Genomic DNA, 256,807 nt, shown 5'->3' with positions numbered 1-256,807 from the left:
CGCACAAGTCCCTTCATTTGCTGAGAGCAATGTTACGTGGGCGAAGAAATCTTATTAAAACATATTTACCATGCGACGTGTACGTTTTTCATTAGATATTTAAAGAAACTAATGGTTCAATGCATTGATCCCACCGATTTCAATCCGATTGAAACTTCCTAATATTTTATATTGCTGAACATCCTACAAGTCATATGAACCGGTTAAGTCCAAACTTTCAGCATGTATGGATGACTCTGACTAAGAATAGCTTGTACGCAATTGGTGAAATTCAAACCGGTGACTTCCAATTTCTAAGCTAGAAATCTTCTCACGCTCCAACCAAGAATTCTCTTTTCTCCGTTATTTTGTTCTCTGAGCAATTTTAGTCTCCACCATACCTTGAATGTGTGTCCAAAATGGTGCTTGTGCGTGAGAAGTACCGATTTAAAATCTCAAGAAAAGCAAAATAGTGTAGGGGGATGCACCATGTCCGGTTCAACTTGGGAATCCGACCGAACTAGAATGGACCAACTAGTTTAAGGCCGATGCTAAAGAGAATCGGTTTGGTTCCCAGATCCACTTGTGAGATTGAGAGGCAAATTATTCAAGTCGCAATCGACAAATACCCGTAGGATAGCGTTGGCTTCTTTACGGGGCCACCAATGTGGCCTAATACATGCGTCATATAATCTTTGCAATTCTCGTCAATCAACGATTATCATTAGATTTACCACCCGCCTGGGTGGCGTTGCTGAAAATGGCACTCTTCCTCTCGCAAAAGGTTGGGTGTTCAAATTCCAGGCGCCGCAGGGTGACTTAACCGGTGCATGTATGTGGTGGCTAGCACGTGTCGCCCCCAGGGTTTACCTCCCGGCTGTCGGCCGTGCGGGGGTTTCCTGGGTTACCAAAAAAAAAAAACGATTATCATTAGGTGAGGTCTATGTCAATTGCAATCATTAAAATTCAAGACAAGACAGCACTTGACTAATATATGTTTCATAGTAAAACTATGCAACTTTAATGTATATCGTATAAATATTATATTTACAAAAAATAATGAATGGAACAAATTTCGAGTAGAACCGAAAAACGGACCCAAACTGGCTGGAAACCGATCCACTCGAGAATTGATCACTCCTAAGATAGAGACAATCCAAAAAGCACAGAAGAACCTCCAATTATCGATGGAGGATCGAGAATGCTCATGGCATGAGCCTTTGATGATTAATTACTGTTATTTACAATTTCTGCATTTAGATCATGGAGCGGGTAGGGATCCAACTATAGGATTATTGAATTTCATACCTGACTATCTATATAGTATATCAACCATGAGGAGACAGAGTGATTAGAAAAATTTGTAAGAACTTACTTTAGGATAGAGTGAATTTGATGATTATTTTCTCAAGGCAAATCTCATCTCGGATTTGTTGCAAGTTCTAGATATTCAAATGAATCTTGGAGGTTGGTAATTCTCTGATGAAACAGGAAAGCAACTAGTCCCTAAAAGCCGTAATTATCCTCGTTCCAATTTGGTAATGAAGCCTTTTCTTATTGATCTTAAAAAGGAAAGTGACACCAATGGTTTCTGAATATTGGTCCAATGTGTAATGTTGTTCATCAATTTTTAATTTGTTCAATGTGACCGTGAACTTTAACCCATTGTGCACTGTGATTCCAAAACTTTTGGTATATGTCTAATCTAGTTTTTGAATTATATGAAAATGTTCATTGTTGTCATGTTCAATGTTGTTTCTGATAGAAAGACAATAATGAATATTTTCATATGTTTGGGGACTACATTGAATATGTACCAAAAGTCCAATGACTATATTGAACAAATTAAAAATAAAGGACCGCGTTATACACTGGGCCAAAGTTCAAGGACCACACTGTTCTCTGAGCCAAAATGTAGAGACCATTTGTGTTGTTATCCCATTTTAGAATATTTTGTTAATAAATAAGTCTTTTACTCATTTTCATGATTGCGTTCATTATTTTGATCATTACCGGGAAGCTACACATTGTAATTGGGGAGGAATCAAATGTTTTAAACGATGAAGAGTGGCAGACCGTCTGGGTCAAGGGTCAATGTAAGTGTGAAAAAGAACGGCCCGCGCCCAAGTCAAGGTCATGCTTTGGAAAAAATCGACCTGTGTACAGTGTAAGGACCAAGCGACATTGTCATGTGCCCTTTTATTCCATCCTCCATTAAAAAATTAAAGAAGAATCCACCAATCAAACGAGCCTCGAATGCAATATTCTGAAGCATAGTTAGCGGAATTGAAGATACTTGCAAGATTCGATGGGTTGTTCTGTCTCTCCCCAGTTTCCAAGAAATCAGAATGTCGTTACCTTCTTCGAATTTGAACGCCCGTCACGCCAGAATTGACCCAAACATAAAAGATGATGCTTTTTTAATGCGATGCTGTAGAGTTCAGGCTAAATTCGATCCAAGGATTCATGCCATTTGAATGGAATTTGGCCTAAAAATTGACCCAAGAATGGACACTGTCAACCAGCCATTGGATCTATATGTATCTGCACTTTGACGACTCAATTACTATCTGAAATATGTGGTCTGCTTCAATGTGGTAAGTTATGTCCTACGCGATCAAATCTCCAAAGAAAGTATAAACTTTTTCCATGTCATTTAGAATCTTAAGTATCAAACGCGCACATTAAATATAAGTAAAACATAGACGCCTCCACAAAATGGTTTTCGATGCTTTCATCGCTTGATTTTGATTGTTGCATATTTAGGATACGAGTCACTACTACGTCTCCTGCTCAGCATAACTTCGGTGTGACGCTTACCACACCCTATGCATGGAGCGGTAGTCAGTATACGCGAAGACAGAGCAATTGACGTATGATCATGAGAATAGTCAAGCTGAGAAACGTCTGGACATCCGTTCTTACTTGGGAGTGAAAAAAGGGAGAGAAGAGAAAGATTAGACATGGTCAAAAACTTCACGAGGACTGAGGAGCAATCTGCAAAGATCTTTTCATCGCTCTCGGTCTTGGTCGTCTCTAAAGTAGGAGCCTCAGATGAAGTTTCCAACAACTAGGCAACACCCAGGTCGTCGAGCGAATTATTGCAAGACGCCAAAACTGTTAGAGCGAATATGTAGCATTTAAAAACACCCAGGTCATCCCGCATGAAAGTATCAAATAACTACAAACTCCTGCTCCATCTCCATCAGAAATCAAATTTTCCCAACACTTCCTTCCTTGGAGACGCTGATCTTGGACTCCGGCAATCTTCTTTTTTTTTTTTTTTGATAACCGAGGTGTCCGGGTCAGCTTGCGCGCACCTCGACTATTCCTCGGGGGAGACTAGCACAGCAACCCACCGCCATGACCCCCCACTTAAATCACAAGTGCTCAGCTGGGGAATCGAACCTGGGACCAATGCACCTAACCACACAATCCCAAGTACGCCCTAACCAACTGAGCTACCCATGGGTGGGTACTCCAGCAATCTTCTTTTAGGCTTCAGAAACTGAAATGCAAGGTTTTGATATCTACCAAAAAAATTCTGAGTACACCCACCAGTCACTCGATTCTCTCTCTTGGGCTATCACATGAGGACCATGACTAACGTACTTCTATCATCGAGCAAATAATAGCTTTGCTTGTTACTTAGTACATGCTCCAAGACAGCCCTGAAGAACTCCATTTTGGTGGCCTTGTGAATAACTTACTGCCTATAATATACTTGCCATTGCATTTTTATGTTTCTTTTTGCTCCTGGAAAATTACCTAAAAAAGTTTTGAACCTATTGCATTTGCACGAATTTAGTCCTAAACCTTTCAATTGGACCAATTTGATCACACACATTTTCACATTGGTACCAACACAGTCCATCTGGTCGACTTAGACTAGAAATTGCTAACATTGGCGTCGGCCATCCTATATGGCACGGTTGGCAAATGGCCGGCATTGACGTTAATAATATTTCAATTTTTTTTATTAATTTTTTCCCTTTTTTTCTTTTTTTTCCTTTTTTGTTTTTTTCCTTCTCTTTCCTTTGGCTCATGGCCGGCACTCGGCCATGGCCGACGACTAGCCACAAGCGAGGGTCGATGAGGGCATCGTGGCCCTTGTTGGCCACAGGGGAGGGTCACCCTTGCCCCAGGCCGTGGGGGTCCAACCCTCACTAGAGCTGGTGAGGGCAGCCCTCACCATAGGCTGTAAGGGCGATCCTCGCCCAAGCCGCAAGGGTTTAGCCTTTGCCAGATCTGGCGAGGGCTGTGACACCCTCTTCGGCCCTCACCTGTGGCCAATTGCTAGCCATGACCGAGTACCGGTCACAGGCCAAAGGAAAGAGAAGGAAAAAAATGAAAAAGAAAAAAAAGGGACAAATTATTATCAATGTCCATGTCAGCGCCGGTCGTGCCACGTAAGACAGCCGGTTTCCATGTTAGTAATTTCTAGCTTTTTAATATGATGCTGTAGGGTTCGGGCTAATTTCGATCCAAGGATTCATGCCTTTTTAATGGGATTTGGCCTGAAAATTGACCCAAGAATGGACACCGTCAACCCAGCCATTGGATCTATATGTATATGCACTTTGATAACTCAATTACTGTTTGGAATATGTGGTCTGCTTCAATGTGGTAAGTTATGTCCTACACGATCAAATCTCCAAAGAAAGTATAAACTTTTTCCATGTTATTTAGAATCTTAAGTATCAACGGCCACATTAAATATAAGTAAAACATAGATGCCTCCTCAGAATGGTTTTCGATGCTTTCGTTTCTTGGTTTTGGACGTTGCGTATTTAAGATTCGAGTCGTTACTATGTCTCTTACTCAGCATAACCTCAGGCGACACGCTTACCACACCCTATGCATGGAGCAGTACTCGATATACGTAGATACAACAGAGATTAGTCAAATTGAGAAAGATTTCGACATCTGTTCTTATTTGTAAGTGAAAAAAAAGGGGAAAGATAAGGAAAGATTAGACATGGTAAAAAACTTCGCGAGGACTGAGGAGCAATCTGCAAAGATCTTTTCATGGCTCCCGGTCTTGGTCGTCTCAAAAGGGGCAGAGCCTTGGATGAGTTTTCAAAAGGTTGTCGAGTGGATGATTGCAAGACGCCAAAACTGTCAGAGTGAACAGTATGAATCGCTTTATTTTTTTATCTTTTGCATGCAGGTAGTGATTCATCTATCATTAAGCTGTGGACTGGGAACCATCGTACAAAGCGACGACAGCGATCTACGCATGAGTGTTGGTGTCCTCTTTCTCATGGATAACGATGCAAATTATTTTCGAATTTTAATTAAATATGCAACATCGTCTTTAAAATTTTAATTTATTTAGTATCGTTTCTAAATTTATATCGTTTTTATACTTTTAATTTGTACAATTGCGTTCCCTAAATTTTCGATAAATATTCAATTTAATCAATAGACTATATGAAAATATCAAACCTTATCATTTCATTAATTCAAATTTAAGAAAATATTGAATATTTGCACATAGTCTTGGAACTAAATTAAATATGTTCCAAAAATTCATGGATTATATTGAATAAATTAAAAATTCGAGGACGATATTATATATTAAGTTAAAGTTTATAAAGCACATCAAATAAATTAAAAATTAAAAATTATTATTATATATTAAATTAAAATTTAAAAATTATTTATGTTATTTTCCCCTTTCTTAAAAGATGAGGAGGAGCTTTAGCTATGATTCAGGACTCTGTCTCTGTAACGTGCTTGCCAGCTTGAAATAATACAAAGGACGATCTTTACCAAACCTTATCTCTAAAGCAAATCAACTTTTACAAAAGCAACTCTATTATTGTGCAAAACTTTCTCGCCCTTGTCGACCCCGCATCGTTTTCCCATGTTGTGTTTCGCTTAATGATGACCTGTGCCTACCATTTCAAGTCGTCTCATGCTGACGTCACGTGGGGGGCGTATCAACCACGCCATCCGAAGGTTGGCACGGTTTTGCTCTTCACGTTAGGTTGGACTTTTTAGGTCTCTCCATTCAATTCTTACCATTAAGAGACGTGACTCTTCAGTACGAAGAGAAGCGATTGCTGATATGAAATTTTTTCAAAAGATGTGTTATAACATCAAATCATACATTGTTCACCATAATTATTCAAAACAGTAACTTCTTCATAATTCTTTCTTCTTCTCTTTTTATACACACAAATTTAATATTACGTTCAAGAGAAAAATTTTAAAAGAGAAATTAAGTAATTACTAAACTCATTTATCTATGGATTTAATGTATATCTTAAAGATCATCACCATGCATCATAGCATCAAATAATTATAAACTACTACTTTATCTTCATCATCTATTGAATTTTCCCGACACTTCCTTCCTTGGAGACACTGATCTTGCACTTCAGCAATCTTCTTTTAGGCATCAGAAACATCGAGAAGGAAATGCAAGGTTCTCATATCTACCATTCTTAGTACATCCACCAGTCACTCCCATTCTCTCTCTTGGGCGCCTTCATCTTCAGAGCTCAAATATCACCTGAGGACCGTGACGAGGGTTCTTCCATCACCCAGCAGACAATAGCTTTGATTGTTGCCCATTTCGTTCTCCAGGACAGCCTTAAAGTACTCAATCTTAAGGTATTTGTTAGAGTAATTAAATATTAAATCATGCCTTCATCTGACAGCTTAAGTTTTTAGAACGGTTGGCAGTGATCTCACCAAAATCTCACAATATTGTCCTTTGACAAGATGAATTTTCCAATGCTCATAGAGTTTTCCTAAATGATGGAACATCCACTTTGGGCTAGGAACTGCCCAATCCGGATCCCGCTGCTGAACAGATTGATGATATCCTTCCGGTCCGAACTCTGCCCCTGCAATCGGAACATAAATTCTTTCATGCCTTCATGGGAATCGACGGACAGATGGACATCACGTCGATCGTCCCGACTTCCCGGTTGTTATAACCACTATCGCATTATTGAGTGAAAGACAAGTAAATCAGATTATGTCCCGGTGATTTTGTCTACTTGAGGTGGTAAGTATGTGAGTGAGAGCGAGAGAGAGAAGGAGAGCTTACTTTGTTATTAACTTCCCGTGTCTGACGATGGGCAAATCTTGCCTGCGTGACAATGTTCATATACTTGAACTCGAGTAACTTTTTTGTCCCAAATACTCCAGAGTAATTAGGTTTTTTATGCTAGTAAGGAAATTAATTTTCTCACAGATTTTCTTGGGTGAATGTCATGTTTGGATTGAGATATTGATTTAACTTTCAAAAATCGTTTCACAAAATACATTTGTATCTTCAATACCAAACTTGCGCAAACCCTATTTGCACATACTCTCCATCTCGTGGGGATCAAAATCTTATTGAAGGAGAAGATAGTACTTTTAATCCTGTTATGAGTTCCGACTCGATAAAAGGTGGGTCGAAAATGCACATTCTAGTGGAGTTTTGAACTTCTTCTATCGTATAACATTTTGTTGTACTAGTGCAGCCAGAGGTTATATCTGTTTGGAATCATCTTATCATCCATGCCACTTTGTGGATTTAGCCTTACCCATTGCACGTCGAGGACGAGGCTATTTCGATGTACCTCCTAAATTTTGAAAATCAAGATCCAATGTCTGTGTTCTATTTTAGTATAAACCATAACTATTACCTTCCAATGGGGTACATCGATACTTGGCTGGGAGTTCGATAGGATTTTGTACTCGTCACGGCTGAGGATGTAGAAGAAGGTGACCAGTTCCTTAAAATTGAGAGTGCCGTTGTCGTCCTGGTCCAGCTCCGCAAAGAGCCAATAATGGTTATCACTTTGATATCCGGCATGGCTTAGGAGGGCCATGAACTCGTCGATGCTTACGTTTCCGCTCTTGTCCTTGTCCATGGCCTCGAAAAACCTCTGGGCTGTCTGCTTCCGGTCCTCCGTCAAGCCCACGTAGTGAGCCGACGCGGCCTCGGGGACCTTTTCTATATCCATCTCTCTCTCCCCCTCACATACACACAAGAAAGAACGAAAAAAACAAAGTGTGAATGATTTTTAGATTGGTACGAATGTGCGATCAACATCCACGCGTGTGAAGCAAAGAGAGAGGAAGCAAAATAATTTCGCGGACTTCAATTAGGACTGGCAAGTCCCTAGCTACGTCTGCTGACCGAGCAATGTAACACCGGGGAAGAAATCTTACACAGAACCTTTTTACCATGTGACTTGTGAAATTATCATTAAATATTTAAGGAAACTAATGATCCAATGCATGAATTCCATTGGTTTTAATCCAATTGAAACTTTCAAATATTTTTTATTGCCTCCATAGGGTGGTGATCCATTGAACACCCGACAAATCCATGAACTGGTTGAGTCCAACGTTGGGCCATGCAGGTGACCCTAATCAAGAATTGTTTACATGCAAACGATGAGATTTGACCTGGTGACCACCAATTTTTAAAATAGAAATCTCCTCATGCCCTAAACATTTGCACCCACAAATTTCTTAGTACAGCTACAGTTGTGGTCGCTGATTCGTCGGTTCCGACAACTTATTGATGGAAGAATTACGAACTCAGCCAAGCGAACGACCCGGTCATTTAGAATGACGCTGAATTCTGGAACACAAGTGCTCTTTTGCAGGTAACTTGCAACCAGCAAGTTCGTGAAAGTGCAGGGTGACTATTGAGAAGTAGATTCAGCAAAATATTCTTTTGGAAGGCCACAAAAGATCCTCTAAAGGTGAAAAAAATAGGTTTTCATTTATAGAGCGATTACCGGGTTATGATAAAATAAAGGGTTAATACCATGAAAAATCTTAAACTGGTATATCTGTGATAATTTTACCTCAAACTAATTTTCTGACCACCAAAAATCCCAAATTGATACACTTGTGACAAATTTACCCTCAGTTAGTTTTCATTAAATTTTACCGTCAAATTGCCGAGTTGAATGACACATGATAATTGATGGGTGTACTAATTTGGAGTTCTGCCTTTCTGATCGTCACATATGTATCAGTTTGTGAGTTTTCGTGGTATTATCTAATTTAATGGAGGGTAAATTTGTCACAAGTGTATTAGTTTGAGTTTTTTGTGGTCAAAAATTAGTTTTGGGTAAATTTATCATAGGTGTACTAGTTTTGGGTTTTTCCTGATGTTTACCCTAAAATAAATTAGCATAAAAAATGTAGTGAATGGTTATAACTTTATTTTTTGTTTGGTAAAACATTGCATATCATGTTGGGTATAGTTATAGACAAAAAGGAAAATAAAAATTACTTAATAACATTTATAAAATAAAAATCCGGGAGAAGGAATTGTGGGTTGCTAACCATAGGGAGCTACCGCCGTCGCAGTGGTTAGACCAATGGTGGTAGTCGCATTTGTCGTGATGGTTGCCTCCAGGCATAGCTATTAGTATGATTCCAAATCTGTTAAACAAATGTATTAAGACACATTATATTTACATATTTAAGCAGTATCGGATTATACTAACACTCCCTCTAACCCAAAAGCTTAAGCATGGCAGCGGGAGACTACATGTTAATGAGACACATTATAATCACATACTTAAGCAAAAACCATATCGAGATCTTGATCTCGACCTACACAAGCGACAACCGTCACGGGGGCTGCTTGTTAATGGCCACCACAATTTGTTTTGGCTTTCTGTCCACGAGACGAGACTGCCATTATCATGATGGCTGCCTATCAAGGACATTGTGGTATGTGGTTTCTCATCTATTGTCCAGGCGACAACTCGAGCCTTTAAAACTGTATCATGATTCGCCAATTTCCTCCCTGTTGTCCCTCGCTTTGAGAGACATTCTTAACCACAAAAATGTTGTCAAGCGGTCGACGTTCTGGTGCTTCGGCTTCGTCTTCATCTTCTTCGTCCTTCTCTGCTATGCTGCCCGTCTTCGTCTTCGTCATCCTCCTCTTCTATGTTGCCCATCTTCGTTTTTGTCTTCGTCTTCTGTGGCCACAGAGATTTATTGCAACAAAAAAAATCCCCCCCAAAAAAAGAAAACATTCTAAGGGTGTGTTTATTTGAGGAAAAGTTTAACTCTTCCCCTAAACTAATAAAAAAACATGCTCAATACATCAAGAGCTGAAACACTCGAATCGTCGAAATCCCTGAGCAAAATCCAAACTTATGCAGACAGATATGCATATTGATGGGTACGCCCCCATGCTAAATCAACCTCCACTTCTAAACAAGCACAGACACGAAAGCGCAAATAACAAACGAAATCCCTCTTATTTCCTTTCGAGAATTAGACTGAACCCGAAACGACGCGCATGAGAAGGGAACTCTGATGCAGATAGAAGCGATAACTTGGAAAACTCTTCCACGATTTGACTGGAATTTAATTCAATTTCATAATATCTGAATACAAAACTGGACGTCCTTTTATAATGATAGGACTCCTAAAGATATCCGAATTAATGAAGATAACGTCAAAGCAAATCAAATCTAATATTATCTAATAAAATCAAATCTAATCTTATCTAATAAAATCAAACGAAATATTGATAATTCGAAATTGCCTAAAGTAAAAAAAACTGCCTAATCAGAAAAACTGCCGAGATTTCCGGCGATTACGGCGATCACATTCTTCAAGATAATCACAGGCTAACTGTTCTACATCATTCCCTCCCTCTTCGGGAAAACTCGCCCTCGAGTTATGATTAGGATAGAGGGGTGTATCGGGAGCATGATACTCAAATAAGTCTGCCACATTAAATGTAGGGGAAATGTTGAGATCACCAGGAAGGTCAACTACATAGGCATTGTCGTTGATCTTCTTCAGGATGCGGCAAGGACCAATCTTCTTGCGCTTCAGTTTATTATAGGTACCTACAGGAAAACTCTCCTTTCGTAGGAAAACCATTACCTCATCGCCTACCTCAAAAATTTTCAAACGTCGCCGTTTGTCAGCATCCTCCTTATACTTTGAATTAGAAGCAGCCAATTGACTAGCAACAGCAGCTTGGACTTCATTAATTCTGGTCGCCAAATTCTCCGCCGCGACACTATAGCCAGGAATCTTGGGCAAGGGAACCAAATCTAGAGTATGCTGTGGTGTACGCCCATAAACGACCTGAAAGGAAGATGTACCGGTAGAGCGGTTAACCAAGTTGTTGAAGGCGAACTCAGTAGGAGCAATATACCGGTCCCACTGCTTAGGCACATCACTGCAGAGGCAGCGAATGGTATCCGTCATAGTACGATTCACAACTTCCGTCTGACCATCCGTTTGGGGATGAAAAGAACTACTATACTGTAAATCAGTCCCAAACAAACGCCATAAAGTATGCCAAAAATGGCTCAAAAATTTCGTGTCACGATCGGAAGTGATTGTCTTCGGCACACCATGGAGACGAACTACTTCACGAAAGAATAAACTTGCCACATGCGAAGCATCCGAAGTTTCTTATAAGGGATGAAGTGCGCCATCTTCGAAAACCGGTCAACCACCACGAAAACAGAATCTAAACTCCGTTGGGTGCGAGGAAGTCCCAACACGAAGTCCATCGATATGTCTACCCAAGGACCCGAAGGAATAGGCAAGGGGGTATAAAGACCGGTGTTCTGAGAGTGGCCCTTAGCGGTCTGACAAATGTAGCATTTATTGACAAATCGCCCCACGTCTCGCTTCAGTTGAGGCCAATAGTACCGCTCCTCCACCAAGGCTACAGTTTTATCTCGCCCCAAATGTCCGCCGAGAGTACCACCATGAAGCTCTCGAATGAGTTGTTCATGCGAGGAACCACGAGGAATGCATAATCTATTGCCAAAGAACAAGAATTTTTCTTGAATTATCATATCGCCATGACAACCTGTTTCAGAACACTTCTCCCATATCTCACCAAAATCATCGTCCCCAGGATAAAGAGAACATAGGTAATCAAAACCGACAACATCAGTGCGCATGGTCACGAGTGTTGCAGCACGTCGACTCAGCGTATCTGCCACTTTATTTAAATGGCCTGCTTTGTGACGAAGCACAAAATTAAATTGCTCCAGAAAAGAAACCCATCGTGCATGCATTCGATTTAAGTGCTTCTGACTCTTGATATATTTAAGAGCCTGATGATCGGTGTTAAGAACAAATTCCTGCTGATAAAGATAGGACTGTCAATGCTTTATAGCTCGCACGATAGCATAATATTCCTGCTCATATGTCGACCAACGCTGGCGAACTTCATTAAGTTTTTCACTAAAGAAGGCTATAGGCTTACCTTCTTGGGAAAGGGCAGCGCCAATCCCGACGCCGGAAACATCACAGTCCAGCTCGAACACTTTCTCAAAATCAGGGAGCATCAATACGGACGCCGTGGAGAGTTTTTCTTTTATAAGAGCAAAACTGGCCGAAGCTTCTTCTCCCCAATGGAATTTGCCCTTCTTTAAATAGTTAGTGATCGGGGCCATAATAGTACTGAAATCTCGAATGAAACGCCTATAGAATGTTGTAAGATCATGGAAACTTCGAGCCTCGCCAACATTCTTTGGAACTGGCCAATTGCGAATCACGGCCACCTTATCTGCATCAACGTGAAGTCCATCCGTGCCAACAACAAAACCCAAAAACAAGAGGCGTTCTGTCATGAAACTACACTTTTTCAGATTAATGAACAATTTATTTTGCTGCAAGGTTAGTAAGACATCCCTCAAGTGCTCCATGTGTTGACGCCCATCCGGACTATATATGAGTATATCATCAAAGAAAACTACCACAAACTTGCCAAGAAAAGGTTTGAGAACCTGAGTCATCAAACGCATGAAAATACTAAGCGTGTTAGTGAGTCCAAACGGCATGACAAGCCATTCATACAAACCTGCACTTGTCTTGAAGGTCATTTTCCATTCGTCGCCAGGACGGATGCGAACTTGGTGGTATCCGCTTCGAAGGTCGATCTTCGTAAAAATCTGTGATCCAGCAAGTCTGTCTAGCATATCATCAAGTCGTGGAATCGGAAACCTATACTTGACAGTAATCCGGTTAATGGCACGACTGTCTACACACATACGCATGGTGCCGTCTTTCTTTGGCGTGAGAAGCGCAGGAACTACACATGGACTTTTGCTTTCACGCAAGAAGCCCTTTCAAAGGAGATCTCCCACCTGCTCCTGTAGAATCTGATTCTTCTTCGGATTCATCCGATAATGCGGCAAATTAGGAAGACTAGCTCCTGGAAGAAAATCAATCTCATGCTGGATATCCATCAAAGGAGGTAATCCGTCAGGTAAATCCTCAGGCATAACATCACTGAATACCTTTAATAAGGGCTTAAGAATGTCGGGAACACGAACCACAACTTGCTGGTCGCCCTTGTCCACAATCATATACATCCCTTCACGCTTTCGGATGTTCATCATAATCCCTGCATTCTGCTTCTTCACAATCTCAGGGGAATTACTCTTTGGTCTCAAAGTAATTTTAATCCTTTTCCACACAAAAGAATACGTATTCTCCCTAGCTCGGTGTGTAGCATCAACATCGTATTGCCATGGCCGACCTAGTAAAACATGACATGCATCCATCTCCACAACATCACAGATAATAGTATCTTGATATGATTTCCCGATCGAAATAGGTAAACGGCATAATTGGTTTACCTTAAGTTCTGCTCCCTTGCGTATCCACCTGATCGTGTAGGGCGCGGGATGCGGCTCCGTCTTTAGTTGCAAGTGATCCACCAAGGCCTTTGACACTATGTTCTCGCAACTTCCGCTATCAATAATGATATCGCATATTTTGCCGTTGACAGTACAGCGAGCGCGGAAAAGCTGATTCCGCTGGGTATCTTCTGTCCGCGGAGCAAGCAATAGACGATGTACAACACAATTAACTTGCTCGTCCACTTCATCTTCCACTCCCACTTCTTCTTCATTTTCCCAATCTTCCTCATACACATCTTAGTCATGTTCAACGATATTGGCCATTCTACGATGAGGACAATCGCTGGAACGATGGCCAAACTCGTTACACTTGTAGCACTTGATCGGTTGGGGCTTGGCATATGGATTCTGGGTATTCTGATTGGGAGTGCGATTGTTTACTGCGACTGCTTCCTTAGGCATCCCAGTAGTACTCGCTGGAACTCGGCTTGAATCAGGTGTTTGTTGACTAGAAGAACTTGCAACATCAGGCTGTCTTCGTTTCCCGAATGACCCACGACCCGAATAATTGCTACCACGAGTACTAGGGCTAGTCCTCTCCAATTGCACCTCAATTTTTCGCGCCATATCCTGGGCGTCTTCGACAAAGAATAGTCGATGCAAAGAAACCCGATCCTGGATATTAAGTCGCAAACCATTAATGTACCTAGCAGTTTGTTGTGCCTCGGACTGATCCAGGTTATTGCGAGCGGAGAGTCGAAGGAACTCTTCCGTATAAGCTTGGACCGATCTATTTAATTGTCGGCAATTCTGGAATTGCTGAAATAACAATTGCTCATAGTCTGTTGGGAGGAACCTCTTCTTCAACTTCTGTTTCATTTGACCCCATGATCGAATAGGAGCCTTGCCTTGTCGACGTCGTGTCAATTGAGTCTGCTCCCACCAAGCTGAAGCGCCACCCTTCAACTTGTACGCCACAAGTTTCACTTGGCGATCCTCGTCAATATCCATAGCGTCGAAGAATTTTTCGACCTCCCAAAGCCAATCAAGGAAATCTTCAATATCCAAATTCCCATTGAAAGTAGGGAGATCTACCTTTAGTTGATACTGCTCAGGATCTCGTCGATATCCTTCCTGACGTCGATTCCCACGAACATGCTCCTCCTGGAATCCCCTGTATCGGCGACCACCACGAATTTGCATCTCCTGGAAATCATTGTCTTCATCTTCCGTATCCTCGACATAGTCTTAACGCCTATGTCGGGGAATTCCTCTACGCCCCATAGCATCTTCGGGATCACGAACGACAGGAATTCGCTCGGCTGGAAGAACGCCAGGCGCATGGTTTGTGGACAAACGCTGGATGGCATCAAGGATCTTTTGAAACCTCCGATCGGTTTGATCCACGAACTGATTGAACTCAGCCCGCGTAATAGACTCGCTTTCACGGCCCTCAGCAGCGGGGAGATTGACATTCACGTTATTCACCATCGTCACAGGAGAAACTTGCTCTGATACCAAATGACGCAGATAGAAGCGATAACTTGGAAAACTCTTCCACGATTTGACTGGAATTCAATTCAATTTCATAATATCTGAATACAAAGCTAGACGTCCTTTTATAATGATAGGACTCCTAAAGATATCCGAATTAATGAAGATAACATCAAAGCAAATCAAATCAAATCTTATATAATAAAATCAAATCTAATCTTATCTAATAAAATCAAACGAAATATTGATAATTCGAAATTGCCTAAAGTAAAAAAAACTGCATAATCAGAAAAACTGCCGAGATTTCCGGCGATTACGGCGATCACATTCTTCAAGATAATCACAAGCTAACTGTTCTACATCAAACTCACACGACACATCATCAAATTTGACGAGAGGGAGGGAGGGAGGGAGGGAGGAGGGAGAGACGGACCATCGGAGTTGGCCTTGAAGTGAGCCAAATCACAGTGATCGGAGGGGGCCTTGCCGAGAACGACAGTGTGGGGGGACTTGTCCTTGCCGTTGATGACGCGGGACGTGGACGGGGAGGACCGCTAGAGGAGGTGCTTGTCGAGCACGTCGTTGATGTTGATCCTCTGCTTCCGATCCGCGCCGCCGACCACCACCTCCTTGCCCTCGACGAGGGGAGGAGCTACCGCCCCTTCGGGCTCCGGAGGCCATGGCGAGGAGTCATGGGGGGGAAGGGGTACCAAAAACCCTAGTGAGCGCGAGAGGTTTAGGGGTGTGGGGGAGGAAAGAAGGAGAAGGAGAAGCGGACGCAGATTTGATCGAGAGAAACGAAAGAGGGAGAGGCAGGGAGAACAGCGCGCGCGGGGCGATCTAAGGAATCAGCACAGAGAGAGAGAATGGGGGGTGAGGGCGGGCAAATTGGGAGTGAGGGCGAGGAACGCGAAATTTGCGACGGACAAAAACGTTCGTCGCAAATTTTAGCGACGGACTTCAATTTGCGACGGACAAAAACGTTCGTCTCTAATTTTCCGTGGCTCAATTTACTTTTTGTAGTGTAATTTTGCGACGAAATTAACGATGAATTTTGCAACGAAATTAGTGACAAATTATTTTCTGTCGCTAATTAGCGATGGATTTAGCAACGACAGTTTACATAAACAATTTAGAAAATAAAAAAATTTTGCAACGACAGTAATTCGTCGCTAATTAGCGACGACATTTTACATAAACAATTTAGCCACGGATTTTAGTTCATGGCTAATTAGCGACGGATTTTAATCCGTGGCTAAATAGCTATGGATTTAGCCACGAAAATAAAAAATAGTTGGGAAAGTGAAGCAAGAGTTTATTTTCGTCGCTAAATCCGTGGCTAATTAGCTACGGATTTAGCGACAAAAATAAAAAAAGTTGGGAAAGTGAAGCGAGAGTTTATTTCCGTTGCTAAATCTGTGGCTAATTAGCCACGGATTTAGTCACAGATTTTAGTCCGTGGTTAATTAGCCACGGATTTAGCGATGAAATTAAAAATAGTCGGGAAAGTGAAGCGAGAGTTTATTTTCGTCGCTAAATCCGTGGCGATTTAGCCACGGAATAAAATATGTGGCTAAATTCGTGGCTAATTAGCCACAGATTTTAATTCGTTGCTAATTAGTCATGGATTTAGCGACGAAAATAAAAATAGTCGGGAAAGTGAAGCAAGAGTTTATTTTCGTAGCTAAATCCGTGGCTAATTAGCCACGGATTTTAGTCCGTGGCTAATTAGCCATGGATTTAGCCACGGACCAAAATCTGTGGCTAAATTCGTGGCTAAATCTGTGGCTAATTAGCCATGAATTTTAATCCGTTGCTAATTAGTCACGGATTTAGCGACGAAAATAAAAATAGTCGGGAAAATGCCGCAAGAGTTTATTTTCGTCGCTAATTCCGTCGCTAATTAGCTACGGATTCAAATCCGTCACTAATTTGTGACAGAATTAGCGACGGCGACGACCTTTCATATTAACAATTCATCAAATAAAAAATTTTCAACGAATTCAGTTTGTCGCCAATTAACGATGACCTTTTAACAATTCAACAAATAAAAATGTTGCAAATGTCGTCGCTAATTTTGTCAATTAGCGACGATCCAAATCCAATGGAAAATAAAATATTGCAAATATCATCGCACGAATAATATTTGACTTATTGCCATTTAGCGACGAATTTTCCGACGACCTATTACATTAACAATACTAATAATAATCAACAACAATAATAATTATGACAACAACAATAAACACATGTCGCAATAATAATAATAATAATAATAATAATAATAATAATAATAATAATAATTACACATAATTAATAAAAAGTTTCAAAAATCATAATCTTCATCTTCATCTTCGTCTTCATCTTGATCTTCATCTTCTTCATGAGCATCATCTTGATCCTCTGTCTCAAAATCAGATTCTGCAACGCCTTCAAAATTTGATTCGCAAATTTCAGTTGGATCCACATCTATCGTTGCTCCACATGGATCTTGTAAAGTTTAAATGTTATATTCCTCAGTTTCAACTATGTTACAAACTTCATTTTGTTGATATGCTGTATCCTTCAAGTGTTTCTCGATTTTTCTTCGTGTTTTGATTTTACATACAGCCCATCAATCAGCTTTGTCACGTTTCAAACTAGGATATGATGCATAATATACCTGAATTGCTTGTTGTGCCAAGACAAATGGTTCGTATTTCATATACATTTTCTTGTGATTTATTTCAACCAAATTAAACTTCGTATGCACCTTCATTCGTCGCAAATTAGCGACGAATTTATTTTTCGTCGCAAATTCGTCGCTAATTCCTTCGCAAATTAGCCACGGAAAATTTTTCGTCGCAAATTAGCAACAAAAAATTTTTCGTCACTAATTTTCCGTGGCTAAATCCTTATTTTTTTGTAGTGTCTTTTTCCGGGTATGTCGGATTGTGCACATATTATAGGATGAGCATCATGTTTAAATTTTGGAAAAATGGCTTGGGCTTTCGAGAATCGCATTACGAAATGTGTGGTTATCTTCTGGACCAACTTGTACAAACCCAATTCGTACATTTAGTCTTACCCATCGCGCATGGAGGAGGAGTCGATTTAGGTATCCCTCCTAAATTTCGAAAAATCAAGATCAAATATCAATGGATTATTTTAATCTAAACTACGATGTTTACCTTCCTAGGGGGTTCAGCGGTACTTGGCCGGGAGTTCAGTAGGTCTTTGTACTTGTCGCAGCTGATGATGTAGAAGAAGGTGAGCAGTTCCTTAAAATCGAGAGTGCCGTTGTCGTCCTTGTCCAGCTCTTCAAAGAGCCAATTGTGGCTGTCGCTTTGAAACCCGGCATGGCTCAGGAAGTCCATGACCTCGCCGTCGCCACAACTAGGCAATAGCGAGGTTAGCCTCGCCATGGCTGGGTGAGGCTTGACCTCGCAGATCTAGTGATGGCGAGGTCGGCCTGGCCCAGCCAAGGAGAGGCCGACCCCGCCGTTGCGACTAGCGAGGTCTGCGGCGAGGGCGGTGGCAAGGGCCACGACGCCCTCGCAGGCCCTGGCCTATGGCCAGTGACCGGCCATGGCCAAGGAAGGGAAGGAAAAAAAAAAGAAAAAAAGAAAGAAATATTAAAAAATTCAAAATATTATTAATAAAAAGAAATGTTGTGTAGTTACCAAACGCATTTCTGTTCTTTTCTATTCTAAGAATAGAAATTTTGGATAGTTAATAAACGCCTTCAAATGCGTAGAAATTGTTCCCGGGCATGGAATAAAAAAGGATCATTTTTGAGCAAAATCTGTTCCCAAACACAGAATAGTTGCCATACGCAGCCTTGACAACTTGGTGGCTTTGCTAATCCTTTGAAAGAATGTCATCAAAGGTAGCTGCTATTATGGAGACAACCAAGGCATAGTGACGAAAGGCATCTTTGCAGACTGCTCCGTAGTCCTTGTGAAGGTTTTTGTGTTGGATATTTCACCAGTTTTGAAATATTTTATGACTGCCATAAAGTCATCATTTTGTAACGGTTTTGCAAGCTTAGTAACGTTTGATTTAATTCTTCATAAAGCCTCCATTATTTTATAACGGCCATATAGCGGTCACTTTTTAATTACTACCAATTGCTTTAGAACAATTTCTTAATGGCTTTTTCCTCGGTTCTCTTATTTGTATCTATAAATTATTACTTTGAGCATAATTGAAAAGTGAAATATATACATATCAAAATAAGAATATTCTTTGATGATTCTTTTATCTATCTTTCCTTTCTTTGTTGGATTATACACATAGTGTTGTTCCTGTTTCCCTATAATATTCAGTGCGGATTATAGAAGAAGATTGTTGTATCTTGGGAGGATAGCCGCTAGAGCCTTACGCATCGAGTTTTGTACTTCGAGGAGCGGAATTATCCTTAAGGACAGTGACTAGCATGCCTCAGACATTAATATTATTTTCTCATCTTTTTCAATAGAATTCCCACAATTATTCTTATTTTTTTTTTATGTTATCTAACAATATTTCCAACAATCTTAAGGATAATGCCTTACGAATCCCAAAAACACGATCATATATAATTCTTTACGAATATGGTTCCATAATTTCTATCCTAATTTCTTTGTAATCATTGTTATTTTGATGGATTACAGATTAAACAAAAACGATATCAATTCGAGTTTATTAGTCATTATATGTTACTTTTAACGATACAAGCTGCCTTTAGTGGATTCACTTATTACGAATTACGATAAAATCAATTTTTTCAACTTGTTTTCACCTCAATCAAATTCTCACGGTTTACTTTCCCTAAAATTGAATTTCCTAAAAGCTTTTTCTCGCGACAAAAAAATGCTCATCGAGATAAACACACCCTAAGAGTTTGTTTTTATATGATTTTCAATTTTCATATGATGGTATTTGATCGGAGGAAATCGCAAGATGAAATTATCGATGAACTGTGAGAAATGGAGATCGATTTGTTGTCGTGTGATTTTTGCGGGTGAACGAGAGAACAAATGAATCAGTATTGGATTTTACATAGTGATCTAGAGACTTTGTTTTTTTAATCTTTTTGATGAAATCTCTACGATTATGGAAACCTCACTGTGAGGCACGAACTGCCAAATAAAATAAAGGGTTAATACCACGAAAAACCCTAAACTGGTACACTTGTGACAAATTTACCCCAAACTATTTTGTTGACCACAAAAAACCCAAACTGGTATACCTGTGACAATTTTACTCCGAACTATTTTTTTGATCACCAAAAATCCCAAACTGGTACACTTGCGATAATTTTACCCCGACCTAATTTTTTAATATTATTTTTTATTTTTTTGAAATTTTTATTTATTTTCTTTTTCCTTTCCTTTTCTTTTCTTTTTTCCTTCATCTTCTTTATCTTCAACTTATGATCGGCGACCGGCCATAGGCGGGGGGCTGGCGAGGTCAGCCCCGCCGGCGGCTGGCGAGGCCGACCTCGTTGGCAACTAGCGAGGTCGGCCTTGCCCACCCCTGGCGAGGTTCGACCTCACCAGTTGTCGGTGAGGGATCGTCCTCGCTGTCACTGGCGAGGCTCAGCCCCGCCGAGCCAGAGGTGGGGGTCGATCTCGCCGGCAACTGGCGAGGTCGGCCTTGCCCACCCCTGGCGAGGTTCGACCTCGCCAGTTTCCAGCGAGGGGTCGTCCTCGCCAGTGACGGCGAAATCCCAACCGTTCCGTTCGGCAATCGCAAAGCTGCATCGCTCCGAGCGCGAAGCGTTTCTCTCTCGATTTTCCCTTCCCCTATCGGAGGAACGGAGCCATGGCCGGCATCTCTATCAAGTACGGCGACTGCGGCGCCCTCTTGAAGTCTGTGGAGGAAGCTTAAGGGCATGCCGAGCTCATCTCTCACTCCAACTTCTCCGAGTCCACCGAGGCCGTCCTCAATCTCGTCTGTAGTTCCTGCAGGAAGCCCTGTCGATCCAAGACGATACGCTGAATCCCCGCCTTTTGTGGCGTTATGATCCGTTGCGCTGGCCATTGATTTGGTTTTTGAGCGACAGCGAGGATAACCCCTCGCTGGCAATTGGCGAGGTTGAACCTCGCCATGGGTGGGCAAGGCCGGCCTCGCCAGTTGCCGACGAGGTCGGCCTCGCCTAGCAATCGCGAGGTAATCCTTGCCAACGATTGGCGGGTCTGACCTCGTCGGCCCCCGTCTCTGGCCGGTCGCCGGTTAATAGGTTGAAGATAATGAAGATGAAAGGGAAAAAAAAAAGGAAAAGAAAAAGAAAAGAAAAGAAAATCGAAAAAATAAAAAAATAATAATATTAAAAAATTAGGTCAGGGTAAAATTATCGCAAGTGTACCAGTTTGGAGTTTTTAGTGGTCAAACAAATAGTTCGAGGTAAAATTATCACAGGTGTACCAGTTTGGGGTTTTTTGTGATTAAAAAAATAGTTTAGGGTAAATTTATTACAAATGTACCAATTTAAGATTTTGCGTGATATTAACCCTAAAATGAATCGTTAGTGTGATTTTTCTTCTTCCTTCTTTTGTTTTTTTTGTTTTTGGTCGATGTGCGATTCCTTCTTGAGCAAAGCTGATTCATCATCTACTATTCGTATTCTAAGTCTTCGTAGACTTTGGCTGCGTATGATAACTTGCCAAATAGTGTTTGATTCTGTTCTTTTGTTCCCAGAATCAGTTTGGGAACAGAAATGCGTTTGTTTAATTTTTTGATTCTGGGCACAATTTTGTCAAAAATTGTTCCCAGAATCAGTTTTCAAGAATAAAAAAAAAGCAACTTCTTGATTCTGGGAACAATTTTGAGAATCAATTTTTTTTCTTCTTCCTTTTCTTGATTTTTAATGTAGCTTCTAATGTCCGGCCCGAGGACCGCCCTCGCCGGATCTGACGAGAATAAAATATTATTAATAAAAAATATTTTACCAGCCATGGCTGGCGACCAGGCCATGGCAAAAAAAAAGAAAAATATATATTTTTAATAAAAATATTTTAATAAAAAATATTATTAATAAAAAAAATATTTTACCTGCCATGGCCGGTGACCAGGCCATGGCAAAAAAAGAAAAAATATATTTTTTTAATAAAAAATATTATTAATAAAAAAAATATTTTACCGGCCATGGCCAGCGACCAGGCCATGGCAAAAAAAATAAAAATGTATATTTTTAATAAAAATATTTTAATAAAAAATATTATTAATAAAAAATATTTTACAGGCTATGGCCGGCGATCAAGCCATGGCCAAAAAAGCGATCAGGCCATGGCAAAAAAAAAGAAAAAAATATATTTTTAATAAAAAAATATTTTACCAGTCATGGTCGGCGACCAGGTCATGGTAAAAAAAATTAAAAATATATATTTTTAATAAAAAATATTATTAATAAAAAAATATTTTACCAGCCATGGCCGGCAACCAGGCCATGGCAAAAAAAATAAAAATATTTTAATAAAAAAAATATTTTACCGGTCATGGCCGGTGACCAGGCCATGGCAAAAAAAAAGAAAAAATACTTTTAATAAAAATATTATTAATAAAAAAAAATTTTACCTGTCATGGCCGGCGAGCAGGCCATGGCCAAGAAGGAGGAAAAGAAAAATAGAAAATAAAAAAAAGAAAGAAATATTAAAATATTTAAAAATATTATTAATAAAAAGAAATTTTGTGACGTTACCAAATGCATTTCTGTTCTTTTTCTATTCTAAGGATGGAATTTTGGGCCATTAACAAACGCCTTAAAATGCTCAGAATCAATTCCGGACACAGAATTAAAAAGAATCATTTCTGAGCAGAATCTGTTCCCGGGCATAGAATCGTTGTCATGCGCAGCCTTTGACTTTTCTTCACTGCACACGATACCATCACTACCCTCCATGTGACCTGACCCTCGACAGCCGACAGCTCCCGCTCCATCCATCATAATCACGGCCCCCCCTCTGTGCTTTTCCTCTCTGCTCCCTCCTCCCCATTCAATTGCATTATGTCTTTTGCTGCTGCCAAAATAACCCAAATGCCCCTCGTGGCGAGTTCTCTTTGTTTTTTGGGCATTTGGTTTTAATGATAAAACAGGGCTGAGGGCCTCTGTCCGGGGCTCCAAAAATCCAGCGAATTCACCGAGTCGGCCCCAACGACACCCGCGGCCATGCAACCACGGATTTGTGGCTGTAGCTAGCGACCTCTGTCGGCGGCGAATTCCATGGACGTAGGTCGAGGAGTTAACTTGCAGATAGATTGACGCATGAAGGTAAGGGCTCGTGATGGCGATGGGCGGGTGGCAATCCAATGATGGCAAGTGGCGGTTCCCTCGAACATCCTAACCTCTATATTCACCGTGATACTAATTATTCAAATCGTTTTTACGTTGTCAAAATCCAAAACTTGTATAGGGATCAAAAAAATACGCTCCGTCAAAGTTTGGTATAAGATGGACATTGAAAATCCGACGCCACAGCTTGCTTGGACAACTGACGAGCTTTAAAATCTCGCATGGATTTAACATTGCTTGAAAAAATTCTATAAAAAATCTTATACTTTGCTCAGTGTGACATCGATTCTCCAACTTCTTTTTTTTTCTTTATTATTAATACCCCAATTTGTACTAGTTACCAAAAAGCACCTTCCATCACAATTTCGTCTAAGACGACCAATAAAAATCCGATGCGGCAGCATGTATGAACAACGGCAAGTAAATAGAGCTAATGTGGATCAGACGTGACTTTAGTATAGTTGAAACAGATTTTGGACAACTTGTCAAAGTTTTAAGTTTTATTAAAAAAAAAACTGGACTTAGCAATTTTTAGAGTCCTAAAAGTGAGATAATCCACGAAACGAGCTTATTTGAAACTCAATATGCAAACGAACGAGTCTACAATTTTAACTCTTGAGAAAAGTGGCATTGGAATATAATCTTGCTTTGCATTCGCCCTTTTCCCACTGCGTGCTCGAGATTTTTGCATTCGTCCACCTTCTTTTTAGCATTACACTTTTGGTCTGCTCGCACGACAACTTCCTTCCAGATCCTTCCTTGACCTTTGCACATTTCTTCCTTTGCTCTGCTCACACCCATCCAAAACCCTAAAAACCCCATGCCCATGCCCATGCCCATGCCCATGCCCATGGTCATTCCCGGGGGTTGATGAGCTGGCCTCCTCAAGTGCATGAGTGAAGTGAATGCGCCAACACCAGCAAGACCTTCAGATTTTGATCGGGTACAGATGTTGATTAAATGGACCTATTTGATATTTGAGGAAGCACATGGTGGGGGCAGCCAAGGAGGAGAGAGTAAAATCTTGCTAGATCCGGAGGTGTAAAAATGTTCCATTCTAGAACTCATTAGTTCTTAAGTCTTTTTAGACATATATCTGAGTGTCATAAAAAAATTTGAAGATCGAAGTTATTAAATCACGATAACTCGATGAGTCAAAAAAGACTCTTGGGAAGCATCAAATTCCTTGAATTGAGACCAATGGAAGATCAAATTTGTTCTCTAATAGCTTTAGCTTTGATTATACTCCACTAAAATTTTGGTTTAGTAAACGAAAGTCCAAAAGTCTGCATGCAGATTTTTGAGATCAGACTCCTTCCATTTTAATCGAAACTGAGCTTCCTCCACTAGCTTCAAAGCTCAGGGAAGAAGAGACAATGAAGTGAGATCCACTGTCTAACTCCTACATTATCAAAAGAAAAGAAAGGCTTTTCGTATAGGGGCCTCAACTATCAAAGACCTTTGTTCCTACTTCACCACAGAACATTAAGGAACTAAAAAGGAAAATTTTTCGACTGACTCTTCGGTAGGTCATTGAACTTAGAAGCCACAGGATTGGCTGAATATGCAGAGAGTCGTGGGGCTAGTTTTGCTGCAAAATTGGTCAGTAAGGATGCTTCCTTGCAACATTGCTCCAGCCTGTCAAAGTTGACAATTATTACGTTCCTTAGCACGGCAAAATCACTAGACATGTGGTGCAGAAATTTTGTGGATTGTAATCAACCTTTGCCCCCAAACAAATAAGTGTGCGGATACATTCAAAGTCGAAGTCAACAAAAGCAGAGATCAAACTTCCAACCAAGTTCATTTCGCCCCGTCCTAATTGAGGTGAGCTCCAGTCGGTCTAGTTTGATGGGCTCATCAGGCCGAGGCCCGAATTAACTCCGAAACATAAAGCCATGTGGAATTATCGGGCTCGATCTTCATCAAAGCACTCCCCTAGCGATCAATCAAATTAAGAAAAGATTACGTTTATTTCGGGGCAAACCATCCTTCGCATTTAACCCCTCGTTAGTGTTAATGAATTGCTCGTCACTAAGCACTGTAGTTGGACATAAATCCATGCTTTGTGCTGATTATTATACAAAATACTATTAAAATAGAGTACACAAAACCAATGTTAAGCACAGTCTTCTGTTGACGTAGATGGGAAAAAATTATTCATGAGTATCCTATTAAAACTTTGAGCCACTAACAAGTACGGTAAATAAAGTCACGAAGCTAATATGACCTAGTAGATCCCATTTGGAATCCAACTCAATTATCATTTCCAAATTCCCAATTGAACTCGGAAGCCTCTCCAATGACTGGCATTAGTTCAGTGAAGCCACTCCAACGACTGTAATGATTAAAAAAAATATTGACTCCCCCCTATCTTAATTATGAAAGTTCTCTATTTCAGATAATATTTTGGGAGGTGTGGCTCTTCATTCTCTCTATTAATGCTAATTGATTATCTATTACAAAAGAAGAGAAAGAGGCAAAAACATAAGAACTTGCGGACAGCGCGAAACTATTCCATGTTAAACTTTTAGGCTGTGTTCGTTTGCGGAAAAATATTTTTCCGAAAAATATTTTCCGCGTTTTCCGATGTTCGGGGACGGAAAATGTTTTCCGTGGGAAAACATTTTCCTTCCCCACCCCCAAATCCTTCATTGTTTTGAGGAAAATGATTTCCTCTTTTCACAAAGAGGAAATCATTTTCCCCTAAATTGAAGGCAAAATTGTCCATGGGAAGGAAAATATTTTCCGTGGGAGAGGAAGTTGATCGCCGGTCACCACCGTTGGCCGCCGGCCGCCGCTGGTCTCCGGCCGCCGCCAGTCGCCGGCCGCCGGCGGTTGCCGGTGAAAAATATTTTCCGAAATTTTTTCATTTTGGTCGCCGAACACCGGAAAATTATGTTCCGGGAAAATATTTTCCAGGAAAATGACTTCCGGGAAAATATTTTCCGCCAAACGAACGGAGCCTTAGAATTGGAATTTTTTTTTGCCACGCTTCTATTCATTTGAAGTTAAACGATTTGAGTCATTATTTCAGATTTACCTCGACATTCGATAATGTTAGACCAAACCAAGTCCATTTGCAACTAGAAACATTTTTTTAATTTAGTGAGGAATTGTTGCACCTTCTCTTCAACTCCTGTGAATCCAATTAGGAACCATGCTTTACCCGAAAAACAAACTGGACATGCGTTTATCGATGTAGAGTTTTCATCTTCTTCACGTTGCGATTTTGAGTGGGTTATTACCGCAGATGTCACACCCCAAAACCTACCAAGATGAGGGATGACACGGCCGTCCTTCCACCCGAAGGACGCAGCCTCAAACCATAAGGAATCCGACTCCCAAAAAGTCCCAACGACATCGCTCTCGCTCTATTGGCTACTAACCAAGGAACCTGAAAAGATTGGGGAAAGAGAGGGGTGAGCAACCACAGCTCAGTAAGCAGTGCGTATCTCTTCTAAGCAGATCGAGCAATCACTATGCATGTATACATAAAGCCATACCAGAATTTCAGAAACCAAACTCAAGATATCAAATACATATCAATTCAAATACGAGTTATTTTATTTCATCAAAGCTTTATACAAGTCCCAAATATACGTTTAAATCCATCATCACAATTCAAACTATCAATGGTCAAGTCCATTGATCAATCTCTATAAAAACCACATCAATGGTCCATTCCATTGACTAATCTCAAATCACACATCAATGGTCTATTCCATTAATGAATCTCATCAAAAGCACATGCCGATGGTCCATTCCATTGGCTAATCTCATATCACATCACACATCGATGGTCCATTCCATCGACCAATCTATTGCTCAATATCTAACCATGGTCACGACACAAAGCCTTGTGACAAGGCTACCAAGATTCCCCCCTTGGCAAGGTCTCCACCTACAAAGCCGGTGGCTCGGCCCAGAAGGATATCCTAAACTCGGTATGCATACCCCCAAAGCCCCTCATTGGGCTCACAGCGATACTGAGCATCAAACAATCATCATCCAATATCAGAAATCCAATCCAGAATACATTTCACAAACCAAACAAATAACTTTCTCGTAACACGGCTCATCCGCCATTTCTCAAACCATTTCATAAATCATAATGTGGTTCCAAAACCTTTGCATAATCCATTTCATAAATCACAATAGTTTTCCCAAATCATTTCATAATCTATTTCACAATAATCGATATATAAGCCTTTTTCAGAAATGCCTTACCATGCCATTTCAAATAATCAACAGGTAGTAAATGCTCGATCCGAGCTTTTATGCAATAATAATACTATTTTAAGTTCTATATATATTTCAAGGCATGGGTTTTACAAAACCGAAGAAGAGATAGCACCACTCACCTGGAATCCCCAAAAATCACACAACGACGCTCACTCGAACCGACAATCTCGTAACCCTAACAATTAAACGAGAGTCGACGTCAAAACCAAATAAAATACTACGACAACTACAAAACGGCAAAACGATGCTTAAACGCTAACAGGACAACTCAAAGGCGCTCACAAATTGCTCATCCAAAACGATTATCCAAACCGTCCGCAACGCAAAACTTGAACGCGAAACTTGATCGCGCCATAACTTTCTCCATCGAACTCTGATCCTAGCAAACTTATAGTCAAAAGAAAGCCCGTTCAGAGTATTACAAAAGCCCCAACTTGGCCATCCCAAAATCGAGCCAAAAACGGACGAAAATCAGCCTAAAAACCTCTGGTCGCGCACTGTTCATTGCACGCGCTCAACTTCAAAAATTCATATCCGGCAAACCGAAAGTCTAAATCGAGTTCCGTAAGATCTCACAGCCTTGCAGCACCCTAAACTACCAATTCTATATATATTCACAGCTCAACGACTCAAAAATCGGACTTCGCCGCTCGAATAACTCATAACTCCAAAATATAAGCCCTAACCCCGAAAAATATTCCGATTGAACGAACAATGGGCGCGAATACTTACCGAGCGTGGCGATACGAACGAACTCCGGCTTGGCGAGACTCCTGTGGCGAGCACGTGCAAAAACCCTTTCTTTCTCCCGTCTTTCTTCTTTCTTTCCTCTCTTTCTTCTTCTCGGTGAGCTCTTGCTTCTCTCACCCGATGGTCTCATTTTTTCCCTTTTATAATACTTCTTTTTATTCTTTTTGACTTTTCAAACTTTTTCTTCTCTTTTCTTTTCCTTTTTGCCTTTGACTTTTTGACCTGTAAAACCCATACTTTACATTCTCCCCTCCTTAAAATAAATTTCGTCCTCGAAATTTGCACTTACCTCAATCAACAACAGATAAGGATATTTACGTGTTTCCTCCTCCTAAAAATTTCCCAAGAAGGCTCCCTGTGTGTCACATATATTCTAAATAAACTCTTCTGTTTCTTTAAACTTTACCAGCATATTCCAAAGGTCCACCACGCTTTCGCTGCGCCTCCGATCAAAATCAGTTTTGCTTCCTTTTCTATTTCAAGTTTATCATCACCCCCAAAATTATTCGATCACAAAAAGTCATTCATAGTTCGTTCACATAAGCATCAGAGAACAGAAACTAGTCTGACCATTCTTGCAAAACCTTCGAGATTTGTGACATGCAGTACATACAAATCTTCATACTAGATTTCCTTTTCATGAGTGGAAAGTCCTTCTAGCATGATTCGAAGAAATAATTAGTTCTCGAAGACTTCGTATACCCTCTTATTATCAATTGTCAACTGATAGAATTTCCATCTAGACCATACCTCAAATGACCAGCACACAGAAGCTTTACCGTCAAGATTAGTTTCCTCATCTAATAATCTGTAGAATCATCTATCGATTCCGCCAAACTTCTTTCTTTTTACAATCAGCTATATCCTTCAAGTGGTTTTTGTGCCCATGAGACGAGACTTTGGGGGCTTTCAAACCATCTCGCCAATAGGAGACCATCGCGTTCTCATAAACCAGAGTGCTAATTTTGTGTTATTGCCCACATGATTATTGCCATCGGAGCTTTAGCAATACTTTCCATCAAGCCTTCACAAAATTGTAGTTCAAGAAGTTTTTTTTTTTTGTAACCTTTCTGTCTGTAGAAGGCCAACAACTGTGCCTTAGCCATTACAAGATCTAGCCGAATACCTCCACTAGATGAGCATTGAGACAACGTTTTTATTTACTCTACTAGTTTATCCGAATTGGCACTCATGGATTCATCCCCACCTTCACTGGAGTCTAACTCCTCCCGAATTCCAGTGTTTTCAACAATCTAGACATTTATCTTGTCATAAACATCCTTTGGTGTGCAAGAACAAGCCAACTTGATATGACAAAAAAAAATGCGCGGACTTGGTCAATCGATCAACAATCACTCATGTAGCTTTCAAGTCCAATTTGCTCATATCCTCGAGAATAAACTTCCAAGTAGCGAGTAAAGTTGTCACTTCCAGAAGACATACCAGGCATTTGCTACTACGCTTGCCTTGCTTGTATTAATGGACAAACAAATCATAATCTTTCAGAATCTCCAACCATCTCCTCTGCCTCATATTCAATTCTGCTTACGAAAAAATATACCTTAAGCTCTTGTGATCCATAAAGACTTTGCATTTTTATCATACAAGTAATGCCGCCATGCGATTTCAACTGTCTACAAGCATAAGCCCAACTTTACCATTTGCATCACCAAAATTCCGAAATTCCTTTTGCCGTCCACTTCTACTAATCATCACCAAATTTCACATCTATTGCTTAGTCTCCCCATTTTGTATTACTATCCTCAAATCAATCCACCAAAAATTATTGCTTGCAATCTGTCATGCCCAAAATATCATACTACCGCAGTATACTAATATCCAAACTATCTCCAAATTATCAATTCCTACATAGTCTCTACTATCTCCAAAGTATCATCAATTAACAAAATATCGTTACGACAATTTTCTCTAGTACCATAAAGTTGATAATCATTCGCTAACACTTGAGATATAATCCACAGAATATCTATCAAATCAAAACATATCACAACCTGAATTTCCACAAGTTGTCTATTCTCCTTTCAACATTCCATTTACTTCAATTACGTACATAGTCCAAGAATATCACATCATCCACTCAAAGATTCGCGCAAATCAACTCTTATTTATTGCACAAAAACTTTCAAATTCTTTTCCTGTCTTTACTAACACCTCCAGAAGAGATTATTGATAACACTATCTCAAAATTTGCCAATCTAATACCATAAGATACTTAACTCTTAACACTCTCAAGACAAGATCCACTTATTCAAATTTCCAATCTCAATTGTCTCCCCAAATACCCATAAATCTTATCTAAGAACTTTACCACTTAAGATATCATCTCTTATGATTGAATGCTTACAACTTCCCAAATCACTGAGATAGGAACATATCTAGTTTCCATTAAATTCAATGGTCTCAAGTTCTCAACTTAAAGAATCATCACTTAAAATTATCTCTTCTTAATTCAAAGACTGAAACACTCGCCTCGTGTTACCATTTTACCAAAAACCATAACTGAAACTGACAGCCTCCACTAGTTCCACAAAAAAATTTAGAGTAAGATCATAACCTGCTATTCAGAAGTTCATAAGTTGATCGCACCTATTTACCATAAGTAAATCTCTGTCTCATATGTCAACTCAAGCTTATAACTTCTAAGATCAATTCTTATCATACCAAATATCGCCACATATCAAGACTTCCAATATAAATTCTCCTTTTCTAACCAAGAAAAATAACCTATCTCAACCAGTAACTTTTGCTCTTCATCCCTGTTCTTTGTCAGCGATTTCTTTAATTGTCCATGCCTCGTCCACAATATGCTCTAGAGGCAATTTGTCAAGTTGGGAAAGTATATGCTGTCTTGTGATCTCGCCTTCCCGCTCGACTTCCGCATCAATTTGAATGAGCCCTGAACACTTGATAAAATGTTGTCTTCAACCTTCCAATTTCATCTACCAGCATTTCCCTTTTTACCGGCTGCTCAAGATTTTCACTCTCCAGTTCATTAATCAACTTATTGGATAATTTAGAGGCTCCAACATGTTTCTCACATTCTAATTAAAGGGATAAATTCTTTGCTTCCAAATCTCCAACAAACTTTTGCAAAATGAATATTTCAACTCGTGCATTTACATCTTTCTCCACTTCTTCCTCATTTGAGTTTCTTCTTGCAAACAGTGTACATAATTTTCTGAACCCGCCAAGCGTGCCCCACTTGATTGTACATAAGTTGCACGTTCTTGTTTTGTAACTCCTTCACTGTTTATTTGGAACATGTAGGGTCAAGACTTGCCTACTCCACTAGGGAGAGAACACTCTATAGCACCCATTAAAGCCCTTAATTTCTTTCCACAAAGACTTTACATCTCTCTCCAACTCCCTATTTTTTGCCAGCCAACGCATCACGATTGCCTTCAACTTTCAGATTTTCATCAACGGGTCTGCAAATGCCATCTGCAAAAACTTCAGAATCCGTAACCTCGACTATTATATCATCTCCATTACTAAACGCACCCTCATCTACAACAATTTTCACAGTAAGAGATTCCTCCCTCTGACCTTGACCACCACAATCCCTAGCTCTAGCTAGATTTTCTTCCCGACCACCACTAATTCCATCTTCACCTATTGACACTACACTCTCGGATGCACTAGAGACTCAAAACTCCTTGTATTCTTGCTTATTCATGGTCGATGACAACCGGTCCTATTCAAGAGTACACATCTTGAGTTGTGACTCGCCAAATATCTCCCCCTTTATTTTCTTGCCAAAACCGCACATTGAAAACCTTAAGATACATTCCTGGTATCAAAAGTAACAACTCGCTTGTCTTTGTTATCTCTTACAAGGCAAAGCACGTTTCTCTAAATTAGAATTGACGGTCACCTAGATTCCAAAAGAAACATATACCATAGTATTCAATAAAAGACTAACACGCTATAAACTAACACACAAGCTCACAACGTCCCAAAGACTTTATGTCCCAAAAATCATATCCTAAGCTCTGATACCAACAAATGTCACACCCCAAAACCTACCAAGATGAGGGATGACACGGCCGTCCTTCCACCCGAAGGACGCAGCCTCAAACCATAAGGAATCCGACTCCCAAAAAGTCCCAACGACATCGCTCTCGCTCTATTGGCTACTAACCAAGGAACCTGAAAAGATTGGGGAAAGAGAGGGGTGAGCAACCACAGCTCAGTAAGCAGTGCGTATCTCTTCTAAGCAGATCGAGCAATCACTATGCATGTATACATAAAGCCATACCAGAATTTCAGAAACCAAACTCAAGATATCAAATACATATCAATTCAAATACGAGTTATTTTATTTCATCAAAGCTTTATACAAGTCCCAAATATACGTTTAAATCCATCATCACAATTCAAACTATCAATGGTCAAGTCCATTGATCAATCTCTATAAAAACCACATCAATGGTCCATTCCATTGACTAATCTCAAATCACACATCAATGGTCTATTCCATTAATGAATCTCATCAAAAGCACATGCCGATGGTCCATTCCATTGGCTAATCTCATATCACATCACACATCGATGGTCCATTCCATCGACCAATCTATTGCTCAATATCTAACCATGGTCACGACACAAAGCCTTGTGACAAGGCTACCAAGATTCCCCCTTGGCAAGGTCTCCACCTACAAAGCCGGTGGCTCGGCCCAGAAGGATATCCTAAACTCGGTATGCATACCCCCAAAGCCCCTCATTGGGCTCACAGCGATACTGAGCATCAAACAATCATCATCCAATATCAGAAATCCAATCCAGAATACATTTCACAAACCAAACAAATAACTTTCTCGTAACACGGCTCATCCGCCATTTCTCAAACCATTTCATAAATCATAATGTGGTTCCAAAACCTTTGCATAATCCATTTCATAAATCACAATAGTTTTCCCAAATCATTTCATAATCTATTTCACAATAATCGATATATAAGCCTTTTTCAGAAATGCCTTACCATGCCATTTCAAATAATCAACAGGTAGTAAATGCTCGATCCGAGCTTTTATGCAATAATAATACTATTTTAAGTTCTATATATATTTCAAGGCATGGGTTTTACAAAACCGAAGAAGAGATAGCACCACTCACCTGGAATCCCCAAAAATCACACAACGACGCTCACTCGAACCGACAATCTCGTAACCCTAACAATTAAACGAGAGTCGACGTCAAAACCAAATAAAATACTACGACAACTACAAAACGGCAAAACGATGCTTAAACGCTAACAGGACAACTCAAAGGCGCTCACAAATTGCTCATCCAAAACGATTATCCAAACCGTCCGCAACGCAAAACTTGAACGCGAAACTTGATCGCGCCATAACTTTCTCCATCGAACTCTGATCCTAGCAAACTTATAGTCAAAAGAAAGCCCGTTCAGAGTATTACAAAAGCCCCAACTTGGCCATCCCAAAATCGAGCCAAAAACGGACGAAAATCAGCCTAAAAACCTCTGGTCGCGCACTGTTCATTGCACGCGCTTAACTTCAAAAATTCATATCCGGCAAACCGAAAGTCTAAATCGAGTTCCGTAAGATCTCACAGCCTTGCAGCACCCTAAACTACCAATTCTATATATATTCACAGCTCAACGACTCAAAAATCGGACTTCGCCGCTCGAATAACTCATAACTCCAAAATATAAGCCCTAACCCCGAAAAATATTCCGATTGAACGAACAATGGGCGCGAATACTTACCGAGCGTGGCGATACGAACGAACTCCGGCTTGGCGAGACTCCTGTGGCGAGCACGTGCAAAAACCCTTTCTTTCTCCCTTCTTTCTTCTTTCTTTCCTCTCTTTCTTCTTCTCGGTGAGCTCTTGCTTCTCTCACCCGATGGTCTCATTTTTTCCCTTTTATAATACTTCTTTTTATTCTTTTTGACTTTTCAAACTTTTTCTTCTCTTTTCTTTTCCTTTTTGCCTTTGACTTTTTGACCTGTAAAACCCATACTTTACAGCAGAGGTGATGCCATAAGTGTTGAGATATTTCACATGCTTTATAACAACTAGTTTATCCTATACGGTATGATGAAGTTAGTTCTCCTGCGTGAAGCATGGGCATCGAACAACTTCAGATTCAGTAATATGAAGCAGCAATTATAAGGATACCTCCCGTAAATCGCCGTATAGTAAATTGACAAAATATTGCACTTGGAAGTTATATAAATTGACTTGACCTCACCAGGTAAATTAATTAGCAATTCAAAGCCACTCAAACATCTAAACCAAACCAAACTAAAACAAAAAAGATCTGAACAAGGGTATATAAACCATATAAGAAGTCAACATGCCAAGTGCACATGAAAAGAAGATTTGCATAAACCTCTTGGTAATTCATATCTATAACAGAATAGAAGGCACTTCTTATCTGAAAAAAAAGTACTCAATAGAGCAGGTATCTATTATTTTCCCTTTCCATAAACTTGCCAAGTTTGATCAAGCAACTCCATAATGTGCTGAATTCCCAAATCACCCACGGTGAAGTATGCCTATCCATTTTAATTTCTTTAACGTTGATACATTAGGAAGCTTCAAGACTGAGTTGCCAGAGGAGATCCACAAATTTTCCAACAATTCCGATCGATCAGATTACCACGATGATGTAAATGAAAAGCCATTAGTTTCTTGAAGCCACTTAGATCATCCAATCTGCCCAGATGGTTGAGTTCATTCAGCTTCAATGCTCTAAGACTTTCCAGACTCTCAAGGCCTGGAATGTCTGTAACTGTGCAATACTCAATTACAAGTTATGATAGTTTCTTCAAGTTTGATAGGTCTATCAACGTATGTGTTGACTGGCAATGTCTGATTCATAAGGGCGATAAACTTGAGGGAAGCATTGGGAGGCACCTCAGACATTCATTCGAGAGTGCAAGTCTCTTGAGATGAGAAAGCTGCGCAATATCTAGTGATATGGTGGTCATTGTTGAAGAGGACAACTCTAAAGACTCCAATTTGTTTAACCCACCGATCCAGCGGGGGATAGCATCTTCCACAACCTTAGACGGGCCAAGAGGGTGAGGAGACTTTCAACTTCCCAAAGACAAATCTCTCAAGCTTTTCAAGGTTGAGAGATTATAAATGCCATTATCAACTCGGTATGAATATGCAGACATATAAGATTTTTCTAGGAGCCCCGGTACTTGGTGTATCTCAGCACATGTCACTTTCAAAATCTTCCAAGATGAATATCTCCAGATATCAACACTTACCTTTACCAAAAAAAAATATCTTTAGATATCCTTGGAATTTCTATTGGCAAATTCTCACTAAGCTCCGCATCTATTTCTTCTAGCTTTTTCAGCTTCCATACTACACTCTATATCATTCTTTTGGCAGAGAAGCTCATCTTCAGTACTTTCGAATGCTTCATGATCCCGACTGAACCAAGCAGCTCTTCTATGTCCATGTTCGACATATCCAACTCAGCAAGCGATTCCAAATTCCAGATTAAGTCCGGTAGCATCTTTATCAATTTGCAGTTTCTCAAAGACTAGTGCTCAAGGGTTATGAGGGATCCAATCGAGTCAGGAAGCTCCACGATCAAGCGTTCTCTCAAACATTCCATTGAACTAGGCTCCTTTGGGAGGTGGTGGAGATCAATCTATCTAGATTCACATGTACCTGAAATCCAGCATCTAACAGCACCATTTCAACATTGAAAGATCCGCCCGATCTAACTGATACGAGGTCATACAGCAAATCCCTTTTAAGGCAAGAGTCCACGTCAGACTTTCCCTTCCATCTTGGTAGTTTGTAGATGCATTTTCCCTTTAAAGACAGAGATTGTTGATGTTCGTCCCTTAAAACCAGCATGCGAATTGAACAAAGTTAGTCGACATAACTTCCCCCAAAAATCATGCACCCGCTTACCAATTGGGCAGGGCTTTACACCGGTAGCTCTTACAATACTTTTTGTTCATGTGAATTCCTCCAAGAGGTACCAATCATTTCACCGTTCACGCTAATAAATGGTTCGTAGCAACATCATTATTTGGACTGCCCTCTCCCGTCATCTTACTTGCACTTAGACTTCTCCGGAAGAAGTCTTTGAACAGAACAGCAGAAACAACAACCAGACAGACTGTCACCACATAAGTCAATCGTTCGTTGAGCTACTGCTACTCCTCCTCGGAGCTGTCAGACAGGGCCTCGTCGGACGACGTCTGCTGCTTCTGAGGGTCTCGCCACGGCGGTGCAAGATGGACCCGCGGCTAGATGATTTGGGGGTTGTCCGGCTTGGCCTCTCCGCTTGAGTCACGATAGATCGCAGTTTTCTTTTTTCCTGATAAATTAAAAAGTGAGAAGAAATCATCAATATGATTATCCATACCGGCTATTATCATAAAGTGTTATATTCATTATGGAATATCTTGTTTGAGCCATAATCACTCAATCCATCTATAGGTATATGAATTTGTCATCGTAACTAATATGTTAAAGGCTTGAAAATCCTTTCACATGACGTTGCGGACACCTAAAAATACTAACCGGTCAGAGGTTCGCTCACGACAGGATTCCAACCTGTGAATTAATGGAAGATGGCGTGATCCTTTCATCATTTGGGTTATCATGCTTGGGTTTGGATTGCGGCTTTCTAATGTTCAATTTTTTTTCTTCTTTCATAGTGAACGAGCGGTGCATGAGCTTGATTAGAAAATGATTGTTTCATAAATCTGTTCTGTGCTTATAAAATTTGACTTAAGTCGAATGAAGGATTGATGTGTTTATAATTTATATTACGTATAAAGGAAGAGATTTGAAGATTGATCTCTACAAAATTGATTAATTTACTCTCCACAATAATTTCTCTTGAATTTCACTTTTTCTTAACTTCCACCTTTTGTTTCGTGTACTAATTTTTCTGTGCTTTTATAAACACTTGACTATGAATATAAATCCGTGAGAGCCACCAAACATCACCCATACCGCACATTGGGGTTCTTATTTTATTTTGTTTGTGTGAGCTAACTGCGATATATAAAAATAATAATTCATTCGCACGCTTTGGTATTTTTTTTAAACGACATTTTGTGACTTTTGTTGTGTGAGGTTACAAACTTTTTTTTTTACTTCAAACATAGCTGGTGAAAAAAGTCCAATGACTTTTGTTCTCAAAGATTATAGACCTTTTCTTTTATTTAATAATCTTTTACGTGTAAAGTGTAAAGTGAAGTATTCAATTCCGATAATTGTATGACTCATATGTCAACCGAGCAATTACGGGATGACAATGCCATCATCTTATAAAACGGTGATCGGTCCAGTTGTATTCACACTATAAATATTTTGTAAATTTTAGATTAAGCGATTCAATTCAAAATACCGGAGGTACATTTATCTGAAAAAATGTAGGAAATATTGGATCCAATTCAACAAAAATATTCCAAGAGTATTCGAGAATCGATACCCAATAGCAAGTTGCCTTCTCGAACTCTCTCTCTCTCTTAACCCAAGAGAAGTGGGTTCCATAATTCACAATTAACCTCAACTCGTCGGTCACTCGAGTTTGAACAACTCGAGTCATTATATTGATTCAAGCATGAATTTGAAAAATTTAACTCGAGAGAGCTTGCCACCATAATGGAGTAAATTGCATTTTCACATACCTCCACGAATATAAATAAACAGATAAATAATATTAACTTTCATTTAGAATATTTTTTAGAATTTAGTTTGAACCAACTAATTGAACCAAGCCGAGTCAAAGTGCTAATGCGTAGAAATCAAAGAGGAGTTCCAAAGGAGGGGAAGAGAAGATAGGACCCAAAATTTTCCAAAAAAGCATGTCTCATTCTCTCAAGGCTAAAAAACACAACAGAAGACCACGCCGGGCAGTCTTTCTTTCTAAAACGTCCTGATTTTAGGAGAGGAACTTCCTTGAGTGGCCTCACGCAAACGACGAAATCACCCAATGTGACGCCGAATATGCCCGCCAACAGAAGAAGATCCTGAGGGCAGATCAGGAAGGATCGTAAATCCGTCGTCCTCTCCTTCGGTTTCTGTTTGCAGGATGGGGAGCGGCGGAACGGGTGGTGGTTGAGGGGCGATGGTTGTTCTGACAATGCTTGATTGCCGCAAGTGGGGAGGGGGGGGGGGGGGGTGGCGAGAAGTAAATCGCAATTCGCGTTCCTGGCATCACTTGCTACTGCTCTGATTCTCTCTGATCGGGAGTTTTGATAGCGAGAAGGCGCGAAATAGACAGAGGCGCTGGGATTGAGTACGTCGTGTTTTGAGCTTGGACGGTGAAATTTGTGTTGTGAATTTGTGCGGGTTAGGTGTTTTAGGGTTGGGGGAAATCGTTGACTGTGTTGTGGAGCCGTAGTACCTGACTGAGTGGGGGCAAACTATACCTCCGGTGTACAATTGGATGTTTTCAAAGCATGTAACTGACGTGCGTTGAGTTGTATTTGGTTGATTCTGTTAAGCCCTTAGATTACCGAGTTTGGATCGATGCTACGCTTTCCTTATATTTGTTCGATGCAAATCTCATTCTGCTGTTTCTACTCTGGGGATAAAATTTGTTGAGTGCTCACAGTGGTTGAACATCAGCTATCCAGCTTTAGTCCAGTTGAGTAATGGACTATAATCCAAGGTCTCATAAAGTTGTTTACAATCACAGTCTTGCCACGATATTGGTGGAGTATGCATCTGCCGTAAGTGTTCTTTAACAGAAAAATTCACATTTACCTAAAGCTTGTTGTTGTTACGCATCAGGTTTCACCATTTCAATACAATAAAATTGTAATTTCATGCAAAGCTTTTTATTGCAGGTTTACATGTCAGATTTGACCGAACTGTTTAGCTGGACATGTCCTAGATGTGATGGAAAGTCCAAGGTAATTTGACTACGTTTTAATATAACATTGTTGCTAAGGTTGCGTGAATAATGGGTCCTCAGTACTAAATAGCCAATTCTTGAGATGGGATTTTGTGGGCATATGCTGCCTTGTCTTATGAGCTTCTGAACTAGTTATTAATGCCTTTTTTGATCTGAAAGCTGGGGTTCGAAGTCATTGAACTGATAGTTGATGTCCAGCACTGCTTACAGGTATACAATTCGTGTTACAGTGGCCTATCAATTTAGATGCTTGTGATGCCTCTATGCTTGAATTGCATCTAATTGTTTGTCTCTATTTCTAAATCTTACACCTGTAGGCATATGTTGGGGTGGCCAAGGACCTTAATGCTATGGTTATAGCTTTCAGAGGTACTCAAGAACATAGGTATGCATGTTAACTTTAGCAATTCTTCCCCTCACAATTTACATGCAAAGGATTTGATGAAAATTTAAGCTAAGAAGAGCAGCCTCGGTGAATGTGTACACAAGGCACATGGGTCTGCTGTCCATACGAACGGAAAAAGGGTGAATCATTTCCACCAAGACAAGAAAGTTACTTTCTTGTAATTTTAGATGGAGTTGTGAGGAGATCACGTACTTCACTAATTTTGTTCCGTAAAAAATTCTATCACGTCTCTTTATAATTTGAGCTTTTCAGTTAGTGATTACTTCTATTCATTGTCTACAGCGTACGAAATTGGGTTGAAGATCTCTACTAGAAATAGCTTTACATAAACTACCCTGGCATGCCCGGTGCCATGGTAAGTTCTAGAGATGATAAGCCTCTTGCAACCTGTGGATACTTCTGATTTGGATTGAGTTACAGCGTTACTCTATTAATTGTTGCTTAGGTTCGTGATGGATTTTATTATGCTTATCACAATACGACAATTCGACCTGGTATTTTTTATGCTGTCATAGGAGCCAAGGATTTATATAGAGACATTAACGTCATGGTGACTGGGCATTCTATAGGAGGGGCTATGGCATCCTTTTACGGACTTGATCTTGTGGTAAGACAATTGAAAATTTGTTGTGGTTGGGACTTGTGAATTTTATTGATCTCTTCTTTCGTGTTCTTCCAACTGTTCAGTTTTGGTCTGTTTGGAGTTATCCGGAATTCTCTGCCAATTCTACCTTGAAGAGTCTAGTGGATCTTCAACTTTCTAGGGCTCTCATATTTATATATACAATTTGTCATTCATAGCGTCTTGTTTTCTTACGTTTTGGTAAATCAACCCATAGACAAAACACAAGCAGAATGGGGTGCAAATAGCCCTTCACGCGAATTACCAATTGTTGAAGTATCTAGTTGTGTGAATTGAGTCGTATATGTTAAGCTTTGGAGCTTTAAGTTGGTTGAATACTTAAATGTAGTTGATAAAGACATCCAACTATTCATTAAAGAGTTTACTTGCTGGAAACTTTATGGGATTGTTGATATGTTTATGGTTCAGACATATGACTTTTTTAGGCACTTGAAGCTGAAATTTTATGTCATGTAATCTTAAAAGTGCTAATGCATTTTAAGATGGATTATCGATCCTAAATTTATGTTTTGTGCGCTGTTTCTGTCTGTCTTTCTCTAATCAAATGAAGCAGCTCCTCTTCAGTTAGACTGCGGGGCCAGATACGTTGTAGGGTGGAGCCAATTCTAAGATGTTTAAATTATGCCTTTGTCTCAACTTTATTGGACAGAGTGGTCCAGTGTACTTTTCTAGGAACCTGTTGCGGAATTGGTACCAGAAATGGTACCCACCCCAAAGTCATGTCCCATTGATTCTCTTCTCCATGACAAGTGGTGATTTTTTTAGAGTCAAACATTCATGTGGCCTATGATAGGATCATAGATTGCATAAACTGTAGACTGTACCTTTTCTCGAAGTATTAGTAGCAAGTTTAACATCTTGTCCTAACTCAAATGATTTAAAATTTTACTTTTGTTTTCTGGTTTCTTGCTGAAAATTGTTCTTAGCCGATTGTGACATCATGCCCATGCGTCGTGGCCCTTTTTTTGATTTAGTTTCTCCTTCGCTATTTATGATGGTAAGTTTTGGAGTTCAAGAGGCATTTTCACTATGAACCTGGAATTTTTTGTTGAAGTCATTAGCAGGATGTGACTCACGTCACCAACATCCAATTGTTTCTTGTGGCAGCATTTAAATGTGCCTTGTCTGTAAATTCACCCCTCAATCCTACTATTCCATATTATTAACACCTTTTCTTGGGGCTGAGGGTGAGGTTGGTTTTATTGTGGGTGTGGGGTTTGGTGTTGGGAAAATTATGGATGGGATCTTGACAAAGTATCGCTAGACCTTCAACCCTCATGGAGAGAAAGGGCTGTTCTATTGTTCAACATTGAATATGAAATGCGAGATATGGTTATTGATGCGTAGTGTTTTTTTTCGGTCCCAAAAGGGCCATTGATGTATTAACATTCAAATTATTTGGCTGTCTAATTATGTGTGCTGAAGCTGTTTTTTCCAGACCAGCATTCGCTTGGTTTACTTATATAACTGGTGACACTTCATTTCCAGGTCAATCATGAAGCACGGAATGTTCAGGTTTTAACATTTGGACAACCTCGTATTGGCAATTCAGCGTTTGCGTCTTACTACAGTGACCGTGTGCCAAATACAATACGTATTACTAATGGACATGATATTGTGCCCTATTTGCCTCCGTATTATTCTCGGTTCCCACAGAAGACTTACCATCACTTCCCAAGAGAGGTAAGGCTTTGATCTCGACAGAATATCATATAATTTATGGGGAATTATCATGGACTGAATTTGATGTTTGCTTTGCATTTCTTTCAACCTATCTAATTGGTGAAGTCTCATTTATTCCAACAATGTATGTACTCTCTTTTTTTAGCATATAAAATATTATTGTCTTGTTTTTTATCTTCTTATCAAAGCAGGGTAGTTAGTAGTACTCATGACTTTTCAGAAATGTTTGAGTAACTCTCATTCCTGCAAGAGCCTTCATGAGTTTTTTCGTACCAATTCCAAAGTTTAAGACAGCGTAATAATGTCTGCTTTATACTCTCTCTGTCTCTGTCTCTCTCTCTCTCTCTGATGGCTGATAACCTAGTCTTAAGCTCTGTGCAATTATACGCATTTTAATTATTGTATGTCTACTAATGCTTGTAATGATTGGCGACTAGCTCAATGACAGGCACGGATAAACATATTGATGTGAGATAATGTGAAAATGATTTGATTCCACCTGCTTCTCTGGCCACTAATCATAATCTTTTCCATGTCAGTGTTCACATGTAATTTGAATGTTCCCTTTGTTACAGGTATGGCTGTCTAATATAGGATTTGGTAGTCTGGTTTATCAGGCTGAGAAAGTTTGTGATAGCTCTGGAGAAGATCCATCATGCAGCAGGTAATGAAGTTGCTTCAGTCGTAGCTACTTGTTCAAGCAATTAGTTTGTGGATTTGTCATGCTAGACGCAATAAGTCGTGACAGACCAGCTTGTTCTAGAGAATGTTGGTCCTTTGTTACCAGGAATATATGTGGACGATTGATGAGAGTGTGTCTCTGCAGATCGATAACTGGTAACAGCATCATGGACCATTTAGTCTACCATGGTGTGGGATTAATGGCTGGGACGTGGGGATCGTGCAAAATCGTCATGGACGCACAATTGAAGGAATATGGAGCTGAAGATGTCAAAGGAAATCTTATGCTTTCCAGGAATCCTTCTGCTTCTGCATTGAGGCTGCCTTCAGACTCCGATGCCAAGAGCAATTTCAGTTAAAATGCTCCCGGGTCAGTACCTGGTTTCTCAAAGATCATCAAGGACCTCTGTGATGATGGTCATGAAATGCATTCCATCAATCTGTTGTCCATATCCATCACAAGATGCATAAGCGCTCTACTCAAATTCACTCCGAATGTATATAGCATGAAATTGAATGTATCATCCTTGTAAATACAACTCCGTGACTTCTATTGAATGAATGCGTTTACAAGTTTACCTGTCAATCTAATCTTGAGCTTGTGGCTTTTGTTTACCAGACTTGATAAAACCTAATAAGGATGTGTGAATGCTGAGCTGAGCTATTTATAATTGAATCATGCAGCTATTTTCCTTTTTTTGGGGGGGGGGGGGGGTGGGTGTTTGAACTCGTATTGAACTTCACAAATTTGGCAGATGTGTGGACTTTGGAACCTTGAGACTTGCACGGTTAGGCAATTAACCGGTTTTATAAGGTGAAACAAAGAGTGCCTTGGGAGACGACTTCTCGGTCTTTGTGACCTTACCTTCTACTATAGGCACATTGCCACTAAAGACTTCTTGGCACAAGTACTTTAACTGTTTCTTGGCAGGGAGTTATGCAGCTCAACTGTTAAATCAAGCCATCTTGGAAAGGGATGATGACCTTGTCTTGCATCATTTCCACTGGCAACCTTTGCTAAAACTTTATTGTTAGGAGGTAAACAATTTATATCATCTTGGATTTGACATGTAACTTGCCTTCTTTTTTATAATATACAGGAATTAACAATAGTGGAAACTCGAAAAACTAAATTTCCTTCATCATATCAAAGGATATATTGCTAAGTACGACCATTCAAAGCATGTTGTGCAAGAGAACAACTAAGTCCTTGACACCATATGAAGAGTTTGTACGTTACGGTAAAAGTCAGAGTACAACAACAAAGTGGTGGGAAAGATATATTATCGTCTCATCTATATCTTCCTTTACTTGGTGAACTGGTTGTCAATTTTACGCATTAACTGAGTTAGCCACAACTTACCTGCACAGAAAAATCCCGTAAATTTCTCTTACTTGTTACCAAGAGAAAAAGCTTAAGCCGTCATATAGGACTTTTGTCGGGGAGCGTTTCTCCTCATCAACGTTGAAACCTAAATCTCCATTCCTCGGATAACCAAAAGGTGAATGACAGAGTTTCTGTCATCAATTAAAGCCTACACATTTGAATATATCCTTCATTGTTTAAGGTGTAACAAAGTTAATATTTAAAGGGCATGGATACCAGCTTCAAATTTAAAGTACAACCCAATAAGTTCCAAGAATCTCACTAAAAGACCAACGTGTAAATTGACAAATTTATTGCACTTGAATGTAGTAAAACTGTCACGTCCTGGACCCTCGAGCGCGTGGACATCCTTCCTTGGTCATGGAATTGCGACGTCCCAGGACGCGTCGCCGACCCATTCATTTTAACTTTCAATTAAACACAAGCGGAAGCAATTATAATCCACCCAATCACAACAACAAGGATAGTCAGGAAAACACACCTCAATATATACAACATCATCAGCAATACATCGGGTTAACATATTACAAGTCCGCTACGCGGACCTTCCCAATTACAACCACAAAAGGTAGGGGGTTAACCTAGCTCCTCTATCTATGAGGGCAACCTCAAAAGGTGTTCCCCCTCAAAACAGCCGATTCCCATGGAACGCAATGCGTACTCATACCTGAGCAACTGAAAAACGGTTAACAACAACAAATGAGATAAATCTCAGTAAGTTAACGACCTAAGCCTCGATTAGGAAGTCAACTCGCCTCGGGCGCTCCTAAACATGTAGCAACCTATCGATGGCAGATCAATAGCAGAGCAACCCTTGCTTTGCCTTAACTATAAACACAAGCAGACTACCCAACCCAGTATAGACAAATGTGCCATTAAATAATCGCAGGCATTCTTACCTTGCCTTGCACACACACGCGCCCTGCATATAATAAACCAATATGTGCAATCATAATGCAACGAGCACATAATATAATCAGAACACGCTCAATAATTCTCATGTATAAGGTATCCACACAAGTCCTGATTATGAAGTGAAATAGTTTTGGCCCATCCCATACCGTGCCTCACAATTTCATCCTATAATCAGGTGCAATGCAACATACTCTTTCACGTGAGTTCCGATTACTACGACCTCACATAACCACGGCACAACCCGCGTTACTCGCATCAGGTTGGTCCTCTACTAACCATCATAACTCCGCAATCGCTTCAATGAGCATATAATAAGATCACATGATTGCATAAACCAGAGGCATATCATAGTGTATAAGCATACACGACATCAATTTAATAATCCAGTCACATATAATTATCACTTTCAGGCACAATGCATTCATCCATGCACGTTGCACTCATAATAGTCCAGATTATTAAACGACCACTCAGGGCCACAACCGAACCCCTGCCGGTGTCTTCCGGCATAACCGGGTATCGTCCCGCTCGGTCAGGCACGGCAACATCTAGAACCCTCGCCCAGACGGCATTCCATGAGGAGCATCGGTTCGGCCTCAACCACGACACGGTATCGTCTAGAACCCCCACCTAGACGGCATCCGAACTCCCGCCGGGCATCATCTAGAACCCCCGCCTAGACGGACTTTCATGTGACCATGCAGGCACATCAACCACTCAAGTTAATTCTTTATCTTTGAATTTAGCCAATGCAACAGGGTATATGACGTACTATTCTCTTATGCATAATGTCACATATTGCACTCACTTTTCGCACAATGTCACACATTGCATCCCCAGACCCCTGCTGGGTGACAGGTTCCTTTATGTGATCACATGAGCACAACAAACACAACTCATTTATATCTCAGCATTTAGCCAAATGCAAACGTGGTTTGTGCTCACACAACAAATTACTGCAATTTCCACACATAAAAATGCAGTAATAAATTCACACGTGATCACATACATATAATTAAACTATCAAACTTTGCATACTTCCTAATTCAAACATCCACGCCATATTTAGCTCATAAAAATTGACATACAAACCCGATACCTCAGGATTTACTGTTCATATGCCCGCAATTCCATCCTTAAAAAATAGCAATACAATTCATTTAGTTATACAAGCTAATTTATATAGTAATTTCCAACATAGGCATCACAATTCAAGCTTTAAACAATCACAATTTATTATTAAACTCTACACAAAAATATTAATAAAATATTAATATTTAAATTCCGAAAATTAATTAATTTAATAATAAAGTAATCCGATAGCTTATCATCAAATCCTCGATAGCCTATCGCATAATTGGCGATAACTTATCAATAAAATCTCGATAGTTTATCGCATAATTGGCGATAGCTTATCAATAAAACCTCGATAGCCTATCGCGTTTTCTCGATAACTTATCGAGTCCACTTATCACTTATCGCGATAGCTTATCAACTAATCCTTAATTAATTAGTACTAAGCAAGATTAACTTAGTCTAATCAAACCCTAAGCATGTTTAACGTACTAATCAAGGGATTAGAGCGTTAACTCACCCGAAAACGATTTCGACGACACGGGCGCGACAGCTGCGACGAGGGCTACGCGTGGCTCGTTCTGGAAACGACACGAGGTGGCGACGACGGCATGGACAGCAGCACCACAGCTTTTGTGGGCTGTTTTGGCTCGCGGTGAGGGCAAATCGGCGAGGAAATGGCTCTGACGGACGGCACACGGTGGTGGCTCGGCAAGGGCGGCTCACGGCGTGGCTTGGGGGGGGGAGATGGGGGTGAACGGCGGCCAAAACAGCAGCCAAAAGGGGCGGTGATGGTGGCGGAAAATGGTGAGGCCGAGAGGGAGAGAAAAACGTGAGAGAGAGAGAAGAGAAAGAGAGAAAATGAGAGAAATGAGGAAGAGAGAGAAAGTGTCTTGCAAGACACCCCAAAATGGATGGCCAAGATCCATCATTGCCTAACAAGTCAAGATCCAATGGCTAGGAATCAATCTTGCAAAAAGCTTCTAGAAGGGCAATTTGGTAATTAAGAGACGACGATAGGGGTATTTTGGTAATTTCAGCCCTTGACGCTATTCACATCACTATTCACGTGCACTATTCACATGGGCTTGGGCTTGGCCCAACAAACTTGGGTTTGGGCTTGAACGGGTCCAGTTTGAAGAGAAATGGGCTTGAAAAGGTTAACGGGCTTGAAATGGGCTTGAAAGGTTTAGTGGGCTTAAACTTGGGCTAAGCTCATTCTTCTTGGGCCGAAATCCTCCTTCGGCCCTGTTATTGGGCTTAGTTCCTTGTGGGCTTCCCGTCTCGAGCTTTTCTTGCACAAATTCCCAAAACTTCTTAAGTTGGGTCCAAAAGGGCAAAACAGTAATTTTCCTTCCATTGGGCCCTCGTGGCCGACTATATAGTCCATGAAGCCCATTGGGCTCTTAGAAATTCGTGGGTCCCCTTGCGGGTCCCAATTTCCGATCCAAATTTCACTTTTCTAAAGTTTCTCGGTTTACTGATAAATAAGCGATTCTCAGACTTTTTCTAATAATTGTCTCTTACTTCTCTAGAGTCCAATATCCTCAACTGGATTAGAATTTGTGGTTAAAATCGCTCAAATGCGTCTTTCGCATAATTAGAACAATGGGCGGCTTTTAGGGGTTTCGTGCGTTTAACCGTAGTTGATTCCAACTCAATCCACGTTTAAGCATTCTCAATCCATGAATGACCCTCGGTTGTCATGTAATCGTGAGGGGTCAATAGCCCATTTCGAAGCATACGATTATTAGGGATTGGTCTAGTGTCGTTCGAAATCAATATAGTAATTGTGCGGAATCACCCGCAATCCGATTCTATACTATTGTCGAATCGATCTATAACCATTCCTAGATCGGCTTGAAATGGCTTATGGTTGTCCTTCAACGATCCTTATGGTCGAATTGTCAATCCATGATTGAGCGCTTTGGTCGCGCGCAACGAAGTCTTAATTCACCTTTCCCAAAGCTTGGAATACCCTTGAATGATTCAAGAATCAATTCAGAGCCTAATTCTACTCATTGCGCATTGATGAAATAATCACTCATTACATCCTAAATAGGGTCGAAATTTGAGGATGTCACAAAAACTAGCATTCATTTGACTTGTCTTTTACCAGAAACTTAATTCGCCAACCAAAACCGTCAAAAGGGAATATATCTAAACCAAATCGAACTCATGAAATAGATCGAAAGAAACCATAGTCTCATTTCATGAGCAGTTTATAGCCATCCATCTAAAAGGTAGAAAGTGGTTGACTATACATGGGCAAAAGTTTCAAGTCAACTTGCCTAATTGTGATTCTAATTTAGTATAAAGAAAACGATTCCAGGAAAGACAATAATGAATGTTTGCCAGAATGACATAGGGCAATAGGCAATTTGTTTACATTTCAAAGCTTCCTTGACAATAGATCTGGTTGTAAATGTAGGACCTTTCAAGAATCGCGTGCACCTCTTATTGGAAAATGTATTCTGCAGAACATGTCTTCTAAATTTTTGGAGAAATGGCTTGAACCTCTTCAAGTTGAAACAGTCAAGCCTCATACATGTTATCCCCTCTCTGAAAAGTTTTTCGAGCCGATCAACTCACATCAAGGATGGTAAGGCCTTCAATCAACAATTTTTTCAGAGATTCTAGTAGTTTGCGACTAGCAAAATCCACATCACTACAATAATCTAGTGCAACTGACTTCAAATTTTTCAAATGAGTTAAATCAGGGAAACTCTCCCTTTTTCAAGATCAAAGAGCTCCAAAATTCGCAAATTCTCCAAACAGTGAAGGCCTTGATTCTCTGTTATTGCAGAGTTCTCCATTCTTAGTTCTGACAGTCTCTTCAAATTTGAGAGATCCATAGTTGTTCTCATCCACCAGCAAGATTCAACACATAAATAAGATAAACTTGAGGGAAGCCTTGGGAGGCACAGCAAATTAGCACACCGGAGTTCTAGTCTTTTGAGTTGAGAAAGCTTACCAATATCTCTTGATAAGGTGAATACAACAGCAGACAACAAGTTCAAAAACTCCAGTTTTTTATAAGCTCACAATACACCATGGCATAGGATCTTCCATAAGTTGACAATTGTCCACGGGGTAAGCATCTGGTTGAACGGCCAAATACAAATCATTTAAACTTGTCAGGTTTGAGAAATCTGGAAATGTCGTCATGGATGTATCAATATGTAAACTGACGAGACTTTCTGGAAGCCTTGGTACTAGGCATGTTTCTATCATAGTTAATTTCAAGATCCTCAAAGGTGAATATCTGCAAATGTCATTTGGAATTTCCAGTTGAAAGCTTCCACCGTGTGCTGCATCTATTTCTTCAAGCTTTTACAGCAACCATAAGGCGCTAGGTACCTTTCCAATGGAACAATTATTCATCCTCAGTGTTCAAACTTTTCATGTTTCCATTGAGTCAGGTAGCTCTTTAATGCACGTGTGGGAAATTTTGAACTCAAGTGGCAATTGCAGATTGCTAATTGAGTCTGGAAGCCTCTCTATACATCTAAATTCTTTCAAGGACGAGTGTTCAAGGCTTGTAAGAACTCCAATCAACAGGAGAAGTTGTGTAATTATGGTGCAACTGAAAGATAGCCTCAATAGAGATGTCAAGTGACCAATGGAAGAGATCATCTTCAATGATGAATAATGCGAAGCCCTAAGAATTTCGAGATCCTTCAGCACTTGATTAACTCTTTTACTAGCCTATCTTTAATTGTCTTGATCCCTTTCATCAACATTACTTATTTCAGTCAATTTCCTTTTATGGGCATAGGAGATGAGTTGATTCTGCAAAAAATGAATGCCTTGAGCTCTGAAGTATCACGATTGTTGGAACGAAAGCAACAAACCTCAAAACCATGTGAAAACTGATTGTAGAAAATTTTGGCAAGAGCCGACTTTACAACACTGCCCATTCTATGAATTCCAACAATTCGTGCTTCCTGTGTTGTGAGTTCCTATCATACTCATGAGTAAGACTACCTTGAACACCATTTTCAAATCGAAAGATCCATGACTTGGTCTTGACAGGCGCAACTAAGACTACTGTGAACAACTCTTTAAGCACACGCAATTTTTCTCCCTGTCTAGGCAAGAGCTTCAAGTGTTTCCTTGTAAAGGAATATTTGAGTACTGACAAGCAAGTTCTATTGCATGTCAATGAAGAGAACAAAAATGCAGATGAAGTGCAATATTCATTCTTATGGCCCCACAAAAAAGATTAATAGTCAATCGGGTTTTTGTTTAAATAGCCTTTTTACCCCCAAAAACATTACGTACGATGCCCCAAATTGCACAATGAATCTCTTTGCTCTGCTGTAATGATTTCTCTGGAAAAAAGGGCTAAACATTCAACTGAAACTTCACATTGAGTTCAACAAATTTAACAATTTCATCAATAGGCAACGACTTCCCTCACTAATCTTCTAGTGTCTGTCTCTCAACAGATGAATACACAGTTTACCACCCACGATCGTAAAAGGGAATTCAGGTGACATTAATTGTCATCTTCATTTTCCTTTATCCCGTCTTCGTTTGTACAGCTGCCCAATTAGCCACAGCTCCCTGCACGGAAAGATTTCTGTAAGTTTCTAAAACTCTAATTCCTCTAAGCAACATTAGAAAACGGCAAAAAGCCGGTCATTTGAGATGTATTTCTTAGCACTTCTTGTCACGCCCCGAACCCTACGGCATGCAACAACCCAACCGAGGTCGATTCAGGTGCGACGTCCCAGGGCGCGTCGCCGACCCAAAACCCAAAACAGAGAACAATGCACAACGGAAGTAACACAACATCCGAACAATTTAAAACAACATGACCAAGGGAACAGTAGATACAATAAATACAACTGGCATTAATAACAGGGATTTACAATATCCATTGCCAGGCAATATACGCCAACCAAAATGGTTCAATAGCCACTAACATAAAAAAGGGGTATGTGGCTCAGGCGGTCAGGATACTAAACCTAGGAAGGGCACCTATCCAAAAAGTGTCGGCCCTACCCTACTATGGTCGAGGATAAATCCTAGGGCAACCAGACCGAGTCGGATCCCGAGGACTCAGTCGAGTCATCAGACGACTCAGGCTCAGAATCCATCGAATCCGGCTTAGACTCAGCGTCCACTGACTCTCCCCCGGAATCATCCTCCGGCTCTAGCTCCTGCTTCATAGGCTCCGGCTCTGGCTCGATGTCGAACTCCCAGTCCATCGGCTCCTCTCCCTCAGACTCGGCATCCATCTCCACGATGACTGGCTGGTCGTCGAATCCTCCTCAGACGTGGCAGCGGGGCTCACGACCTCTCCATCGGCGGCCTGCGGATCCGGCTGGCCTAATATGTCGAACGGGATGTCGAAGGTCCTAAGAGGTCCATGGGTGCCAAACTCGTCCCGAAAACACCACGCAAGGTAGGGATGAGCCCGGAAATGTGGCCCGCCCTCATCGACCCATACCATATTATAGTACCTAACATACGACTCCCCGTTCCCTACGGGGTGTACCGTCACCGATCGCTCTATGCGATACGGGATCCCAAAACGAAGTGGCGCATCCACCATCTCAAGGTCGAGGGTCTGAAAAGTGGGTTTAAACAACAATGAGAATAAATCTCAGCGAGTAGGCCCCCTAAACCTAAACTGGGCTAACATGCACCTCCCGGACAAGTATCAACTAAACACACAATTGAGTAATCACATGACTTAGGCCCTCGGCCCAAATCCAACATATAATTGACCTTGTAGGTTAGGCACATAATGATAATAATATTACGCCTAGCAATGCACATACACATGTCAATAGGTCACTGTCACGTGCCACACACATGTTTGCACTCGTTTATGCACTCTTCGCACACTCGCCAATGTCATGCTTATGCTTGCACAATTCAATGCACACTTGCACACGTGCCAACTTTCCATTTATTCACCGACCCGCGTTAAACGCATCAGGTCCGACCCGCGTAAAACGCATCAGGTTTATCACTTTTCGATCGATCTCCGGCCCGCATAAAACGCATCAGGCTCATGACATAACCCGCATGTGGGACGCCTCAAGTTGGCCATCTTACGGTAATTCGGGCATCGTCCCGCGTTAAACGCCTCAGGACGGGTTCATTACCTCGCGTAAACGACGTCTCAGGGTTTATGTGATCACACGAGCGTAATCCACCAATTATTATCTGAACCCCACGTAAACGACGCCTCAGGGCGATTTAGGCGATCACATGCTCACGCCAATCGTGCACACTCACATAATGCACATGTTATGCCAATGCTCAATATATGCCACGATATGCTTAAATCACCTCTTAGCATGCCCACGAATCCATGAATTCAAAACAGCCATAACACATTCTTGGCATCCGAATTCATGCGATAAATCAATATAATTGAGCACACTCACGGCCCGCCATGCCCCTCAATTTACGAGCACATCAGACACTCAACATGGCATCATACGATCAATTATTAATCACACTCAATTCAGCCACTACATAGGCAAATCAGGGTGCACTCGGCATTTCACAAATAATCCGCCTATTAACCGAACAAGGCCCAAACAATGCCATAATGGACAGCAACTACACAGCCTACTCTAGGCTACTAATCCACTTCCAAACCATCACATAGGGCCATTAAAATCACCACAAATCAGCCACTACTCAGCCCACAAATTGTACCCATTTTAATCCACATATTGCCCAAATCAAGTCCACAATAATCAGCCCATAACCAGCCCACTCTAGGCCACCAAAGCACATTTGAATCACCACACTAAACCACCAAAATAACCACAAAATCAGCCCTAATCCATGGCCACTTGATCAACCCCTAAAATATCCTAATAACCCCTAAAACTTGTCTAAAGTGCACATAATCATAATTAAGGGTTAGGGTTTCCACTCACTAGTTTTCAAGCTTCAAATGTGGGCTAAACAATGAGAGAAATGGGCCGAATAGCAGCTGGATCAAACCGGTTCAGCGGCGGCGCTCCGGCGTCCTCACGGCGGCGCTCGGTTGTGAACGACGGGCGGTGGGGCTCTGGCTGAGCTGGGCGGCGAAGGGGGAGATGATGGTGATGGTGATGGTGCCGAAATGAGGAGGAAGAGAGAGAGAGAGAGGCGATCGGGTGGTGGTGGTGAGCCAGGATGGTGGCTGGACGGCGGAGTGCGGCTGCACCGACGAGCGGCGGTGGCGGCTGCTCCGGCGGTGGCTGCTCCTCACGCGGCCGAAGAGGAGAAGAAATGGAGAGAGTGAGGCGTGAGAGAGAGGCGTTGGCCGGTTGGTGATGGTGAGAGTGAGAGTGAGAGTGAGAGGAGAGAGAGAGAGAGAGAGAGAGAGAGAGAGAGAGAGAGAGAGAGAGAGAGAGAGAGAGAGAGATTTTATCCGAATGGGTTTGTGGGGGTTGGTGGCCTACCCCACTCAAAATGTCTATCCTACCCACTCCACTCACAAGATGATCCAAGGGCCATAATTCAAAGGCCAATCACATCAAATCAAGATCAATGGCCAAGATGAGTTCTAGACCAAAATATCCAAGGGCACTTTAGGGAATGAGCAAGAGTGATGGGGCACCAATGTCTAAGGATTTTTGGCACTAATAAGGCTAAATAATACTAATTAAACCTCTAAAAATTCGAAATTAACACTTAGGGCCTAGGGGCAAATCGGTAATTTTCCGATTCCGGGCCAAAATTTCATTTTTCGACTATACCGATCCCAAATATAATTGGCCACATAAATACGACGTTGTCCTTGCAAAATAGTCACGTACGTCCATGAAATTCGACACTCAAGTCCGGACTCAATTCCACAATTAATTTCGCTCAAATGGGCTTTTAGCGTCTCTCACTAACGGGCGGCTGTTTGGGGGTTACGCGTATCGACTTAGGATTACTCGAGTCGTGACGGTCTCGACTTCCAAGAGAACGCGAGGATTATCGCTAGTTCCAGGGATCGCGATCATTCGGAATAAGTTCGGGATTGTTTGCCACACGCACTCTCGGTCGTGCGAAATCACCCGCGTTCCGATCGTACGTCGTTAGCTAAACCAAATCCGTCACCCTCCTTGGATCGGCTCACATTGGCCTAAAATATTTCCTCGTCATTTCTCGGAATCGGACTCAATTCGCGGTCGAGTTCTTGGGTCCATGTACCGTTTTCCTAGATAGCCATTCCCTAATGGTCAGTATCCCGAGAAGGATTCGTTTCGGGCGAGACTTACTAAAATGAAATGAGGAATACACATCTATTTCATCGATCACGAAAATGGGTCGAATTCAAGATGTTACAACTCTTCTCCCCTTACAAAAATTTCGTCCTCAAAATCTACAACCCAAACCCGACTACTCAAACAAATGGGGGTGCTGACGTCGCATTGCTTCTTCACTTTCCCAGGTGGCACCTTCTGTTCCATGATGTTCCCAGACAACTTTGACCATCGGGATCGTCTTATTTCGCAGCACTCTATCTTTCCTATCCTCGACTCTTACTGGCCTTTCCACGTACGACACTTTGTCGTCCACGTCTATTTCTTCATATTTCAGCACGTGGGTCGGATCCGATTCGTACTTTCTCAACATCGACACGTGGAATACATTATGCACTTGGGACAAATTAGGCGGCAAGGCGAGTCTATAGGCCAGGTCTCCAATTTTTTCCAAAATCTCGAACGGACCTACATACCTCGAGCTTAGCTTTCCTTTCTTGCCAAATCGGGACAGTCCTTTCATTGGCGACACCTTGAGAAATGCATGATCACCAATCTGAAACTCCAAGGGTTTCCGTCTCTAATCGGCATAACTTTTCTGACGACTCTGAGCTGTTCTTAACCTTTCCCGAATAATTTCAACTGTCACAACTGTCTGTTGCATCAATTCTAGACCCGTTATACTTCGTTCACCCACTTCATCCCAACACACTGGTATCCTGCACGCTCTACCATACAATGCCTCAAACGGTGCCATCTGAATGCTCTGCTGATAGCTGTTGTTGTAGGCAAACTCGATCAAGTGCAACTGTTCCTCCCATTTACCTTGGACATCCAATACACATGCACGCAACATGTCCTCCAAGGTCTGGATCGTCCTTTCTGACTAGCCATCCGTCTGCGGATGATATGCCGTACTAAACTGAAGCTTCGTCCCTAAGGCCACTTGCAGACTTTTCCAAAAATTGATCGTAAATTTGGGATCACGGTCCGAAGTGATCGTCACCGGTACTCCATGCAGTCGGACAATCTGACGTACATACAAATCCGCATATCTTTCTAACTCAAAATTCTTTCGCACTGCTAGGAAGTGCGCTGACTTAGTCAGTCTGTCCACTATCACCCAAATCGAATCATGTCCTCTCTGGCTTCTCGGCAATCCCGTCACGAAATCCATCGTGATATGCTCCCATTTCCATTCTGGGATTTCCAAAGGTCTCAGAAGTCCTCCAGGCTTATAATGCTGCGCCTTTACTTGCTGATAGGTTAGACATTTTGCCACATGCTTGGCCACATCTGTTTTCATACCATTCCACCAATAGTGCTGCCGCAAGTTCTGGTACATCTTTGTACTGCCCGGATGAATGCTATAATTTCTCCGATGAGCCTCCAATAAAATCTCTTCCTTAAGTTCCAAATCGTCGGGCACGCATAAACGTCCACGGAACTTCAAGATCCCGTCCTCGGATACTTGGAAGTCCGATTTTCTCTTAGCGTCGTCCATTTCCACAATCTTTTGAATTTCTTGATCCGTAGACTGCAATGCCGTAATCTTGACTTGAATTTCTGGTTCAATTCTCAACACGGCAAGTAGATTCGACACATGGCTTACCTCAAATTTAAACTCTGAATCTCTCAAACTTTCCAATAAGGTCCATTCTTTTACCATCATGTGCGCCATACTTGATTTCCAACTTAGAGCATCTACTACCCGATTAGCTTTCCCAGGGTGATATAGAATGTCGCAGTCATAGTCCTTAAGAAGTTTCATCCAGCGACGCTGCCTCATATTCAATTCTTTATGCGAAAACAAATACTTGAGGCTCTGATGGTCCGTATAAATCTGAAACTTTTCGCCGCACAAATAGTGCCTCCAAATCTTAAGGGCGAAGATGATCGCAGCTAATTTCAAATCATGCGTCGGGTAATTCGCCTCGTGCGGTCTCAACTGACGTGATGCATACGCAACTACCCTTCCATGTTACATCAATACACATCCAAGTCCTCTCAACGACACATCGCTGTAGACCTCAAATCCACCCGGTCCTGACGGGATGGTCAACACAGGCGCCGATGTTAACCTATGCTTTAGCTCCTGAAAGCTCCTCTCACACTTATCGTTCCACTCAAACTTCGTTTCCTTATTGAGCAATCGAGTCATCGGCGTGGCTATTGATGAGAATCCTTCTACAAAACACCGGTAATATCCTGCCAAGCCTAAGAAACTTCGGATCTCTGTTACTGACGTTAGCCTTGGCCACTTAGTCACTGCCTCAATCTTAGCTAGGTCCACGGAGATTCCATCTCCGGAAATTATATGTCCAAGGAACGCTACTCGGTTGAGCCAGAACTCGCACTTACTGAACTTGGCGTAAAGTGTGTGTTCTCTTAAGGTCCTTAGTACTTCTGCCAGATGTTTCTCATGTTCTTCCGGGCTCTTCGAGTATACCAAAATGCCATCGATAAAAACTATCACAAACCAATCCAAAAACTCCTTAAATACTCGATTCATCAAATCCATGAAGGCAGCTGGGGCATTGGTTAATCTGAAAGGCATCACTGTAAACTCGTAATGCCCATATCTCGTCCTTAAGGCCGTCTTAGGAATATCCTCATTCCGAATTCTCAACTGATGATACCCTATTCGTAGATCGATCTTAGAAAACACTGAGGCTCCTTGCAATTGATCGAACAAGTCGTCAATCCTCGGCAGTGGGTACTTATTCTTGACGGTCATCTGATTCAACTGCCGGTAGTCGATACACAATCTCAACGTTCCATCCTTCTTCCTTACAAACAGCACCGGCACTCCCCATGGAGACGCACTTGGGCGGATAAATCCCTTATCCAACAATTCCTGCATCTGGACCTTTAATTCCTTTAGTTCCGACAGGGACATCCGGTACGGTGTCTTCGAGATTGGCTCAGTTCCTGGGGCCAACTCAATTACAAATTCCACTTCTCTTTCTAGTGGCAAAATCGGCAATTCCTGAGGAAAGACTTCGGAAAAATTGCACACTACTGGTATCCCTTCCAATTTTGATTCCGCAACGGTCGGATCAACCACATTCACCAAATACCCTTCACAACCCTCATCCAATAACTTGGTCACCTCAAGCGAAGAAATCCAAGGGATCGAGGTTCCTCGGTTTCCCTGAAACTCAAATTTAGGATGTCCAATCCAATTAAATTGGATCACCCTGCTACTGCAGTCCATTACAGCCTTTTGCTTAACTAACCAATCCATTCCAATAATCACATCAAAGTTGAACATGACCAAAACTGCCAAATCTATCCTTTCTTCTCTACCCCCAATCACTACTTTACAGCCAGGACACCCTAACGAGACTGACACTTTATCATTCAATGGGGTCGTCACGCAAAGCATAACCTCAAGCATAACCGGTTAAATTGCAACCAATCTAACAAATTGCTCTAATATAAACGAGTGGGTAGCCCCCGGATCAAATAAGGCATACGCAGCATGATCACAGAGAGAGACCGTACCTGTGACTACGCCTAGCGTGTCCTCAGCCTCCCTTCGCGCCATCGCATACACCCTTTCTTGGGCTGGCGGCCTACCCTAAATAACCGGCGGGGGATTCCCAGCTTGATTCCCGATCCGAGGCTGTTGCACTTGCATCGGCGGTCCTGCTGTACGCAGATGAGAGCAATGTCCAATCTGATGGTCCATGCTCCCGCACTTAAAACAAGCCCCAAACCTGTTCTGCTGGTGGTTCGGCTTCCCGATGTTCTTCCTTACGGGAGGGACAAATCATCTATTTCCCGCCATCGGCTTCTTCCCGAAGCGGCGGTTGTCCTTAACCGGGGCAAACCGTGACCCAGAAGCGGCTGCCCTGTCCACTTGATCCCGTTCAATAGCCTGAGCTCTCTCATATAAGTCCTCATAAGTTCTCAAATTCACCGGAATCAACTGAGTGCAAATGTCGGTTTTTAGTCCATCCCGAAATCTTCGTGCCTTGTCCTCAAGATGCTCTACCATCCTTGGCGCAAACTTAAACAGTCTAGCAAACTCTGCCTCATACTGATCCACAGTCATCTGGCCTTGGCGGAGTCTCATAAACTCTGCTAGTTTCCTTTCCCTAGCACTCTCACAGAAGAATTTCCCATAAAAGTTCTCAGAAAACACGGCCCACGCCTGGGCGACACCCTCAGGGAAACACTCTTCCCCTAGTGGCCTTTCACCAATCACTAGCATTATCTTGCAACTGATATACCGCTAAGGTCACCTTCTCGGCCTCGGTGCACCCCAAAACTTCGAAGGCCTTCTCCAGCTCTTCCACCCAACGTGGCGCGGCCTCGGGGTCACCCTTTCCGTCGAACTTTGGCAGCTTTAACTTTAGGAACTGCTCTACCAGTTGGTGCATCAGCCTATTTGCAACCACTGGGGCCTGCCCTTGATTTGTAACAGCCCGAATTTCGATGTAATTTCCGGGATCAATGAAACTGATATTATTTCGCATTTCATTTTAGTAAGTCTCACCCAGAGCTGATCACTCTCGGGATACTAACCAATAGGGTATGGCTAGCTAGAAGATGGTACGTGGACCGGGGACCCTGTCGCGAAAGGGATACCGATCACGAGAGACGTTGAGGAAATATCTTGAGCCAATGTGGGCTGATCTTAGGAAAGAGTAATGGATTGGGTTTGGCCAAGGCCAACGATGTACGATTGGGACGCGAGGTGATTCTCGCAAGACCAAAAGTGCACGTGGTCAACCATCCGAACTTGAACCTAATGATTGTGACCTCGGGAACTAATGATAATTTCTCATTCTCTCAATGATCGAGACCATCACGATACGAATAGCCCTAGGTCGATACGCGTAACCTCTAAACAGCCGCCCGTTAGTGAGAGACTCTGAAATTGAAAGTTTAGCGAGTTTTGTTCACGGAATTGGGCCCGGATTTCGGTATCGATTTTCAAAGGCTTAAGAGACTATTTTTAGGAATCTGACGTCATAGTACGCTGGCCACTCACATGTGGAGTTAGTACGAGTAAAAATTGGAATTTCGGTCCGGGGGTGAAAAATTACGATTTTGCCCCCGGGATGCCAGAGTCGCTTTTCGAGGCCAAATGAGGTTATTTTTCGTGGCCGATGCCATTTTTGGGTGGCCACGCATACCAGGAGTCGTTTTGGCCAAAAATTGGAATTTCGACGAAAATTAGAAAAATAATATTATTTTATTCCCGAAACTTTGACGTGGATTTTCGAGGGCTTGCGCGATGAATTTCGCGATTCCGACGCCATATCATGTTGGCCACGCATATATGGAACGCGTATGTGCGAAAATTGGAATTTCGGTTCGGGATCGGAAAATTACGAAAATGCCCCTAGGCCATTTTTGATTAATTCCGAAAATTGGATTTAATTTTGGGATTAACCATGGTGAGTTAAAGTTAAACCAGGTCTGGTCAACCATGGTTAGGGGACAAAAGACCATTGTACCCCTAAATTATTGGATTTGATCAAATCTAGTCCATTAGATCAAGGGTAAAATTGTCAAATGGGCTTGGATAATGACACTTGGATTCCACCCACACTTTGTTGACCTATTTGACCAGACCCTCTCTCTCTCTTCAGAGTTCATTCGGCCAAATTTTTCCCAGAATTTCCCTTCTTCTCTCCCGTTTCCATTTCTGCAGTTTGCGTTTCTGCACATCCTGGTACTGTTCACGCCGGAACAGTACCAGCCGGTGCTGTCCCCGCCGAGCCAGAACCACCAGCAGCTAGTTCCACCTCTGTGCAGCCACCACAGCCCCGGGTATAGTCCAAAAACAGCTCTCTCTCTCTCCTTTTTCCCTCTTTTCTCATTTTTCTGTTTTACAAACAGTACCGCCGGAGCTTCGCCGGAGCTCCGATCGCCGTTCCGTCGACACCCAGGCCTCCAGCACGTCCATACGTCGCCGTTCAGCCCGTCCCGTACAGCGACCGTACAGTTACTGTTCATCGTCCCCCGTACGGTCACTGTTCATCCATACCGTACGGCCGTCGCCGCCGTGACCGGCGCCTCGCCGGCCACCGTTTCCCAGCCGTCCGTACAGCGTGTCCGTACAGTGGTACTGTTCACGCGTCCGTACACCGCGCCGCCGTCCGCCGGGAATTCCGCCGCCGGTTTCACTGTTCATCAGTGATCGGCCGCCATTCCCCGTCGTCGTGACCCTTGTTTTGGTGAGTAAAATTCCTAAACCCGGATTAGGACTGATGTTGCGTTTTTACGGACGGGTTTAGGTGTTATCGGTGCATTTTGGACTGGCTTAGATAATAGCAGTGTGTAATTGAGACTGGGTTGAGGACCGATTAGTAGAATTTATTATCGGAAAAATTTAGTGGATTAATGAAAATCGTTGGGGAGGATAATAGGGTTTAATGACCAATTTAAGAGTTCATCGGTGAAATTGCCGGGTATGCCCGGGTTGTCTGAATTATATTGGTGCTCGTGGTTCATTGCATTGCATAACATGGACACGCATTACGTATGCCAAGAGTGAGGCATGTGATGAAAATTGTGCGAGAATGCGTGTCTGCCATGAGCATGTGATCACCTAAAATACCCGAAGCGTTATACGGCCGGGTTCGAGATAATAATGAGTGTGTGATCACCTAAGGACCTTCGGGTCGATACCGTCCTCATGCACTTTGAAGCGGACGATGCCCGGTCGTCCGGAAGGCGACCATCCTCATGCACTTTGAAGCAGGCTGCGGTTCGCAAGGAGAACAGTGTTGCGCCTCATGCACTTTGAAGCGAGGCTAGAGACACCGGGCCGGATCGGATCTTGCGCCTCATGCACTTTGAAGCGAGGCTAGACGCACCGGGCCGTGAAAAATTGATGACTCGAGTCGTAATAATAATTAATTGGGCAAGTGTGCCAGTGTGGGCCAGTGGGCCAAAGAAATGTGCATGACATGTCAATGACATTTGCATGCATAAACATGCATTGATTGGCATGCGAGTGTGTGAGACTCGGTGTGTGAGCTTGTGATTGACATACGTGTAATTATGCGTGCCACGCATGTGCCGTGATTATTTTATGTGGATCTGCCTAACCTGCAGGGTCAGAGAATTGTATGATTATGGTTGTGTTATGATTTTAAATGTTTCTTTCCGGTCAGGAGATTGCATGCTAGCCTAGCCTAGGTTTAGGGGTTGAACTCATTGAGATTCGTCTCACGGTTGTGTAAACCGAAACATTTCAGACCCCCAGCAGTAGGATGCTGAGGTCACCACCTCTTTTTGGGAATATCGCATTTTATCCGGCAGTCGTCGAGCATGCACCTCGGTGGGAATGGAGCAGAACGGAGAAGTGACTGTTTAGGTTATTCCCAGCTGTTGGTGTTTCCTTTTTGGTTGTCGTGAACACTGTAAAAAGAGTTTTAAAATAGTATTATAAGTATGTACATATTTTCTGCGTTGAATCTTGTTTATTGGACGGCTATCCTTGGCTCATATTGTAATTGTCTGGGTTTGTTTATTTTATACTTCCGCTTGTGCTTGATCTCTGTATGGGCGTGGGTCGGCGACGCTTCCTGGGACGTCGCAGTCAACTTATCGACCGCATGTGGGATGCTCACGCTTCGTGGGGTACGGGGCGTGACATGATTGGCCCGGTTTCCATTAACAGCAGCAGCAGCTGCGGTCTCGGCAGCCTGGGCAATGGTGGCAGTCCTTTCTTGAGCTTGCCTTTCCACCACATTTCCGATCTCCTGCATTGCCCGAATGACTCCATCAATCCTCGAGTCTCCTATTCCTCGGCCAATAATGCTCGATTGCCCTCGATTTCCCCTTCCTCTGCTCATCCGTATGGGTTTTTGTCACTACTCAACTACCTGCTATAATTCCACTCAGGAATTAGAGACCTAGGCCAAACTACACCAGTTTATAGCCCTAGGCACAGAATTACAGCAATCACATAGCATGTAGTCAATCACAATGGCACGAAGCCTCAACCAAGAGATATGTGTACTTACCTCAGGTCTTGCCGCACCTGCACTTTACGAGTCATTTCAACAATCGCTCAATCACGCAAGAAACCAAACAGTCCGGAGGTACACGTAGCACACAAGTCACCTTATTAGCTACCCAAGGTCATCGCTCCTTAACACTCTAGACTTCGACCGACTTGGGTCGAGCTGACCTTGCTCTGATACCAAATCAAAAGGGGATGTCACGCCCCGAACCCTACGGCACGCGACAACCCAACCGAGGTCGATTCAGGTGCGACGTCCCAGGGCGCGTCGCCGACCCAAAACCCAAAACAGAGAACAATGCACAACGGAAGTAACACAACACCCGAACAATTTAAAACAATATGACCAAGGGAACAGTAGATACAATAAATACAACTGGCATTAATAACAGGGATTTACAATATCCATTGCCAGGCAATATACACCAATCAAAATGGTTCAACAGCCACTAACATCAAAAAGGGGTATGTGGCTCAGGCGGTCATGATACTAAACCTAGGAAGGGCACCTATCCAAAAAGTGTCGGCCCTACCCTACTATGGTCGAGGATAAATCCTAGGGCAACCAGTCCGAGTCGGATCCCGAGGACTCAATCGAGTCATCAAACGACTCAGGCTCAGAATCCATCGAATCCGGCTCAGACTCGGCGTCCACTGACTCTCCCCCGGAATCATCCTCCGGCTCTAGCTCCTGCTCCATGGGCTCCGGCTCTGGCTTGATGTCGGACTCCCAGTCCATCGGCTCCTCTCCCTCGGACTCGGCATCCATCTCCACGATGACTGGCTGGTCGCCGGAATCATCCTCAGGCGTGGCAGCGGGGCTCATGACCTCTCCATCGGCGGCCTGCGGATCCGGCTGGCCTAATATGTCGAACGGGATGTCGAAGGTCCTAAGAGGTCCATGGGTGCCAAACTCGTCCCGAAAACACCACGCAAGGTAGGGATGAGCCCGGAAATGTGGCCCGCCCTCATCGACCCATACCATATTATAGTACCTAACATACGACTCCCCGTTCCCTACGGGGTGTACCGTCACCGATCGCTCTATGTGATACGGGATCCCAAAACGAAGTGGCGCATCCACCATCTCAAGGTCGAGGGTCTGAAAAGTGGGTTTAAACAACAATGAGAATAAATCTCAGCGAGTAGGCCCCCTAAACCTAAACTGGGCTAACATGCACCTCCCGGACAAGTATCAACTAAACACACAATTGAGTAATCACATGACTTAGGCCCTCGGCCCAAATCCAACATATAATTGACCCTGCAGGTTAGGCACATAATGATAATAATACTATGCCTAGCAATGCACATACACATGTCAATTGGCCACTGTCACATGCCACACATATGTTTGCACTCGTTTATGCACTCTTCGCATACTCACCAATGTCATGCTTATGCTTGCACAATTCAATTCACACTTGCACACGTGCCAACTTTCCATTTATTCACCGACCCGCGTTAAACGCATCAGGTCCGACCCGCGTAAAACGCATCAGGTCTATCACTTTTCGATCGATCTCCGGCCCGCGTAAAACGCATCAGGCTCATGACACAACCCGCGTGTGGGACGCCTCAAGTTGGCCATCTTCCGGTAATCCGGGCATCGTCCCGCGTTAAACGCCTCAGGACGGGTTCATTACCCCGCGTAAACGAGGCCTCAGGGTTTATGTGATCACACGAGCGTAATCCACCAATTATTATCTGAACCCCGCGTAAACGACGCCTCCGGGCGATTTAGGCGATCACATGCTCACGCCAATCGTGCACACTCACATAATGCACATGTTATGCCAATGCTCAATATATGCCACGACATACTTAAATCACCTCTTAGCATGCCCACGAATCCATGAATTCAAAACAGCCATAACACATTCTTGGCACCCGAATTCATGCGATAAATCAATATAATTGAGCACACTCACGGCCCGTCATGCCCCTCAATTTACGAGCACATCAGACACTCAACATGGCATCAGACGATCAATTATCAATCACACTCAATTCAGCTACTACATAGGCAAATCAGGATGCACTCGGCATTTCACAAATAATCCGCCTATTAACCGAACAAGGCCCAAACAATGCCATAATGGGCAGCAACTACACAGCCTACTCTAGACTACTAATCCACTTCCAAACCATCACATAGGGCCATTAAAATCACCACAAATCAGCCACTACTCAGCCCACAAATTGTACCCATTTTAATCCACATATTAGCCCAAATCAAGTCCACAATAATCATCCCATAACCAGCCCACTCTAGGCCACCAAAGCACATTTGAATCACCACACTAAACCACCAAAATAACCACAAAATCAGCCCTAATCCATGGCCACTTGATCAACCCCTAAAATACCCTAGTAACCCCTAAAACTTGTCTAAAGTGCACATAATCATAATTAAGGATTAGGGTTTCCACTCACTAGTTTTTAAGCTTCAAATGTGGGCTGAACAAGGAGAGAAACGGGCCGAACAGCAGCTGGATCAAACCGGTTCAGCGGTAGCGCTCCGGCATCCTCACGGCGGCGTTCGGCTGTGAACGATGGGCGGTGGGGCTCCGGCTGAGCTGGGCGGCGAAGGGGGAGATGATGGTGATGGTGATGGTGCCGAAATGAGGAGGAAGAGAGAGAGAGGCGATCGGGTGGTGGTGGTGAGCCGGGACGGTGGCTGAACGGTGGCGTGCGGCTGCACCGGCGAGCGGCGTTGGCGGCGTGCGGCTGCTCCGGCGGTGGCTGCTTCTCATGCGGCCGAGGAGGAGAGGAAATGGAGAGAGTGAGGCGTGAGAGAGAGGAGTTGGCCGGTTGGTGATGGTGAGAGTGAGAGTGAGAGGAGAGAGAGAGAGAGAGAGAGAGAGAGAGAGAGATTTTATCCAAATGGGTTGGTGGGGGTTGGTGGTCTACCCCACTCAAAATATCTATCCTACCCACTCCACTCACAAGATGATCCAAGGGCCACAATTCAAAGGCCAATTACATCAAATCAAGATCAATGGCCAAGATGAGTTCTAGACCAAAATATCCAAGGGCACTTTGGGGAATGAGCAAGAGTGATGGGGCACCAATGTCCAAGGATTTTTGACACTAATAGGGCTGCATAATACTAATTAAATCTCTAAAAATTCGGAATTAACACTTTAGGCCTAGGGGCAAATCGGTAATTTTCCGATTCCGGGCCGAAATTCCAGTTTTCGACTATACCGATCCCAAATATAATTGGCCACATAAATACGACGTTGTCCTTGTAAAATAGTCGCGTACGTCTATGAAATTCGACACTCAAGTCTGGACTCAATTCCACGATCAATTTTGCTCAAATGCGATTTTAGCGTCTCTCACTAACGGGCAGCTGTTTAGGGGTTACGCGTATCGACTTAGGATTACTCGAGTCGTGACGGTCTCGACTTCCAAGAGAATACGAGGATTATCACTAGTTCCGGGGGTCACGATCGTTCGGAATAAGTTTGGGATTGTTTGCCACACGCACTCTCGGTCGTGCGGAATCACCCGCGTTCCGATCGTACGTCGTTGGCTAAACCAAATCCGTCACCCTCCTTGGATCAGCCCACATTGGTCCAAAATATTTCCTCGTCGTTTCTCGGAATCGAACTCAATTCGCGATTGAGTTCTTGGGTCCACGTACCGTTTTCCTAGATAGCCATTCCCTAATGGTCAGTATCCCGAGAAGGATCTGTTCCGGGTGAGACTTACTAAAATGAAATGAGGAATGCACATCTATTTCATCGATCACGAAAGTGGGTCGAATTCAGGATGTTACACTTCTTGTCAATCTTAAAACCTAAAAGAGTCCTCTAGTATAGCTTGAGGTGAATGGAAGGGCTTCTATTGCAGATAATCACCTAGGCATAACCATTTCTAGAAGATGTAGGCAAGATGAAGATCACACAAGAGTCCATTTACATGATTTCTGACCCCAGTGAGACTTGTCATCTGCCCTTTGCACCAATATTACTGAAATATTAGCCTTTGACTATAAGATGATTTATGATACCTCGGAGAAGCTAAGTAGCTCCTCTCTCCTATCACATATGGAAGTTTTGCTGCGCGAACTATTGATGCCGCTACCTAAGTGAAATTCATCCTTCTTCATTTTGTAACTCCTCTCTAACATTTGCAAATCCCACTAAGAAGCACACCCTTCCTGGAAAATAAACTGAACATAAGCATATCAATACAGAGTGTCTGTCTTCTTCACAATTACAACGATGAGTTGATTATGCTGTAAAGCTCCAGAATGAACCATAGTTACATGACCTTCCAGCACACAGCCCATCTAATTGCTCACAGCATAACGAGGTTATCTCCAATGCGAAGCGAGGTTATCAACTTCGAAATATGTGAAACAACAAATCAACACGGATCTCTAATAATTTGTTACATATCAAATAAAAACAACGCAAAATAACAAAATGAATGACATTTGATTAAAGGACGTACCTTTGAAACTTACCTCGAGCTTTGGTATTGATCTCACCATCGGTGCTCTCATCTCTCATTCTCTCGGCCATGTAGTGTGAATGGGAAGGAAAGAAAGGATGGAAATGAAAGGAAGGAAAAAAAAAAGGAGGAGGAGTAGTCTTACCATCGTAAGAAATGGGTTTCAACTATAAGAGATAGTCTTACCATTGTACGAAATGGGTTTCGACTAAAAGGAGTGGTCTTACCGTGTAACAACAAATTTCGACTAAAAAGTGATGAATTGGTCACGGCTACCAACATTCACCATGTCGATTCAATAAAAGAATGATCATGAGTGCGAGAGCACATCATGCCGATTTGAAGAGGTCACGGGCGCGAAAGCTCACCATGCCTAATTTGAAAAAAGGATGGTCATGAGTGCGAAAGCACATCATGCTGACTTGAAAAAGGAAGAGGATAATGAAGATCCGCTCCACTTGGGGAATTTTGATTTAGGAAGGATTGCAAACTGCAATTACTTGGATATTGAAAATTCGAAGCTACTAACCTGTATCCACTTGGAAAGACTATTACAAGGGAATCATTCATGGTTGCATAACCAAGAAATTCCATCAACTTTTGTGACAACATGAAGACTTTGAATGTCATTCAAATGATCGCCAATCAATTGTTGATAAATATCACCAATTTATCAAAATTCCTTTGAAGGAAAGTTTTGAACAAAATGATTTTGAAGAATTTGTTAAAAATTCCAAGTTGAAGTGCCTTAATAAAAAAAGGTCTTCTTACAATGGCTCTCATGAAGGGCTTTTACTCCAATCCATTAATGTGGGATTCCAACTTCGAACACTGGGGATATCTCACAACCTATATCGGAGGCTTTTGGACATATTCGCAATGAATACAATTTGATTAATCAAAAATGTCTTTTAAAGAACCGTAATGTAGGTTTGGTCACGGGCTTACATAAAGGATTGTCACAAAAAGGCCAAGAAAGAAGTGTCAAGTATCTTCATCGGGTTTATAAGTCAAAAACCTCGAAGATAAGATAATATAGGATTGCTTCCAAATCTTCAAGCAGTAGCTTCTTTGTGAAACCTTCATGTCTACTTGAACCATCCCAATCGGAAGAGACTTCGGATAGGGTTGTAATGTCGGTTCAGGTGAGGCTCAAAAGGCTTAAAATTTTGTAGAAGGGGTTTTAAAAAGAAGATGGTGATGATCTTGACATCATTACCAAATCATCCAATCTTAATAATATTTGGCTTTTGAAACTTGTCTCGAGAATCCATTTTTCTTGCAACACGAGAGCTTTGCTCTTTCTAAGCATATTTTGCAATTGGAATTTTGTTTTCATCATAAGCATATTGCTTTTTGCTTTTGCTTTTGATGCATTTTCTTTTTTATGGGCATTAGCATAGCTGTTACCAGGCACACTACTTTTTCATGCCCCATAATATTCATTTTTTTGAGCTCTTAGGACTCTCGAGACACTCTACACTTATTCACCCATTTTAATTTTCTTGGTAAATCATATGCATTGTCCCAATATAGGGAGATAATCACCACTTGGGCTTTGAAATGAACATGTTCAAGGCTCAACTTAGCTAAGCAAAAAATAATTGTGTTTGGGTAGAGAAAGGAATGCTCTTCATTTTAGGATGCTTCGAGCTTCCATAAAGATCACCTGAAGTTACCACAAAAAGGTTGATGCAAGTAAAAGTAATAAAATCTTTCTTAATCTTTTTGCTCCAAAATGATCAACCATAACCTCCTAACTTGCCCCAATGTAGGGTGGTTCGCGACAGGGGTATTTCGAAAATTCTCCCTATTTGGCTCAAAGTGGCTACCAAGGGATAAAATGAGTGTTTAGGATAGAGAAGTGAAATGCCCTTTATCACTACAATTCATGTATAATTATTATTCATGTCTTCATTGTTCGTGTCGTACATGATCGTTGTTAGACATTGCGGGCTCTTCGATGCCCATCAGATGAATGTGATGCTGACTATAATCTGGGCTTGATCGTCCTGTAATTTCTTTTTTCTGTCATACCTCTGATTCTTCTCTAATGCTACATTTCTTCCATTAGTACAAAGATTTCTGCTGGCACACAGTCTTATCTACAAGCAGTAATGTGCAGTCTATTATGCTTTCAAAATTTACGCAGTTTGCTGTGCACACAAAATATGCAACTAGCCGAGGCCATTCTTGATTACTTGGATTTGAAAGGATAATATGGATAGTGACTAGCCTCGCAATGCAACGAATCATACATCGTACCAGTCTTCGTTGCTGCAGGAAGACAACCATTGATGCTCTGTATGAACAGCCCCATCAACCTTCAGCCCCTCAGTTATGGGGCTCAATTTGGAGCTACTGTTCCGCTGAACTACCCCGTAGGCATCGAAGGACATGCAATCAGATGTACATGCCAAAACAGTGAATGTGCGAATTTGGTGCCAAAACACAAGGTCGTGTTCAAGCGAAGACACCTCATAACTAACACACTTTTGACAAGAACATACACAGGTCACAGCGGCATGTGATGCTAAAGCATATGAACCATCACTCAACAATTGGTAGCAAATAGGGAATCCGAGGACTTTAGGATATTATTGAAGATGAAGCATCTTCCCAATAAATGGTCGTTGCAGTTCAGAGTGTGCATGACCTAGAGATCGTTTTGAGGTCTTGGAGACGTATCATGTTGGCAAATTCGCAAGATTTTCCTTTGAGGCAAAGCATTTCACACACATTTCCCATGTACAGACCTTTACTTTCAGCATCTAAACCCCAGAGAAATCTGCATTCAGGAATGCATTGGCACATGAGGAGGCTAACAAAAACTTCTATGTTAATCCAAACACACGTACCTTTGTCACGGGTATAACGTTAGTTGGCCCGTTATATGAACCTTCCGATGACCACCATATTTGGAGTGTTGGGCATCATTTTTTTGCAAGGAATGGTAGGTAACTTTGACAGTACTGTAAATTTGGTTTACAAAGTAACGTGGTGCATTGGAAGTAAGCGCGCCATATTTAAGCACCTAACAATAGCTTAACACTTCCTTTTGTAAACCAATTTCATATACTGATCCTAGTATCCCAAAAATCATTCTTATTTATACAATTTCCCATTTTAGCAGCACTTTAGCTAACTGGGGAAGTTCTTTCAAAGGCATAGACAGGATATGTGCCCGGGAAAGACGGAGACAGCCGATAACTCATTTTCTGTGCTTTGGTAGAACACTCCCCTCGTATATATTGAGAAACCTAATGCATCGTCGGCCGTTATGATCTTCTCAAGCATGCTGGACTAAGAGATGGTCATCTGTGAATAGTAAGATATCATCGAACAATTTCACTATGTTCGGTCAACCCCTCTTAATTTCTTGTGCAAAAAACCATCCAAAATACATGTTCACAGCAATCAGAAGGACTAGAAATACAGCTTACTTTCAAATTTTAGAAGTAAAAGACCTATTGTGTACGCAAGCATTTGCAATTTACTGTCTCAAACACAACCTGGGGCACTCTAAAATTAGGACCCCAACTTGACTTACCATGTGATCAAGTTAATACAATATCGCACGGATATTCGTTTATTACAAACATAATAATTGTTTCAAAGACAGCCGATGCTACATTTTGTAAGTGGATGTTTTTCGAATGGCTGGAATTTTATTGTCATCAGAGAGGAACTCCTTAAACCACGTCGCTGACCATTTGGGTGTTCTCTGCAGTGTTTGGAAGTCCACATAATGCAGCCCAAATCGTATCAAATATCCGTGTAGCCATTCGAAGTTGTCTAGCAGAGACCAGATGAAATATGCCCTCACATCTGCTCCTTTTCTGAAATAATTAAAATAAAAAATTTAGTCGTGAACAAAAAATACTAATCATATAGACTCGGTATGGACGGATTTAATATTATGAAAATTGATTTCTTTATTTTTTTTTTTTTTGGTAAAGGTAAATGTATATATTACTTTTCATTAAACCAATACAACCTAAAGCCAAAACCAGCCTGTGACCCAATTAGGACATGGAGATGTCCAGACGAGGTCAAAGGTGGTTCCGCGAGGACTATACAAGAAGACAGAGGCTAGAGTAAACAGACTATGAATCACGCAAAGAACAAATCTGGGAAATATTGATGTTAATTGAGGAATAGTGCAGGCATTCGACACTGGACGAAACGCTAGATTTACCTCACAACTTCACTTAAGACGGCGAGATAGCCCTCATGGTAAGCTATTCTCTTTGTGTTGTTCAGCGAATCATCGATCGGACCTGTAGGTTGTGCATACCCTGTAAAATAACGATGAATCTTTCCTTTTATTGATGGAATCAACTGTTTATTGTATGCTAAAACTTAGATGATGAAAAAGAGTCCGGTTTGGAGTTGTTTAAGTGACACAATACCATTCTCAGTGATGAACATGGGCGTGCTGTTGTATCTTTCTTTGACGTAGGTAACAATCCTTTCAATGCCCTTCGGAACGACAAAGAAATCCGACATCACAGTCTGCAATGTGATCATGAACTATTAGTCCCGAAACATATAATCCTGACTGGGAAATCGACTCAAAATCACGGCTAAGAAAGCTGCTAAATGGTCTCAAAGTAATATTTTCCAAGCGGGTCTTAACGATGAAATTGTATATCATTAGCTGCTTCATTATATATGCTATAGTAATTGTAGTTGCTCAACTAGTTACGCCAAATTAAGCCGACATTATCTCTCGGAACAATAGGATGAGCTTAACGACATCTTTAATTTTCGCAAACGTTCTATAAATGTATGTCCAGGCACATGTGCTTACGTCGCTTACCCTCTCGCCGATGTATACTCCATTTTTTTCTCCAGTGACATACACGGACGCCTCCCCTAGAGAGACGGCCGAAGTGCATAAAGAGAACATGCAGTCCTTTACGTATTTAGTCGTGTAGTGATTTATTCCAATGAAATCCAACTTCACGTCAAGTTTCTTCTGCTCTTCTGCCGAAAATGTCGGCAATCTTGAACCCACGACTTGACGCATCTCGGGCGGATAATCTCCGTATACTAAAGGGTCTACGAACCTGTAATTGATAGAAATTATGAACAATTATAGGAGCAACAAAGATGGAGAGAACATGTATTTCTTTTTTGGACCATAGAACATGGTTTTGAGTAAGAGAGAATCCGTGTACCATGCAAAATCGAAAGCTAAAGTTCGTTGGACAGCCAAACGATCAGCCGGAGTGTTGTTGTACGGCACGTACCACGCAGCAGAAATTGTAATATTTGAGTATTAAAAAAAAAAAAAAAAAGGTCAACAAGTCAACATTTGCTACAGTGAACTTCAATTATAAAAGAGGACCGAGAGCTTTCGGGGAGGAGAAAACAGAAACGGAAAAGAAAGAAAGAGAGGAAGAGAAAAAGAAGAAGAAGAAAGGGAGGGTTTGGTGCCGCGCGAACCTCGCCTAGCCGATTCGACTTCGTATCGCAACGCCCGGTAAGCATTCACGCCCCTCGTTTGTCCGATCGGAAAAGTTTTCCGATTTAGGGCTTGAAATTCGGAATTTTGGGAAATTCGAGCGGCGAAGTCCGATTTTTGAGTCGTAGAGCTGTGTATTTTTATAGAATTGATAGTTTGTGGTGTTGTGGAGCTGTGGGATCTTACGGATCTTGATTTGGACCTACGGTTTGCCCAATATGAATTTTTGAAGTTGGCCGCACAAGGTGAACAGTGCGCGATCAGTGGGCTTTAGGCCGATTTTCGTCGGTTTTCGGCTCGATTTTGGGACGGTCAAGTTGGGGCTTTTGTAATACTCGGAACGGGCTTTCTTTTGACTATAAGTTTGCTAGGATCGGAGTTCGATGGAAAAGTTATGGCGCGATCAAGTTTCGCGTTCAAGTTTCGCGTTGCGGCCGATTTGGATAATCGCTTTGGATGAGGATTTGTGGGCGTGTTTGAGTCGTTTTGATTAGCGTCTAAGCTTAGTTTAGTCTAGTCGTTAGTGAAATGGTGCTTTACTTGATTTTGATGTCGATTCTCGTTTAATTGTTAGGATTACGAGATCGTCGATTCGAGTGAGCGTGGTTGTTTGATTTTTGGGATTCCAGGTGAGTGGTACTATCTCTTCTTTGGTTTTATAAAAATCATATCTCGAAGGAATTATGATTCGACATAAATATATATGTTGAACTTAAAAGAGCATTTTGTTGCATAAATCGGGATCGAGCATTTACTACTTTTTAGTATTTGTCAATGATTTGAGAATCGTTTTTGGAAATGTATTATGAAAGGATACATTTGTATATTGTGTTATGAACTAGTTTATGAAATGAGTTCGGAAATTATTCAAGAAATGCTCTACGAAATGTATTTCCGGCGGATGAGCCGTGTTACGAGAAAGTTATTTGTTTGGTTTGTGAAATGTATTCTGGATTAGATTTCTGATATTGGATGATGATTGTTTGATGCTCAATATCGCTGTGAGCCCATTGAGGGGGCTTGGGGGTATGCATACCGGGTTTAGGATATCCTTCTGGGCCGAGCCACCGGCTTTGTAGGTGGAGACCTTACCAAGGGGGGAATCTTGGTAGCCTTGTCACAAGGCTTTGTGTCGTGACCATAGTTAGATATTGAGCAATAGATTGGTCGATGGAATGGACCATCGACGTTTGATATGATATGAGATTCATCAATGGAATAGACCATTGATGTGTGATTTGAGATTAGTCAATGGAATGGACCATTGACGTGGTTTGTATAGAGATTGATCAATGGACTTGACCATTGATAGTTTGAATTGTGATTGTGGATTTAAATGTGTATTTGTGACTTGTACAAAGTTTTGATGAAATGAAATAACTGTTATGTGATTCTATATGTATTTTAAACCTTGGGTTTGGCTTCTGAAGTTCTGGTATTGCTTTGTACATATGCATAGTGATTGCTCGATCTACTTAGAAGAGATGTACTATTCACTGAGCTGTGGTTGCTCACCCCCCTCTTTTCCCAACCTTTCAGGTTCTTTGTTTAGCAGCCAATAGAACGAGAGCGATGTCATTGGGATTCTTGGGTGGTTTGAGGCTGCGTCCTTTGGGCGAAAGGACGGCCGTGTCATTCCCCATATTGGTAGGTTTTGGGGTGTGACAGAAATCACAATACCAATCATTCCTCCTTGCTTTTCCTGATTATAATTTTTTGTTTAGGTTCAATAATTACATAATATATGTATGTGTACGTCGCACAAAACAAAATAAGAATGAATGTATAAGAAGAGTGTCAAAAGTAAGATTTGTAATGAAGCTATGAAAGTATGAACTGAGCTTCTTGGCCTAGATGTATGAGAGACTCAAGTGATGACAAACTTCCGTTGTGTTCATTCTCATGAATGTTGAAGTATTTAAGAGAAAAAGTGATGATTTCACTTTCACATCTGAATGAGGCTATTGGTTCATTTCTGTTCTTTCTCGTTCTTTTATGCCTTGAACACAAGATGGTGATGGTAAAATTGGTAATGAAGCCAGTTAATGCACTGAAAAGAATCAATTCCAAGCTCTTTAATTTACCTGGTAATACTTCTGGTAAATTTGAGCGGCCGTGGCATGGGACAACACCAGATTGTGGGACGCAATGTAGGGTTCGATAGCGTAGTCGCCGTAGGAGCAATTGCCAAATGGGTAGGAGCACCGGCCGGGTGGGCAAGTCCCCGAGAGGTAACCATCATAGATGAATATGTTAGGCTCATTGAATGTGGTCCAATACGTCACTCTATCTCCAAAAGCTTCGAAACAAACTTGTGCAAAGTAGCCGAAATCCAGCCTCCAAACAATTACAGAACACATGAAGTAAAATCCCGAGATATGACTGGATCGTAGTATTGATGAAGATTAGAAAGGGCGGCAGTGACAATTTTGCTTACTGTATTTCGGAACTCAGCCACGCACCGTACCGGTCTTCTAGCAGTTGAGGAATGTCGAAATGGTTCAACGTCACAAACGGCTGTATACCTTGTCCAAAAGAACATATTACAAATACTCAGAATGGGTAATTCATCTTCTTCCTAAAGTAATGACTGCATAAGGCAAGGGAAAGAAGAACAATCCAATGAAGATTATTGAATTGATACATTGAAAAAAAATATTTATGGAAAAAAATTGAGTTTTACAATGTGAATGTCAAATAGATTTGTGCAATTTTCTTGTACCTCTGACCAAAAGGGCATCAATGAGATTGTTGTAGAAGTCAATGCCTTCTGAATTGACCTCCCCAAATCTTCCCTCTGGAGTTATACAAAGCCAAAATAAGAACAAAAATAGAATAAAATAGAATAATCATAGAAAAGCCATGAAAATGATAGAACTGAAGATATGAAGATAACAAAATTGCATACTAGGTAGAACTCTAGACCAAGATACGGAGAATCTGTATGCATCCACCCCGAGATCATGCATCAACTTTATATCTTCCTGTTGCACATTAATATATCCAGGAGATTAAAAAAGAACATCAAGCTTTGGTAAGAGGAAATTGATCTTTCCGTGAGTACCCAAATTGAATTTATAATACACAGGCACCACTGATTATCAAAGCTCTTAAAAGTTCCAGAAAGCTAACTTAGAATTTCAATCAGACCAGTTTAGTGTAAAAGCTGGAAGATAAACAATTTTATTATGACATTTTGGGCTTTTGATGAGGCTGTAATGAGAGCATAGAGAAAGTCAAGTACCATAAAGAGATTATAGTGATTATCCGCCACGTCAGCATTGCTTCCATCTTCTATTTTGCCTGAACATCAAAGGCAAGTCCCTTAGATATGGAAACACGAGACTCTCTCTTTGAGAAAATTTCAAATAGGGACGTGAGGTGACGCAACTTTTTCAAAAGAAGAAAATTTCCAGTGAGCTCGGAGTGTGTTTTGACACTAAATTGTCACTTCAGGGCCCCATCTTTTTAGATGAAAATTGGTTTCATCAACCCACTTTGATACCCCAATATTGTTGCATCATACAATCTTTCCTAACATATGAAATGAACTAATTTTATTAGCTGGCCGCTGACGATCTCTGTGTTAAACTATTGGTCAATCAATGATTGCTCAATGACAATTATAAAGTAAAAACTTTAGCAACAACCATAAAAAAATTATCAAAAACAGACTACAAAAAGAATGCAAATTTCATTACACATATAATAGTCTGACCCGCCTAAGAGACTGATTGATCGGTTGCAAGTCATTGTCATCCTATAAATGAAGGAGCTCCAATAAATTACACAACATCTTCTTATTTGTATTTTTGTATAATTTTCTTTATTAAGGTGAATTGGTCTTTAATTGTTTTCAGTCATAGCCTAGTCAAATTTTTTAAAAGAAAACTACATAGCAAAAAATTACGCCTGTTTAGATATTTCGTTTAGCTACTAGCTTGTTAGCTTTTTTATAATCGTATAGTAGGATGAAATTAACTATTGTAGAAGGTGAATTGACTGCTAAATATACACATGGTGTTCGATTAAATTAGTCACTATGCTAGTACTTTAATTTTGTCACAGAGTTTATCAATTGGACATCTCTATTTTTCTTCTTTTGTCTAAACATATGCTATCGAGAATTTTCCCGGGTACAACTTCACAACCAAAAACTTATTTAACAATTTCCAAATACATGTAAGTTTCGTATAATTCGGTGGAATGGTAGGTAAAACCCATATTTCAGAAGTGATTGGAAAGCAATTTTCAATTTTCTTGGTTTTAATAGGACAGAGTAATTCACTTTTTCAATTGATTTTGACCCAAAAAAATAAATAATTCTCGTGTCCTTGTTTGATTTGAGAGGGAGATATTATTTATTTTCTTTTGTTGCTTTCATTAGACCCTTGACCCTATAATCCTACTTAATTTGCATACAAAATGAATATATAATAAATAAATAAGAAACAGAAAAATAGAGTGAGGACCTGGTATGTGTGAGAAGACATCCCAATTGCTGAGGCTTTTGTTACCTTGCAGGTAGGCCCCTTCAATCTGGGCAGAACATATTAAATATTGAATTATTTAGTACAAACTTGTCGAGGTAATTCACATATAATTCAAAGAAAAAACCACCATAAATATATTTAAAAGGAAAAAAATGCATTTTCGATTGCTTTTCAGAGCAATCCAAAAACGTGCCAGACAGTCGTGGACATGACTCATAAGGAGCTGTCTTGTAGATGAACAAGGGCAATTGACTCTGTCCAAAAAGAATCGCCAGAGGATCGGCCGAGTCCCCACCACTGCTTCTTTAGTTTCATCCACCCTTCAACGTTTTATTTTGGGACCATGGCTTCTGCTCAATGGATTGATTCCAAGACATTAATTTATGTTTGCCGTACATGCGATTATCTATTCCCCGGTTTAAACTTTATATTTAAGTCATGTTCTACCCTCGGGTGCTTGGCCACTCTCGTGTCGTTTCTAATTCCCCTTACACAAGGTGTTCAGCGTGTGTTTTTTTTAACATACCCGTAGTCTCCCTTAACCTATCATGCGAGCTCCGCAGCAGAACTCGGCCATGGCCATGATAGCTTTGCTGCCGAGCTCAGCCATGGCCGCACAAGAAGGAGAAATAGAAAAGGGATGAAAACAGAGAGAGGGTTGAAGATGAAGACGACGGAGAAGAAGGAGACAGGGCAAGAAAGAGAGCCTTACCAAAGAAAAAGAAGAGAGAGAAGTCAAACGTGCAATTTTTCAAGCTCTGTCACGTGGAGGGAGAGGTATGGTGGGATCTGCTGATTAAATGAGAAGAAAGGAAAGTAAGAGTGAGAACGGTAATTATTCTGTTTTTTTATTTTTTTGCTCTCGAAAATAGATTTAGAATAGAAATTCATTTGGTAAAATAATTTTATTTTATATTTTTGAGACAAATTTTGATCCAAAAATAAATTTGAAATAGAAATGAGAAGTTAAAATTTTTTACTTTTCTATTTCTGAAACAGAAACAGAAATAACAACTCTCTTTTATTACTCACACTTGTCGCCCACCGTCTCCCACTAGCCGCCACCCACCGCCGCTTGCCGGCAGGCCGTTCGCCGCCGTCGTTCGCTAGCCGCCTGCCCGTCACGGCTGCCTTTCACCGGCCATCTATCGCTGCTGCTTCGGCCCCACGCCGCCGCCGCTTATGGGTCCCCCCCCGCCGCCCGGCCTTGCTGGCCATCTGCCGCCGCTACGCCGCTGCCGCGGCCGGTCCACCACCGTCGCCGCCTTTCACAGGTCATCTGCCGTTGCCGGCCACTCGCCGGCCGTTTATTACCGCTCGTGGCACCCCATTGCCGCTTGCCCGTCGCTCGCCGGCCGTCGCCTGTCGCCACCGCTTCTCGCTGGCCACCCGCCAACCATCCGCCATCGCCTGTCGCCACTGCCTGTCGCCGGCCATCCACTGTTGCCCATCGCCATCGCTGCTCGCTAGCCATCTGCCGTCGCCCATCACCACCGCCACTTGCCGGCGGTCCGTCGCCACCGTCGCCGCTCATTGCCTGCCGCCCGTCCGCCACTGCTGCCTCCTTTCATCAGTCATCCACCGCCGGCCATTCGTCACCCCCCATCGCCGCCGGCCCACTGCTCGGTGGCCTTCCGCCATCGCCCGTTGCCACCGCCTCTTGCCGGCCATCCACCGTCGCCCGTCGCCACCGCCGTCACTCACCGGCCGGCGAGAATAAAAATTTTGCGTCGTTATCAAATGAATTTCTTTTCCGCGAACAAAAATTTTATGTCGTTATTAAACATTACTTTTTGCTTAGAAATTCGTGCGGAAAAGAGAGATATAGTTTTTAATTTCTAGATAGAAATAGAGCTGGAAAAGAGAAATGTTGTCGTTCGTATCCTAGGAGTTTAATATAAAACTATAATTATGTTTTTGAGTGCACAAATGGTCAATAAAACCACTAACTATTGTTCACGGTACAATGTCCCATCAAATCAATTGAAAGAAAAAACAATATCGCACTTCAATAATTAGATCTTCCCAAACCCAAAAAAAAAAGTCCTAGCTGGACGACCTTTCGTCAGTCACGAAGGGGATTGTCATTGAAAATTGGAATGGAACTAGGTTTTCAGCAATATACTCCACGCAAAATTCCGGTAGGACCAACCATTCTTATTGAATAGCAAGGTACTTATTTTCAAGCGAAAGCACCCGATTCGATTCCGACCTTGATACGTGAACGATTGCAATCACAATAGGATAGCGTTCGATCAAATGGGTATGAATCCAATATCAAAATCAATACGATTGATGTATGCATGCAACAACTGTGTCCTAGTGTAAAATAACCAATAGGGTCGAAATGTCGGGCACTTGCTATGATTTCAATATAAGATAAAACTTCATTATTCATGTCAAAGCACCTCACGTGACTTATATATACACTTTCCTTTTTAGCCAAAGTACACGCCATAATTTATAATGGCCTCCTTTGATATGTGATTTATAATGGCCTCCTTAAATTTGCAGTTTCCTAATCCCCCACTAAATAACTTGATGTTTTAATAGACTTTTTAACGAATTCCTTTTTTTCTAAACCCGTTTCGGTTTTTGCCCTAATAAATTTGGCGGGCCAAAAAAAGAAAAGAAAGCGCTCATAAACATCATTTAATCGTTACTATTTTGTAGGTAGAAAAGACTTGTAGTGTTTCGAAAGTGAAGTATACCGCATGATTCACACATTTTCCCATGATCCTATCTACAATTCATGTTATGTTCCGTAAGACCAGACGTATTCCATGTACTTACGCAATTGCAAGCATCCTATCCTATGATCGAAAAATGACATATAAAATCAACCTTCTTAAAATATTATATACCATACTAATAACTGCCTAACTTTCTGACCAAAAAAGAAAAAAATCTGCCTAACTTTATTATTACCAGCCGCCCCATGGTAAAATTTCAAGTACCCTGGTGAAAATGCAACACCTTATAAATAGATTAGGATCAGCCATGTTGAGAACAATTGTGCAAGCTGGTCATCACAGCCAATGAAAGACCTTTTCCGGATTAATTCCAAGAGAAATGGATTAAATTTGGGATGGTTAAAGTTCATTATCTTAGTGTGTCTCAATCCGTGTTATATGTGGCAAAAAAAATTGACACGTTGCTGAGCCTGAGTTTTAAAGTTAAACATCAAGAATACATATGTCAGATTCAATGCACATGAACATGAATTGAGACCCAAAAAGTAGAAACCACCAGAGTCAAATCTTGAATGTACTTTGAATGTGGAACTCTTGGAAAAAGGTAAAATAGTGAGAAAAAAAAATATAACCTTGACTTTCAAACTAATAAAAAGAGCAAGACTTTGTACCACCGTGACAATTAACAGGACCTATCAAACATACTTAAAGAATATAGAAATGTCTGTCGCGCGTCATCAAAATATATATGTTAGCATCGCATCCAGAATCGGAAGTTCCAAAACTTTACCCAAAAGAACCTATTTTGGAAGAAAGTTATGGATGCTTGTTTAAGGGAGAGATAATACTTGGACGTTTGTTTAGAAAAAATAATGTGCTTTCAGTGTTCACGGGACCCCATAAAATTGACATTAGGCTGAAAGTGGTCTGTATTGGACGGTTTTTAATGTTTTGTACCAACCGTTACTAGCTGTCAACACAGTGAGAGTCAAGTGAGGCTGACACATGGACGAGATTAGTCGAGAAAGAACAGAATACTATAGCATGTTATTTTTATCATGGTAATAAAAAGGTTGTCCATCATTTTTAACTTTTGAAAGATCGTTTTGCGCTTTTTTTTTACTTGGCTAGATTTTTAGAGATGCATCTCTGCTAGATTAGACTTGACAGCGCAAAAGAAGGTCAAGTTGGGGCAAGATTCGAGGCATTGCAGGTTGATCAATCGAGGAACAAGTTCGCGACCCACACGTCCAAATTGTTCGAGACTACAAGAGGTTCGAGCTTTTTGGAGGCGGAGCAAACAGAAAGGACCCTTTTGTCCTGTCGTTCCCTCATGGTAGATTTTGGAGAGAGAAAATGGGCAAAGCAAAGCATTTTGTGCCATCAAGACCGATGGAGTTTGGGTCGCTAGGTTTAACTTTCCAAATGTTATTTAGGGAAATACAAATACCTTTAAATTAAAATCTTTTGGAAAAATGCAAGTGGCGTTTAGTAAAAAATCATTTGTAAAGTTATTTTGATCTGTTTGGTAAATTTTTTTTTTTAAAAGGGCTTTAGGAATTATCTTTTTTATTAAAAATAAAAAACCTACCCTACCCTTCGTCGAAGCCGGCGAAGGCCCACGGCAGCCGGCAAGCTAGATTTGGCGTTGGCGGCTGTGGCCCGAGGTCGGGTGACCCTCGACGATCTAGATCTGCCGCCGGCGGTCATTGTTCGAGGCCAAGCGACCCTCGGCGAGGGTCGCGTGACCCAGGCGGTCGTCGTCTGGGTTGCGCGACTTAAGTGGCCGACGCCTGGGGCTGCCTAAGTCAAGCGACCTAGGCGACGGCCACCTGGGCGGTCGTGCGACCTAGGCCGTCGGCGCCTGGGCGGTCGCGCAACCTCAGGTAACCGTCACTTGGGTCGTGCGACCTCACCAGCCTCTCGCCAGCTTGATTCGGTGTCGGCCGCCCTCGCCGGTCGCCTCACGAAGAAGATGAGCAGTACCAAGAGCGGCAAAATCGGAATAAACCAAAATAAGTGAGGGTAGTTTGGGGGCAAAAAATTTGGATTCAGCATTTGTGAAATGCCGAAAGCCTAAAGCTGGCTTTAGGTCACCAGCTTTAAGCTTCCGACATTCCAAATGTTAGCATTTGGCCAATGTTAGGCCGAGAGCTAAACCAAGCGGTTCAGCATTATGGGAAGGGGTTTTCGAGACCGAAAGCCCCTTCTTAAAACTGAATCAAATGGGCCTTTGTTCTTAAATCAATAGATGGTTTTTTCTTTTATCTAGAAATTTGAATAAAACTAATGAAAATAGAAAAGAACCGTAGAAAACAATTTTCTTTTTCTAATAGTCAAATGACTAATTCATTGATGTGTATACCAATTAGAGATCCGATAAGGTTGGCGATTGTGGTAATTTTACATGATTTAGCGATTTTTCGCTTTCGATAATGCACTAGTCAATTGGAAAAACAAAGCATTTACTTGAGTAAAAAATAAAAGGGAAGTTGCCATCTATCAATCTAGAAATGAGAATTGTCAAGCCAAGGGGACACCCACATTAATTAGACAATAGAGAAAAGAAAGGCTATGTTTTCTGTCAGAAGGGAAAAGTTGTCCTTTCCGTTTTGATTCGTGAGGAGATTCGACACGAGGCGCAATGGGTTTGGGCCACCAGAGCACTGCCGACCCAGAAAGGAGAAACAACAGAAATAACACAAGAAAGGCCAATACAGACAAAACAGTTCGACAACACAAGAAAGAACCTGTCATCCCCTCTCGTGAGCAACCAAAGCAAGCAAGCAATGCTTCTAAAGCCTAAGCGAATGCTTCATGTTGAATGACCATCTAGAGAGATAGACAGAGAGGGAGAGAGAGAGAGAACCTGGAAAGAGGATGTGGCGGTGCCAAACAAGAAGGAGGGAGGGAACTGGCCTCTGTGGACGGTGCTTCCTGAGCTCGCGAGCGGCAAGAAGAGACCTTGAATCAATAGCAGACGAAGAGGGAGAAACAGAACAGAACAAGCTCGTGATCTCATCTTTTTTCTCGTTCTTGAGCTGTGCTTTTCTCTGTGGATAAAAATGGAGGGGCTTCGTGGGGCTTTATATAGGCGACTGTCTTGGAAATAAACTGTCAACGTCCCCAAGTTGCGTTCCCGGCAATACAACCGAAACGGCCCATCATCATCCTCCATGACGAAATTCGCGAAAAGGGTCTAAAACATCTCTGGTTCTCAAGGCGAAAAAGAAGAAAAAGTTAAACTTGGGTGGCTTTCGAAGCATGACTTTCTGTTGCTTTTATGGGAAGTGGGCACACCGGGGCCAGTGCTCCTACGATTTTGGGCAGAATGAAGAAGGCGATCATGACATTCGGTGTGTGGCCAAATCTTGGGCGCACGTTCGGTTAACTCCGACATCATCACTGGTCAAAAGATCAGATTAAAACTCTAAATTTGCCGTTGATCCTGAACATAGGAAGTTGGAACACGAGACTATCACTCCCTCATGTTCCTGCCCTGTTTTCTTGACTTTTGAATTTACGTATCCATCAAAACGGGAAATCAGGCCCTGTGGTATTGAGAGAGAGAGAGAGAGAGAGACTAGTGGTTTGAACATGGAGACTTCATGCAACAGAGAATCTATGGCTGCCAAAACTTTTTGGGCGGTGAGCTTTCCTTGTTTTTGCCCCTTTTTCGGCACGTTTTTGAGCTTGTTTTAGGATTTTTCAAAGTTTAAGCTTTTTCCTTGACAGTTTCGAGGGTTAATACCAAGAAAAATCTCAAATCGATACACACGTGGTAAATTTACCCCGAATTAATTTTTATCACAAAAAACCCTAAATCGATACACTTGTAACAAATTTACCCTATATTAAATTGGATTAATACTACGAAAATTCATAAATTGATAAACTTATAAACCACAAACCGGTACACCTGTCAACTGATACATGTCATCAAACTCAGCAAATTGACGGTAAAATTTAATAAAAATTAACGAAGGGTAAATTTATCACATATGTACCAATTTTGAATTTTTTGTGATCAAAAAATTAATTTAAGGTAAATTTATTATTAGATGTATCAGTTTGAGATTTTTCATAATATTATCTCTAATTTCAAACAGGGAGGAAACGCCTTGTTTAAGTTAAATCATAGTTCAGCTACCACCTTAACTACTCTGCACGTGCCCCATATGGCATGCATCTCACCTACTACTTTTTAATTTTCCAATAAAAAAAAATTAATTTAGTTTTGACAACAACCCAGGTTGCAGGCAATTAGTCGTGACGTCGTGCAAAGCATTCCGAGGGACGAATTTAGAGCGATGCTAAGTACTTCGATTTACAATTTCTATCGTGTCTTTTGATGAGCATATAGATATTAGAAGTACCCCGAATATACCAGCAGAAAAATTTCCAAAGCATCCGATCAAATTGGTTGCCATCCGCTCTAGAGAGGACATCGGCGTGCATGCATATATGCTTGTCGACCATTGCCTACTTATCTTTCTCGCATATGTTTCGTCCGAATCCTCATCGATCGTCGCGAGTCTGGTTCTCTCTGTTTTTTTAACCTCAAAAGACTGCCTGAGCTTTTCGCACAAGTATTCTGTTATCAGAAGCGTGCCTGCCCAGCACCAAGCTGGCTCTTGGATGAGCTGACCACGCTCTCCGGTACAAGTCCTGCCACATTCCTTGATCAGTTTATAAGTCACGTTGCTCGAACTAAACAGGTAACACTATCACTAGGAGAGTCTCCATTCTTCATGTACAAGCACCATATCAAGGCGCTCCGTGATTAGATTAGTGCCCGAACAACAGTCGGACCAAGTGAATCACCGTTTTTCCGAATCACAAATCACCTAATAAGTAAATCATCGATATCATCAGATCTTATGCTTCGGTTAGTTACTGAAGATAAGATCCTAATTCTTCCTTCCTACAAAGCAACATCATCAAAGTCACCTGTGATGGCCCTTGTGTTGGCAACTATCATAGGTAGGGGTGAGCATTGTTCAGCTGGGTGGTTCTCACCATGGAACTGAGAACCGCCCACTAAGGGCCAGTTCCGAAAAATTGAAATCGAAAACCGCCCGTTAGCTCTATGGATCCATCCGAGAACCGGACCGCTAGTGTGGTCAGATTTCCGAGTGGATCCATGGAACTGATCCCACCAAGCTTCACGCAAATGGAGATGATCGAGAGCAAGAGAGGAAGGCGATGAACTGCCGGAGGTGCTGCCGTGAATTGATGGGAGTTGAGAGTCGAGGTCGTAAGCCGATGGGCAATGAACTTAAAAGTTGAGACCATGAATGAGAGATACAGAGATGACTCAAATAAAGTGAGAGTGAGACGATACGAGCACTAAGTTGATAGGCATTAAACTTTAGATTATGGATTTTAGGATTTTCCTTTTTCTTAAAATGTTTTCGTTTTTGTTTTTTTTGTTGGAAATTTTTCTTAAAAATTATATATATTACCGGTCCAGTACGAGTGTTCGGGTGGACGATTCCACGCCTAGAACCGGGAACTGGACCGGTACTCTCCGATTCTAGTAAATTGGAACCGGGAACCGGACCGGTTCCTACAGGAACCGCCAGTTTCGGTCCGGTTTCGGGCGATTTCCGGTTTCTTTGTGCACCGGTAATCACAGGCCATGATCACTTAGTTATCCTTCCCTGAAGGGATTTGCCTCAGACCAAATGTAGCCAACCATTGCATCGCGTTGACCGGTGAATTGGGTTTTTATGAACAAATTCACTCTATCTAGCAGAAAGCTAAACTGAATCCTTCCCAGGGTTTATGCCCAACACCCACATCCCTCCTGATCGCCCCATAGCTTCAACAATGGGGTAAATTTAGAGCCAAACTTGGAAATGAAGCTATCAACAGCCTGATGATCTTGTTTCAAGACCACTGTACTTGGATTTTTTGAGTCCTAATCAAGTTCAACACCAAATCACGAGCATTTGCATGACGAAAGAGAAACCCACCACCTCCCCCCACCCCTCAAAAAACAAAAAATAGCTTGGGGCTCCACTGCAATTTCCATATAGTACCTCGATTATGATTAATTACAAGAGCTTGTAGTAACACAGACGACAGAAAGCAAGAATGACTGTCCATCTCGGCAAAGTGTATTTAACATGATTTTCGCTCTACTGGATACGCGGATTTCACAGTTGATGCTCATAACTACTGGTTGAACAGGATTCTGAGTCAAAAAGACACTATTGCATTAGCTTCATATATCATGTATAACACTTTTCCCCGGGAGCTTTTCCTTGTGATGCTCTCGCATACTAGCGGAAACCCCAACCCGAAACCCCCACCCACCCAAGAAAGAAAAACACTTTCTTATTTCCTTCTCGAAACCCAAAAATAAGACAAAGACACTTAAAATGCTAAATAACACGCTGCTACAAGAACAGGACTCGACTCGCAGAGCTAACCCTGACTTCAGGCGTTTCAATGCGCCCTAAGAACTGAGCAAGGCCGACATTGAGGAGATCTAAGACATTTATACCATGTTCTCATTTGGCAGCATCAAGAACCAGGTTCTGCCATTTTCGGTTTGCTGTGGTTTCCAAATCTTCGGGATACAGCTGCATCAGATAATGTATCCCACACCTACAGATTCCCAACCCCATAGGAATTACTAATAAACCATGAATGGAAAATGCAAGGAGGTACAATGTTGACCGAGGAAATGGAGAAGATTTCCACTTACTTCAAGTCTCCCCTTTGAACCTCCAATAGCAAGTACAAAGGGACTATCCTCCGAGAAGGAAACAGAAAAGACAGCACCCTAGAACAATGACAAAGCTCAGTATTCTGATTGTCCACAACTATTAATTGGCATGTGCATAATGCTTCAGAACATCAATATGTGAATAACGTAGGGTCTCTTACAGCTTTTGGATTTCTCGAAGCAATACATGAAGGCTGGTTATTGGACAGATCCCAGAGTTTTACCTGCATTTGGTCAGTGAACATACATATATAAGTACCATCCACCAGGAAAGATCAAGCCAAACCACATTGCATGAGGAACTAAAGGATACCATCTTATTCACTTATTACGAATTACGATAAAATCAATTTTTTCAACTTGTTTTCACCTCAATCAAATTCTCACAGTTTACTTTCGCTGAAATTGAATTTCCTAAAAGTATTTTCCCGCGGCAAAAAAATGCTCAGCGAGATGAACACACCCCTAAGAGTTTGTTTTTATATGGTTTTCAATTTTCGTATGATGGTATTTGATCGAAGGAAATCGCAAGATGAAATTATCGATGAACATTGAGAAATGGAGATCAATTTGTTGTCGTATGATTTTTGCGGGTGAACGAGGGAACAAATGAATCAGTGTTGGATTTTACATAGTGATCTAGAGACTTTTTTTTAATCTTTTTGATGAAATCTCTACGATTATGGAAACCTCACTGTAAGGCACGAACTGCCAAATAAAATGAATCGTTTGTGTGATTCTTCTTCTTCCTTCTTCTGTTTTTTTTGTTTTTGGTCGATGTGCGATTCCTTCTTGAGCAAAGCTGATTCATCATGTACTATTCGTAGTCCAAGTCTTCGTAGACTTTGACTTTTCTTTACTGCAGACGATACCATCACTCCCCTCCATGTGACCTGACCCCCGACAGCCGACTTGCTCCCGCTCCATCCATCATCATAATCACGGCCCCCCCTCTGTCCTTTTCCTCTCTGCTCCCTCCCCCCCATTCAATTGCATTCTGTCTTTTGCTGCTGCCAAAATAACCCAAATGCCCCTCGTGGCGAGGAATTTCCTCCTTTCTCTTTGGTTTTTTGGGCATTTGGTTTTAATGATAAAACAGGGCCGAGGGGCTCTGTCCGGGGCTCCGAAAATCCGGCGAATTCGCTGAGTCGGCCCCACCGACACCAGCGGCCGTGCAGCCATGGATTTGTGGTCGTAGCTAGTGACCTCCGTCGGTGGCGAATTCCATGGACATAGGTCGAGGAGTTAACTCGCAGATAGATTGATGCACGAAGGTAAGGGCTCGTGATGGCGATGGGCAGGTGGCAATTCAATGACGGCAAGTGGCGGTTCCCTCGAACATCCTAACCTCTATATTCACTGTGATACTAATTATTCAAATCGTTTTTACGTCGTCAAAATCCAAAACTTGTACGGGGACCAAAAAAATACGCTCCGTCAAAGTTTGGTATAAGATGGACATTGAAAATCCGATGTCGCGGTTTGCCTGGACAACTGACGAGCTTTAAAATCAAGCATGGATTTGACGTTGCTTGAAAAAATTCTATAAGGAAACTTTTACTGTGCCAGTGTGATATCGATTCTCCAACTTCTTTTTTTTTCTTTATAATTAATACCCCAATTTGTACTAGTTACCAAAAAGCACCTTTCATCACAATTTTGTCTAAGATGACCAATAAAAATCCGATGTGGCAGCATGTATGAACAACGGCAGGTAAATAGAGTTAATGTGGATCTGACGTGACTTTAGTATAGTTGAAACTGATTTTGGACAACTTGTCAAAGTTTTAAGTTTTATTAAAAAAAAACTGGACTTAGCAATTTTTAGAGTCCTAGAAGTGAGATAATCCACGAAACGAGCTTATTTGAAACTCAATATGCAAAAGGAAGAGTCTACAATTTTAACTCTCGAGAAAAGTGGCATTGGAATATAATCTTGCTTTGCTTTCGCCCTTTTTCCACTGCGCACTCGAGACTTTTGCATTCGTCCACCTTCTTTTTAGCATTACACTTTTGGTCTGCTCGCACGACGACTTCCTTCCAGATCCTTCCTTGACCTTTGCACATTTCTTCCTTTGCTCTGCTCACACCCATCCAAAACCCTAAAAAACCCATGCCCATGGCCATGGTCATTCCCGGGGGTTGATGAGCTGGGCTCCTCGAGTGCATGAGTGAAGTGAATGCGCCAACACCAGCAAGACCTTCAGATTTCGATCGAGTACAGACGTTGATTAAATGGACCTATTTGATATTTGATAAGTATAACATGGAGGAAGCACATGGTGGGGGCAGCCAAGGAGGAGAGAGTAAAATCTTGCTAGATCCGGAGGCGTAAAAATGTTCCATTCTAGAACTCATAAGTTCTTAAGTCTTTTTAGACATATATCTGACGGTCATAAGAAAATTTTAAGATCGAAGTTATTAAATCACGATAACTCGATGAGTCAAAAAAGACTCTTGGGAAGTATCAAATTCCTTGAATTGAGACCAATGGAAGATCAAATTTGTTCTCCGATAGCTTTAGCTTTGATTATACTCCACTAAAATTTTGGTTTAGTAAACGAAAGTCCAAAAGTCTGCATGTAGATTTTTGAGATCAGACTCCTTCCATTTTAATCGAAACTGAGCTACCTCCACTAGCTCCAAAGCTTGGGGAAGAAGAGACAATTAAGTGGGATTCACTGTCTAACTTCTACATTATCAAAAGAAAAGAAAGGCTTTTCGTATAGATACAAGCGGGTCTCAACTATCAAAGACCTTTGTTCCTACTTCACCACAGAACATTAAGGAACTAAAAAAGAAGATTTTTCAAATGACTTTTCGGTAGGCCATTGAACTTAAAAGCCACAGGATTGGCTGAACATGCAGAGGGCCGTGGGGCCAGTTTTGCTACAAAATTGATCAGTAAGGATGCTTCCTTGTAGCATCACTCCAGCCTGTCAAAGTTGACAATTATTACGTTTCTTAATGCAGCAAAATCACTGGACATGTGGTGCAGAAATTTTGTGGATTATAATCGACCTTTGCCCCCAAACAAAGGGGTAAGTACAGCGCAAGTGCCATAACTTTTGTACGGAGGATACTTAAGTGTTATAACTTTTTTTTGGCTCACTTGAGTCCCATAACTTCCAAAAAAAAAATCGCTTAAGTGCCACTTAGGAACTGGTCGTGAGGGCCCAAAACCGCTGCTTTTTCGGCCGAACGGTGACCTTCCCGGCGAGGCAAGCACCACCAGCTTGAAGAGGGGGTGTCAGTGAATTATTCCATGGCCTCCGTTCGTCTCGAAATTTGAGTTTTAGCCTCCATTGACGAAGATAAAAATGCTTCGTAGTCACACAATTTATTGAACCAATTTGTGTGACTACGAAACATTTTTACCTTCGTCAACGGAGGTTAAAAAGGAAATTTCGAGACGAATAGAGGCCATGAAATGAGTTACCGACACCCCCTCTTCAAGCAGGTGGTACTCGCCTCGTCGGGAAGGTCACCGTTCGATCGGAAAAACCGCGGTTTCAGGCCCTCACGACTAGCTTGTCATAGGGGTTGGTCGTGAGGGCCTGAAACCGCGGCTTTTTCAGCCAAACGGTGACCTTCCCGGTGAGGCGAGCACCACTAGCTTGAAGAGGGGGTGTCGGTGAATCATTCCATGGCCTCCGTTCATCTCGAAATTTCCGTTTCAGCCTCCGTTGACGAAGGTAAAAATGCTTTGTAGTCATACAAATCGGCTCGATAAATGTGTGACTACGATGCATTTTTACCTTCGTCAACGGAGACTAAAACGAAAATTTCGAGATGAACGGAGACCATGGAATGATTCACCAACATCCCCTCTTCAAGCTGGTGGTGCTCGCCTCACCGGGAAGGTCACCATTCGACCGGAAAAGCCGCGATTTCAGGCCCTCACGACTAGCTTGTCAAAGGGGTTGGTCGTGAGGGCCCGAAAACTACGGCTTTTCCAGCCAAACAGTGATCTTCCCGGTAAGGCGAGCACCACCAGCTTGAAGAGGGGGTGTCGGTGAATCATTCCATGGCCTTCGTTCATCTCGAAATTTCCGTTTTAGCCTCCGTTTACGAAGGTATAAATGCTTCGTAGTCACACAAATCGGCTCGATAAATGTGTGACTACGAAGCATTTTTACCTTCATCATTGATGCTAAAACGGCAATTTCGAGACGAACGGAGGCCATTGAATGATTCACCGACACCCTCTCTTCAAGCTGGTGGTACTCGCCTCACCGGGAAGGTCATTGTTCGGCCGGAAAAGCCGCGGTTTCGAGCCCTCATAACCAGCTCGTAAGTGGTACTTAAGTGATCTTTTTTTTTAAAGTTATGGCATTCAAGTGAGCCAAAAAAAAGTTATGGCACTTAAGTGTCATCCGTACAAAAGTTATGGCATTTGCGCCGTACTTACCCCTCCCCCCCCCCCCCCAAACAAATAAGTGTGCGGATACATTCAAAGTCGAAGTCAACAAAAGCAGACATCAAACTTCCAACCAAGTTCATTTCGTCCCGTCCTAATTGAGGTGAGCTCCGGTCAGTCTAGTTTGATAGGCTGATCGGGCCAAGGCTCGAATTAACTCCGAAACATAAAGCCATGTGGAATTATCGAGCTCGATCTTCATCAAAGCTCTCCCCTAGCGATCAATCAAATTAAGAAAAGATTACGTTTATTTCGGGGTGAACCATCCTTCGCATTTAACCCCTCGTTAGTGTCAATGAATTGCTCGTCACTAAGCACTGTAGTTGGACATAAATCCATGCTTTGTGCGGATTATTATACAAAATACTATTAAATAGGGCACACAAAACCAATGTGTAAGCATAGTCTTCTGTTGATGTAGATGGGAAAAAATTATTCATGAGTATCCTATGAGAACTTTGAGCCACTAACAAGTACGGTAACTAAAGTCACGAAGCTAATATGACCTAGTAGATCCTATTTGGAATCCAACTCAATTATCATTCCAAATTCCCAATTGAACTCCGAAGCCTCTCCAATGGCTAGCATTAGTTCAGTGAAGCCTCTCCAATGACCATAATGATTAAAAAAAATATTGACTCCCCCCTATCACAATTATGAAAGTTCTCTATTTCAGATAATATTTTGGGAGGTGTGGCTCTTCATTCTTTCTAATGCTAATGGATTATCTATTACAGAAGAAGAGAAAGAGGCGAAAACATAAGAACTTACAGACAGTGCAAGACTATTCCATGTTAAGCTTTTAGAATTGGAAATTTTTTTTTGCCACACTTCTATTCTTTTGAAATTAAACGATTTGAGTCACTATTTCAGATTTACCTCAACATTCGATAATGTTAGACCAAGTCCGTTTGCAACTAGAAACATTTTTTTTAATTTAGTGAAGAATTGTTACACCTTCTCTTCAACTCTTGTGAATCCAATTAAGAACCATGCTTTACCCGAAAAACAAACTGGAATATTCATCTTCTTCATGCTTTTCAGATAAACATGCTTTTCTCGATGTAGAGTATTCATCTTCTTCATGTTGCAATTTTGAGTGGGTTATTTCCGTAGAGGTGATGCCATAAGTGCTGAGATATTTCACACGCTTTATAACAGCTAGTTTATCGTATACGGTATGATGAAGTTAGTTCTCCTGCGTGAAGCATGGGCATCGAACAACTTCAGATTCAGTAATATGAAGCAGCAATTATAAGGATACCTCCCATAAATCGCCGTATAGTAAATTGACAAAATATTGCACTTGGAAGTTATATCAATTGACTTGACCTCACCAGGTAAGTTAATTAGCAATTCAAAGCCACTCAAACATCTAAACCAAACCAAGCTAAAACAAAAAAGATCTGAACAAGGGTATATAGAATTACAAAACCATATAAGAAGTACACATGCCAAGTGCACATGAAAAGAAGATTTGCATAAACCTCTTGGTAATTCATATCTATAACAGAATAGAAGGCACTTCTTATCTGAAAAAAAAGTACTCAATAGAGCAGGTATCTATTATTTTCCCTTTTCCATAAACTTGCCAAGTTTGATCAAGCAACTCCATAATGTGCTGAATTCCCAAATCACCCACGGTGAAGTATGCCTATCCGTTTTAATTTCTTTAATGTTGATACAATAGCTTCAGGACTAAGTTGACGGAGGAGATCCACAAATTTTCCAACAATTTCGATTGACCAGATTACCACAATGATGTAAATGGAAAGTCATTAGTTTCTTCAAGCCACTCAGATCATCCAATCTACCAAGATGGTTGAGTTCGTTCAGCTCCAATGCTCTAAGACTTTCCATACTCTCAAGGCTTGGAATGTCTGTAACTGTGCAATACTCAATTACAAGTTCTGATAGTTTCTTCAAGTTTGATAGGTCTATCAATGTATGCGTTGACTGGCAATGTCTGATTCATAAGGGCGATAAACTTGAGGGAAACATTGGGAGGCACCCCAGACATTCATTCGAGAGTGCAAGTCTCTTGAGATGAGAAAGCTGTGCAATATCTAGTGATATGGTGGTCATTGTCGAAGAGGACAACTCTAAAGACTCCAATTTGTTTAACCCACCGATCTACCGGGGAATAGCATCTTCCACAACCTTAGATGGGTCAATAGGGTGAGGAGACTTTCAGCTTCCCAAAGACAAATCTCCCAAGCTTTTCAAGGTTGAGAGATTAGAAATGCCATTATGAACTCGGTATGAATATGCAGACATATAAGACTTTCTAGGAGCCTCGGTACTTGGTGTATCTCAGCACACATCACTTTCAAAATCTTTCAAGATGAATATCTCTAGATATCCTAGGAATTTCTGTTGGCAAATTCTCACTAAGCTCTGCATCTATTTCTTCTAGCTTTTCCAGCTTCCATACTGCACTCTATATCATTCTTTTGGCAGAGAAGCTCATCTTCAGTACTTTCTAATGCTTCATGATCTCAACCAAACCAGGCAGCTCTTCTATGTCCATGTTCGACATATCCAACTCAGCAAGTGATTCCAAATTCCAGATTGAGTTCGGTGGCATCTTTATCAATTTGCAGTTTCTCAAAGACTAGTGCTCAAGGGTTATGAGGGATCCAATCGAGTTAGGAAGCTCCACGATCAAGCGTTCTCTCAAACATTCCATTGAACTAGGCTACTTTGGGAGGTGGTGGAGATCAATCTATCTAGATTCACATGTACCTGAAATCCACCATCTAACAGCACCATTTCAACATTGAAAGGTCCGCCTGATCGAACTGATACGAGGTCATACAGCAAATCACTTTTAAGGCATGGGTCCACGTCAGACTTTTCCTTCCATCTTGGTAGTTTGTAGATGCATTTTCCCTTTAAAGACAGAGATTGTTGATGTTCGTCCCTTAAAACCAGCATGCGAATTGAACAAAGTCAACATCTAGCAAGTTAGTCGTCATAACTTCCCCCAAAAATCATGCACCCACTTACCAATTAGGCGGGGGTTTACACCGGTAGCTCTTACAATACTTTTTGTTCATGTGAATTCCTCCAAGAGGTACTAATCATTTCACCGTTCACGCTAATAAATGGTTCGTAGCAACATCATTATTTGGACTGCGCTCTCCCATCATCTTACTTGCACTTAAACTTCTCCAGAAGAAGTCTTTGAACAGAACAGCAGAAACAACAACCAGACAGACTGTCACCACATAAGTCAATCGTTCGTTGAGCTACTGCTGCTCCTCCTCGAAGCTGTCGGACAGGGCCTCGTCGGATGACGTCTGCTGCTTCTGAGGGTCTCGCCATGGCGGTGCAAGATGGACCCGCGGCTAGATGATTTGGGGGTGGTCCGGCTTGGCCTCTCCACCTGAGTCCCGATAGGTCGCAGTTTTTTTTTTCCTGATAAATTAAAAAGTGAGAAGAAATCATCAATATGATTATCGATACTGGCTGTTATCATAAAGTGTTATATTCATTATGGAATGTCTTGTTTGAACCATGACCACTCAGTTCATCTATAGGTATATGAATTTGTCATCATAACTAATATGTTAAAGGCTCGAAAATCCTTCCACATAATATTGCGGACACCTAAAAATACTAACCGGTCAGAGGTTCGATCGCAACAGGATTCCAACCTGTGAATTAATGGAAGATGGCGTGATCCCTTCATCATTTGGGTTATCATGCTTGGGTTTGGATTGGGACTTTCTAATGTTCAATGTTTTTTTCTTCTTTCATAGTGAACGAGTGATGCATGAGCCTCATCAGAAAATGATCATTCCATAAATCTGTTATGTGCTTATAAAATTTGACTTAAGTCGAATGAAGGATTGATGTGTTTATAATTTATATTACCTATGTAGGAAGAGATTTGAAGATTGATTTCTACAAAATTGATTAATCTACTCTCCACAATAATTTCTATTGAATTTCACTTTTTCTTAACTTCCACCTTTTGTTTCGTGTACTAATTTTTCTGTGCTTTTATAAACATTTGACTATGAATATAAATCCGTGAGAGCCACCAAACATCGCGCATACCGCACATGGGGGTTCTTATTTTATTTTGTTTGTGTGAGCTAACTGCGATATATAAAACTAATAATTCATTCGCACTCTTTGGTATTTTTTTTTAAACGACATTTGTGACTTTTGTTGTGTGAGGTTACAAACTTTTTTTTTTTTTACTTCAAACATAGCCGGTGAAAAGGTCCGATGACTTTTGTTCTCAAAGATTATAGACCTTTTCTTTTATTTAATAGTCTTTTACATGTAAAGTGAAGTATTCAATTCTGATAATTGTACAACTCATATGTCAACTGAGCAATTACGGGATGACAATGCCATCGCCTTATAAAACGGTGATCAGTCCAGTTGTATTCACACTATAAATATTTTGTAAATTTTAGATTAAGCGATTCAATTCAAAATACTGGAGGTACATTTGTCTGAAAAAACGTTGGAAATATTGGATCCAGTTCAAGATAAGTATTCCGATAGTATTCGAGAATCGATACACAATAGCAAGTTGCCTTCTCAAATTCTCTCTCTCTCTCTCTCTCTCTCTCTCTCTCTCTCTCTCTCTCTCTCTCTCTCTCTCTCTCTCTCTCTCTCTCTCTCTCTCTCTCTCTCTCTCTCTCTCTCTCTCTCTCTCTCTCTCTCTCCAAGAGAAGTGGGTTCCATAATTCACAATTAACCTCGACTTGTCGGTTACTTGAGTTCGAACAAGTCTAGTCATTATATCGGTTCGAGCATGAATTTGAAAAATTTAACTCGAGAGAGCTTGCAATGTGACGAAACATTTTTTAATTTAGTGAATATGCCCGCCAACAGAAGGAGATCCCGAGGGCAGATCAGCAAAGATGGTAAATCCGTCGTCCTCTCCTTCGATTTCTGTTTGCAGGATAGGGAGGAGCGGAACGGGTCGTGGTCGAGGGGCGATGGTTGTTCTGACGATGCTTGATTGCCGCAAGTGGGGGGCGAGAAGTGAATCGCAATTTGCGTTCATGGCATCACTTACTACTGCTCTGATTCTCTCTGATCGGGAGTTTCGATAGCGAGAAGGCGCGAAATAGACAGAGGCGCTGGGATTGAGCACGTCGTGTTTTGAGCTTGGACGGTGAAATTTGTGTTGTGAATTTGTGCAGGTTAGGTGTTTTAGGGTTGGGGGAAATCGTTGACTGTGTTGTGGAGCCGTAGTACCTGACTGAGTGGGGACAAACTATACCTCCGGTGTACAATTGGATGTTTTCAAAGCATGTAACTGACGTGCGTTGAGTTGTATTTGGTTGATTCTGTTAAGCCCTTAGATTACCGAGTTTGGATCGATGCTACGCTTTCCTTATATTTGTTCGATGCAAATCTCATTCTACTGTTTCTACTCTGGGGATAAAATTTGTTGAGTGCTCACAGTGGTTGAACATCGGCTATCCAGCTTTAGTCTAGTTGAGTAATGGACTGTAGTCCAAGGTCTCATAAAGCTGTTTACAATCACAGTCTTGCCACGATATTGGTGGAGTATGCATCAGCCGTAAGTGCTCTTTAACACAAAATTCACATTTACCTAAAGCTTGTTGTTGTTACGCATCAGGTTTCACCATTTCAATATGATAAAATTGTAATTTAATGCAAAGCTTTTTATTACGGGTTTACATGTCAGATTTGATATAACTTTTTAGCTGGACATGTCCTAGATGTGATGGAAAGACCAAGATAATTTGACTACGTTTTAATATAACATTGTTGCTAAGGTTGAGTGAATAATGGATCCTCAGTACTAAATAGCCAATTCTTGAGATGAGATTTTGTGGGCATATGGTACCTTGTCTTATGAGCTTTTGAACTGGTTATTAATGCCTTTTTGATCCGAAAGCTGGGGTTCGGAGTCATTGAACTGATAGTTGATGTCCAGCACTGCTTACAGGTATATAATTCGTGTTACAGTGGCCTATCAATTTAGATGCTTGTGGTGCCTCTATGCTTGAATTGCATCTGATTGTTTGTCTCTATTTCTAAATCCTACAACTGTAGGCATATGTTGGGGTGGCCAAGGACCTTAATGCTATGGTTGTAGCTTTCAAAGGTACTCAAGAACATAGGTATGCATGTTAACTTTAGCAATTCTTCCCCTCACAATTGACATGCCAAGGATTTGATGAAAATTTAAGCTAAGAAGAGCAGCCTCAGTGAATGTGTACACAAGGCACATGGGTCTGTTGTCCATACGAACGGAAAAAGGGTGAATCATTTCCACCAACACAAGAAAGTTACTTTCTCATAATTTTAGATGGAGTCGTGAGGAGATCACATACTTCACTAATTTTGTTCTGTGAAAAATTTTGTCACGTCTCTTTATAATTTGAGCTTTTCAGTTAGTGATTACTTCTATTTATTGTCTACAGCATACGAAATTGGGTTGAAGATCTCTACAGGAAACAGTTTTACATAAACTACCCTGGAATGCCTAGTGCCACGGTAAGTTCTAGAGATGATAAGCCTCTTGCAACCTGTGGGTACTTCTGATTTGGATTGAGTCACAATGTTACTCTATTGATTGTTGCTTGGGTTCATCATGGATTTTATTATGCTTATCACAATACGGCAATTCGACATGGTATTTTGGATGCTGTCATAAGAGCCAAGGATTTATATGGAGACATCAACGCCATGGTGACTGGGCATTCTGTAGGAGGGGCTATGGCATCCTTTTGCGGACTTGATCTTGTGGTAAGACAACTGAAAAATTGTTGTGGTTGGGACTTGTGAATTTTATTGGTTTCTTTTCTATCGTGTTCTTCCAACTGTTCAGTTTTGGTCTGTTAGGAGTTATCGAGAATTCTCTGCTAATTCTACCTTGAAGAGTCTAGTGAATCTTGAATTTTCTAGGGCTCTCATATTTATATTTACAATTCGTCATTCATAGCATCTTGTTTTCTTATGTTTTGGTAAATCAACCCATAGACAAAACACAAGCAGAATGGGGTGCAAACGCCCTTCACGCGAACCGCCAATTGTTGAAGTATCTAGTTGTATGAATTGAGTCGTATATATTAAGCTTTGGAGCTTCTAGTTGGTTGACTACTTAAATGTAGTGGATAAAGACATCCAACTATTTATTAAAAAGTTTACTTGCTGGAAACTTTATGGAATTGTTGATATGTTTATGGTCCAGACATATAACTTTTTTAGGCACTTGAAGCTCAAATTTTATGTCATGTAATGCATTTTGAGATGGATTATCGATCCTAAATTTGTGTTATGTGCGTTGTTTCTGTTTGTCTTTCTCTAATCAAATGAAGCAGCTCCTCTTCAGTCGGACTACGGGGCCAGATACGTTGTAGGCTGGGGCCAATTCTAAGATGTCTAAATTATGCCTTTTGTCTCAGTTTTATTGGACAGTGAGTGTACTTTTCTAGGCACCTGTTCTAGAACTGGTACCAGAAATGGTACGCGCCCCAAAGTCATGTCCCATTAATTCTCTTCTCCACGACGAGTGGTGATTTTTTTAGAGTCAAACATTTATGGTAGCATCATTGGTTGCATAAACTGTAGACTGTACCTTTTCTCGAAGTATTAGTAGCAAGTTTAACATCTTGTCCTAACACAAATGATTTAAAATTTTACTTTTGTTTTCTGATTTCTTGCTGAAAATTGTTCTTAGCCGATTGTGACATCATGCTCATGGGTCGTGGCTCATTTTTCGAATTAGTGCGATTATGAAGAGATGAGAGGAGCAATCGAGTGGCTTCGGTGACTAAAATAAAATATTAAAAAGAATTTCGCTCTCGTTCTTTTTTATGTTTTTCAATTGTAATAATCTTGTATCTGTGGAGTTTACTTCGCGCCGAAACTGACCGCGCGGTGCGAAATGTATCTTTGCATTGGAATTTCGGACAACACCGTGTTGCCGTAAATGCCCACGCACTTGCCCCCAAATTGCAGGAATGGCACTGCACGGGACACACTTGCGCCTTTGCTTGCACGTAATCGTAGTGTCACTTTCAGGGTTATGGTGTCCAGTCGGGGCTATTTTGGAGAAAAAAGCCCCCCACGTCCGGCCATACGAGTTCCTGTGATTTTCTGGAATCTTTAGATCATCAAGTGCATGACTGCATGCCTCTTTTAGCTGCTGCGAAAATACCCAAATGCCCTCGTGGCGAGGAAGTTTATCTGTTTATTTATTTTTTAAGCAGGGCTGAGGGTTGTCTCTCTCTGATGCTCCAAAAATCAAGCAAATCAACCCGAGTGGAGCTCTGATGCCGCGGTCATGGATGTGGCTTGCCTCACGTGACCACATATCTATGGCCGTACGAGGCTAGCGACCTCCGTTGGAGTGAATCGACGGCAGTCGCAACTTCCATCGACATAAGTCGTGAGCTCTGCACGGAAAAATAGGGAAACGAAGCTGTAGCAAAAGACTCAAACGGGCGAGGAGTTAACGTCGCTGGGGGATCGACGCACGAAGGTGAGGGCTCCTGATGGCGATGGGTAGTGTCGTCAAAATCCCAAGCTTGTACCAGTACCTTATTCAAAGTTCACTACTCATTAAAATTTGGACATGTCCGTTTGTGTGGACACCGATTCGCAAACGAAGCTAACTGGACTTGAGAAAATTCCATTTAAAAGCCTAAATTTTACCTAGTGTGACACCGATGCCTCAATTTTTCATGTTATCAATTTTTCCAAACTTGTACTGGTGACCCAAAAATAGCTACCTTTACAATTCCGTCCCTACGTGGCGGCTTGCGTAGATAACAATAGTTGAATAGAGCTGACGTGGATCTAACGTGACTTTAGTCTAGTCTAGAGTGACATTAGACAACTAGTCAAAGTTTAAGTTTTTTTAAAAAAGATTTACTATCACAAAAAATCTCAAACTGGTATGCACATGCCATATTTTCATAAAAAACTCTCAAACTAATATATCCATGTTACACTTACCCCTAATTGGTACACGTATGACACATTTACCTCAAATTGTGGTAAATCTGAGAATTTTTTGGACAATGAGCTACGGCCTCCTATACGCAGGAACGTCTCGGTTTACCGTTACAATACAAATGTTTGACTACAGAGACTCTGCATCGACTTGACATGAATTATGAAATGTGTTCATTCATTGACAATCACCTAGGCAGGGTGCATTTCTTTGGAGAAATAGGAATTCATGAAGACATATAGCATAAGGTAATCCCGATCACAATGGGTCCTGAGCACCAATCAGGATCTTATCATTCCCTAAATGCGTCCTCTACCATTTCTATTCAGCATTGCAAACATTTTCACAGATTCAAGTAACCTCTCCAGGATCAGCATCGCTATTGTCTCATGTTGCTTCCCGCCACCGTAGAACCCTCTTTTTTCTTCTTCTTTTTTCGCGTAATCTCTCATCCTTCACGACGGCAATCCTTGCCTGCATATTTAGAAACTTAGATTAAGGATCGCATTTTTAATCAAAACTATTCAGAGCGACTAATGGTTCTATACTCTGAAGGCACAACTACTTCGGTTCAATGGGAGCTCTCATCTCTCACCATTTGTTAAGCCAAATTGAGAAAAAGTAGGCATGTGTAACCAAACACAGTTGTCTTTTTAAAGTTGAATACACCTTTACAGTGCGTCTAGTAGTGATTACATTTTCATATACTAGGGGTTGCTCTAGTGGCCATCCTTCCCATTAGGATGGAGGAGGTTGAGGGTTCGAATTTGGTAGGGACGTTGAGTTTCAGGTGTGCGGTTCGATTTTCAGATTTCCATACTTTACAAAGAAATAGAGCAAAAGTTTGAAAGTGAGATGATAATTAAAGTAGGATAGACAAAAAAAAACAACTAATTCAACTAAGCTGCGTCGAAGTGCAAATGTGGAGACATCACAGGTAAGCTGCAAAAGAGAGAAGATGGAAGCCCAAATTCGAATTTCTTAGCTGAACTTCCTTCAGTGCCCTCACGCAAACGGCGAAATCACCGAATCTGACCGCCAACAACAGAAGAAGATCCCGAGGGCAAATCAGGAAATGTCATATACTCATCATCCTTTCCTTCCCTTTGCCCCAAGTTGCCGTGGCTTTCAATCGCCATCCCGTGGCGAAAATCTTCATAAAATCCACCAACCCGACAGACCGGAATCGAGGTTCAATTCGAGAAATACGGACGATCGCGATCCATCTCTCTATCTCACTGCGCGATTTGCGGCGTTCGATTTCGTGTAATTGTTTGCTTATGCGAAACGTTACAGAGATTCGATTTCTTTGTGGCGCGGTTTCGTTTTCTCGATGTCGCTGTTCGATCCGTTTCTATTGTAGAATATGGAGCGGAACAAGTGGTGGTTGAGGGTGATGGTTCTGACCATGCTTGATTGCCGCAAGTGGGGCGAGAGGTAATCGCATTCCGTGTTCACGTACCAGTTTACTGCTATGATCCTCGGACTTAATTCGGAGGCTCTAGTGTTGGGTACGTCGGTTTTGAGCTTCGAAAGTGAGATTTGTATTGTGAATTTGGCGGATTTAGGTATTTCAGGGTCGGGGAATCGTTGACTATGTCGTGGATCTGTAGTGCCTGATTGAATGGGGGCAAACCTATAGCTGAATGATCCCTCTGGTGTAGATTCGGATGTTTTCGAGGCATATGACTGACAGTGCTGTGTTGCATTTGGTTGGTTTTGTTAAGCTATTAGATTACCAAGTTTGGATCGATGCTACTACTGGAATATGGTCGGATCGATTGAATTTCCTTATATTTGTTCGGTACAAATTTCATCCTGCTGTTTCTTCTTTGGGGATAAAATTTGTTCAGTATCTCACAGTGATTGACTGTCAGCTAGTCAGCTTTTCTCCAGTTGAGTGATGGACTGTAGCTTGAAGGTTATAGTGGAATAGCTTTTGGGAAAGAGGAGCCTTATGTTGTTTACTTATTCCCCTTTCATCGCATTGCATTGAACATATATAGTTCTTTAAGTTCATGAAGGACGGTAGAAATATACCGAAATATTGTTTTGAGTTGATGTTTCCTTAAATTGTTCCTCTCACTTGATTTGTTGAAATAGCTCGCTAGAGACATAAGAAACTTGCTTCATTGCTTGTAATTGAATGAACTTGTGACTGCATTTTCAATCTGAAATTTTCTCAACTGGTAAATGCAGAACTTTGAGTGAGGTCCAAGGCTCATAAAGCTGTTTACAATCAGACTCTTGTGACGATAGTGGTGGAGTATGCATATGTAGTAAGTGTTCTTTATAAACTTTCTCCCATTTACATAGAGCTTCTTGTTATTACCCTTCAGGTTTCACCATTTCAATACAATAACATTGTAACAAGGTGCAAAGCTTTTTATTTTGCAGGTTTACATGTCAGATTTGACAGAACTTTTTAGTTGGACATGTCCTAGTTGTGATGGAAAGACCAAGGTAATTTGACTACGTTTTAATGTGACATTTTTGCTAAGGTTGCGTAAAGAATAGGTCCTCGGTACTAAATGGCCAATTCTTGAGATGAGATTTTATGGGCATATGCTGCCTTCTCTTATTAGCTTCTGACTGGTTATTAATGCCTTTGATTTTGAAAGCAGGGGTTCTAAGTCATTGATCTGATAGTTTGACGTCCAGTACTGCTTATAGGTATGTAATTCATGTTGCAGTGGCCTACCAATTTGCGATGCTTGTGATGCCTCTATGTTTGAATTTCATCTAATTTTTTGTCCTTATTTCTAATCAATATATATTACCTGTAGGCATATATTGGTGGCCAGGACCTTAATGCTGCGGTTATAGCTTTCAAAGATACTCAAGAACATAGGTATGCATGTTAACTTTGGCAATTATTCCCCTTACATTTGACATGCGAAGGATTTGATGAAAATTTAAGCTAAGAAGAGTAGCCTCCGGTGAGTGCGTACACAAAGCACATGGGTCTGCTGTCCATAAGAAGGGAAAACAGTGAATCATTTCCAGTGAGACATGAAAGTTATGTGCTTGTAAATTTAGATGGAGTCATGAGGAGATCACATGCTTCACTAATTTTGTCCTTGGAAAGGTTATTTGAACTTTTCGGTTAGTGGTTACTTCTATATATGTCTACAGCATACAGAATTGGATTGAAGATTTCTACTGGAAACAGCTTGACCTAAACTACCCCCGCATGCCTGTAGCCATGGTTATAGAGATGATGAGCCTCTTGCAAGTTGTGGATACTTCTGATTTGGAATGAGTTACAGTCTTATTCTATTGTCTTTGCTTAGGTTCATCATGGATTTATTATGCTTGTCACAATACGACAATGCAACCTGGTATTTTGGATGCAGTTAGAAGAGTCAAGGATTTGACATCAATGTCATGGCGACATGGCATTCTATGGGAGGGCCTATGGCATCCTTTTGCGGACTTGATATTGTGGTAAGATAGTTAAAAACTTGTTATGGGTTAAGATATTGGTTCTTCTCTATTGTGTTCTTCCATTTATTCAGTTTTGGTCTGTTAAGAGTTACCTGGAATTCTCTGCCAACTCTGCCTTGAAGAGTCTAGACTCTGGAGACTCTGGATATCTTGAACTTTCTATGGCTTCATATTTATATTTACGATTGGTCAACATCTTGTTTTTTTTCTTTTTTGGTAAATCAACCCATAGACAAAACACAAGCAGAATGGGTTGCAAATAACCCTTTACCTGAACCATCTATGGTCTACGTATTTAGTTGTGTGAATTGTCTTACATGTTAAGCCATGGAGCTTAAAGTTGGTTGAATACCTAAATATAGTGGATAAAGACTTCCAACTAATCATTACAAAGTTTACTTGCTGGAAATTTTATGGGATTATTGATATGTTTATGGTCTGGATATATAACTTTTGCAAGCTCTTGAAGCTCAAATTTTTTGTCATGTAATCTTGAATTGCTAATGCATTTTAAACTAGAATATATTGATCCTAAATCTGTGTTCTGTGCGCTGTTTCTGTCTGTCTCTCTCTAACCAAAAGAAGCAGCTCCTTTTTGGTCGGACTACTGGCCAGATATGTTGTAGGCTGGAACCAATTCTAAATGTCTAACTTATGCTTTTTGTCTCAGCTTTATTGGACAGAGTGGTCTAGAGTTTTCTAGGCACCTGTTGTGGAACTGGTACCAGAAATGGTACCCACCCCAAAGTCATGTCCCATTAATTCTCTTCTCCATGACAAGTAGTGATTTTTGAGGGTCAAACTTTGTCTTGGACACAGATTATACAGACACTCACGTGACCTACGATAGGATCGTGGGTTGCATGAACTTTAGTCTAAACCTTTTCTCGAAGTATTAATAGCAACTGTGACATCTTGTCTGAACACTTGGATGGTTTAAGATGTCATTTTTGTTTGCTGGTTTCTTGCTGAAAATTGTTCTGAGCTGATTGTGACATCATGCCCATGGGTCGTGGCCCTTTCCATGCGTAGTGGCCCTTTTTAAGATTTAGTTTCTCCTTTGCTATTAATGACTGTAAGTTTTGGGGTTCTAGAGGCAATTTCACCATGAACCTGGAATTTTTTCGTTTATGTCATTAGCAGGATATGACTCACCCCACCAACATCTAAGTGCTTCTTGTGGAAGCATTTAAATGCGCCTTGGTTGAAAATTCACCCCCAATACCACCATTCCATATTATTAACACCTTTTCTTGGATGTGAGGGTGGGGTGGGTTTTGTTGTGGCTGTGGGGTTTGGTTTTGGGAAAATTATGGATGGGATCTAAGACAAAGTAACACTAGACCTCCAACCCTCATGGAGAGAAGGGGTTGTTCTATCGTTCACCTTTGTATGTGAAATGCAATATATGGTTATTGATGCATAGTAGTTTTTCCCCTCGTGAAAGTATTAACATTCAAGTTATTTGGCCGTCTAATTATGTGTGGTGAAGCTGTTTTTTCCAGACCATTGCTCACTTGATTTACTTATATAACTAAGGACACTATACATATAACTAATGGACATATATTGTGCCTCATTTGCCTCCGTACTATTCTCGGTTCCTACAAAAGACATACCATCACTTCCCTAGGGTGGTATGACTTTGATCTTGACAGATATCAGATAAATTATGGGGAATTGTCGCTGACTGCATTTGACATTTGCTTTGCATTTATTTCAACCTGTCTAACTGGAGAAGTCTTATATTTTCCAACAATGTTCGTACTCTCATTTTTTTCAGCGTATAAATTTTAACTGTTTTGTTTGTTTTATCTTCTTAACAAAGCAGGGCAGTTTGTAGTACTCATGACCTTTCTAACAATATTTAAGGAACTCTTCTCCTATAAAGCTATCTTGAGTTTCTCGTACCAATTCCAAATTTAAGACGCGTAATAATTTGTATCACTCTCTCTCTCTCTCTCTCTCTCTCTCTCTCTCTCTCTCTCTCTCTCTCTATGATGGCTGATGACCTATTCTTAAGCTCTGTGCAATTATAAGATATTAATCATTTAAATTATGTATGTCTACTAATGCCTATAATATTGGCAACTAGCTCAATGACAGTCACGGATAAACATATTGATGTGAGATAATGTGAAAATAATTTGATTCCACCTGCTTGTCTGGTGATAATCTTACTCTTTTTTATGTGAGTGTTCGCATGTAATTGGAATCCTTCTTTTTTTGTAGGTATGGCTGTATAATATAGGATTTGGTAGTCTGGTTTATTAGGTCGAGAAAGTTTGTGATGGCTCTGGAGAAGATCCAGTTTGCAGCAGGTAAGGAGGTAGTTTCAGTCGTAGGTACCTGTTACAAGCAATTATTTTGTGGATTTATCATGCTAGGTGCAATAAGTCATGTGACAGATCAGCTTATTCTAGAGAATGCCAGTCCTTTATTACCGGAAATATTTACGGATGACTTATCAGAGTGTGTTTCTGCAGATCGGTAACTGGTAACAGCCTCGCGGACCATTTACTCTATTATGGTGCAGAATTAATGGCTGAGACGTGGGGATCATGCAAAATCGTCATGGACCCATGATTGAAGGAATACGGAAGCGAAGACTAAGGAAACCTTATGCTTTCCAGGAATCCTTCTTCTTTTGCATTGAGGCTGCGTTAAGACTCCGATGCCAAGAGTAACTTAACGTAAAATGCTCCTAAGTCAGCACCTAATTTCGTGAAGATCATTAGGTAGCTCTGGAAGAAGTTTGTTCACGTGATGCATTCCATCAATCTATTTCCATGTCCATCACAAGATGCATAGGATCTCTACCGAAATTCATTTGGAATGTAAATAGCATGAAGTTGAATATATCATCCTTGTAAATACAACTCTGTGATACCTATTGAATGAATGCGCTCGCAAGTTTACCTGTCAATCAAATCTTGGGCCTGTGGCATTTTTTACCAGACTCAATAAAACCTAATAAGGACGTGTGGATGCTGAGCTGAGCTATCCATAGCTGAATCACACTGCTTTTTATTTCCTTTTTTTTTCTTTTTTTGGGGGTTGAACTCGTGTTGAACTTCACAAAATTGGCAGAATTTTGTGAATTCTGGAACTGTTAGACTTGCATGGTTTGGAGATTAACTGGTTTTATAAGGTGAAACAAAGACTGTCAAGGGAGAACACTTTTCAATCAGTGACCTTCCCTTCTACTACAGGCTTATTGGCATATAAAATTTTCTCGGCGCAACCAAGTACTTCAACTGAGACTACCTCGAGCACCAATCTAAGCACACAATTTTTCTCCCGGTCCAGACAATCCCTTCAAGTGTTTTCTCGTAAAAGAACATTTGGGTACTGATAAGCAAGTTCTATTGCATAACAATGAAGAGAACACACATTTAGATGAAATGTAATAATCATTTTTTGGGCCCACAATAAAGTTAAAAAAAATCAGGTTTGCCTAAATAGCTTTTTTACCCCCCAAAACAGATGAATACAGGGTTTACCACCCCAAGATTGTGAGGGAACGCGGTCAACATCAAATTTCATCCATCATCTGCCTTTCTTCGGTCTCCATCTATACAGCTGCCCAATTAGCCACAGCTCCCTGCACAGAAAGATTTTTGCAAGTTTCTTAAACTTTAAGTCCCTCAGAAGCATTAGAAACCGGCAAAAAGTTGGTTGTTTGAGATGTCTCCCTTAGCACTTCTTGTCGATCTTTAAACCTGAAAGAGTCATCTAGTGTAACTTAAGGTGAATGGAAGGGCTTCTATTACAGATAACCACCTAGGCATAACCATTTCAAGAAAATGGAGGCAATAATGGAGATCACACAAGGGTCGATTTACATGATTTCAAACCCCAAGTGAGACTTCTCACATGTCCGATACGCCGATAATACTGAAATTTAGCCTCAATTATAAGATGATTTATGATACCTTGGCGAAGCTAAATAGTTCTCCTCTCCTGTTAAGATGGAAGCTTTGCTGCACCAACTATTGATGCCGCTACCCAAGTGAAATTCCTCTTTCCTCATTTTATAACTTCTCCATAACATTTGCAAATCCCACTAAGAAGCACACCTTTCCTGGAAAATAAACTGAACATAAGCATATCAATACATTGTCTTCTTCACAATAGCAACAATGAGTTAATCATGCTGTAATATTCCAGGATGAGAACCATAGTGCTATGACCTTCCAACACACATTTCATCTAATTGTTTACAATATAGCAAAGTTATCTCCAATATGAATCAGAGGGTATCAACTTCGAAATATGTGAAGCAGCAAATCGACAAGGATATCTAATGAATTGTCATAAATCAAATAATAACGATGCAATCGACATGCACACCTCCAGCCGGGAAACATAAAAGCAAGGAGAAACCATCCGCAGAGAATATAGCGAAAAAAAGCCAAACCAAACTAGGAAAAGAAAACATATATTTGTACATAATTAAGAACCCTCTGGTTATACGGAGGTACCATAATTTCAATACCTTTTTCAGATTTCCAGGCATCAACTCATAAAGTAATTAAAAAGTGGACGTAAAACTTCACTTTGGATGTCATTTTCATTTTCCTTTATTCGGTCTTCATTTGTACAGCTGCCCAATTAGCCACAGCTCCCTGCGCAATAAGATTTCTGCAAGTGTTTCAAACTTTAATTCCTCTCAGCTACATTAGAAATAAGCAAAAAGGCAGTTTGAGATCTCTCCCTTAGCACCTCTTGTCAATCTTAAAACCGAAAAGAATCCTCTAGTATAAGTGTATAACCGAGGTGAATGGAAGGGCTTCTATTATAGATAATCACCGAGGCATAACCATTTCTAGAAAATGTAGGCAATAATCGAGATCACACAAGAGTTTCATTTACATGATTTCTAACCCCAAGTGCGACTTATCATATGTCCTAGGTAGTAGGTAACGATATTACTGAAATTTAGCCTTAACTATAAGACAATTTATGATACCTTGGAGGTGGAAGTTTTGCTGCACCAACTATTGATCCGCTACCCAAGTAAAATTCCTCTTTCTTCATTTTATGACTTCTCCATAATATTTGCAAATCCCACTAAGAAGCACATCTTTCCTAGAAAATAAACTGAACATAAGCATATCAATACAGGGTGTCTGTCTTCTTCACAGTATGCTGTAAAGTTCCAGGATGAGAACCATAGTTATTATATGACCTTCTGACACACATTCCATCTAATTGTTTACAGTACAAGGAAGTCACCTCCAATGTGAAGCGAGGTTATCAACTTCGAAATATGTGAAGCAACAAATCGACAAGGATATCTAATAATTTGAAACAAACCAAACCAAATAAAAACGATGCGATCGACTTGCATACCTCCAATTGGGAAACATAAAACCAAGGAGAAACCATCCGAAGAGAATATAGCAAAAAAAGCCAAACCAAACTAGTAGAAGAGAACGAATGTCTGTACATAATTAAGAACCCTCTGGTTGTCCGGAGGTATCATAATTCCAATACCTTCATCAAATTTTTAGTCATCAACTCATGAAAAGGTAATTAAAAAGTGCACGTGAAACTTCTTTGTTCATATCCGTGAAAGAGTTTGATTGCAGAAAAGGGAAAACATTGGTTGTCAGATGAAATAACTTACCTCAATTCGTTTAAAGTTTGCACGCGAGGGAACAATTCGCGGTCGGCGATCAAGAAGCTTTCAAGAGCAACGTGCACTTATCCGTCAGTCTCCTCCCTCATATCCATATTCAAATTCGTATCCAGATTCGTCATCTTAGATCACTGATTTGTCTCTGCCTCTATAAAATCTGATTGCCTTCTCCGAGCAAAGCAAAGAAATTGACTCCACATTCAATTTCCCGCAACGCCATATTTCAACAGATTGCAGTCCCTTCAAGTTTGACAGATCTGGCAACTTCCGTAAAGATCCACACCAACAAATACTCAATTCTTCCAAAAATTGTGGTAGTTCGCCTTGAATCTCAACCAGATTATCGCAGTAGGACACACGAAGATGCCGTAGTTGGTTGAGATAACTTAGATCAGGTAATATCCACACCTGTTGAAGTTCCGAAAGCTGCAAATCTAGGTTCTCCGAACCATCAAGGCCTCGAATCTCTGAGATTACAGAGTCGGTAATATGAAGATGTGATAGTTCCTTCAGATTCGATAGATTCTCCAAGGAACCAAATGACTTGCAATTGTTCAAACGTAAGGATGACAAACTGGAGGGAAGGCTCGGGAGGCAACGCAGATTAGGGCCGTAGAGTCGAAGTTCTTGGAGTCGGGGAAGGAGACTACTAATATCTGTGGGTAAGGCGGTCATGTGTTCAGACTCCAAATACAAGGATAATAAACTGGAGGGAAGGCTCGGGAGGCAACGCAGATTAGGGCATCGGAGTCGAAGTGTCTGGAGTCGAGGAAGGAGACCAATATCTGTGGGTAAGGCGGTCATGTGTCGAGAGCCCAAATCCATGGATAATAAACTGGAGGGAAGGCTTGGGAGGCAACGCAGATTAGGGCATCGGAGTCTAAGCTTTTGGAGTCGGGGAAGGAGACTAAAATCCGTGGGTAAGTGGGTCACATAATAAGAGTCTAGGTCCAGAGTCTCCAGTTTGCTTAAATTCCCAATCCACCGTGGCATCGGATATTCTTCCACAGGCCCATCAGATTCCCCACCATCATCATGTTCGCTAAACCACAGCTTCAATTCCTTTAAATTAGTCAGGTTTGAGAGATCTGGAAACGTATCCATATGCAATCTAGACAACTCTAGAGTGATAAGACTTTCCGGAAGCCTCGGTACCACGTATATTGGAGCATTCCACAATTTCAAGATCCTTAGGGATCGATTTCTATAGATGCAATTGCCAATTTCCACTTCCACTTTCAAACGCCCAAATAGGGCATCTATTTTTTCGAGCTTCTCAATCGTCCAGAGGGCATCAGGTATTTTGCTCATTGCAGACCAATTCATCTTTACTAATTTCAAATTTTTCAACTTTCCGACGGAATCAGGTAGTTCTTTGATCCTCGTATAAGTTGTATTCAACTCAATCAGCGATTCCAAATTTCCGATGGAATCGGGTAGTTCTTTGATCCCCGTTCCAAATATATCCAACTCAATCAGCGATTTCAAATTTCCGATTGTATTTGGAAGCCTCTCGAACGATTTGCAAAATTTCAGAGATAGGTATTCAAGGCTCACAAGATCTCTACCCATCTCTTCTGGCAGCCTCCGAAGATTGTTACAAAAGCTTACATCTAAGGAAACTAGGCTTTTCAAATGACAAATCGACCTATCAATTTCAGTTAATGATTCACAGCCCCGTAGGATCAATCGTTCTAAATTTACCTCAGCAAAGAAGATGGGAGTTCTCTCCAAGCAATTGCATCCGGTCAGATTCAAAATTTTCAAATTCTTCATCACCTGTAAAAGAAAAATCATGCAAAGATTATTTTTTAATCTCATAGGACGGAATAATAAGTGTTATCTAGCATATAACATACCTCCATATGGCTCCACCCCTGCCAATCATGCGTAATCTTACTCCGAGATAGATCAAGAATAACCACATCTTCCATGGAGAAATTTGCAATCTTAAATGTTGGGGGAATACCGTGCCAAGAAAGCCATCGTAAATGCGGAAGGAGATCTGAATTCTCCTGAAAAACATTAGTTGGAAGAATATTTGATGGCGATTCGTGCCAAAGAAGCCTCTCTTCGGCACGAAAATATTCCTCCGAACCATTAACTTGAAGAAACTGCAGATTTGATATTCTCTTAAAGTCCTTACAGGTAAAACAGTACCGCCGCTCACGGTCAAAGCGGAGACAAAGAGCTTCAACTTTTGTTTTTCCCTGCCCAATGGAAAATTTAAAAAACAAAAGAATTGAAGCAAAACACATTTATTCAAGTTCACTATTTTGAGGGGTTGAGTTGGAGTACTATCGTTCCTTTAATCTTGACAGAGCAAAAGTATTGGTTTGAGTAGGTCACAATAGTGCTGGAGAACACAAAAAAGTAACTGGATTTTTTTTAAAAAGAAAATGTCCACAAGTAACATGGAGATTTATCGCACGGGAGATTTTACCTCATGTCTCCTCAGCAAATCCAATGCTTCCTTAGGATCCCACACCCTACTTTGCTTCTCTATTTTCATCTTTCTTTCTTGACGAACCATTTCTCTTCCAAGATCCCTGAGCTGGTCATGCATCCATACTTTATTATTCCCTGTAATCTTTATCAAAGACATGTTCTGCAAATCTTCCAAGGTTACTTCCGGAAATTTTGATTCATCCCAGAAATGAACCACAATGTCTTTCTCATATCCAATGAAAATACAAGCTATATCGAGGAATATATACTTTTGCCGATCATTTAATGCATCATAACTTATTTTCAGTTTACTTTGAACTTTATCATCAGGAACACTTTCTAGCATCTTCAATGTGGCATCCCACATTTTCATATTTTTGCAGGATAAAAGTGAGCCTATGACTTCTAGAGCTAGCGGAAGACCTCCAGCAATGCATATTGCCCTATGGGATTGGTTGATATACTCGTCTAAAGGGGAATCTCTTCTGAAGGCATGTTTGCAAAAGAGTCGAAGAGATTGACAGTCATCCATGAAATTAACCTCATAAGTGCAGTCCACTTCCGGAACTATGAGAACATCTTTATTTCTTGTAGTAATAATGAGTTTGCTCCCTTTACCAAACCAATCATGATTTCCTATAAGTGCATTCATATGATCCTTTTCTTCCACATCATCGAGAAGAAGGAGGACTCTTTTATTAGACAACCTGTCTTTAATGGTCTTAATCCCTTCATCAATATTTCTTATATCCGTCCATTTCGTGTTGAGGATGTCAGAGATGAGCTGATGCTGCAAGCGGTGAATGCCCTCGAGTTTTGACGTTTCACGGACGTTAGAAAGGAAGCAACAACCCTCAAAATTTTTTGAAAGTTGATTGTAGATGATTTTGGCAATAGTCGTCTTTCCGATGCCACCCATCCCATGGATTCCTATAATCCGCGTTTCACTTGTCTCGGCACCAATCATTTCCATGATTGCATCCACATGGTTGTCGACACTGACCAAGCAATCTGATACCACCAAATAAGCCTTTTTCAATTCTCTGAAAACCTCCTCGGTGAGTTTTTTTGCAAACTCGCCTTCTCGCCTAGTGTTTGTTGGAGGTCAAAAGGCAATGAGTTAGAAAACTGTGTTTAACCAAACTATTTTCTGACAAAGACCAAATTGAAAACTATAGACCTATTTGAAATGTGTTCTTCAACGATTCATTCCATAGTAGATGGATTAGCAATGGTACAGACGGCTAATGAAGAACCTGAACTGAAAAAATGTTGTTTGGATTGAAATAGGACAAAATTGGGATTGTGCCATGAATTAATGGGATTTCTGCGGGATAACTTTTTTTTTTTTGGTAACCCGGGAACCCCCGCACGGCCGACAGCCGAGGAGGTAAATCCGGGGTGTCGCTAGCGCAGGACCCACCACCACGACGTCACGCTTAAGAATCCCTAACGCCAGCGCTGGGATTCGAACTCCTACCCTTCGGGGGGAGGGGAGCCCGAAGCCAGCGCAGCCGCTGAGGGCGGTGGTCTGCGGGATAACTTCAGTAGCGTAAAATTCAATTTTAACAAGACCAACACAACTCTGAAAAAGAAACCGATTGATATGCTTCCAGTTTTAATGATACAATGAACATCAGATGGAATGCTAAAAGCAGTCACCTGTTCTTCTCGCTATGCAGGTCCCATCCGTTTATTGCCCCGATTGCGCTGAGAGCATCCTTCCACTCTTGCATAGTCTTTTTGTCGTGTCGCTTCCTTTTTTCATGTGAAAGAAAGGCCTTTCCATAACCTCCAGTTTGATAACGAACCTCTGCAGGATCCACATCATAAAAAATGGGCATGATCTTTTGTCCCTTATTTTTCTTGCACTCGACCATTTGGGCTACCTCCTTGAGACACCACACGCTAGAGGCATAATCTTTCGAAAAGATAGGTATTGAGATCTTCGACTGATTAATTGCTTTGAGAAGTTCTGGGGCAAACTCTTCCCCAACGCGGAGCTCTTCGTCATCCTTAAATGTGCGGATGCCCGCATCTTTAAGACTAGTGCAGAGAAAATCGGTAAAACCTTCTCGAGTATCCGGTCCTCTGAAGCTCAAGAATACTTCATAGTCATATCCTGAAGATGTTGACGTTTCGTTAACTCGTGGCGAAGTGCAAGTACGAGCAGCCCTCTCCATGGTTCCATTCTTTGCAGCTGAATCATTATCTGCTCTGCCCTCTACAGCGATCTGACCTGCTCTTTTCTTCAGGAATTCTTTAAACAGGATAGCAGAGAGAGCGATGGCAGCAACAGTCACCATACAGGGCAACCACAAGTACTCAAACATTTTGTGAGTTAGCAACAAGAAGGATTTAAGTTTGAAATACAGGGGAATGGTGGAATGGCAGAGACAAGAGGCAGCACTCAAGATCAGGATGGAGTAAATACAAGAAGCCAAGGCAGCTTCAAATCTCAAGGAGCGGAATGGGCCAGTGTTGTGGTCATTAAACTTAGAAACGAGGATTGGGTCAATATTCTGAGAGTCGTGGGCCAGTTTGCTCGAATTTGGTCAATAAGAATGGTTCCTTGCAGCCTGTCAAAGTTGACAAATGCACGTCTTCCAACACCAAAAGTGGCCCTTCCCAACCCAATTCATCGAGCAGGTATTGGCCGTGCACCGGTTCATGTGATCCCAATTCATGGACCGATAGATCAGGTGAATTCTCCATGGGGTCAACCTCATCCATCGGTACACAGTGAGCTCGGATTGATTAAGAAATTTTCTTATTAATTGGCTCCTGCTTTTTTGTTTTTTGGTTCAAAGGCTCCTGCTTCACTACACACGATGTCATCACTCCCCCATGTGACCTGACCACCGACAGCTGACAGCTCGCGCTCCCATCCGCCATAATCACGATCCCTGTCCTTTTCCCTCTGCTCCTCTCTCCCCTGTCAATTGCATTCTGTCTTTTGCTGCCGCCAAAATACCCGAATGCCCTCCTGGCGACGAATTTTTTTTTCTTCTTTTCTGGCATAGCTGATTTTAGAGTTAATATCGTTAAAAACCTCAAATTGATATGCTTGTAATAATTTTATTCTAAATTAATTTTTTGATCATAAAAAATCTCAAACTAGTATATTTATGATAAATTTATCCACAGTTTATTTTCGTTAAATTTTACCGTCAAATTCTTTGTTAAATGACACGCGATAATTGACGAACGTACCAATTTTATATTTTACTCTCCGTTTGTCACAAACGCGCCAGTTTATGATTTTTTATGGTATTAATTCAATTTAATGGAAACTAACGGAGGATAAATTAGTCACAAATGTACCGGTTCGAGATTTTTGATAGTAAAAAAATTAGTGTATGCTAAAATTATCACTGGTATACAAGTTTGGGGTTTTTCGTGATATTAACTCTTGATTTTAATGATAAACAGGCCTGAGGGCCTCTCTCCGTTGCTCAAAAAATCAAGCGAATTAACAGACTCGAGCCTCGACGCCGCGGTCGTGCAACCACAGATCTGTGGCCGTACGAGGCTAGCGACTTCCATCAGTCGTGACTGCCATGAACATAGGTTATGAGCTTTGCGTGGAAAGAAAGAGACGAAGGCGTAGAAGATGACTCGAGCAGGCGAGGAGTTAACTCGCCGATGGGTTGACACGCGAAGGTGAGAGCTCGTGATGGCATTGGGTGGGCGGCAATTCAATGATGGTGAGTGGGCGGCTCCCACAAAAATCCTAACCTACATATCCACTGCAATACCAATTATCCAAACTGTTTTTATGTCATCAAAAGTCAAAATTTGTTCAATAACCACAAAATACATACCGTCAAAGTTTGGTCCAAGACAGACATTGAAAATCTGACATGGCGGTTTGCTTGGTCAATGGCAAACTTAAAAACCTGACATGAATTTGACGTCGCTTGGAAAAATTCCAAAAAAAGGGCCTATATTATGTCCAGTGTGACATGAATTCTCCATTTTTTTTTTTTGTATTACTAATACCGCAATTTGTACTAGTGATCAAAAAGCATCTTCAAACGTAATTTCGTCCAAGAGGACTAGTAAATATCCGATGTGGTGACATGCATGAACAACAGCAGGTAAAACAGAGCTAATATGTATCTAACACGACAATAATATAGTCCAAAGTGACTGTAGATAACTTGTCAAAGTTTAAGTTTTTCAAAAAATTAGACGTATAAATTTTTAGAGTCCTAGAAGTAGAAGTGAGATGATCCAAGAAACGAGCTTATTTGAAACTCAATATGCAAAAGAAATGAGCTACAATTTTAACTTTAAGAAAAGTGGAAGTGCAATATATTCAACATGCTCAGGTCTAGAATTTTATATTTTTCTTCTATTTGATTTCTTTTCTAGGTAAACTTCTTTTAACTACACGACAACTCCTTCCAGATCCTTCATTGACCTTTGCACATTTTTTCCTTGCTCCAAATCCTTGATCTTCCCTCGTTGTCACTGCTCTGCTCACGCCCATTCAACACCAAAGTTGGATGAGTGATGTGAATGCGCCAACACCAGCCAGACCTTCAGATTTCGATAGGTACAGATTTTGATTAATCTGAACTTTATTGATACTTGATAAGGACAACATGGAGGAAGCTCATGGTGGGGGCAGCCAAGGAGGAGAGAGTAAAATCTCGCGAGATCCGGAAGTGTAAGAATGTTCGTAAGTTCTTAAGTCTTTTCAGACATAGATCCGAGGGTGACAAAAAAAAATTAAGATTGAAATTATTAAATCATGATGACTTGATGAGTAAAAGAAGACTCTTGAGAAGTATCAAATTCCTTGAATTGAGATTAATGAAAGATCAAATTTGTTTTCCTTAATGATAAAGTTGAGATCGTAGACACTAGACTTTAATTTACTTATTTTTATACCTTATGTTTACCCAAAAAACAAGGGAAGATTTTTTTTGAACGACTTTTCGGTAGGTCATTGAACTTAGAGCACGAAGGATAACCATTTTGTTCCAGAAACAATTTCCGAAATAGAAATAGATCCCAAGACGAGTTTCTCATAAAAGAAACCCGTTTGATAACAACCAAAAATTTTTATTTTTGGAACAGAAATCCATTTGATAACGGTATAAAATTTCTACTTCCTGGAACAGAAACCCGTTTGATAACAACATAAATTTCTATTTTCCGGAACATAAATCCATTTTTTTAGAACCCCTTTGGGAGTTAAACCCATTTTAGGGTTTTTTAGGGGTTAAAACCCCTTTTAAATCCCTAAACTAAGGAGTATTCAAAAATACCATTTGGGCACCTCAAAATATTTAAATTTCACTCAAAGTGAGTGGCTACATGTATTTTAAACTATCCTGTGAAGTTTTGAAATTTTTTATTTTTTTTGAAAACATTCACCAAATTTCCTATTTTCTCGAAATCTGACTTTTTTTTTATTTTATGGAAATTTTTATGAATTTTTCTGGAATTTTTCAATTTTTATGGATTTTTTGAAATTTTTTTGAGATTTTTAGAAATTTTCCGGATTTTCTAAAAAAATTTAATTTTTTTCTGAATTTTTTATTTTTTCTGATTTTTCTATTTTTTAATGATTTTTCTAATTTTTTTTAGAATTTTTTTTTATTTTTCCACTAGGAATGAAACAAAACTGAACCGGTTCGAATCAGTCTAACCAAGTCAGACCGAGGCCAAATTTAGAAAGAGATATGTTTTGAAGAGAGAAAATAGGTTCTTTTAGAAATGGTTTTCATTTCTCGTCCAGAAATAGAAAACCTACTTTTTTTTTGTTCTAATTTTTGGTCCAGAACCAATTCTGGAATAAAAAGTTGTTACAGAAATAAAAAAATGAAATTGCGTTATCAAACGGGTTTCTGTTCTAAATCTATTTCCGAGAATAGAAAACTAGTTCTGGACAGAAATAGAATAGTTATCATTTGTGCCCTTAGTGTAGAATTTTGCCCTGTTCAAGGCATAGGCGTCACTCAAATTTTATACAGGAAACAACAATTTGCAAGGATCTCCAATAAAGCACCACTAAATAACATTGGAAAAAAAAAATAATGCCCTTGAAATTGATTTGACTGGGCTGTAATGGGTAAATTAGCGAAGTGCAAAACCATCAAAGAGAATAAATATAACAAAACAAAACTAGGAGATGGAACAAAAGACAACATGTTCCCGTTCATTGACTAGTCATATGGCCCTATGATTAAATTAAGGGAAAAAGCCACAAAAAAATTCCAAACTTTGCCCACTGTGACAAATTTACCCTAAACTATTGTTGTGATACCAAAAACCCCAAACTCGTATCCGTATAACACATTTACCTCAAACTTTTTTCTATAACTTCAAAAAACCTAAACTTATACATGTGTGACACATTTATCCCAAACTTTTTTTGTGACAACAAAAATCCCAAACTTTTTTTTTGACACTAAGTTTTTGGGGTAAATGTGTCACACTATACAAGTTTGGGGTAAATGTATTATATATGTATAAGTTTGGTGTCACAAAAAAAGTTTGGGGTAAATGTGTCACAGTGGGTAAAGTTTAGGGTTTTTGGTGGCTTTTACTCTAAAATTAATGGTGCAAAACAGCGAGTAAGACTAACACTGTATAAAGGCTAGACAAATAAAATTTACCCGTGCAACTTTTTTTTATTGAAAAAAAAATCATTCATTTGTCGTAATCAAATATGAGAGGATAATAGAGAGCTTCCAAGTAAAGCAAATCCCAACAGAGCTGCAAAACAAAATAAAACCAAGAAAATAAAAAAGTACAGCTTGTAGCTATAAGCATGCTCTCATCCCAAAAGATGAGATCTGTCACAATATCAGAAAACAATCAACGACCGATCACCAGAATCATCGATAATAGGCATACGCTAAGATCTTCCCCTCCGAAAACTACGGATTGCAATGCGCGTCGAAGTTCGATATTCCCCACACCATTGTCGTACGAAAATAGCAACAACAATATATTGAACCATCACACATTGAAAGCTCCTAACAAACTCCCAGATTTAGATTGAAAAAAAACAATTGCGGGGTAAATAAACTAGAGGAATTCTAAAAAGATTGGAGCAATTGAGTGCTTTCGGTGGCTAAAATAAAATATTAAAAAGATGGGAGCAATCAAGTGCTTTCTGTCATTATTTTATTGAATTTTAATAATCCTGTCCTTGTGAAGTTTCTTTGCAGTGTAAATATATCATATCATCCACTGAATTTTCGGACAACACCGCGTCGCGATGATTGCCCACGCACCTGCCCGCACCGTGTCTTTGCTTGTACATAATTGTAGGGTAACCTTTGGGGTTGGGGTGTTGAGTCGGGGTTATTTTGGGGAAAACAGCCCCCGGTCTGGTCATATGAGTTGTTGATCATCGATTGGATGTCTATTTTGCTGCTGCCAAATTATTCCAGTGCTCTCATGGCGGGGACCCAATTTTTCATTTTAATGGCAAGTCGGTTGGGTATGTAGGTGGCAATTGTGGACAAATGACATGAAGGGATGGAAAACGTAATTCGAAAAGGCTTCCAAAAACTCTTCTCAACGAAATTCATGATTTAGTGAGAAAGTCGCCCTATACAAAGGACAAAGATTGAAGGCAAACGCAGATCCCCTTGTTATACACCCCCTGGAGCTTTTCTTAGTTCCCCATTCCTAAAAAGCTACATATTGTTAATCGCAATAAATCGCATGATGGGATCCACCAATGAACCAAGAAGTCCAGCCACGTGAATTCACACCTTAACCTATTAAACCCCTTGCCCAAGTCCACCTTGACTAGCATGGAGCCTTCCTTCCCCTTCATTTTGCGCGGTTAATGAATGATTTCCTTAGCAATGATGATATTATATTGGATGTGATGACTCGAAACGAAACTTACTTGGTTGAGTGAAGTCAAGTTTAGCTTAAATTTCTGCAATCAAATCATGATAATCTCAATGATAACACCGAAGGAAATATTACAGAGGCTAATAGACCGACATGCTCCAACCGTTCAGGAAAGTCGACTTTGAAAATCAAGGTGATAAGAGTTTGGTTGATACTTTCTGAATTCCCAGCACCAAGCCAGAGTTTCTCAGTTTCAAGACCGATAGATAGCTCACAGTCATCCACTGATGTCGATAAAATACTGCTTAAAAGTCATCTGGTCCTGGCAATTTAAAAGGCCCCCTTTCCAAACATTGCAATCTAGATTTTATCCCTCCACAAACTTTAAAGCTAATCGTGGGATAAGTTGATAAGTCGATTAAGCCATTAGACCGAGTAAGCCTTTGCTCTTCTACTATGTACAGGTTCTAGACTTAGGAGACAACCAAACTTCACACTCAACTGACCACAGATTGTAAATATTATCTTCCATTGGAAATCCTGACAACGCGTGTCTCGATAGATGCCCACGGACTTGCCCGCCGATCGCAGGGATGACACTGCTCGAGGCACGCTTGCGTCTTTGCCTGTACATAATTGCAGTGTCACTTTCGCACTTGGTGGCGAGTGCATGAGCGATGTGAATGCACCAACACCAGCAAGACCTTCAGATTTCGATAGTTACAGATGTTGATTAAACGGACCGATTGATACTTAATAAGGACAACATGGAGGAAGCACATGGTGGGGGAGCCAACGAGGAAAAATAAATTCTCGCTAGATCCGGAGGTGTAAAAATGTTTCCATTCCGGAATTCATAAGTTCTTGAGTCTTTTCAGACGTAGATCCGAGCGTGACAAAAAAAATTTAAGACTGAAGTTGTTAATCACGATGACTTGATAAGTAAAAAAAAAAACTCTTGGAAAGTATTGAATTTCTTGAATCAAGACCAATGGAAGATCATATTTGTTCTCCGATAGCCTTAGCTTTGCTCATACTCCACTGAACTTTCGTTTTACTGAACGGAAGTCCAAAAGTCTCGTTGCAGATTTTTTAAATCGGACTCCTTCCATTTGAATTGAAATTGAGCTTCCTCCGTTAGCTCAAAAGCTCGGGGAAAAAGAGAAAATAGGTGGGATCCACTGCCTAACTCCTTCTCTTTATAAAGGAAAAGAAACACTTTTCGTATAGATGCATGGGGCCTTAAGTATCAGGACACTTTGTTCCTTCTTCACCATAGAACATTAAGGAACTATAATAAGAGGAAGATTTTTTGATTGACTTTTCGGTAGGTCATTGAACTTGGAGAAGCCAAAGGATTGGATGAATATGCAGAGAGCCGTGGGCCAGTTTTGCTGCAAAATTGGTTAATAAGGATGCTTCCTCGAAGCATCGCTCCCAGCCCGTCAAAGTTGACAATTATTTGCGTTCCTTAATGCGGCAAAATCACTGGACATGTGGTGCAGGAATTTTGTGGATTAGAATAAACTTTTGCCCCCCAAATAAATAAATGGGCGAATTCATTCAAAGTCGAAGTCAACAAAAGCAGACATCAAACTTCCAACCAAGTTCGTTTCCCCCCATCCTAATCAAGGTGAACTCCGGTCGGTCCAGTTTGATGGGCTGATCGGGCCAAGAAATAAAACCAAGAAATAAAAGACAAGTGCTGTGATGGCATACGTTAGACAAGGGGCCAAGGTAGAAACTCTGAAATTATCTACTAAACTTATTTGTCAAATCTGCGATATAGACATTTTGCTGCAATATAAAATCGAAAGATCAGGACTTTTTTCAAAGAAAATTAAGATTCCATGTCAACTTAATACAAAACTGAAAATTTATGTTCTCCATGATAAAGTAGAAAGTTAAGGACATTTTTAATAGCAATTTGGAAAGCTCAAGATTCTCTAGATCTGGAAAATTTAGTTTTTCCAAAAATGACTTTTTATAAAAGAAAATGAGAACCGTTTGTATTTTCACACTTGTATAGTATCTATTTTCACGAATCCATTCATTCACTTGCTAAGATGATTTGATCAATATCACTTAATATATCAATTTTAGTATACTTATTAACGTTACTTGTAAATAACCCCGATTTATTTTGTTAAACTTCAAATGACGAAAAGCCCATGCTTATTGAGTAAAAGTGCACATCTTTTTTAACAACATTGATGAAAAAAAAACCACATATTGCTAGCAATTGTAATTAAATTGCCATTAAGTAAAACCCGTCATGTGAAACGGCGAATGTGTGTTATTTTACAAATTATCATTGAAAATCTCCAGAAATTATTGAATTTGTGTTATGGAATCATTCGTCAGATGCTGCCGGCCAAAAAAAGGAAATCATCTAATCAAATGGGGGCCGCCTATCAATTAACTATTGAAGTAATAAACCTGCCGGGGACCTCAACCGTCATACACGGCGAAACGGCCCGAGAGAATCCGAGGAAAATCTTGTTAAAAGAGCAAAGTGATAATAATGAAAAGATATAAAGCAAAGAAAAGGAAGATGGGTCATGCTAGCATGGAAAAGAAAACCCACCAACGCTTTTTAGCGTGCGCCTCTCGCGTCGTCGGCAGGACTTTAGTCAAAAGTAGCCCGCAAGGCAAAAGAAGAAGAAGAAGAAAAACAACAACAACAACATGAGGATGCATTTCGATGGCAAGAAATCTTTCACTATTGCTCCTTCCTGTTTTGCCCCTTCTTGTCCCGAGGAATACCTTTTCATAGTTGTATTCACGAGAAATCATCATTGAGATCTTGTTTTACCATCTTCACTTTTGTTCTGACTTTAGTCACGGGGGCTTGGATATCCAGAAGAAAGTAACAATTCTTGTAATCGCATGAAAGCTGATAGTAAATGATTTTGGCAATAGTCATTTTTTCGATGCCGCCCATCACATAAGTTCCGATGATTCGTGTTTCACTTGATTGAGCACCTATTATTTTTATCATTTTATCTCCTGGTGATCGACACTGACCAAGTAGTCCAGTACTTTTCAGTAAGCCTTTTCAACTTAACTTTTGAGAAAAGTGGAATGGAATATATTCTTGCTTTGCTTTTGTCCTTTTTCGCTACGCGCTCGAGACCTTAACATTTGTCCACCTTCTTTTTAGCATTTCACTTTTTCTCTTCTGCTTTTTGGGACAAGATAGAATATGAAGGGATATGATTGTTCACTTTGAATCTCTTTATTGGCATCAATTATGTGGTCTATCGTCATACAAATCTTACATTCATCAACGACTTCTTTTTTCTTTTTTTTTGGGTCTGGATTTATCAACGACGTTAGCTTGCAAACACTTGCGCAATTTTGTTTCGAAGGGTAATACTTTCCGAAAAAAGAAAAAAAAAAGATTGAATTGTCCCTCACATTCTTCCTCGTTTATTTAACTTAGGGTCAGACTATTTAATGAAAAATCATTGTTAGGAAATTTTTTTCTGTACTTTTCAGTGTTTGAATTACGTAAAACTATTCGATCGATGGAAAACATTAACCATGGGCTAAAAATAATTACCTTAGAGAAAATGACTTGGCAAGAAGGAATCGTTTTCCCCGATTTATATCATTATTTCTTTGTAATCGTTGTTATTTTGATGGATTACAGAATAAACGAAGACGATATCAGTTTTTTAGTCATTACATGTTACTTTTAACGATACAAGCTGCATTTAGTGGATTCACATATTACCAATTATGATAAAATCAATTTTTTTCAACTTGTTTCCACCATAATCAAAATTTTCTGATTTACTTTCTTTGAAATTGAATTTCCTAAAAACCTTTTCCCGCGACAATAAAATTCTCGGCGAGATAATCGCATTCTAAAAGTCTGTTGTTATATGATTTTCGATTTATATGATGGTATTTGATCGGAGGAAATTGTAAGACAAAATTATCGATGAACATGAGAATTGGAGATCGATTTGTTGTCGTGTGATGTTTGCGGGTGAATGATAGAACAAATGAATTAGTGTTGGATTTTACAGAGTGATCTAGTGACTCTTTTTTTTATCTTTTGATGAAATCTCTAAGTTTATGGAAGTCTGACTGTGAGGCACGAAGTACCAAATAAAATGAATCGTTGGTGTGATTCCATCTTGAGCAAGTTGGTTCGTGGACTGTTCGCAGTCCAAGTCTTCGTAGACTTTGACTTTGCCACTCTAGTCCCGTGATGTTTCAATCTTCTTGCACCAACTGTACGCTGTTCTTTTATTTTATTTTATTTTTCTTTGGAAAGTGGTAGCTAATGTTAATACACGTTAAAACGAGGCATGGTTTACTTAGGTTTAGATTGTCGGTGTCCTCCGCATTGAAATCATATGGGTTAATACCACAAAAAACTCCAAATTAGTACGTCTGTAATAAATTTATCCCAAATTAATTTTTTGACCACGAAAACCCCCAAATTGGTATGCTTGTGACAAATTTACCCCAAACTAATTTTTTAACCACAAAAATCCAAAACTGGTACATTTGTGATAAATTTACCCTCCATTAAATTGGATTAATACCACAAAAAATCACAAACTGGTACATATGTGACGGTAAAATCCCAAACCGGTACACCTGTTAGCTGCCACGTGTCATCTAACTTAAAAATTTGACAGTAAAATTTAACGGAGGGTAAAATTGTCATAGATATACCAGTTTGGGGTTTTTTGGGATAAAAAAATTAGTTTGGGGTAAATTTTTTATAAGTGTACCAGTTTGTGATTTTTTGTAGTATTAACCCAAATCATATCGACCAATCTCATGCAATTTTTAATCTAATGATTCTATTTTGATGCTAGGCAAAACTATGTTCATACGACACTTTCGAACTTTCCATTTAGTTAAATTAGACGGTATCAACTTTTCTATTGATTGACGACATAATTGGCTAGACTATCTAAAGATCAAAGCTTTTCTGAATAGATGGTGTTTGTTTGGAAGTATTTTTCTAAGTTTCTAAATCAATTTTGTGATAACTAATTCCACGTTTCACGATAGAAAATAGCCACTTCGCAACTAAAGTTTCACAATACTAACTTGACTACAACCAACATAACCTGCAGCTACCAAAATCAACTTCTATCAATCATTCTTTAGCCAACCAAATTCGCTTGTAAAGCGCTGGCACGTACACTATCATAAGCTTTTCACGGTCCAGATTATGATCAACCCAATGATGAATAAACCAAGCATTGCCTCCCCTCCATTAATCTCACTTGATCTTTTTTTCGAGAAACAATTCAGACATGAAAAAAGTTCAGATGCCCCACTTATCAAATGATGCTGGCAAAAAAAAAAATCATTTATTGAATGGTGGCTGCCTATCAATCAACTGTCGAAGTAATTAAAATTATTTTTGGATGAAAATGCCCTTAATCGGTTGGAATATTTAACCGGCTGACGAGGTCAAGCTCTTATTTGTAGTTGCCTTGGCCATTTCAGGCCCTTATTTGAAATAATGTCAACTTCAAACTTTTATTTGAAAAAATGAGGACATTTCAAGCTCTTATTAGGAATTTTCCCTAAAACCAAAAATAAAAGACAAGTGCTGTTATGGTGTACATCAGATAGGGGGCCAAGATGGAAACTCTGAAATTATCTATTAAGCTTATTTTCAAATCTATGGAATAGACATCCTGTTGCAATATCTAAATTAATTTGATAAAATTGAAAATTCGGGACATTTTCGAAGAAAATTGATTTTCCATGACATCTTAATACAAAACTAGAAATTCTCCTTGATAAAGTTGACAGTTTAGGATATTTTTAAAAGCAAAAGTTCAAGATCCTCTAGAATATTAGGATATTTTAAAAGCAAAAGTTTAAGACTTAGACTTTATGTTATGTGAACAATCGTTTGAAAGATGCTCCGATTTGAATCGCATAGCATAAAATCCAGTGGCGCCCACATGCTCAGAAACTTTCGAAGATGGAACCGACACAGGGCTCTAGGTTCATAGACTCTGTGCTAATGCTCAAAGTCTACGATTGTTTTTTTTTGGTAAGGTGTGCTCAAAGTCTACGATTGTTGACATAGCATAAAGTCTAAGTCTTAAAAAAAGCATTAGGACAGGGCTCTAAGTTCATAGACTTTGATTAAAAAAAGACTTGATTCCAGTCAAATATCAAGCATGAAAGCGTATTTGTTAACTGGGCGGGTTTTGGGGGTTTCTCTTGAGTCTTTTCCATGTATTTAACTAGTACGGTGGTAGATTCACTAATTACAATTACATAAAACCAATTTTTTCAACTTGTTTTTGTGACATTCCGAATTTCGGCCCATTTTTGGGATTTATAAAACGTGTAATTCGTCAATGTGCTTATAGTTAAATCTAGCCCGGAAACTGATCACTCCTGGTTATTGTTTTAAATTTGAGATTTCGCTAGAATCGCATTCGATCGAATTTTGCCGTTATTTAGAGCCCAAACTTTGGTGTCGAATTTCTCGGAGTTTCGGGACGAATTTAATTGGATGGTGTCGATATTATTGTGGTTGGCCTCGAGATTGCTCGAAATATGTGAAAAGTGGATTTTTGACCGGGTGCGGATTTGGACTAGTAGACCTCCCTCGTTATAGTTTGATTTAATTAATTTGACCTTTGTCCCTTATTATATTCGAGGTTTATTTTGGACCGGTAGATCATTTTCGGTTTTGAATTTGGGCCATCGGATCGCAATTAATATTTAAATGAAGTTTATTTTCTTTTTCTCTCCCTCTCTCTCTCCCCGGTCACTTTTCCCCTTGCGCACGTTTGCCCCTTCCTTGTCAGACCCATCCACTCTTCTCTCTCTCTTCCTTTTCTTTCTTTCTTCTTCTTTTCTTTTCTTCCTCTCTTCTTCTTCTTCTTCCGTGGGTCTTCTCTTCCGGCCGCGACTGCTCTGGCCTCCTACTTGCTGCTCACCAGGACCAGCCCAGCCACCATCCGCCGTTCGCCTCACGCCGCCGTCGCCCGATCGACCGCCGCGCCGCCGTCCGCCAGCCGCCGCCCCCGACCGGCTGGTCTCCCCCTCTGTTCCAGATTTAGTTTCCCGACCCCTTCTGCGCGCGTGTCTTCCACCGCGCCGTTGTCCGCCGCCGTGCGCCTCACAGCCCGTCTGGCCGGTGTTCCCGTCGACCTGGAGCCGCCATTCGTGCCGCCGATCGTCCCGAGCCGACCGTCCCCGTCACTCCTTTCCCTTCTCTCTCTCCCTCCGGCTTGGGCCAGATCTAGCCGTGTCGGCGCTGCTCGCCGCCGTGAGCCGTCGGCCAGCTGTCGCTTGCGTTTCAGCCACCGATCGCCACCCCACCGCCTGGCCGGCCACCCGACACCACCCCTTCCCCTGTTCTGGCCACCGCTCCCCTCCCCTGTTCTGCCCTCACCGCCCCTGTTCCCGTCGCCGCCGTGGGCCGCCGCTCGAACGACGGAGCTGCTGCCGTTCCGGCGAGGCCCCGGTTCTCCCTTGCTGCTGCCGCCTCAGCCGGACCTCCTTGCCGCCCGGCTGTGGCCGAGAGCCTCGCCAATCGTCGCCGCCGCCGCCGTTCCGACGACTTCCCCGCTGTCCAGCCTCATTTTATTGCTCAAATCGAGGTAAGCGATGCCCTAAACCTTGTCTAGGACATTGGGTACTAGTAGACTTATTTAAGGACTAATTAGTGTGGTTTGAGGGCTGTTTGAGGACTGATTGAGTTGCTAGAATTGCGGACTGATTATGGCTGGAATTTAAATTGTTTATGGCTGATTTGGTGATAGATTATGGCGGGCCTCAATGGTTGGTTTGGTGGAGTGACATCGGTTGGATTATCGAGTGAAATGTGTGTTAAATCGTGTTGGAATGGTGAGTTATGTTTTGGTTGAGCGTTGCTAGATGGGTGGGCTGATTTGGTGCCCGAATTGCATATGTCGATGGTTATTTTGATGGCTGGATTTTAGTGGGATGAAGAAGTGACGTTGGTTGGGTTATTGAATGAAATGCGGATTAATATGTGTCGGAGTGGCGAGTCGTGTCGCGGTGAATTAATGCCGGGTTAGTAGGTTGAATTGATACGCGATTAGTGTATAATATTCGGTGTTTCTATGGCTGGTTGTTGTTGCCTTGAGATGACCGGTTGTCAGTGCGCATTTGTATATTTAGTTGTTAGAATCTCGGTTGTTTGATGTGTTAGGTGTGACTGATTTTGTGGCGGGTTATGGCTGATTTTATGACTTATCTGATGGTGGAATCTATGTCAAGAGCATTGGTTGTTTGTGTGTGATTCAATGCTCGATTGGCTGTCATTCGCGTTGGTCACTTGTGATTGGGTTGACACACTCTATGTGAGCTTGAATTGCAGTGATAGATGTGGTGCTTGTGTTAGCTTGACATGTGACTGACACTTGGGTCGAATGAATTGTATGGCGTGTGTGGTTGCTTGAACAAGCCCGGATTGATCGGAGGGCTGCCAACCTGTAGGGTGTTGACCCGGGTTGTAAGAAAGGACCTGTAGGGTGTTGACCCGGGTCGTGAGAATGGTCCTGGAGCGTGTTGACGCGGGACAAAGCCCGGATTGATCGGAGGGCTGCCAGCCTGGAGCGTGTTGACGCGGGTGGCGAGAAAGGACCTGTGGGGTGTTGACCCGGGTCATGTAAAAGTTAGATGATTGCGCATGTGTATTGTACCTAATGGAATTGGTGAATGTACGTGTGAATGACGTTCGAGTGATTGTGATACGTACGTGAAGTGTTATTGTATTATAGTGATTTGACTAATGTGTAGAGCTAGCGTGTGACTTGAGGCAAGGTAAGTACATTATATGAAATTTGTTATTTGAATAATTAGATTGCATTTTAGACTCGTCTGGGTACGCATTGGCCTATGTGGGGTTTAGGTTGTCTGCTTATTGAGATGTATTCTCACGGTTATTATATAACCACTTTCAGATCCGCGACCGTGATCGACTTGGAGATGCCGCCAGAGTACTACAGGGATTGAAGGATAGATCAAATTTACCCTGTCTTTTGAGTACCCTTTTGTAGAGAAGATAAGCTTGTCAACCACCGTCCCTTTTTGAAATTGTGATTTTAAATTAGTAGCCTGGATTACCATTTTGTAATAGTGTCTGCCTTATGAAATTATGCAATTATTATTTCGTGCTATCCTTTTGGTCATCATGTTAGTTGTTTGGGTCGTTTTATTTCGCTTCCGCTTGCGTAGTTCGTTTGGGTCGGCGACGTGTCCTGGGACGTCGCGTTCAATACGACCGTTGAAGGGGTGTCGCGAGCCCGTTGGGGTTCGGGGCGTGACAGTTTTTCAATGCAAAAAACAAAAAAAAAACACTAGAAAATGGTTCACTTTCTTTAAAATTAAATGGGATAAGTGCATTGAAAGTTCTAAAACTTATCACGAAAGTACAATTTAGTCCTAAAACTTTTAAAAAATGCAAATAAGTCCTAAAATTTATCATGAAAGTGCAATTGAGTCTTAAAACTTTCAAAAAGTGCAATCAAGTCATAAAACTTGTCAAATTGGTCCAATCAAATCCTTCCGTTGACTGCACTATTTGAAAGGTTTTGTATTTGATTGTACTTTGGTGACAAGTTTTAGGACTTGATCGTACTTTTTGAACGTTTTAGGACTCGATTGTACTTTCGTGACAAGTTTTAAGACTTAATTGCACTTTTTGAAAGTTTTAGAACTTAATTACACTTTCGTGACAATAAGTTTTAGGACTTCCAATACACTTATCCCAAATTGAATTTCCTCTCTCTCTCTCTCTCTCATACACAAACACACTAGCCGATTGTGTTGAGCCCCATGATTTTTCTTATGCTCTTATCCATTTTTGGCCAAGGATAAGATATATGGATTTTTTTATTAATTTATTTGATCTCTACTGTTGGTTCTACGGCTATGTTAATTTACTAATTCATTAGAATCTTGGTAAATTCTTGATAGTGTTGGTAATTTATTTACGATACTGATATTAAGAGTTGGTAATTAACCACTTAATTGGTATGTTGGTGAATTCTTGATAGTGCTGCTAATTTACTTAACGCAATGGTAAAATTTAAGAGAGTTGGTAATTTAATACTTCCATATAATGTTTGTAAATTTTGATTGTGTTGGTAATTTACTCACCACCCTCGTGAAATTTTGTTGGAGTCGGTAATTTACTGCTTTATTGGTATGTTGGTTAATTTCCAATGATGCTGGTATTTTATTTACAGCACTGATAAAAATTCAATTGAGTTAATTTACTACTTCATTTGGAATGTTGGTAAAATTTTCATAATCTTAGTAATTTACTTATCACACTGATAAAATTTAATAAGAAATGGTAATTTACGAATGTTTTGTAAGTTAGCAACAAGAAGGTTTCAAGCTTGAAACACATAGGCGAATGGTGGAATAGCAGAGATGAGAGCTAGCGCTCAAGATCAGGATGAAGTAAGTACAAGAAGAAGCCAAGGTAGTCTCAAGTCTCAAGGAGCGAACGTGCAAGTGTTCGGGGTTCACGCTTCACAGTGCTCAATGCCCACTTTTTTTTTGTCTCCTTGACAATATTCAATTGCAATTTCATAAAGCTTCCGAAAGAATATTCTCTCGAAATCGGAAAAGGCCACTGTACTTCATCTGGCATTTCCTAAACAATGTCCACATTGCACTAGCTTTGAGGAAGTAAAAAAAAAAGATTAATATCATAAAAAATAAAAAACTGATCTATTTGTGATAAATTTACCTCAAAAATTGACCATCAAAAATCCCAAGTTGGTATACCTGTGATAATTTTACTATCCATTAGTTTCCGTTAAATTTTGCCGTCAAGTTTTTAAATTGGATGACACGTGGCAACTAACAGGTGTACCGATTTGGGGTTTTACATATGTGTACTGGTTTGTAATTTTTTATGGTATTAATTCAATTTAACATAGGGTAAATTTGTCATAAATGTACAAGTTTGGGGTTTTTTGTGATCAAAAAATTAGTTTGAGGTAAATTTATCACATGTGTACTAGTTTGAGGTTTTTCGTGATCAAAAAATTAGTTTTTGGTAAATTTGTTATAAGTGTACCAATTTAGGGATTTTGGTGGTATTAACCAAAAAAAAAAAAAGAATTAGCAACATTTCACGTGCAGGGATGGTCTCCAAGACTAGCCAAGCTCATCTGCTTCGATAAGGTTGTCTCTTCTCAGATCTCAAGAAGCCCCTTTCTAAGGTTGGTTCTGGAGATTTGGCCTGCCACTCCTCTCTCTTTTTGAGTTCATATTTAATTTCAGATACACACCCTTTTACTTGATGGGCAAAATTAAGAATCCTGCATTTAGGTGGCTGTTTGGATTCTTGCCCAAGGTTTTCATATTACCAGAAAAACAATGTACTTAACAGGTCTTCAGCCGTGCTTGCCAGCATGTGTGAGTATTATTGGAAGGTTAAGTCAGTGGATGGACCAAGGCTAGCAAAATACCCTTCCAATAACCCAGACCATATTGATTTTTCTCAAGGGGAGAACGATAATGTTTTTGCAATTGGCATATCACGGTGCAAAGTTTTCTTGTTAAAAAGGCAAGTTTAACTCTTCTCAGATCTTGAGAACATAAATAATTCTTAGGAGTTTTAAATCTTAAGGGGGAGAACGTCAATGTATTCACATTTGTCATAGGACAATGTAGAGTTTTCTATTTGAAAAGAAAAGTTTGAATCTTCTCAGATCTCGAGAACATAAACGATTTCTTCCCGATGTCACTTCTAGAGATGTGGACTTCCACTTTCGAGATTGGATCAAAATATTAACCAGACTTGTTCATTTGATTGGATAGTTGTAGTTTGAAATCTTGCACGTTTCTAAATTCCGTTCGCCAAAAACAGAGTTTTCTTCCGTGAATTGTCCATTAAATATCGTCGGTAAGTAAAATCAACCCATAACTTTTTAGTCTAATCAACTGTTTGCAAGTTATTAATAAAATAACAGTTTTTTCATCCTCAAACCAAGTCGCATATTACCATTTTTCTTAGATTTTATTAGTGGGTGGGTACTTCCGCAAGTAAATTACGAATGCTTACGTACTTTACTAGTAGTTTCGATTAACGGTTGTAACTTATGAACAGAATAAATATTTTACAACTATAAATTCCAAGTAGCAATGTTTATTTGTCAGTAATATACTAACGAAGTAAATCGGTTTACCAAATTGAAATGCTCTTGTAGATTAGGAGCAATCGTTTGCTTTTATAAGTGGATAAGTATTTTCGCTAGTAGATTACAAATTGCTTACATGTTAGTAGTCTCAATTAATCATAGTAACCAAAATAACAATTTGGTTACTATAAATTCTTAATAGAATTATCAGCATTGTTTCAATTTTACGAGTAGCAATATATGTTTGTCGGTAACATATTACCGAAATAATCAATTTACCAGGCTGAACATTCCAGTAGATTATGAATAGTTGTTTGCTTCTACAAGTGGGTGTGTTTTTCCACCTATAGATTACGAGTTGCTTAAATATTTCATTAGTAATATCGGTTAACGGCTATTACTTCCAAAAGAGATAACTATTTTACCATTATTATTTCTTAATAGATTATTAACGTCGTTTCAATTTTATGGGTACCAACGTTTATTTGTCAATAACGTAGGGACATTATTCATGGAATTGTCAAGTATCGATTATATGTATTTCTTTCCTGGGGATATTGATGGTTATTTGTGGTGATGGAGCTTTCTACATGTTATGGTCGGTTGAGAGTCACCTTCTTGGTGCATGTAATAAAGAGCCCATACTTTTTCTCATTACAGGTTTTCCCATATCAGCAGAGTTTGGGCACTGTCTCTGCCTGTCCTTTGTGAGGACCTTTTGTTCAAGAAAATACATACTAAAGAACCACGAGAGCCACGAGGGGACTTTGCTAATTTGCTAGATATGGTGATATTGTTTGAATAAGATATTGCAACGTAATTAGACTGTGACAAAATCAACAATGCACAGTACACACTATCCATTGTTTCCCAATGTACAGCCAAACAGTAACGTGGTTTTGTGTGTTTCAGCATCTAATGCATTATATAAGGTTCATTAGCAATTCAATCGGATGCTTCCGATATAATTTTTTTTTCAATAATTTAATCGCGGTGGGTGGACACATGCGAACCTTGTCGGCCATCTTCACATGGAATGATTCTTAAAAATGCAATTAATCTATCTGGGGAAGAACGGACCCGAAAAGTCACCTTCCTGTATTATTAATCTATCAAGGCACATGCCGACCATGTAAGGCATCTCAGAAATAAAGATGTCCACATGAAACGATTCTTAAAATAGTAGTAGCACTAAGCTCCAAACTCATGCGGACTACGGTAAGGTAAAAAAAAGATAGTATGAGTATCAGCAACATTTCACGTGCTGTGATGCATTAGTTGGTCTCCAAGACCGACCAAGCTCATCCGCTTCGATAAAAGGTTGTCTCTTCTCAGATCTCAAGAACGAACATTGCCCCTTTCTGAGGTTGGTTCTGGAGATTTGGCCCTCCACTCTTCGAGTTCATATTTAATTACTGACACAGCCTTTTACTTGATGGGCAAAATCAGAATGAGAACCCTGCAATTTGGTGGCTGTTTGAATTCTTGCCCAAGGCTTTCATATTACCAGAAAGAATGTACTTAATAGGTACTTCAGCTGTGCTTGCTAGCAACATATTCATGGAACCGTCAAGTGTATGCCGGTCTGTTGTATGTAGTCGTATACCGTTGATATTGATGGTTATTTGTATTGACGGAAACTTCTACATGTTAATGTGGTTGACTGTGAGTCACCTTTTTAGTGCATGTAATACGAAGTCCATACTTTCTTTCTTTTTTTTCATTTACAGGGTTTTCCCATATCAACAAAGTCTTGGGAACATCGTGCCTGTCCTTTTTAAGAACCTTTTGTTTAAGAAAATATATATATGTAAGAACCATGAGAATCGCGAGGGGACTAAGCTAGTTTTCTAGACATGGTGATATTGTCTCGATATGATATCGCAATGTAATTTGAACGTGACAAAGTCAAGAATGTACAGCACACACTCTCCATTGTTTTCCAATGTACAGCTAAACAGTAGGGTGGTTTTGTGTTTTTCGGCATCTACTGCATTATATGAGGTTCATAAGCAATGTCACGGATGCTTCCTACATAATTTTTTTTCGATAATTTATTTGTGGTGGTAGGCACATGGAAACATTGTCGACATCTCAAAAATAAAAATGCTCAGTGAAATGATTTTTAGGGTGTTGATTGACCAAAAATCATTTTCAGGAAACTATTTTCGGACTTTCTAGCATACAGAAAACTACTCAAGCAATGGAAAAGTTTTCCATAGGCTGAAAGTGACAAATTTAAATTGGGGAAAATGGTTTTCTCTCTCGCAAGAAGGAAACAGTTTTCCCTCAAAGCAATTGTTAAAATACAAGGTGCATTTAGGCTTCATTTGGTTCACGAAAAATGAATGATTTGGAAAACATTTTTCCAAAAATGATTGTCTGTGTGTTTGAAATTTTTAGTCAATGGAAAATATTTGTATTATCAACAACAATTTATGTTTAACATTTTTGTAAACAATGAAAATATTCTCCGTTTATTCATTTTTCTAAGCGATCTACGTGATCATTTTTAGGAAAACATTTTACAAATCATTTATTTTCCGTAAAACATACGGAGCCTTAGTAGATTTCACTTATTATTAATGTCACGCCCCGAACCCCATCGAGCTCGCGACATCCCGCTCCGGTCGAATTATTGCGACGTCCCAGGAACATCGCCGACCCAATCCCAAACATCAGAAACACATGCGGAAGCGAATATAAAACCCCTGACTATAAAGACGACGATGGGGTAGAACACCATAAGAATCAAACAACAACATCTTCATACAGCACCAAATATACAAACATCATATTACAGACATAAATACCGATGAACATCCTCCGCCACCGTTTTAACAAAAGTTCAGGGGTTTGGTTATCTTAACTTCACTATCGGATAACCCAAGTTAAACAACCTCTAAAATACCCTAGGGAAAGCCTACTGGTCGTCCTCCTTTCCATTCTGCTCCTGATTCTTCGGGCTTGAGTCTCCGGAAACTCACCTGCAGTTCCACTGGGCACCAAGAGCGACTCTTCGCACTTCAAAAAGACGAGGCGGTTCCCTGGGTTTACGGCTGGGGGTCTGAAATTGTGGATTATACAATTATGAGACGAATCTCAATAAGTGTACAACCCCAAACCCCACATAGGCACTCACGTACCGCTAGATGAAAACACGCAAAACACACATAATCAACCAAACTAACAACCACACACGACCCTACCTGGAATCCATCATGCACGTTCCTGCACGTTAGACAATAACACAGCCAATACACCACAATGATGAATCACAGTCACGTACGTGCCTCAATTATAAAGCAAAACCTACTTGGACACATCCCATACCGTGCCTAGCAGTATTTTACCCCATAATCGAGCACCATAGCAATCGATACAAACACACTCGCACACTGACCCACACCACACATCACTTTCCCAAATCTCGCACCTCAAGCCAATTCCCGCTCATTCTCAACTCTTCCACCACTACCGCGCCCGCGTAAAACGCATCAAGCCAACGGTCTTCTGACCTCGTCAGGCATCGTCACCCGTCGGGCCGGGCATCGTCACCTCGTCAGGGACGGCATCGTCCCGCGTAAACGAACACGCCTCAGGACGGAATCCTACCTCTCCCTTTCCTTAATTACCGTGCCCGCGTAAAACGCATCAGGCCAACGGTCTTTTGACCTCGTCAGGCATCGTCACCCCGTCGGGCAGGCATCGTCACCTCGTCAGGGACGGCATCGTCCCGAGTAAACGAACACGCCTCAGGACGGAACCTTTCCAACCAGTCCTACATTCCCGTACCTTCGTTCCACTCATACCACACCTACCACACGGTCACATATACACACGGCCACACACAATCGCACACTTCACATACACTTCACAAATACATATTCTCGCCACGTGAACACCACACGATCACCCATGCTTGGCACGCGAACTCAATGCGCAATCACACCATCACGCCTCATTCAGCCCAAGACACAATCCAGAATCAACCAACAATCACAAACCATACAATCGCATATACGAACTCCAAAAATTCTAAATTTTGGATATATCACAAAACACATCCCGATAAACATTTCTTATGAAGAACACGAAATCCGGTTCAATCTACAACCATGCCTTTTTGTCCCTCGAAATCAGACCAAAATCAGTTCGCTCTAACAGACTATTTTGTCCTCAAAATAAATTTCTTTCAACACCCAAATCACCTTGAAAAGCTTTGAAATTTTTATATGTCATAGAAAAGAGAGTCTCCAAAAAATTTCGTGAAGGAAGTTTATTGAAAATAGATCTGAAAAATTTTATAAAAATTCGGTAAGACAAGAAGGTCGGGATGAACAGTGTTCCGGCGGTTTCAATACGGTCTGAAAATGGGTTTTCGTACAACCCAAATGGTCTCCAAAAATTCCAAATTTAAAATATGTTATACTTCAAGATGTTGGGAGAAACTTTCACGAAGAAAACTTCCTCAAATTCGGCCCCCAAAATTCTCCATAAAAATAGAAAACCGGACGGATACAGTAGTCACAAATCCGAAAATCACACCAAATCTCACGAATTCAAACCGTAATCGTTCCATATCATTACGGCCCTATCCGAACCTCCCAAACTTCATATTTCCACCCCTCAATTCAGTCCACGACTACCGAACATCCAGCCTCACTCCAAGTCCCAAAACAACCACACAAATCGTCTAAACCGAGCTCTAAACACGTCCTACAATACCCGAGGTCCTAGGGAGAGTTTGGGGAAGTCACTTACCTAAGAAAAACGCGACAAAATGGCTGGACAAGGGGCTGGAACAGCCGGACCAGCAACAGCAGCAGCAGCGGCGAACGACGGCCGGCGGTGCTCCTCCGGCGGCGACGATCACGGCAAGGAAACGAGAGAGAGAGAGAGAATTTCGGGAGAGAGAGGGACAAAACGGGAGAGGAGGGGCTGATCGTGGGGGAGAGGGGATGGCCGGAGGTGAGGTGAGAGAGAGTGAAGAGAGAGAAAGGCAAGGTTTGACTAAATGGTCAAATTTTCCTTTAATGACCAAATTGCCCTTCTCTTCAATGGCTTGGATTAAATCTAGACAAATAATTGAGGGGCAATTTTGTCCAACTTAATCTGAATTATTGGGCTGATGGTTATCCATAAAATATCCCCAAAATAAATCTCCAAAATTCGGAATATCCCAAATTAGGCCTAGGGGCAAAATGGTCATTTTTCCGGTCCCGAACCGAAATCCATTTTTTTTGCAGAAATGGGTGGCCCCAAGGTTGGCCAAGCCAAAAACGTCATCGGCCGCTCAAAATTGTCACTTTCAAAATTCTCGATTCTCGGGCCCGAATTCCAAGAAATGACTAAAATCGAACAATCGCGACTTTAGCTTATCTCTGGCTAACGGGTGGCTCATTAGGATTACGCGCTCTCGACCCGTGACCGACACTAAGTCAAATCACGTTTAAGTTTGCTCGAACCAAGGTGACCTCGATTGTCATGTAATTGCGAGGGTCTGTCGCTAGTTCCCTTCGGACACGATCAATCAAATAGATCGCTCTTTGTTGGCCCAAAACATTCCCTCGACAATCCTTATGGTCGAAGGCCGAACCAAGGTCGAGTTCTTTGGTCGTGCAAACTCAATCCCGTAATGGCCTTACCCCTAAGGTTAGCATCCCGAGAATGCGCAGTTCTGGGTGAGATCTCACTATAAGTGCGTTGGCCAAAATATTCATTTCATAAATCCCGGGAAAAGGATCGAAAATTCAGACTGTTACAATTAAATATCACAAAACTAATCTTTTTCAACTTCTTTACAGCACAAACGAACACCAGAAAATGATTCACTTCCTTGGAAATTGAATTTTCTAAAAAAAAATTCCAACCTAAAACAAACAGCCCCTTAAAAATGAAATTAATCTATATGGGGAAGAATGGACACAAAAATTAGCTTTCTATATATTTTTTGTACGGCGCTCACTTGAATGCCATAACCTTTCTTTTTATCACTTGACTGCCATAACAGCACAATCTTTGTTCTCTCGGCTGAGCTGTTCCCGAACCGCGTTAGGTCTACATGCCAATGCCACACTATGAGCGCATCGGCAAGTAAGGCCAAGGCACTGGTTGCGGCCTTTGGGGTCCAGAGCTACATGCTTGATGGACGTACCCATAAAATAAAACGCGCCATGTTGATTTTGGCGTTCACAAACATGCTAGGGTTCCGTTGCACGTTCATGGTGATTGAGACCGAAGGCAGGCGTTGGAGGAGATCTCGAGGGAGGATGAGGGTGTGCATGAGGGCGAGATGGAGATGTCGTAGGTGCAAACGGAAGGTCGGTTGGTAGTCCTTTAGGGTGCCTGCCTATCGAAGCTTAGCGAAATAACTTAAGTTTTCTTCAAGGAGTGGTGCCACTGCAGATCAATATACATATGTATCGAGCTCAATGAAACGATGAGAAGGGGTCATACGTTGTCTTAATTGTTTTGTTTCCAAGTTATGTATGTATGAACGTCTTGAAGTGGTCCGTCATTTCTTTTGTCAAAGGATAGTTACTTTTCAATAAGAGATCTCTCCCTTCAAGCTCTCTCTAATGTGATAAATGATATGTCAAGCAACCCAAGAATCCCCTCCCGTGAATTTTTGCAATCACTGAGAATTCGCTCCCGTGATTTGCCCTTGAAATGCCGAGATTCCCAGCTGCCAATCTAGGTTAGAAAATGTTCGTTTCCCTCTCGGATTTCTTTCTTTCTTTGTCCATTTTTGTTAGGGCTTTCCTAGCATAACGGTCTTTGGGCTACAATTAGAATAATAGTATGTTGTCGCCATTCTTTGAATCCTCAATTTCTAGCCGATTCCCTCAAGTACGAGGAAAGAATTTCTATCTTCTCCTTCCTTAGATGGCCGGCTACTCACTAGTTTCCAATTGATTTCCTTCCAAATTTCTTTCCCTCATGTGCACAATTCACCTGTCCCTTGTTTGATATCACTGGCAAGATTCGTAGTCCCTCGTTAGGCCGAGTATATTCTGAAGATAAAATGCCCAATTTAGCACAATTTAACGTGTACCGACCAAAAGTTTAATCCTCCCTTTTGCCCTTGGGTGGCCGGCCATAAGATGTCATACCAAGATTACATTCCTTTGCTCTTAATTATTCAAATTCAAGTATAAAAGGGTTTTTACTTATGAAATGTGAAGTTCTTTAGGCAAAACTTTAGATGTCAGCAAACGAATTTACCAAATGATTTAGAATTTGCTATCCATTCACGAAACAAAATTCCGTTTTTAGGGTATGGAATTTTACAAATGTCCCAGAAACTATGAGAAAGAACGCAATACAAAGAGCGACAAACGTGAAACAACAGCATAAATTTTCTCTACTCTTTTTGTTATCTACGTTTTCTCAGATAGGCTAATGATGCCATGCCACAGGCTCGAAGTCTAGTGTCCCATATTGGTGTGCAATGAACAAGGAGCACTTTCAAAGATTTTAACTCATTAATCTTCATTTGGCAAGTCACAAAGGTTCGGGCAGCAGCTGACATCTAAGAAAACCAAGCTCTGTAACCGACCAATGGAATTATCGACTCCAACCAGGTTTGCACAGTTCGTTAGGGTCAGTCGTTCCAAATTTGCTAGTGCAGAGAAGTCGGGAGTTTTAACCAAGTAGCCGCAACACGACATATTCGGAACTTTTAATCTCTTCGCCGCCTGCAACAACAAAAAAGATAAAAAAAAATCGTGGAAAGATCAAGTTCTGGATTTAATGGACACAACCTAATGGACAGTAGAGATTCCTCGCATATGTCCCACCTTTATATGGGTCCAACCGTCCCAACTATCGGTAAAGATGCTCCCTGATAGATTGAGAACAACTAGATTCCTCGTGGATAATTTGGCTATGTCAAACTTTAGAGGGATATTATACCAAGAAAGCCATCACAATCGGAAGTAGATGTGACTTCTTCTGGAAAAAGTTGATCGGAAGATGAAAATTCTGCCATAAGCTCCTCACTGCTGCTCCAAACACAACTTCAAGGTGTTTTTTCTGATTCCAAAGTTCCGTAGACCGGTTCAGCTCATTCCGCCATTAATTTCAGGGAACCTTGGATTTGGAAGTCTCATGAACTCCTCATCTAGAAAACAGTGTTCTGCCTCATTGCGAAACTTGAGACACACAGCTTCAACTTCTATTTTGCCTGCCAAAAAGGAAACACATTATTAACGCCTCATGTTTTATGCTATCATAAAAGAGAGAGTAGCCAAATTGGAAGTGGTAGCAGGGAGCTTTCACTGGGTTTGTCATCAGCAAATCAAATGCTTCCTGTGATTCCACAATCTAGTCTACTTCTCTGTCACCATATTACTATCTCGACGGATGATTTCCTGCCCCATATCCCTTAATAGATCACGCATCCACAACTTATTCTTTTCTTCAATCTTTATCGAGGACATATACTGCAAAACTTCCAAAGCTTCTTCCGGAGAAAGTTCACAGTCATCCTACATTTGGATCACAATATTTTTGTCACATCCAATGAGAAGACAAGCTATATCAAAAAAGATGTGCTTTTGTCGATCATCCAATGCCTCGCAACTTATCTTCAACAAGAAAAGAATGAGAATGGACTTATAACATCTAGTTAAGCTTAGAAAAAGGTAAATTTTGGCATGATTTCTGAATGATTTCTAATTTTTTTAGAAATACATTCAACTTCGATTCTCCAAATAAGACAAATTCAGCAAGGACTCAATCAGAATTGAGTTGCATTATAAGGATGCTATTGCGATAGTTTTAATCTTAGAAGTAATTACCTGTTGGGCATGCTTTGTAGGTCCCATCCCTTTAGTGTTCTGACTTCACTTAGAGCAGCCTTCCACTCGCTAATAGTTCCATCACTGTATGGCCTCTTGTTTTCATGCTCAAGGAAGTGTTTCGCCGAGAGTGGTCTCGAACGAAAGATCTTTCACCGAAGGGGAAAGTCTTCGGTTTTTTGTGAGTAACCGGGTTCTGTGTCGTCTCGGAAAGGAAGCGACGAATTCTACGCTAATAGCGAACGAAAGTAAAAAGTGCGAAAGATAAATTGGGCGATAAAAGATAAATTGACGATACTGATAAATGAGGTTACAAAAGATATGCATTGCGCTGTTGATTTTTTGCCAAAAAAACGAGAGCCGTTTTGATCTTTCTTTAGTCGCTATTTATAGCTAACGCTAAAGAATAACCATTGTCGAGCAGTTATTGTAACAGCCCGAATTTCGATGTAATTTCCGGGATCAATGAAACTGATATTATTTCGCATTTCATTTTAGTAAGTCTCACCCAGAGCTGATCACTCTCGGGATACTAACCAATAGGGTATGGCTAACTAGAAGATGGTACGTGGACCGGGGACCCTATCGCGAAAGGGATACCGATCACGAGAGACGCTGATGAAATATTTTGGGCCAACGTGGGCCGATCTTAGGAAAGGTAACGGATTTGGTTTGGCCAAGGCCAACGATGTACGATTGGGACGCAGGTGATTCTGCAAGACCAAAAGTGCACGTGGTCAACCAGTCCGGAACTTGAACCTAATGATTGTGACCTCTGGAACTAATGATAATTTCTCATTCTCTCAATGATCGAGACCATCACGATACGAATAGCCTTAGGTCGATACGCGTAACCTCTAAACAGCCACCCGTTAGTGAGAGACTCTGAAATTGAAAGTTTAGCGGGTTTTGTTCACGGAATTGGGCCCGGATTTCGGTATCGATTTTCAAAGGCTTAAGAGACTATTTTTGGGAATCTGACGTCATATTACGCTGGCCACTCACATGTGGAGTTAGTACGAGTAAAAATTGGAATTTCGGTCCGGGGGTGAAAAATTACGATTTTGCCCCCGGGATGCCAGCGTCGCTTTTCGAGGCCAAATGAGGTTATTTTTCGTGGCCGATGCCATTTTTGGGTGGCCACGCTTACCAGGAGTCATTTTGGACAAAAACTGGAATTTCGACAAAAATTGGAAAAATAATATTATTTTATTCCCGAAACTTTGACGTGGATTTTCGAGGGCTTGCGCGATGAATTTCGCGATTCCGACGCCATATTATGTTGGCCACGCATATATGGAACGCGTATGTGCGAAAATTGGAATTTCGGTTCGGGATTGGAAAATTACGAAAATGCCCCTAGGCCATTTTTGATTAATTCCGAAAATTGGATTTAATTTTGGGATTAACCAAGGTGAGTTAAGGTTAAACCAGGTCTGGTCAACCATGGTTAGGGGCAAAAGACCATTTTACCCCTAAATTATTGGATTAGGGCAAATCCTAGCCTTTGGATCAAGGGCAAAATTGTCCATTGGCTTGATTTTTGACACATGGCACCCTAGGCCCTAGTTGTTGACTAAGATAAGCATTTTTCTCTCTCCTCTCTCACTCCCACGACCAGACCAGCCTTCAGAAAAATTTTCTCTCCATTTTCCCCTCACTTTCTCTCATTTTCTCTCAAATTTTCACTCTCATTTCTCTCTCTCGCGGAGCTTCGCGGAGCACGCCGCCGACCGCCGTGCCTCGCCGTCGACCCCTTGGTCCCCGCCGGCTCGGTCTCGGTTCCGTCCATTTCTCTCTCTTTTTCTCTCTCTTTTCTCTCTTTTTCTCATTTTCCATTACGTGAATGCAGCACGGAGCTTCGCGGAGCTCCGATCGCCGTTCCATCGACACCCATTCGGCATGTCCATACGTCGCCGTTCAGCCCGGTCCGTACGAGAGACCGTACGATTCGCTTTCATCGTCCCCGTACGGTCGCTGTTCATCCGCGACCGTACGGCCGTCGCCGCCGTGACCGGCGCCTCGCCGGCCACCGTTTCCCAGCGTCCGTACAGTGGTACTGTTCACGCCGTCCGTACGGGGGTGCTGTTCACCGTCGTACACCGCGCCGCCGTCCGCCGGGAATTCCGCCGCCGGTTTCACTGTTCATCAGTGATCGGCCGCCATTCCCCGTCGTCGTGACCCTTGTTTTGGTGAGTAAAATTCCTAAACCCGGATTAGGACTGATGTTGCGTTTTTCTGGACTGGTTTAGGTGTTATCGGTGCATTTTGGACTGGCTTAGATAATAGCAGTGTGTAATTGAGACTGGGTTGAGAATTGATTGGTAGAAATTATTATCGGAAAAATTTAGTGGATTAATGAGAATTGTTGGGGAGGATAATGGGGTTTAATGACCAATTTAGGAGTTCGTCGGTGAAATTGCCGGGTATGCCGGGTTGACTGATTGTACGTCAATTGTACTTAATTGTGGTTGATTTCGTACCTATATGTCGTATGTGGTGTGGTTAATTTTGTGGAGTGTGATTGGCCATTGTTTGGTTTGCAATGAATTACTAACTTGTGAATCGCACGTTAGGCCACACGGTATTAATTGGGCCAATTAAGCACGTGTTGTGACATTGGGTGTCTGAATTATTGGTGCTCGTGGTTCATTGCATTGCATAACATGGACACGCATTGTGTATGCCAAGAGTGAGGCATGTGATGAAATTGTGCGAGAATGCGTGTCTGCCATGAGCATGTGATCACCTAAAATACCCTGAAGCGTTATACGCTGGGTTCAGATAATAATGAGTTGTGTGATCACCTACGGACCTTCGGGTCGATACCGTCCTCATGCACTTTGAAGCAGGACGATGCCCGGTACGTCCGGAAGGCGACCATCCTCATGCACTTTGAAGCGTCTCGGTTCGCAAGGAGAACAGTGTTGCGCCTCATGCACTTTGAAGCGAGGCTAGAGACACCGGGCCGGATCGGTTGCTTGCGCCTCATGCACTTTGAAGCGGCTAGACGCACCGGGCCATGAAAAAAATTGATGACTCGAGTCGTAATAATAATTAATTTGGGCAAGTGTGCCAGTGTGGGCCAGTGGGCCAAAGAAATGTGCATGACATGTCAATGACATTTGCATGCATAAACATGCATTGATTGGCATGCGAGTGTGTGAGACTCGGTGTGTGAGCATGTGATTGACATACGTGTAATTATGCGTGCCACGCATGTGTCGTGATTATTACATATTGAACTGTCTAACCTGCAGGGTCAGAGAATTGTATGATTATGGTTGTGTTATGATTTTAAATGTTTGTTTCCGGTCAGGAGATTGCATGCTAGCCTAGCCTAGGTTTAGGGGTTGAACTCACCGAGACTCGTCTCACGGTTGTGTAAACCGAAACATTTTCGGACCCCCAAGTAGTAGGATGCCGAGGTCACCACCTCTTTTTGGGAATACCGCCTTTTATCCAGCGATCGTCGAGCATGCACCCGGTGGGGATGGAGCAGAACGGAGAAGTGGCTGTTTGGGTTATTCCCAGCCGTTGGTGTTTCCTTTTTTTTTGTTGTCGTGAACACTGTAAAAAGAGTTTTAAAATAGTAATATAAGTATGTACATATTTTCTGCGCTGAATCTTGTTTATTGGATGGCTATCCTTGGCTCATATTGTAGTTGTCTGGGTTTGTTTATTTTATGCTTCCGCTTGTGTTTGATCTCTGTATGGGTGTGGGTCAGCGATGCTTCCTGGGACGTCGCAATTTATCGACCGAAGGTGGGATGCTCGCGCTTCGTGGGGTACGGGACGTGACATCCCCGTTTGAATTGGTATCAGAGCAAGGTCAGCTCGGTCCAATTAGGTCGAAGCCTGGAGTGATAAGGAGCGATGAGACCCTGGGTAGCCAGTAGGGTGACCTCGTGTGCTACATGCATCTCCTGACAGCTTGTGATTGTTTTTGAATTGTGATTGTGTGACCCGTAAGTGCAGGTGCGGCAGGATTCGAGGTGAGTACGCGAATCCTTTGGGTGATGTGTTGGATAATTGTTAGACCGCATGCTGATTGTTTAAGTGTTGTTCAATACCTGCCTAAGACTTAGACTGGGATAGATTCATTTAAGTCTTTAATTCCTTTGTGGAATTATAGCAGGTAGTCGTAGAATCGAGTAGCCAAGATGAGTAGCGAGGGGAGAGGTATAGGAAGAATTCCCAGAAGGGGTGCAGGAAGAGGAATCCGAGGTAGAGGTCGTGCTCGAGTAGGAGCGAGAGACAATCTGGGAGTTAATATGGGTGCCGGTAGACCCCCAAGTTGATGTTAGACCCGTGGAAGATCCACGTATGGAAGGAGTTCTCGAGTATTAGAAAGGATTGGAAACGTCTTGGATAGGCGGACTCAAGGGCGAGATAATGTAGCCGCGCCGCGTAGATGAGAATCAAGCTAACGTTGGACAGGCTCAGCCAGCCGGGGTTAGACAGATGCCCCAGTTAGTAGAACAGTTTATGAAATTGAAGCCACCTAAATTTCATGGTCGTGGTGACCCCGAGGCTGCGCCAAGATGGATAGAGGAACTGGAGAAAACCTTCAAAGTTCTGGGGTGCACCGATGAGGAGAAGGTGACATTGGCGGTTTACCAGTTTCAAGAGGGTGCTAATGATTGGTGGAATGCCGTGGAGAATAGAGTGTTTCCAGTAGGAACGGCCCCGACTTGGGCTGCGTTTGTGGAAAATTTCTACGAAAAATATTTCTCGGAGAATGCGCAAGAAAAGAAGTTGATGGAATTTATGCGCTTGCGCCAGGGACAAATGACTGTGGATCAATACGAGGCCGAATTTGCAAGATTGGCTAAGTTTGCACCGACTATGGTGGAGAATCCGAGGGATAGAGCGCGAAGATTCCGGGATGGACTGAAGCCGGATCTTCGAAGTCTGATTTTGTCCCATGACATCAAAGATTACGGAGAGATGCATAGACGGGCTCAGATCATGGAACGAGATCAGCAGGAAAGGGCAGCCGCTTCAGGATCGCGGTTTGCTCAAAATCGAGATAATCGCCATTTGGGAAAGAGGCCTATGACTGGAAATAGGCGATTTGTTCTACCAGCCAGACGGAATATCGGAAAACCGAATCCCCAGTTGGGTAGATATGGCGCGTGTTTTAAGTGCGGGAGTATGGGACATCGGATCCGCGATTGCCCGCAGATTCAACCATCAGGACCGTCCAGAGTGCCGCCACCACGAGCTGGAAATCAAGCCGGACCTCCCCCACCGGCTAATCAGGGACGACCGCCAGCTCAAGGAAGGATTTATGCAATGGCGCGCAAGGAAGCTGAGAATGCGCCGGGCGTGGTCACAGGTACGATTTCCTTGTGTGATCATGCCGCGTATGCATTGTTTGATCCGGGGGCAACCCATTCATTCGTTTCAGAGCAATTTATTGAGTTGGTTGGTATGAAACCAGTGCTGCTTGAGCATGTGCTTTGTGTGTCGACACCTATGAATGATAGGTTGCTAGTTTCTTTTGGATGTCCTAACTGTAAGATAATTATTGGAGGTAAAGAAGAGAGTATCGACTTGGCAGTAAGAGACATGTTCGATTTTGATGTGATTATTGGAATGGACTGGTTAGTCCGACAGAAAGCTGTAGTGGATTGCAGCGATAGGACGATCCAATTTAATCCGGATGGACGCCCTAGTTTTGTATTTCAGGGAAACCGAGGAGGAACCTCGATTCCTTGGATTTCCTCGCTCGAGGTAAGTAAACTGTTGGACGAGGGGTGTGAAGGGTATTTGGTGAATGTTGTGGATCCAACAGTTGTTGAACCTAAGTTGGAAGATATACCCGTAGTAAGCAATTTTCCCGATTTGTTTCCTGAGGAATTGCCGGGTTTACCGCCTGAGCGAGAGGTAGAGTTTGTGATTGAATTGGCACCAGGAACAGAGCCGATTTCGAAAGCACCATATAGGATGTCCTTATCAGAATTGAAGGAGTTGAAGGTTCAGATACAGGAATTACTGGATAAAGGTTTTATTCGCCCTAGTGCGTCCCCGTGGGGAGCACCAGTCCTGTTTGTCAAGAAGAAAGATGGAACTCTGAGATTGTGTATAGATTATCGGCAGTTGAATCAAGTAACAGTGAAGAATAAGTACCCACTGCCGAGGATTGATGACCTGTTTGATCAGTTGCAAGGAACCTCAGTGTTTTCCAAGATAGATTTGAGGACCGGGTACCATCAGCTAAGGATCAGAAATGAGGACATTCCTAAGACTGCTTTCAGGACTCGGTAGGGGCATTATGAATTTACAGTTATGCCCTTTGGATTAACGAATGCCCCAGCCGCTTTCATGGATTTGATGAATCGTGTGTTCAAGGAATTCCTGGATCAGTTTGTAATAGTTTTCATTGACGATATACTAGTGTACTCCAAGAGCCTTGAGGAACATGAGATACACTTGGCTGAAGTGCTACGAACTTTGAGAGAGCATGCATTGTATGCCAAGTTCAGCAAGTGTGAGTTTTGGCTCAACAGAGTAGGATTCCTTGGACATATCGTTTCTGGGGATGGGATTTCGGTGGATCCAGCTAAGATTGAAGCGGTTACCAAGTGGCCTAGACCGACGTCAGTAACGGAGATTCGAAGTTTTCTCGGATTGGCGGGCTATTACAGGCGATTCGTAGAAGGATTTTCATCAATAGCCATGCCAATGACAAGGCTGCTTAAGAAGGAGGTGAGGTTTGAGTGGGATGACAAGTGTGAAAGGAGCTTTCAGGAACTGAAACACCGGTTGACAACTGCTCTCTGTATTGACCATTCCGTCGGGCCCAGGAGGATTTGAGATTTATAGCGATGCTTCACTAAGAGGATTGGGCTGTGTGCTGATGCAGCATGGAAAAGTGGTAGCATATGCGTCGCGTCAGTTGAGACCACACGAGATGAATTACCCGACGCATGACTTGGAATTAGCTGCTATAGTGTTTGCACTTAAGATTTGGAGGCACTACTTATGTGGGGAGAAGTTCCAGATTTATACGGATCATCAAAGCCTCAAGTACCTATTTTCGCAGAAAGAGTTGAACATGAGGCAGCGCCGATGGATGGAACTTCTAAAGGATTATGATTGCGACATCCTGTATCATCCTGGGAAAGCCAATCGAGTGGCAGATGCTCTGAGTCGAAAGTCTAGTTTGGCGCATCTAATGGTCAAGGAATGGACCTTATTGGAAAGACTCAGGGATTCAGAGTTTAAGCTGGAGATGAGTCACGTATCGAATTTACTAGCCACCTTAAGGATTGAGCCAGAGATTCAGATCAAGATTAAGGAACTACAGTCTACGGACCCAGAAATCCAAAAGATTATTGAGATGGATGCAGCTAAGAGGAAACCGGACTTTCAAGTGTCCGAGCATGGAGTTCTGAAGTTTAGAGGGCGACTATGTGTACCAGATGACGTGAAACTTAAGGAAGAAATCTTGTCGGAAGCTCATAGGAGCAATTACAGTATCCACCCGGGAAGTACGAAGATGTATCAGAATTTAAGACAACACTTTTGGTGGAATGGAATGAAGGTGGATGTGGCCGGGCACGTAGCTAAGTGTTTGACGTGCCAACAAGTGAAGGCACGGCATTGTAAGCCTGGAGGATTATTGAGACCATTAGAAATCCCAGAGTGGAAATGGGAACATGTTACAATGGATTTCGTGTCGGGACTGCCGAGAAGCCAGAGAGGACATGATTCAATTTGGGTGATAGTGGATAGACTGACTAAATCAGCGCACTTTCTGGCTGTGCGAAAGGACTTTGAGTTGGAAAGATATGCAGACTTGTATGTGAGGCAGATCGTGAGGTTGCATGGAGTACCAGTAACGATCACTTCGGACCGTGATCCGAGATTTACAGCCAACTTTTGGAAAAGTTTGCAAACGGCCTTAGGAACGAAGTTACAGTTCAGTACGGCCTACCATCCGCAAACAGATGGCCAGTCTGAAAGGACCATTCAAACCCTGGAGGATATGCTGAGAGCTTGTGTGATAGATTTCCAAAGCAAATGGGAGGAACAGTTACACTTGGTGGAGTTTGCCTATAACAATAGCTATCAGCAGAGCATTCAGATGGCACCGTTTGAAGCCTTATATGGTAGGGCGTGCAGGACGCCAGTATGTTGGGATGAAGTGGGTGAACGGAGTATCACGGGTCCAGAATTGATCCAACAAACCGTTGAGGCAGTTGAGGTTATTCGAGACAGACTCAGGACAGCGCAGAGTCGTCAGAAAAGTTATGCCGACAGAAGACGACGACCCTTGGAGTTTCAGGTTGGAGATCACGTGTTCCTTAAGGTGTCGCCTATGAAGGGACTATCTAGATTCGGCAAGAAGGGAAAACTGAGTCCTAGGTATGTCGGGCCATTTGAGATTTTGGAAAAGATTGGGGAGATGGCCTATCGACTTGCCTTACCGCCCAATTTGTCCCAAGTACACAATGTTTTCCACGTATCGATGTTAAGAAAGTATGAACCAGACCCGACTCATGTCTTGCGGTACGAGGAGATAGAAGTGGACGATAGAGTGTCGTACGTGGAAAGACCAGTCAGGATCGAAGATAGAAAAGAACGGGTGCTGAGGAACAAAACGATCCCGATGGTCAAAGTTGTCTGGGAGCACCACGGAACAGAAGGTGCCACGTGGGAAAGCGAAGAAGCGATGAGACGTCAACACCCCCAGTTGTTTGAGTAGATAAGGATAGATTGCAAATTTCGAGGACGAAATTTTTGTAAGGGGGGAAGATTGTAACAGCCCGAATTTCGATGTAATTTCCGGGATCAATGAAACTGATATTATTTCGCATTTCATTTTAGTAAGTCTCACCCAGAGCTGATCACTCTCGGGATACTAACCAATAGGGTATGGCTAACTAGAAGATGGTACGTGGACCGGGGACCCTATCGCGAAAGGGATACCGATCACGAGAGACGCTGAGGAAATATTTTGGGCCAACGTGGGCCGATCTTAGGAGAGGTAACGGATTTGGTTTGGCCAAGGCCAACGATGTACGATTGGGACGCAGGTGATTCTGCAAGACCAAAAGTGCACGTGGTCAACCAGTCCGGAACTTGAACCTAATGATTGTGACCTCTGGAACTAATGATAATTTCTCATTCTCTCAATGATCGAGACCATCACGATACGAATAGCCTTAGGTCGATACGCGTAACCTCTAAACAGCCACCCGTTAGTGAGAGACTCTGAAATTGAAAGTTTAGCGGGTTTTGTTCACGGAATTGGGCCCGGATTTCGGTATCGATTTTCAAAGGCTTAAGAGACTATTTTTGGGAATCTGACGTCATATTACGCTGGCCACTCACATGTGGAGTTAGTACGAGTAAAAATTGGAATTTCGGTCCGGGGGTGAAAAATTACGATTTTGCCCCCGGGATGCCAGCGTCGCTTTTCGAGGCCAAATGAGGTTATTTTTCGTGGCCGATGCCATTTTTGGGTGACCACGCTTACCAGGAGTCATTTTGGACAAAAACTGGAATTTCGACAAAAATTGGAAAAATAATATTATTTTATTCCCGAAACTTTGACGTGGATTTTCGAGGGCTTGCGCGATGAATTTCGCGATTCCGACGCCATATTATGTTGGCCACGCATATATGGAACGCGTATGTGCGAAAATTGGAATTTCGGTTCGGGATTGGAAAATTACGAAAATGCCCCTAGGCCATTTTTGATTAATTCCGAAAATTGGATTTAATTTTGGGATTAACCAAGGTGAGTTAAGGTTAAACCAGGTCTGGTCAACCATGGTTAGGGGCAAAAGACCATTTTACCCCTAAATTATTGGATTAGGGCAAATCCTAGCCTTTGGATCAAGGGCAAAATTGTCCATTGGCTTGATTTTTGACACATGGCACCCTAGGCCCTAGTTGTTGACTAAGATAAGCATTTTTCTCTCTCCTCTCTCACTCCCACGACCAGACCAGCCTTCAGAAAAATTTTCTCTCCATTTTCCCCTCACTTTCTCTCATTTTCTCTCAAATTTTCACTCTCATTTTCTCTCTCGCCGGAGCTTCGCCGGAGCACGCCGCCGACCGCCGTGCCTCGCCGTCGACCCCTTGGTCCCCCGCTTCACTCGGTCTCGGTTCCGTCCATTTCTCTCTCTTTTTCTCTCTCTTTTTCTCTCTTTTTCTCATTTTCCATTCTCAGTGAACAGATCCGCCGGAGCTTCGCGGAGCTCCGATCGCTGTTCCATCGACACCCTACTTCAAAGATGTCCATACGTCGCCGTTCAGCCCAGTCCGTACAGAGACCGTACAGTTACTGTTCATCGTCCCCGTACGGTCGCTGTTCATCCGCGACCGTACGGCCGTCGCCGCCGTGACCGGCGCCTCGCCGGCCACCGTTTCCCAGCGTCCGTACAGTGGTACTGTTCACGCCGTCCGTACGGGGGTGCTGTTCACCGTCGTACACCGCGCCGCCGTCCGCCGGGAATTCCGCCGCCGGTTTCACTGTTCATCAGTGATCGGCCGCCATTCCCCGTCGTCGTGACCCTTGTTTTGGTGAGTAAAATTCCTAAACCCGGATTAGGACTGATGTTGCGTTTTTCTGGACTGGTTTAGGTGTTATCGGTGCATTTTGGACTGGCTTAGATAATAGCAGTGTGTAATTGAGACTGGGTTGAGAATTGATTGGTAGAAATTATTATCGGAAAAATTTAGTGGATTAATGAGAATTGTTGGGGAGGATAATGGGGTTTAATGACCAATTTAGGAGTTCGTCGGTGAAATTGCCGGGTATGCCGGGTTGACTGATTGTACGTCAATTGTACTTAATTGTGGTTGATTTCGTACCTATATGTCGTATGTGGTGTGGTTAATTTTGTGGAGTGTGATTGGCCATTGTTTGGTTTGCAATGAATTACTAACTTGTGAATCGCACGTTAGGCCACACGGTATTAATTGGGCCAATTAAGCACGTGTTGTGACATTGGGTGTCTGAATTATTGGTGCTCGTGGTTCATTGCATTGCATAACATGGACACGCATTGTGTATGCCAAGAGTGAGGCATGTGATGAAATTGTGCGAGAATGCGTGTCTGCCATGAGCATGTGATCACCTAAAATACCCTGAAGCGTTATACGCTGGGTTCAGATAATAATGAGTTGTGTGATCACCTACGGACCTTCGGGTCGATACCGTCCTCATGCACTTTGAAGCAGGACGATGCCCGGTACGTCCGGAAGGCGACCATCCTCATGCACTTTGAAGCAGTCTCTGGTTCGCAAGGAGAACAGTGTTGCGCCTCATGCACTTTGAAGCGAAGGCTAGAGACACTGGGCCGAGATCGGTTGCTTGCGCCTCATGCACTTTGAAGCGAGGCTAGACGCACCGGGCCATGAAAAATTGATGACTCGAGTCGTAATAATAATTAATTTGGGCAAGTGTGCTGGTGTGGGCCAGTGGGCCAAAGAAATGTGCATGACATGTCAATGACATTTGCATGCATAAACATGCATTGATTGGCATGCGAGTGTGTGAGACTCGGTGTGTGAGCATGTGATTGACATACGTGTAATTATGCGTGCCACGCATGTGTCGTGATTATTACATATTGAACTGTCTAACCTGCAGGGTCAGAGAATTGTATGATTATGGTTGTGTTATGATTTTAAATGTTTGTTTCCGGTCAGGAGATTGCATGCTAGCCTAGCCTAGGTTTAGGGGTTGAACTCACTGAGACTCGTCTCACGGTTGTGTAAACCGAAACATTTTCAGACCCCCAGCAGTAGGATGCCGAGGTCACCACCTCTTTTTGGGAATACCGCCTTTTATCCAGCAGTCGTCGAGCATGCACCCCGGTGGGGATGGAGCAGAACGGAGAAGTGGCTGTTTGGGTTATTCCCAGCCGTTGGTGTTTCCTTTTTTTTTGTTGTCGTGAACACTGTAAAAAGAGTTTTAAAATAGTAATATAAGTATGTACATATTTTCTGCGCTGAATCTTGTTTATTGGATGGCTATCCTTGGCTCATATTGTAGTTGTCTGGGTTTGTTTATTTTATGCTTCCGCTTGTGTTTGATCTCTGTATGGGTGTGGGTCAGCGACGCTTCCTGGGACGTCGCAATTTATCGACCGAAGGTGGGATGCTCGCGCTTCGTGGGGTACGGGACGTGACAGTTATTGTCTTGATTCTGGATTGTTTGATCTTCTTCCCGATAACCGCTCCTTCTATCCTGCGATTTTATCGGCACTAGATAAGATAACCGCTCCTTATCTTTATCTTGATGTCCCGAGCGGTTGCTGGTACTAAATTTTCGGTATCTCATATATTGGGCCTTGTGCGACTTTATTACCCAGCTTGCTGTTCAGTAATTTGGACCCAATGTATCCCTTCTTCTTCTAGCCCAACCAACCAAATTTGAGCGCCAACAAATGTCCCCTTTAAAAGAATTGATAGATTTTCAATTCTTTTAGGGCGGCGCTATTTTCACTCCCATTTTGGCTAAGATACTCCTTTTTTTCAGTTAAATGACTGGAATACCCTCCTCTCTCTTCAATTTATTGTTTCTTTTTTTATCAAGCTAATAAAAAAAACTGCCTTAATTTCTATCATCTTTCTTTTGAGTTTCACAATACAAATGCTCCATTATGCTCGACAGAATATCATCTTATCATGCATTATTTCACTTTACTAGGAGAAAGTTATTAAATTTAATTTTTCGTGTCATATTTTTAATCACAAAAGTTACATATATATGACGGCTTATAAACACACAATTATTTGCCTATTTTTAATCAAATAGTTTAAGACTATATTTCAAAGTTGAAGCTTAAAATTCAATCTAATTATCTAGCCAATTTTGATCAACAACGGAAAAGAAAAACTGATCAAAATATGGAAAAATAATCAAATGTTAAATATGTTTATGTTTAGTTCATATCTAAATATTAAAAAAAAGCACAAAAAGGAAAAAAAAGGGAACTTCTTGTTGCTCTACTCCTACCATGAAGAAACTAAGTAATATCAATTATAAATTCAATCTAATAGCAAGCGGATCAAAACTTTAAAATAGGTTTCTGTTTAAAACTTTCATTTATAATAAGCTGATGTTAGCTTAAAAGTAAAGAATGTGTAATAAGATTCTCAACCCCATCTTGAAATACAAATTAAAATGTTTAACTTTAAAACTCCACAAATTTATTACAGAAAACACCTACAAGGTCAAGATTGGCTAGATATATAGATTGAATTCTAATTTCCAACTTTGAAATAAAATGTTGCTCAAATTATTTGATAAAAAAAAGGCAATTAATTAGGTGTTAATATGCCTTATAGCCGTCATAAATGGAAATTTATAATAGTCTATGTAGCTTTTTTGATTAAAAATATGTTAAAATTAACAAACTTCTCTAGGCAAACAAAATGCAAGATAAGATGATATCTTGTTGAGAATAATTGAGTTTTTGTATTGTGAAACTAATAAAAGAAATGACAGAACTAAAGGTAATTTTGTCGGTCAGTCTAACAGAAAAAGAAACAATAAATTGAACAGGAGAGAGAAAGAGGGTATTTTTGTCATTTAACTAAATAAAGGGGTGTCTTAGCCAAAATGGTAGTGGAAATAGCGCAACCCTTCTTTTAATTCAGTCTGATGATTGCACTGGCTGATACTTATCCTCTGTATCCACGCTATGTGTCTTTTCAACTTTTTTCCAAATCTTTTCTTGCGATTCGATACCTTTTAGGGTTTTAATCCCAAGCCCCTTTTAAACTCCTCCCGACGCCATTGACAGCTGCTTCAAGATCGGATTTTTACCTTTCTTCCTTTGTCGCTTCCAATCCCTTTTCCTTTGCCCTGGTCCTGCCATGTCTTCTTCTTCTTCTACGCCCGACTTTTTGATGTATCTTGGTCCCCTCAAGCAGCTTCAGTCACCCGTGTATGCAGACAATGTCTTCTTGTCGCTACAAAACTGTCCTTCTGAGGCTAGCGGTGAGATCATCTTGGGCCCTTGTCTTCAAACACCAAGCCCTCCTCCTTTTCTGTCCGGTTGCTTTCCACGACACGTTGCCGAGCTACTTCCGTTCTAGAAAGAGCATATCGTAGACTATGTCTGGACATCTACTTCTCAGAGGCTCAGGTCATTCTTTCCTTTTGACCCTATTTTCTTCGAATGGTATAACAGGCTCAAGCCCGATATGGAAGAATCGTGGAAGAGAGCTAAGATCGATAAGGTCTTGAGTTTTGTACCTTTGATTCGAAACTGAACCCTAGGCTTTTAGGGTGCGAATGGTAACCATTCTGCTCCAGAAATCAAATTCTTGCCAGAAATTGATTTCTGGAGGAGAAATCTGTTTGGTAAAACATGACTAATTCTGCTCCAGAAATTGATTTCTGGAACAGAAATCTATTTTGATTTGTTGATTTTTTTTGCACCTAAAAAAATTTAAATTTTACTCAAAGTGGGTGGCCACATGTATTATAAGTCATTCTGTAAAGTTTTGAAATTTTTGATTTTTTTTAATTTTTTTTGGGCACCTAAAAAAATTTAAATTTCACTCAAGTGGGTGGCCACAGGTATTCTAAGCCATTTTGTGAAGTTTTGAATTTTTTTATTTTTTTATTTTTTTGGGCACCTCAAAAAATTTAAATTTTACTTAAAGTGGGTGGCTACAGATATTCTAAGCCATTCTGTGAAGTTTTGAAATTTTTTATTTTTTTGGGCATCTCAAAAAATTTAAATTTCACTCAAAGTGGGTGGCCACAGGTATTTTGCTATTTTGTGAAGTTTTGAAAATTTTTATTTTTTTTTATTTTTCTTTTTTTTGGCACCTCAAAAAATTTAAATTTCACTCAAAGTAGGTGGCCACAGGTATTTTAAGCCATTTTGTGAAGTTTTGAAAATTTTTGATTTTTTTTGGGCACCTCAAAAAAATTAAATTTCACTCAAAGTGGGTGGCCACATGTGTTTTAAGCTATTCTGTGAAGTTTTGAAATTTTTGATTTTTTGATTTTTTTTAAAAAAAATTCACCAAATTTCATATTTTCCCGAAATCTGACTTTTTTTTATTTTCTGGAAATTTTTATGAATTTTTCTAGAATTTTTCAATTTTTATGCATTTTCTGAAAAAAAATAATTGTGAGAAAATAGGGAGAATGCGTTTCGGAATCAAGAAGCTACAAAAAATAGCTTCTCTTTTTCTTGTCAAAAACTCATTCCGGAATCAAGAATGCATTTTGGAATCAAGAATGCATTCTGGAATCAAGTATTTTTAACAAACGCATTTTTATTCCAGAATGCAAAAATCGCTCCAGAATGCATTCCGGAAATTTTTTAACAAACGCCATTCTGTTCCGGAATGCATTCCGGAACAGAATTTTTATTCCGGAATGCATTTCATGCGCACCCTTAGGCGCTCTGATTTGTTTTTGGGTCTCCGTCTGCTAATTGCTTCTTTCTCCGATCGAGCCCTATGTCAGTAACCCTTCTTGACGTTTACGCTATTTCTGGACTAACTCCTTCGGGAGAAGACCCTAGTTTGTTTGACTCCTCCTCTTATCCGGACTTCCTCTCGAAAGGTGAACCTTCATATGCTCGTGTCTTGAATGAATTTGCTTTTCGAAAGGGTGCCATTGAAGAAGTTGAGCATGTTGCCTTTCTTCTCTACTGGTTATCTAAATCTCTCTTTTTCCATCCCTCGCTTCAGGTGGCAAAAGAGCTTAGAGGTTTGGCCTTTCACTTGTCGAAAGGTAAGCCAATCGCCATGGGGCGCTTAGCTTTGGCTGCAATGTACCGAGGTTTGGGTTTTGCATCTGCTTCCATGGGTGAAACGACTTCAGGGGTCATTTATGGTCCCTTTTGGATTCTCCAAGCTTGGATTCATTTATACTTTCCTTCCCTATTTTCTGAATCTCGAATTCCACTTCCTCCAGCTCACAAGGCCGGACCTTACTTCCCGAACAATGCTGGAGCCTATTTGTTAAGTTTCCGTTTGCGTTCCATTCCTAAAGGAACCTCTGCCTTTAAATATTATCTTCACTGGTTTTACTAGGTATCCTTGAATGACAGCGACTTTTGCCCACTCTCTTGCCCAGATTTTCAGGATATTTTCCATTTCCCTCGTTCTAAAGAGACCCAAAAATTCTGGATTCCGGTTTTGGTGGCTTCTGAATTCCAACAATTTGTGTTTCCTGGGTTGTGAGTGCCTATCATACTCATGAGTAAGACTACCTTGAACACCATTTTCACATTGAAAGATCCATGACCTGGCTTTGACAGGCACAACTAAGACTACCGCGAACACTTCTTTAAGCACACGCAATTTTTCTCCCTGTCCAGACAAGCGCTTCAAGTGTTTCCCCGTAAAGGAATATTTGGGTACTGATAAGCAAGTTCTATTGAATGTCAATGAAGAGAACACACATGCAGATGAAGTGCAATATTCATTCTTATGGCCCCACAAAAAAAGATTAATAAGCAATCAGGTTTGCTTAAATAGCCCTTTTACCACCAAAAACATTACGTATGATGTCCCAAATTGCACAATGAATCCCTCTGCCCTGCTCTAATGATTTCTCTGAAAAAAGGGCGAACAATTCAATTGAAACTTCACATCGAGTTCAACAGATTCAACGATTTCATCAATAGGCAACGACTTCCCTCACTAATCTTCAAGTTTCTGTCACTCAACAGATGAATGCACAATTTACCTCCCCAAGATTGTGAAAGGGAATTTAGTCAACATTAAATGCCATCTTCATTTTCCTTTATTTGGTCTTCATTTGTACAGCTACCCAATTAGCCATAGCTCCTACACAGAAAGAATTCTGTAAGTTTCTCAAACTCTAATTCCTCTTTGCAACATTAGAAACTGGCACAAGTCGGTCGTTTGAGATGTCTCCCTGACCACTTCTTGTCAATCTTAAAACCTAAAAGAGTCATTTAGTGCAGCTTGAGGTGAATGGAAGGGCTTCTATTATAGATAATCACCTAGGCATAACCATTTCTAGAAGATGTTGGTGATAACAGAGATCACACAAGAGTCCATTTACATGATTTTTGACCCCAGTGAGACTTATCATATGTGCTAGGCACCAGTAATATTGAAATATTAGCCTTTGACTATAAGATGCTTTATGATACCTCGGAGAAGCTAAGTAGTTCTCCACTCCTGTCACAAATAGAAGTTTTGCTACGCGAACTATTGATGCCGCTACCCAAGTGAAATTCGTCTTTCTTCATTTTATAACTTCTCTCTAACATTTGCAAATCCCAATAAGAAGCAGACCTTTCCTGGAGAATAAACTGAACATAAGCATATCGATACAGAGTGTCTATCTTCTTCCCAGTTGCAACGATGAGTTGATTATGCTGTAAAGTTACAGGATGAGAACCATAGTGCCATGACCTTCTAGCACACATTCCATCTAATTGTTTACAGCATAACGAAGTCATCTCCAAAGCGAAGCGAGGTTATCAACTTCGAAATATGTGAAGCAGCAAATGAACAAAGATCTCTACTAATTTGTTACATATCAAATAAAAACAATGCATTTGACATGCATACCTCCGGCTGGGAAACATAAAAGCAAGGAGAAACCATTCAAAGAGAATACAGCTAAAAAAAGCCAAACCAAACTAGGAGAAAACATTGGTTGTTAGATGAAATAAGTTACCTCAATTTGTTTAAAGTTTGAACACAAGGGAACAATTTGTGGTCGTGGATCAAGAAGCTTTCAAGAGCAATGTGCACTTAGTCCTCATCTTCTCCCTCAGATTCGCCGTCTTCTCCCTCCACTTCAGATTCAGATTCAAATTCATGATCATCTTCCTCAAATCGATATTCAGATTCGGCATCTTCTCCCTCAAGACTGTATTCATATTCGTCAGTCTTCTCCCTCTAATTCGTCTCGTCTCTGCTAAATCGAACTAACTTCTCCGAGCAAAGCGAAGAAATTGCCTCCACATTTAATTTCCCACAACCCTTTATTGAAACAAATTGCAATCCCTCCAAGCTTGACACATCAGGTAATTTCTTTAAAGATCCACATTTACGAATCTCCAATGATTCCAAAGATGGTGGTGGATTGTCTTGAATCTCAACTAGATTACCACAATTGTATACTTCACGAATACTTAGTTTGCTGAGATTACTTAGATCGGGTACTATCTCCACCTGTCGAAGTTTAGAAAGCCACAATGCTTGTAGGCTCTCCAAACCATCGAGTCCTCGAATCTCTGAGATTGCACAGTTAGATATCCCAAATTCTGATAGTTCCTGTAGATTCGATAGATTCTCCAAGGAACAAATTGACTTGCAATAGCAAAAGCGTAAGGATAATAAACTGGAGGGAACGCTCGGGAGGCAACGCAGATTGCGGCAGACGAGTGAAAGTCGTCGGAGTCGGGGAAGGAGACTGATATCTGTGGGTAAGGGGGTCACGTAATCATAGAGCAAAAACAAGGATGATAAACTGGAGGGAAGGCTCGGCAGGCAACACAGATTAGGGCAGCGGATGTGAAGTCCTCGGAGTCGAGGAAGGAGACTACTAATATCCATTGGTAAGGTGGTCACGTGAGGAGAGCACAGGCCAGTAACTCCAGTTTGCTTAAATTTCCAATCCATCGTGGCATTGGATATTCTTTGACAAGCCCATTAGATTCCCCAGCGTCATCACGTGGGCCAAAGCTCAGTACCAATTCCTTCAAATTAGTCAGGTTTGAGAGATCCGGAATCGTATCCATGTACAATCTTTTCAAATCTAGAGTAATAAGACTTTCGGGAAGCTTGGGTACTACGTATATTTGAACATACCTCAATCTCAAGATCCTCAGGGATCGATTTTTGTAGATGCAATTGCCAATTTCCAAATCGAAATCATACATCATATAGGCACTTATTTCTTTGAGATTCTTAATCGTCCAGAGAGTATCGGGTATTTTTCTTATGTCACTAACATTTATCCACACTACCTTCAAATTTTTCAACTTTCTGAAGAAATTAGGTAGTTCTTGGATCTTCGTTCGAGATATACCCAACTCAACAAGCGATTTCAAATTTCCGATGGAATTAGGTAACTTTGTGATCTTCATCTCAATTATATGCAACTTAACCAGAGATTCCAAATTTCCGATGGAATCAGGTAGTTCTTTGATCCCATATCTATGTATATCCAACTCAATCAGCAATTTCAAATTTCCGATTGTATCCGGAAGCCTCTCCAACGACACGCAATGTCTCAGAGATAGATATTTAAGGCTTGCAAGATCTCTACCCAGCTCGTCTGGCAGCCTTCGAAGATTGTAACAATCGCTTAAATCTAAGGAAGCTAAGCCTTTCAACTGACAAATGGATCTATCAATTTCGATTAATGATTGACAGGACTTTAGGATCAAACGTTCTAAACTTGAATGAGTAGAAGAGAAGTTGGGGTTTCTTTTCAAGTGTCGGCACCATAACAGATTCATAACTTTCAAATTCTTCATCACCTGTGAAAAGAAAAACCATGCAAAGATTACTTTTGAATCTGATAAGACGGAATAATAAGTGTTGTCTAGCATATAAGATACCTTCATGTGGCTCCACCCCTTCCAATCATGCGTAATTTCACTCCAAGATAGATCAAGAAAAACCACGTCCTCCATGGAGAAATTTGTAATGTTAAATGTTGGGGGAATACAATGCCATGAAAGCCAACGTAACTGTGGAAGGAGATATGAATTCTCATTAGCTGGAGGAAAATTTGATGGCGATTCATGCCAAAGAAGCCTCTCTTCTACACGGAAATTTTCCATCGAACCGTCCACTTCAAGGAACCTTAGATATGATAGGCTCTCAAAGCCCTCATAGGTAAAACAATACTGCTGTTGATGGTCCAACTTGAGACAGAGAGCTTCAACTTCTTTATTTCCCTACCCAAAAGGAAAAATTTAAAATACAAAATAGTTGAAGGGAAACACATTTATTCAAGTCCACTATATTTAGCGGTTGAGTTCAGTACTATCATTCCTGTAATCTTAAAAAGAGCAAAAATATAGGTTGAGGAAGTTGTCATGGTTCTAGACAACACAAAAAGTAACTGGCCTTTTTTTTTTTTTTTTATAAAGAAAATGTTCATAAGTAACTTGAAGATATATTGCACAGGGGGTTTTACCTTAGGTCTCCACAGCAAATCCAATGCTTCTTTGGGATCCCACACCCTACTTTGCTTTCCTACTTTCGTCTTACTTTCTTGGCGAACTATTTGTCTTCCGAGGTCCTTGAGCTGGTCATGCATCCAAACTTTATTATGCTCTTTAATCTTTATCAAAGACAAGTTCTGCAAAACTTTCATGGCTACTATCGGGAAGAGTTTAGATGCATTCCAGAAATGAACCAAAATGTCTTTGTCATGTTCGTTGAAAAGACAAGCTATATCAAGGAATATACACTTTTCTTCATCACCTAATGCATGGTAACTTATTTTCAGCTTACTCTGAACATCCTCATGAGGAATACTTGCCAACTTCTCCAATGTGGCATCCCATATTGTCTTATTTTTGCCAAATAAATGCGAACCTATGACCTCAAGAGCCAATGGAAGACCTCTAGCAAGTTTCATCACCTTCTTGGATTGGTCGATATACTCATCTAGAGGATCATTTCTTCTGAAGGCATGTTTGCTAAACAGTTGAAGAGATCGACATTCATCCATGACGTTAACCTCATAACGACCATCCACCTGAGGAAACTTGAGAATCTCTTTGTTTCTAGTAGTAATAATAAGTTTGCTTCCTTTTTCAAACCAATCATGGTTTCCCACAAGTGCATCCATATGTTTCTGGTGATCCACATCATCGAGAAGAATAAGGACTTTTTTATTAGACAAACTGTTTCTAATTGTCTGAGTCCCTTCAGCCAAGTTTCTTATGTTTGCCCCTTCCATTTTGAGGATGTCAGAGATGAGCTGATTCTGCAAGCATTCAATGCCCTTGGTTTCTGACGTTGCACGGATGTTGGAAAGAAAGCAATGATTGTTGAAACCTTTGGAAAGATGATTGTAGATGATTTTGGCAATAGTCGTCTTTCCGATGCCACCCATCCCGTGGATTCCTATAATCCGTGTTTCACTTGTCCCAGCACTTATCATTTCCATGATTGCATCCACATGGTTATCGACACTGACCAAGTAATTTGATACCGCTAGAGAAGCCTTTTTCAACTCATTGAAAACCATCTACATGAATGTTTTCACGAACTCACCTTCTCGCCTAGTGTTTGTTGGAGATAAAAAGGCAATGAGTTAAAAAACCGAGTTGAAACAAACTAAGTTCAGACAAGACCAAATTGAAAACTACAGACCTATTCTAAATCTATTCTTCAACGATTTATTCCATTTAGATGAATTAGCGGCGGCACTTAGGGTTCATGAATGACCTGAACTGACAAAATGTTGCTGGGAATGAAATGGGACAAAAATGGGATTGTGCCATTAGTTAGTGTGATTTGACGGTATAACTTCAATTGCACACAATTTAATTTCAACAAAACGGAACAAGGACACTACAAGTGCCAAAACTTGTGTACGGCGCTCATTTTAATGCCAAAAGTTTCCGTCGGATCACTTAAGTGCCAAACTTTTTGAAAAACGATCACTTAAGTGTCAATTTCGGTCAATTTGGCCGGAAATTAGACGTGGCATTTTTTTATTAATTTCTGAAGCCAATGTGGCTCGCTGGAAGTTTAGTCAACATGTACAGTCAGCATTTTTTTTTAAATAATTTTTTTTTATTTTTTCCTTTCTTTTCCTTTTTTCCTTTTTTGATCTACTGGTCGATTGCCGGTGGTCGGACCGGCCACTGGCGAAGCCCGAGAAGGGCTGGGCGAGGGCCTCGCCTGTTTCCGGCGAGGGTCACCTCGCCCAGATCTGGCGAGGCCGGCTAGGGCTGGGCGAGGGCCTCGCCGGCGACAGGCAAGGCCCTCACGCAGCCCTTCCCAGGCTTTGCCGGTGGCCGGCTCGGCCACCGACAACCGGCCAGTAGATCAGAAAAGGAAAAAAGAAAGAAATGGAAAAAAGAAAAAAAATAAAATTATTTAAAATAAAAAATATTGACTGTACATGCTGACTAAACCTCCGATGAGTCACATCGGCTTCAGAAATTAATAAAAAAATGCCACGTCGGATTTCCGGCAAAACTGACTGGAGTTGGCACTTAAGTGATCGTTTTTCAAAAAGTTTGGCACTTAAGTAATCCGAAGGAAATTTTTAGCGCTAAAATGAGCGCCGTATATAAGTTTTGGCACTTGTAGTATCCTTGCCCCCCATTATTCTTGCACTCGACCATTTGGACTACCTCCTTGAGACACCATACACTAGAGGCATAATCTTTCGAAAAGATAGGTATTAAGATCTTCGACTGCTTAATTACTTGGAGAAGTTCTGGGGCAAACTCTTCCCCTTTGTGAAGAATTTCGTCGTCCTTAAATGTGCGGATTCCTGCATCTTCAAGTCTAGTGTAAAGGTGGTCGGTAAAAGTTGCTAGAGTATCTGATCCTCTGAAGCTCAAGAATACTTCATAGTCACATCTTGATGAAGTAGCCATCTCATGTACTTCTGTTGAAGTGTGAGTAACAGAATCGCCTCTTGCTGTTCCATCGTTTGCAGCTGCATCCTTATTTGATCCCGATGAAGTAGGCATTTCAGGTACTTCTGTTGAAGTGTAAGTACCAGAAGCGCCTCCTGCTGTTCCATCGTTTGCAGCTGCATTGTTCTTTGCCTCCCCTCCATTGATCTCCCTTGATCTTCTCTTCAAGAAAATATGGGACAGCATAGCAGCAAAAGCAGTGGCAGCAAGAGATGGAAAAAGTTTGGAAGCCATGATCACTAGTGTAAGTGTGAGTACAAGAAATACAAATGGAGATCTCTGTGGGTCATTAAACGTAGACGACAGGATTGGCTAAATATGTAGAGAGTCGAGGGCCAGTTTGCTAGAATTGGTCAGTACGAATGATTCATTACAGCCTGTCACAGTTGACAAATGCTGGTGTTTTAACACCAAAGTGGCCCGTCCGAACTCAATTCTTCTCTTTTATCTCCACCGTCACAACGCAATTGAAAAAAGAAAAATAACAATTGCGTCTGGTCATATGAGCTGTTGTTCATGTAGCCGGATCGCGGAGATTTTCTTCGACGTTTTTGGCTCCCCACACACGCACACACCCACCACAAATGGCAAAACCACGCCATTTTCTGGAATCTGTTGTTCATAAATTGGATGTCTATTTTGCCGCTGCCAATTTACTCCAATGCCCTCATGGCAGGAAGCTAATTTTCTTTTTTTAATGGTAAGTCGGTTGATCATGTAATTTATGGCATAAATTTTGATTGATGACACGTTATATAACCGTAGTTTATAGAATAAGATAAGGCTCATCAACGGTTTCCTTGATGCTTCCTTTGCCTTTTTCGAGTACCCCTTTTACGACCTATCAAAACATTGGGATAGGTCCACATTAACATCGTCAGGTATTTCTTAAAATGATGGGCCGCAGCCCTTGTCGGTGGTTCTGTGCTGGTAATTTACTTACTGCATTGGTAAAAATTTCAAAGGAATTGGTAATTCATTAGAATGCTGGTAAATTATTGATAGTGATAGTAATTTACTTACTACATTGGTAATTTCATTGCTAATGATTAAAAAAAGACTTGATTCCAGTCGAATATCAAGTATGAAAGCATATTTGTTAACTGGTCGGGTTTTGGGGGTTTCCCTGTTCCATGTATTTAACTAGTACGGGGTAGATTCACTTATTACAATTACATAAAACCAATTTTTTCAACTTGTTTTTCAGGGCAAAAAAAAAAACACTAGAAAATGGCTCACTTTCTTTAAAATTGAATTTCCTTAAAACATTTTCAGCGACAAGAATTTTTCAATGAAATAAATTAATTTCAGTGTGCATCTCTCACTCTCTCTCTCTCACTAGCCGATTGTGTTGAGCCCCATGATTTTTTTTATGCTCCCATCCATTTTTGGCCGTGGACAAGATATATGGATTTATTTTATTGATTTATTTAATCTCTATTGTTGGTTCTACGGATATGTTAATTTAGTAATTCATTAAAATGTTGGTAAATTCTTGATAATGCTGGTAAAATTTGAGAGAGTTGGTAATTTAATACTTCCATGTAATCTTTGTAAATTCTTGATCGTGTTGTTAATTTACTCACCACCCTTGTGGAATTTTGTAGGAGTTGATAATTTACTACTTTATTGGTATATTGGTTAATTTCTAATGATTCTGGTAATTTATTTACAGCACCGATAAAATTTCAAATGAGTTAATTTACTACTTCACCGGAATGTTGGTAAAATTTTGATAATCTTGGTAATTTACTTATCACACTTATAAAATTTCATAAGAATTGGTAATTTAAGAATATTTTGTGATTTAGCAACCAGAAGGTTTCAAGCTTGAAATACACACAGGAGCTAGCGCTCAAGATCAGGATGAAGTACAAGAAGCCAAGGTAGTCTCAAATCTCAAGGAGCGAACGTGCTAAGGAGCTCATAGACTTTGATTAAAAAAACATTGGCTCCTTACGGATCTCAATTATGAAAGTGCTCCATTTCAGATGATGTCTTTGGAGGTGTGGCTATTTACTCTCTCGGCTAATGCTTGCAGATAAGTCATTACAAAAAATTAAAAAGGCAAAAAAGAAGAATTTGCGAATAGCACGAGACTTGTCTTTTGTAAACTTTGAGGATAAAAACACTAGAAGTATCATAATTATTGTACGGTACTTACTTGGGTGTTATAACTTTTTTTTTCGTGAATGCTTTCGATAATTTTTTTTTTTGATAATCTAATCGTGGTGGTTGAGAATCCGCTCTTTCTAGGGAACAATGGATACAACATCAGCTTCCTATAGAATAATCTATCAAAATTAGGACAGGCACATGTCAACATTGTCAGACATCTCAGATAAAAATGTCTCCATTTAATGATTCTTAAAATTGTAATAGCACTAGGCTCCGAGCTCATAAAATTCGATTAAGGAAAAAAAGATGACTCCCTCATATCTAAGCACAAAAATTGGCTCTTTTCTATGTTGGTCTTGGAGTTGTGGCCCTCCACTTTCCAATAGATTGACAGTCTCAAAGTCTTTGCCAAGGACTTGCAGACATTGTGATACCTAGTCTATAGATATTCCGAGTTCAGAATAAACTTCAATATACTTCTATTCATTTGATGTGTTAAAATAAAAATAAAGTGCCAATATTCTAGTCATTATTTAAAGTTTAGCTCGACATTCAAATTGCATTTGAATAAGTGTATTTGCTAAAGTACTTTGAATTTAGCCTCCATGACTCTGTCATTGTGATTTGAACACCTTACGTGATTCGATGATCCCTTTGTTAGAATTGGTCATTTAGAATGATTCATTGCACATTGCTCCAGCCTGTCATCGTTGACATTGCTCGTTTTTTGAACAAAAACTGAGAAAAGATTCAAACGAAATGCATCGAATTTTAATGAAGCAAGGCACACCGCATATAATGCTTAGTCAACCTGTTCATCATGCTTTGAAGGTCCCAGAGATTAATAAGTTTAGAAGTCAGAATTACAAGTCGAGATCTCTGCAAGTAATAATACTTAAAAGCCAGAATTGGCTAAATATGCAGAGAGCCATATGCCAGTTTGCGAGAATCGGTCAATATGAATGATTCATTGCAGCGTCATTGCAACGTTTCAAAGTTGACAATGCACGTTAGTTAACATCCAATGCATAAAATAAGGTCCACCAACGGTTTCCTAGATGCTTTCATTTATAGTTTCTTTTGCCAGCTTAAGACCTATCAAAATATTAGAACAGGCCCACAGCAACATCATCAGGCATTTTCTTAAAATGATGTCCATATCGCACAAAGTCAACTCTTTAAAAATAGTATTAGCATAAGGTTCGGAGCTCATAGACTTTGATAATTAAAAAAAATATTGATACCTTGCGGATCTCAAATACGAAAAGTTCTCTGTTTCAGATGATGCTTTCGGAGGAGTGGCTCTTCACCCTCTCAGCTAATGCTTGCAGATTATTTATTATAATAGAAAGAAAAACAGGCAAAAAGAAAAGAACTTGCAAACAATGCGGGACTAGCCTATGGTCAATCTTCAGACTTGGATGAAAATTTGCCATGCTTGCATTCATCTCAAATTAAATGGATTGGGCCACTATTTCAGATTTAGCTCGACATTAGATAACGTTAGACCAAGTCCATTTGCAGCTGGAAACATCCTGAATTCAATTAAGAATTGGTATAGCTTCTCTTCAACTCCCATGAATCCAATTAACAACCGTGGCTTGCCGCAAAAACAATCTGGACATACATTTAGATAAAATTTAAACAACAATTAGCAAAATCCTACAAAAGCTGATTGTAGATGACTTTTGCGAGAGTTATTTTTCCAACACAATCATACTCATGATTTCGTTCATGTGATTGTCAACTCCGACCAAGCATTTTGATACTATCAAACGAACATTTTCAACTAACTGAAAGCCGGCTTGGCCACCTTTCTCCAAAACTCTCCTTCGTTACTGATATTTATTGGAGGTAGCAGTTGAAGGAATTAGAAGATCACATCGAACCAAAGTATGCTCCGGAAAAAACCCATTCAAAATGCCGCAATAAACTATTGTGAATTGATTCTTTGAAAAATTCTAATTAATTTATGGATGGATTAATTGTGTCAAACGTGAGTGAAACGACTTGAATTGAATGATGTTTATAGATGGATTCTTTCAGGTTTTATAATCTATAGATGGATTTATTTTGTCAAATATTATTGAAAACGACTTGAATTGAATGACGTTGTTTATAGATGGATTCTTATGGAGTACAAGACCCTATTAATTCAAACAATTGCTCTGATTTGTTCACATTTTGGGGATGAAAGGATGCATTTGCTTTTTCCTACGACCTTCTCTCGCAGGCCGCACCACAGAAACATCTTTGTAAATTGCCTCAAGTTCTAATAGGACATGAAGCATAGATCTAGAATATACATCACCAATGAGCTAATTAACAGGACATTGTCTAACGTTCTGTTTTTCAAAAAGGAACAATATTCCGTTCATATTAAACTTGCAACACAATTCGTATATTTTAAATTACGATAATAAAAACGTGCACTCTGTTATACTACCGATCATATACATTGATGTAATTTGCCACAATAATAGCAATTTACGACCATCAATGAAGTAGTACCTTACCAACTAGGTTTTATGCTTACTACTCAAAGCTAAATCTAGCAGTCATATGATAAAATCATTATTTCAATGGTAGTGTATTAGCAGCCTACCGGATTAATCATTATTTCAATGGTAATGTAGTAGGAACTTAATGTGCTAGTGAAATAATAAGGCTGGATTCTTCCATGAGGCCAATCCCCGATTCCAAGATGCTTCCCTTGATTTCCTTTGCTAATCCTAATCGCGGCGGCGGTTGAGAGCCCCCATATAATCTATCAAAATATCAGGACAGTCCTAGATCAACATCGTTAGCCATCTCTTCCAAACGATTGTTTGAAAGAAAAGCATTGGGACAAGGCTCTAAGGTTGGAGAGAGAGAGGTTGGATTTGGACAAAGATGGTCTGAGAAAAACGGCACTTGCTGCGAGGGGCAATTTTTCGACGTCTCGTCCCCGTATTCTCTCCTCTTGCATTTAAGACGGGCCTGTCGTGTTGGGGTATCTAAAAAGCCCTTATGAGTCTGCAACGTGCGAGAATGGCTGGACATCGCTCGAACAAAATCCAACAAGCCTATGGAAATCCAAGGAATGTGGAGAGACGATTTATATTTGAAATAGCATCCTCAGTGCTCTGCTTTTCTACGTTTCGAAGGGGTGAAATGGCACGACAAGAGCGTGTGTTCTGTATATCATATCATTTGCCCTTCTCGCTCACCTTCCCTTACGTCTATGGAAATCCAAGTACTTACAGAGGGTTCTTTTCAGCATCTCTCGTAAGCAAATCACACACTTTCAGTAACGCAGAAACTCATTTCCAATAGACACATTTTGAAATGTGTAAATACCCGCGCTAATCTCATGAACCAATGTATTGTTGAATTCAAGGTGAGACATGTTAATCCATGCTATGAACTTATGAAGTTCGAGTTATTTTGCCCCAAAAGGAAGAGAATAAAAAACGGACGGTGTGAGTTGGCCCTTAGTTAGCTAGTGCGAGAGGGACTGAATGGAAGGCCATCCAATCGCTTTCTCGTTTGACTTAATTTGATCCAACAAAACTTAGGAGATCAAGTATATTTCTAGATTCTTCTACTTACAAATCTTGCGGTTTTCGCAACTTAAAAGTATAGACAATATTGAGGGAAATATCAATAGAAAATATAGAGCATGAGTAATATTTTTATTTTATTTTCTAATTGTAAAGGGAAAGTCAGAAGTAAAAGTAATAGAGAATGTTTTTGTGTTTTCGAACATGCCCCTTTTTAAGGCAAACTCTAATTTTACCCTCACAATTTGACTAAGCTTTGCAAATTAACTTAGTGTTGTTAAAGGAACGTAGAGTTTTGATTCAGGTTCGATGCGCCATTTCTGGTCATGCTAGAAGAAGTAATTTTCTCATGAAAGTCCCGTGCGAAATACTATGATGCTCTAGGAGCACCACATTAGCACAAAGTCCAAGCAATCGGACAGTGGTAAACTTCATTGAATTATAATTCTTGAAAAAAAGGTAAAAGTTCAAGAATTCATGATCTTCTTATCCCAATTCAATTGTGCACCATTTAAGAATCCAACTCAATCTTTAGTAAAGGTTTTTGATTCCTTTCGGATCTCGAGTATGCAACTTCCCTCACTCAACCAAGTTGGTATAGCAAACCCACGCACGAATGCAATAGTTACGTAGCATGCGCCGGTGCAACCATTTTCTCCACTTTAACTACAAAAATTCAGATAAATAGATTCGATTATGCTTATTTAATTGCCAGTGTAGTTACTAGATTAACGTATATCAAATATCCTCCTTTTATCTCATTTAATGTTTGACTATTTCTTCACTTGCTTATTGAAACATTCAATTGAACCCAATTATCCAATAAAATGTTTCGAACATCAGCACAAAAGCCTGCATATGATTTCATCGTATTGCATTTGGTCGATGTAAATCACCGAAGACATATGGACCTTTTCTTTTTCTTGTTAACATGGACTTGTTTCTTTAGCAAGCCTGAAAAATGGACTTAAGGAAGATGTCCGTACGCAAACGAGGGTTTTCTTGGGACAATTTCTCATCAAACGTTCTTCCAACCAATGTTCTCTGGGGATGTCAATTCTCCTTCCACAGTTGTGCCGGCTTTCTCTGAATAATTTCCCTTGAATGCTTGTACATAGCGAATTTTCCCTGGGTGAATCTAATTATTCTTAATCTATCTCAGGGTGTAATTACACATGATTGGAAGGGGAGCAGCCACATGAAGGTAGATTACTATACTACGTGACATTTATTAGCATCCGGTTTTATTAGATCAAACACTCAAATAATTTACATGATTTTAAATCTGATCGGGCTGCCATTGCTTGAAGGCAACCTCTAATTTCTCTGCAACATGCAAATTTAGAAGATTTGATCCTACAAGAACGCAGAAACTTGGTGACAATTGGTAAATCCATCGGTCAGTTAAAAGCGCTTAGTGAAAATACCAAATGACATCTACAGGAGCTCATCTCTCACGATCTTGAAATAGATGTGTGCTCAAATACGTGCAGTACTGAGGCTTCCGACAAGTCTTGAAAGACTACGGTTGTCGCAATTGCACATGAAGACAACTTCCAGATCTCTCGAACCAGATTAGTGTAACAGGGTTGAGTGTGGGCCTTTGTGGAGGTGCTCAACCTCCTGAGCTTGTGGAAGATTCGATGGCCATGGTGGATTGGGGAGGTTGATCATACTGGAGTCTTTGGAGTTGTTTCTCTGAACCTTATCAACAGATAAACGGGTCTTCCTTTCTCGACTCCAGACACTTGAGCTCCGTTGCCCGAATCTGCGTTACCAAATGGCAGTGAAACAATCCCAGGAAACCCAGTAAAACAGCAACTCGACTCGAAGTGTCCTAACTCGACATCTTCAATCCAAAATCCAACGCTCATTCCAAAACTTCTTAAAATCTCGTATTCACACACGAAGCACACGTCCACTTCCTAGCACAAAATGCCCGGAGAGACCTATAACCGCAACCGACCCCACGAACCCTAGCATGCAAGCAAGAGATCCGCTGAATCTGATTCGGAAAATTCCAACTAATCCAGTAAAATAGCAAACATCAAACCTCATAGCCCTCCAACTCGGCCTCGCCATTCTCGTCAACGTGTGCGTATTATTTAATTTAAGTGGCGTTGTTCAGAAACCGGGTTCGAACCAACTAATTGAACTAAAGCTCGAGTCAAAGTGCTAACGTGGAGAGACACCAAAGGGAAGCTCCATAAAGAGAGAGAACTGAGAAGATAGAACCCCAAATTTGAATTTCTTAGCTGAACTTCGTTCAGTGCCCCCACGCGAACGACGAAATCCACCGGATGTGCCCGCCAACAGAAGAAGATCCCGAGGGCAAATCAGGAAAAAAAAACAGTAAAATTCATCATCCTCTCCTTCCTTTGCCCCCAAGTTGCCTTGGCTTTCAATCGCCATAAGAATCCACGCGAACCTGCGAGACCGGAATCGAGGTTTCGAATTCGAGCAATGCGGACAAAGATCGCGACCGATCGACCTCTCCATCTCGCTGCGAGATCGCGCCATTTGATCGCGTGTAATCGTCTGCGCATGCGAAACGTGCGGAGATTGGATTTTTCCCGTGGGGCGCGGTTTCGAGTTTTTTCTCGATGACGCTGTTCGATCCGATTCTCTTGTAGAATGTGGAGCGGAACGGGTCGTGGTTGGGAGTGATGGTTGTTCTGGCACGCTTGATTGCAGCAAGTGGAGTGGGGCGAGAGGTAATTGCAATTCGTGTTCATGGCATCAGTTACTGCTGCCCTGATCCCTCTGGCTCAATCCGGATTGGGAGTTTTGATAGTGAATTGACAGGCCCTGGTATTGAGTGGGTTGGTTTTGAGCTTGGACAGTGAGATTTGAATTGTGAATTTGGCTGATTAGGCAGTTCAGGGTTGGGGGGGAATAATTGACTGTGTTGGGGAGCTGTGGTGCCTGATCGAATGGGGCAGACTATAGCTGAGTGATCCCTCAGGTGTACGATTTGGATGTTTTCAAAGCATAGGACTGGCAGTGTTGTGTTGTATTTGGTTAGTTCTGTTAAGCTCTTGGATTACCGAGTTTGGATCAATGCTACGTCTGGAATATGGTCATATTTGTTCGATACAAATTTCATCCTGCTGTTTCTACTTTGGGAATAAAATTAGTTCTTTAAGTTCACGAAGGACGGCAGATATATACTGAAAATATTGGTTTGAGTTGATGTTTCCTTAAGTGTTCCTCTCACTTGATTTGTCGAAATAGCTTGCTAGAGACATAAGAAACTTGCCTCAGTGCTTGTAATTGAATGAGCTTGTGACCGCATTATCAATCTGAAATCTTCTCTACTGGTAAATGCAGAACTTTGAGTGAGGTCCAAGGCTCATAAAGCTGTTTTGAATCACGCTCTCGCGACGATGGTCATGGAGTATGCATCTGCTGTAAGTGTTCTTTAGAAAGATTTTCCCATTTACTTAGAGCTTCTTGTTATTACCTTCAGGTTTCACCAATTTCAATTCAATAACATTGTAACTAGATGCAAAGCTTTTTATTTTGTAAGTTTACATGTCAGATTTGACAGAGCTTTTTAGTTGGACATGTCCAAGTTTGATGGAAAGACCAAGGTAATTTGACTTTGTTTTAATATGACATTGCTGCTAAGGTTGCGTAAAGAATAGGTCCTCAGTACTAAATGGCCAATTCTTGAGATGAGATTTTGTGGGCATATGCTGCCTTCTCTTATTAGCTTCTGACTGGTTATTAATGCCTTTTATCTGAAAGCAGGTGTTCGAAGTCATTGAACAAATAGTTGATGTCCAGCACTGCATACAGTTATATAATCCATGTCGCAGTGGTTTACCAATTTGCGATGCTTGTGATGCCTCTATATTTGAATTTCATCTAATTGTTTGTCTTTATTTCTAATCAATATATGTTACCTGTAGGCATATATTGGAGAAGCCAAGACCTTAATGCTGCGATTGTAGCTTCCAAAGGTACTCATGAACAAAGGAATGCATGTTAACTTTAGCAATTCTTCCTCTTACATTTGACATGCGAAGGATTTGCTGAAAATTTAAGCTAAGAAGAGTAGCCTCCGGTGAATGCGTACACAAAGCCCAGGGGTCTGCCATCCATAAGAAGGAAAACAGTGAATCATTTCCACCGAGACATGATATGTGCTTGTAATTTTAGATGTAGTCATGAGGAGATCACATACTCACTAATATTGTTCTTGGAAAAGTTGTTTGAGGTTTTCAATTAGTGATTACTTCTATTTATGTCTAAAGCATACAGAATTGGGTTGAAGATCTCTACTTGGAAACAGCTCGATCTAAACTACCCCAGCATGCGTGGTGCCATGGTGGTGAGTTCTAGAGATGATAAGCCTCTTGCAAGTTGTGGATACTTCTGATTTGGAATGAGCTACGGTCTTTTTCTATTGTCTTTGCTTAGGTTCATCATGGATTTATTATGCTTATCACAATACGACAATGCGACCTGATACTTTGGATGCTGTTAAAAGAGCCAAGGATATATATGGAGACATCAATGTCATGGTGACAGGGCATTCTATGGGAGGGGCTATGGCATCCTTTCGCAGACTTGATCTTGTGGTAAGATCGTTAAAAGATTGCTATGGTTTAGATATTGGTTCTTCTCTATTGTGTTCTTCCATTTTTTGAGTTTTGGCCTGTTAAGAGTTACCTGGAATTCTTTGCCAACTCTGCCCTGAAGAGTCTTGTCACGCCCCGCACCCTACGAGCGCGCGATCATCCCGCGATGGTCGATCATTGAATGCGACGTCCCAGACACGTCGCCGACCCAACTCAAACATCAGAGATAAAGGCAAGCGGAAGCGAATTTAAAACAACCCAGCCAATAAAATATGACAAAGGGATAGCACAAAATAATAATTCCAAATACACAACATCAAAAGGGAATAGTGGTGGGGTATCCTACTTCGCTATACAAAAGAGGGGCACACAAAATATGGAGTAACTTGACCCGTCCTCCATCCCCGAGATACCCTGGTGGCGTCTCCAATCAATCACGGTCGCAGATCTGAAAATGGTTATATAATAACCGTGAGAACGAGTCTCAATAAGCAACCCCCTATACCCCACATAGGCCAATGCGTACCCAGACAAGTCGTACATGCAATCTACCCGATAACATATAAAATTCACATCAATGGACTTACCTCGCCATCCAATCACATGCCCACACTGTACATTAGTCAAATCACATTAGTGTATCCAGCAGAGCTCATATTCAGATCACACAAGGAAATTTTCCATGCATCATACAATAACACTCGCGCGTGTCTCGATTATAAGGTAAAACCACTTGGGCACGTCCCATACCATGCCTAGCAGTATTCACCTCATAATCAAACACTATGCAACATGCGTGGTCCAGCCAACTTTCTCACGACCTCCCAGGTCCTTTCACACTGCCCGCCCCTGCGCCTCGGGCCCATTCTCACGACCCGCGCTATCGCGCCTCGGTCGCCACTCGAGATCAAGCCGGGCTCCGTCCCTCACTTTGGACATTTCACACTTTCCCACGACCCGCGCTCTCGCCTCGGGTCGACCCCTCGAGATCAAGCCGGGCTCCGTCCCTCACTTGGACATTTCACACTTTCCCACGACCCGCTCTGCGCCTCGGGTCGCCCCTCGAGATCAAGCCGGACTCCGTCCCTCACTTGGACATTTCACACTTTCCCACGACCCGCGCTCTCGCGCCTCGGGTCGCCCTCGAGATCAAGCCGGGCTCCGTCCCTCATTGGACATTTCACACTTTCCCACGACCCGCGCTCTCGCGCTCGGGTCGCCCCGGATCAAGCCGGGCTCCGTCCTCACTTGGACATTTCACACTTTCCCACGACCCGCGCTACTGCGCCTAGGGTCGACCCTCGGATCAAGCCGGGCTCCCGTCCCTCACTGGACATTTCACACTTTCCCACGACCCGCGCTCATGCGCCTCGAGTCGCCCATCGAGATCAAGCCGGGCTCCGTCCCTCATTTGGACATTTCACACTTTCCCACGACCCGCGCTATGCGCCTGGGTCGACCCTCGAGATCAAGCCGGGCTTTTCTCATGCACATGCACCACAATACAAAATTCACCATGCTCTTAGTCATATAAATCAATTTTCAATCACCACCCTTTCGCCAATGTCAATCTAGCACGCCACATCAGTCAACTCAATTCATGCTCCCCACATCGGTCCACCGACCCGACATTCATGTCGGCACATTCAATTAATTCAATTCACCCACAAGCGCCACGACAATTCAGTCAGGCATATTTATCTCAGTAAATCACTAAATCAGCCGCACAATCAGTCTAATTAGCCCACACCTAATTAAAGTCCTAAGCCGGTACTAAATTTCACCCTAAACAAGTCTAAAAATACCCAAAGTACTAGGTAGGGTTTAGGAAGTCACTTACTTGGTTTTGGCCCGGAGAAAATCGGCTCGGGCCTAAAATGGCCCGGTGAACACTTAGAACTAGGCGCGGGCATGGGTCAACGGGCGCGGTGGCCGGCCAACGCGGCACAATGGCCGGACGGCGCGCACGCGCGCGGGCGCGGTGGCCGAACGGCATGCCCGGCGCACGGCAAGCCGAACGGCAAGGCGCCGGCCACGGCCGGCGACGCGCCCGGCCGGACGGGCGACGCGCCCGGGTCGGACGGCACTACGCCGGCAAGCTCGGCCACGACCCGGCTGGCCGGGGGTCGTGGCTACGGCCTGGCCGGCCCGAGCCGCTTGGCCACGGCTTGGCCGGGCCGGGGCCGGGCCGGGCTACTGGTCGGGCGGCGACCGGCGGCGGCGATCACGGCGACGGCGACGGCGGCGCGCTGGTGTAGCGAGCGGCGACGACGAGCTGCGGGGAGGGTGGAGGTCGGCCGGGGTGGAGGCGAGAGGGAGAGAGAGAAGAAGGCTGGGCCGAGGGGGTGGCGGACCGGTGGCGACGCGGCGCACGCGCAAGTCGGCGACGGCACAATAGGCGACGGCGGCGGGCAGCCGCAACAAAGCTGGCACGCGGCGGCGACGAGCTGGAGGAGATATGGAGGTCGGCCCGGGCGGTGAGGGCGAGGTGAGGAGAGAGAAGCAGGGCCGAGAAGGGGGGCAACGGCGACAGCTGCCGGACAGCGTGACGCGAGCGTGGCCGTGCAGCGGCAGACGAGGGCAAGCTAGGCGACGCGGCGGCGAACGGCGGCGAGCCGAGCTCACGCGCTCGGGAGGAGGAGAAGGAAGAGTCGGGCGGCTAGGCGGAGGTGGCGGTCGGATGGTGTGCGGTGGTGACGAGCGGCGGAGGTCGGTCCGGCGAGCGGCGATTAGCGAGGCGGGTCGGCGGCGGCGGCGGAGCAGGCCACCGCAGGCTCGTCGGGGAGGAAGAAAGAAGAGCGAAGAAGAAGAGCCGAAGAGAAGAGAAGGAAGAAGAAAGAGAAGAAGAAGGAAGATGAGAGAGAGAGAGAGGTGGGGTGTCGGAGGGGGGGAATGGGCGTGCGTGCATGCGTGATGGACGTGTGCATGCAAGGGGGAAAAAGAGAGAGAGAGAGAGAGAGAGAGAGAGAGAGAGAAGGAAGGAAGGAGAGAGGGGCAGACGCACGGGAAAAGGAAACGTGCTGGTGGGGGGCTCGGCGCAACAAGGGGAGAGAGAGAAAAGAGAGAGAGTAGACGGGACAGGGGGAACGCGAGCGGGAAAAAGGGGAGGAGAGAGAAAGAGAGAAAAAGAAAGTCAACGCACTCGAATGCGATTCAACGGACACGGTTCGAATCCAAAAACAATCTAACGGCCCATAAAAAGCCTAATTAATATTATAGGGCAATTGGGTAAAATAAAATAACTCAAAACACACTACGAGGGAGGTCTGCTAGTCTAAATCCGCACCCGGTCGAAATTTCACTTTTCCACTATTCCTGGCAATCTCGAGGCTGGCCACAATAATATCGACACCGTCCAATTTATTTCGTCCCGAAACTCCCGGAAATCTACTGCCAAGTTCGGGGTCTAAATAACGGCCAAATTCGATCGAGTGCGATTCTAGCGAAATCTCTAATTTAAAAATGATAACCGGGAGTGATCGGTTCCTGGCGAGATTTTACTATAAGCACACTTGACAAATTACGCGTTTTATAAATCCCAAAATGGGCGAAATTCGGGATGTCACAACTCTTCCCCTTACAAAAATTTCGTCCTCGAAATTTACAATCCAACCCAACTATTCAAACAAATGGGGGTATTGGTGTCGCATCAACTCTTCACTTTTCCACGTCGCACCTTCGGTTCCATGGTGTTCCCAAATCACTCTGACTGTTTCAATTGACTGCTGAACCAACTTGGGACCCGTGATGCTCCTCTCACCCACTCATCCCAACAAACCGGTGTTCTGCAAACCCTGCCATACCATGCCCCAAACGGTGCCATTCTAAAACTCTGCTGATAGCTATTGTTATAGGCAAACTCAACCAAGGGCAATTATTCTTTCCAACTTCCCCTAAAATCCAATGCACATGGTCGCAGCATATCTTCCAAAGTCTGAATCGTCCTCTCAGACTAGCCATTCGTCTGCGACTAATAGGCCGTGCTAAACTGTAACCTAGTTCCTAATGCCGTATGAAGACTTTTCCAATAAGCGGCAGTAAACTTAGGATCACGGTCTGAAGTGATCGTCACTAGTACTCCATGAAGATGAACTATCTGTTGCACGCACCATCTTGCGTACCTTCCTAATGCGAAGTCCTTTCGCATTGCCAGAAAATGTGCTGATCTTATCAGCCGATTTACTATAACCCAAATTGAATCATGGCCCCTTTGCTTCTTGGTAGTTTCATAACAAAGTCCATCGCGTTATGCTCTCATTTCTATTCGGTGATTTCCAATGACTGCAACAATCCACCCGGCTTACAATGCCGTGTCTTCACTTGTTGGCATGTTAGATACTCGGTCACGTGCTTGGCTACATCTACTTTCTTGCCTTTCCACCAATAATGCTGCTGTAAATTCTGATACATTTTTGTACTCCCCGGGTGAATACTATACGTACTACGGTGTGCTTCAAACAGAATCTCTTCCTTCAGTTCTGTATCACTTGGCACACATAACCATCCACGGAACTTTAGAATCCCATCCTCGGATATCTGAAAATCCGATTTCCTTTTTTGTGGCATCCATACATCAAAATCTTCTGAATCTCCGGGTCCGTATATTGTAAAGTCTTAATTTTAGTCTGAATTTTTGGTTCAATCCTCAATGCGGCAAGTAGACTTTAAAACATGGCTCACTTCAAACTTAAACTCTAAATCCCGGACTCATTCCAACAAGGTCCATTCTTTGACCATCATATGCGCAACGCTCAATTTCCAACTCAGTGCATCCACTACCTTATTAGCCTTTCCGGGGTGATATAAAATATCGCAGTCGTAGTCTTTAAGGAGTTCCATCCAAGGACGCTGTCTCAGGCTAAGTTCTTTTTCGAGAAAACCGATACCTTTAAACTCTGATAATCTGTATAAATCTAAAATTTCTCCCTACACGAGTAATGCCTCCAAATCTTAAGGACAAATATAATTACGGTCAATCCCAAGTCATGCATCGGATAGTTCAGCTTATACGGTCTCAATTGACGCGATGCATATACCACTACTTTCCCGTGTTGCATTAGCACGCATCCCAATCCTCCTAACGACGCGTCACTGTGATTCTCAAATCCTCCCGGACTTGACGAGATCGCTAACACTGGCGCGGTCGTCAACCTCTGTTTCAATTCTTGGAAGCACCTTTCGCACTCATCCGTCTATTCAAACCTCGTCTCCTTCTTTAACAACCGTGCCAACGACGTAGCTAGTGCCGAAAACCCTTCCATGAAGCGCCTATAATAGCCTGCTAGACCCAAGAAGCTCCGAACCTCGGTTACTGACGTCGGCCTCGGCCAATTCGTGACGGCTTCAATCTTTGTCGAATCCACTACAATCCCTTCCCCAGTATCGCATGTCCTAAGAACGCCACTCAATGAAGCCAGAATTCGCACTTATTAAACTTAGAATAGAGTGCGTATTCCCTTAAAGTCCATAGATCTCTTTTCCAAATGTAACTTATGCTTAGCGGGACTCTGCGAGTATACCAAGATATCGTCTATGAACACGATTACAAACTAATCCAGAAATTCCTTAAATACCCGATTCATTAAATCCATAAAGGCTGCAGGGGCATTCGTCAGTCCAAACGGCATCACCGTAAACTCATAGCGTCCATACCTCGTCCTAAATGCCGACTTCGGCACGTCTTCCTTCTTGATCCTCAATTGGTAGAAACCAGTCCTCAAGTCAATCTTAGAAAATATTGATGTCCCTTATAACTGGTCGAGCATGTCATTTACTCTTGGCAACAGGCGTTTATCCTTAATAGTCACCTGACTCAACTGTTTGTAGTCACTACATAACCTTAACGATCTGTCCTTCTTCATCACGAATAAAACTGGCGCTCCCCATGGAGACTTACATAGACGAATAAAACCTTCTTCCAATAATTCTTGCATTTGAACCTTCAATTCCTTCAATTCTGACAACAACATCCTATAGGGCGCTTTCGAAATTGGTTCCGTCCCTAGGGCCAACTCAACCACAAACTCCACTTCACTATTAGGTGGCAATCCCGGCAATTCCTGAGGAAAGACATCGGGAAGGTTACACACCTCGGTTATGTCCTTTAGCCTTGGTTCCTCAACCAACTAGTCATCCACAAAATAATCACCTTTTTACACCTCGAAGATAAAGCTCAACCCATCCAATTTCAATCCAATGGTCTCTCAAAATAATCGCCTTAGTCCTTTACAAAATCCGAAATCTCCAAGCAACACATATCCTTCCCAACTCGTCCAAGAATACCGTCAGTAATTTAGAAATCCTTGAACCGATTGCGCCTACCCATTATAAGCAATTATACGTCGTGCATCACATAATGCATCTAGGCTTTTTTAAGACAAATTCTCTGATTCCTTCCCAATCACAACATACACATTTCCTTACGTCCGTAGCCGATTACGATTATTACGGGCGGTTCCCGCTTAATGTCCTACTTGCGGTTCTTTGCAATTGCATCGGTGGTCTAACTTTGTCGAATCAACAATTTCTCGCTTGGTGACCATGTTGGCCACATCCAAAACATGCTCCACTTCCACCTTGGCAATGGTCATTCCTACGCCTCTTTCCATAAGACCGACATGCGGCGTTGGAATAGTAATTCGGCTTCCCAAAGTTCTTTTTTTACTAGAGGGACAAATCTCTGATTCTTTGTCATAGGCTTCTTTCCAAAGTTCCTATTGTCCCTAGCCGGCGCGTACCGCGATCCATTTCGGTAGCCCTTTCACTCGTATCCGTCTCAACCATCGAGCTCTCTCATACAACTCATTGTAATCCCTTAAGACTCAAAAATACTAACTGATTGCGGAATTCCAGTTCCAATCCATCCCGAAACCTCCTTGTCCTATCCACATGGTCCTTGACCATCCTTGGTTCGTACTTAGGCAACCTTATAAACTCGACCTCGTATTGATCGATTACATCCGAATCTAGCGAAGCCAAAGAAACTATATCATTTTCTGTCCTCACGTGCTCTCTGAAAGTACCTCCCATTGAAGGCCTCGATAACGACACCCCAGCTTGGAAATATGCCCTATGAAATATCCCACTTCGGGGGCCCTCTTACCAATCATTTGCATTTCCTTAAAGTTGATATACACACAGGGTCACTTTCTCATCATCAGTGCACCCGAATACCTCAATGCCCTCCGTCCAAAGTAATGTAGCCTCCGGGTCACCTCTTCCCATCGAACCTCACAAGTTTAAATTTCAAAAAATATTCCAACCAACTGATGCATTTGTCTAACTGCATTAACTTACCCTTGGCCTTGATTCCCAACATTTCCATTATGCCCACGATTCCCGTTACTTTTATTGGTGGCGGCAACAGCGGCCTCAGAATCAGTAGTAATAGTCGCATTTCGCTCCTCAGTTTGCCTTCGCATTAAAATTCCAACTTCCTCGAGTGCCATCAAAATCTCGTTCCATCTGGGATCCCCCACAACTCCAACTTGCGGACTTACACGACCTCGACCTCGACCTCGACCTCGGCTACTCATACTGACAGGGTTCACACCACCCACTTACCTGCTATAATTCCTCTTGGGAATTAAAGACCTAGGCCAACTATACCAGTCTAAGCCCTAGGCAGTGAATCACCACAATTCACTAAGCAGGCAGTCAATCACAACACCACTCAATCACAAAGAACAGCGATCGTGCACTAACCTCAAGTCCTGTCGCACCTGCATTTCACGTATTAGTGCATAATATCACTCAGCAATCACAACCAAGCAGTCTAGGTAACGCATGGCCAACAAGTCTCCCTAACTAGCTACCCCAAAGTCATCGCTCCTTATCACTCCAAGCTTCGACCATCTTGGTTCGAGCTGACCTTGCTCTGATACCAAATCAACGGGGATGTCACGCCCCGCACCCTACGAGCGCGCGATCATCCCGCGATGGTCGATCATTGAATGCGACGTCCCAGACACGTCGCCGACCCAACTCAAACATCAGAGATAAAGGCAAGCGGAAGCGAATTTAAAACAACCCAGACAATAAAATATGACAAAGGGATAGCACAAAATAATAATTCCAAATACACAACATCAAAAGGGAATAGTGGTGGGGTATCCTACTTCGCTATACAAAAGAGGGGCACACAAAATATGGAGTAACTTGACCCGTCCTCCATCCCCGAGATACCCTGGTGGCGTCTCCAATCAATCACGGTCGCAGATCTGAAAATGGTTATATAATAACCGTGAGAACGAGTCTCAATAAGCAACCCCCTATACCCCACATAGGCCAATGCGTACCCAGACAAGTCGTACATGCAATCTACCCGATAACATATAAAATTCACATCAATGGACTTACCTCGCCATCCAATCACATGCCCACACTGTACATTAGTCAAATCACATTAGTGTATCCAGCAGAGCTCATATTCAGATCACACAAGGAAATTTTCCATGCATCATACAATAACACTCGCGCGTGTCTCGATTATAAGGTAAAACCACTTGGGCACGTCCCATACCATGCCTAGCAGTATTCACCTCATAATCAAACACTATGCAACATGCGTGGTCCAGCCAACTTTCTCACGACCTCCCGGGTCCTTTCACACCGTTGCCGCGCCACTGCGCCTCGGGCCCATTCTCACGACCCGCGCTATCGCGCCTCGGGTCGGCCACCGGATCAAGCCGGGCTCCGTCCTCACCTTTGGACATTTCACACTTTCCCACGACCCGCGCTATCATGCGCCTCGGGTCGCCCTCGGATCAAGCCGGGCTCCGTCCCTCACTGGACATTTCACACTTTCCCACGACCCGCGCTACTGCGCCTCAGGTCAGCCCTCAGATCAAGCCGGGCTCCGTCCCTCACTGGACATTTCACACTTTCCCACGACCCGCGCTACTGCGCCTCAGGTCAGCCCTCAGATCAAGCCGGGCTCCGTCCCTCACTGGACATTTCACACTTTCCCACGACCCGCGCTACTGCGCCTCAGGTCAGCCCTCAGATCAAGCCGGGCTCCGTCCCTCATTGGACATTTCACACTTTCCCACGACCCGCGCTCTCGCGCCTCAGGGTCGACCCTCGAGATCAAGCCAGCTCCGTCCCTCACTGGACATTTCACACTTTCCCACGACCCGCGCTACTGCGCCTCAGGTCAGCCCTCAGATCAAGCCGGGCTCCGTCCCTCACTGGACATTTCACACTTTCCCACGACCCGCGCTACTGCGCCTCAGGTCAGCCCTCAGATCAAGCCGGGCTCCGTCCCTCACTGGACATTTCACACTTTCCCACGACCCGCGCTACTGCGCCTCAGGTCAGCCCTCCGATCGATCCGGGCTTTTCTCATGCACATGCACCACAATACAAAATTCACCATGCTCTTAGTCATATAAATCAATTTTCAATCACCACCCTTTCGCCAATGTCAATCTAGCACGCCACATCAGTCAACTCAATTCATGCTCCCCACATCGGTCCACCGACCCGACATTCATGTCGGCACATTCAATTAATTCAATTCACCCACAAGCGCCACGACAATTCAGTCAGGCATATTTATCTCAGTAAATCACTAAATCAGCCGCACAATTATCGCCACAATAATTCATCAATTAAGCACAATCAGTCTAATTAGCCCACACCTAATTAAAGTCCTAAGCCGGTACTAAATTTCACCCTAAACAAGTCTAAAAATACCCAAAGTACTAGGTAGGGTTTAGGAAGTCACTTACTTGGTTTTGGCCCGGAGAAAATCGGCTCGGGCCTAAAATGGCCCGGTGAACAATCTTAGAACTAGGCGCGGGCATGGGTCAACGGGCGCGGTGGCCGGCCAACGCGGCACAATGGCCGGACGAGCGCGCTTTGGCGCGCGGGCGCGCGGTGGCCGAACGCATGCCCGGCGCACGGCAAGGCCGAGCGGGCAAGGCGCCGGGCCACGGCCGGGCGACGCGCTGGTCGGACGGGCGGCAGCGCTGGCTCGGACGGGCACGACGCGGCAAGCTCGGCCACGACCCGGGGCCGGCCGGGCCGCTGGCTACGGCCGGGGCTGGCCCGAGCCGCTTGGCCACGGCTTGGCCGGGCGGGCCGGGCCGGGCCGGGCTAGCCTGGGCGGCGACCGGCGGCGGCGACTACTGGCGACGGCGACGGCGGCGCGGTGGTAGCGAAAGGCGACGACGAGCTGCGTGGAGGGTGGAGGTCGGCCGGGGTGGAGGCGAGAGGGAGAGAGAGAAGAAGCTGGGCCGGGAGTGGGGTGGCGGACCGGTGGCGACGCGGCGGCACAACATGGGCGACGGCAACGCCGCGGCGACGGCGGCGGGCAGCTGCAACAGCACGCGGCGGCGGCGACGAGCCGGAGGAGATATGGAGGTCGGCCCGGGCGGTGAGGGCGAGGTGAGGGAGAGAGAAGTCGGGGCCGAGAAGGGGGGCAACGGCGACGAGCCGGCCGGACGAGCTGGTGACGGCGAGCTGGCCGGCCTGCGGCGAGCAGCGACGACGGGGGCAGCTAGGCGACGCGGCGGCGGGAACGGCGGCGAGCCGAGCTCACGCGCTCGGGAGGAGGAGAAGGAAGAGTCGGGGCGGCTAGGCGGAGGTGGCGGTCGGATGGTGTGCGGTGGTGACGAGCGGCGGAGGTCGGTCCGGCGAGCGGCGATTGGCGAGCTGGGTCGGCGCCAGGCGGAGCGGGGCCACACGCAGGCTCGTCGGGGAGGAAGAAAGAAGATCGAAGAAGAAGAGCCGAAGAGAAGAGAAGGAAGAAGAAAGAGAAGAAGAAGGAAGATGAGAGAGAGAGAGAGGGTGGGGTGTCAGAGGGGGGGAATGGGCGTGCGTGCATGCGTGATGGACGTGTGCATGCAAGGGGGAAAAAGAGAGAGAGAGAGAGAGAGAGAGAGAGAGAGAGAGAGAAGGAAGGAAGGAAGGAGAGAGGGGCAGACGCACGGGAAAAGGAAACGTGCAGGTCTGGGGCTCGGCGCAACAGAGGGGAGAGAGAGAAAAGAGAGAGAGTAGACGGGACAGGGGGAACGCGAGCGGGAAAAAGGGGAGGAGAGAGAAAGAGAGAAAAAGAAAGTCAACGCACTCGAATGCGATTCAACGGACACGGTTCGAATCCAAAAACAATCTAACGGCCCATAAAAAGCCTAATTAATATTATAGGGCAATTGGGTAAAATAAAATAACTCAAAACACACTACGAGGGAGGTCTGCTAGTCTAAATCCGCACCCGGTCGAAATTTCACTTTTCCACTATTCCTGGCAATCTCGAGGCTGGCCACAATAATATCGACACCGTCCAATTTATTTCGTCCCGAAACTCCCGGAAATCTACTGCCAAGTTCGGGGTCTAAATAACGGCCAAATTCGATCGAGTGCGATTCTAGCGAAATCTCTAATTTAAAAATGATAACCGGGAGTGATCAGTTCCCGGGCGAGATTTTACTATAAGCACACTGACAAATTACGCGTTTTATAAATCCCAAAAATGGGCCGAAATTCGGGATGTCACAAGTCTAGACTCTGGATATCTTGAACTTTCTATGGCTTCATATTTATATTTACAATTGGTCAGCAACTTGTTTTTCTTCTTTTTGGGTAAATCAACCCATAGACATAACACAAGCAGAATGGGTTGCAAACAACCCTTTACCTGAACCACCTATGGTTGATGTATTTAGCTGTGTGAATTGAGTCTTACATGTTAAGCCATGGAGCTTCAAGTTGGTTGAATGCCTAAATATAGTGGATAAAGACTTCCAACTAATCATTACAAAGTTTACTTGTTGGAAACTTTATGGGATTATTGATATGTTAATAGTCTGGATATATAAACTTTGGCAAGCACTTGAAGCTCAAATTTTATGTCATGTAATCTTGAAGTGCTAATGCATTTTAAACTAGAATATATTGATCCTAAATCTGTGTTCTGTGCACTGTTTCTGTCGGTCTGTCTCTAACCAAAAGAAGCAGCTTCTTTTTTGTTGGACTACGGGCCAGATATGTTGTAGGCTGGAGCCAATTCTAAAATGTCAATTATGCTTTTTGTCTCAGCTTTATTGGACAGAGTGGTCCAGAGATTTCTAGGCACCTGTTGTGGAACTGGTACCAGAAATGGTAAACACCCCAAAGTCATGTCCCATTAATTTTCTTCTCCATGAAAAGTTGTGATTTTTGAGGGTCAAACTTTGTCTTGGACTCAGATAATACACACATTTATGTGGCCTAGGATAGGATCATCGGTTGCTCGAGCTTTAGACTAAACCTTTTCTCGAAGTATTCATAGCAACTGTAACATCTTGTCCGAACACTTAGATGATTTAAAATGTCATTTTTTTTGCTGGTTTCCTGCTGAAAATTGTTCTGAGCCAGTTGTGACATCATGCTCATGCGTCGTGGCCCTTTCCTTGCGTCATGGCCCTTTTTAAGATTTAGTTTCTCCTTCGCTATCAATGACTGTAAGTTTGGGGTTCAAGGGGCAATTTCACCATCAACCTGGAATTTTTTGTTTATGTCATTAGCTGGATGTGACTCACCCCGCCAACATCCAAGTGCTTGTTGTGGAAGCATTTAAATGCGCCTTGGTTGTAAATTCACCCCCAATCCTACTATTCCATATTATTAACACCTTTTCTTGGGGTGAGGGTGGGGTTGGTTTTGTTGTGGTTGTGGGGTTTGGTTTTGGAAAATTATGGACGGGATCTAGACAGAGTAACGCTAGACCTCCAAACCTCATGGAGAGAAAGGGCTGATCTATCGTTCACCTTCGTATGTGGCAATATATGTTTATTGATGCATAGTAGTTTTTCCCCTCGTGAAAGTATTGAACACTGAAGTTGCTTGGCTGTCTAATTGTGTGTGCTGAAGTTGTTTTCCAGACCAGCACTCACTTGATTTACTTATATAACTGAGGACACTTAATTTCCAGGTCAATCAGGAAGCACAGAATGTCCAGGTTTTGACATTTGGACAACCTCGTATTGGAAATGCAACGTCTGTGTCTGACTACAGTGACCGTGTGCCAAATACACTACACATATTACTAATGGACATGATGTTGTGCCTCATTTGTCTCCGTACTATTCTCGGTTCCCACAAAGACATGCCACCACTTCCGTAGAGAGGTATGAATTTGATCTTGATGGAATATCAGATAAATTATGGGGAATTGTCGCTGATTGCATTTGATGTTTACTTTGCATTCTTTCAACCTAACTAACTAGAGATGTCTTATTTTTTCCAACGATTTTCTTAACAAAGCAGGGCAGTTTGTAGTACTCATGACCTTTTTGACAATATTTAAGGAACTCCTCTCCTTCCTGTAAAGCTATCATGAGTTTCTTGTACCAACTCCAAAATTTAAGACGCACAATAATGTGTATTATTTACTCTCTCTCTCTCTCTCTCTCTCTATGATGGATGATGACCTAGTCTTAAGCTCTATGCAATTATAAGGTATTACTCATTTATATTATGTATGTCTACTAATGCCTATAATTATTGGCAACTTCAATGACAGCCACGGATTAACATATTGATGTGAGATAATGTGAAAATAATTTGGTGTGAGATGATCTTACTCTTTTCTATGTTAGTGTGCACATGTAATTGGAATCTTTCTTTTGTTGTAGGTATGGCTGTATAATAGAGGATTTGGTAGTCTGGTGTATCAGGTTGAGGAAGTTTGTGGTGGCTCTGGAGAAGATCCAATGGGCAGCAGGTAAGGAGGTAGTTGCAGTCGTAGCTACCTGTTACAAGCAATTATTTTGTGGATTTATTGTGCTAGTTGCAATAAGACGTGTGACAGACCAGCTTATTCTAGAGAATGCCAGTCCTTTCTTACTGGGAATATTTACGGACGGATGATCATCGTGGACCATTTAGTCTACTATGGTGTGGAATTAATGGCGGAGACATGGGGATCGTGCAAAATCATCATGGACCCACGATTGAAGGAATATGGAAGCGAAGTTGACAAAGGAAATCTTATGCTTTCCAAGAATTTTTCTGCTTCTGCATTAAGGTTGCGTTCAGACTCCAATGCCAAGAGCAACTTAAAGTAAAATGCTCCTAAGCCAGCACCTAATTTCTCAAAGATCATTTGGTAGCTCCAGATGAAGTTTGTTCACGAAATGCATTCCATCATATGTTTCCATGTCCATCACAAGATGCATAGGATCTCTACTGAAATTCACTTGGAATGTAAATAGCATGAAGTTGACTCTATCATTCTTGTTAATACAATTCTGTGATATCTATTGAATGAATGCGCTCGCAAGTTTACCTATCAATCTAATATTGGACCTGTGGCTTTGTTTATTAGGCTTGATGAAATCTATTAAGGGTGTGTGGATGCTATGCTGAGCTATCCATAGCTGAATCACCAGTTTTTTTCCTTCCTTTTTTTCCCCTTTTTGGGGGGTTGAACTCTCGTTGAACTTCACAAAATTGGCAGATGTGTGTGAATTTCGGAATTGTAAGACTTGCACGGTTAGGCAATTATCCTGTTTTATGAGGTGAAACAAAGACTGTCTAGGGAGACCACTTTTCAAGCAGTGATCTTACCTTCTATCACTGGCTCATTGGCACATAAAAGATTTCTCGGCACAACCAAGTACTTCAACTATATTTCCTGGCAGGAAATTATGCATATTAACAGTTAAAACAAGCCATCTCGAAAACAAATGACAACCTTGTCTGAAGTTCGCATCATTTCAACTGGCAACTTCTGCTGAATTTCAACTTTTAGGAGGTAAACAATTTATATCTTCTTGGCTTAGACATGTAAGAATGATCTGATTGGCCTTTGGAACAAGAGCTGTAAGCTTTTACCTTCTATTTCTGATATGCAAGAATTAACATTAGCAGAAACCTAAAAAACTGAAATTCCTTAGTAATTTCAAAGCATATATTGCCAATTATGACCATTCAAAGCACATTGTGCAGGAGACCAGCTAAATCCTTGACACTGTATGATAAGCTGGAGTCTGTACATTACAGTAAAAGCCAGAGTACAGCACCAAAACGTTGGGAAAGATATACGATTGTCAATTCTATGCATTAATTGAGCTAGCCGTAGCTTATCTTTACAGAAAGAATTTGTAAGTTTTTTCTTACTTATGACTGAGAGAAAGAGCTCAGATTGTCATATAGGACTCTTTTGTTGTATAGTGATTCTCCATATCAATGTTGAAACCTAAGGCTCCATTCTTAGGATAACCAAAAAGTGAATGAAAGAGTTTCTGTCACGGATTAAAACCTTCACATTTGACTATATCCTTCATTGTTTAAGGTATAACAAAGTTAAGTTTTACAAGGTAGGGTTATTGGGTTCAAATCTAAAGTACAAACCAGCAAGTTTTGAGGATCTCACATAAATTGTCAACGTGTAAATTGACAAATTTACATCGTATTGGAAACTTAATTACCAACGGTCAACATCAAATTTCATCCGTCATCTGCCTTTCTTTGGTCTTCGTCTATACAGCTGACAAATTAGCCACAGCTCCCTGCACAGAAAGATTTTTGTAAGTTTCTTAAACTTTAATTCCTCTCCGCAACATTAGAAACCAGCAAAAGCCAATTGTTTGATATGTCTTCCTGAGCACTTCTTGTCAATCCTTAAACCTTAAAGAGTCATCTAGTATAACTTGAGGTGAATGGAAGGGTTTCTATTACAGATAAATTACCTAGGCATAACCATTTTGAGAAAATAGAGGCACTATTGGAGATCACACAAGGGTCGATTTACATGATTTCACACCCCAAGTAAGATTTGTCATATGACATATGCATTGATAATACTGAAATTTAGCCTCAACTATAAGATGATTTATGAAACCTTGGAGAAGCTAAATAGTTCTATCTTGTCACAGATGGAAGCTTTGCTGCACCAACTATTGATGCCACTACCCAAATAAAATTCCTTTTTCTTCATTTTATAATTTCTCAATAACATTTGCAAATCCCATTAAGAAGCACACCTTTCCTAGAAAATAAACCGAAGCTCCAACAAAAAAAAAAATCCGAACATAAGCATATCAATACAGAGTCCGTCTTCTTTACAATTGCAACAATGAGTTGATTATGTTGTAAAATTCCAGTATGAGAACCATAGTGCTATGACCTTCCAAGACACATTTCATCTAATTGTTAACAGTATGGCAAAGTTATGCGAAGCAGAGGGTGTCAACTTCGAAAAATTATGAAGCAGCAAATAGACGAGGATCTCTAATGAATTGTAATAATAACGACGTAATCGACATGCATACCTCTAGTTGGGAAACATAAAAGCAAGGAGAAACCATCCAAAAGAATATAGCTAAAAAAGCCAAACCAAACTAGGAAAACAAAACATATATTTGTACGAAAGAACCCTCTGGTTGTACGAATATACCGTAATTTCAATACCTTCTTTAGATTTCCAGGCATCAACTCACAAGAAGTAATTAAAAAGTGGATGAAAAACTTCACGTTGAATGTCATCTTCATTTTCCTTTATCGGTCTTCATTTGTACAGCTGCCCAATTAGCCGCAGTTCCCTGTGCAGAAAGCTTTTTGTAAGTTTATGTAACTTTAATTCCTCTCAGCAACATTAGGAACCAGCAAAAGCCGGTTGTTTGAGATGCCTTCCTTAGCACTTCTTATTAATCTTAAAACCTAAAAGAATCCTTTAGTATAACGAGGTGAATGGAAGGGCTTCTATGATAGATAATTGCCTAGGCATTTCTAGAAATGTAGGCAATAATGGAGATCATACAAGAGTTTCATTTAAATGATTTCCAACCCCAAGTGAGACTTATCATATATCTAAAGCACCGATACTAAATTTAGCCTTAACTATAAGATAATTTGTTATACCTTGGAGATGGAAGTTTTGCTGCACCAACTATTGATGTAGCTACCCAAGTGAAATTCCTCTTTCTTCATTTTATAGCTTCTTCATAACATATGCAAACCCCGGTAAGAATTAATTGATTATGCTGTAAAGTTCCAGGCGAGAACCATAGTTATATGACCTTTCAACACACATTTCATCTAATTGTTTACAACATAATGAAGTTATCCCCAATGCGAGGCAAGGTTACCAACTTCAAAACATGTGAAGCAGCAAATTGACAAGGATCTCTAATAATTAGTTACATAACAAATATCAAATAAAAACAATGCAATTGACATGCACCTCAGCTGGGAATAAAAAAAGCAAGGAGAAACCATCCAAAGAAAATGTAGCTAAAAAAGCCAAACCAAACTAGGAAAAAAAAAATCATAATTAAGAACCCTCTGGTTGTTCGGAGGTATCCTAATTTAAATATTTCAGCAGATTTTAAGACATGAACTTGCAAAAAGGTCATTAAAAAGTGCACCCGTAAAACTTCTCCGGTCGTATCTTTGAAAGAATTTGATTGCTAAAAAAGAAAGAAAATATTGGTTGTCAGATGAATTAACTTACCGCACTTTGTTTAGAGTTAGAACACAAGGGAACAATTTGTGGTTGTGGCTCAAGAAGCTTTAAAGTGCAGCATGCGAAGAAATTGCCTCATATTGAGACTCGTTGTCTGAATCCGAATCCCTCAGATTCGGATTCGGTACCTTCTTCCTCATATTCAAACTCATCGTCTTCTCTGTCCCATTCGTCTTCTTCTTCCTCAAATTCTACTGACTTCTCCGAGCAAAGCAAAGAAATTGCCTCCACATTTAATTTCCAAGAACGATGAATTTTAACCCTTTGCAGTCTGTTCAAGTTTGACACATCAGGCAAATTCCGTAAAGATTTACAGGAACAAATCTCCAATTTTTCCAGAGATTGTGGTAGTTCACCTTGAATCTCGACCAAATTATCACAGTTTTCTACTCGGAGATGTTGTAGTTTGTTTAAGTTACTTAGATCAGGTAGTATCTCCACCTGTACAAGGCCACAAATTCCCAAATATTGTAGGTTCTCCCACAAATTCGCTTGACTTCTTCGAGCAGAGCCAAGAATTGCCTCACCCTTTAATTTCGTGCAACCTTCTATGTCAACCCGCTGCAGTTTCTTCAAGTTGGACAGATCAGGTAACTTCTGTAAAAGTTTACACGAAGAAATCTTCAAGACTTCCAAAGATTGTGGTAGTTCACCTTGAATCTCAACCAACTTACCACAGTTTTTTACTCGAAGATGTCTTAGTTCGTTTGAATTGCTTAGATTAGGTAGGATCTGCAGCTCTTTAAAGCCTACAAGCTTCAAAACTTGTCGATTCATGCGAGCATATTCAAGAAATTTATCACAATAGTCTATTTCAACATTTGTCTTACCCATCAAGCTTGATAGATCGGGCAGCTTTTGTAAAGAACGACAGCTATAGATACGCAATCCTTCCAAAGAAAGTGGTAGTTCGCCTTGAATCTCAAATAGATCATCACAAGATCTTATTTTAAGAAGCCTTAGTTTGTTTAAATTTCTTAGATCAGGTAGTGTCTTTACCCGTCCAAGCCAATTAAGCTCCAATTCTCGTAGGTTCCCCAAACAACCAAGGCCTTGAATCTCTGCAATTGTAGCGAACGTAATCTTGAGGAATGATAGATTCTTCAAATTCGATAGATCCTCCATTGAGCAAAGTGACTTGCAATCGTACAAAGTTAAGAAGGATAAACTTGAAGGAAGCCTCGGCAGGCAACGTAGATTAGGGCACTCGAGATGAACTGTTATGAGATGAGGAGGGAGGCTAAGGTCTGTTGGTGAGGTGGTCACATAATGAGAGTCGAGGCGCAGATACTCCAGGTTGCTTAACTTCTCAATCCATTGTGGTATCAGACATTCCACAGGCCCACTAGATATCATCTCTAAATCAGGTGGGCAAAACATCAGATCCAATCCCTTTAAATTAGTGAGGTTTGAGAGATCTGGAAACTTGTCCATGTACAACCTAGACAATTCCAGAGTGATAAGACTTTCTGGAAGTCTTGATAGTGTGCATATATTCGCGAGCTTCAATCTCAAGATCCTCAGGGATTGATTCATGGAGATGCATTTTCCAACTTTCACGCGGCCTCCGGGCAAATTTTCACGATCGTATTCTATTTCTTCGAGCTTCTCAATCATCCAAAGGGCATCCGGTATTTTGCTTATATGACTACATATCCTCACTACTCTCAAATTTTTCAACTTTCCGATGGATCTAGGCAGTTCGTTGATCCTCGTATGACTTATATTCAACTCAATCAGCGATTCCAACTTCCAAATTGAATCCGGAAGCCTCTCCAACAATCCGCACCGACTTAGATTTAGGTATTCAAGGCTTGCAAGATCTCCACCCAGCTCGTCTGGCAGCACACAAAGATTCTCACAACCGCTTGCATCTATGTAAACTAAGCTCTTCAACTGACAAATCGACTTATCAATTTCGATTAATGATTTACAGCCGTGTAGGATCAAACGTTCTATATTTGCCGGAGCACAGAAGGTGGGAGTTCTCCTCAAGAGATGGCAACCGGTCAAATTCAGAACTTTCAAATTCTTCATAACCTGTAAAAGAAATACCATGCAAAGATTAATTTTGAATCTAATAAGACGGAATACTAAGTGTTGTTTAGCATATAACATACCTTCATGTGGCTCCACCCCTTCCAATCATGTGTAATTTCACTCCCAGATAGATCAAGAATAACTGTATCCTCCATAGAGAAAATTGTTATGTTAAATGTTGGTGGAATATTGCACCATGAAAGCCATCGTAATTGTGGAAGGAGATCTGAATTCTCCTGGAAAACATTTGATGGTGATTCGTGCCAAAGTAGCATCTCTTCAGCACAAAAATTTTCTACCGAACCCTCAACTGCAAGGAACCTTAGATTTGATAGTCTTATAAAGCCCTTATAGGTAAAATGGTACTGTCCCTCATGGTCAAACTTGAGACGAAGAGCTTCAACTTTGTTTTTTCCCTGTCCAAAGGAAAATTTTAAAAACAAAAAAGTTGAAGGGAAACACATTTATTCAAGTTCACTATTTTAAGGGGTTGAGTTGAGTACTATCGTTTCTTTAATCATAAAAGAGCATAAATATTAGTTGAGTAGATCACATTAATGCTAGAGAACACAAAACACAACTGCCTTTTTTTGAAAAGAAAATATCTATAAGTAACTTGGAGATTTATTGCACGGGAGATTTTACCTCATGTCTCCTCAACAAATCCAATGCTTCCTTAGGATTCCACACCCTACTTTGCTTCTTTAGTTTCATCTTACTTTCTTGACGAACTATTTCTCTTCCGAGATCTCTGAGTTGATCATGGATCCACACTTTATTATCCTCTTTAATCTTTATCAAAGACATGTTCTGCAAAACTTCCATGGCTTCTTCCGGAAATTTAGATTCATCCCAGAAATGAATCACAATGTCTTTGTCATATCCAATGAAAAGACAAGCTATATCGAGGAATATATGCTTTTGCCGAACATCTAATGCTCCATAGCTTATATTCAACTTACTCTGGACTTCTGTAGGAGGAACACTTTCCAACTTCTTCAATGTGAGATCCCACTTTTCCTTTTTAGTGCAAGATAAAAGTGAACCTATGACCTCTAGAGCCAATGGAAGACCTCCAGCAATGCCTATTGCCCTTTTGGATTGGTTGGTATACTCGCCCAAAGGATAATCTCTTCTGAAGGCATGTTTGCTAAAAAGTTGAAGAGATTGATCGGGATCCATGCCATTAACCTCATAATGGTCGTCCACTGTGGGAACCTTGAGAATGTCTTTGTTTCTAGTAGTAATAATAAGTTTGCTCCCTTTACCAAACCAATTACGCTCACCTACGAGTGCATCCATATGTTTCTTTTCATGCACATCATCGAGAAGAAGGAGGACTTGTTTAGTAGACAACCTGTATTTAATTGTCTGATTCCCATCATCTATGTTTTTTTTATCTTTCATTTTGAGGATGTTGGAGATGAGTTGATGCCGCAAGCATTCAATGCCCTTGTGTTCTGACAGTTCACGGATGTTGGATAGAAAGCAACAATGCTTGAAATTGTTTGAAAGTTGATTGTAAATTATTTTGGCAATAGTCGACTTTCCAATGCCACCCATCCCATGGATTACTATAATCCGTGTTTCACTTGTCCGAGCACCTATCTTTTTCATGATTTCATCCACATGGTGGTCGATGCCGACCAAATAGTCTGATACCTCCAAATAAGCCTTTTTCAACTTATTGAAAACCTCTTGGGTAACTGTTTTGGCGAACTCACCTTCTCGCCTAATTTTGGAGGTCAAAAGGCAACGAGTTAGAAACTGTGCTGAACAAAATTACGTTCTGACAAGACCAAATTGAAAACTAAGGACCTAATCGAAATGTGTTCTTCAAGGATTTATACCATTGTACATGAATTAGCATAGGAACAAAAGGTTAATGAATGACCTGAACTGAAGAAAATATTGTTTGGAATGAGAAAGGACAAAATTGGGATTGTGCCATGATTTAGAGTGATTTATGCGGTAAAGGTCCAATAGCATAAAATTCAATTTCAACAAGACTAACACAAACCTAGAAAAGAAACCAATGGAAATGCATTGAGTTTTCATGATACAAGGCACATCAGATGGAATGCTAAAAGTAGTCACCTGTCGGTCTTGCTGTGCAGGTTCCATCCGTTTAGAAATGATACTTCTTTCAGAGCAGCCTTCCTCTGGCGCATAGCCTCTTCATCAAATCGCTGCTTCTTTTCATGTGAAAGAAAGGCCTCTCCGTAACCTCCAGTTTGGTACCGAACCTCTAAAGGGTCCACATCATAAAAAATGGGCATGATCTTTTGTCTTCCAGTTTTCTGGCACTCGACCATCTGGACTAGCTCCTTGAGACACCATACGCTAGAGGCATAACCTTTTGAAAAGATAGGTATTGAGATCTTCGACTGATTAATTGCTTGGAGAAGTTCTGGGCCAAACTCTTCCCCCTTGCGGAGATCTTCGTCGTCCTTAAATGTGCGGATACCCACATCTTTAAGACTAGTGTTAAGGAAGTCAGTAAAACGTTCTCGAGTGTCTGGTCCCCTGAAGCTCAAGAATACTTCATAGTCATATCCTGATAAAGTGGCCATTTCGTGACCTTCTGTTGAAGTGTGACTGCTAGAAGCACCTCTTGCTGCTCCATCGTTTTCACGGATGCATCGTTCTTTTGCACTCCCCTCCATTGATCTCACTTGATCTCCTCCTCTTCAAGAAAAAAATGAACAGGATAGCAGCAAAAGTAGTGGCAGCCAGAGATGGGAAATTTTGGAAGCCAAAACTTAACAAATAGAGAACTCTGTAGGTCATTATTAAACTTATAAGCCAGGATTGACCAAATATGCAGAGAGTCGTGGGCCATGTGCTACAATTTTTTAATGAGAATGATTCATGGCCACATCACTCCAGCCTGTCAAAGTTGACGATGCACGTGAACATAGGAGTTTTAAATATCCAGGGGAGTTTTAACACCTTAGAAATTTCAAATCTCTAGTGGAGAACGCGAACATTAGCACAGTGAAAATTTAGTTCTATATTTATTGTAAGGCGGTCAATTCAGTTCTGAATTTTTTAATTTTGCCAATATAATTTTCCTAATCAATTTTGATCAATAGTTATTAACGTGGACATCGGCCACCCTACATGATATGGTCGGTGTTAACCTTGACGATTTTTGCAATTTTTCAAAATTCCTGAATTTTTGCTTTTTTTTCTTTCCTTTTTCTTTTTATCCTCTTTTTCTCAGCTGGTTTGGGGCCGCGACAATGTTTGGCAAAGGTTGTCGGCCACAGGCAAGGGCTAGGATGCCCTTGTCATCTTCGCCGGCCATGGGCAAGGGAGTTGTGGCATTCACCGACCATTGGGTGTGGGCCTGCGAGCGAGGCATCGTGGCCGGCAACCTCAGTTGTTGATCGTCAGGGCACTAGATTGGCGGAGGGAAATAAGAAAATGAAAAAATAAAGAAAAGAAAATGAAAAAAATGAAAAAAAAATTCAGAAAAATTTAAAAAAATTAAAAAACCATCAAAAGTTTTTGGATTAAATTGGCTAATTAAAAAGTTTAGGACTGAATTGGCCGTTGTACAAAAAATTGAGGACTTTTTAGGCATTTCCTCCAAAGTCTACAATGTAGGACTCTGTCTCCATCCTTTTCTAATGTACGACCAAAGAGTAGCGTGGTTTTGTTTTCTTCAGCATCTAATCGCTGTGGTGGAGAGTCCGCTCTATCTTGGGAAGACTGGACACAAAAACATCATCTTCCATATATTTAATCTATCGAAATTAGGACAGGCACATGCCGACATTGTCGGCATCTTAGAAATAAAAATGTCCACATTGAATGATTCGTAAAAATGTATTAGCGCTAGACTCCAATCTCATAGACTGCGGTTATGAAAAAAATGACTTCCTCTCATATCTAAGCACGAAAATTAGTTCTTTCCAATAGACTAACTGTCTCAAAATTTGCTCTGCCAAGGACATGCACACATTCAACCAAAAAAGAAGAAAAGGACATGCACACATTGTGAGTCTATACGATTCTGAGTTCAGAATAAAATGCCCGTACATAAAAATATAGTGCGAATATTCTAGTCACTATTTCAAGTTTAGCTTGACATTCAAATTGCATTTGAATTAGTGTATATGTTTAAGTACTTTAAATCTGGCCTCCATGACTCTGTCATAATGATTGAATCACCTTATGTGATTAAAGGATCCTTTTGTTAGAATATAAGAATAACGATTCATTACAACATCAATCTAGCCCCTCAAAGTTTACATTGGCCGTTTTTTGAACACCTAATACATAAAATAAGGTTCGCCAGAGACATAATATGGTTGGATTCTCCCAAGTTTTTGAACACCTAATGAATAAAATAAGGTTCATCAGTGATTTCAAAATGCTTCCTCAATTTCCATTGCTGTCCTAATCGCGGCGTTTGAGAGACCCCATGATATCTATTGAAATATTAGGACGGTCTGAGATCAACATCGTTTGGCATTTCTTACAAACTTTTGTTCACATTGCATAAAGTCTGTCTTAAAAAGTGCAAGATAAATTTAAGTAGATAGTTGTCCCCCTCAGTACACCAAGTTGGTATATCAAACCCATACACAGATTGAATAGCTACATGGCATGCCCAGGTGTAACCATTTTCTGTGCTTCAACTTTGATAATTCAAATATGATTGCCAGTGTGGTCACTGAATTAACCTATTTTAAATATCCTCGTTTTTATTTTATTTAAGTCATTGAAGACGTATAGACCTTTGCTTTCTTTGTTGACATTAACTATTTAAAAGATTGTCCAATACTAATTTCAGGACTAATTTCTAATTTTCCAATTAAACTATCATTTTATTTAATCTTAACACATTTATACTTTGCATGCCATTTATAACAGAGGTTCCGTCTATTTCGCAAAAAGTGAATGATTTGAAAAATATTTTCCAAAAAAATAATCGCTTGAAATAATTAGCCAATGAAAAATATTTTCATTATCGATAATAATTTATGTCTAAAAAATTTCGTGTATGATGACAATATTTTTCGTTCATTCATATTTATAAGTGATTCAAATGATCATTTTTTGAAAAATATTTTTCAAATTATTCATTTTCCTACGAAACAAACACACCCAAAGATTATTTTAATTTGAATTTTTCTCTAGCATCCAATTTTCACCCAATGATACTTTCAAACTCCAACTTCAATTGTTAATCAAATCTAAGTTTATAAGTGCAATAAATTTAATGTAAGCTTTATGAATGTATTTACTTAAAAATTATATTTTGAGAACTTATGAAAGGCCAACCTCACTTTCTTATTTGAGTAATGGAGTTTTCATTTAACTTCCACTTCCCATTTCTATTTCTATTGACCAATAAAATTGCTTTATAGTTGAGATTATAACTTATATTTAAATTTTAATTTAGTTTCCTGTTTTGTCTTTTCATTCTATCAGAATATATGTCAAGCTTTCAATGGTTTAACTGGAAACGTGCTCATGTGCAAGTCTGACAAATGTAGATGGACAAGACTTCCGGGAATATGCCTCGGCACTTGCACTTCCATTTGGTACTTGCATTTCCAAATACATATTCTTCAATCTTCTTCATCATCCAAAATGCACGGGACTCTAATTCATCCTCATCAATCGAACTCCGAACCCTCTCCAACGACTCACAAATATTCAGTGAAGCCTCTCTGATGACTAGGATGATTAACAAAATAGGGAAAATGACACAAACAGTCCTTCAACTTTGGCCCAGTACATAATTTGATCCTTAAACTTTTAATTTATTCAATATAGTCCATGAACTTTAACATAATATTCAGTTTGGTCCCTGAATTTTTAATTTATTCAATATGATCCTTGAACTTTTAGTACATATTCAATTTAGTCCATGAACTATATGAAAATGATCAATATAGTCCTTTCATTAATTCAAGTTTAGGGACTATATTGAACATTTTCATATAGTTTAGGGACTAAATTGAATATGTACCAAAAGTCCAGGAACCATATTGAACAAATTAAAAGTTCAGGGATCAAATTGAACATTAAGCTAAAGTTCAAGGAATACATTGAACAAATTAAAAGTTTAGAGGCCAAATTGCATATTAAGCCAAAGTTCAGGGATTGTTTGTGTCATTATCCCGACAAAATATTGACTCCTTGTGGATTTGAAGTAAGAAAGTGTTTCAGATGATGTTTTTGAAGGTTCACTCTTTTATCCGAATCCTTGCGCACTCTTAACCTTTTTGCTGTAAACCACCTTAAGGATGATGACATTGAGACAAGACACACATAGAATTTCATGAATGGGGCAACACAGCCTAAACAAACTAAGCATAACTTGACTCGGATACAAGATTAAGCCAATAGGTAGATGAAGACCGCGTGTGTATATATATATAAACCCATAGACAAGCAATATTGAATACTTTAACATCATAAGCGACGCTCTACAAAAATTTGGGTTGTTTCTCGTATCACAAGATAGGATATTACTCAATTTACTGTGGATAGTCCATCAATGAAATATTTGCATATTCATATATTACTCAATTTTATGGATCTTTCAAAGATGATATGGCAACCTATTTGGCCGGTACTTTAAAATATTCAATTTAGACAACCGAATGCATAATCATGGAAGTCTGTCATCTATTGCAAACAAAGAATTAACGAGGCAAGCCCATTGAGTTTTGTCGTAAAAGAACATTTGGGTACTGATGAGCAAGGTCTATTGCGTATGAATGAAGAGTGCACGCATGTAGATGTAATGCAACACTCATTTTCATGGCCCCACACAAAAGAAAAAACACAAATCAGGCATCCAAAATGGACCTTTTACCCCCAAAAAAATTACGTATGATGCTCCACATTGCAAAATAAATCCTTCTGCCCTGCTCTAATGATTTCTTCGAAAGAAAAAAGGCGAACCATTAAACTGAAACTGCAAATTGAATTCCAACAGAAATAATGATTTCATCAATAGGCGGCGACTTCCCCTCACTAATCTTCAAGTTTCTAGCTCTCAATAGATGAATACACAGTTTACCACCCCAAGATTATGAAAGGGAATAGAGTCTACTTTAAGATTCCGTTTGCTTTACGAAAAATATGATGTTTTTAGAAGATATTTTCCTGGTCATTTTCCAGAAAAATGATAATATTTTCCAGTATTTGGCTGAAACCTAAAAATGAACTAGAAAATACTTTTTATCGTTTGGTAAAAATCTGACTTGGTTTTCCTCCGTGTACTCATTTTAATAATTTTTTTTATTTTTCGTATTTATTTATTTTCCTTTTGTAAAAATTCAAATTTTTAACTATTTTTCCTTTATTTTTTTATTTTTTCGTTTTCTTTTTTTTCTTCTTTGGCCGGTCGCCACCATGGAGATGGTTGGCAACCAACCACAAGTGAACTCGAGCCTCGCAATAGGCCCAGCTCGAAGCTTGCTGGAATCTGACAAGCTCGATCCTTGCCGACGAGGCTCGAGCTCGCCTATAGCCGGTCGTCGGCCTTCGTTGTGGCCAGCAACCGACCGAAGAAGAATAAAAAAGAAAAAAAGAAAAGAAAAAATAATTAAAAAGAGAGCACTGAGGAGTACGTGTAACATCCTGAATTTTGACCTGTTACCGGGACCAATAAAGTGTATGTTAATGATCGTTTGATTTTAGTAAGTCGCACTCTAAACACAATTTAGGACTTCGGGTATTGGCGGACGATTTTGGGCGAAATCTGTATAAAGTTAGGCGCAGAATTGTATGAATTGGTAGTGAAAATTTTATGGCGGGCCTTGAGATTTAATTCGGGCATTAATTATTGGAAATTAAAAAATAACAGTGGCTGTGATCTATTGTTCACGGGGCTGTGATGGGCCGATCGGGACGCAAGTTGGGTTTTTAGAACCGGTATTTTATGGCGAGAAAGTTCCGTGAAGGATCGGAATTAATCCGACGCCGTTTGGTGGGAGAAAAATAAGAATTTACGGTTTTGCCCCTCCAAACTTTTGGACTGATTTTCGAGGGCTTAAAGGATGATTTTTAAGGATCCGATACCGTATTATGCTGGCCATGCATATATAGGACCAGTATGGACAAAAATTGGCATTTCGGTTCGGGATCGAAAAATTACGAAAATGCCCCTAAGGCCATTTTCTTTAATTCCGAAAATTGATCAAAATTTTGGGGACTAACCAAGGTTAAATGGGACTAAACCAGGTCTGGTCAGCCATGGTTAAGGACAAATGACCATTGAGCCCTTACATTATTGGATTAGATCATTTGGTGGCCCTTGGATCAAGGGCAAAGTTGACCAATTGGCTTGGATTTTGGCACATGGATTCCACTAAATCCATCTTGGACCAGCTTTGACCTGAATTCTCTCTCTCTTCCTCCCATTTTCTGTTCAGCCGAAGCCCATTCTCCTCCTCCCCTTCACCGTCTCTTCCTCCTTCGTTTCTGCTGGACCGGTGCTGTTCACACCGGAGTTGCTGTTCACGCCGGGAGTTGCTGGCCGCTGGAGCTGCTGGCTGCCGGTCTTTGTCGCCCAAGCCGACCACCACCCTCACCCCTCATTCTCTCTCTCTCTCGTCCCTCTCTTTCTTTCCCTGTGTTGTCGCCGGTGGTGCCACGACTCGGGCCATCACCGCCGACCACCGGGAAGCCTCGCCGGACGCCGCCGTGCCGGACCACGAGCACCACCACTCCCAGCCATCATTTTCTCCCCTGAACCGCTGCCCACAGCAGCCATTCCAGCCCCAAACCGAGAAGACCAGCAGCAAATCGCCATCTCCGGTGCCGCCGTGACCGCCGGCTTGCCCCCGGAACGCCGCCGTCGATTCTCACCGCGTGTCGGTAATCGACCGCCCGTTCCCGTCGTCTCGAGTCAATATTAGGCGAGTATAAACCCCTAAACCCTTAATTAGTCTAATTGTGCTTTTTAGAGGGTAATTAGGAGGTTAATTAAGCTTAATTAGGTTCTAATTAGGTCTAATGTTGTGTGTGGTGATTAGGGGACCTAATTAGTGCTTAATGATATGGTTTAGAGGTGAATTAGGGCCTAATTAGTTCACTGACCTGGTACTGTTCACCAGCACCGAATTTGCCTTAATTTGTCCAAGTTGAGTATTTAATGGATGATGGATTAATGGCGGGAATTTTGCCAATTTAGGGGTTGAGTTGGGACTTGTCTAAACCCTATTGGAAGACCCCTAGATGGTGAGAGCGGAGATCGAGATCGATTTGCCCAAGGCGGGCCTTAGACGCATTAAATTGATTTATAATAAATGTGCGTAATCAATGTTGAATTGATTGGGTTAGAATGGAAATAAATTGAATGTGCCGAGGGTGCATTGAATGTGTCTAGATCGAGAATGAGTGTGTTTGGCATATTGGTGTTGGAAATTGATCTTGAGTGCCTTCGCTTATAATTCATATATCATGATGTTGATTGATTAGAATTGGGCGCATTGATGTACATGTTTGAAGTGATTCAAATTCGGGCCTACGGGTCGATTTATCAAACTGTTGGCCTTCGGGTCGGGCCTACGGATCGATTTAACAAACTGTTGGCCTTCGGGTCGGGCCTACGGGTTGTTTTATTAAATTGTGGGCCTTCAGGTCGGGCCTACGGGTCGCTATATTCAATTGTGGGCCTTCGGGTCGTTATAATTGTGCATGATTCATATTGAATTCAAATGCCTAACTTGCAGGGCTGAGATAATGAATTGGGCTGTGAGCCCGGGCAAATTTATAATGATTTACTGGTTCATGAATTCATTGTGTCAATTTACCTATCTGGAGGTGCACGTTAGCCTAGTTTAGGATTAGTGGTTTATACTTGCTGAGTTTTCTCACGGTTGTTGGAAAACCGATATTTCAGACCCTCGGCAGTAAAGATGGCGGAGCCGCTCGTGCGTTTTGGGATTCCCCACTTCATTGAGAAGACGATGTCTGTACACCCTGGGGGACGGAAATATGTACATTAGGTATTATACTTTAGTATGGGCTATATCCTTTTGACTGAAGCCCATCTTAGCTCAGTTTAGTACCCCGGCGACCGATCCTTTTTGTTCGTCTTGGCCGCGACTCGTTTTTGGGTTTTAGCTCTTTGTAAATGGATTTACTATAAGCTTCTATATGTTTATAAAAGAGTATAGTTTTTTTTATTTGCTGATCACTCGTGTGCGGCTATCCTTGGCTTGTGTTTATTTTGTCTGGATGATGTATATTTATTTATATATCGTGCTTTCGCCTGTGGCTTGATCTCTGTGTTGCGTTTTGGGTCGGCGACGTGTCCTGGGAGCATCGCACCACAATTTCGACCTGTACGCAGGATGTTAACGCTTCGTGGGGTACGGGGCGTGACATACCCGTTCGAATTGGTATCAGAGCAAGGTCAGCTCGGTCCAATCTGGTCGAACCCTGGAGTGATAAGGAGTAGTGACCATGGGTAGCCGTAGGGTGACCTTGTGTGCTAAGTGTACCTCCGGACTGCTTGTGTTTGAGTGTTTTAGTGATTAATTGAACCAGTGTTATGCAGGTGCGGCAGGACCCGAGGTGAGTATGTGAATCCCTTGGGTGTGAGTTGGCTAGTTTTTATTAAGCCGCATGCTGATTGTTTAATTGATGTTTAATACCTGCCTAGGACTTAGATTGGGATAGATTGGTTTAAGTCTTTAATTCCTTTATGGAATTATAGCAGGTAGTTGTAGAACCAAGTAGCCAAGATGAGTAGTGAGGGGAGAGGTATAGAAAGAGTTCCCAGAAGGGGTGCAGGAAGAGGAACCAGAGGTGGAGGTCGTGCTCGAGCTAGAGCAGCAGAAAACTTTGGAGTTAATGTGGGAGCTGCAGTAGACCCTCGGGTTGATGTGAGACCTGTGGAAGATCCATGTATGGAAGGAGTTCTACGGATGTTAGAAAGGATTGGGAATGTGCTGGATATGCAAGCTCAAGGGCGTGACAATGTGGCAGCCCAGGCTGCTAAGATGGTAGCCGCTGCTGCTGTGAATGAGAATCAAGCTAATGTTAGACAGGCTCAGCCAGCAGGAGTTAGACCGATGCACCAGTTGGTGGAGCAGTTTCTCAAGCTGAAACCGCCCAAGTTCACGGGCAGAGGTGACCTTGAAACCGCCCCACGTTGGGTGGAGGAATTGGAAAAAGCGTTTGATTTGTTGGGATGTACCGAGACTGAAAAGATTTCCCTGGCCACCTATCAATTACAAGACAACGCCAATGACTGGTGGAAGGCAGTTAGGGAAAGAGTGTTCCCAGAGAATATGGAACAGACTTGGGCATTATTTGTGGAGAATTTCTATGGGCAATATTTCTCAGAAAGTGCCCAGAAGAAAAAGATGGCGGAGTTCATGAGACTTCGTCAGGGGTCGATGACAATAGTCCAATATGAAGCAGAGTTTGCAAGACTATCGAGATTCGCCCCAAGAATGGTAGAGAATCCTCTGGACAAAGCTCAAAGATTCCGGGATGGACTAAAATCGGATCTTCGCACCCAGATGCTCCTGTTGAATATCAGAGATTATAGGGAACTGTATGAACGAGCCCAAACAATGGAGAGGGATCATATGGAAAGAGCGGCAGCGTCAGGATCACGGTTTAATCAGAACCGAGACAATCGTCGTTTTGGAAAGAAACCGATGACCAGCAATAAACAGTTTGTTCCACCACCGAGAAGGAATATAGCGAAACCCAGCCAGCCACCGAATAGATTCGGGGCTTGTTTTCGCTGTGGGAGTTTGGAGCATCAGATAAAGAACTGTCCCCAGCAACGCCTTTTGGGACCCCCAGGACAACATCAACAGCCCAGAGTTGGAAATCAAGCCAGGAATCCCCCACCAGCTATCCAGGGAAGACCACCTGCACAAGGAAGAGTATACGCAATGGCGCGTAAGGATGCCGAGGACACGCCGGGCGTGGTCACAGGTACCATTTCTCTATGTGATCATGCTGCATATGCGTTATTTGATCCTGGGGCAACCCACTCGTTTATCTCAGAACAATTTGTTAGGTTAGTTGGTATTGAGCCTGTATTGCTTGAGAACATGCTTTGTGTGACGACCCCACTGCATAATAGGGTGTTAGTGTTGTTGGGGTGTCTTGACTACAAAATTGTGATTGGGAATGTAGAGGAAAGGATTGATTTGGCTGTGTTAGCCATGTATGACTTCGATGTAATCATCGGTATGGATTGGCTGATGAAGCAGAAGGCCATTATGGATTGCGGCAATAGGATGATCCAATTCAATCCGATTGGACATCCTAGATTTGAATTTCAGGGAAATCGAGGAGGAACCTCAATCCCATGGATTTCCTCAGTAGAGGCGACTAAGATGCTCAATGAAGGTTGCGAAGGATACTTGGTGAATGTAAATGACCCGACATTGGCGGAACCTAAGTTGGAAGAAATCCCTGTAGTGTACAACTTTCCCGAGGTTTTTCCTCAGGAATTGCCGGGTTTACCGCCGGAACGGGAAGTGGAATTTGTAATAGAATTGGCCCCAGGTACTGAGCCAATTTCTAAGGCCCCATATCAGATGCCTTTATCCGAATTGAAAGAATTGAAAGTCCAGATGCAGGAATTACTGGATAAGGGATTTATTCGTCCTAGTGCGTCTCCATGGGGAGCGCCAGTCCTATTTGTGAGGAAAAAGGATGGGACATTGAGACTATGTATAGACTATCGGCAGTTGAATTAGGTGACTATAAAGAACAAGTACCCATTACCGAGGATCAACGACCTGTTCGATCAATTACAAGGAGCGTCAGTGTTCTCCAAGATTGATTTACGGACTAGGTATCATCAGCTGAGAATCCGGAAGGAAGACATACCCAAGACTGCCTTTAGATCGAGGTACGGGCATTACGAGTTTATAGTCATGCCCTTCGGTTTGACGAATGCCCCTGCAGCTTTCATGGATCTCATGAACCGAGTATTCAAGGAATTCCTGGACCAGTTCGTCATTGTGTTCATTGATGATATTCTGGTATATTCAAAGAGCCCGGAAGAACACGAAGTGCATTTGACTGAGGTGCTACGGACGTTAAGGGAACACGCACTTTACGCGAAGTTTAGCAAATGCGAATCTGGCTTAGCAAAGTAGCATTCCTTGAACATATAGTATCGGGAGAAGGAATATTGAGGGATCCGGCTAAAATCGAGACAGTGCTTAAGTGGCCCAAGCCGACGTCAGTAACCGAAATCAGGAGTTTCTTAGGATTGGTCGGCTATTATCGACGTTTTGTGGAAGGATTCTCGTCGATAGCCATGCCACTAACGCGGTTGCTGAAAAAGGAAGTCGAGTTTGAGTGGGATGACAAGTGTGAACAGAGTTTCCGAGAACTGAAACTCAGGTTGACGACAGCCCCAGTCTTAACTATTCCGTCTGGACCTGGTGGATTCGAAGTCTACAGTGATGCTTCACTTAGGGGACTTGGTCGTGTGTTGATGCAGCATGAGAAAGTAGTCGCGTATGCGTCACGCCAGTTGAGGCCGCACGAGATGAACTACCCGACGCATGACTTAGAGTTGGCTGCCATTGTTTTTGCACTCAAGATCTGGAGACACTATTTGTGCGGGGAAAGATTCTAGATTTATACGGATCACCAGAGTCTTAAATACCTGTTCTCGCAGAAAGAATTGAACATGAGGCAGCGTAGGTGGATGGAACTGTTAAAAGATTATGATTGTGATATCATGTACCGCCCTGGAAAGGCGAACCGGGCGGCGGACGGGCTAAGTCGCAAATCGAGTATGGCGCACATGATGATCAAGGAGTGGACATTGCTGGAAAGACTCCGAGACTTAGAGTTTAAATTTGAATTAAGCCATGTGTCGAATCTGATGGCTATATTGAGAATCGAGCCTGAGATTCAGACTAAGATTAAGGCGCTGCAGTCCACATATCAGGAAATTCAGAAGATCGTGGAAATGGATGCCACTACGAGGAAGCCAGATTTTCAAGTGTTAGGCGATGGAACCTTGAAATTTAGAGGACGATGGTGTATACCCGATGATACCGAGCTTAAGGAAGAAATACTAAGAGAAGCTCATCGCAGCAATTATAGTATCCACCCTGACAGCACGAAAATGTATCAGAATTTACGGCAACATTATTGGTGGAACGGAATGAAGACGGATGTGGCCAGGTATGTGGCTAAGTGTTTGTCATGCCAACAGTTAAAGGCGCAACACTGCAAACCAGGAGGACTGCTGCGACCGTTGGAAATAACCGAGTGGAAATGGGAACACATCACCATGGACTTTGTGATTGGATTACCGAGAAGCCAGAGAGGGCACGATGCCATTTGGGTGATTGTGGATCGACTTACGAAGTCGGCACACTTCTTAGCTGTACGAAAAGATTTTGAGCTAGAAAGGTATGCAGAATTGTACGTGAGACAGATCGTCAGACTACATGGAATACCAGTGACGATTACATCGGATCGTGACCCGAAGTTTACTGTGAATTTTTGGAAGAGTCTGCAGACAGCCTTGGGAATGAAGGTACAATTCAGTACAGCTTACCATCCGCAGACTGATGGTCAGTCGGAAAGGACGATCCAGACCCTTAAGGACATGTTGAGGGCTTGTGTGCTAGATTTCCAAGGTAAATGGGAAGAGCAGCTACATTTGGTTGAGTTTGCGTATAATAACAGTTACCAGCAAAGCATTCAGATGGCCCCATTTGAAGCCTTATATGGCAGAGCATGCAGGACTCCCGTGTGCTGGGACGAAGTAGGTGAGCGAAGCATTACTGGCCCATAACTGATACAGCGGACAGTGGAAGCTGTCGAGATTATTCGGGAAAGACTGAAGACAGCACAAAGTCGCCAGAAAAGCTATGCCGATCGGAGACGACGACCTTTGGAATTCCAAGTTGGAGATCATGTATTCCTCAAGGTGTCGCCTATGAAAGGGTTGTCTCGATTCGGCAAGAAGGGAAAGCTGAGTCCGAGGTTCGTCGGACCATTCGAGATTCTGGAGAAAATTGGCGATATGGCCTATCGTCTTGCCTTGCCACCTAACTTGTCCCAGGTACACAATGTCTTCCACGTGTCGATGCTAAGAAAGTACGAGTCAGATCTAACACACGTTATGAGATATGAAGAAATAGACGTGGACGACAGGGTGTCATACGTGGAGAGACCAATCAGAATTGAGGACCGGAAAGATCGAGTATTACGGAATAAGACGATCCCGATGGTCAAGGTAGTTTGGGAGCACCACGGGACGGAAGGTGCTACATGGGAAAGCGGAGAGGCCATGCGACGTCAACATCCCCAGTTGTTTGAGGAGCAAGTTTAGAGTACAAATTTCGAGGACGAAATTTTTGTAAGGAGGGAAGAGTTGTAACATCCTGAATTTTGACCCGTTACCGGGACCAATAAAGTGTATGTTAATGCTCGTTTGATTTTAGTAAGTCGCGCTCTAAACACAATTTAGGACTTCGGGTATTGGCGGGCGATTTTGGGCGAAATCTGTATAAAGTTAGGTGCGGAATTGTATGAATTGGTAGTGGAAATTTTATGGCGGGCCTTGGGATTTAATTCGGGCATTAATTATTGAAAATTAGAAAATAACAGTGGCTGTGATCTATTGTTCACGGGGCCGTGATGGGCCGATCGGGACGCAAGTTGGGTTTTTAGAATCGGTATTTTATGGCGAGAAAGTTCCGTGAAGGATCGGAATTAATCCGACGCCGTTTGGTGGGAGAAAAATGAGAATTTACGGTTTTGCCCCTCCAAACTTTTGGACTGATTTTCGAGGGCTTAAAGGATGATTTTTAAGGATCCGACACCGTATTATGCTGGCCATGCATATATAGGACCGATATGGACAAAAATTGGCATTTCGGTTCGGGATCGAAAAATTACGAAAATGCCCCTAAGGCCATTTTCTTTAATTCCGAAAATTGATCAAAATTTTAGGGACTAACCAAGGTTAAATGGGACTAAACCAGGTCTGGTCAGCCATGGTTAAGGACAAATGACCATTGAGCCCTTACATTATTGGATTAGATCATTTGGTGGCCCTTGAATCAAGGGCAAAGTTGTCCAATTGGCTTAGATTTTGGCACATGGATTCCACTAAATCCATCTTGGACCAGCTTTGACCTGAATTCTCTCTCTCTTCCTCCCATTTTCTGTTCAGCTGAAGCCCATTCTCCTCCTCCCCTTCACCGTCTCTTCCTCCTTCGTTTCTGCTGGACCGGTGCTGTTCACACCGGAGTTGCTGGCCGCCGGAGCTGCTGGCTGCCGGTCCTTGTCGCCCAAACTGACCACCACCCTCTCCCCTCACTCTCTCTCTCCCGTCCCTCTCTTTCTTTCCCTGTGTTGTCGCCGGTGGTGCCACGACTCGGGCCATCACCGCCGACCACCGGGAAGCCTCGCCGGACGCCGCCGTGCCGGACCACGAGCACCACCACTCCCAGCCATCATTTTTTCCCTTGAACCGCCGCCCACAGCAGCCATTCCAGCCCCAAACCGAGAAGACCAGATCCAAATCGCCATCTCCGGTGCCGCCGTGACCGCCGGCTTGCCCCCGGAATGCCGCCGTCGATTCTCACCGAGTGTCGGTAATCGACCGCCCGTTCCCGTCGTCTCGAGTCAATATTAGGCGAGTATAAACCCCTAAACCCTTAATTAGTCTAATTGTGCTTTTTAGAGGGTAATTAGGAGGTTAATTAAGCTTAATTAGGTTCTAATTAGGTCTAATGTTGTGTGTGGTGATTAGGGGACCTAATTAGTGCTTAATGATATGGTTTAGAGGTGAATTAGGGCCTAATTAGTCTGCTGACCTGGTACTGTTCACCAGTACCGAATTTGCCTTAATTTGTCCAAGTTGAGTATTTAATGGATGATGGATTAATGGCGGGAATTTTGCCAATTTAGGGGTTGAGTTGGGACTTGTCTAAACCCTATTGGAAGACCCCTAGATGGTGAGAGCGGAGATCGAGATCGATTTGCCCAAGGCGGGCCTTAGACGCATTAAATTGATTTGTAATAAATGTGCGGAATCAATGTTGAATTGATTGGGTTAGAATGGAAATAAATTGAATTTGCCGAGGGTGCATTGAATGCGTCTAGATCGAGAATGAGTGTGTTTGGCATATTGGTGTTGGAAATTGATCTTGAGTGCCTTCGCTTATAATTCATATATCATGATGTTGATTGATTAGAATTGAGCGCATTGATGTACATGTTTGAAGTGATTCAAATTCGAGCCTACGGGTCGATTTATCAAACTGTTGGCCTTCGGGTCGGGCCTACGGGTCGATTTATCAAATTGTTGGGCTTCGGGTCGGGCCTACGGGTCGATTTAACAAACTGTTGGCCTTCGGATCGGGCCTACGGGTTGTTTTATTAAATTGTGGGCTTTCAGGTCGGGCCTACGGGTCGCTATATTCAATTGTGGGCCTTCGGGTCGTTATAATTGTGCATGATTCATATTGAATTCAAATGCTTAACTTGCAGGGCTGAGATAATGAATTGGGCTGTGAGCTCGGGCAAATTTATAATGATTTACTGATTCATGAATTGATTGTGTCGATTTACCTATCTGGAGGTGCACGTTAGCCTAGTTTAGGATTAGTGGTTTATACTTGCTGAGTTTTCTCATGGTTGTTGGAAAACCGATATTTCAGACCCTCGGCAGTAAAGATGGCGGAGCCGCTCGTGCGTTTTGGGATTCCCCACTTCATTGAGAAGACGATGTCTGTACACCCAGTGGGGGACGGAAATATGTACATTAGGTATTATACTTTAGTATGGGCTATATCCTCTTGACTAAAGCCCATCTTAGCTCAGTTTAGTACCCCGGCCACTGATCCTTTTTGTTCGTCTTGGTCGCAACTCGTTTTTGGGTTTTGGCTCTTTGTAAATGGATTTACTATAAGCTTCTATATGTTTATAAAAGAGTATAGTTGTTTTTATTTGTTGATCACTCGTGTGCGTCTATCCTTGGCTCGTGTTTATTTTGTCTGGGTGATGTATATTTATTTATATATCGTGCTTTCGCTTGTGGCTTGATCTCTGTGTTGGATTTTGGGTCGGCGACGTGTCCTGGGAGCGTCGCACCACGATTTCGACCTGTACGCGGGATGTTAACGCTTCGTGGGGTACGGGGCGTGACAGTACATGCTTGGTTTGGGTGAAAGAAAGATGAGGGAAAATGACTTCCTCTTACTTTAGAGGTTTTTTTTTTCCATTCACAAGAATTGTTTTCCTTAAGCAGTTTCTTTTATGTGTACCAAACATCAGAAAATCTAGAAAGCATTTTCCTGGAAATTGTTTTCCGTTAAGCAAATTGAGCATTCATCTCCCCTTATTCGTTCTTCAATTCTATAGCTTCCCAATAAACGTTGGAGAGTTCGGTCGGATATAAATGCCTTTAAGTTCATACTGCAATCTTATTCAGAAGCATTAAGAGCATCCCTTTTTTTTAGTAGTAATAAACAGTAATTTGCTCCCTGTACCGAATCACATGTGCATCCAGTAATTCTTTTCATCCAAATCATTAAGAATTAGAACTCTTTTATTAGACAACCTATCTTTAATTGTTAATCCCATTATATAATGAATGTCAATTCCCTTTTAAGGATGTTAGCACCGGACGCCCTTGATTCTAGAAGTTTCTTGACTATTGGAAAGAAAGCAAAGTACTCAATCGCATGAAATCTGATTGTAGATGATTTTGGCAATTGTCGTCTGCCTATCCACTCGTTGGTAGCCAAAATAGACCAGTTTGCTCGAATTGGTCAGTAAGAACGATACATTGCAGCCTGTTAAAGTTGACAAAGGCAGGTTTTTTAACACCAATAAGTGGCCCTTCCCCCACCCCATTCTTCTCTTTTCTCTTCACCATCATAACGCAACTGAAAAAAGAACAATACGATTGCGGGGTAAAAAAGTTAGTGGAATTCTAAAGAGGGGTTTATTAAAAAAAAACACAAACTTTAGGTTGAGTTATAATTATGGCCTCAACTTTTTTTGTCTAGTAAAAAAAGCACCAACTTTAACTTGAGTGACAATTATGGCCCTTTCATAAAAAAATCACCAACTTTCATCCTTATCTCAAATTTGGCCCCTCGTTAACTATCTCTCTGAAGTCACCCTTGTTTGAAAAAAAATGTTATGGTCGTGAGATTGGCAGATCCCGTCCATGGCATCTGTTGACTGGCGGTGGTCTACAACTTCATATTATGACAAAACGACGAAATCTTACTAAAGAGATTTAATTTGGAGATCTTTTTGACTTGCTAGTGAATTGAATGAGACGAACAGTTTTGTCGTTAATCTTCAAGTTGTAGCTTAGAGAAGAAGACAATGAATAGTCCTTTAAATCCAGTTAGCAAGCCACGTGGATTTATTGTTGAGATGGAATAGTCAAGTTGGATAATCAATGGTTCAAAGTCAAGGGGGGTCAGATTTGGGATTTAAGTGAAAAGTAAGTGATTTTTTATGAGACAGAGAAAAATTTGAGCCAGAATTGTCACTCGACCTAAAATTTATGTTTTTTTAAGAGACAAAAAAAAGTTGAGACCATAATTGTCACTCAACTTAAAGTTTGTGCTTTTTTTTTTGGAATTAGGCCTTCTAAAGAGATGGGGGAGCAATCGAGTGCTTCCAGTGACTAAAATAATATATTAAAAGAAATTCTTCTCGTTCTTTTTGTATTATTGAATTTTAATTATCCTGTCTTTGTGGGGTTACTTCACACTCAACTGACCACAAATTGCAAATATATCTTCTATTAGATTTTCTGACAACATATGTCTCGATAAATGCCCACTCACTTGCCCGCAGATTGCGGGAATGACGACCTAATTGTAGTGTCACTTTCGGGGTTAGGGTGTCTTGTCGGGGCTATTTTAGGAAAGGTCACCCCTATCTCTTTCCAGTGCTTTAGGGGTAAGCAGTTTTAAGTTTCATATAAGTTTCACCTAGAACGCATCCGATGGAATATGTTTTTTATTTATTGGAACTTGGAACCTACCCTATATACCGTGGAATCTGGAACCTACCTACTCACAGGTTTCGGGATCGATTATAGGATCTATCAGGTTCTACCTCTATTATTAATTAAACTATTGTAATGAATCATCGCCATTAATGACCACCACTTATTGTTATAATTCACTGACCACAACTTGAATTTAGACACGTGAAGAATATGAAATATTAACAAAGTAAAAGTCTCGATTATAAAAGGGAGGCTCAGACTAGTGGTTTTAGATTGTACACTCGTCATTGGATGCACATGAAATACTGCGGGATCAAGCGAACACATAGATCAAGAAAAATACAAAAACTTGTTCCAGGTTATACCTACCTAAAACCTGGAACCTACTTGTCGAAATAGGTTCCTTATTTTTGGAACCTAAAACCTATCATGCATACCTTTGACTCTTGAACCATACAGGTTCCCACCGGTCCAGTTCTTCGATTTCAAGTTCTATCATGGAACCATGCTCACCCTTACTGTGCTCTCCAAATCTGTAAAATTGCAATAGAAGCTTGGGAAAATATGGTAATTTCAATCGAGACGTGTGGGCTAAAAATCCATCGTTTTGGGGTTGGCCACGTGGAAAGGGGATGGGCTCTTTGTTCTAACTTCCATGTGGTTTTGAGACCAAGGACCTTGCCCCACCCAAATGTGGTGTATGGATTAGGGGTGTGCAAAACGAACCACCTGTCACGCCCCGTACCCTACGAACACATAACATCCCACCGCGGTCGTTAAAAATGCGACTCCCAGGATTCGTTGCCGACCCGTTACTATCGAATAAGAGAATATACGCGGAAGCCAAACGAACACTCCATTCAACAAACATTCAAACGGGATAATAGAGAGACAATTTAAACAAACTAACAAACCATTTTATAAACTTAACGTCACCTACAGCAATAACATATACAAGCCTTCCTAAAACCCACAAACTCAGACCACGCATACTCAAAAAGGGATAGGGTGGTCGATCTGCTCCACTACTCTATTCAAAAGAGGAGCTCCAAAAAGATAGGGATTTCTAACCCTATCAAAAACCTCTACAGCATCCTGACAGTGTTCTTGGTGAAGCCGGGTCAGATGCCTCATTATAAGAACCAGGCGGCAAAGGCTCCGGTTCAGGGTCTGACTCCTCGGACCACGCCGGGGGTTCCGTAACTATCGGTTCGGACTCAGGATTAACAACAGCTCCATCAGGGGGATCAATCTCCATAAGATCCCACACTCCTAAACCATCGTCAGGGGGAATATCAAATCCCCAAAGAGGACCAAAAGTCTGAGCTCCATCCCTCAGAAACCAAGCCATGTACTTGTGAGCTGTCAAGTACTGCTCACCATCATCGATCCAAACTGTACTCTCATACTTCCGATACTCTCTATCCTCATCAACTGGGTACTCAGTCACTCAATGCTCCGTTTTTGTTGGTACCCCGAAATGTAGCGGAGGCTCAGTCATAATCAATGTCGAGGGTCTGAAATGTTTGACAATGGGGAATGAGATAAAATCTCAATAAGTAAATTGCTTAAGCCTCGACCAGGGCAATACGTACCTCTAGCACCCTAATCATGCAATTCTAACCAATAGGTTAAGTTCCTATCAAATGAACAATGGTACTACATACTATGCAAAGTCTCGAATTGCATCACAACCATGGCATACTATCAATATGCATAACAGCAATAATAATAATCCAGACATACTCAATCATTCACACGAGTCTCAATTATAAGATGAAATCACTTCGGCCTGTCCCATACCGTGCCCCACGATTTTATCCCATAATCAAGCGCAAAGCATGTCATATACACATAACACTCGAAGTTGCCCAGATTATTAACGACCCACCATAGGTTACACCGAACTCCCGCTGGTCTTCCGACATAGCCAGGCATCACTCCACTACTTTTGGCGTGGTAACGTTCGGGATCCGACCCCCCCCCCCCCCAACAAGTCGGGTACTAGACGGCATTCCATTTAGGAGCATCGATCCGGCCTCCACCGCGATCGACAATGTCTAGGATCGAAACCCCCCCCCCCCCCCCGACAAGTCGGGTACTAGACAGCATCCAAACTTCCGCCGAGCAACGTCTAGAACTCATCTTAGACGAAACTCATCATGGCCATACACGTAAACAACCACGCATTGCCAATTTTAATCTTCCCTAATTAGCCAATGCAAGTGTTTATGACGTGTGACATTCCGAATTTGGCCCATTTTTGGGATTTATAAAACGGGTATTTCGTCAGTGCGCTTATAGTAAAAATCTCGCCCGGGAACTGATCACTCCCGGTTATTATTTTTAAACCTTGAGATTTCGCTAGAATCGCATTCGATCGAATTTGGCCGTTATTTAGACCCTGACCTTGGCAGTCGATTTTCGAGAGTATCGGGACGAAATAAATTGGACGGTGTCGATATTATTGTGGCCAGCGTCGAGGCGATTAGGAATAGTGAGAAAGTGGATTTTTGGACCGGGTGCGAATTTGACCGGTAGACCTCCCTCGTAGTGTGTTTCGAGTTATTTTATTTTGGCCCGTTGTCTTATATTATTGTTTGGGATTTTTCGGGGACAGTTAGATCTTTTTCCGGGTTTGAATCGCGACAGTTAGAATAATATTTAGTTTGAACCGTGTCCGTTGGTTCGCGCTCAAGGATAAATATTAGCTTTTCTTTCTCTCTCCTTTCTCCTCTGCGCCGCGCCACCCACCCCCGTGCAACGTCCCCTCTGCGCACGTCTCTCTCTCTCTCTCTCTCTCTCTCTCTCTCTCTCTCTCTCTCTCTCTCGCGCCGCGTCCGCCCCCCCCTTGCGTGCACGTCCCTCCCCCATTAAGCCATGCGACCCATCCCTCTCTCTTTTCTCTCTCCTCCTTTTTCCTTTTCTTTTCTTTCTTCTCTTCTTCTTCTTCGTTGTTCCTCGCGGGCGTCTGGTTCTGCTCCGCCGTGCCCTGCTCGCCGACCGCCGTTCGACGGCCGTTCCGCCTCCGTCCAACGCCACCCCACCAGCCGCCGATGCCGCCGTCCTCCCCGCGCCGTCGTCGCGCGGCCCGTGTCGCCCGGTAGCCTCGCCCGACCCTCGCTTCTCCTCCTCCCGAACGCGTGAGCTCGGCTCGCCGCCATACTTCGTCTCGGCCCGGCGTTGCCCGGCCCGGCCGCCTTGCTCCGCCTCTTTCCAGCTCGCCGCCGCGGACCTCGGCCCGTCGCCTTCGCCGCTCGTTTGTTCGTGCACACGGAGCTCGCCGACCCGAGCTCGACCGTCCCGTGCCGGCCCACCGCCGCTAGCTGCGAGTCGTCGCCACGTCGCCCAGCCGTCCCTCGTTCTTTGCTGCCGCGGCCGGCTCTCCATCGCTGGCTCTGCCGGCCAGCTCACCGCCGGCCCGCCATCTCTCCCCCTCGCCCCGATCCCTCTCTCTCCTCACCCTCACCCCCGGCTCACTCTCTTTCTCCCCTGTTCGCCTCGTCGCCGCCGCTGCCGTCGCCGCCGGGTCGCCGCCGCAGCGTCGCCGTCCGCCGCCGCCCGACCAGGCCTAGCCGTAAGCCGGCTCGTCGCCCACGCGACCAAGCCGCGCGCCCGTCGCCGTGCCCGTTCCGCGCCCGTGCCCGTGCGTGTGCCGTGGCCGAGGCCGTGCCGTGGCCGAGCGCCGTGGCCGAGCTCGCCGGCGCCGTGCCCATCCGACTAGGCGCGTTGCCCATCCGACTAGGCGCGTCGCCCGTCCGTTCGCCCGTGCGCCCCTTGGCACGCCGTTCGGCCATCGCGCCCGCGCGCGAGGCACGCCGATCGGCCATTGTGCCCGCCTTGGCCTGCCACCGCGCCCGTTGGCCCGTGCCCGCGCCTAGTTCGGCACTGTTCACCCGGGCCATTTTAGGCCCGAGCCGATTTTCTCCGGGCCAAAACCAAGTAAGTGACTTCCTAAATCCTACCTAGTACTTTGGGTATTTTTAGACTTGTTTAGGGTGAAATTTAGTACCGGCTTAGGAATTTAATTAGGTATGGGCTAATTAGACTGATTGTGTTTAATTGGTGAATTATTGTGGCGATGGTTGTGCGGCTAATTTAGTAATTGACTGAGATAGATATGCCGAATTGAATTAATTGAATGTGCCGACATGAATGTCGGGTCGGTGGACTGATGTGGGGAGCATGAATTGAGTTGACTGATGTGGCGTGCTAGATTGACATTGGTGAAAGGGTGGTGATTGAAATTGATTTATATGACTAAGAGCATGGTGAATTTTGTATTGTGGTGCATGTGCATGAGAAAAGCCCGGCTTGATCTGAGGGCTGACCTGAGGCGCAGTAGCGCGGGTCGTGGGAAAGTGTGAAATGTCCAGTGAGGGACTGAGCCCGGCTTGATCTGAGGGCTGCCAACCTGAGACGTGGTTACGCGGGTGTGGCTAGAAAGGCAAGTAAGGACCTGAGGCGTGGTTACGCGGGTCGAGAGAAATGTCCTGAGGCGTGGTTACGCGGGACTGAGCCCGGCTTGATCTGAGGGCTGCCAACCTGAGGCGTGGTTACGCGGGTGTGGCTAAGAAAGGCAAGTAAGGACCCGAGGCGTGGTTACGCGGTCGAGAGAAATGTCCTGAGGCGTGGTTACGCGGACCGAGCCCGCTTGATCCGAGGGCCGGCTCGAGGCGTGTTGACGCGGGCCGTGTGAAAGGACCCGGGAGGTCGTGAGAAAGTTGCTCGGCCACGCATGCGAATTGAGTGTGATTGAATTGACTGGTTGAATTAGTTGGAGTGATTGAGTGAAAGTGTGGTTGGTGTTTGAGCGATTTGTGATGTGCTATTTAATTAATATTATTGCCTTATCACGTGACAACTAACGTGTAGAGTTGGCATGGACTTGATGACGAGGTAAGTACAATTATGTGAATTTTATATGTTATGGGGTAGATTGCATGTATGACTTGTCCGGGTACGCATTGGCCTACGTGGGGTTTAGGGGTTGCTTATTGAGACTCGTTCTCACGGTTATTATATAACCATTTCGGATCCGCGACCGTAATCGATTTGGAGACGCCGCGAGCACCACAGGGATTGAAGAATAGATCATTTACCCTGTCTTTTGAGTACCTTTTGTAGAGGAGATAAGTTTGTCAACCACCGCCCCCTTTTGAAAACTGTGGTTCTAAATTGGTAGCCCGAGTTATCGTTTTGTATAGTGGCTATTTTATGATGGTATGCAATTATTGTTTCGCACTACCCCTTTGTCGTTGTTTATTGTCTGGGTTAATTAGTTTCGCTTCCGCTTGCTTTTATTGTTTAGTGTTTCGTTTGGGTCGGCGACGCGTCCTGGGACGTCGCGTTCAATGATCGACCATCGAGGGATGACCGCGCGCTCGTAGGGTGCGGGGCGTGACATCCCCGTTGATTTGGTATCAGAGCAAGGTTAGCTCGATCCAAGTGGTCGAAGCCTGGAGTGATAAGGAGCGATGACTTTGGGGTAGCTAGTTAGGGAGACTTGTTGGCCATGCGTACCCCAGACTGTATGATTGTGATTGCTGAGTGGTTTTTATGCAATATTATGTGAGGTGCAGGTGCGTCAGGACTTGAGGTAAGTGCATGAACTCTGTTGGTTGTGATTGGGTGTTGTTGTGGTTGGCTGCCTGCTTAATGAAATGTGTTGTGATGCACTGCCTAGGGCTTAGACTGGTGTAGTTGGCCTAGGTTTCTAATTCCTGCGTGGAATTTAGCAGGTGAGCCTTATGAGGACCGGTAAGATGAGCGGTCGAGGTCGAGGTAGAGGTCGAGGTAGAGGTCGAGGTCGAGGTCGTATAGCCCCGCAAGCTGGAGTTGTGGGGGATCCCAGATTGGATGAAGTGTGGAGGGTACTTGAGGAAGCAGGGATTATTATCGGGTAGACAGGACGGGAGAAAGGAGCGCGCCAGGCTATGCTGCAGTACCGGTGAGATCATAGGGAATAATGGAAATCGGGGAATAATGTGATTAGTGGAAATCCGGGTATAGTGCGAGTAAATGCGAACAGGCCGATGTCCAAGCTAGTTGAGCAATTTCTGAGGTTGAAACCCCCGAAGTTTGATGGGAGAGGCGACCCCGAGGCTGCACCAAGATGGGTAGAAGAGCTAGAGAAAGCTTTTGAGGTGCTGGGGTGTACTGAGGAAGAGAAAGTGACGCTAGCAGTCTATCAGCTTCAGAATAATGCAAGTGATTGGTGGAGGGCCACCAGAGGTCAAGTATTCCCACTGGTACTGCCCGAATTGGATTGTTTTTACCGAGACCTTCAATGGCAAGTATTTCTCGGAAAGTGCCCGAGAAACGAAATTGGCTGAATTTATGGGGCTCACGCCAAGGTCGAGATCGGTAGATCGGTATGAGGCCGAGTTCGCAAGACTGTCCAAATTTGCCCCGGGATGGTGGAGGACCCGATGGACAAAGCGAGGAGGTTCCGGATGGGTCAAGCCGGACCTTCGCAGCCGGATGATCTCGTTGAACTTGAGAGGCTACAATGAGATATATGAAAGGGCTCGGAGCAATTGAGCGAGATCGGACGGATCGAGCCGCCGCTCGGATCGCGGTATGCCCGGCTAGGGACAACCGTCAACCGGGGAAAGGACCCATGACGGGGAAATAGTCGCTTCGTTCCACCCGCTCGGAGGAATATCGGGAAGCCAAACCGTTACAGAACGCCCGTGTAGGTTGTGTGGTGGAAAACACGGGAATGGACCTTGCCCAAATAGGGCGGAGCATGTTTTACATGTGGTGGAAGGGGCCATAAGATGAGAGAATGTCCAAACAACAAGCGGGCGGGTCACGCACGCACTGCCGCCGCCGCCTCGGAATGGAAATCAAATTAGAGCTATCCAGCCGGCCACTCGGGAATCGGCCGCCGGCCCAAGGACGGGTATATGCAATGGCAAGGAGGAGGCTCGGGGCGCGCCCGGCGTGGTCACGTGTACGGTCTCTCTGCGTGATCATGCTGCTTATGCCTTGTTTGATCCGGGGGCATCGCATTCATTTATATCTGAGCAGTTCGTTGAATTATCTGGGATTGAGCCAAAATTGCTTGATGTTATGCTGTGTGTGACTACTCCGCTGAATGATAAAGTGCTGATTACGTTTGGGTGTCCCGATTGTAAAATAGTGATTGGTGATAGAGAAGGAAGGATAGATTTGGCGGTATTATGTATGCATGACTTCGATGTGATTATTGGTATGGACTGGCTAGTCAAGCAGAGAGCTGTTATGGACTGTAGTAGCAGGGTGATCCAGTTTAATCCGACTGGACATCCTAGATTTGAGTTTGTGGGAAACCGAGGAGGAACCTCGATCCCCTGGATTTCATCGCTCGAGGTAACAAAGCTGTTGGATGAAGGGTGCCAAGGATTTCTGGCAAATGTAATCGATTCGACGGCTGGAGAGCCGAGACTAGAAGACATAGCCGTGGTGTGCAACTTTCCCGATGTCTTTCCTCAGGAATTGCCGGGACTGCCACCTGATCGAGAAGTGGAGTTCGCGATTGAGTTAGCCCCAGGGACGGAACCGATCTCGAAAGCACCCTATAGGATGTCACTGTCAGAATTGAAGGAATTAAAAGTCCAAATGCAAGAGTTGTTGGACAAAGGCTTCATTCGCCCTAGTGCGTCTCCATGGGGAGCGCCAGTGTTATTCGTGAGGAAAAAGGATGGATCCTTGAGGTTGTGCATTGACTACAGACAATTGAACCAGGTGACCATTAAGAATAAGTATCCGCTGCCAAGGATTGATGACCTATTTGATCAGTTGCAAGGGGCGTCGGTGTTTTCAAAAATCGATCTGAGGACTGGCTATCACCAATTGAGGATCAAGAAGGAGGACGTGCCGAAGTCGGCATTTAGGACGAGGTATGGACACTATGAGTTTACGGTAATGCCGTTTGGACTGACGAACGCCCCTGCAGCCTTTATGGATTTAATGAATCGGGTATTCAAGGAATTTTTAGATCAGTTTGTGATCGTGTTCATAGATGATATTCTGGTGTATTCAAAGAGTTTCGCCGAGCACGAGGTACATTTGGAAAAGGTTCTACGGACCTTAAGGGAACACGCACTCTACGCTAAGTTCAGTAAGTGCGAATTCTGGCTTCACCAAGTGGCGTTCTTAGGACATGTGATATCCGGAGAAGGAATTGCGGTGGACCCGACAAAGATTGAAGCCGTCACGAATTGGCCGAGACCGACAACGATGAACCGAGGTTCGGAGCTTCCTCGGACTAGCGAGGTTATTATAGACGCTTCGTGGAGAAGTTTTCGGCATTAGCGACGCCGTTGACGCGGTTACTAAAGAAGGAGATGAGGTTTGAATGGACGGATAAGTGCGAAAGGAGCTTCCAAGAATTAAAACAGAGATTGACGACCGCGCCAGTGTTAACGATCCCGTCAGGCCCGGGAGGATATGAGATTTACAGTGACGCGTCGTTGAGAGGATTGGGATGCGTGCTAATGCAACACGGGAAAGTAGTGGCATACGCATCGCGACAGTTGAGGCCACACGAGCAGAACTATCCGACGCATGACTTGGAATTGGCCGCGATTATTTTCGCTCTTAAGATTTGGAGACACTACCTGTGTGGGGAGAAATTTCAGATTTATACGGACCATCAAAGTTTAAGGTACTTGTTCTCCCAAAAGGAATTAAATATGAGACAGCGCCGTTGGATGGAACTCCTTAAGGATTACGACTGCGAGATTATGTATCACCCTGGAAAAGCTAATAAGGTAGCGGATGCACTGAGTCGGAAATCGAGCATCGCGCATATGATGGTCAAGGAGTGGACTCTGTTGGAGGGAGTTCGGGATTCGAATTTAAGTTTGAAGTGAGTCATGTCTCGAGTCTACTTGCGGCCGAGGATTGAACCGAAATACGAGACTAAGATTAAGACTTTACAATCGACGGACCCGGAGACTCAGAAGATTTTGAGTATGGATGCCACAAAAAGGAAATCGGATTTTCAGGTATCCGAGGATGGAATTCTAAAGTTCCGTGGACGGTTATGTGTACCCAGTGATACAGTACTGAAGGAAGAGATTTTGTCTGAAGCACACCGTAGCAATTACAGTATTCACCCGGGTAGTACGAAAATGTATCAGAACTTGCGACAGCATTATTGGTGGAACGGCATGAAAGTGGACGTAGCCAAGCATGTGGCCAAGTGTTTAACATGTCAGCAAGTGAAGGCACAACATTGTAAGCCGGGTGGTATGTTGCAGCCATTGGAAATTCCCGAGTGGAAATGGGAACACATCACGATGGACTTTGTAATGGGATTACCGAGAAGTCAAAGGGGTCATGATTCGATTTGGGTGATAGTCGACCGATTGACAAAGTCGCACATTTTCTACTGCGAAAGGACTTCGCCTTGGAAAGGTATGCCGAGATTTACGTGCGACAAATAGTTCGTCTGCACGGAGTGCCAGTGACAATCACTTCAGACCGGGATCCTAAATTTACTGCCGCCTTTTGGAAAAGTCTTCATGCGGCATTAGGAACGGTTACGATTTAGCACGGCCTATCATCCCAGACGGATGGCCGTCTGAAAGGACGATTCGAGACCTTGGAAGACATGTTGCGAGCATGTGTTTTGGATTTTAAGGGTGGTTGGGAGGAACAGGTTACATTTGGTGGAATTCGCCTACAACAATAGCTACCAGCAAAGTATCGAATGGCACCATTCGAGGCACTTTATGGCGGGGCTTGCGGAACACCGGTTTGTTGGGATGAAGTTGGTGAGAGGAGCATCACGGTCCCGAGTTGGTTCAGCAATCGGTCGAAACAGTCAAGGTAATTCGGGATAGGCTTAAGACCGCTCGAGCCGCCAAAAGAATTATGCGGACCGGAGACGTAGGCCTTTGGAATTTCAAGTGGGGGACCACGTTTTCCTCAAGGTATCGCCTATGAGAGGATTATCTCGGTTTGGTAAGAAAGGGAAGTTGAGCCCGAGGTACGTGGGCCCATTCGAGGTCTTAGAGAGAATTGGTACCCTGGCCTACCGTCTCGCGCTACCACCAAACTTGTCTCAAGTGCACAACGTATTCCACGTGTCAATGTTAAGAAAGTATGAACCGGACCCGACCCACGTGCTGAACTACGAAGAGATAGACATGGACGACAGAGTGTCGTATATGGAAAAGCCGGTTCGGATCGAAGACAGAATAGAAAGAGTGCTGCGGAACAAGAAAATTCCGATGGTCAAGGTGATTTGGGAGCACCATGGAACTGAAGGTGCGACGTGGGAAAGTGAAGAGTTGATGCGACACCAGTACCCTCATTTGTTTGAATAGTTGGGTTGAATTGTAAATTTCGAGGACGAAATTTTTGTAAGGGGGGAAGAGTTGTGACATTCCGAATTTGGCCCATTTTTGGGATTTATAAAACGGGTATTTCGTCAGTGCGCTTATAGTAAAAATCTCGCCCGGGAACTGATCACTCCCGGTTATTATTTTTAAACCTTGAGATTTCGCTAGAATCGCATTCGATCGAATTTGGCCGTTATTTAGACCCTGACCTTGGCAGTCGATTTTCGAGAGTATCGGGACGAAATAAATTGGACGGTGTCGATATTATTGTGGCCAGCGTCGAGGCGATTAGGAATAGTGAGAAAGTGGATTTTTGGACCGGGTGCGAATTTGGGTGGTAGACCTCCTCGTAGTGTGTTTCGAGTTATTTTATTTTGGCCCGTTGTCTTATATTATTGTTTGGGATTTTTCGGGGACAGTTAGATCTTTTTCCGGGTTTGAATCGCGACAGTTAGAATAATATTTAGTTTGAACCGTGTCCGTTGGTTCGCGCTCAAGGATAAATATTAGCTTTTCTTTCTCTCTCCTTTCTCCTCTGCGCCGCGCCACCCACCCCCGTGCAACGTCCCCTCTCGCGCACGTCTCTCTCTCTCTCTCTCTCTCTCTCTCCTCTGCGCGCGCGTCCCCCCCCCTTGCGTGCACGTCCCCTCCCCCATTAAGCCATGCAGACCCATCCCTCTCTCTTTTCTCTCTCCTCCTTTTTCCTTTTCTTTTCTTTCTTCTCTTCTTCTTCTTCGTTGTTCCTCGCGGGCGTCTGGTTCTGCTCCGCCGTGCCCTGCTCGCCGACCGCCGTTCGACGGCCGTTCCGCCTCCGTCCAACGCCACCCCACCAGCCGCCGATGCCGCCGTCCTCCCCGCGCCGTCGTCGCGCAGCCGTGTCGCCCGGTAGCCTCGCCCGACCACCGCCTTCTCCTCCTCCCGAACGCGTGAGCTCGGCTCGCCGCACTTGCACTGTCTCGGCCGGCGTTGCCCGGCCGGCCGCCTTGCTCCGCTCTGGCATCCCGGCTCGCCGCCGCGGGACCTCGGCCGTCGCCTTCGCCGCTCGTTTGTTCGTGCACACAGGAGCTCGCCGACTGAGCTCGGCCGTCCCGTGCCGTCCACCGCCGCTAGCTGCGAGTCGTCGCCACGTCGCCCGGCCGTCCCAGTCGTTGCTTCTGCTCGCCGCCGGCTCCTCCATCGCCTTGAGCTCGCCGGCCAGGCTCACCGCCGGTCCGCCATCTCTCCCCGCCCCGATCCCTCTCTCTCTCCTCACCTCACCTCACCCCGGCTCACTCTCTTTCTCCCTGTTCAGCTCGTCGCCGCCGCTGTGCCGCCGCGCCCGTCGCCGCCGCCGCCGCCGCGCCGCCGCCGGTCGCCGCCGACCCGCCTGCCTAGCCCGTAGGCCGTAGCCGGCTCGTCGCCCACGCGACCAAGCCGCGCGCCCGTCGCCGTGCCCGTTCCGCGCGCCCGTGCCCGTGCGTGTGCCCGTGGCCGAGGGCTGCCCGTGGCCGAGCCGTGGCCGAGCTCGCCGCGCCGTGCCCATCCGACTAGGCGCGTTGCCCATCCGACTAGGCGCGTCGCCCGTCCGTTCGCCCGTGCGCCCCTTGGCACGCCGTTCGGCCATCGCGCCGCGCGCGGCACGCCGATCGGCCATTGTGCCCGCCTTGGCCTGCCACCGCGCCCGTTGGCCCGTGCCCGCGCCTAGTTCGGCACTGTTCACCCGGGCCATTTTAGGCCCGAGCCGATTTTCTCCGGGCCAAAACCAAGTAAGTGACTTCCTAAATCCTACCTAGTACTTTGGGTATTTTTAGACTTGTTTAGGGTGAAATTTAGTACCGGCTTAGGAATTTAATTAGGTATGGGCTAATTAGACTGATTGTGTTTAATTGGTGAATTATTGTGGCGATGGTTGTGCGGCTAATTTAGTAATTGACTGAGATAGATATGCCTGACTGAATGGTTGTGGCGCTTGTGGGTGAATTGAATTAATTGAATGTGCCGACATGAATGTCGGGTCGGTGGACTGATGTGGGGAGCATGAATTGAGTTGACTGATGTGGCGTGCTAGATTGACATTGGTGAAAGGGTGGTGATTGAAATTGATTTATATGACTAAGAGCATGGTGAATTTTGTATTGTGGTGCATGTGCATGAGAAAAGCCCGGCTTGATCTGAGGGCTGACCTGAGGCGCAGTAGCGCGGGTCGTGGGAAAGTGTGAAATGTCCAGTGAGGGACTGAGCCCGGCTTGATCTGAGGGCTGCCAACCTGAGACGTGGTTACGCGGGTGTGGCTAGAAAGGCAAGTAAGGACCTGAGGCGTGGTTACGCGGGTCGAGAGAAATGTCCTGAGGCGTGGTTACGCGGGACTGAGCCCGGCTTGATCTGAGGGCTGCCAACCTGAGGCGTGGTTACGCGGGTGTGGCTAGAAAGGCAAGTAAGGACCTGAGGCGTGGTTACGCGGGTGTGGCTAGAAAGGCAAGTAAGGACTGAGGCGTGGTTACGCGGGTCGAGAGAAATGTCCTGAGGCGTGGTTACGCGGGGCCGAGCCCGGCTTGATCCCGAGGGCGGCTGAGGCGTGTTGACGCGGGCCGTGTGAAAGGACACGGGAGGTCGTGAGAAAGTTGCTCGGCCACGCATGCGGATTGAGTGTGATTGAATTGACTGGTTGAATTAGTTGGAGTGATTGAGTGAAAGTGTGGTTGGTGTTTGAGCGATTTGTGATGTGCTATTTAATTAATATTATTGCCTTATCACGTGACAACTAACGTGTAGAGTTGGCATGGACTTGATGACGAGGTAAGTACAATTATGTGAATTTTATATGTTATGGGGTAGATTGCATGTATGACTTGTCTGGGTACGCATTGGCCTACGTGGGGTTTAGGGGGTTGCTTATTGAGACTCGTTCTCACGGTTATTATATAACCATTTCAGATCCGCGACCGTAATCGATTTGGAGACGCCGCCAGAGCACCACAGGGATTGAAGAATAGATCATTTACCCTGTCTTTTGAGTACCTTTTGTAGAGGAGATAAGTTTGTCAACCACCGCCCCCTTTTGAAAACTGTGGTTCTAAATTGGTAGCCCGAGTTATCGTTTTGTATAGTGGCTATTTTATGATGGTATGCAATTATTGTTTCGCACTACCCCTTTGTCGTTGTTTATTGTCTGGGTTAATTAGTTTCGCTTCCGCTTGCTTTTATTGTTTAGTGTTTCGTTTGGGTCGGCGACGCGTCCTGGGACGTCGCGTTCAATGATCGACCATCGAGGGATGACCGCGCGCTCGTAGGGTGCGGGGCGTGACATGACGTGCAATTTACTACGAATAAATATGTCATGAATCGCACTCGTTTTCGTATCAAACATCAATATATAATCACGATATGCCATGCTTAGCCAATAATAGCCATAATTAACCACATGATCCACTTTTAAAATCCTACAATTATTCATCAAGTGCAAGATCAACTATGAAACATCAATTTCAACCACACGATCAAGCCATAGTCAACTACTCAGCCAGGATTAAATATATTAACCATACGATTAAACAATTTAACCATACGATCTGCATTAAACAACTAATCTACCACACGATCATCATTAAACCTTTAATCGGCACATAATCGACTAATTAGCCATGCGATTGTCAATCAAAGCCACACGATCAACTTCAAATCTCTAATAAGCCATATGATTAACTTTTCTCACATCCTGTTGTAATCTAAACCGTATGATCAAAATTAGCACATAATCATGTTAATTAAGCCCTAAAATTAACATTAACCAATCTAGAATCAATGGGGGCCATATGATCAATGTCCAAATCATCCAATTCAGCTACTACCACATGATTATTGCAGCCACAAGACTAACCCACGAATTTAATTAAAACAACCAATAAACAATCATAATTAGCCAAATTAAGCACAATTAGCAACATTAAACATATGCTCAAGCTCAAGTCACATAATCTACCTATCTTAACATTCAAATCAGCCATATAATCATCAAATCCAACCACCAACAAATCCTTAATTCAGCATCTACCATAACCCCTAAATTAACCCCTAAATTACCCTAACAACCCCTAAATACTATCCATTGGTAACCTACTAACCTAATAAAGGTTTAGGGAGTTACTTACCACTAATTTAAGCTAAGAACCAAGCCAAAACCAGTAGCACCAGTCCTGGCCAAGCCAAGAGCTCCGGCGAATGGCGGCGGCCCAAATGGCGATCCGGCGAACAGTGGCTGCTCCGGGTGTGAACGGTGGCTTGGGAGTGGCTCACGGTGGTCCACGGCGGTCCAGGATGGTGGCGTGAGGTGCTGGTAGGTGGTGGACGGTGGTGGTGGTGTCTCGGCCAAGGGAGAGGAAGAGAGAGAGAGAGAGAAAAATGAAGAGAGAGAGCAAGGAAAAAGTGAGGAGAGAGAGAGAGAGAGAGCTGAACATATCTCTCAAAATAGAGGGCTAGGATGAGTCCTTGATGCCCAAGTATTGATCTAAGGGCTAGGAATACATCTTGACAAAAGGCTTCTAGAAGGGCAATTATGTAAATAACCAAAAAGGGCAAGGGCAAAGTTGTCCAAGAGGATTTTCGGTCACTAGGGGAAAAAGACCAACATGTCCTTCCACTCAACAAATAAACTCTAGAACACACAGGGGTAAAATCGTCTTTTCCAATTTTCGAGCCAATTTTCACTTTTTCGAGAATTTCTAAGCAAACCGATAATAAAGCGAGCTTAACGCGGCGTCGTCCAATATAATAATTTTGATATCCTTGAAAGTTCGATACCCAAGTTCGGATTTCAATTCGTGGCCAAAATCAATCAAACGCGACTTTCGTGTATCTCAAACTAACGGGCGGCTTTTAGGGTTTACGCGTGTCGACCTGTGGTTGATTTGATATCAATCCACGTTTAAGTTTATTCGAGCCATGGTGACTTCGGTTGTCATGTAATTACAAGGGTCAATCACTAGTTCCGAATGACACGATCGTTATAAATTGATTTTGGAACGTTCGGAATGCATACAACGATTAAACGGAATCACCCGTGACTCAATTGTATAACATTGTTAAATTGTTCCATAATCATTCTTGGATCGGCCTATAATGGCCCAAAATATCCCCTCGTCAATCCTTATGGTCGAAGTGTCGATCCAAGTTCGAGTTCTTGGGTCGTGCATATCGAAATCCTAACTAGCCATTCCCTAACGGTTAGTATTCTCAAGAATGGCCAATTCCGAGTGAGATATAACAGAAAGTGCATTGATGATAATATCATTTCATAAATCCCGAAAGTGGGTCGAAATTCAGAATGTCACACCACCAAAATTGGGAACCGCCTGGATCAACCGGTATGGTCCTGTTCCCGGGAGTGTCGGTCCAATTCCTTATTCCTAAAAGTGGAATCGGTATCTGGGCAGTCCGGTTCCCGGTTTCAAAGGGAATCGGACCGGATCGACTACACATACTTTTTTTTTATTTCTTCAAAAAAATTAGTAAAATGTGAACTAAACATTAAATGAAGCACGTTTTTTATTCGTCTTTTGTATTTGAGGATCATTACATACATATAACTTAATTCAATATGAAAAGATGGTATCAAGTGGTGGGAAAGAAAAAGTCATCGGTTCCATTGGACCGGACTGGACCACCGATGTCTGGTCCTCAGTTTCCAATTTTGGGAACCGATCCTCCTGGTCCGGTTCTAAGGTGGAACTTTGGAATCAGACCGGATCGGGAACCGATCTGTCACGCCCCGAACCCCATCGAGCGCGCGACACACCACTCTGGTCGATTTATGCAATGTCCCAGGGTATCGCCGACCCAATTTACTTATCAGAGATTTAAAACGATCAGCGGAAACCTCAAATACGCGGACAATAATAAACTGGGCTCATCAGGGAGAATGCACATATTCATTTCTCATTCAAACTTATATAATATTCATAATTTACAAACCGCCATACACATAAGCACACCATACTACAAACCCTCGAGATTCAAAACGATCGATGACCTGGGTATTCTATCCTAAAAAATGATACTCTCTAAAAAGTCTGATCCCATCCCCGAATCTAGCCCCCTACGCTCTCTTCTTGGCGTCCACTCTGAGTCAGACTCCTCGTCATCTGAATCTGAGTCTCCCTGGACAGTCTGTTTCTCCGAGGACTCCGGCTCGGCCTCAATCTCGATGAGGTGGTTTATATCACCCGACTCAGCTGGAACCTCGTCCTGCTCCTCCTCGACCGGCTCCTCAAGGAAATCATCCTCAGGTACGAACTCGGGGTCCATCCACTGTTCATACGGGAGTATATACTCCGGCTCTTCTTCAGGCTCTGCGGACTCAGCAGGCTCATCCTTAGGTTCAGCCTCGGGTTCTTCCTCCTCTGGTTCTTCCTCAGGGATCGCTTCAAGATCCACGTCCATTGGATTGTCTCCCGCTAGAGACTCCTCCGGCTCCGGCTCGTGCTCAGCCCCTGAAGACCCCGGTGCTGCAGGCGCTGGCTGCAGTTCAGACTACGCCAGACTAGTCTCCACACTAGTCAACTCACCATTAAGAGGAGGTATAGCAGACGGGTCCTAGTCCCCAACTCCATCAAAGGGGACGTCAAATCCTCGGACGGGACCGAACTCATCTACCTCGTCTCGGAAGAACCACGCGGTATATGTATGGGCCTGCCATAGGGGTAATCCTATATTTACAAAGACTACGGTTGTGTGCTTAATCCAGGTCATATGGTCATCTATCGGAAACTCTACAACATTATGTTCGGTGTGCATCGGTACTCCAAAACACTCAGGTGGCGGTGGCGGAGGATTCATGGCTCAAGCCGGGGTTCTGAAAAATATTGGTTGAAACAATCATGAGATTACATCTCAGTAAGTATATCCCTAAACCCCACCTAGGCTAGCACGTACCTTCAGACAATCACAACACACAATCACATTCAACCATCATATCGCAGACACGCAATTCTGCTTACCTGGGCATTTCCAGCGTGCAACCTGTACGTTAGGCATAACAGCACTATTTCACTCACATGCATGTTATAATTATATTTCGTGCATTTGTTCCAACCTCATCACATCTTTTCCACAACTCTCGCCAGTGACCCGCGTTACAGTACACGCTTCAGGTCCACTGCAACCAACTCATAACAACACTTCAGGGCCCGCGTTACAGTACACGCCTCAGGCTCAACACCTACCACCTACGGCACAACCCGCGTTGAAGTACACGCCTCAGGTTGGCAGTCTTCCGATAATACCGGGCATCGTCCCGCATTGAAATACACGCCTCAGGACAGCACAATTCTCCGCGTTACAGTACACGCCTCAGGGATTTCCACAATTACACATACCACACCACACACAATTTCTCGCTCATGCGCATACCCAATACCCACTTGTCAATAAATTGGCCAATCATACGTGGCCCGTGCACGCACCCATTCACACACTTTCTCATGCTCATTAAGCATTCAACACGGCCAATTGATAATTAGTTCAATTCAGCCCACGCGTGCACATAACAATACAAAAATCCCGTCATTCAATCCACCACTCAACAACATACATGGCCACTCACCGGACCACAATCACGGTTACGTTACAAACACATAATTCACATACAAATTGCCATTTTTTCACATCCAAACTACGTCAAATCAATCCCAGCCCTTCACGATATTTTCACGAAATTCCTAGCCGGATCTAATGGCACTAACCACATCCCAAACAGCACATCACAGCACTCAAACTAGCAATTTCCAGCCATCGATCGGCCTCTAAAATCCACCCAAAATCTTCCGATTTCAATCCTAAGGCCCACTAATCGATTCCGCTCCTAAAATCATACAAATCCGTGCCTAAATCAACTCGATCACACCTCAAATTTGTTCGTCGATACCCGATGTCCTAAATAAGGTTTAGAGCGCGACTTACCAAACTCTAGACTAACTCGGCTAGAGCGGAAAGCGGCGGCGATCGGCGGGGACGGCGGCGTGGCTCGGCGGGGGGAGGGGTGGTCGACGGTGAGGGAGAGGAAGAGAGAGGGAGCCGAGAGTTAGAGAGAGAGAGAATGAGGAGAGTGAGAGAGTGATTTGGACTAAAATAGTCCAATTTTGACCAAATGTGGCAAATTACCATCTTGCCCCTCTCTAATCTTTTTAATCAACGGCCGAGATTTGATCTTATCTTGAGATCGACAGCCTGGATCGAATCTTTCCCAAAAATATCCAAGGGCAATTTGGGAATTTCATAAAATTCCATGGGCAAACCTGTCCAACTCAAAAATTAGGGCAAAATGACCAAAATGCCCTTCCCTCTTAAAACTTGCCCTTAACAAATTCCTAGGGGTAAAACAGTCAATTTCCTCATTTCTCACCAAAATTGAATTTTTCTGAAGGATTCGAGAAAATCCAAAGCTGCACGTTCCAACTACAACATCGTCCTAACATCCCGTTGTGACTTCCTAATTTTTCCGATGTCCAATTTTGGGCTCAAATAAATAATTAAATTTTATTAAACGTAACTCGAGCGTTTCTCAAACTAACGGGTGGCTTTTGGGGAAATTCGCATATTTGACCCGTGACTGATAATAAATCGAGTCACGTGCAAGTTCATTCGGTCCGTGACGACTTCGGTTGCACTTAATCGCGAGGATGGATCGCTAGATCCGAGGGACACGATCGTTTGGTATAGGTTTAGGATCATTTGTCAATTCATTTCGTGGTCCAGCGGAATCACCCGCGATCCACTACTATGACAGTGGCGAATTGACCCCTGGCTATCCTTGGATCGGCCAACAGTGGTTCAAAATGTCACATCGGCGATTTTATGATCGAAAATCAATTCACGATCGAATTTTCTTTAGTCGCACGAATTTAAATCCCTAATTAGCATTTCCCTAATGATTAGTATCCTAAGAATAATCAGTTCCGGGCGAGAACTAACTACGAGTACGTTTATAAAACCAAGCATTTCATAAATCCCAAATGAACAATTTTCAAGATGTCACACGATCACCCATAGTATGGACTGAATTACGAACCTCTTAGAGTCTATTTATTTCACAAAAAATAAATAATTTAAAAATTATTTTTTAAAAAATAATCGTTTGTATCGCTTATAAAAATAAATGAACAAAATATATTTACATCGTCTACAAGAATATTTAGATATAAATAGTTGTCGAGAATGAAAACATTTAGCATTAACTAATTATTTCAACCGATATAATCAATAATTTTTAGGAAATTATTTTCTAACTCATTTATTTTTTACTAAACAAATGGCACCTTACTTCCTCTTTATTCATCTAGCAAGTGTCGCCTGGGCAGTGATGCATATGAACCAAACTCATGCACTAATGCATAAAGACCACCTCATTTATATACGTGAGCCCGGATTGATTTAGCATTTTTTCTTATTAATTGGCCTCAACGCCACGGCCATCCAACCACAGATCTGTGGCTGTGCGAGGCTGGCGACCTCCGTCAGTCGCAAATTCCATGGACATTGGTTATGAGCTCTGCGCGGAAAGAAAAAGAGACAAAGGCGTAGAAGACGACTCGAGCAGGTGAGGAGTTAACTTGCCGATGGATTGACCATGAAGGTGAGGGCTCCTAATGGCGATGGGTGGGCGGTAATTTGACGACAATGAGTGGCGGTTCCCTAAAAAATCCTAACCTATATATCCACTTTAATACCAATTTATCCAAACTGTTTTTATGTCGTCAAAATCTATAACTTGAATGGTAATCAAAAAATAAATTTCATCAATGTTTGGTCCAAGACGGACGTTGAAAATCCGACTCGGTGGCTTGCTTGGACAACAACGAGCTTAAAAAATTGACATGGATTTGACTTTGCTTGTAAAAATTTCATAGAAAAGCCTATACTTTGCCTAGTGTGACACCAACTCTCCAAATTTTTTTTTCGTATTACTAATTCCCCAATTTGTACTAGGGGTTACAAAGCACCTTCCATCACAGTCTCGTCTAAGGTGATCGGTAAATACTCGATATGCCGGCATACATGAATAACGGCAGGTAAATAGAGCAAATGAGGATTTGATGTGACTTTAGACAACTTGTCAAAGTTTAAGATTTTTAAAGAATTGGACTTAGCATTTTTTAGAGTCCTAGAAGTGAGATAATCCATGAAAGGAGCTTATTCGAAACTCAATATGCAAAAGAAACAAGCTAAAATTAAAACTTTAAGAAAAGTGGTATGGAATACATTCTGCCTTTGCTTTGCTTTTTACCCTTTTCCGCTACGCGATTGAGACTTTACATTTGTCCACCTTCTTTTTAACATTTGACTTGCGGTCTACTCCTTTTCTGAACACGAAAGCATATGGATCTCTTTATTTGGATGAAGAGACCAAAATATATCAAACATGCCCAGGTCTAGAATTTTTATCTTTTAAGTCCACGACAACTCCTTCCAGATCCTTCCTTGACCTGTGCACATTTCTTCCTTTGCTCGAAATCCCTGATCTTCCCTCGTTGTCGCTGCTCTCTGCTCACACCCATCCAAAACCCCATGCCCTTGGTCATTCCCCGTGGTTGATGAGCTGACCTCCTCAAAGTCGTCGGCAAGTGCATGAGTGATGTGAATGCGCCAACTCCGGCAAGACCTTCAGATTTTGATCGGTATTGGTGTGGATTAAACGAACTTATTGGTATTTGATAATGTTATATTTCAGCAGTTCGCCAATGAAGGGGTGTGCTCGCCCATGATGGGGTGTGTTTGAGAGGCACTGTTCGAGAGGTGGGAGCGATTATCTTTTGATAACTTCCACCGTCTCCAAAAAATAAAATAAAAAACGTACAGAAAAAAAGGACGTTAATTTTTTATTCTCTTCCCCTCTCTCTCGATAAGAAAACATACAAAAGGTTTTCATTGTTACTTTGAGAAGGCGATCGGCATTTACGTTGTAGAATAAGAATATATTCCTTGTAATTATATTTGGACCATTGTGGAGTTGTAGATTCGCCATTACGCGCTGGTGAATCAACCTACATTCTAGTGTAATTCTCTTGTTGTGCATCAAAATGTTAGCCGATTTCTGCATGAGTTTCTTTATTCTAACAGATATGGATGACATGGAGGAAGCACATGGTGGGGGAGCTAAGTAGGAAAGTAAAATCTAGCTAGATCCGGAGGTGTAAATGTGACATTCCAAAATTTCGCCAATTTGGGAATTATGAAATAGCCGATTTTATTAATGTACTTGTAGGCAGTCTCGCCCGGAACTGATCATTCCTGGAATACTGACCATTAGGGAAAGGCTAATGGGGGATTTAAATTCGTACGACTAGAGGAATTCGATCGCGAACTGACTTTCGACCATAAAATCGTCGAGGTGACATTTTGAGCCAGTATAGGCCGATCTTAGGATAGTGATGGGCCGATTCGTTATTGTCATACACGTGGATCATGGGTGATTCCGTTTGACCCCGAAATGAATTGACGAACGATCCAGAACCTATTCCAAACGATCGTACTCATCGGAACTAGTGATCGATCCTCGCGATTTTATTGACAACCGAAGTCGTTACGGTCAGAATAAATTGCATGTGACTCGATTTAGTATCAATCACGGGTCGATTCTGCGAATTTCCCGGAAAACCGCCCGTTAGTCAAAGATATGCACGAGTTACATTATATAGAATTTAATTATTAAATTTAGACCAAATTGGGCATCGGAAAATTAGGAAGTCACGGCAGAACGTTAGGACTACGTTGCGGGTGTAACGTGCGATTTTTAGGTGTGCCCGAATCCTTCAGAAAAATTCAATTTGGGCAAGAAAAGAGAAAGTGACCATTTTACCCCTAAGGATTTCTAAAGGGCTAGTTATAAAGGGCAAGGGCATTTTGGTAATTTTGCCCTCAAATTTGGAAAAGACAATTTTGCCCTTGAACTTTTTGAGAAATTACAAGATTGCCCTTGGATATTTTGGATGAGATTCGATCTGGGCCGTCGATTTCAAGATAAGATCGAATCTGGACCGTTGGATAAAAAAGATTAGAGAGGGGTATTTTGGTATTAGCCAAATTGAGTCAAAATTGGTCCAACCTTATCCCTCTCTCTCTCCTCTCTCCCCTCCCATTCGGGCCCTCTCCTCCGTGAGCCCCCTCCCTTCCGATCATCTCTCTCTCTCTCTCCTGGATCGCCGTGTCGCCGCCGCGCCGCCGTCCCGGACCGCCGCTGCGCCACGCCGTCCATCGCCGCCGTTCCACCGCACCACCGCTTCACCCCCCCTCCTCCGTGACTCTCTCTCTCGGTCTCTCTTGGCCGTGAACCTCACCGGCCCAAGCCGTGAGCCTTCGCCGACCGCCCAAGCCACCGCCATCGCCGCCGCCGCCGCCGTTAGATCTCGGGTTTTTCCGTCGCTTTCGCTCTAACCGAGATAGTTTAGAGCTCGGTAAGTTCATCCTAAACTTTATCTAGTATATCGGGTTGTTTCGGGCCTAGATAGACGCGGTTCGGTATGGTTTTGCGGGCGAAGTTGATATGCAGGGCCGATCAATGCTGTGATTGCGTGTTTGGTATGCCGTGAGGTGCTGTTGGAGACGCGGTTTGTACCGTTAAGTTAGGCTCGGGATTTCACGCAAGTGTCGTGAAGAGCCGGAAGTGTAATATTGTGATTTTGAGTGCAGAAAATACTGTTTGCTGGCTGTGATGTGCCGTGTGACGTACTGAGGGTTGCTGTTGGGTGCGAGATGGGTACCACTAGGTCCGTCTCGGAATTCTGTGAAAGTCCCGTGAAGGATTGAAATTGATTTGAAGACGTTTGGGTGTGGAAAAATGTGGATTTGTGCGCGAATGGGCGTTTGTGATGTGATTATGTGGTTGTAGGTGCAATTGTGTGTAAGGAAATTAATGTGAACGTGTGTAAGTGCGAGAATGTGGGATCGGGCCGAGATATTATAAGCTCGGGTCGCGATCATGTAGGCCTGTCGCATTTGGCGCGGGCTGAGGAAAGAAAGTGAATGTGGGATCAGGCCGAGACATTCTAGGCTCGGGCCTTGATCACGTAAGCCTGTTGCATTTGGCGAAGGCTGAGGAAAGTGTGAACGTGGGATCGGACCGAGGCGTGTGATGCTCGGGGCCCGATCGTTTAGGCCTGAGGCGTGTTTACGCGGGCCGAGGAAATGGGATCGGACCGAGGCGTGTGATGCTCGTGGCGCGATCGTGTGGGCCTGAGGCTTGTTTACGCGGGCCGAGGAAAGTGAGATCGGGCCTGAGGCGTGTTTATGCGGGTCGCGATGGCAATTAACGAAAATGATGTGATTGGTGCGTGACCGAGCGTGGAATGTGGAATTGGAAATGTGGTGTGTTCAATGTGTACGTGGGCATGAGAATGTGAGTGATTTGTAGTGCGTGTGGTTGAGATGCGTGTGAGAATTGTTTGTTATGATTCCGGACTAATGTGCAGGCTATTTATGTCAAGAGTCCAGGTTAGTGTGATCGTATGGATGACGATGTTTGTGTTTATTGCTTGGTTGTGTCTGGATATGTCTGGAATAACGTGGTAGCCTAGGTAGGGTTTAGGTTGCAACTTATTGAGAAGTGTCTCATGGTTGTATCAACCAAACCATTTTAGAGCCCCCGCATGAGCCATGAACATATTGAGGCCGACTCGGAATCGTTGGGTGATCAGACAGCTGAGGAGGATTCAGGTGGTGATGCCGAGGACAGTGAGTCAGAGTGGACGCCTCCGAAAGGGAGTAGGGACTAGTTCTGGGAGCGAGGCAATAGTTTGAGAGTGCCCCATTTTGGAGAATACTGATCTAGGATGCTGATCCTTTTTGTATTTTGGAAGTCAATAGTTACTGGTTCGGTGTGCTTGTAAATTATGATGAATATTGCAAATCTTTGGAAGTGTAATGTATGTATATGTTGGCGGTTCAGCGATCTGGTTATTCCTGGTAGTCCCAAATTTTATTGTCTGGGATTTTATAATTGTTTCCGCCGCAAATCAGCTGTGATGGGAACTTTGGGTCGGCGATGTGTTCCTGGGACGTCGAACTGATTCGACCGAGGTAGAGGGAAGTCACGGGCTCGATGGGGTTCGGGGCGTGACAACCCGTCTGAATTGGTATCAGAGCATGGTCTGCTCGATTTAAGATGATCAGAGCTTGGAGCGATAAGGAGTGGAGACCCAGGATAGTGATAGCTGGTTGGAGAAACCTTAGTGAGTCATAGATATACCTAGTGCTACACGTATTCCAGACTGTTTGTTGTGATTTTGAATGATTAATTGTAATAATGGTTGGAGTGCAGGTGCGTCTGGACTCGAGGTAAGTGCATGAACCCAATTGATGTGGTTTGGTGCTGTATGATTGATTGCCTGTTAAGTGGATTACTGTGTTAATTCACTACCTAGGGATAGACCGGATCAGTTGGCCTAGGTCTCTAATTCCTGTATGGAATTATAGCAGGTAGTAGAGTGGTTGAAAGCTGGAACCATGAGCAGTGAAGGAAGAGGTGTGGGACGAGGCCCAAGAAGGGGCGCAGGAAGAGGAACCAGAGGTCGAGGTCGTACTCGAGCTAGAGCTGTAGAAGACCTTAGAATGGATGCTAGAGCGATAGAAAATCCAGGAGTTGGTGCTGGGGTTGCAGAGGAACCCAGAGTCGATGTTAGACCTGTAGAGGACCCTAGAATGGAAGCGGTCATGACGACCCTAGAGCAGATTGGTAATATAATAGGACAGCAGACTCAAGAACGAGCTGCTACGATTGCCCAAGCTGCCGAGGCCGCTGCGGCCGCTGTTGCTAATAATAATGAAAATCAAGGGCAGGGGCAAGTGAATGTGAATAGACCAATGCATCAACTGGTAGAGCAGTTCATGAAGCTAAAACCGCCTAAGTTTTCTGGGAAAGGTGATCCTGAGGCTGCACCTAGATGGGTAGAGGAACTCGAGAAAGCTTTTGAGGTGCTAGAGTGCAATGATAATGAGAGGATAACTCTGGCGGTTTACCAGTTGCAGGACAATGCGAATGATTGGTGGAAGGCCATCAAAGATAGGATATTTCCAGAGGGTACAGCCCGAACTTGGGCTGCTTTTACTGAAAGTTTCTATGAGAAGTATTTTTCGGCCAGTGCTAGGGAAGGAAAGTTAGCCGAATTTATGAGACTCCACCAGGGCCAGATGACGATAGATCAGTATGAGGCGGAATTTGCGAGATTATCTAAGTTTGCGCCGAGAATGGTAGAATATCCCGATGACAAGGCGCGAAGGTTTCGGGACGGATTGAAGGCTGATATTAGCAACCAGTTGTTACTGGTAAATCTGAGGACGTACGAGGAAATATTTGATAGGGCCCAGATTCTTGAGCGGGATGGATAATCGTAATCCTGGGAAGAGACCGATGTTAGATAATAGGCGTTTTGTCCCTCATATTAGAAGGAATATTGGGAAACCTGCCCGTTTTCAGAATGGTCCATGTCGGGTATGTGGAGAAAGGCATGGGAATGGACCATGTCCGAGTAGGAATATGGTATGTTACAGATGTGGTGGAATGGGCCATCAAGCAAAGAACTACCCTAATAATAGACAGGCTAAACCGCCAGCATTACCGCCATCAACCAAAGTTGGAAATCAGGTTGGGCTGCCTGTACCCCAGAACCAGAATAGGCCGTCGGCCCAAGGATGAGTATATGCAATGGCCAGAAGGGAAGCGGAGAATACGCCAGGCGTGGTCACAGGTACGGTTTTTCTCTGTGATCATGCTACATATGCTTTATTTGATCCGGAGGCATCACATTCATTTGTGTCTGATCAATTTGTTAAATTGACTAGTATGGAACCGCGACTGCTTGATGTGATGTTGTGTGTGACTACCCCCTTGAATGATAAGATTTTTGTTTCGTTGGAATGCCGGATTGTAAGATTATCATTGGTGGTAGCGAAGAGAGGATTGATTTAGCGGTTCTAGCGATGCATGATTTTGATTTGATAGTGGGCATGAATTGGTTAGTTAAACAAGAGGCAGTGTTGGACTGCAGTAACAGGGTGATCCAATTTAATCCTGTTGGACACCCTAGATTCGAATTTGTAGGAATTCGAGGAGGAACCTCGATTCCTTGGATTTCGTCGCTAGAAATGATGAAGTTGTTGGGTGAAGGATGTGAGGGATTTCTAGCGACTGTGTTAGATTCGACGGCTGAGGAGCCGAGGCTAGAGGACATAGCCGTGGTACGCGATTATCCCGATGTCTTTCCTCAGGAATTACCGGGATTGCCACCAGAAAGGGAAGTAGAATTTGTGATCGAGTTCGCACCTGGGACAAAGCCAATCTCGAAGGCACCCTATAGGATGTCGTTGTCAGAATTGAAAGAATTAAAGGTGCAAATGCAGGAATTGTTGGACAGAGGATGTATCCATCCAAGTGTGTCTCCGTGGGGAGAGCCAGTTCTGTTTGTGAGGAAGAAAGATGAGTCACTGAGGTTGTGTATTGATTATCGTCAACTAAATCAAGTGACCATCAAGAATAAATATCCTTTGCCAAGGATTGATGATTTGTTTGATCAGCTGCAAGGGGCTTCGGTATTTTTTTTTCTAAGATTGATTTAAGGACTGGGTATCACCAGTTGAGGATTAGAAAGGAGGATATACCGAAAACGGCGTTCAGGACGAGGTACGGACATTATGAGTTTACTGTGATGCCGTTTGGATTGACGAACGCCCCTGCTGCGTTTATGGATTTAATGAACAGAGTGTTCAAGGAATTCTTAGACCAGTTTGTGATAGTCTTTATAGACGATATATTGGTGTATTCGAAGAGTTCAGAAGAGCATGAATTCCATTTGAGTAGGGTTTTGCAGACTTTGAGAGAGAACGCATTGTATGCTAAATTTAGCAAGTGCGAGTTTTGGCTCAACCGAGTCGCGTTTCTTGGACATGTGATTTCGGGAGATGGAATTTTGGTAGATCCGGCGAAGATTGAGGCCGTAATGGAATGGCCAAGGCTAACGACAGTAACTGAAGTTCAAAACTTTTTTGGTTTAGCCGGGTATTATGGACGCTTGGTGAAAGGGTTTTCGGCGATAGCAACACCATTGACACATTTGTTGAAAAAGGAAATGAGGTTTGAATGGACAGACAAATGTGAAAGGAGTTTTCAGGAGATGAAGCATAGATTGACAATGGCACCGGTGTTGACTATTCCGTCGGGACCTAGAGGATACGAGATATATAGTGATGCGTCGTTGAAAGGGTTGGGATGTGTGATGATGCAACATGGATGAGTGGTAGCCTATGCATCAAGGCAGTTGAGGCCGCATGAGTTAAATTACTCGACGCATGACTTGGAGTTAGCCGCAATAGTGTTCGCCCTGAAGATTTGGCGACACTATCCATGTGGAGAGAGGTTTCAGATTTATACTGACCATCAAAGCCTCAAGTATTTATTTTCCCAGAAAGAGCTTAATATGAGGCAGCGAATGAGGCAGCGGCGTTGGTTGAAGTTGCTGAAGGACTATGACTATGATATTCTATATCACCCCGGAGGGGCTAACCGGGTAGTGGATGCGTTGAGCCGGAAATCAAGTATCGCGCACTTGATGGTCAAGGAATGGACCTTATTAGAGAAAGTACGAGACTCGGAGTTTAAGTTCGAGGTGAGTCAAGTCGCAAGCCTGTTAGCCACGCTCAGGATTGAGCCAGAAATCCAGGCTAAGGTTAGGGCTTCACAGACTACAGATCAAGAGACCCAGAAAATTCTTGCGATGAACTCTATTGAGAGGAAACCGGACTTCCAAGTATCCGAGGATGGGATATTGAAGTTCCGAGGATGAGTATGTGTGCCAGACGATGCGGAACTGAAGGAGGAAATTTTGTCGGAAGCGCATCGTAGTAGTTATAGTATCCACCCTGGTAGAACGAAAATGTATCAGAATTTAAGACAGTATTATTGGTGGAATGGTATGAAGGTAAACATAGCCAGACATGTGGCTAGATTTCTGTCGTGCCAGCAAGTGAAAGCGTAATACTGTAAGCCAGGAGGATTGTTACGACATTTGAAAATCCCAGAATGGAAGTGGGAACATATCACAATAGATTTTGTGATGGGATTACCGAGGAGCCAATGAGGCCATGATGGTATATGGGTGATTGTCAATAAATTGACTAAATCGGCACATTTCCTAGCCATGCGAAAGGACTTCGCACTGGATCGATATGCTGATTGGTATGTGCAACATATTGTTAGATTGCACGGAGTGCCAGTGACTATTATGTCGGACCGTGATCCTAGATTTACCGTCAAATTTTTGGAAGAGTCTGCAGATGGCGTTAGGATCGAAGCTGCAATTTAGTACTGCCTATCATCCACAAACAGATGGTCAGTCTGAGATATCGATTCAAACTTTAGAGGACATGCTCCGGGCGTGTGTGTTGGATTTTTAGGACAAGTGGGAGGAACTATTGCCCTTAGTGGAATTCACGTATAATAACAGTTTTTAGCAGAGCATTGGAATGGCACCGTTTGAAGCGCTGTATGGCAGGGTATGTAGAATGCCCGTATGTTGGATCGAAGTGGGAGAAATGACTATAACCGGGCCAGAGTTGGTAAAACAATCCGTCGAAGCTGTTAAGATTATACGCGAAAGGCTGAAGACAGCACAAATCCGTCAAAAAAATTATGCAGATAAGAGGCGAAGACCGTTGGAATTCCAAGTAAGGGATCATGTGTTCCTTAAGGTGTCGCTTATGCGAGGAAATTGAAGTCGACGACAGGGTTTCGTACACCGAAGGACCGATAAGGATCGAAGATCGAAAAGAACGAGTCTTGAGGAACAAGACGATCCTGATGGTCAAGGTAGTATGGAAGCATCATGGGACTGAAGGCGCGACTTGGGAAAGTGAGGAACTGATGCAACTTTATTACCCCCCAATTGTTTGATAGTTAGTTGAAATGCAAATTTCAAGGACGAAATTTTTGTAAGGGGGGAAAATTGTGACATTCCGAAATTTCGCCCGTTTGGGAATTATGAAATAGCCGATTTTATTAATGTACTTGTAGGCAGTCTCGCCCAGAACTGATCATTCCTGGGATACTAACCATTAGGGAAAGGCTAATAGGGGATTTAAATTCGTACGACTAGAGGAATTCGATCGCGAACTGACTTTCGACCATAAAATCGTCGAGGTGACATTTTGAGCCAGTGTAGGCCGATCTTAGGATAGTGATGGGCCGATTCGTTATTGTCATACACGTGGATCACGGGTGATTCCGTTTGACACCGAAATGAATTGACGAACGATCCAGAACCTATTCCAAACGATCGTACTCATCGGAACTAGTGATCGATCCTCGCGATTTTATTGACAACCAAAGTCGTTACGGTCTGAATAAATTGCACGTGACTCGATTTAGTATCAGTCACGGGTCGATTCTGCGAATTTCCCGGAAAGCCGCCCGTTAGTCAGAGATATGCACGAGTTACATTATATAGAATTTAATTATTAAATTTAGACCAAATTGAGCATCGAAAAATTAGGAAGTCACGGTAGAACGTTAGGACGACGTTGCGGGTGTAACGTGCGATTTTTGGGTGTGCCCGAATCCTTCAGAAAAATTCAATTTGGGCAAGAAATGAGAAAGTGACCATTTTACCCCTAAGAATTTCTAAAGGGCTAGTTATAAAGGGCAAGGGCATTTTGGTAATTTTGCCCTCAAATTTGGAAAAGACAATTTTGCCCTTGAACTTTTTGAGAAATTACAAGATTGCCCTTGGATATTTTGGATGAGATTCGATCTGGGCCGTCGATTTCAAGATAAGATCGAATCTGGACCGTTGGATCAAAAAGATTAGAGAGGGGTATTTTGGTAATTAGCCAAATTGGGTCAAAATTGGTCCAACATTATCCCTCTCTCTCTCCTCTCTCCCCTCCCATTCGGCCCCTCTCCTCCGTGAGCCCCCCCTCCCTTCCGATCATCTCTCTCTCTCTCTCTCCCAGATCGCCGTGTCGCCACCGCGCCGCCGTCCCGGACCGCCGCTGTGCCACGCCGCCCATCGCCGCCGTTCCACCGCACCATCGCCTCACCCCCCCTCCTCCGTGACTCTCTCTCTCTGTCTCTCTTGGCCGTGAACCTCACCGACCCAAGCCGTGAGCCGCCGCCGACCGCCCAAGCCACCGCCATCGCCGCCGCCGCCAGCCGCCTTTAGATCTCGGGTTTTGCCGCCGCTTTCGCTCTAACCGCGATAGTTTAGAGCTCGGTAAGTTCATCCTAAACTTTATCTAGTATATCGGGTTGTTTCGGGCCTAGATAGACGCGGTTTGGTATGGTTTTGCGGGCGAAGTTGATATGCGGGGCCTAGGATTGAATTTGGGGAGTTTTGACGGAAATTTTAGAGGCCGATCAATGCTGTGATTGCGTGTTTGGTATGCCGTGAGGTACTGTTGGAGACGCGGGTTGTACCGTTAAGTTAGGCTCGAGATTTCACGCAAGTGTCGTGAAGAGCCAGAAGTGTAATATTGTGATTTTGAGTGCAGAAAATACTGTTTGCTGGCTGTGATGTGCCGTGTGACGTACTGAGGGTTGTTGTTGGGTGCGAGACGGGTACCATTAGGTCCGTCTCGGAATTCTGTGAAAGTCCCGTGAAGGATTGAAATTGATTTGAAGACGTTTGGGTGTGGAAAAATGTGGATTTGTGCGTGAATGGGCGTTTGTGATGTGATTATGTGGTTGTAGGTGCAATTGTGTGTAAGGAAATTAATGTGAACGTGTATAAGTGCGAGAATGTGGGATCGGGCCGAGATATTATAAGCTCGGGTCGCGATCATGTAGGCCTGTCGCATTTGGCGCGGGCTGAGGAAAGAAAGTGAATGTGGGATCAAGCCGAGACATTCTAGGCTCGGGCCTTGGTCACGTAGGCCTGTCGCATTTGGCGAAGGCTGAGGAAAGTGTGAACGTGGGATCGGACCGAGGCGTGTGATGCTTGGGGCGCGATCGTTTGGGCCTGAGGCGTGTTTACACGGGTCGCGATGGCAATTAACGAAAATGATGTGATTGGTGCGTGACCGAGCGTGGAATGTGGAATTGGAAATGTGGTGTGTTCGATGTGTACGTGGGCATGAGAATGTGAGTGATTTGTAGTGCGTGTGATTGAGATGCGTGTGAGAATTGTTTGTTATGATTGCGGACTAATGTGCAGGCTGTTTATGCCAAGAGTCCAGGTTAGTGTGATCGTGTGGATGACGATGTTTGTGTTTATTGCTTGGTTGTGTCTGGATATGTCTGGAATAATGTGGTAGCCTAGGTAGGGTTTAGGTTGCAACTTATTGAGAAGTGTCTCATGGTTGTATCAACCAAACCATTTCAGAGTCCCCGCCTAAGCCATGAACATATTGAGGCCGACTCGGAACCGTCGGGTGATCAGACAGCTGAGGAGGATTCAGGTGGTGATGCTGAGGACTGTGAGTCAGAGTGGACGCCTCCGAAAGGGCGTAGGGACTAGTTCTGGGAGCGAGGCAATAGTTTGAGAGTGCCCCATTTTGGAGAATGCTGATCTAGGATGCTGATTCTTTTTTGTATTTTGGAAGTCAATAGTTACTAGTTCGGTGTGCTTGTAAATTATGATGAATATTGTAAATCTTTGGAAGTGTAATGTATGTATGTGTATGTTGGCGGTTCAGCGATCTAGTTATTCCTGGTAGTCTCAAATTTTATTGTCTGGGATTTTATAATTGTTTTCGCCGCGAATCAGCTGTGATGGGAACTTTGGGTCGGCGACGTGTTCCTGGGACATCGCACTGATTCGACCAAGGTAGAGGGAAGTCACGGGCTCGATGGAGTTTGGGGCGTGACAGTAAAAATGTTCCATTCCGGAATTCATAAGTTCTTTAGGTCTTTTCAGACATAGATCCAAGCATGACAAAAGAAAATTTGAGATTGAAGTTACTAATCACGATGACTTGATAAGTCAAAGAAAGAGTATTGGGAAGTATCAAATTTCGTGAATTGAGACCCCAAAAAAAAAAAGATCAAATTGGTTCTCCGATAGATTTAGTTTTGGTTATACTCCACTAAACTTATGTTTTAGTAAACGGAAGTCCAAAAGTCTCGCTGCAGATTTTTAGAATCAGACTTCTTTCCAGTTGAATGAAATGGAGCTTCCTCCATTCGGTGAAGAAGAGAAAATAGGTGGGATCAAGTGCCTAACTCCATCAAGACGTTTATCCCTTTACCACAGAATATTAAGGAATTAGAAAAAATGCGCACTACGTTTCAACTTCCACTTTCGCTTGTAGAGGTGTTGTCATTAGTTTAATTCTTCTATTTCCTCCGTCAATCTTCAATTATAGTGGTGCATATAGTGGCCTAACAAAAATTATGCTTTCCATCTATGCCCATTAGATGTGTTTTACCCCATCTTGCTCGTTAAAGGAAATAGTTTCTGTCAAGGATACAATGAACATTTTTAGGAAGGACACCAAATTCAAGTTGCGGGATTTATATAAGTATAAATAGATAATGTTTAGGACTTTAATAGGACTTCTTTCAACCATTGATTTATTTTTGTCAAATAACCATAGAAATTTACGAATTCTAATTCTAAAACATTTGCAAAAGCTACTTATTATTTATTTAATATTCTATAGGATGAGTAGCACAAGTAAGGATTTCCGTACAAGGAAAGTCTCGTCTCTTCACCGAAAAAGCTGTGATCAAAGCAATTTTGGCTGCATAAGTAAGGGTCTCGTTCCTTTTTGCCACAAAAAAAAAAAGGGTCTTGCTGGCGTTGATTAGAAGACCTCATTGTCTAAGTAAGTCTCTTTATTGGTTTGATTTTTCTAATTGAAGTATATAGCAATCAGAATCGCACCAGTAATATAAACTTATCAAGCTAGATATAAATTGATACTTCATTGACTAGGAAACAGTAACCTCACACTTATAGTCGTCCAAGAAGCAACGAAAAGAAATAAAACAAATAAAAAGACAAGTGATGTTATATGTCAGACGGGCCAAGATAGAAACTCTGAATGGATCTATTGAACTTATATGTCAAATCTATGATACGGACATCCTCCTGCAACATCTAATTAACTTGATAAAATTGAAAGGACATGACATTTTTAAAGAAATTAGATAGCAATTAAAATCGCGTCAATAATTCAAACTTATCAAGCTAGATATAAATTGATACATCATTGACCAGGAATAGTATCCACACGATTATAGTAGTCGCAAAAGCAACCAAAAGAAATTTAAAAAAAAAAAAAGACAAGTGATGTTATACGTCAGACGCGACCAAGATAGAAACTCTGAATGGATCTATTGAACTTATTTGTCAAACTTATGATATGGACATCCTCTTGCAAAATCTAAATTAACTTGATAAAGTCGAAAGGACTTGACATTTTTAAAGAAATTAGATAGCAATCATAATTGCACCAATAATTCAAACTTAGATAGAAATTGATACTTCATTAACCAGGAACGGTATCCACATCCACGTGCTGATAGTCGTCGCAGAAGCAACAAAAAGAAATAAAACCAAAAAAAAAAGACAAGTGTTGTTATATGTCAAATGGGGCCAAGATAGAAACACCGAATTGATCTATTGAACAAATCTACTATATGGACATCCTATTGCAATATCTAAATTAACTTGATAAGTGGAAAGGACAATACATTTTTAAAGAAATCAGTTAGCAATTAGAATTGCACCAATAATTAAACTTATCAAGCTAGATATAAATTGACACTTAGTTGACCAGGAACAGTATCTACATCCATGTGCTTATGGTTGTCGCAGAAGCAACAAAAATAAATAAAACAAAAGAAGAAGAAGATAAGTGCTGTTATACGTCAGATGGGGCCAAGATAGAAACTTTGAATTGATCTATTGAACTTATTTGTCAAATCTACTGTATGGACAGCCTCCTGCAATATCTAAATTAACTTGATAAAGTTGAGAGGACAAGATATTTTTAAAGAAATTAGATAGCAATCAAAATCGCACCAATAATTCAAACTTATCAAGCTAGATATAAATTAATACTTCACTGACTAGGAACAGTATCCACGTACTTATAGTTGTCGTAGAAGCAACGAAAATAAATAAAACAAAAAAAGAAGAAGATAAGTATTGTTATACATTAGATGGGGCCAAGATAGAAACTTTGAATTGATCTATTGAACTTATTTGTCAAATCTACGATATGGACATCCTCCTGCAATATCTAAATTAACTTGATAAAGTTGAAAGGACAAGATATTTTTAAAGAAATTAGATAGCAATCAGAATTGCAGCAATAATTCAAACTTATCAAGCTAGATATAAATTGATACTTCACTGACTAGCAACAGTATCCATGCACTTATAGTAATCGCAGAAGCAACGAAAAGAAAAAAAAAAAAGACAAGTGCTGTTATACGTCAAATGAGGCTAAGATAGAAACTCTGAATTGATCTATTGAACTTATTTGTCAAATCAACGATATGGATATCCTCTTGTAGTATCTAAATTAACTTGATAAAGTTGAATGGTCAGGAGATTTTTAAATAAATAAGTTAACGATTAAAGTCGCACCAATAATTTAAACTTATTAGGCTAGATATAAATTGATACTTCATTGACTAGGAATAGTATCCATGCGGTTATAGTCGTCACAAAAGCAACAAAAAGAAAGTAAAAAAAAAAAAAAACAAGTGTCGTTATACGTTAGACAGGACCAAGATAGAAACTCTAAATTGATCAATTGAACTTATTTGTCAAATCGACAATACGGAAATCCTCCTACAATATCTAAATTAACATGATAAAGTTGAAAGGTTAGGACATTTTTAAAGAAAATTAAGAATTCATTACATCTTAATATCAAACTCAAAAATTATATTCTCTGTGAAAAAGTTGAATGTTCAAGACTTTTTTAATATAGCAAGTGGAAAGTTCAAGATTCTCTAAAATATTAGGCTAATGAGATTTTGAAACTTTTTCAACAAAAAAAAAAAGAACTGGAAACTTTCACTTTTTCGTAAAATGATTTTTTATAAAAGAAAATAAAAACCATCCAAATTTTCACGCTTTTATAGTATCTATTTACATAAATCCTCATATTCACTTGCCAAATGTTAAATTAAGACTTGGTCATATCAATTAATATATCAATTTTGGCATACCAACTAACATTAAATTGGACTTACTTGTCAAACTTCAATTGATGGAGAGCAAGTGCTTATTGAGTAAACATGCACATTTTTTTGAACAAAATTGAAAAAAAAAATCCATTATAGTTAGCATAAAACCATTTATTGGCAACCTCAACGTTCTTCACGGCGAAATTGCCCCGAAGAATCCAAGGAAAAATCTTGTTAAAAAGCAAAGCGATGATGGAATGGTGTAAGGCAATAAAGCAAAGAAAAAGAAGACAAGGACGTGCTCATGCGGAAAAGAAAGAGCCACCAATGCTTTAGCGTGCCTTTTGTGCTGTCCGCTAGCTTTTAGTCAAAAGAAGTGCGCAAGGATAAGAAAAAAAAAACACGAGGATGCATTTCGGTGGCTAGAAAAAGTTCATAACTGCTCCTGCCTGTTTTGCCCCTTCTTTTTCCTATACTTTTCATTATTAAATTCATGAAAAATCATCATGGAGATCTTAAATTACAATAGCATCTTCACTTTTTTGTTCTGACTACAATCACCCTGAAATAAAAAAATAAAAAAAATGGCCCTGGCCAGTGCCCGGGCATTGGCACAGCCCCTTATTGCTAACGGGCCTAGCCTGGCACGGCCCCTCACGGGCTCGGGCCCAAGAGGGCCGGTCTGGGCCGGGTCTAGGCCCGCATGGCCCAATTACCACTCTTAGGGTGGGCATTTGTTGATGTACATGTTAGGAAAAGTAGAATGCTAAAGTTCAAGTCTGTTGCAAACTTTGTTCAAAGCCAAAGAAATATGTACCATGCGAGTATGATGAGTCAAATTCAGATTTTGAGGGAGGAAGAAAATTTCAACGTGCAATTGTTAGTCTAGTATAAATATTGATAAGTTATGGTCTTGGTAATGAACCAATAATATGTGATGTGACGTAAGAAAATGAACGAAGAAAAGAAAAAAAATGTCCCAGAATGTTATTTTTTTCTTTGGCGAGAGAAGAATGTTAGTTTACCATTGTCATGAATGCAATATCTCCGGGAACCAGAAACTTATGTTATTGTTTAAGTATTTATTATCAGAAATAGAGAAAAATAACCAAGCTTAAATTATCAAATTGAGTGATCAAAAGTATTATTCCTCAAAGCCTATAAAAGTATTATTTATCTTTTCATTAAAAATTAATTCCTTTTTGTTTCTCTCCTTGTTTCTTTCTAGTCAACATTTTCGTGTGTACTAATATATGATCTTTATAATCAATAACAAGGTTCCTTTCTAGTACTACTAGCAAAAGTGTACCCGTGTCGCGTGTATATGAAAAACTATCATTTAAAAGATTTGGCACAATTCCCTTATTACAAAATATTTGAATCACTGGTGAATCGAAAGATATTATTCATAATAGTATGAAGAATTGTAACCATGTAAATGTGGAAAGATAAAACTTTTACAGGATTTTAACGTTTTTATAAGATTATTTATAACTTTTAAGATAGAAATGATTCGACTTTAAAATTGAAATGCACGATCGATAAAGTAGAATTATTAATTTACGGATCTGTCCATTGATTTGAATATTTACAAAATTATTAATTGAAGATATTTAGGCGAAAAGGAGGATGTGTTTCCTAAAGAGTATAGATACTAATTTTAGTGAGCTGATCTACTGAAGAGTTTCAATTATCATCAACTGATATAAGTTTTTCTCCTAACCAGACAAGCATATAAATGTTATGTATTAGTACCAAGGTGCTAGGCCTACTTGTAAGTAATATGCCGAAAAAATAAATTTAAAAATAAAATAAAAATACTACGTTTATTACAATTAGTTTACCAAAAAGGTGGTGCTATATTTACACCTTCTTAGATTAAAAACACCCTTTTTATAGTTAACTTATCAAAATGTCCTTCATTGTTGTATCCGCACTCGCATATATCTTCTTCCTAGTTTGTCTTAAATCAAGGAGAATACTGTAGCTTCGCAGCGTTGACGTTGCACTCCAAGCATCATGGCATCGCTGCCCCGATCACAAACAACCCTCACGAGTGAACTCCCACAATGGTAAAGCCCTCTGCCAAATCCAAATATATGTAGATCACGGAACCCGACTCAAGGCTTTTGCTTAGATTTGGTCATGTGTAGTTTTGAGATGCTCTGTAACAATTAGCCTCCACTGCGAGTAGTTTTCCTTTTCATCTTCCCTTCTTTCAATTTTTTTTAGGTTCGCTCAGTTGGATCATCAGAGCCATTACATAACAGTTTTGGACATTGGTAATCAGACGCAGGGCACCACCAGTGCCCGACATTGCTGAAGACTAGGAAATGTTGATGGACAAAAAGTGGAGTCGAATAAAATTCATTGTTGAAACCTTCACCGGATGCATGAACCAATAGAAATTTTTCTGACTGTTGAGATACTGCTACACTTCTGTTCATTCGAAATTAAACGATTTGGTTCATTTTTTCTTATTTAGCTCAACATTACCTAATGTCAGAACAAGCACATTTGGTAACTGGGCCGGTGCGGGGGGTTTCTCTTTTCCATGTACTTAATTCATACGGTTTTGGACTCTATTCAAGAATCTGTCTTGAGTGTGTGACAGGATTAGGAATGCAGTGGTGTCTAAACTAAAATGCAAGATAAATTCAAGTAGATAGTTCACACATGAGAATGTTTGCATATAAGTATAGAATATGTTGTGGGACTAATCTGCACTCACATTCTATCAATTCAAATACTAGATTAACCCATGGTTTGCTTAGAAACCTCGTTCAACTCTCGTGTATGAACTATTTTTTGCTCATTTGGTTGTTGAAAAAGAACGACCTTTTTACCAGACTCATTATTATGATTAAATCACATCATAGGATGACCAGATTCATTGTTATGGCAACCGGGGGAATGATTGGTGCTTTATTTCTGGATCGGAACTTTCTGTAAACCAAAATAAAACAGAGAAGATCTGAACAAGGGTATATGCAGTTACAGAACTATATCGCAAGTCAACATGCAAAGTGCACATGAAAAGAAAATTTACATAGATCTCTTTTTAATTCATATCTATACATAATGGGAAGCTCTTCTTATCAGAAAAAAAGTATTCAACAGAGCAGGTCTCCATTTTTTTTTTTTTAATCTTTTGCAGAAGTTCGTGCTGAGTTTGATCAAGCAACACATATTGAAGTATGCCCATCAGTTTTTGTTTCTTCCACATTGATACATTAGGAAACTTAAGTATAGAATTGCCGGAGAAGATCCACAAGTTTTCCAACGATTCCAGTAAACCAGATTACCACAATGATGTAAATGAAAAGCCATTAGTTTGTTCAAGCCACTCAGCTCAACCAATCTGTTCAATCAGTTGAGTTCGTTCAGCCCTGAAGCTCTAAGATTCTCCAGACTTTCAAGGCCTTGAATCTCTATTACTGTACAATACTCAATTAAAAATCTGATAGTTTCCTCAAATTTGATAGGTCTATCTATGTACGAATTGACGGGCAATCTCTGATATTTATGGACGGTAAACTTGAGGGAAGCCTTGGGAGGCACCGTAGACATTCACTAGAGAGTTCAAGTCTCCTGAGATGAGAGAGCTGCGCAATATCTGGAGATAAAGGTGGTCATTATCGAAGAGCACAACTCTAAATACTCCAGTTTGTTTAATCTACCGATCCACCCGGGGATAGCATCTTCCACAAGCTTAGATGGGTCAACTGGGTGAAGAGTTTTCAGCTTCCCCAGGACAAATCTCTCAACAGAGACCGGAAATGCAATCATCAACTCGGCATGAAAATGCAGACAGAAGATTTTCTGGGAGCCTGGGTACTTGGTGTATCTCAGCACATGTCAATTTCAATATCTTATTAGATGAATATCTCGAGATATCATAGTCTATTGGCAAATCTTCGCTAAACTCTGCATCTATAACTTCTAGCTTTTCCAGCTTCCATACTGCATTATGTATTGTTCTTATGGCAGAGAAGCTCATCTTCAGTATTTTCAAATGCTTCATGTTCCGGAACGAACCAGGCAGTTTTTCTATGTCCATGTTCAACATATCCAACTCAGCAAGCGATCCAAATTCCAAATTGAGTCTGGTAGCATCTCTTTTGATTTTCAGTTTCTCAAAGACTAGTGTTCAAGGCTTACGAGGGATCCAATTGAGTTGGGAAGCTCCATGATCCCAGCTCCTTGCAGAGAAAGCCTCGATAGGGAAGTTAGGTGACTGATTGAAGGTTTTATAGTCAGTGAGGAAGGGTAGCAGGCACGGAGAAGTTGTAGACACTTCAATCCTTGACATACAGGCATATGCTTTATTGATGTCCCGTCAATCAAGGGTTCTCTCAAACATTCCATTTTACCCGGCTCCTTAGGGAGGTGGGGGAGATCAATCTTTCTAAATTCACAGGTACCTGAAATCTAGCAACTAAAAGCACCATTTTGACATCGAAAGGTCCACCCGATCTAACTGAATTGAGGTCACAGCAATCCCTTTTAAGGCAAAAGTCCATGTCAGACTTTCCCTTCCATCTTGATGTTTGTCCATTAAAACCAGCATGCGAATCGAACAAAGTCAACACTAGCGAGTTAGTTGACATAACTTTCCCCAAAATCATGCACCACGGCATTGGATCTTCCACAAGTTGACAAGTGTCCACAGGGTAAGTATCTAGTCGAATGGCCAAATACAACTTCTTTAAACTTGTTAAATTTGAGAAATCTGAAAATGTTGTCATCAATGTATCAATGTGTAAACTGACAAGACTTCGAGGAAGCCTTGGTGCTCGGCATGTTTCAATCAATGTCAATTTCAAGATCCTCAAAGATAAATGTCTAGAAATATCATTAGGAATTTCCAGTTGCAAGCTTTCACCGAGTGCTGCATCTATTTCTTCAAGCTTTTACAGCATCCATGAGGCACTAGATATCTTTCCAATGGAACAATTATTCATCCTCACTACTTCCAAACTTTTCATGTTTCCCATTGAGTCAGGTAGCTCTTTATGCACGTGTAGGAGATATACACCTAAGTAGCGATTGCAGATTGCCAATTGAGTCCGGAAGCCTCTATATACATCTACATTCTTTCACAGACAAGTATTCAAGGTTTGTAAGAGCTCCAACTGACAGGAGAAATGTAATTACGGTGCTTCTGAGAGATAGCCTCGATGGAGATGTTAAATGACCAATGGAAGAGATTATCTTCTTCAATGATGAACAATGCGCAGCACTCAGAATTTCAAGATCCTTTAACGCTTGACATTCAGCATTGAAGAATTCAATAATGCCTGAATGTCATAGATCCCTTTTACTAGATAGCCTATCTTTAATTGTATTGATCCCTTCATCAACATTACTTATTTCTATCAATTTGCTTTTTAGGACATAGGAAATGAGTTGATTTTGCAAGTACTGAATGCCCTTGAGTTCTAAAGTATCGCTGATGTTAGAAAGAAAGCAACAATGCTCAAAACCATGTGAAAGCTAATTGTAGATAATTTTGGCAAGAGTCGACTTTACTACACTGTCGGGTCCATGAATTCCAATTATTCGTGTTTCCTGTGTTGTGAGTGCCTATCACACTCATGAGTCAGACTACCTTGAATAACATTACGTACGATCGCCCAAATTTCACAATGAATCCCTCCGCCCTGCTCTAATGATTTCTCTGAAAAAAGGGTTAACCATTCAATTGAAACTTCACATGGAGTTCAACAGATTCAACGATTTCATCAATAGGCAATGACTTCCCTCACTAATCTCCAAGTTTCTTTCCCTAAACAGGTGAATGCACAGTTTATCACCCCAAGATTATGAAGGGAATTTAGACGACATTAGATGTCATCTTCATTTTCCTTTATTCGGTCTTCATTTGTACAGCTTCCAAATTAGCCATAGCTCCCTGCACATAAAGATTTATGTAAGTTACTCAAACTCAAATTCCTCTCAGCTAGAAATCGGCAAAAAGTCGGTTGTTTGAGGTGTCTCCCTTAGCATTTCTTGTCAAACTTAAAACCTAAAAGAATCCTTAGTGTAACTTGAGGTGAATGGAAGGGCTTCTATAACAGATAATCTCCTAGGCATAACCATTTCTAGAAAATGTATGCAATAATGGAGATCACACACGAGTTTCATTTACATGATTTCTAACCCCAAGTGAGACTTTATCATATGTTCTCGGCATCGATATTACTAAAATTTAGCCTTAACCATTAGATGAATTATGATACCTTGGAGAAGCTAAATAGTTCCCTTCTCCTGTCACAGATAGAAGTTTGGTTGCACCAACTATTGATTCTGCTACCCAAGTGAAATTCGTCTTTCTTCATTTTATAACTTCTTCCTAACATTTGCAAATCCCAGTAAGAAGCACACCTTTCCTAGGAAAATAAACCGAACATAAGCATATCATTACAGTGTGTCTGTCTTCTTCACAGTTGCAAGCATGAATTGATTATGCTGTAAAGTTCCAAGATGAGAACCATAGTTATATAACCTTCTAGCACACATTCCATCTAATCATTATGGCATAATGAAGTTATCTCCAATGCGAAGCGAGGTTATCAACTTAGTAATATGTGAAGCAGCAAATTGATAAGGATCTCTAATAATTTGTTACCTATCAAATAAAAACGATGCAATTGACATGCATAACCCCTGCTAGGAAAACATTGGTTGTTAGATTTTCGGTCATCAGCTTGTGAAAATGTAATTAAAAAGTGAATGTGAAACTTCTATGTTCATATCCGTGAAAGAATTTGATTGCACAAAAGGGAAAACATTGGTTGTCAGATGAAATAAGTTACCTCAATTTGTTTATAGTTTGAACACAAGGGAACAATTTGTGGTCGTGGATCAAGAAGCTTTCAAGAGCAACGTGCACTTATTCGTCGTCTTCATATTCACATTCGTCGTCTTCTCCCTCGTCTTCTCCCACAAATTTGACTGATTTCTCCGAGCAAAGCCTAGAAATTGCCTCCACATCTAATTTCCCGCAATCTGATATTGTAACCTTTTGCAGTCCCTTCAAGCTAGACAGATTAGGCAACTTCTCTAAAGATTCACATAAATAAATCCCCAATTCTTCCAAAGATTGTGGTAGTTCGCCTTGAATTTCAACCAGACGATCACAACCACTTATGACAACTTTTCGCAGTTCCTTCATGCTTGACAGATTAGGAAACTTCTGTAAATATCCAAAGGAATCAATCTGCAATTTTTTCAAAGATTGTGGTAATTCCAGTTGAATTTCAACCAGATTACCACAAGCAATTATGTCAAGCTTTTGCAGTCCCTTCAAACTAGACAGATCAGGCAATTGTTGTAAAGATTCACATGAAAAAATCTCCAATTCTTCCAAAGACTGTGGTAGTTGGCCTTGAATCTCAAGCAGACTATCACAATCGCCTACTTGAAGACTTCTTAGTTTGTTGAAATTACTTAGGTCAGGTAATATCTCCACCTGTTGCAGGGCCCGAAGCTCCAACTCTTGTAGGTTCTCCAAACAATCAAGGCCCCGAATCTCTGAGATTGCACCGTGAATAATCTGAAGATCTTATAGTCTCTTCAAATTCGATAGATCCTCCATCGAGCAAAGTGAGTAGCAATGGAACAAAATTAATGATGATAAACTGGAGGGAAGGCTCGGGAGGTGAGGCAATTTAGGGCATTTGAAGTCGAGTTCTTGGAGTCGAGGAAGGAGACTCAGATCTATGGGTAAGGTGGTCACGTATTCAGACTCCAAAGCCAAGGATAATAAACTGGAGGGAAGGCTCGGGAGGTCACGCAGATTACGGCAGCTGATGGTAAGGAATTGGAGTCGAGGAAGGAGAGTTATATCCGTGGGTAAAGTGGTCACATAATCAGAGGTGACGGCCAGAATCTCCAGTTTGCTCAACTTCCCAATCCACCATGGCATGGACTCTTCTTCTTCTTCTTCTGTTTTTAATTCTTTGGTGTTTATGGACTCTTCTTCCACAAGCCCATCATCATCACGTGGGGCAAACTCTAGACATAATCTCTTTAAATTAGTTAGGTCTGATAGATCTGGAAACATCTTCATGTACAATCTTCCCAATTGTAGATCGACAAGACTTTTTGAAAGTTGCGGTACTACGTATATTCTAGCATCATGCATTTTCAATATCCTCACGGATTGATATTTGTGGATGCAATCGCCAATTTTCACATGGAAACCCTTCGTAGGCCGTGGATGTGTGACTTGTGGACGCGTGACTTCTATTTCTTCGAGCTTCTCAATCGTCCAAAAGGAATTGGGTATTTTGCTTGTGGAATCGCAGGTCATCTTCACTACTTTCAAATTTTCTAAGTTTCCGATGGAATCAGGTAGTTCTCTTATGCTCGTCTTGCTTATATCCAACTCAATCAACGATTTCAAATTCCCGATTGAATCTGGAAGCCACTTTAACTGTTTGCAATTTTTCAGAGATAGGTATTCAAGACTTGTAAGATCTCCGATTGTGGGGGGAAGCATAAAAGACAAACATTTAGATGAAGTGAAAATCCTTAAATTCCTCATTCCTCGACAATTAGGGATTTGCTCGATCTCAGTTTCATCAATCCGGAGTTCTTTCAAAGCTTCTAGTCCACCAAGCTTTTCTAGCAGCCTCTGAAGACACCGACAATCCCTTACATCTAAGGAACCTAAGTGTTTCAACTGACAAATCGACCCATCGATTTCGACTAATTTGCTACAGCCTTGTAGGATCAAACGTTCTAAATTTACAAGAGTAGAGAAATTGGGAGTTCTCTCCAAGCAATGGCAATTGGTCAAATTCAGAACTTTTAAAATCTTCATCTCCTGTAAAAGAAAAATCATGCAAAGATAACTAATCTAATAAGATGGAATAATAAATGTTATCTAGCATATAACATACCTCCATATGGCTCCACCCCTTCCAATCCTGCGTAATTTTACTCTCAGATAGGTCAAGAATAACCACATCCTCCATGGAGAAATTTGTAATGTCAAATGTTGGGGGAATATCACGCCATGAAAACCATCGTAATTGTGGAAGGAGATCTGAATTCTCATTAGTTGGAAGAGCATTTGATGGTGATTCGTGCAAAAGAAGCCTCTCTTCTGCACAAAAATTTTCCATCGAACCGTACACTTCAAGGAACCTTAGATCTGATAGGCTCTCAAAGCCCTTATAAGTAAAACGATATTGCCGCTGGTGGTCCAACTTGAGACGAAGAGCTTCAACTTTCTTTTTTCCCTGCCCAAAGGAAAAATTTAAAAACAAAACAGTTGAAGGGAAACAC

The 256,807-nt window shown here is 42.1% G+C and overlaps 7 protein-coding genes and 3 pseudogenes across 11 annotated transcripts; 2 read left to right on the top strand and 8 right to left on the bottom strand.

Moving 5' to 3' along the window:
• Window positions 1–38,488: 38,488 nt before the first annotated feature.
• Window positions 38,489–43,247, top strand: LOC115693590 (lipase-like). The gene is given in 9 exon segments (XM_056311478.1): window positions 38,489–39,038; window positions 39,156–39,221; window positions 39,383–39,433; window positions 39,541–39,608; window positions 39,912–39,984; window positions 40,075–40,236; window positions 41,761–41,955; window positions 42,531–42,619; window positions 42,782–43,247. Coding segments are annotated over 9 exon segments (996 nt in total). The 5' UTR covers window positions 38,489–38,960; the 3' UTR covers window positions 42,996–43,247.
• A 26,862-nt stretch (window positions 43,248–70,109) lies between these two features.
• Window positions 70,110–82,654, bottom strand: LOC115693593 (beta-glucosidase 18-like). Its single transcript, XM_030620606.2, has 13 exons — window positions 82,208–82,654; window positions 76,625–76,691; window positions 75,397–75,455; window positions 75,061–75,136; window positions 74,875–74,949; window positions 74,590–74,677; window positions 74,237–74,489; window positions 73,826–73,854; window positions 71,866–71,952; window positions 71,505–71,754; window positions 71,095–71,197; window positions 70,881–70,980; window positions 70,110–70,521 (listed from the first exon to the last, which is right to left on the bottom strand). Exons 1-13 carry the CDS (start codon window positions 82,514–82,516, stop codon window positions 70,311–70,313), a joined length of 1,707 nt encoding a protein of 568 aa, XP_030476466.1. The 5' UTR covers window positions 82,517–82,654; the 3' UTR covers window positions 70,110–70,310.
• Window positions 82,655–85,429: 2,775 nt separating this feature from the next.
• LOC115693592 (uncharacterized) lies at window positions 85,430–86,389 on the bottom strand. The gene is made up of 3 exons (XM_030620605.2): window positions 86,236–86,389; window positions 86,054–86,131; window positions 85,430–85,953 (listed from the first exon to the last, which is right to left on the bottom strand). The coding sequence occupies exons 1-3, from the start codon at window positions 86,317–86,319 to the stop codon at window positions 85,870–85,872; spliced, it is 246 nt and encodes an 81-aa protein (XP_030476465.1). The 5' UTR covers window positions 86,320–86,389; the 3' UTR covers window positions 85,430–85,869.
• A 5,557-nt stretch (window positions 86,390–91,946) lies between these two features.
• LOC115693589 (disease resistance protein RUN1-like) lies at window positions 91,947–161,246 on the bottom strand (annotated as a pseudogene).
• LOC115693588 (disease resistance protein RPV1-like) lies at window positions 106,253–113,525 on the bottom strand. Its single transcript, XM_056316700.1, has 8 exons — window positions 112,658–113,525; window positions 110,991–112,083; window positions 110,407–110,757; window positions 108,536–110,326; window positions 107,876–108,141; window positions 107,402–107,531; window positions 106,839–106,999; window positions 106,253–106,507 (listed from the first exon to the last, which is right to left on the bottom strand). The coding sequence occupies exons 1-4, from the start codon at window positions 113,326–113,328 to the stop codon at window positions 108,671–108,673; spliced, it is 3,771 nt and encodes a 1,256-aa protein (XP_056172675.1). The 5' UTR covers window positions 113,329–113,525; the 3' UTR covers window positions 106,253–106,507; window positions 106,839–106,999; window positions 107,402–107,531; window positions 107,876–108,141; window positions 108,536–108,670.
• An 804-nt stretch (window positions 161,247–162,050) lies between the features above and the next one.
• Window positions 162,051–162,604, bottom strand: LOC130140707 (disease resistance protein L6-like). The gene is made up of 2 exons (XM_056320868.1): window positions 162,155–162,604; window positions 162,051–162,098 (listed from the first exon to the last, which is right to left on the bottom strand). Exons 1-2 carry the CDS (start codon window positions 162,602–162,604, stop codon window positions 162,051–162,053), a joined length of 498 nt encoding a protein of 165 aa, XP_056176843.1.
• Window positions 162,605–171,596: 8,992 nt separating this feature from the next.
• Window positions 171,597–186,892, top strand: LOC115663628 (lipase-like; annotated as a pseudogene).
• A 687-nt stretch (window positions 186,893–187,579) lies between these two features.
• Window positions 187,580–194,808, bottom strand: LOC115663629 (disease resistance protein RPV1-like). Of its 5 annotated transcripts, none has more exons than XM_030585609.2 (6): window positions 194,203–194,808; window positions 192,751–193,837; window positions 192,186–192,521; window positions 190,054–192,105; window positions 188,443–189,142; window positions 187,580–188,110 (listed from the first exon to the last, which is right to left on the bottom strand). In XM_030585609.2, the coding sequence occupies exons 1-4, from the start codon at window positions 194,769–194,771 to the stop codon at window positions 190,141–190,143; spliced, it is 3,957 nt and encodes a 1,318-aa protein (XP_030441469.1). In that variant the 5' UTR covers window positions 194,772–194,808; the 3' UTR covers window positions 187,580–188,110; window positions 188,443–189,142; window positions 190,054–190,140. The 5 variants fall into 5 exon arrangements, with proteins under 5 accessions (XP_030441469.1, XP_030441470.1, XP_056172651.1 ...); XM_030585610.2 differs by having other exon boundaries at window positions 187,583–188,228; window positions 189,012–189,142; XM_056316676.1 differs by having other exon boundaries at window positions 187,584–188,110; window positions 189,012–189,142.
• An 18,344-nt stretch (window positions 194,809–213,152) lies between these two features.
• On the bottom strand, window positions 213,153–229,448 carry LOC115662022 (uncharacterized). The gene is made up of 3 exons (XM_056320760.1): window positions 229,386–229,448; window positions 228,612–228,906; window positions 213,153–213,511 (listed from the first exon to the last, which is right to left on the bottom strand). The coding sequence occupies exons 1-3, from the start codon at window positions 229,446–229,448 to the stop codon at window positions 213,153–213,155; spliced, it is 717 nt and encodes a 238-aa protein (XP_056176735.1).
• A 23,737-nt stretch (window positions 229,449–253,185) lies between these two features.
• Window positions 253,186–256,807, bottom strand: part of LOC130139525 (disease resistance protein RPV1-like) — a 5,794-nt pseudogene continuing 2,172 nt past the window's right edge.

Source organism: Syzygium oleosum, unplaced genomic scaffold (assembly GCF_021117445.2).
Source record: "Syzygium oleosum isolate NSW1041296 unplaced genomic scaffold, Sole_v2.1 Sole_v2.01, whole genome shotgun sequence".
NCBI lineage: Eukaryota > Viridiplantae > Streptophyta > Magnoliopsida > Myrtales > Myrtaceae > Syzygium > Syzygium oleosum.
The sequence above is the reverse complement of the archived record's forward strand: the minus strand, read 5'-3'. Positions and strand labels throughout refer to the sequence as shown.

What these genes read in the sequence shown, in the direction of transcription:
- LOC115693592 (XM_030620605.2), bottom strand. Translation starts at nt 86,319, where the DNA reads ATGTTCACTGACCAAATGCAGGTAAAACTCTGGGATCTGTCCAATAAC. An exon ending in CTTCGAGAAATCCAAAAGCT is followed by an intron (nt 86,132 to 86,235) that starts GTAAGAGACCCT and finishes TCATTGTTCTAG; the next exon opens with GGTGCTGTCTTTTCTGTTTC. An exon ending in GTTCAAAGGGGAGACTTGAA is followed by an intron (nt 85,954 to 86,053) that starts GTAAGTGGAAAT and finishes GGGAATCTGTAG; the next exon opens with GTGTGGGATACATTATCTGA.
- LOC115662022 (XM_056320760.1), bottom strand. Translation starts at nt 229,448, where the DNA reads ATGCATGTGAGTGAAATAGTGCTGTTATGCCTAACGTACAGGTTGCAC. An exon ending in TGCACGCTGGAAATGCCCAG is followed by an intron (nt 228,907 to 229,385) that starts GTAAGCAGAATT and finishes TCTGAACTGCAG; the next exon opens with CCAGCGCCTGCAGCACCGGG. An exon ending in CGAGGTTCCAGCTGAGTCGG is followed by an intron (nt 213,512 to 228,611) that starts GTGATATAAACC and finishes CTGAGTACCCAG; the next exon opens with TTGATGAGGATAGAGAGTAT.
- LOC115693593 (XM_030620606.2), bottom strand. Translation starts at nt 82,516, where the DNA reads ATGGAGGATGATGATGGGCCGTTTCGGTTGTATTGCCGGGAACGCAAC. An exon ending in GAGTATACATCGGCGAGAGG is followed by an intron (nt 71,198 to 71,504) that starts GTAAGCGACGTA and finishes ATCACATTGCAG; the next exon opens with ACTGTGATGTCGGATTTCTT. An exon ending in CATGTTCATCACTGAGAATG is followed by an intron (nt 70,981 to 71,094) that starts GTATTGTGTCAC and finishes GTTATTTTACAG; the next exon opens with GGTATGCACAACCTACAGGT.
- LOC115693588 (XM_056316700.1), bottom strand. Translation starts at nt 113,328, where the DNA reads ATGTTTGAGTACTTGTGGTTGCCCTGTATGGTGACTGTTGCTGCCATC. An exon ending in ATTTGCTGAGGAGACATGAG is followed by an intron (nt 110,758 to 110,990) that starts GTAAAATCTCCC and finishes TCCATTGGGCAG; the next exon opens with GGAAAAACAAAAGTTGAAGC. An exon ending in AGGGGTGGAGCCATATGGAG is followed by an intron (nt 110,327 to 110,406) that starts GTATGTTATATG and finishes TTTCTTTTACAG; the next exon opens with GTGATGAAGAATTTGAAAAT.
- LOC130140707 (XM_056320868.1), bottom strand. Translation starts at nt 162,604, where the DNA reads ATGGCTTCCAAACTTTTTCCATCTCTTGCTGCCACTGCTTTTGCTGCT. An exon ending in TTGCCCCAGAACTTCTCCAA is followed by an intron (nt 162,099 to 162,154) that starts GTAATTAAGCAG and finishes TTATGCCTCTAG; the next exon opens with TGTATGGTGTCTCAAGGAGG.
- LOC115663629 (XM_030585609.2), bottom strand. Translation starts at nt 194,771, where the DNA reads ATGGAGGGGAGTGCAAAAGAACGATGCATCCGTGAAAACGATGGAGCA. An exon ending in ATTTGTTGAGGAGACATGAG is followed by an intron (nt 192,522 to 192,750) that starts GTAAAATCTCCC and finishes TCCTTTGGACAG; the next exon opens with GGAAAAAACAAAGTTGAAGC. An exon ending in AGGGGTGGAGCCACATGAAG is followed by an intron (nt 192,106 to 192,185) that starts GTATGTTATATG and finishes TTTCTTTTACAG; the next exon opens with GTTATGAAGAATTTGAAAGT.